Source organism: Chiloscyllium punctatum, chromosome 49, assembly GCF_047496795.1.
Source record: "Chiloscyllium punctatum isolate Juve2018m chromosome 49, sChiPun1.3, whole genome shotgun sequence".
Classification (NCBI taxonomy): domain Eukaryota; kingdom Metazoa; phylum Chordata; class Chondrichthyes; order Orectolobiformes; family Hemiscylliidae; genus Chiloscyllium; species Chiloscyllium punctatum.
The window spans coordinates 14,038,940-14,282,732 of NC_092787.1; the positions used below are offsets into that span (position 1 = coordinate 14,038,940).

Sequence of the window (243,793 nt, forward strand, 5' to 3'; positions counted from 1 at the left end):
CCTTGGGCTGGTGAATTATTATGGAAAATCGGACATAACCTGGCCTCCCTCCTGACACCTTTGTGTCAACTCTTCGAAAAGGGTCAGCCTTGGAAATGGTCACGTAGCCAATCCATAGCTTTCAGGGAAGTGAAGAAACAGCTATCATCCTCTAAGGTGTTGGCCCACCATGATCCCAAGTGAGATCTAGTATTGACGTGATGTTTCCCTGTATGGCACTGAGGTAGTATTAGCTCTTAGGTGGCCTAATGGAAAGGAGTGCCCAGTAGCGTATACATTCATGACTTAGTTAATGCAGAGCGTTGGAGGAGCAAGATTTGGTGATCACATGTGGAGTCAAGAAGTTCCATCAATATCTTTATGAATGCAAATTTGTAATAATAGATCACAAACACCTGCTAGATCTGCTTAAAGAGGACAAGGCAGTGTTGCCCATAGCTTCAGACTAATTTCAGCAGTGGGCTCTAATCCTAAATGTGTATCAATACAAGTTGTAATACCATTCAGGAGGCCAAGTTGCAGATGCATTGAGCCACTTCAGCAAAGCTGACATGGTGTGGGGGGTGGAGGCATCCTTCATGAAGCTCTACACGAGCAATGGGTACTTTCAATTGCAGTTAGATGCAGGAAGAGGCCATAATAGGTTTAAAATTTCTGGAAATATTTCCAGTCACAGCTGACAATATCAGACTTTAGACATAGAAAGATCTAGTCATGGCAAAACTGAAACAGCTAGTGGCAATGAGGGGAACCAGAATTGAAATCTTTTTGGACTCCGAAAAATCAGACCACAGAAGAGGATGGTATTTTATAGGGAGCAAGAGTAATTATCCCTGAACTCCCCCAGAGTCATCCAGGGGACTCCAAAATTATGATGTTGATGAGAAGGTATGTGTGGTGGCCAGGACTGTTGGCAAAAATAGCCACAAATGGTGAGGCAGTGCCTGTGTGTCAAGGACAAAAATTACCACCAGCAGCTCTCGCATTTATGGGAATGGCCAGGCAGAGTCTGGATTCAGTTACATGTTGACTCTGCAGGTTCCTTCAAGGGTTCAATGTTCTTAGTCATTGTGGACACCCACTCAAAGTGGCTGAAAGTTCATAGAGTTAATTTATCAAACACAGGGATGACAATAGAAAAACTGTGCACATCTTATGCAATACATAAACTCCTGGGAGTGTTGGTTACAGATAAAAGGACATGGTTTACCTGCAGGGAATTGGACAAATATGGCATCAGAAATGCCAATGCCAGACCCACGACTCCGCTACGTGAGAGAGACAGTTTACTGTTTACTCCAGGGGACAAAATTTGGTGTAGGAACCAAGGGAATGGCCTGCATGGGCAAGAGGCATGGCCAAAGTGAGGTCTGGTCTCATGATGGAAAAGGTTTAGGTGGGAGAGGCAATCCTGAACAAGCATGTGGGTTACATGAAGCATATGAGGGATGCTGGCAATGTAATGATCAATCCAATTTTTCAGGGGACTTCTTTAATTTTGCTGGGGAAAGGGATTTGTCCAGGATCTTGATCTCTTCCTTTAACTATATGCCAGGGTCCTTCGTTCACCTCTTACGCTGCCGTCCAGGTTTGCCTCACTATAATTAGAGACTGAACAGTGAGGGAAGCATGCTGAACTATGTTTCCAAGGTTACCTGCTTTGTCTTGCAAGACAGCAGTTACAGCGGCTGTCTGTTCACTGTAGTAAAGATGCAGGGAAGCAGGCCTTGCATTCAGACCCAACTGAAACCAGCAGTCTCTGTTCTCAATCTGGGATCATCCAACCCACCTCCTAAGGAACCTTGCCACCACAGAATGAAAATATGTCCTCTGGGTTACTTCTTCCTCCCAGATCAGGATTGTAGAGCCAGGCAGTGTCATGTCTTTACGCTCCTGACCTGGGGTTGAAAATCTGGGCCCGAGCGTGCATTCCCACTGCAACTATAATGTTGGTGCGTATTATTTTGTTTCACGTGATGCTGCAATCGGAAAAAAAACAAATTTGAATCTGATGTCATGGGTTGCCTTTTAACCATATGAATGATGCAGAGAATAAAATGTCATGGAGAGCAGAAGCAGATTCAACTTTTTATCCTACATCAAATCTTGAATGTAAAATCAATCATTGTAGTTGCAAGATTTCAGCTTTGCATTTTTACTAAACTCGTGGAACAATATAAATGTGTTATAGAGAATGAATTATAGAGAAAGCAAATATGATCAAGATGAAAGTGATACCAATTACTAAGTAGCAATTCTTTTTCCATCGTGACATAATAATTTAGGTTTTAAAATACAATAAATTATTGTACACAAACATGTTCAACCTCATGGCCGAGAATATCCCCAACTCAACTCTCACCATCAAGCCAGGACATCAACCCCAGTACAATGAGGAATGCAGGGGGTCATTGCTAAGATCAGTTCTAGACATACCCCAAAATGAGGTGTGAAGTCTCAACACAGGACTACTTCTGTGTCAAACAACATCTGATAGAAAGGACTAAGCAATTCCACAACCAAAGACCATGTAAATTCTGTAGTCTTACCACAATGATTTATGAATTGTGATAGACAATTAAATACTCATTGGAGAAGGAAGTTGCACAAATATCTCCCAACATCAATAATGGGGGACCCTGCACATCAGTGCAAAAGATAAGCTGAAGCATTTGCAGTATTCTTCAGCTAGAAGTGCTGAGTGGATGATACATCTTGGCTCTTGAGGCCAAACATCATAGATACCAGTCTTTCAGTCAGTTTAACTTGCACCACGTGATATCAAGAAATGGCTGGAGACACTGAATACTGCAAAGGCCAGGGGCCCTGACAACATTCCAGCAACAATACTGATAACATGCTCCAGAACCTGCTGCAAACCTAGCTAATCTACAGTACAACTGTAACACCAGCAACTAAACAAGAATGTGGAAAATTGCTCAGGTATGTCTTCCATACAAAAGGCAGGAAAAATCTAACTTGGCCAATTACCACCCTAGACTACACTCAATCATAAGTTAAGTGCTGGAAGGATCATTAACAGTGCTACCAAACACCATTTATTTAGCAATAATAATGAGCTCAATCTGTATTCTAGTATTTAGACAATAGGTGCAGGAGTAGGCCATTCGGCCCTTTGAGCCAGCACCACCATTCAATATGATCATGGCTGATCATCCTTAATCAGTATCCTGTTCCTGCCTTATCTCCATAACCCTTGATTCCACAATCCTTGAGAGCTCTATCCAATTCTTTCTTAAATGAATCCAGAGAATGGGCCTCCACTGCCCTCTGGGACAGAGCATTCCACACAGCCACCACTCTCTGGGTGAAAGAAGTTTCTCCTCATCTCTGTCCTAAATGGTCTACCCCGTATTTTTAAGCTGTGTCCTCTGGTTCGGCACTCACCCATCAGCGGAAACATGTTTCCTGCCTTCAGAGTGTCCAATCCTTTAATAATCTTATATGCCTCAATCAGATCCCCTCTCAGTCTTCTAAACTCAAGGGTATACAAGCCCAGTTGCTCCAGTTTTTCAGTGTAAGGTAATCCCGCCATTCCAGGAATTGACCTTGTGAACCTACGCTGTACTCCCTCAATAGCCAGAATGTCTTTCCTCAAATTTGGAGACCAGAACTGCACACAGTACTCCAGGTGTGGTCTCACCAGGGCCCTGTACAGCTGCAGAAGAACCTCTTTGCTTCTATACTCAATCCCCCTTGTTATGAAGGCCAGCATGCTATTAGCCTTCTTCGCTCCTGCTGTACCTGCATGCTTACCTTCATTGACTGGTGTACAAGAACACCCAGATCTCTCTGTACTGCCCCTTTACCTAAACTGATTCCATTTAGGTAGTAATCTGCCTTCCTGTTCTTGCCACCAAAGTGGATAACCATACATTTATCCACATTAAACTGCATCTGCCAGGCATTTGACCACTCACCTAACTTGTCCAGGTCACCCTGTAATCTCCTAACATCCTCATCACATTTCACCCTGCCACCCAGCTTAGTATCATCAGCAAATTTGCTAATGTTATTACTAATACCATCTTCTATATCATTAACATATATTGTAAAAATCTGCGGTCCCAGTACTTTTCCCTGCGGTACCCCACTGGTCACTGCCCGCCATTCCGAAATGGAGCCGTTTATCACTACTCTTTGTTTCCTATCAGCCAACCAACTTTCAATCCAAGTTAGTACTTTTCCCCCAATACCATGCGCCCTAATTTTGCTCACTAACCTCCTATGTGGGACTTTATCAAAAGCTTTCTGAAAGTCCAGGTACACTACATCTACTGGATCTCCCTCGTCCATCTTCAGAGTTACATCCTCAAAAATTCCAGAAGATTAGTCAAGCATGATTTCCCCTTCATTAATCCATGCTGACCTTGACCTATTCTGTTACTACTATCCAGATGTGTTGTAATTTCATCTTTTATAATAGACTCCAGTATCTTTCCCACCACTGAGGTCAGAATAACTGGTCTATAATTTCCTGCTTTCTCTCTCCCACCTTTCTTAAACAGTGGTACAACATTAGCTACCCTCCAATCCACAGGAACTGATCCCAAATCTATTAAACTCTGGAAAATAATCACCAACGCATCCACGATTTCTCAAGCCACCTGGGATGTAGACCATCAGGCCCTGGGGACTTATCAACCTTCAGACCTAACAGTCTCTCCAACACCAATTCCTGGCAAATATAAATTTCCTTAAGTTCAGGTCCTTCAGCCACTGTTACCTCAGGGAGATTGCTTGTGTCTTCCCCAGTGAACACAGATCTGAAGTACCAATTCAATTCTTCTGCCATTTCTTTGTTCCCTGTAATATATTCCCCTGTTTCTGTCTTCAAGGGCCCAATTTTAGTCTTAACCATTTTTTTGTCTTTCACATACCTAAAAAAACTTTCACTATCCTCCTTTATATTATTGGCCAGTTTACCTTCGTACCTCATTTTTTCTCTGCGTATTTCCTTCTTAGTAATCCTCTGTTGTTGTTTAAAAGCTTCCCAGTCCTCCATTTTCCCACTTATCTTTGCTATGTTATACTTGTTCTCTTTTAACTTTATATGTTTCTTAACTTCCCTCGTCAGCCACGGCATCCCATGCCTCCTCCTAGGATCTTTCTTCCTTTTTGGAATGAACTGATCCTGCAACTTCTGCATTATATCTGCCATTGTTCCTCCACTGTCATCCCTGCTAAGGTATTGCACCAATGAACTTTGGCCAGCTCCTCCCTCATAGCTCCATAGTTCCCTTTATTCAACAGAAATATTGTCACTTCAGATCGTACCCTCTCCCCCTCAAATTGCAGATTGAAGCTTATTGTATTATGGTCACTACTTCCCAATGGTTCCTTCACTTCGAGGTCCCTGATCAATTCTGGTTTGTTGCACAATACCAGATCCAGAATTGCCTTCTCTCTGGTCAGCCCCAGCACCAGCTGTTCTAAGAATCCATCTCGGAGGCACTCCACAAAGTCTCTTTCTTGAGGTCCAATGCCATCCTGATTCCCCCAGTCTACCTGCATGTTGAAATCCCCCATAACAACTGTAGTAACATCTTTGCGACAGGCCAATTTCAGCTCCTGATTTAACTTGCATCCGACATCCAGACTACTGTTTGGGGGCCTGTAGATAACTTCCAAGAGGGTCTTTTTATCCTTAGTATTTCTCAGCTCTATCCACACTGACTCTACATCCCCTGATTCTAGGTCACCCTGCGCAAGGGACTGAATATCATCCCTTACCAACATGGCCACCCCACCCCCTCTGCCCGTCAGTCTGTCCTTATGATAGCACGTGTAGCCTTGAATATTCATTTCCCAGGCCCTGTCCACTTGAAGCCACATCTCAGTTATCCCCACAATATCGTATCTGCCAATTTCCAAAAGAGCCTCAAGCTCATCCATCTTATTTCTAATGCTTCGTGCATTCATGTATAGTATTTTTAATTTGTTACTGCCCTCACCCTTCCCATTGACTCCTATTTCACTCAACCTTACAGCATGATCCCTTTCTGAGTTTTCTGCCTCATTGATACAGTTGTCTTTCTTGACTTCCCTTGTTCTAACTTTCCCTCCAATTTCCTTCTTAAACATCCAGTTTGTCCCCTCCCCCCGCTACTTAGTTTAAACGTAGCTGTGTTGCAGTAGGAAACCTGCCTGCCAGAATGCTGGTCCCTAACCTATAAGGTGCAAACCGTCTCTCTTGTAGAATTTATGCTTACCACAAAACATACCCCAGTGATCCAAGAATTTAAATCCTTGTTTCCTGCATCAGTTTCCCGGCCACACATTCAAGTCCATTATCTCCCTGTTTCTGGCCTCACCAGCCCGAGGAACTGGAAGAAAACCAGAGATAACCACCTTGGACATCCTGCTTTTCAGCCTTCTTCCTAGTTCTCCAAAGTCCCGCTGTAGTATGTTCTTCCTCTTCTTCTCGACATAATTTGTGCCGACATGTACCACCACCTCTGGCTCTTCCCCTTCGTCCTTGAGGATTTCCTGCACTCTGTGATGTCTTTAACCCTGGCACCAGGAAGGCAACACACCATCCTTAAGTCCCGTCTGCTGCCACAAAAACCCCAGTCAGTTCCTGTCACTATGGAGTCCCTTATTACCATGGCTCTTTACTGTTGTTCACCTAACTTCATAGTCAGGCTGCCACTGATTCTTTAATTTTTTTAATACCATGGAGTTCTTATCTTTGCTGCCAAAATTATTATTGGTATTTTATCAAATGCCTTTGGAGGTCTACATATACCACATCGATTGCACTACCCTTATCAATTCTTGGTGTTATCTTACCAAACTGAATCAAGTTAGTCACCAAATCTATGCTGACTTTCATTACTAAATCCAGTCATCGCTTTCATCTAACCCTATTAGCATAAACTATTCCAGACATGGATGAGAGGAGGTTCATGTAGGGTATTAACCACCAAAGATGAGAGGGACAGAATTGCTAGTTTATGCGTTGTATAGTCTTTAGTTTTAGAACATAGAACATAGAAAAGTTCAGCAGAGAACAGGCCCTTTGGCCCACGATGTTGTGCCGAGATTTAATCCTAATGTATAATATAGTAACTTAACCTGCACACCCCTCAACTCACTGATATCCATGTGCATGTCCAGCAGTCACTTAAATGTCCCCAATGACTCTGCTTCCACCACCACAGCTGGCAACACATTCCATGCATTCACAACTCTCTACCTCTGTCTCCTTTATACCTTCCTCCTAATATCTTTAAACTATGACTTCTCCTACCAGTCAGTCCTGCCCTGGGGAAAAGTTTCTGGCTATTGACTCTATCTATTCCCCTCATTATTTTGTACACCTTGATCAGTCTCCTCTCTTCTTCCTTCTCTCCAGAGAAAAGTCTGAGCTTAATCAAACTATCTTCATAAGGCAAGCCCTCCAGTCCAGGCAGCATCCTGGTAAACCTTCTTTGCGCCCTCTCTCCAAAGCCTCTATCTTTCCTATAGTAGGGCGACCAGAACTGGACACAATATTTCAAGTCTGGTCTCACCAAGGACTTGTAGAGCTGCAGCAAAACCTCACGGCTCTTAAACTCGACCCCCCTGTTAATGAAAGCCAAAACACCATATGCTTTCTGAACAACCCTATCCACTTGGGTGGCAGCTTTGAGGGATCTATGAACTTGCACTCCCAGATCCCTCTGTTCCTCCACACTGCCAAGAATCCTGTCTTTAATCCTATATTCAGAATTCTAGTTTGACCTTCCAAAATGCATCACTTCACATTTATCTAGGTTGAACTCCATCTGCCATTTCTCAGCCCAGCTCTGCATCCTGTCTGTCATGCTAAAACCTGCAGTAGCCCTCTATACTATTGACGACACCTCCAACCTTTGTCATCTGCAAATTTACTAACACACCTCCCAACCTCCTCCTCCAAGTCATTTATAAAAACTACAAAGAGTAGTGGCCCAAGAACAGAGCCCTGCGGGACACCACTCAACACTGACCTCCAGGCAGAATACTTTCCATCTACAACCACTCTCTGCCTTCTATCAGCCAGCCAATTCTGAATCCAGATAGCCAAATCTCACTGTATCCCATACATCCTGACTTTATGAATGAGCCTACCATGGGGAACCTTCAAATGCCTTGCTGAAGTCCATGTACACCACATCTACTGTTCGACCGTCATCGACCTGTCTTGACACCTCCTCAAAGAACTCAATAAGATTTGAGGTATGACCTGCCCCTCTCAAAGCCATGCTGACTGCCTTTAATTACACTATGCTTTGCCAAATAGTCATAAACCCTATCCCTCAGAATTCTTTCCAAAACTTTGCTGACCACAGATGTAAGACTGGTCTATAATTGCCAGGGATTTCCCTATTACCCTTCCAATCCTCTGGTACGACTCCCGTGGAGAGTGAGGAGGCAAATATCCTTGCCAGCTGCTTAGCAACCTCCTTTCTTACATCCTGGAGCAGCCTAGGATAAATCTGGTCTGGCCCTGAAGACTTATCAATCTTAACGTTTTCCAAAATTTCGAGCACATCAACTTCAACCTTGATCTGGTCAAGACTGTATCCAGCTCCTCAAAGTTTTCATTTACAACAAGCTCCCTTTCCTTGGTGAAAACCGAAGCAAAAAACTCATTTAGGGCTTCCCCTATCTGCTCAGACAACACACAAGTTCCCTACGCTATCCCTGATTGGCCCTACCTTCTCCCTGATCATTTTCTTATTCCTCACATACAAGTAAAATACCTTTGGGTTCTCCCTAATCCTTCCTGTCAAGCCTTTCTCGCGCCCCCTCCTGGCTCTCCTCAGTCCAATTCTGAGCTCCTTTCTAGCTAGCCTGTAATCCTCTAAAGTAGTACTAGATCCTTGCTTCCTCCATCTTATGTAAGCTGCCTTCTTCCTTTCGACGAGAAGTTCCTCTGTTCTCATCATCCAAGGTTCCTTAATCTTACCCCTTCTTACCTGTCTCTGACAAAGAAATTTGTGCATCACTCGCAACTGCTCCTTAAATAGTCTCCACATGTCTGCTGTGCCCTTTGTGGAACAATTGCTCCCAGTCTGTACTTCCCAACTCCTGTCTGATAGCATCATTTTCCTTTTCCCCAATTAAATATCTTACCTCGGTAACTGCTCCTTTCACTCTCCAAGGCTATGCTAAATGTGAGGCAGTTTTGATCACTTTCACCAAAGTGCTCTCCCACCGCGAGATCTGACACCTGTCCTGGCTTGTTGCAGAGCACCAAATCCAAAGTGGCCTCTCCCCTCGTTAGTTTGTCTACATACTGAGTAAGGAAAACCTCCTGAACACACCTGACAAAAACTGCTCCATCCAAACAATCTGCACTTAGGTTCCAGTCGATATTGAGAAAGTTGAAATCACCCATAACAACAACCCTGCTACTTTTGCATTTTTCCAGAATCTGCTCGCCTATGAGATCTTCAATCTCTCTACTGCTATTAGGTGGTCTGCAGAAAACCCCAAATGCAGTGGCTGTTCCTAACTTCCACCCATACTGACTTAGTAGAACAACCTTTGTTTCTGTAGCTGTGATGTACTCTTTGATTAGCAATGCTACACCCCCTCCTCTTTTTCCACCCTCCCTTTTCTTTCTAAACGTTCTTAAATCCTGGAACATCAAGCAACCATTCCTGCACCTGTGAAACCCACGTCTCTGTTATGGCCACAACATCGTAGCCCCAAGTACTGATCCATGCTCTAAGTTCATCACTCTTATTTCGGACACTCCTTGCATTAAAGCAGACACATTTTAACTGATCCCTTTCGTCGTGTGAGAAACTTTCCTGATAGATTCAATATATTCTGTCACTGTCCCGTCTGCAACTGACCCCTCACTCAGACATGTGGCTCTGATTCCCACCCCCCTGCCAAACTAGTTTAAACCCTCCCGAATCACACAAGCAAATCTCCCACCCAGGACATTTTGTACCCTTCCAGTTCAGGTGCAACCTGTCCTTCATGTACAGGTCCCACCTTCCCCAGACAGTATGTGAAGCCCTCCCTCCTGCACCAGTCTCGCAGACATGTGTTAAGCTGCATTTGCTGACTGTTCCTCATCTCACTATCTCTTGGCACCATTAGCAAACCTGAGATCACTACTCTTCTCATTCTGATCTTCAGCTTCCAATCTAACTCTGTAGTCACTTTTCAGATTCTCAATCCCTTTCCTGGCTGTATCATTGGCGCCAATACGTACCACTATTTCTGGCTGCTCACCCTCCCCCTTCAGAACTTTGTAAACTCGATCGGTGACACCCCAGACCCTGGCACCAGGGAGGCAATATACCTTCCAGGTGTGCCGTTCCTTCCAAGTGTCCCGTTCCTGACCACAAAATCTCCTGTCAACCGTCTAACTATTGAGTCCCCTACCACTAGCGCTTTTCTATTTTCCCCCCTTCCCTTCTGAGCCACAGTGCCAGGCTCAGTACCAGAGACCTGACAACTATGGCTTTCCCCTGGTAGGCTGTCCCCAGCAGCAGTATCCAAAACGGTATACTTATTGCTGAGGGGAATGGACACAGGGGATCCCTGCTCTGATTGTTGGTTCCCTTTCCTCCCCCTGACAGTAACCCAGCTGTCCTTACCCTGTGTCTAGGGAGTGACCACCTCCCTCTACATCCTCTCAATTTCCCCCTCAGCCTCCCGGATGATCCATAGTTCATCCAGCTCCAGCTCCAGGTCCCTAACTCGGTTTTCGAGGAGCTGGATTGGGTGCACTTCCTGCAGATGTAATCGGCAGAGACGTGTAAAGTGTCTCTCCTGCCACATTCTGCAAGAGGAACATGCAATGGCCCTAACATCCATATCCCTCTACTCTGATAGCCGGCACAGAACTAAACCAGGGAAGAGAAGAAGAAAACAGAAATCTGAAAATTTACCTAGTTTACAGACTCTTAGTAAGGTTAGAGGAGGTAGGTGGGAGGGAGGCCCTGCAGTGTAGGGTCTCTGGTTTACTTTCACTTAACTTCCCAGAATTCCTTCGCTCCTTCCTCGCACTTCTCAGCAAATGGAGGCCCTGATGCTTGAGGTAAGTCTTTTAAACGGTTAGACTCACCTTCCCAGAATTCCTTCGCTCTTCCATCTCACTTCTCAGCAATTAAACTCTGGAGAGATGGTTAGGTGTGTCATGGTCAAATGAAAAACCTAACAGAGGTCCTGATTTTTTAAAAAAAATTTATTTTGTTGTGGGGGGGGGCTGACTAAACGAGAACTCAAGGAGAAAGAAAACGTGTGACCTTAAATAAAACTATTATTTCCATTGTGCCAATTAGTCCTAATCAATGCTGAGGCTAATATCATAGAAATCCTAAGTGCAGAAAGAGGCTATTCAGCCCATCAGGTCCTGCACTGACCCTCCGAAAATCATCCCAACTGCCTACTCTATCCCCATAACCCTGCATTTACCATAGCTGATTCACCTAGCCTCCAATCCCAGGACACTAGGGAGCAATTTAGTATGGCCAATCCACCTAACCTGCACATCTTCAGACTCTGGAAGTGAACTGGAGTACCTGGAGAAAATGCAGGCAGACATGGACACAACATGCAAACTCCACACAGTCACACAAGGCTGGAATTGAACCTGCATCTCAGCCACTGTGACGCAGCAGTGACAACCACTAAGCCCTCATGAATGAATGAATGAATATGTTAATACAGAATCATGAAGCTGAAGAAGGGCTCATGCCCGAAATGTCAATTCTCCTGCTCCTTGGATGCTGCCTGACCTGCTGCGCTTTTCCAGCAACATATTTTCAATACAGAATCATAATCAACATCACACAAAAAAGTGATGTAGTCAATGATGTGTTGTGGTTCCCAGAAGATTGACATAATCACACCTTTACATAGATACTGGAACTAACGTCAAGTGTAATTCTCAAATCTAACCACGTCACCTCCTGGATGCTTATTTATATAGTGCACTCTTGTGCAGTATATAAATATACTTATATATACAAGATCCTTTTTATCAAATGCAGTAACATAGCAGTCACTATTGTTGGTGAAAGTTTGCATGGTGCAAAGCTTTGCTGCATTTCCTACCTTGCCACAACGATCATACTTAAAATAACCTTAACTGGGTTGTGCTGCCTTGGGTACCCAACAGTCTTGGAAGTGGCAGATGCACTCCAATAATCCAAAGAAGAATCATAATGGAATCAAATTGTTAACTATGTTTGTCTCTCCACAGATGCCACCAAACTTGTTATGTTTCTCCAACCCATTCAGTTACAACTTCAGATCTCCAGCATTGTGCATTCTGAAAAACAAATACTGCCAAACTGACTATGTTTCCTACCTTGTCGAGTGACTGGGCTTCCGAGCATAACTTTCCTTGGATTTGGAATAAGTTGAAAGGTTCCATATAAATTATTTAGTAGTACCCTCCAAACACTGAAGTTTAAAGGAAAGACATTAAAGCAGTTCTGAAGAGTTACATCAGACTCAATGTTAAGTCAGTTGATCTCAACAGTTGCTGTTGGAGCTGCTCAGTTCCTTTAGCACCTTTCTTTTGTGATATATTGCATACTAAGTGAAATAACTCCACAGAGGCCGATATCCCGTCACCAAGTCACCCTTTACTTCCACCTGACACTGGCATATTGGGCTCATGAAAAGCTGGCCTAGTTGACATGTAACCAAGTTCGCAGTTTACCCGGCTATTCTGAAGAATGGGAGGTAGTTGCTGGTAGAAATGTTTGACCTTATGGGAACTCTGTGCACTGCTCCACTAACTCAGCTATGCCTGCATCAAATCCTGGCCACCAGACTTAATTTCTTGCAAAGATCTTCATTTTAGTCACTCCAGGAGGAGTTCAGCTAGTATCTGGGAACGACCTTTGCTCAAGACAATTACTTTGCTCCCCATAATAAAATTCCATCTTCTCCAGTGATCTGGTCTCACCAGGTCAAGAAAGATTTCACATCTGGATGTGATTGCCCTTTGTTTTCTCCATCACCACCAGCCATTTTAATTTTATCAGAACCAAAAGGGTGTCCAGAAAATTTAAAACCAGAATGGACTCTTCCAGTGGTGGCACCAGCAGTGGTGTATCCGCCAGCAGCAGGTGGCTCAAGGCACCAGCACTTGCTACTTGGCCTTCCTGAAGAAGGGCCCATGCCCGAAACGTCGATTCTCCTGCCCCTTGGATGCTGCCTGACCTGCTGCACTTTTCCAGTAACACATTTTCAGCTCCTGGATGGTGTTTCAACTTGTAATTGTACACACCTAGAATGATAGCCTACTGTTGAATTCAACCTCAAGCTATGGGCAGCAGCATCTGGTCCTCTTTTGAGAAGCCTTAGCAGGGGTTTGCAGTCTGTTACTATTATGCATTTATATTTGTAAAGGTATTGGTGGGACTTTCTCACATCAAGGATGACTGCCACAACCTTCCTTCTCCTATTTGTGGGAATATTTGTGCTCTGTATCAGCCAAAGTACAGGAAGTTTGGCATTCCTCTTCATTGGGCTGTGAGCCAACAGTACCCTGATATAGTATGGGGAGGCATGACACGTGCGCAACAGTGTCTCTTGGGATCATATTGTGCCAACACCTTTGATAGCTGCTTTCCACTTCCCTAAAGGCTACGTCTTGGTTAAGAGACAATTTCCAAGACTGATCCTTTCTCCATAACAGATCTAAAGTGCTAAGACGGAGACCAGGTTACTTATGAACTTTCAGTAATACTTCATTAATTCAAGGAGAGGCCTAAGCTCCAGTGTAGATGTGGGAGCCGAAGCACCTTTGATTGCCCTTCTTGTCTTCCAACGAGTATAACTCAGTTTTGTCGATTCTGCAGCCCAAGTAGGGGACTTGGGATGCATGGAACAGACATCTTTTTCCCAAGGCATATGCTTGACTTTTTTAAAAAAAAAGTCTACAGACAAGTCAAAGTTCTCTAACTTCTCCTTATTAATCTTCCCTGTTCTTAGCATAAGACTGGTTCTACAATCATTACTACAGCCACACTGGTATCAAATCTCATTAGTACTGGGTGACCATTTAACCAGACATTTATTTTTGTTCTGATTTGGTGATTACTGAATAACTTAACTGTTCCAAGCCAGATGTAGGTGGGCTTTCCAGGGAGTGCACTCTCCTTTTTACCAGCCTATCAGTTCTCTTACTCAATTTAGATCCAGTTGGACTCAAATCTGCACATCAGCGGCAACTACAATGCCTTGCCAGCCCAAATCCTGAAGAAAATTGTAACCATTGGTGAAGGCATGGCTTTGTTTTGGAGTTTTGTTGTGGGCTGACCTAGCGTCCCTCTGTTCAGGACATGCCCTGAGTTAGGCTGTCCCATTGCCTTCACTCAAGTGATGATCTCCAAACTCTGCCAGCTTGTCAAGGGGGGGTCCACTTCCATTGGCATACCCTGTAACTCCAGCTTCACACCATATTTTCTAATGACAAAGGCAGTTGTAGTGCCTGTTTCGAAGTCTAGTTGGGCTTCAAATTAGTAGGTGCTTTTGCATCGTTACATCATTAATCCTACATACCAAATGGTCCATCAACATCTCATTAAGGGTTAAACCAAGTCCAATGTTTCTGACAATGGTATTCATGTCATCAAAAATCCTGACAGATTCTCCTTTTGTTCTTGAGTAAAACCTCTGGTATCATAGAATTACAGGAGATTTAGGGCCATAATATGAATTAACTAAATCCATCAACTCTCAAAAGGTTTTAGTATCTAGTGCCTCAGGGAACGTTAGGCTCCAAGTAACTGAAAAAGCATTAGTCCAGAAAGTATCAGGGAAATGACTCATTACTTTTCATCTGTCCCAATATTATTTGCCCAGAAAAAATAAGTCTTTCCATATACTGGGCCTAGTCTTTGATATCAGGATTGAATGAGCCAAACTTCCCAAATAACTGCTTGTTGCCAGAAATGCTTACCCTAATTCAGAGACAATTGTGGCAAGAAAATTTCTTCAGCGGCATACTTTTTTCTCTTGTCACCAATGAAGTAACTCTACAGAGGCTGGTCTCCCATCACCCTTTTATTTACCAAGACAAAGAAAATTACAGCACAGGACCAGGCCCTTTGGCCCTCCATGCCTGTACTGATTCAGATCCTCTATCTAAACCTGTCACCTAATTTCTAAGGGTCTGTACCCCTCTGCTCCCTGCCCATTTGTGTAACTGTCTAGATACATCTTAAATGATGTTATCGTGTCCACCTCTACCACCTCCACTGGCAACATGTTCCAGGCACTCACCACCCTCTGCAGAAGAACTTTCCACACATCTCTCGTAAACATTTCCCCTCTCACTTTGAACTCTGAACTCTTAACCCCTAGTAATTGAGTCACCCACTTTGGGGAAATTAAGTTTCTTGCTATTCTCCTTGTCCATATCTCTCATGATAATATAGACCAAAATCAGGATCCCCTCAACCTCCAATTTTCTAATGAAAATAATCCTAATCTATTCAACCTCTCATCATAGCTAGTGCCCTTCATACCAGGCAACATTTTAGTGAACTTCCTCTGCACCCTCTCCAAAGCATCCACATCCTTTTGGTAATGTGACAACCAGAACTGTATGCAGTATTTCAAATGTGGCCAAACCAAACAACTGTAACATGACCTGCCAACTCTTGTACTTGTGAGAAACAGAACTCACTCACAAATCAGCCTGAGACAAAGCCTAGGAAACCAGAACAATTTATTACAGCCTTGCAAGTACCGGATGCCTCTGCAATCAAGCAAAAATGTGCGCGTAACAAAACATGTAAACTTTCTTTGTTCAGTTTGCAAGTTGCTGAATCAAGCCTCTCTTTTCTCATTGGCCTAATCTCATTTTATCATAAGCCGGTTACTTCACTTGTTTTTTTCTAGTTATTTTCTTATCTGGCCACCCTGCTGTCCTTGTATGTCTGCATTCTTTGTTCCTTGTTTGTTACAGCTTGTTCTTTTATCATACTATAAGCTTTATTGTGAAATGCCCCTGCTGCTTCCTTTGTGGTCAGCTATAACCCTTCATTGTTATTTCCTAGCTTAAAGACCCTCCTATATTAATTAAAGTCTTAGCCTTAAGTATGCTGCAAGAGTCCTGTGACCGTTTGTGTAATGTTCCCCTTCCCCTCCCCCCACAACACCCCCTCACCCATGTGCAAAAATGACATCTCTCACCACCACCTCCACCTGCAGAAACTACATTTCTAATCTCCCACATACTCAATGCCCCTTACATCTGTTAGAAATGGGGTAAAGTGTTGTTTTTGCAGATATAGAAAAAGCATACAGAAAAGGGGTACAGCAAGAGAACTATTAACCCTGCAGGTATTAAGGGACTTTTCAGTGTATAATTGTGGTTAATTAAATAAAGTTCTTTTGGAAAAATTATGCTTTCAGCAAAAAGCTGAGATAACCAAAATGCTTGAGCTATACAAAATGATACAAGTTAATGAAATGTCCGAGGATGGAATGTACCAGCAGAATTGATACAAAATGTTAAACCAGATCTAAATGTACTGTCGACAAAATAAATCTATGTGTCAGCACTTACAGAAAGAAAGGTTGCCAACCTGGGGAAGGGGGAAGTAATAAGGGTGGACCACAGCTGGGCAGTGGTCTGGCACAGTAAGAGAGATTGGGTAATTAGGAGTCTGGAAAGATGACCTCACTCAGCTCAAAGGGTATAACTGTACACTAACCTAAGTTCTAATTTGCTCAATTGCTTTGTGCATTGTAGCCCGTACTTGCAAGTCTGTAATAAATTGTCTTGTTTCCAGATTTGTTGGTCTCGTCTAAAATTTTATTGAGTTTGTTTCTTACACATCTGTACAATACTTGCCACTGGCACAGCTTCCTCAAATCCAGTTCTGAGTGAGCAGACCCTCTGGACTACTGTTTACCTTTGTGGGAATAGAGCACTGTTTTTCTAATCAACCTGTTCAGAGATGTAATTACACACCTCTGGAGCAGGTGGCACTTCAACTTAGGTCACTTGGTCCAAGGGTAGGGACACTACCACTGTGCCCCTGTAATAATCAGTCAGCACAAATGGCAGCGGTGGGATTCAAACCCATACCTCCTTTTGTGGCAGGAACCTAAATCTAGCACCTTAGACCACTCAGCTACACAACCAGATTCTGTCAGCCAGGACTCCTGTTTATCTCTGTCAGCCAGGGCTCCCTGATTCAACCAGGTTTAGAAGCCCCAATCTATTCTGAGGTCCACCTGGCTGACCTGGTTAGAAGCACGACATGAAGATTATTGTGACGTGGGTCTTGAAGATAAAAAGCCTTCGCTGTTCCACATACCGTCACCACACCATCTCCGTCCTTTTTTTTAAAAAAAATAAAAACTCCTTTCTTATCGTTGGCGCTATGAGTTTCTCGGCTTCCGTTGCGCTGTCAACCAAGCCGCGTAAACAATGGGAGCGCGCGCAGGGGATGGGGCGCGAGGCGGGCGGTTGGTGGTTTAAAGGGACACAGTGCGAGGCCGAGCTCGAGCTATGAATCAGCCGGCGGCAGTCGGGGGCGCCGAGGCCGAGGCTGAGCTCGAACCTGAACCCCAGCCCAGCTCAGTGCACCCGGCCGTGGCCAATGAAGACCAAAAGTGGCCCGGCTCTGCATCTGCCCCCGCCTCCGGGGCCAAAGAGAAGACGACCTCAACGGTCCCGCTGCTGCCGCCGCCGCCCCCGGGGTTGCCCCTGGCGGCTCGCAGAGCCTTAGCGTCGCTGAGCGAAGAGGCGGCAAAGCTGCGGCGCTCTCGGAGATCGGAGGAGGGCAAACCGGGCCGTCACGGCCGCTTGAAGAAAACCAAGCGCGTCGTGACTGTAGACACCTCCAAAGCCAAGACTTCAGCCGAGGCGCTAAAGATTTGTATCCAGCAGCTGAAGTGGAAGGAGGTGGGAGCTGATCAGTTACAGTGTGTGTCCAGTGGTCCCTCTCTGTTTTTAAGAGTTTTTGTTTTGGGTTTTTTTTTGGCCTACTTCTAAGCAAACCAAAAGGTGCTAGTATGTTGTTTTGAGTCAGAATGTTTAAACACGAATTCCAGGCCATCTTATACAATTGGCAGTCACCAAGCTATCACCATTTAAATAATACTCTGTCAGTCATTGTGCATTTCCTACAGAAGTTGATGATTTCACACTTACCCACATTGTACTGCATTGGCCAGGTATTTACCCATTCACTCAACTTAGCTAAATCACATTGAATCGTCCACACCCAAGCATCATTTAGCTCCAAGGATAGTGCTGGATTATTGTCAACAGGAAATTTTACTATTTCCCCATCCCATTTTTGAGGGCATGTGCGACTAAAATTTCACTTAATGGACAAACAAGGTGGGAAAATGTGCTTGTGTGTCATCTCTTTGAAACAGCTACTAGTTAGTCCCGTTCCCCTTCTCTTTGTCTGTTGTCCTGAAGATTTCTTAAAAGTTGTAATTCTATATTGCAGTGGTACTATTTACATGTACCAAGTACTTTATTCCCTTGTCCAAAAGCAAAGTATTGCAGAGGCTAGAAGTCTACAATGAAAAGAAATTCTGAGGAATACTTGGCAGCATCAGCGATATGATAAGAGAATGAACTGTAATATTTCCAAGTTTGTTGAAACATAAAGCCATGATAGACTGAGTAGTGAGGAGGATGTGGATGCTTCAACGTGATTTAGCTAAGTTGAGTGAATGGGTAACTACCTAGCCAATGCAGTACAATGTGGTTAAGTGTGAAATGATCAACTTCTGTAGGAAATGCACAATGACTGACAGTATTATTTAAATGGTGATAGCTTGGTGACTGTCAATTGTATAAGATGACCTAGAGTTCTTGTACTCCCGCCACTCGAAGTCTGCTTGCAGATGCAGCAAGCAGTTAGGAAAGTAAGTGGTATGTTAATTTTTGTTGCAAGGGAATTTGACTACAGAAGCAAGGGTGTCTTACTGCAGCTATACAGGACTGTGGTGAGACCACATCTGATGTATTGCATGCAGTTTTGATCTCCTTGTCTTTTTAAGAAGATAAACAGATTTGCCCGAGAGTGATCCCTGGAATGGCAGAGTTGTTGTTTTGAGGAGGGCTTGAGTTGAGTGTTCCTATATTCATGGAGTTCAGAAAAATGAGAAGGGATTGCATTGAAATATATACAGTTGGAGCAAAGACCCAGACTAAAGACCAAAGACCAACGGCCAAAATATTTAATAAATGGAGTATACTGGGGTGGGGGTGGGGGAAGAGAATGTAAGGTTGTCCACTTTGGTAGGAAACAGAAATGCAGGATATTTAGATACAAACTAAAGAATCGCTGAGCTGGAAGGTTCATTTTTAGACGTTTAGTCACCATACTAGGTAACATCTTCAGTGAGCCTCCGGACAAAGCACTGCTGATGATTCCTGCTTTCTGTTGGGGTTTCTTTGGGTTGGTGATGTCATTTCCTGTTTTTTTTCTCAGGGGGTGATAAATCGGGTCCAAGTCAATGTATTTGTTGGTAGAGTTCTAGTTGGAATTCCATGTGTCTCGGAATTCTCATGCGTGTCTCTGTTTGGCTTGTCCTAGGATGGGTGTGTTGTCCCAGTCGAAGTAGCATCCTTCCACATCTGTATGTAATGATACTAGTGAGAGACGGTCATGTCGTTTTGTGGCTAGTTGATGTTCATGTATCCTGGACACATTGACTTGGACCCGATTTACCACCCCCTGAGAAAAAGAACAGGAAATGAAATCACCAACCCAAAGATAAAAATAGAAAGCAGGAATCATCAGCAGTGCTTCATCCAGAGGCTCACTGAAGATGTTACCTAGTATGGTGATGAAATGTCTGAAAATGAACCTTCCAGCTCAGTGAGCAAACCTACATCCAGAACCTCAACCTGAGCTACAATTCTTCTCAAAACTCACTAAGACTAAAGAATGCTGCAATACAGAATCATGACTAAACTGATTGTGGTCTTGCTTCCACTTTCCTGACTTTTGATTCCTAGCGATTAGGTACGACATAATTATGAAGGCATAATTATGTCAGATCATAAAATAGGGATAGCTCATTAAACTTGTACAGCATATTGGTGAGACAGCTCTTGCAGTTTTGTCACCTTATTAAAGGACAGGCTTGTACGAGAAGCAACTCCGTGAAGGTTCTTGTGTTAATTTCTGGGTTGAGGGTTTTGTCTTGTGAGGCAATGCTGTGCAGGTTTGGATTATACACATTGGAGTTAAGAATGAAATGTGAACTTATTCAAACATTAATTCTGAGAGGGCCTGATGGGCTAGTTGTTGAGATATTTTCTCTGTCATGGGGAATCAAGAATCAGTGGCCTCAGTTTCAAAAGAGTGCATCTGGGAAAATTAACAAACAGTGAAATTCACAACTGATCTTGGAGGAACTGTTTGGGCGCAGTTCACAGCACAGAATCGGATAAGTATATTGTTTTAAGTGTGGTCTACAGAAAGTCTGCAGTAGTTAGTAGAGTGGGTTCTTTCTTGATTATATGTTTTTTGAGATATGTCTCTTGATGAAACTTGAAATATAAGCCATAACTAATAGTTTAACCTGGGGCAGTGATTTGTGGGCATGGTTAGGAACATGGGACTGGGATATCATAGCAATTACAGAAACATGGCTCAGGGATGGGCAAGACTGGCAGCTTAATGTTCGAGGATACAAATGCTACAGGAAGGATAGAAAGGCGGCAAGAGAGGAGGAAGAGTGGTGTTTTTGATAAGGGAAAGCATTACAGCTGTGGTGAGGGAGGATAATCCTGGAAATAAATCCAGGGATGTTGTTTGGGTGGAACTGAGAAATAAGAAAGGGATGATAACCTTATTAGGATTGTATTATAGACCCCCTAATAGTCCGGGGGAAATTGAGAAACAGACTTGTAAGGAGATGTTAGCTATCTGTAAGAATAATAGGGTAGTGGATTGTAACTTTCCAAACATAGACTGAAACTGCCATAGTGTTAAGGGGTTAGATGGAGAGGAATTTGTTAAATGTGTACAAGAAAGTTTTCTGATTCAGTATGTGGATGTACCTACTACAGAGGGTGCAAAACTTGATCTACTCTGATCAAATAAGGCAAGGCAGGTGACTGAGATGTCAGTAGGGGAGCACTTTAGAGCCAGCAACCACAATTCTATTAGATTTAAAATAGTGCTGGAAAAGGATAGACCAGATCTAAAAGTTGAAGTTCTAAATTGGAGAAAAGCCAATTTTGACGATTAGGCAAGAACTTTCAAACGCTGATTGGGTGCAGATGTTCACAGGTAAAGGGACGAATGTAAAATGGGAAGCCTTCAGAAATCTGATAACGAGGACCCAAAGAAAGTATATTCCTGTTAGGGTGAAAGGAAAGGCTGGTAGGTATAGGGAATGCTGGATGACGAAAGAAATTGAGGGTTTGGTTAAGAAAAAGAAGGAAGCATATGTAAGGTAATAAACAGGATAGATTCAGTGAATCCTTAGAGTATAAAGACAGCAGGAGTATATTTAAGAGGGAAATCAGGAGGGCAAAAAAGGGACATGAGATAGCTTTGGCAAATATAATTAAGGAGAATCCAAAGGGATTTTACAAATACATTAAGGACAAAAGGGCAACTAAGGAGAGAATAGGGCCCCTCAAAGATCAACAAGGCGGCCTTTGTGTGGAGACACACAAAATGGGGGAGATACTCAATTAATATTTTGCATCAGTATTTACTGTGGAAAAGGATATGGAAGATATAGACTGTAGGGAAATAGATGGTGACATCTTGCAAAATGTCCATATTACAGAGGAGGAAGTGCTGGATGTCTTGAAACGCATAAAGGTGGACAAATCCCGAGGACCTGATCAGGTGTACCCTAGAACTCTGTGGGAATAGAGAGAAGTAATTGCTGGGCCTCGCTGCGATATTTGTATCATTGATAGTCACAGGTGAGGTGCTGGAAGACTGGAGGTTGGCAAACGTGGTGCCACTGTTTAAGAAGGGTGGTGAGGACAAGCCAAGGAACTATAGACCAGCAAGCATGACCTCAGTGGTAGGCAAGTTGTTGGAGGGAATCCTGAGGGACAGGATATACATGTATTTGGAAAGGCAAGGACTGATTAGGGATAGTCAACATGGCTTTGTGTGTGAGAAATCATGTCTCATAAACTTGATTGAGTTTTTTGAAAAAATAACAAAGATTGATGAGGGCAGAGCAGTAGATGTGATCTGTATGGACTTCAGTAAGGCGTTTGACAAGGTTTTACTCGGGAGACTGGTTAGCAAGGTTAGATCTCACGGAATACTGTGGGCGGCACGGTGGCACAGTGGTTAGCACTGCTGCCTCACAGCGCCAGAGACCCGGGTTCAATTCCCGCCTCAGGCGACTCTCTGTGTGGAGTTTGCACATTCTCCCCGTGTCTGCGTGGGTTTCCTCCGGGTGCTCCGGTTTCCTCCCACAGTCCAAAGATGTGCAGGTCAGGTGAATTGGCCATGCTAAATTGCCCGTAGTGTTAGGTAAGGGGTAGATGTAGATGTAGATGTAGGGGTATGGGTGGGTTGCGCTTCGGCGGGGCGGTGTGGACTTGTTGGGCCGAAGGGCCTGTTTCCACACTGTAAGTAATCTAATCTAAACTACCCATTTGGATACAGAACTGGCTCAAAGGTAGAATACAGAGGGTGGTGGTGGAGGGTTGTTTTTCCGACTGGAGGCCTGTGACCAGTGGAGTGCCACAAGGATTGATGCTGGTTCCTCTACTTTTTGTCATTTACATAAATGATTTGGATGCGAGCATAAGAGATATAGTTAGTAAGTTTGCAGATGACCCCAAAATTGGAGGTGTAGTGGACAGCGAAGAAGGTTACCTCAGATTACAACAGGGTCTTGACCAGATTGGCCAATGGGCTGAGAAGTGGCAGATGGAGCTTAATTCGGATAAATGCGAGGTGCTGCATTTTGGGAAAGCAAATCTTTGCAGGACTTATGCATTTAATGGTAAGGTCTTAGGGAGTGTTGCTGAACAAAGAGACCTTGGAGTGCAGGTTCATAGCTCCATGAAAGTGGAGTCACGGGTCGATAGGATAGTGAAGAAGGTGTTTGGTATGCTTTCTTTTATTGGTCAGAGTATTGAGTACAGGAGTTGGGAAATCATGTTGCGGCTGTACAGGATATTGGTTAGGCTAGTTGTTGGAATATTGCATGCAATTCTGGTCTCCTTCCTATTGGAAAGATGTTGTGAAACTTGAAAGGGGTCAGAAAAGTTTGTAGGGATGTTGCCAGAATTGGAGGATTTGAGCTATGGGGAGTGGCTGAACAGGCTGTGGCTTTTTTTCCCTGGAGCATCGGATGCTGACGGGTGACCTAATAGAGGTTTACAAATTGTGAGGGGCATGGATAGGATAAATAGACATAGTCTTTTCCCTGCGGTCAGGGAATCCAGAATTAGAGTGCATAGGTTTAGGGTGAGAGGGGAAAGATATAAAAGAGACCTAAGGGGCAACGCTTTCATGTAGAGGGTGGTATGTGTATGGAATGAGCTGCCAGAGGACATGGTGGAGACTGATACAATTGCATCATTTAAGAGGCATCTGGATGGGTATATGAATAGGAAGGTTTTGCAAGAATATGGGTGCTGGCAGGTTGGACTAGATTGGGTTGGGATATCTGGTCGGCATGGACGAGCTGGTCCAAAGGGTCTGTCTCCATGCTGTACATCTCTATGATGCTAAGAAATCTCCCATTAAAACAGAAGAAGAAGAATGTCTTCCAAAGGATTGTCATTTACAGAGAGCAATGCAAGTTGGATCATTTGAATCCATTAAGATTAAATTTTACAGATTTTTAATGAATAAAGAAGTCAGGAATCAACTCAGGAAGGTGGAAACAAGGCCGCAGTCAGTTCAGCCATGATCTTATTGGAGCAGCCTTACAAGGAGAGGTGTATGGCCTACTTCTGCTCCTATTTTTATGTTCTTATGAACTCTAGTCCTTGTGGTATTCTCATCTGGAGAAGCCACGAGTGTAGCAGCAGATCCTGCATGTTGCTTAGGATATATTGTCAATGGACAAGAGGTGCAATGTTTTTGAACTTTAAATGTGAAGATTTGTCTGTCGTCTTCCAGGTGGATTTAATGGATTCCAATTCTCCTGATATCTTGGCCATGATTTATCCACAAATAACTTGCTGTGTGCACATTGTGTCTCTTTGCTTTATCTGAATCTGCAGCTGCATCAATTTTTTTGTTGTTGCACAATACCGCACTCCAAAGTTGCCATTCTGAAATGTTAAAGGGTTAATTTGTTCTGCAGATACGTAAGAAATTAGATGTCCCGGAGGTGGTGTGTTTTTCTGTTTGTCTGGCAGGCAGGATGTGACCACTTAATCAAACTCTATTTCTGCTACTGTTTTAGGAAATAACCTAATCACTCACTATTTTTGGGTGGCATGTGACTCTGGGGGAGTAGCAGGGAGTTGTCTTGTGTGCATGACTGACTGTGATGTAAAACCCTGTACAAAGGGAGGACTGTTCTCTTGTTCTGGGAGCCTTGCTTGATTTGCTCCACAAGCATCATGAAGTGTGTTGTGATCCTCCAAAGGCTGGTACTTAAATAAAAACAGAATTTGACGTATTGCAGTTGCATCAAGCAGGTAAAGATCTCAAGAAGGGAACCTAACAATTCAAAATATAGCAATCAAATGAGGTTTATTTCTTCAATGTTTATTTTGAGCAAATGGCCACTGAGTTTTTTTGTTGCCACTTATTGAAATCCTGTGTTCACCGGTACATAATTGTTATGTTAAAGTACAAGCCAGGAGAGAATGTGAGAAGTCTTTGGCAGGTAGGATCAAGGAAGATCTTAAAGCTTTTGATAGGTATATCAGGATTAAAAGAAGGACTGACTAAAGTAAATTAGGTCCAACCAAAGATAGTGGGAAGCTGTGCATGGAGTCAAGAGATAGGGGAAGTGCTAAATGAATATTTTTCGTCATTGTTCACACAGGAAAAAGACAATGTTGTCCAGGAGAATACGGAGGTACTGGCTATTAGTCTAGATGGGATTAAGGTTCACAAGGAGGTGTTAGCAATTCTAGGAACTGTGAAAATAGATAAATTCTCTGAGCCAGATGGGATTCATCCTAGGATTCTCTGGGAAGCCAGGAGGGAGATCTTTATTGTCTATAGGAACAGTGCCAGATGACTGGAGGATAGTAACTGTTGTGCCCTTGCTCAAAAAGGGGAGTAGAGACAACCTGGTAATTATAGACCAGTGAGCCTTACTTCAGTTGTGGGTAGAGTGTTGGAAAAGATTATAAGGAATAGGATTATAAGGGATAGGAATAAGTTGATTTGGGATAGTCAACACAGTTTTCTGAAGGGTAGGTCATGCCTTACAAACCTTTTGAGTTCTTTTGAGATGGTGACCAAACAGGTGGATGAGGGTAAAGCAGTTGATGTGGTGTATATGGATTTCATTAAGGCGTTTGATAAGGTTCCCCATGGTAGGCTATTGTACAAAAATAAGGCAGTTTGGATCAGAAATTGGCTAGCTGAAAGAAGACAGGTGGTGGTTGATGGGAAATGTTCATCCTGGGGTTCAATTACTATACCGCAAGGATCTGTTTTGGGGCCACTGATATTGGTCATTTATAAAAATGATTGATTATAGATGAGGGTGTAGAAAGATGGATTAGTAAATTTGTGGATGATACTAAGGTGGGTGGAGTTGTGGATAGTGCTGAAGGATGTTGCAGGTTACAGAGGGACATAGATAAGCTGCAGAGCTGGGCTGAGAGGTGGCAAATGGAGTTTAATGTAGAAAAGTATGAGGTGATTGACTTTGACTTTGGAAGGAGTAACGGGAATAGAGTACCAACCTAATGACAAGATTCTTGGTAGTGTCGATGGGCAGAGAGATATCGGTGTCCAGGTACGTAGATCCCTAAAAGTGGAACGCCCCTACAGTGGTGCAACAGTAGCAGACTCTCCAACTTTAAGGGCATTTAACTGGTCATTCCATAAACATATGGATAAAAATGGAATAGTGTAGGATAGATGGGCGTCAGATTGTTGCACTGACCTGTAGAACCATTGGAGGGCCAAAGGGCCTGTGCTGCACTATTATGTTCTATGCAAACTGGTTATTTATACATATTGCAATTCCTGTAGTTTGATGGACAACCTGATCAACCCTACTGGCAACTTTGTATATAAGGCCCTGGCCAACTGCTAACTGTGTAAATCTGATTAAATTTTATACAGCTAGTTTTTTGTATAATGCGATGGTTGTGTTCTTGCGCAACCTACATAGAACATGCTTTAGAAACAGCCCTTAGTGTTGGCAATTGTAACTGCATTACAGCCAACACACACTTTAAAAGTTTGCACTTTAAAAAGTGTCCCCAGTTCGTCAATCGCGTTAAGGAAACATGCATAACAGGACTTTTGGAGATCGCTGCCATTGTCTAGCATGCTAGAATTTACTGGTGTGTATATACAGTTTGGATCTTATCCTTTTATAGACTCAAGGAATTTGTTCATATATCGTGCCTTTTTTAACCGAGGAAAGTGTCATGGAAACATTCAATTGTTGTTGTATTCCTCTTAGACTGATTTTGTCAGTGTGCTGCTACCTCACAGGTATGAGGTGTTTTCAGCTAAATAAGATAATCAATTAACCATTTCTGCTGCATCTCCATGCCAATCATGGTTAAGCAAACTGCACCCTTTTCTCATACTATATAAATTGCTGTTCCCTTTTCAAGTTTTAGTTTTGTGTGTCAGTTTTGATAGGTGCAAGATGAAAAGTTTCATCTTTGTCTTTTAGCAGTGTTTATGTTCTGAGCTGTCAAGTAACTATTTCCCATAAATGTTTAAAACTCCACTATTGTACTTTGTGTTCCAGTTTCCAACAGGGCGTCGCCATCTTTGTGATATCTATTGGCATGGATCATCTTTTCATGATGGTGAAGTTAGCAGCTCAGGTCAAGTCAACAAATATCCAGGTATATCTCCAGTAATGTTCTCTGCCTGAATCAAATGTACTGCTAGTCTATCTTCGGATTTTGATTCTAGTTAATATTTACGCTTGACTAATAATTATTTTGTGGTCTAATTTTGTAACCTATGCTTCGGGGATAAAAATTTTGAAGAATAGTTGAAAGAAAGCAATTTTCTATTTACTGATGGAGTTCTATGTTTAGATGAAAATCAGTGGAATGCCAAAGTAATTGTAAGTAATAAAAAATTGAATTAGTTCGTTCTTAAAGCATCACATTTTTTAAATGTCATCTCTTTAGTAGCTTCAAATCCTTTTTTTTAAGGAGTTTACAATCATTTATAATGATTGTAAATGTGCCCCAGTTAAGATAACATTCATATCACAAATACTTTTTCTGGTATGCATTAACTTTCTGTGTGTTTGAAATAAGCTTTTTTTGGCTTTTTCCTTCTCTTCTATTTAATGTATTCAGAAGGCAACAGAAGGTTGCTTCATTATATGTATTATATTACCACCAAGTTACAAGGGATTATTTGATCCCTTTTCTTGCCTCACTCCACTGGTGACCATAAAGTTTGTGATGGTACTGCAATTAAATATATAATAGACTGTGTGTGTTTGTATATATCTTCAGTATCAGAAACAAATCAGCTCGATTCCTTAAGTAACAAAGAACTAGTTTATTATGAACAAAACATGTATGTAAAGATTATTAACATTAAGAAGTAAACTGTGCAAATATATGCAACTACCCTTTTTGAAAAGTAACGTACACCAATTCTGGGGAAAAACATAACTCTGCAGGCTGTTATCTTGGCTAAATAAAAGTTAATTTCAGAAAAAAAATCACATTGCCCAAATGTTGGTATGCAGTTAGTCACTTTGCACACTGAGGTTATAGTTGGCTGAATTCATTTTTCTGGAGGCAATGGTGTTGATTTCAAATTCTCCTTTACGAATCCTCCACTTGAATTGATGAGGTTTTCCAGTGGACTTACAACTCTGCAACATTGAGAAAGTTTTCAGAAAAATGAAGGAGCACAAAGGCTGTTGTAGGCAAGTTATGTGTTGAGATTGGTTCAAATGCAAAATTGATTTTACACCCACAAACTGGATTATGCAGACTTGGGCGTCTCCGTCAAAGCAGTTTGTTTTTTGCAAATGCAACAGTGCTACAGCTGTAGTAGAAAGTGAGGACTGCAGATGCTTGAAATCAGAGTCAAAGAGTGTTGTGCTGGAAAAGCATAGCCGGTCAGTCAGTATCCAAGGAGCAGGAGAGTTGACGCTTCAAGCATAAGCTCTTCAGGAATGAGAAGGTGGCCCAAGGGGGCTGAGAGATAAATGGGACGGGGGGTAGGGCTGGGAGGAGCGGAAGGTAGGTGAAGGTGATGGGTCAGAGAGAACGGTGGAGTGGACAGGTGGGACAGCTCAAGAGGGTGATCCTGAGTTGGAAGGTTGGATCTAGGATAAATTTGGGGCAGGGAATAAGGAAACTGGTGAAATCCACATTGATCCCTCGTTGTTGGAGGTTCCCAAGCAGGAAGATGAGGTATTCTTCCTCCAGGTGTCAGGTGGCTAGAGTTTGGTGGAGGAGGCCCAGGACTTGCATGTCCTTAGTGGTGTGGGAAGGGGTGTTGAAGTGTTCAGCCAAAGGGCAATGGGGTTGTTTAGTGTATGTGTCCCAGAGATGTTCTCAGAAATGTTCCGCAAGTTGATATCCTGTCTTCCCAATGTTGAGGAGAACACTTTTGTCCACTGTGTCTGTTGCTCTCAAAGTGTGTGGAAGTACAAGTAAACCTATCGAGTGTGGAAGGATCCTTTGGAGCCTTGGATGGTTGTGGGGGATGGAGGAAAGATGTGGGTGCAGGTTTTTCATTTCTTGTGGTGGCAGGGGAAAGTGCCGGGAGTGGAATGCAGATAGGTTTGGGGAGGAAATACCTCCCTGGTGGTGAGGTCTGTTGTAGATGGTGGAAGTGGCAGAGGAGGTACGGGATATCCAAATTCATAGACTGGAAACCCCACACTACCCAGTTCTCCCTCCTACCCAAAGTCACGTACCTGACTGCCCCAGTCGACTCATTGTCTCAGCCTGCTCCTGTCCTACTGACTTTATCTCTGCATATCTTCCTGTTCTGTTCCCCCTTTTGTTCATGATTTCCCCACATACATTCGGGACACCACCCACACCCTCCATCCCCTCCGTGACGTTTGTTGCTCCGGCCCCCGACGCCTCATCTTCACCATGGACATCCAGTCCCTGTACATATCCATCGGCCTTGACGAAAGCCTCCAAGCCCTCTATTTCTTCCTCTCTCGACCCAACCGTACCCTTCCACTAACACATTAATTCGATTGGCTAAACTGGTCCTCAACCTCAAATCCTTCAAATCCTCCCACTTCGTCCAGACCAAAGAGGTAGCCAGAATTTATGCCTGCCTCTTCGGCTATGTGGAACAGTCAGTCTTCCACAGCTATTCCGGCACCATTCCCTTCACTACACTGATGACTGACTGTATGTTCACCACCTTGTGCTCCTACGAGTAGGTTGAATAGTTCATCAACTTCACGAACACCTTCCACCCCAATTTCACCTGGATGATCTTGGCTACCTCCCTCCCCTTCCTGGACCTCTCCAACTCCATTTCTGGTGACCGACTCAACATTGATATCTACTTCCAACCTACCAACACCCACAGCTACCTGGACTATACCTCTTCCCACCCTGCCTTAAACTAGATAAAGCAATGTTCCCCTTTGTATATTTATAACCAATTTCACTGCAGAACTACAGTCCTTTTGTCAAACCATTTACAGTTGCTGACTAGCTCTGAATGAATTCCCATATCCCCACTTTGTTAAATAGTGTCTTTCATTGACAATGACCACATGCCTTCCTCAATTTTGACTGTTTCAAATATCCACTACCAACAGTAAAACCTATTTTGCTTCTTCCTCCATCCTTGCCAGGACTAATCTCCCAGAAATCTTCAACTAGAGACGATATCCCTCACACATTTGCCTGTGATAATCCAAAACGTCAGGTAGACTTCCTCTTGACTGACCGCACAGAAATACTGTCTGTCTGAGATTCTTTGATTTGTAGTGAAGTGTAACCTGATCTCAAAAATGGCTTCCTCTTCCCATGACAACTTGACAATATGAAAGTTGTAAATAGTGCACATGCACTGGTGTGAGCAAATGCAGCCAAACTTTTATCTAAATAGAAATGTTAATAAGCTATTTTTGACCTAAACTTCCTTTTTATCTTGGACATATAGGTAGTTCTTCTATAATGCGATGGTTGCATTCTTTTGCAACTTGCATTATCGAAAAATCGTGCTTTAGAAAGAGCACTTAATGTTGGCAGTGCAATTAGTTTGCAGCCAACACGTGGCTTAAAAGTTTGTGAGAAGATTTGTAGCTCGGGTGCTCGTTGTTGTGGTTCTGTTCGCCGAGCTGGGAATTTGTGTTGCAGACGTTTCATCCCCTGTCCAGGTGACATCCTCAGTGCTTGGGAGCAATATACTGACCACTGCAACAGACAGCTGGAACTGACAACCGGAAACGGCAGATTCAAACCAGTATAAATGCCGGAGGAAACATCACTGAAGCGCTTCACAGGAGGCTCCCAAGCACTGAGGATGTAACTGTCTGCAACACAAATTCCCAGCTCGGCAAACAGAACCACAACACGGTTTAAAAGTTTGCACTTTAGAAATAGTGTTCCCAATTCATCAATCGTGTTATCACAAAATCACATTAAAGAAATGACCATTTATAGCAGAAAGATTGGTATATGGACTTTGCGATTGCTGCCACTGTCTCCATGTGGAAATAGTTTGCACCTTCTTCTGTTCAACTCGAACAATCAAGATGCCTATTCTCAAGGAGATAGAACAAATCACTTCACCCTAAATATACAGCTCCCTTCTGAAAATATAATAATCATATGAACTTCATTTCATAAACTTTATAATCATAAAGTTGTTGATTATATGAGAGAGTGAAACAGGTCATCCAGGGATTTGATTATGACCTGGATTCCAATCTCATTGATTAAGAAGATGCATACAGCACAAAAACGTAGAAACCTATATTTAAAATGTTACATGGTGCACAAAGAAAGAAGGAAAGAGAAATAAAATTGAGGTATTAAAAAGAATTTAACACAATGAACTTTTGGAAATCTTCAACTGAAATAAATGAAATGCTGCACATTTATAAGAGTTAACGTTACATTGCCAATAGTTCAATTGATAAAAATGGAACCAGTAATTCAATGCAGTGTTTCTTTTCTAACTCCATATCTCAGCACAATCCAAGGATCTGTGCAAGGCTGCCTTCCATTTTGTGCTGATTATCATCCAAAAATTCCGTGTGTACATTTGTGCCACTATATTCTCTTTCCACCAACTCTCTTAATTCATCCACTGCCTCTGTTTAGTGACATTGCTTGTCAATATCCTGTAATGAATGAGCATAAATTTACTTCAGTAAAATAATGGGAACCTGAAACCATTATTTTTGAACCCAACCATAAATTTATTCCTTGGCCCTGTTTCCTTGGCAGTTGTCTGAAGCTGAACAAACCTATTTGCAACATTGCTGTATACCTGTTTCATGTCACATAATGGCACACTACTCAATTCTGACACTGTCTCAGCCCATCCATGTCTTGATTGCTTCAGCTTGATGATACAATGAATGTCTTTTGCTTCCCAGTGTGAACTCTACAGAAATTTGTGCTCCTACAAATTTTTCTACCCATGTCTCCACTCATGGAAAGACTCATTTACCCCTTAGCCCCGTATTTGTTTATCAACACCATTCAGTAGTGCCCTAGTTTCGAACATTTTCTTTGTTTTTAAGTTACTCCATGGCCCCGCTGTAACACTAATTTTTCTCTAATCCTACAAGCCTTTACAATGGTTGCACTTCTCTAATTCTGGCATCTTATACAAATCTGATTTTAATCACCATTCTGCTGGTGAGCATGCTTTAAACTGTTTTGGACTTAAGCTGTGGATGTCCCTGTCTAAACCTTCCACCCCTCTTTCCTCGTCTCTCAGGGTACTCCTTTGAAACCTGACTCTTTTTTTTTTGGTTTTGTCTGTCACAATGTGACATGTAGTCAGTGTCAAGTTTTATTTAAATTGGTATCACATTCTAATAAGTTGCAGTGTTTTCTTTTAAATGTGGTCTTAGGTTTCCTTTATCCAACATTTTAATTTTAGTGCACCCCTCTTCTCTACCCCTGATTTACTGTTAACCATCTTCCTCTTACTTCGATACTCCAACATTGACATCATTCTGGCACTGGGAGTGGGGTGAGAAGGGTAGGGTGAGGGTTGGACCAGAGCTTTCATGAAAGGGTGATATTGGGTGTGTGGGCTTGGTCCTCTGTTTTTCATTTCTCTTAATTTTGCTTTAGTAGTAGCCCCCAAACTTTTTTGTCAGTGCATTAACATGAGGTGGGTAGTAACATTCAAGTTGAACTGAACTCTTTCATCTTGCAGGCTTTCTTTTAGGAAAACCATTTTTAGAATACAATTACACCTGCAGCGGTTGTTGCTGTAGGGAATTCAGTTCTGATGAATAGTCACTGGACTCAAAGTTTTTAATCTCAACAGATGCTGCTAAACCTGATGTGTTTCTCCTGTACTCTGTTTTTGTTTCCAATTTAATTAAGTCTAACTTATGAATTAAATGTTGGACTTCTTTCTGAGAATGCAGCATGCAGTTCCAGAATAGCAAAGTTAACAGACTTGTTGTCTTCAAAGTTTGGTGTGTGCTGTCTTTGGAACGTTTTTCATGAGGGTTAAGGATTATGGGAAAATGCAGGAACGTGCATCTGAGGAATGTCAGATCAGTCATGATTCTATTGACTAATGGAGCAACCTTGTGGGGCCAAATGGCCCACTCCTGTTCTTATTTCTTTTGTCTTATATGCTGTTTTTCTACATTTTAACCGAGCTTTAATTAGATAAACTACATTGATAATATAGCTATAATAACAGTACATGGGAGCTTCTATAAGTTATAATGGGCTAATATGAGAACATGAACTACATCCTGTATCCATTTTCGCTTTGAACAGACTTCCTCATGTAGCCTTCAATGTTTCATTGGTGATTTTTTAAAAAATCACTCATTGTAATGGTGACCTTTTGCTAATCTAACTTCTATCAATTTTGGCTCTTCTGTTGCAGCTGTTTTCCAAAACATTGCAGAAGAGATGCACAACCTAAGAGCACAGGTTTGGAATGAGACCATTCTGTATGAAACCCAATCTCCCTGTAAGAACAAGGAGCAAGAGCCTGCTCCACTATTTGATACAATCATGGCTGATCTCATCTCAATCTCTTAACACCACTTTCCTGCACACACTCCATAAATATTCAACCTGTTATTCATTAAAAATCTACCTATTTCCTATCACCACCTCAAATTTACTCAATGTCCCAGTATCTGCCACACTCTGATAGTGAATTCCACAGATTCACAGATTCTTTGAGAGAAGTGATTTCTTCTCATCTGTTTTAAATCTGCTATCTATGACCTCTCATTCTAGATTGCCCCACATGAGGAAACATTCTTTCTATCTCCACATTGCCAAGCCTGTTTAGCTTCTTATCTACCTCAATTAGTTACCTCTCATTTTTCAAAACTCCAGGAGTATAGGCCTAAACTGTTCAATCTTTCTCTTCAGATAAATTCCTCATCTCTGGAATCAACGTAGTTAACCTCATCTGAACAGCCTCCAACACATCTGAATCCTCCCAGAAGTCAGGGGACCAAAGCCAAATATAATTTGTTTACGGAGGCCATTCTTCTGAGGCAGGGAACTAGGCACACCTAAACCTTTCAGAAGATAAAATTAAACTTTCTGCTGAACTAAAAGCAATTGGTAAATGTCTGACATCAGTTGCCTGCTGTGGTATGATCTGTGACTTGTACCATGTGAAAAAAGCCATTGTGTGCTCAGATTTTTCCCATCACAAACCTGCTTCAAACATTACTCGATACGTGATTTAAATTGCTCTAGTTTATTTTTGCTGTAGTTGGACAGTCAGTCAGAACCTATGGATTGATGTAAACGGTAAGTTACTTTATTTGCATCATTGAACAATCATGATCAATACAGTACAGTTATGCCTTAACGTTTTGAACAGAAGTTGATTATTAAAACAGCTGGTGCAAATCATAACTTTGACATTTTAAATTGTGGGCATTCCTGAGTTTTGAGCAAACTCTTAATTAAATATGGCCATCACAGCCATCCGGAGAATTCACATGTTCCTTTCTTTAGGATGGACCATCAACAAAAGAGCTAGAACATTCCAGCCAGCCTGTCTTTCTATTTCACATTAAAACCCAGTATGTGTTAGACAAATGAGTGGAGTCCATTTATAATATGATGGTCCCTCATCCAAACTGGACTGGATGAATATTATGGAGTCCAATGAGAACATAGGATGTGTAATCAGCATACCAACCCTTCTTTTTTAAAACAAAGCAATTTTTGGAGTTGTACAAGCCACTTGGTGAGGAAAGGGCTGAATGCTCTTGAAAATAATCTCCATCAGAATGCCATTGAACTGGTTGCAAGTCATCTAAACAGCAATATCCTGAAAGTGGGGGAAGCATTCCGTTTTTTCTGTTGCAATTTCAAGTTCACCTGAGCGAACCTCCTGGAAACTCACCAACAAGAAACTTCACAGCTTTTCAAGAATCCTGTGCTTTGCAACAACTTCACTTCAACTAAAGCCTCAACTTATCAAAGAAAGTAAGCCACAAAAAGAAACTCGGGTGATTTTAAATTGTAAATAATCGTAGAGATATACAGCATGGAAACAGACCGTTCGGTCCAACCCATCCATGCCGACCAGATATCCCAATCCAATCTAAACCAACCTGCCAGCACCCGGCCCATATCCCTCCAAACCCTTCTTATTCATATACCCATCTAAATGTCTTTTAAATACTGCAATTGTACCAGTCTCCACCTCTCAATTTATCTGAATCAAACTCCATCTGCCACTTCTCAGCCCATTGGCCAATCTGGTCAAGATTCTGAGGTAACCTACTTTGCTGATCACTGCACCTCCAATTTTGGTATCATCTGCAAACTTACTAACTGTATACCTCTTATGCTCACATTCAAATCACTGGTCACAGGCCTCCAGTCTGAAAAACAACTCTCCATCACCACCCTCTGTCTTCGGCCTTTGAGCCAGTCCTGTATCCAAATGGCTAGTTCTCCCTGTAGATCGTGAGATCTAACCTTGCTAACCAGTCTCCCATGTGACACCTCGTCGAACACTTTACTGAAGTCCATATAGATCGCATCTACCGCTCTGCCCTCATCAATCCTCTTTGTTACTTCTTCAAATACCTCAATCCAGTTTGTGAGATATGATTTCTCATGCACAAAGCCATGTTGATTATCCCTAATTAGTCCTTGCCTTTCCAAATACATGTATATCCTGTCCCTCAGGATTCCCTCCAACAACTTGCCCACCACCGACATCAGGCTCACTGGCCTATAGTTCCCTGGCTTGTCCTTACCACCCTTCTTAAACAGTGGCACCACGTTAGCCAACCTCCAGTCTTCCAGCACCTCACCTGTGACTATCGATGATACACATATCGCAGTGAGAGGCCCAGCAATCACTTCTCTAGCTTCCCACAGAGTTCTAGGGTACACCTGATCAGGTCCTTGGGATTTATCCACCTTTATGCACTTCAAGACATCCAGCACTTCCTCCTCTGTAATATGGACATATTTTGCAAGGTGTCACCATCTATTTTCCTACATTCTATATCTTCCATGTCCTTTTCCACAGTAAATACTGATGCAAAATACTTGTTTAGTATCTCCCCCATTTTCTGCGTCTCCACACAAAGGCCACCTTGCTGATCTTTGAGGGGCCCTATTCTCTCCCTAATTACCCTTTTGTCCTTAATGTATTTGTACAAACCCTTTGGATTCTCCTTAATTCTATTTGCTGAAGCTATTTCATGTCCCTTTTTTGCCCTCCTGATTTCCTTCTTAAGTATACTCCTATTGCCTTTATACTTTTTCTAAGGATTCTCTCGATCTATCCTGTCTCTACCTTACTTCTTCTTTTTCTTCTTCTTCCTTCTTTTTCTTAACCAAACCCTCAATTTCTTTCGTCATCCAGCATTCCCTATACCTACCAGCCTGTCCTTTTATCCTAACAGGAATATATTTTCTCTGGATTCTTGTTATCTTGTTCCTGAAGGCTTCCCATTTTTCAGCCGTCCCTTTACCTGCGAACATCTGCCCCCAATCAGCTTTTGAAAGTTCTTGCCTCATACCATCAAAATTGGCCTTTCTCCAATTTAGGACTTCAACTTTTAGATCTGGTTTATCCTTTTCCATCACTATTTTAAATCTAATAGAATTGTGGTCACTGGCCCCAAAGTTGCTCCCCCACAGATACCTTAGTCACCTGCCCTGCCTTGCTTCCTAAGAATAGGTTAAGCTTTGCACCTTCTCTCGTAGGTACATCTACATGCTGAATCAGAAAATTTTCTTGTACACACTTAACAAATTCCCCTCCATCTAAACCCTTAACACTATGGCAGTCCCAGTCTAATAAATAAACTTTACTTTAAAACTCTCAAAGCTTGCTGCTGAAATTAATTAAATCTGAACAATCACTGAGGGTAGGAAAACACAGTCTAACTTATCTGATCTACAAACTTAACACAATAAATGAACTCAAAATTCTGTCCAAAGTGGAACTAATTAAACAAATCAACATTAGCATAACCTGATTAATAAATTCTAATTAAATCCTTTCAGAATGCTGAACTTGATCACTTGCAGAAGGTCATCTGGTTCGAGAAACTCAAGTGTTGTATTACGTTTTTAGGAACATTTTCTGATGGTTTTTTTTGTTGCTGCTCAAATTTGGACCAATTTGAGCAATGCTGTCCAGCTATGTGCCATTAAGTTTTGAGGCCCAGTTTTGAATGCCTCCGACTTATAGTTTCTGATTCACTAACCCATTTAAGTGGAAAATTGACATCAACTAACTTCTCTCTCATTCTCTCTTTTATTATGGATTGTATTGTTAGTTCAGTACCCTGTAACATGCAAACATTATACACTGGACCAGTGGTTCTCAAATGTTTTCCAATCATGATGCCATTTTGACATTTAAAAGTTGCTGAGACTCCTGCCCTGTGACAGTGGTGGGGCATGGGGAGAGGGAAGCAATGTGTGTGAGGAGAGGAAATATCTGGCATGTGGTAGAATTGGAGAGGTCTTTATGGTGGGTGGGGGTTAGATGGAAAGCAAGAGTGGCAGAGGGATGCTTGCGGGGGTGGTGGACAGGACCTGAAACAGCAGCAGGGAAAGCTGTTTAATATGCAGGGTCTTTAATTTAAGAAAAGATATCTTAATCAGGACAGAATTCAGGCCTACAATATCAGGTAGTTAGTCCACAGACACGATTTTAAAGACTCTGAAATTTAGAGAGCCCTCACTGCCATTAGAACTTTGTCAGAGCTCCACGGCAACCATTACTGTCTTGAGTGTGCAGCTACAAAATTCTGGCTCCATTTTCATGAGATTGCAATCTACACTGAATCCCTGCACTAAACCAAAAATGGAAGATATAAAAATCAAACATAATAAAACAGCAGTTTAGTTGTACTTTAATCAGTTATTTTAAACTCATGTACGATTTTAGAAGAAACTCTTACATTCTGTTGAATGAATACTGTAAGTGGTTGCAGTAAAAAAATTTGTATAAATCTGTGCACTCCAATTTTTTTCACACCGTGATCCCATTTTGAGGCTTGAAAATTTAGTGACTCCTTAATACGAACTGATAATGATGGGAATGAAGATAGTTCCTAAATGTAGGGCCGTGTTAAAGTGAGGGCACAGCTGTTTAAGCTTTGTTGAAAATCACATTCCAGCTTCTAGCTACTACTGCTCCAGGGTACATGACCCCAAAATTGAAATTCAACCTTACTTCGTTTCAGTCCTTGATATAAATACAGGTAACTTGTGACTGATGCTGGTTTTAAATGGGGGAGGCTGTGATGCAGATATAATAACCAATTTAATAGTTTCAGTAAGTATACCATTGTTGAAGTCTGTGCTTTGAATGATGGTGCTCTGTACGTTTACATGAAACATTCAAGTGTAGGTGTAGTGATACTCAAGGAAATCTGAGGGCATTTCAAAGCTCACCCTTAAGTTACTTGATCTCAATCAATCACATTCTGCTGACAGCAAAATCACATTCATCTGCTCAATCAACTTAATAAATATGTTAATTGGCTGGTTCTAAATATGCATTCTCTGTCTTGACAATAAACTTGATTGAAATTCATACCTGACAGTAGTTGTACTCTTTTAAAAGACAGTAGCTAAGTAAATGCTGCAAAGCAACTACTTCAATCAGTGTTTATCACAAGTAAGCCTTTTCAAAACCTGAAAGCAAGTGATTTTAGTTTTTATGGTAAATGTAGGATCCTCTGGTTTTGTCATTGGTTTCAGTCAAAGAAACAAAAACTAATATTAATGCCATATCGAAATATCTTATAGTCAAATGCTTTGTGCTTCAGATACACTGAATCATTAAATATGCACACAGAGGTGGATGATAAAAGAGTCTTGTGAAAGTTGAAGTATATTGGCAATATTTTTTAAATATAGTGGAGGCAATCTTGAATCAAATAAAGAAAAAGTCTGAACACTGTTATTGTATCTGGATTTATTTCGAAATAATTAATGTCAACCAATACTGCATCTTTGTTAAAGATCAGTGGCCCTGGATACTGAAGTTGTACATTTGCAATATGATTTTGAAAATAATTTATAATATAGATTTGTGATGGCAAACTTGTTCTTAAACTTGTCAAATTAAATGTATAAGTAGTATAACCTTTGAATACTACTTTGAATAAGTAGTATAACCTTTTTTCAAAAGTGAAGTGGAAGGCAGGGATTAAATCAAAATAGAGTTGGAGGGGGAAATAAAAGAATCCACTCCCTGCGGTGCCCACCTCTCTTTGAAAACCTCGGGTGTTGGTAGACATCGCGTGCTCCTTCTCCAGGACACCTGGGCACAGACATAACCACAGAAGAGGGGCAGGCAATCGGCCACGATGAAACCCCCACCCCCATCACCACCACTACCACGGTCTGCTGCTTGGAACTGTTTATGGCCAGTTTGGCCAGGCCCAGGAGCAGACCCACGAGGAGGTCCTCTGACCTACCTCCCCCGCACTGGGTACCTAAAGATCAGGAGCGTGAGACTGAAGTGCAACCAAAAGCTGAGAAAGTTTTTTGGAAAACTAAGAGTGCAAATGCCCACACCCCATATATACATGGCCACGGACTCCACAGCACCACAGAACAAGCAGTTGGACTGGAAGTCCGTGAATCACCACAACCTGCAGTTGCAGGGGACCGCTGCGGGCAACACCCTCCACCTTAGATCCCCAAGTGAAAGGGGGAGGATGCCCATGTAGAGAGCCCTCCGCTGGGGATCCCTACCACCCGGTGGCAAATGGGCATGCCAAGGCGTGTCTGTGCGGTGGATGGGGGAAAAGAGGTGGATGGTGTGCAGCAGCAATTGACAGAGGGTTTGCCATGTTACATCTCTGAAGGGGACAAGACTAAAACTCTGGAGGCAGTTCCGGTTGTGGGGCACAGATTCCTATGGGTAGTATGGGACCTTGGGGCAAATGTGAAATTCTGTCCTGTAGATGTAAGCGCAGACGGGATTCTACTGCACACCTGAGAATCCTCCAACTGGTGCACTATGTCTGGTCTCAGCACTGCCGCTTTAAGGCGTCGAATGATAGTGGCCACGAACCGGATGTCCACTGCTGCCCTGCTCACTATATCCTGTAGCAGCGTCCAGTCGAGACACCAGCCACTCAGCACGTTGCCGACTCTGGTCACCCTCACTGCTATGGCCCTCCCCTCCGATAGCCACTCGAACCCATGAGAACAAAGGTGTGGATTGCTGGGCAACAGCTTCCTGACAGCAGCTGCTACTCCTGCCAGATGTGATTCGACCATGTTCCAGACAGTGATCAGGTCTTGGTAAAAGACAGGCAGCGTCTTGACGGCAACCTCCAGACCATCACGTTTGATAAACAGGAGCTGTGTGTCGTAGTTGAGGTTAGGCACCTGCCGGGAAATAAAATTCCTCGCCAGGGCGCACCACCTAGGAGGAGACTCAATATAAAGGTATCACTGCAAGGTCTGAAGGTGGAAAGTTGCCATGGGTGCAAACTCACACCAGCGACTGACCGCTCTCCTCAATAGGGAGACTCAGAAGAAGTGAGCCAACATTCTTTGGATGTCAGCAACAAAACCTGGAGGAGGGACCAAAGGGAACAGCCGGTACTACTGCAAGTTGGCCCCCAGCTGGTTTATAACCAGCACTCTACTCCTGTAAGAAAGCACTCTGAGCAGTCTTGTCCAGCGGCCTAGGCGAGCTGAGACCTTGGCCTCCAGCTCCTGCCAGTTTGCCGGCCAGGATTCCTTAGCTGGGCTAAGGTAGACCCCCAGATAGAGGAGATGGGTGGTACTCCAGCTGAACCTCTGTAACTCCTCTAGCAGAGAGTCCACCCGACATGGAACAATCAATAGTCTGGAACATTTGGCTCAGTTGATCCTGGCGGAAGACTCCGCTGAGTACACTGACTGGCACTCATGCATCCTCTCCAGGTCAGTCAGGTCAGTAAAGCTGAGGAGCACGTTGTCTGTGTAAGCTGAGAGGGCCAATGAAGTAGTAATATGCTCCTCATTGCTTCACAGGAGCTTTGAGATCTTGACAGTCTTAATAGATCCTAATGGTAGATCTTAACAAGTGTATTAAAGGATGACAGGTAGAAAATCAGAAGTTTAGTGAGGAAATTCCAGAGAGAAGCTGTAATCTGATGCCAACCTGATTTTATGTCAATAGCCAGCATATTGCTAGTGTTGTATTTGATCATGCTTTCACTGAAATGAACAGCTAATTTGAGAGGTTAAGCATGCACATTTTGGGAAATTGAAAAGTTGTAGTTCATGGATCTGCTGTCCTTCATGGGATGCACTCTTTGTTTGTTTCTCTTGGACTGTAATCTATATTTTTTGCATTGATGAGAACTTCCGTTCTACTGTTTAGACTTGGTATTAAATCAAAGAGCATCACAGCGCAGTACAGGCCCTTCAGTCCCCGATGTTGCGCCGACCTGTGAAACCAATCTGAAACCCATCTAACTGCACTATTCCATTATCATTCATATATTTATCTAATAACCATTTAAATGCCCTTAAAATTGGCAAGACTACTACTGTTGCAGGCAGGGCATTCTATGCCCTTATTACTAAGTAAAGAACCTACCTCTGACATCTGTCTTGCATCTACCACCTCTCAGTTTAAAGCTAAGTCCCCTCATGCTAGCCATCACCATCTGAGGAAAAAGGCTCACTGTCCACCCTACCTAATCCTCTGACCATCTTGTATGTCTCTAAGTCACCTGCTGACCACCTCCTCTCTAATGAAAACAGCCTCAAGTCCCTCAGTCTTTCCTCATAAGACCTTCCCACCATACCAGGCAACATCCTGGTAAATCTCCTTTGTACCCTTTCCATGCTTTCACGTCCTTTCCATAATGTGGCAACCAGAACTGTACACAGTACTCCAAGTGCAGCCACACCAGTCTTGTATACCTACAACGTGACCAGAAGAGTAGTAAGTGAGGCTGAAATAAGGCTCACTGCTCTATAATTACCATGGTTGTCTCTACTCTCTTCTTCACCAAGGGGACAACATTTGCTTATCTCCTGTCTTCTGGCTCAAACTCAATCCCTCTGCCAATAAAAACAAACACACCATATGTCGTCTTAACCCTAACAACCTGGGTGGCAACTTTCAGGGATTTATACACATGGACACTGAGATCTCTCTGCTTGTCCACACTACCAAGAATCTTACCATTAGCCCAGTGCTCTGTATTTTTGTTACTCCTTTCAAACCGAATCACCTCACACTTTTCAGTATTAAATTCCATTTGCCACCTCTCAGCCCAACTCTGCAGCTTATCTCTGTCCCTCTGTAACCTTCAACATCCTTCCACACTGTCCGCAATTCCATCGACTTTAGTGTCATGTGCAAATTTACTAACCCATCTTTCTACGCCCTCATCCAGGTCATGTATAAAAATGACAAACAGTTGTGGCCCCAAAACAGATCCTTGCAGTACACCACTAGTAACTTAACTCCAGTATGAACATTTCCCATCAACCACCACCCTCTGTTGTCTTTCATCTAGCCAATTTTGGATCCAAACTGTGAAATAACCATCCTATGCCTCTGTACTTTGTGCAATAGCCTACTGTGGGGAGCCTTATCAAACACTTTACTGAAATCCATATATGCCATATCAACCACTTTACCCTCATCCACCTGTTTGGTCACTTTCTCAAAGAACTCAATAAGGTTTGTGAGGCACAACCAACCCTTCACAAAACTGTGTTGACTATCTTTAATCAACTTCATTCTTTCTAGATGATTATAAATCCAATCTTTCATAATTCTTTCCAACACTTTACCCACAACCAAAGTAAGGCTCACTGGTCAATAATTACCAGGATTGTCTCTACTCCCTTCTTGACCAAGGCACAATATTTGCTTATCTCCAGTTTTCTGCCACTATTCCAATAGACAATGATGACATAAAGATCAAAGCTGAATTGTGGTCACTATCACCAAAGTCCTCATCTATCTCCACCTAACACCTGGCCTGGTTCATTACCCAATACCAAATCCAATGTGGCCTCGCCCCTTGTTGGCTTGTCCACATACTGTCAGGAAACCATTCTGCACACATTGGACAAAAACTGACCCATCGAACTATTAATGTTTGTAAAGTTAAAGACCCTATAATAACTACCCTGTTACTTTTGCTCCAATCTAGAATCATCTTTGCAATCCTTTCCTCTTCTCAAACTGTTCACAGGCCTATAGAAAATGCCCAACAGGGTGACCTCTCCTTTTCTGTTTCTAACTTCAGCCCATGCTACCTCAGTATCCAAGTCCTCATCAAACATCCTTTCTGCCACTATTCATCCTGTCCTTGATTAACCATGCTGCACCTTTCCCCACCTCTCACCACCTTCCTTGTTCTTACTGAAACATAACTCTGAACCTGCAACAACCATTCCTGTCCTGTTCTATCCATGTCTCTGAACTGGCTACAACATCAAAGTCCCAGGTACCAAACCATGCTGCATATTTACCCACCTTATTCCAGATTGTCCGGACATTGAAGTAGACACACTACAAACCAAACTATACTGCCTGCCAGTACATCACTGAATTAGTTTAAATCCTCCTGAAGAACATGAGAAACCACCCCCCCCCCCCCCCCCCACCAGGATGTTGGTACCCCTCTGGTTCAGGTGTAGACCATTCTGTTTGTAGAGGTCCCACTTACTCCAGTATGACCCCCCAATTATCCAGGTATCTGAAGCCCTCCCTCCTGCACCATCCCTGTAGCCATATGTTCAACTGCTCTCTCTCCCTATTCCTTGCCTCACTGGTATGTAGCACGGGTAACAAACCAGAGATGATAACTATTTGTTCTAGTGCTAAGTTTCCACCCTAGCTCCTTGAATTTCTATCTTGCATCCCCAACTCTTTTCTTACGTATGTCATTGGTGTCTACTTGGACCATGACTTGGCGCTGCTTCCCCTTCCCCTCCCCCTTAAGGATCCTGAAAACACAATCAGAGACATCACTGATCTCCTGGAACCTGGGAGGCAACACACCAACCCACAGAATCTCCTATCTGTCTCCCTAGCTATGGAGTCCCCAATGGCTAATGCTCTACTCCTCTCTTTCCATTCCCGGACCCCCCATCCCTTTCCCTTCTGAGTAACAGAGACAGATTCTGTGCCAGAGACCTGTACCCCATGGCTTACCCCTGGCAAATCGTTTCTCCCCAAAAGTATCCAAATGGTAAACATGTTGTTGAGGGGAACAGTTACAGGGGTTCCATGCACTGTCTGCCTGTTCCCTTTCTGTCCCTGACTGTAACCCATCTACCTTTCTCCTGTGCCTGAGATGTGACTACCTTCCTGTAACTCTATTGCATCTGATTGTGGTCTCCTCTACATCAGGGAGACAGGACGCCAATTTGTGGATCATTTCAGAGAACACCTTGTACACCTGCACCAACCAACCCCACCGCCTCGTGCCTGAACACGCCCCCTCCGACTTCTCCAAGGGCATGAAGGTCCTGGTCCGCCTCCATCGCCAAACCATCTGACCCCTGGAGGAAGATCGCCTCATCTTCCACCTTGGGACCTTGCAACCACATGGGATTAATGTGGATTTCACCAGTTTCCTCATTTCCCCTCCCCACACCTTATCCTAGTCCCAAGCCTCCAACTCTGCACAGCCCTTTTGACCTGTCCATTGTCTTTCCTATCTATCCACTCCACCCTCTTCATCTACTTATTGCATTCTCAGCTACCTTCCCCCCCCCCCCCCCCCCCAAAAGACCCCTCCTGTTTATGTCTCAGGCCCCCAGCCCACAAACCTCATTCCTGATGAAGGGCTTATGCCCGAATCGTCAATCTTCCTGCTCCTCGGATGCTGCCTGACATGCTATGCTTTTCCAGTACCACACTCTCTACTCTGATCTCCAGCATCTGCAGTCCCCACTTTCTCTTTCCTGTAATTCCTCTCTACCCCCTCTGCCCCCCAAGTGATCTGAAGTTCATCCAGCTCCACCTCCATTTCCATAATGGTGTTTCCGAGGAGCTGGAGTTTGGTGCACTTCCTGCAGATGAAGTCAGCATGGTTGCTAGTTGTGACAATTACTCCCACATTCTACAGGAGGAGCATGCAACTGCCCTAAAATCCATACTCATTATTCTGAATTCCCAAAGAGACTATTGGGGAAAAGAAACCTAATAACCTTACTGAATCAGCACACAGAACCTTTTTGCTTTGATTAGAGGAGGAGGATGGGTGGGATACACTACCTAAGTAGTACTTCAGGCAAAGCAACCGGCCTAATATATTACTTCACTTACTCGGCTGTCCCATGTCCACTCTTGCTCAATGTGCGCTGCACCTATTCATGTGGTAAGTTTTTGTAGGATTAATTTAGCTTCTTGGCAGCCCCCAGTCCTCTCTCTCTCACCACTCCCACTGCAAAAAGCTTGAATAAAGTTGTATTTGATTGAATGAGGTGCAGCTGGACCTTTTTGAAGGCTAATACTAATTTCACCATTTACTGCAGAATGGATTCAACTATTTGTGCATGTGAAATTTAGTCGCAATAAAATATTTCAGTCTTAATAATAATTATTTTTAAGAATTTATCTTAATGCGGTCATACTTTGCATGCCTCATTTAGTAGTACCCTTAAATTCTACTCCAGGATATGAGCACAAAAACCTATGGTGACACTTCAGTTCAGTACTGAGTGAGTGCAGTGATGTTGTAGGTACCATCTTCCAAATGAGACATTAAAACAAGACCCCTTCTACCTGGCTTGGAAGGGTGTAATAATAAAATCCCATTGCACAATTTCAAAGAATAGTAAGGAAGATATTCCTGGACAGATGGCCAATATGTATCCCTCAAACAATGTCACAAAGTAAAAAGACTATCTGGTAATTATCACACTGTTGTTTGAATTTGCTGCATGCAAGTTGGCTGCTGAGTTTCCAGATTAGTGAAAGCATTTCAAAAGGACTTCATGCTAAAGTATTTTGAGGCTTCATGTAGTTGTGATTTGAAGAGCCTTGTGATGCAGTGGTAGTGTCACTATCTCTGAGCCAGAAGGTCTGGGTTTAAGTCCCACCTGTACCAGAAGTGTGTAATAATAACTCTGAACAGGGCATACCTCGATGATTTTCAATAGCTTCACCAGGCCTTTGGCTAGTTCTAGAGTGCAGGATTTCAGTGCTACTAGCGGAAAATTGTCAGGGACCATCACATTTGCAGTATCCTTTGCCGTCAGCTGTTTCTTTCTTTCAATCAAATAGATTGAATCAAATTGGCTGAAGTCTGGCATCTGTGATCTAAGGACCTCAGGAGGTGACACTTTGTGCTTCTAACTGATGATGATTGAAAATCTGCCATTTTTCTTTCATTTGCACTGAGCTCCATCATCCAAGATGGTGATATTTATGAAGCTGTATCTTCAAATTACTGCACAGAATCACAGAATTGCTATGCTGCAGGAGTCCATCATGTCTGCGGCAGCTCTTCAAACGTGTGTCATATCTAATGCCAAAGTCCTGCTTTCCCCCAATATCCTTGAACACCATTTCTATTCAAATAGCTACTAACTGACCTCTCAAATTCCTCAGTTGAGCCTGCCTCCACCATATTTCCAAGTAGAGCATTCCATTCCCATTCCATATACAGAGGACCCCTTATCCGGCATTCAATTAACCGAATTTTGGATGATCCAAACAAGATCGCAAGGTCCCGATGCATAATTAACTTATCCGGCATCGATTATCCAGAACTAAATACTCCTCACCCGTGTCCTCCAGATAATCAAGGTTCCTCTGGAATCCGTAAGCTTTGCACAGTCAGGAAGGAGAGATCACATCCAGAGTGAGACATAACCTGAGTATATATTTATGGGATTTTGGAACAGTGTGGGATTTTGGTGCATGGGGAAGAGATGATTTTTTTTTCTTTTTTGTTCGCTCCTACCTTAAGGTGTTTTAACATGATAAATTGAAGCACAGGATTAGGGGTCAGCACCAAACACAGTGGCCTCACAGAAAAACCGTAAGTTCACCATTTGGTAATCACTGTTAATTTTGCTATTTATTTTAGGTTTATTTCAGATCAAGGGTAAATAAACATTTTATAAATTAAAACCTAGAAGACCAATTGGAAGTTAAACAAATTGCACATTAATTTAAAAACTAAGCTGCAAGGCCAGGTAACGTGTTGCACCTGCATGCTGTGGGAGCTGGTGGACCCCATTGTAGTTCATAGTGATCATATCTGTGGCAAGCGTTAGTTGCTTCAGGATCTCCGGCTCAGAGTTGAAGAACTAGAGTCTGATCTTCCAAGACAGTGACACATTAGGGAGTGGGAGAGTTAACTGGATATTGTTTTAGGAGGCAATCACTCCCCTTAGATTAACTACCTCAAATTTGGTTAGTGGTGAGGGACAAGAGGGTGTGACTATGAATAAGACAGAGGGATCCAGGAGGTACTACTGCAGGAGCCTTACTTTTCAGCTGTCCAACAGGTCTGAGATTCTTATTCCCTGTGTGGATGAAAGTGGGGGCTGTAGGGAGGATGAGCAAAATCACCATGGTACAGGGAGTCACTCAAGAGGGCAGTGAAAAAAGAAATGTAATTCTTGTTGGGGATAGAATAGTTAGGGGAATAGATGCTGTTCTCTGTGGCCAGGGATGTGAGTCCTGAAGGTTGTGTTGCCTGTCTGGTGCTCCGTTTAAGGATGTCATCTGGTCTGTGGAGGAACTTGAAATGGGAGGGGGAAAAGTCCAGTTGTTGTGGTCTATAAAGATATCAACTATATACTGTAAGTAGAAAGAGGAATGCAGTTCTGCTGCAGGAATATAAGCAGCTAGGGACTAAATTAAAAAGCAGAACCAAAAAGATGATGATCTCTGAATTACAATCCAGGCCTCAAGCTATTGAGCCAAGGTCAATAAGATTAAATAGGTAAACACATGGCTCAGATTGATATGGGAGGAATGGGTTCAAATTCATGGGATATTGACAACAGTACTGGGGAAGGAAGGAGCACTTTCGATGGGACACGCCTTACCTGAATCATTTTGGGACCAGAGTCTTAGCTATAGATAGGGCTTTAAACTAAATAGTAGGTTGTTTGTAGGTTAATTTTGTATGGTGAATTTGAAAATCAAAATCAAAAGGATAAAGTAGGATTGCAGGTTCATGATGGGACTGATTGATTGTTACCAGAGATAAAGGAAGGGATAGAATTTGTGAATGTCCTATTACGCTAAGGAAACAGTCGAAAGTAGGGTAATTAGATAGTAGAGCAAGCTTCTAGGCTTTGTACCTTAATGCATGAAGCATTCAGAATAAATATTCTGCTGAACTGATGGTGCAGATTGAAGTAAATGAATATGATCTCCTAGTCATTATGGAAACACGGTTACAAGGATATCAAAATTAAATATTCAGGATTATTTGACCTTTTGGAAAGACAAAGAATAGACTACAAGGGCAAATGAGGGAGGAATATAAAAACTGACAGCAAACACTACTTTGACCCCTCTCTTGCTTGTTAAGTGTTTAAAGTGAATATGGGCCCTTTAGAAATGAATCTGGGGATCTGGTAATGGGGAACAAGGAAATGGCAAAGAGAATAAACAGATTTTTGCATCAGTCTTTAGCAGGTTGAAGATACTTTGAACATCCCATTAATAATAAAGAATATGGGCGAGTCATTAAGTGCCATCACCATCATTAGAGAAGTATTATTAGACAAACCAATGGAGCTAAAGGCAGATATGTCCCCTGGCCCAGATGGCTTGCATCCTAGGATCCTAAAAGAGGTAACTACAGTAATAACCGATGGATTGGCTATCATCTTCCAAAAATCCTTGGATTCTGGAGAAGTGCCAGAGGATTGGAAAACTGCTGGTGTGCAACCCCTGTTCAAAAAGAGGGAGACAATAAGCAGCTAATGATTGGACAATGTGCTCTGACATTCTTTTTGGAAAAATATTAGAATCAATTATTAAGGAAATAATAGTAGCACATTTGGAAAATCATAACCTAGTCAAGCAGGCTTCATGAAAGATGAATCATCTCCTCAGTTTGAGGAAGTCTCAAACCGGATAGAGATGAAGTGAGTGTACTGTAGCAAAATTTGCAGGTATCACAAGAAGAAGTGGAAAGGCAGGTTGAGAGGGATATACGCAGTTCAGAAATAGATTGATAGGTTAAGTAAATGGGCAGAAAGTTGGCAAATGGAGTACAATGTAGGAAAATGTGCAGTTAATCATTTTGGAAAGGAGAAAAAAAGCATTGAGAAAAGACTGCAAAAAACTACAATGCAAAGGGAACTGGGGTACTGGTGTGCAAAACATATAAAGTTAGCACACAGGTGCAGCAGGTAATCCAGAAGTCTAATAGAAGGTTGGAGTATAAGAGTAGTGAAGTCTTTCAGCAATTGTACAAGGTGGTGGTGAGACTACATGGAGTCATAGTGTCATATAGCACATATTGAGTACTGAGAGTAGTTTTGGTCCCCTTATTGAAGAATATATATCATTTCATTGGAGAAGATGATCCCTGTTATGGGGAGATTGTCTTATGAGCAAAGGCTCAACAGATTGGAGCTCTACTCGCTGGAGTCTAGAAGAATGAGACTTGATTTCATTAAAACATACAGGATTCTTTAAGGGTCTTGACAGAATAAATGCTGAGAGGATGTTTCCCCTCCAGGGAGAGTCCAGGACCAGAGGACATAGTCTCCGAATAAAAGGGAACCACATTTAAAGACCGAGATGAGAAGGAGATTCTTCTCAGAAGATTGAATTTTTGGAACTCAATGGCAGAGCTCTAGGGGCAGAGTAGTGTATATTTAAGGCTGAGATAGATTAGAAAGATTGATTAAATAGATTCTTGATCAGTCGGGAATTCGAGGGTTGTGGGGAAAAGGCTGGAAAGTGCGTATGTGAAATGTCAGATCAGCCATGATCCTGTTGAATGGTGATACAGGCTCGAGGGACTGAACAGTTTACTCCTCTTTCTATTTCTTTTGATCTGGCCCTAACTATAGCAAAATTTGTTTTAATCATTTTGAGAGCCATAGTCATACAGAACAGAAACAGACTCTTCAGTCCAACCAGTCCATGCCGAACATAATCCCAAACAAAACTAGTCCCAGCTGCCTGTTCCTGGCCAATATCCCTGCAAACCTTTCCTACTCAGCACTGAACCAAATATCTTTTAAACAGCTCCCTCAAGAAGTTCATTCTACATGTGAACCATTCTTTGTGCAAAAACAATTGCTCCAATGTCTTTTTTTATAGATATTTTTATTGAAAAAGAAGTTTTTTGTGATTTTTACAAAAATAATACAAACTAGTCTACTCCACTTTACAAATAATAACACCAATATAGAATTTTTAAAAACTAACGACTAATCTATTCTACAAACAACCAAAACATAAAATATCATACACTACTAACAATAAACAAAAGGAGAAAATAAAACAAATAACTAAATACATATTCAAAATAGATTTATATCAAATCCTAACAGAACTCAAAGTTATACAGGATTCCTCCTCCCAGGGGCCCCCGAACCAGCCAGAACCATTACCATGGCTAAGCAAAGGCCCTGAAAAATGTGGTCGAAATATTTGTGTCAATGTAGTTCAAAAAGGGCTGCCATGTTCTATAAAATAATTCCATTTTTGGTGCACCATATTCATAAGGAAGTCAAGGAGAATATATTCCAAGAGTATCCTATGCCAATTTGAAAGTCCTGGGGGAACCTTCGGATACCCAATTCACTAAAATATTTTTCCTTGCACAAAAGGAAACGAGAGTGAATAATTCCTCCCGTATACATCCAAAGAGGGGAAATTTGGGGAGCCCAAAAGTAAAGACACTGGGTCCAACCAAATCTCTGTACCCAAAATCTTTGTCAAAGCATTCGCTACCCTGCTCCAATACCTGCAGATTTTGTCGCATGTCCACAGACAATGCGTAAGAGTACCAACTTCTATTTTGCATTTAGGATGCATTGGAGTTGCTCCTGCCTTGAACTTTGCAAGTCGCTCAGGTGCCATGTGAGCCCTGTGAAGTATCTTCAGTAGAGTAGCCTGAGTTCTGTTACAGATAGAGATTTTCCTGGCATTTTCCCAGACATCCTCCCACATTTCTAAGGAGATTTCCATCCCCAATTCTTGACTCCAGGTTTTATATAACCATTCCATGTCCTTCGATAACTTATATAGTAAGTGGTAGAGAGTACTGACCAATGGCGGACCCATCGGCCGAAGCATACTGCTTTCCCTATACGATTTCTCAGGATTAATTATCAATGTGGCCTGCTTTTGTATAAAGTCTCGTATTTGAAAATACCATAAAAGGTCCTTGCTAGGCAGCCCAGACGTCTGACACAGCTGTTTGAAGGACATCATGACCTCCCCATCAAACAGATTTCCTAAACAGGAGATACCTCTGGACTCTGAGATTTTGAATACAACATCAGTCAGCCCTGGCTGCAATCCCAGTTTTCCCACTCTAGGTGTAAAGAGGAGGTTTTTTTTGCAGGTTACCCTCATTCTGTCGCATTATTCTCCAGACTTTGATTGTATTTAATACGATAGGGTTTTTACAATAATCTGTAATAACTCTCATCTTGTCCATAAATAGTAGATTGATGAGGGGACATTTTGCTTGGGAGACCTGCCTGATGTCTTTTTAAAATCTCACTCCTCTCACCTTTGAATGTGCCCCCTCGTCTTGAAATCCCCCATCTCAGGGAAAGGCAATTACCAATAACTCTGTCTATATCCCTCATTATTTTATAAACGAATGACGCAAGCAGAGAGTACTTTGTTTGGTTAATCGAATTCTGGATAATATATGCCGATAACAGTTTAGCCAAGCATCGGGACCTTGCGATCTTGCCGGATAATCCAATATTTGCTTAATCGAATGTTGGACAATTGAGGTTCTTCTGTATTTTAGTTTCTCTACTATCTCTCCTAAACCTTTTCTCCTGACAACAATAGAAAGCTCAACTAGATGGGTTGCAATGTTAGTGTCATATCTGATTTGGAGGTGAGCGCATGACCATACATCCACACCATTACCAGGACAGTCCATTTAAACTACACTAACATTGTCCACTTTACTATCTACTACTGAAAGCTTTTGTTACTTCTAGGCATGGCTATTCTAATGTACTCTTATTTGGTCTCCCACTTCCCACAACGTCACTTTCTTCCTCTTGTACTCTTACTCTATTTAATAAATCCAGGACATTGTATACCTTAACTGTTCTTTCCATGTTCTTCTCGTCAAACTGCATCACCTCACACCTTTCTGCATTGAACAACATCTGCTATCGGCCCACTTCAACATTTGTCTATGACTTAGAATTTCACACTGTCTTCTTACAGTTTACATTTCTCCAAGTTTTGTGTCATTTCCAAACTTTTGAAATTGTCTCCTGCATACTAACTTGCAGATCATTAAAATTTTTCAGAAACAAGAGCCCCAAAGCCAACCTCTGGGGAGCTCTACTAGAAACCTTCCTCCAGCCAAAAAAATATCAATTGGCCATTACTCTGTTTCCTACCACTCAGATAATTTTTCACCCATGTTGCTATTGTCCCTTTTATGCCATAACTTTTAACGTTCCTCCCAAGTCTGTCATGTACACCACATCACCAGACTACTATGTTTTTAAAAAGAAATTCCAGTATTTTATTGCAAAGATGTGCGGGTTAGATGGACTGGCCATGCTAAATTGCCCATAGTGCCTAGGAATATGCAGCCTGTGTGGTTTAGCCATGGGAAATGTGGAGTTACAGGATAGAGTAAAGGTCTGGGTTGGTGTAGACTCAATGGGCTGAACAGCCTGCTTCCACACTGTAGAGATTCTCTTCTGGGATACGGTGTTCAGTTCTGGTCGCCCAGTTATAGGAAGGATATTAATCTGGAGAGGGTTAAGAAGACATCTACCAGGATGTTTGAGTCATAAGAAAAGGCTAGATAGGCTAGGATTTTTTCACTTGTTGAAAGAGGTTGAGAGGTGACCTTATAGAAGTTTATAAAATAATGAGGGAACCTTTAAAGGAAGTTTGCCTTGGTGAACGAGAAAGTGAATGAGGTGGCAGAGATTGCTTAATCTTAATGGCAATAAAGTCCGTGGGGCTCTTGCAATTGTTGAAGCTAAGGTTGGAGGTAGTATGAGAGGGAGTGTAAGAGCGGAGTGAAGGTTATGGTGTTAATGGGGACCGGGCATCAAAGCAATTGACCCGTAAACGTTTTTTAAAAACTTCTTTCTTTTTGGATTCACCTCTTATTTGTATGTATGTGTATTGTTACTAATTCTTCTTGAGTTTAATAATTGTTTGATTCACTCTTTGTTAATTCAAGAAATCCTGATTCAATTGGCTCTTTTTAAATCAAAGGTTAATTTGGGTCTGGAAGAAAAGTACCCACAAGAAAATGGATCATTTTAAAATTAACATTATTATAACCAAACTGTGGGATGAGTGAATAAAGAAATGAAGCCAGTTCATCCTTCCTCACCTGGAAACTTAACAGTTTGAGGAATCTTGTGGGTGGCACAGTGGTTAGCACTGCTGCCTCACAGCGCCAGAGACCCAGGTTCAGTTCTCACCTCAGGCGACTCTCTGTGCCCGTAGTGTTAGGTGAAGGGGTAAATGTAGTGGAATGGATCTGGGTGGGTTGCACTTCGGCAGGTAGGTGTGGACTTGTTGGGCCGAAGGGCCTGTTTCCACACTGTAAGTTTAAACTGAGGAAAGATGCAGAAGCTGAGCTTGATATGGTTCCATGCAAGAGTTAGTCTTGAAATCTTTGGATCTAAAGTATCATATTCAACAGCTCATTGTTTTTGCATACTGAGCTCCCTTTTTCCAGCAGCGTAAATACTAGAAGCATATTTTGTTTTTTAACCAACTATTTTGCATTAACCATTTTCTTTGGTTTATAGCATAATAGGGATTGATGTATTTTGTATTAAGATAATATATTGAATTTAGCCATGTTTTGACAACTTAGGGCAGCACAGTGGCTCAGTGGTTAGAACTGCTGCCTCACAACACCAGGATCCTGGGTTTGATTCCCACCTGTCTATGTGGAGTTTGCACATTCTCCCTGTATCTGCATGGGTTTCCTCCGGGTGCTCCGGTTTTCTCTCACAATCCAAAGATGTGCAGGTCAGGTGAATTGGCCATGCTAAATTGCCCACAGTGTTAGTCAGGGTAAATATAGGGTAGGGGAATGGGTTTGGATGGGTTTCTCTTTAGAGGGGTGGTGTGGACTTGTTGGGCTGAAGGGTCTGTTTCCACACTGTCGAGAATCTAATCTAATCTAAAACGTTTTCTAATTGCAGTTTTCTTTTTTAGGCATGACAGAACTAGTGCGCAAGATCAATTTTAGTCGGGCTGTTCGCACAATGCAGGAATTATTTCCTGAAGAATACAAGTTTTATCCTCGTTCCTGGATTTTGCCAGAGGAATATCAAACTTTTGCAGATCAGGTAAAATGCTGAGGAAATTAAAATAGTATGTGTCATTCTTGGATTATAAAATATTCCAGATTGCATCATAACCTCTGTTCTCTATGCATGTATTTTACAAGACATTAAGCTCAGATTTGAAATGAGTTTGGTTCATCAGATGAGTGTGTAATCTGTTTCTATGATGTATCTTGACAAATACTTTGGTACCTTTTTAAATTTACCTCCATGCAATTAATTGGTTTAAAAGTTAAGTTTGTTTAAAGGATATTGCAGTGTGGGGGAAAAGTATTCCTGGTTAGATGTATGCAGATGCCTGAATAAACATAATTTTATCCTAATGTTAGATCGCCTTTGTCATATTAAATATCACTAGTTCTTTAATCATCTGAGGCATGTGCATGGTGCTTTACAAATGTTTTATTTTGATTCTTTCACTTCATCTTTTTTAAACCACTCTAAATGTTGTTAATTTTGCTAATGCAGTGCTATTCAGTGAAGAGTGCAATTTGACCTCATACAAAATTTTTGCAATTAACAGAAATTCAGATTCCAGCAAAGAAACAACAGCAGTGTGCTTCATTGTTTATAGGTCTTTCAGGAATAGTGGCAGCTGACCAATGTTCAGCCTGCCTGCTTATTTTATTTCCCATCCTTCTCTACTTAGGTAAGATGAACAAGGGCAGAACTCATACAGTTAATGTTAGGGCCCCGGAGAGTGTTGTCAAACAGAGGCCTAGGGGCCCAGATACATAGTTCTTTTAAAAGTTGTGTCACAGGTAGACAGGGTGGTGCCTTTATTGCTCAGACCATTGAGTATAGGAGTTGGATCATGTTGCAGTTGTACAGGATGTTGGCGAGGCCACTTTTGGAGTAGTGTATACAGTTCTGGTTGCCCAGCTTAAAAGAATATTAGAGAGGGTGCAGAAAAGATTGCCAAGAATATTATTGGAAAGTTTAAGTTACGAGGAGAGGCTGTACAGGCCAGGACTTTCTTCACTGGAGCATAGGAGGCTGAGGAGTGACCTTAGAGGTTTATAAATCATGAAGCGATGGGCAGTTCAAAACTAGAGGACATGCTTTTAAGGTGAGAGGAGAAAGATTTAAAAGGGATCTGAGGGGAAACTTTTTCACAGCAGCTAGTTCATACATAGAATGAAGTGCTAGAGGAAGTGTAGATGCAGGTACAGTTACCACATTTAAAAGATATTTGGACAGGGATATGGGCCAAATGTAGGCAAATAAGACTAGTTTAGTTTGGGTAACCTGAGTTGGACCAAAGGGTCGGTTTCCATGCTGTATGACTCTAAAGCCAGAATTGTACAATTATTAAAAACCTCCTATTATTGATTTCTCACCTGGCTGGAATAGTTCAAGTCAACCCCCTCATGTCAGAAACAGCTGAAAACCAAGTACCTATGACAAATAATATTCAGCTTTTGCCTGTTTGGACTATTTTGATTGAATTGATTGGTGGACCAAATGGTAAACCATGTGACATTGTAGAACCAGAGCATATTACATAGATGAGGCTGGAAACTGTTGAGAAACTGTGATGCATGATAGTCAGGCTATTACTGGTAACTGGCAGACTACCTGTACATCATTTTACCATACAAGATTCTGTGCATTCTTGCCTCAATTGTATAGAACCCAAAATGCTTTCAAAGTTGTTAGTGTTATGTCATTTTATAAGTACTGGGCATAACTTAAAATCTATGAATGAGTTGTAAGCATCCATCCTTCTTCATAGTTGCTCCAGACTTAACTTAAGTTTGAAAAGTCAAAATCGATTGTTATACTATTGGCTTTTACCGTATAAGTGAATAGAACTTCTGTGCGTTCATTTGGGTTATGGTGAAATCCCAGCAATAAATGTTTGTATGAGACTTTATACTTGCTGAGCTTTGTTTTGAAGTAACCCTGGTTGATAGGAATTTTTCCATGCAGAATAGGAGGAGTGGATGAGATGATAAAATTGGTCATGTGGTAAAATAGTAGTTATTTGATATAACTTTTTAAAATTCTATCCTTTGTACTATTCTTTTTGTTAAAGATGAAGATTCATTGATTTTCATGCAAAATTTTGAGAAAACTTGGGTGAATTAAAGGAATACATCAATGTTGACTGTGTAGGTGAAAATGATAACAGTCCATACTTTGGAGAGTTTCAACAGTCTTTTTTTCATGTCAGTGCATAAAATTAGACAGAAGAAAGAAGTACTTGTAATACTGCTACAAAATCCTAAACTTTGTAGAACTTTGTAACGGAACAAGGTTAATAGGACCAAAAACAAATTTCTGAAAAACTCAGCAGGTCTGGCAGCATCTGTAGAGAGAAGCAGAGTTAATGTTTCTGGTTCAGTGACTCTTCTTCAAAACTGTATATTTGCTGTGGAAAAGCACAGCAGGTCAGGCAGCATCCAAGGAGCAGAAAATCGACGTTTCGGGCAAAAGCCCTTCATCAGGACTGAAGGCAGGGAGCCTCCAGGGTGGAGAGATAAAAGGGAGGGGGGGTAGGATGGGAGAAGATAGCACAGAGCACAATAGGTGGATGGGGTGGGGATGAAGTTGATAGCTAAGAGAGGAGGGTGGGGAAGGTAGCAAAGAGTACATTGGGTGGATGGGGGTGGGGATGAAGGTGATAGGTCAGAGAGGATGGTGGAGTGGATAGTTGGGAAGGAATATTGGCAGGTAGGACAAGTCATGAGGATTGTGCTGAGCTGGAAGGTTGGATCTGGGGTAAGGGGGGGGGAGAGAGGGGAAATGAGGAAACTGATGGGCGGCACGGTGGCACAGTGGATAGCACTGCTGCCTCACAGCACCAGAGACCCGGGTTCAATTCCCGCCTCAGGCGACTGACTGTGTGGAGTTTGCACATTCTCCCTGTGTCTGCGTGGGTTTCCGCCGGGTGCTCCGGTTTCCTCCCACGCTCCAAAGATGTGCTGGTTAGGTGAATTGGCCATGCTAAATTGCCCGTAGTGTTAGGTAAGGGGTAGATGTAGATGTAGGGGTATGGGTGGGTTACGCTTCGGCGGGGCGGTGTGGACTTGTTGGGCCGAAGGGCCTGTTTCCACACTGTAAGTAATCTAATCTAATCTAATCTAATGATGAAGTCCACATTGATGCCCTGGGGTTGAAGTGTTCTGAGGCGGAAGATGAGGCGATCTTCCTCCAGGCGTCGGGTGGTGAGGGAGCAGCAGTGGAGGAGGCCCAGGACCTGCATGTCCTCGGCAGAGTGGGAGGAGGAGTTGAAATATTGGGACACACGGCAGTGGGGTTGATTGGTGCGGGTGTCCCGGAGATGTTCCCTAAAGCGCTCTGCAAGAAGGTGCCCAGTCTCCCCAATGTAGAGGAGACTGCATCAGGAGCAGCGGATATGGTAGATGACATTGGTGGAACTTTGGATGTGGACGGCTGGTTGAGGGCCTTGGATGGAGGTGAGAGGGAGGTGTGGGCACAGCACTGCTGGAATTGCAAAACCTGCAATGAAAACAAACTGCAACTAGGCTTCGTTTGACAGAGTTACTGTCACAGTGCAGTGCACTATTTCTCATCTTTTAGTAGTGTCCTTTAACTCCACTCATCCCTGGGAAATTGTTAAAAGGTTCACTATATCCTTGACATATAATTTGCATCATGATGTCCTGATTGTCAGTTTAACAAACATCTAAATCTTAACCTAAAAACTACCAGGGTCATATTTGAAGAAGAGCAGATATGTTCCCTCGATATTCTAGTGAGTTCTTGCCCTGCAGTCAACATCAGTAAAGCAGAGATGGTGGTGTCGTGGTAATGTCACTGGACTCATGACTTAGAGATCCTGGCTAATTCTCTGGGCTCATGGATTAAAATCCCACCAGGCTTTTAAAGTCAATTGATAAAGTCTGAAATTTTAAAACCAGGCTCAATGATGGTGACAATGGAATTATTGTCTGTTGTCATTAAAAACTTATTTAGTTCACTAATGTCTTTGGGAAAGAACATTTGCCATCCTTATGTTCATCAGGATATGTGACTCTAGATCCACAACGTGGTTGACTATGAAAATGGTTGGCTCTGAAACAACCTAGCAAACCATTACTTTTAAGGGCAATTAGGAATGGACAACAAATACTGATGGACTTGCCAGTAATGCTCACATTTTATGAAAAATAAATTCTCATTGTTTTGTTGTGTTGTAAGCTGACTTCTATTTGCCTACATTAAACTGTCTACATTCATGGGTTTTGAACCACTTTGGGATTGCCTTTGATGAATGCTACCATAACATGCAAGTTCTTTCCTATTTACAGATTGGTGATAGAAGCTTAATGCATAGAAATGTGAAGAATTATGCTATGGTGGGAAAAGTAAAAGCTTCTTAAATGATCAGGTTTTTAACACTGAAACAACGATCTAGACGTAGTTTTAAAGGTGAGGATGCATGTAGACCGACCATAAGGCAATTGGGTTTCTGACTCTACTATTTAAAACAACTTTCCTTTTATTGAATGTTAAATTTATGCACAAGCTAGACTACAGTTGGAGTCCTGCATACAATCCTTAGGATATTTGAGCCATGGAAAAGATGCCGTGAAAATCTTTCCAAAAAATATGGAATAGGAACTTAGGTATGTAAAAAGGCTTGACAAGTTATGGGTTTTTCTCATTGGACCAGTGGGCATAAAGAGGAAATTTGATGGAAGGTTTCAAATATGTTTTCAGAATATAATGTTTTCATAGTTTATATCCCATGTCATTTATAAGTTGGACAGAGGATTACAACTATGAATGGGAGGGAAATTTGGAACTTTTCTCCATTCAGGATTAATAGAACATGGTCGCCTAAATAGTGGGTTGTCTAGCACCAAATCTTTATTCATTGCTTAGATTTATTTGGCCCCATAGATTGTTTCCCACCTCTGGTTACATTTTTACTACATTCTTCTTTACACAAATGTTGCCTCATCTGCATTTTTTTTAATAATAATTAAAAAAAATTGCCACATTAAACCAAGGAATTAACAAATGTCCCTGTAGCTGGACGAGCCACCCGAAATAATTAACTTATGATGGACAATAATAAATCTACCATGGAGTTACAAAAGGTGGGCAATGATTAAAGCATGCTGGGAAATAGAACCCAACATTGACTAAAGTGACTGTGCTAATCCAAATGCTGCAGAATCCAGACAGGCTGCAACTACCCACAGACTGTTTGCAAACAAACTTGACAGCTGCAGACCCTACAATAAACACCTGAAGTTACACTTGACTGGGACAATGGAATGTCACCCTCGGGAAAATCTGGAGCAGTGAATCATTCGTGAGGCTCTGAGGCGCCAAGCACCCTTATTTGGAGGAAGCTATGTGCATCCAGCACCTACTGTAATGGACACCTATGGGCCACCCTACCATCAGTGTGTCAATACCTGGTTGTGTCTGGCAATTGAACCTGATCAATCCATTGGCAGGTTCTCAAGACCCTCCCAAAAGGGCACAAAGACTCAAAAGGATAAGAATCACCACAAAACCTCACTCAGGGTTGATAACTTGAGAAAAACCACCAAAAGAGAAGAAACCTCCAACTTTAATGGGTTTTCAAATGCATCCTCATATATTAAACAATATCTCGAAAGTATTGTTCCTGTGTCTTGAATTTGATCATTCAAGATTCTTAGCTCACCAAAAATTGTTCTGACCACTTCATGGCCTCATTTAAGGTCTTACTTTTGCAGGTCCCGTGAATCTAGAACTTGATGTATTTGATGCCACAAGGGCATTTATTCATCTGTACGTTCCACTGTGAATTAGATGCCATGCTGCTTCCTGTTCCTGTTTTCAGACAGAAAAATTATAGAAAGCAGATATGTTTCCCTCCACCTCTTATCCCCATTGTTTTAATTTAATGCTTTCATGATTCCTGCTGATGAAGAGAATTAAAATCTGTCACGGATGTTCTAAATTCCTCCACATTTTGCTCCAACCATGTGCATTTCTGTAAAATTACCTGGTTATGACAATAGATGGCAGTATATAAACATGTCAAGAAGCCTATTGTGATTCACTACACAATAGTTAATTTTTTGTTGTGTTCAGAAGGAAAATAATCTCTTGTATCATCCTGGAGAGTAATTGTGTATAGTTTTACCAGAAAGTGGAGTTCCATTATGTTTAATGTCACTCACAATGCTATGGTTCTCACTCCAGTAGGAATATTTTATGTAAATAATTAACTAATGGTTAGCCGTAACATTGTAAACAATGGTACATAGCCTCCACAAAAGCAATGAAGAGTGGAATTCTTAGATTCTGTCGGGAGAATTTCAGGTGGGGAAAATCCTGTCACTGGCTACTGTGCTAGCTTCCAGTGACCATTTCTATCACTAGTGAGTTTTATCAGGACTAGCAAGACTGACCCTGAGAACCCAGTAAAATGTAATTAAAGCTATCAGACATCTTACAGAGAGCTCACTGAAGAACATGTGCTTCAGGTCAGCAGTTTAGGCTGTAGATTGGGTCAGAATGGATCAGGTGCATGAAATTGGTGATGCAGCAGGAAGCCAGTCATGACTGTCTCAAGAAATTGAATGAGCCCACAGGAAGAATGGCTCAAAGGGTACTTGGCCATTTGACATAGAGGTACCATCAGGTGAGCACAATTTGCAGGGAGTGTTCAGTTTAAACTCAGGACTTTTGTGATGCAGTGATAGTGTTCCTACCTCTGAAACAGGAGGCTCAAGTTCAAATCCTACTTGTTCTAGAGATGTGCAATATCATCGCTGAACAGGTTGATTTGAAAAAAAATGACCGTGCAAGGACCTTTCATGGCACAGTGGTAGTGCCTCTAGCCCTGGTCCGAGAGACCTGGATTCAAGTCCTACCTGCTCCATCCTGCACATAGGCAATTTAGCTGGCAAGGTAGATTGGGAAAGCCAAATTAACAGAAGTAGCCATGAGGAGCCATTCACAGAATATATTTGGGACAGTTTCCTCTAATAATATATTGTGTATCCAACCAAGGATAAAGGTATTTTGGACTGGTCAAGTACAATAAAGTTGTTATAATAAGTTATCTGAGAGTGATGGTTTCCATGAAAATAGTGACCATGACATGGTAGAATTTAGCATTCAGTTTTAGAGTAAGAAACTTGGGTCAGAAATAACTGTACTAAATGTAAATAAGGTGAATTATAAAAGAATGAGGTCAGCTTCATTGAAGTGGATTGAGTAAGGAGTTTAGCAGAAATGACAGTTCAGGAACAATGGCAGACATTTAAGAAAATAGGTTGACTCCTAACAAAGAAGGAAGTGAGGAAGAAGAATTCTGCAAATGGGTTAAATCGACCTTGATTAATCAAAGAAGTTAAGAATAGTGTCAAATTGAAACCAAAATATTCAATGACAAAGATTAATAGTATGCAAAAGGAATGGTAACATTTTTAAAAACTGACAAAAATATTAGAGAAGATAGACTTCAAGAACATGCTAGCAAGCAATATCAAATGGTCAGCAAGAGCTTCTTTACATGGAAAGGAAAAAAAGAGACCAAAATGAAAAATAAGCTTCTGAGAGAATGAGGCAGGGAAAATATTAATGGTAAACCAAGAAATGGCATAAGATTTGAATAAATCCATCTTCACGGAAGATAACACTAATAGCACCAAAAATTGCTAAATAATCAAGGGCAAAGAGGAAGATAATAAATTCGATAAATATCACTGTGAGGAAATAAAAGTATTATGAAAGCTAATTGGGCTAAAGGTCATTAAGTCCTTGGACCTTATGAGTTGCATCCTAGGATGTTAAAGGAAAGTAGCTACAGGATAGTAGATGCACTAGCAGTAATCCTCCAAGAATCTGTTGATTCAGGAAAAGTCCCAGATATTTGGAAAACTGTCAATGTAAAATCCTAATTCGAAGAAGAAAGCAGACACAGCAACAGCTAGTTAACATTGTTGTGTTGCCATAGTCTAACCAGACCATAGGGGCTGCTCGCTTGTTAAAGAGAGAAGTGACTGGTGGTGATTTAACCTGAGGGCTACCAAATCTCAGGCCAGGGAAGAGGTTGAGAAGGAGAGCCCTTCATGATAACCTCAAACCGGTGATGGGAATTGAATCCACGCTGTTGACATCACACTGATAATTCAAAACCAAGAGCATTGACATATAGAAGGACAAGGGCATTAAATGCTTGGAAGCACCACCATCTGCAAGCTTGCCTCTAACCCACTCACCATCCTGTCTTGGAAATATATGACTTTCTTCACTTCTGCTAGTCGAAATCTTGGAATTTCCTCCCTAATGGCATTGTGTGACTACCAACGGCATATGGACTGCAGCAGTTGAAGAAGGCAGCACTCTGTCACCTTCTCAAAGGTGACTAAGGAAGGCAATGTCACTTGTCTCTGGAGTGAATAAAAAAGCGGGCACTAGTTATAGAAAGCCTCAGAGTTTTCCTTGATCCTATCCACCAATGATTTCTCATGTACCCTCCTGGCTCTTCTTAGCTCTCTCTTTCGGTCTTTCCTGGCTAACCTGTAACTCACATGCGCCCTAACTGAACCATCACATCTTATCTTAACATAAACCTTCCTCTTGATAAAAGATTCAACTCCCTTCGTAAACCATGGCTCCCGCGCTCGATAACTTCCTCCCTGCCTGACAGGCACATACTTATCAAGTATCCGCAGTAGCTGGTCCTTGAATAAGCTCCACATTTCAATGGTGTTCATCCCCTGCAATTTCCTTCCGAATGCTCAGTGTTCTAAATCTTGCCTAATTGCATTGTAATTACCTTTCCCCCAGCTATAACTCTTGCCCTGCAGTATATATCTATCGCTCTTCATCACTAAAGTAAACACAACTGAATTGTGGTCACAATCATCAAAGTGCTCACCTACCTCCAAATCTAACACCTGGCCAGGTTCATTACCCATTACCAAATCTAATGTGGCCTTGCCCCTTAGTGGCCTGTCTACTTACTATGTCAGGAAACCCTCCTGCACACATTGGACAAAAACTGACCCATCTCAAGTACTTGAGCTATAGTATTCCTAGGCAATAATTGGAAAGTTAAAGTCCCCCATAACAACTACCCTGTCACTCTTGTTCCTGTCAAGGATCATCTTTGCTATCCGACCCTCTACATCTCTGGAACTAATAGTAGGCCTATAGAAAACTCCCAGCAGGGTAACCTCTCTTTTCCTGTTTGTAATCTCAGCCCGTAATACCTCCGTCGATGAGTCCTCAAACATCCTTTCTGCAATCATAATACTGTCCTTGATTAATAGCGCCACACCACCTCCTCTTTTACCATTTTCTCTGTTCTTACTGAAACTTCTAAATCCTGGAACCTGCAATAACATTCCTGTCCCTGCTGTACCCATGTCTCTGAAATGGCCACAACATTGAAATCCCAGATACCAACTCATGCCGCAAGTTCACCCATCCTATTCCGGATGCTTCTGGCATTGAAGTAGGCACACTTCAAACCAACTTCTTGCTTGCCGATGACTTCTTGCGATCTTAGTTTTGACTTCACTACTCTAAACCTCCTATATACTAAACTACAATTTCAGTTTCCGTCCCCCTGCTGAATTAGTTTAAACCCACCCGAAGAGCATTAGCAAATTTCCCCCAGGATATCTGTACCCCTCTGTACCCGGTTCAGGTGAAGACCATTCTGTTTGTAGAGGTCGCACCTACCCCAGAAAGAGCACCAATTATCCAGGAATCCAAAATCCTCCTTCCTGCACCATCCCTGTACCACATATTCAACTCCTCTCTCTCCCTATTCCTTACCTCGCTAGCACATGGCACGAGCAACAATCCAGAGATGACAACTCTGTTCTAGCTCTAAGCTTCCACGTGAGCTCCCTGAATCTCTCTTCCTACCTATGCTGTTGGTGCCTATGGGACTGCTCCTCCTCTTCAAAGATCCCGAAGACATGATCAGAGACATCATGAATACTGGCACCTGGGAGGCAACACACCAGTCATGAGTCTCTCTCATTCCCACAGAACTATCTGTCCCCCTAACTGTGGAGTCCCCAATGACTAATGCTGTGCTGCTCTTTGCCCTTCCCTTCTGAGCAACAGGGATAGACTCTGTGTCAGAGACCTATGCCCCATTGCTTACTCTGGTAAGTTGTTTTCTCTCTCTTAGAGTCATCGAGTCATAGAAATATACAGCACAGAAACAGACCCTTCGGTCCAACTCGTCCATGCAGACCAGATATCTCAACCCAATCTAGTCCCACCTGCCAGCACCCAGCCCATATCCCTTCCTATTCTTATAACCATCCAAATGCCTTTTAAATGTTGCAGTTGTGCCAGCCTTCACCACTTCATCTGGCAGCTCATTCTATACACGTACCACTCTGTGTGAAAAAGTTGCCCCTTAGGTCTCTTTTATATCTTTCCCCTCTCACCCTAAACCTATTCTCTCCAGTTCTGGACTCCCCCAACCCAGGGAAAAGACTTTGTCTATTTATTCTTTCCATGCCCCTCATAATTTTATAAGCCTCTATAAGGTCACCCCTCAGCGTTCGACGCTCCAGGGAAAACAGCCCCAGTCTTTTCAGCCTCTCTCAACAGCTCAAATCCTCCAACCCTGGCAACATGCTTGTAAATCTTTTCTGAACCCTTTCAAGTTTCACAACATCTTTCTGATCGGAAGGAGACCAGAATTGCACGCAATGTTCCAACAGTGGCCTAACCAATGTTCTGTACAGCCGCAACATGACCTCCCAACTCCTGTACTCAATACTCTGACCAATGTGGCTCCAGTACCTTCCATAATTTCATCAGTTTGTGTTCTGTCATGTAATCACTTCATATGATGCATGTTATTTTGTATTTGTATTTAACCCACTTTCCCTTTCTCTGTTCCACCTTTTTATAAGTTGTTCCAGTTCAGATCACAAATAATAAGACTTCAAATGTTAACCTTTCTTTACAGTTGGCAGATATTTCCACCATAACTTGTTTCAATTTCAGATTTCCAGCATTTTTCCGATGTAAATAATCTTGTTGCTTGTTAGCTCAGATTTCCTTTATTTTAAAGTTACAGTCCTTGATAAGAAAGGAATATTCACATAGAAGAGACACATTCTACTTTCCTTAATGAATCTCAAAAACTGTGCAACAGTTATCAATGAAGATAAAGTGACTTGTAACCAGTGGCTAAAATTTGACTGTTTCAACAAAAGCAAGATGATTGAATTACTAGAATTGCAAAAAGCAGACTTGTTTGGTAGGATATTAAGCAACCAGTCAAAAATGTAACTAAACCTGTTAAATTTTAAGGGATGCCGTGACTTTGTTTGCAAGCTGAGTATTGCAATATTTTATGTCATTTGTATTTGAATAATTCGAGACTTTTTCCTTTAACTAAATGGGGAAATAGTTTAATTCTTTTTTTTTTAAATGATCCATGTTTTGGAATTTATTTTGGAATGTTTTCCTGCTCTCACTGAATAATTCTCAATTTTGGATTTATAATTTGACCTTTAGTAGTAACCATTCTTAATCAGCAAAGCAATAAATTTCCTGCTGTAAACCTTATTTGAGAGGCTATATCAACAACTCTCTCCACCTTGTTTGTTGGAAAACATCCATGTACTTCTGCAAGGCGCTCTGACCATATTGGCAGAGTTTCAGGGTTTTATTTTGCTGAATGAAACCTATTTGAATTCCTAAAGACATGCAGTAAGATGAATCCCACAATCCTAGTAGAGGAGCAAACTAAATTTCAGAATAGAGCCAGAATAACATCCAAACTGCTGCATATTTATTTGATTTAGATGAATTATAAATAGTTTCATTGATGAAATACCTGATACATAAACCGGATTTTGAATCTGTTTGTCCAAGATATGCAATGGCTTTAACAACAAAATTGTGAAGGAATTTGTTATTTTTAGAATGATGAAAGTGACAGTTGCATTTTGTAGGGTGTCATCATTGGGATGAATATTGGTCAGGTTTTACAGAAACAAATAGATCTGCAGTACAAGGATTAGTCACCAAGGGTGCAGGTTGAAAATATCCTCATTGTCTTTATTTTATGTACTTTTGTAGATTATTCAATTCAAATAGAGTTGCACCTGAAATGATTTGGCGGAAGAGTTGGATAAACATTCCATACCTAACTTTTCCTTCATTCAAAATAGAGCAGGATAATTACTTGGCTAAGAATGAAATTAAAGTTGATTTCATAATTAAATATTTCTTGAAATATGGACTTCAACTTTCTGATGGCTAGATGGTGGTTGTTCTGGAAAAGATCGGATTTGTACATAGGGACCCTATGGAATTCCTATTTTGGCAGACCCTGAAGGAATTGCCCAGAAAATTGAATATTCTGCTGGACAATTCCTCTATGGCTTTAACTCTCCAAATATTTCCATTTAAATTGGAAAATTTAGAGAGTTCTGATGAATTTAGGTAAATTATTCAGGAAAAGTAAGACCATTAAATTCATAGTCTAGCACCTCAGTAACTATTCAATTGATGAATACTTGCTTGCACACTGTAACTTCGCCTCCCCAAACCACTTACACTCATGCGACCATGCATTATATTACATCCCCATCCCCTCCGCACATCTGACTCTTTTGTCTCTTTTTTTTTCTTTCTCACATTATATTACCTCTCTTTGCCTGCTCCGATCCCAAGCCCAAATTTGCCCACCCTGGACCTTGGCATCAACCAGCTGATGGCACCCACCTTTACTGGACCTTCTCCTTCCTGGCACTCTAGCCTCTCACTTGTCTTATCTACTTACAGTTTGACAGCTGCTGTCACAATGACTGTGATTCTGAATATTTAAATTCCAAAATATGGAAGCTAAGTGCTATGAAAAAAGGGCATGGTTTGCCTTACTGTGACTGTTCTGTACTATCAGCTCCACATTTCTGAAAGAACCCTTATCTAATTCTCCTGTTAGGAGCAAAGAGTCCTTGTTTATATAAAAGGATGGTATACCAATCTGCGTGGTATAATTGCATCTGTTTTTTTTATCAGGCTGTACCTGGACACAGCCAGTCCAAGATATCATTGACTGTTTTCTTTTTAATGTGTCCACACAATAATGTGTATGAAATTCTAATAGGGTGCTTTGCTTAGTTCTTTCCTTGCAATTGTACTGACGTAATATTTCTGAATCTGTAAATCACGTAATCTTTAATGACCATTTTGAATGTCAAACAAAGCCCTTTTTTAAAAAAGAAATATATTGTTTTTAAACCATTTATAATCTATGTCATGTCCTGTGGACATGTAAAAAGAAAACTATCCAATTTCTCTTCTGAACAAGTTACACATTCTCTGATTTAAATCTGTATGGGTGTGAACAATGTTCTAAATCCTCTGCTAAATTTTCTGATATTAAATGTTGATGATGAGTATTGGCAGGTAGTTTGACAGATGATGAGTATTGAGCAAAAGCTCAATTCTGTCGTTGACTAATGTCTATATTTACACAGTTCCATAAGTAATTGCCATGCTAGAACTGGAAACGGGATGAGTGTTGATTTCTGAACTTTGCATTTTTAACATTCTTCCTACTGACCTGTCGGAGATCAGTAATTCAGATTGAGCTACTTGTTGGATAACCTCCTAACCATCAGGGAATTCTTTTGATTTTTGATTATGTGGCATTGACATTTGAGAAATGGGAACTAATGGTTATTCACATCATGACATTTCATTGTTAGGTCCATTTTAATTACTTTATAGCCATGAATAGTTTTGAAATGTCTGAAGGGCGATGCAAGTTTTTTATGCATCATTTATCGTGTGTAACTTGAACTGATCAAAGCAATTGCATGAAGAAGCTTGTTAAAAAGGAAAAGAGCAGACTGTTTAAAAAAGGACAGCATCTTGGGAGATCTCTAACAATATTGAAAAGTAGGAGTAGGGCTCATTCTTGTTAAATGAAACATCTAAGTTTCCTTTCCACTGAAATTAATTAATACTTGAACAAAATAAAAACAAAGAACTGCAGATGTTGAAAAATTGAAATAAAATGAGTGCTGTAGAAAGACTTACAGGTCTCTCACCATCTGTTGAACGAAAGTAAAAGTTACTGTTTAAAGTCCAGTGATCCTTCTTCAGAACTCATATTCGCTTGGAAAGGGTGGTATTTGTGCTGATAACAGAATTGGGGTGGGAGTGAGTAGAGAACATGAATATGGAGCCCAGTGTGAGACAAGTGTAGAAAAAGGGATAGGTAAACAAATAAATCATTGATGAGCTGTGAGAGAGATAAATAATAGGTAGGGTGCTTGTGAATAGTTGAAAATGGGTTGCCTGTTCAGGAAGTAACGGATATAACAGAGGACCTAGATGTGTGGAGGATGATCACGTTCTGAAATTATTGAACTCAATGGTAGATGGTAGATGAGATTTTGGTCCTCCAAATTGTGTTGAACTTGTTGGAGCACTACAGCGGGCCTGATACACTAATGTTGGCATGGGAGCACAGTGGTGTTAAAGTGGCAGGCAAATGGGAGCTTAGGGTCTTTTTTACAGATAGAGCATAGGTGTTTGGCAAAGTGGTCGCCCAGTCTGCATTTTGTCTCCCCAGTACACAGCAACCACATTGTGAGCAGCAAATGCAGTAAACTGGATTGAATAATATATAGGTAAATTCAGGAATTCCAAGATTTTGACCCAGTAACACTATGGAATGGCAATATATTTTCAAGTCCGTATGGTGAGTGACTTGGAGGGGAACTTGCCGGTGGTGGTGTTCCCATGTAATTGATGTCCTCCTCAGAAGTGATCTTGAGTTTGTTAAGTGCTTTTGAAGGATCTTTGAAGTTCTGCAGTGCGTCCTGTAGATAATACACACTGCTGCTCCAAAGTGTCAGTGGTAGAGGAAGTGGATGCTTTTGGATGTAGTGCCAATCAAGTGGACTGTTTTAACCTGACTGGTGTCAGAAGAATCTAAGGGGATATTTCAGAATATACAGAATCCATCTATTCCAACAAATAAGAACAATTTCAAGGGACAGACCCACCATCTTTTTGTTGACGAGAAATGGTAAAATGTCAGAAGTTCTTCATTAAAGGTGACATAGCAAGGCAGTTGTGTAAGTTCAAGATAATCGGGCAGAGTCATGTTTGACCAATCTATTGGATTTCTTGGAGGTAACATGCTGTGCATAAAAGGAACTGGTGAATATACTGTACGTAGATTTATAAGAATTTGCTAAGGTGGTATGTCAAAGGTGACTGAAAAAATAAAGCTCATGGCATGGGGGTTAGCATATCAACAAAGATAGAAGATGGGCTGGCTAACAATAAGCAAAGAGTCTGTGTCTTTTTCAAGCTGGTGAAGTGTAACATGGTGTGCCACAGGGACTGATACTTAGATGCCAACTGTTTATAATTTATATAAAAATACTGAGTTGAGGGGTTGGAAGGTATGACTACGAATGTTGCTGACAACATAAAGATACATAGGAAAGCAAGTTGGGAAAAAGACACAAGAAGGTTGCAAAAATATTGATAGGTTAAGTCAATGTGAAAAAATGTGGCAAATGGATTATAACATGGGGAAACTGTGAAATTGCTGATTTTGGCAGATAGAATGAAAGGAATGGATGTTACCCTGATGCTGAGAGATTGCAGAGCTCTAAGATACAGAGGGATCTGTATGTCCTCCGTCGTGAACTGCAAAAGGTCAATATTGTTATGCACCAGACCAAACCCCCACAAAATATATTAAGATAGCCTGGACACCAACTTTTCCTTATTTTCACAGGCAAATGTAAGGTATTATGTTCCAGATGTATTTAATTGGTCAAACTACCAGGTTTGACCAATAAGCAAAACACATTTTATTCTTGCACTATAGTTAAAATACAGACAAAATAAGAAATTTTAAAAATGAGCATAACTGTAACTATTGAAATATTTAACAAAATAATATATACATTAGCTATCATTGATTAATTGTTCCAAGACAGTAACATCCCATAAACATGCCCTTGGCAAAGGCAAATTCAGTAAAATAGATTATTTCACATGCAACATTTCTCTAGTCCAGGAGGAAAGAACATCAAGAGAAAATTCTGAGAGAGAGAGAACTCAAGCATTTTGCTGTAACAGGGAGAGATTTATAGCAACTTCCAAATTCCTTTAGCTACTGAATGTTAAATTAAAATCTTAGATCTCTAGGAACTTGACCCCACCCGTTCAGCTGCTTCTATGAAAAATTACAAGACCTCAAGTTGTTTATTGGCTTTGAACAGACTACTTGATACCTCTACCTTTTAAAAAGGTAAAAATACACCCCTTAAAGCCATAGTATGGTCACAGCTCCCCCCTTTTAATAAAACCCATCAATATGCAAAGATAGCTTAACTTTTAAACTCCTTTAGTCTTATGCTATTAGTACAATACATCTACATTACATTGACTCTAAGTATGCAAGTATTCAATACTATAATCCATTTTAGTCCTGTTCTTCCACACCTTAGTCTTCTTCCTTCATCATAGTTATAACAATTAAGTTCTCTCGTCCTGCCACATGTATAATTTTCAAATTGAAGGGCTGCAACAACAAGTTTGGTGAAGTCGGAATTTTTGTCCTTACATTTTTTCAAAAACTTTAAAGGTTTATGATCAGTATATACAATTGTCTCAAATGTTGGAAAGTTGAAATGCTAACACCAAACTCAAAATCTCTTTCTCAAATTGTGAAATATTTCTGATCAGTATTCAGTTTTCTGAAATCATATCCAATTGGTCTTCCTATCTTATCATGTGAGAATACAGCACCAACACCCACATCACTCATATTGATAGACACCTTGAATGGCCGTTGGTTGTTACGTGTTGCTGACATTGGAGCAGTGGACAACACAGCTTTCAGGTTGTCAAATGCCATTTAACACTTCTGTCTACTGAAATTTTCTGCACTTGTTCAACAGGTCAGTCAGTAGAACAACCACATTGCTAAAATTTGGTATGAATTCTGGATCAAAACCACTAAGAGCCAGGAATCATAGTACTGACCTCTTTGTCAATGGTCTGAGAAACTCCCCTTCTTTTCACATCCTGTTGGGCCATCTGTTCATGTCCAATTCACATCCAAGGAGCGTGACTTGTGCTTTTGTGAATTCGCTCTTAGCCAGGCTTATCATAAACCCACCTGAAGTCAATCAAACAGTTCCAATAGATGCTTCAAATATTCCTTCCATATGTGACTAAAAATTGTTTATGTATACCACACAATTGGATTATCCTAAAATGACTTTATTGATTAGTCTTTGAAATGTGGCCGACACATTTTTCACACCAAATGGCGTGACTTTAAACTGGTACCATCCATTTGGTGTCACGAAAGCCAAAATTCCCTTTTTCTGATAAAGGTACTTGCCGTAGCTTGTCTCACCTTCTTAATGCAATCTTCCAGACATGGAATAGGATATGAGTTAAATTTTGTGGTTGCATTAACTTTGTGATAATCCACATACAATCATCGGTTTTGGCACTGTTACTATGGGCAAACTCCATTCGTAGCAACTCACCTTGATTGTATTATCTTTGAGTATACTTTCAATCTCTTTTTGAACTTGTGCCAACTTTAGAGAGTTATATCTATAAGGATGTTGCTTAATTGGAACAGTGCTTCCTATATCTACATGATGCATAATCAGATTAGTACTTCCCACTTATTCTCACATATCGTCTCATGAGACTTTAATAACTCTTTCTGGTCATTTCAATATTCCTCTGGAAGGTAACTCAATAATTTATCCCAGTATTTTTCAGTGCTTCCTCAATGTCCAATTTAATTTGAGGAATGCCTAATTCAGAATCATCTGATCTTGGTTCTTCCCTCTGTGTTGCAGCTAATACTGCATTGTTCTTTTTGTTTTTCTTCCCTATCAAAATACCTTTTGAGCACATTCACATGATCCACTGAGTTTTCTTTCTATTTGTTGTTTTTATCAAATAATTTACCTCATTCAATTGCCTTTCAAGGGCCACTAAACCTTGCCTTTTAAGGTTGACCAACCACTGGTAGTAACACCAACACTTTATTTCCACTAGCAAAATTGTGAATTTTTGATTCCTTACCTATTCCTGTTTCATCACATGCTGTGCTACTTTTAACTGCTGTCTAGTCAACTCACCTCTATGTAATCTTTAACCAAAAGAGAAAATGCTGGAAAATCTCAGCAGGTCTGGCAGCATCTGTAAGGAGCGAAAAGAGCTGACGTTTCGAGTCGAACTGACCCTTTGCTTTTATCTATGTAATCTTTACTGGAAGTTTGACACACAGTCCAACTACGTTGTCTCTGAACTCAGACTCACCAATTTCTCCTGAATTAATTTCAATGTTCTACTCCTCTAATGTCCAAAAACTAATTCAAATGGACAGAATTTAGTTGAGTCATCAGGTGCATCACTAATTGGATAAAGTACAAATGGAATTCCTTTATACAAATCCGCTGGGTAGTCTTGACTATAAGCCCTCATCAGGGTCATTAAAGTTTGATGTCACTATTCTAACACTCACTGCAATTCTGGATATTAGCAGTGGATTTGAATTGTTTTATTCCTTAGCTATGTGTAACATCCTTGACTAACTTGAAATTTGGTCCTTGATCTTATTGTATTTCTGTGGGTAGTAAAAACTTGAGTAACTCTTTACAATCTTTTTAGCCATGATACTGCATAACGGAATGGGCTGTGGAAATCTATAGTCACATCCATTATGGTCAACACTTACTGATTAGCAATCAATAAGACTGTTGTAAAAGGTTCCTCAAATGCAGCAATGGGTATTAAGGTTTTGTCACTACCTGAGGTTTTCCAATTACCTGACACATATGACATGTCTGGCAAAATTCAACCACACATCTATACAATCCAGGCCAATAAAAATGTTTTGTATTTTGGCTTGAGTTTACCTTACTCCCAAATGGCCTCCTACTGCTAATTCATGTGCTACCACAATGCTCCCTTTCTCTAACCCAGTGGGAGCATAACTTAATGAACCTCTGCCGATTTTTCATCTGCCTGAATATGTGATGGTCTCCATTTCCTCATCAAGACTTTAATTTTGAGATATTAACATTCTGGGATGCACTCAGATTCCTTTTCTTTCTATGCTTTTTGATACAACTGCTTTAGTTTTTTCATTTTTCTGTTGTCATTCAGCTAGCTTCTGTGAACTAAAAATATCCAGTGGCATCCAACTGGTCTTGTTTTTCCCCAACTATTTGATCAAAAATGGTCTCTGATGATTGATCTTCAACTTCCTTATCTTTATTCTGTGTGGCTTTGTGACATTGTTACCACATGATCAGGAACAATCCCAGAATATACTTCCTTTAACACCTCAGTTTCTGATTTTCCACTGGCATCACTCCCAACTGTGATCCAACTATATCATTACCAAGGATAATCTGTATCTCTGGAACTGTGAATTTGTCTATTACTCCTACCATCACTTCACCACTTTTCACTGCACTCTCACATGTCACTTTATATAATAGAACACTGCTTTTCTCACCATGGATTTCACGTATTACCACCACTTCTGGCAGTACTCCTTCTGAAGTATATACCTTGTCATCTCTCATTATCAAAGATTGACTTGTTCCTGTATCTCTGAAAATTTTAACTTCTTTACCTGCTCCTTCCAGCATACATGAGTAAATCTTACCCGTGCAAGTAAATACTTTAAAGGGATCTGGCAGTTTCATCTCAATCAAACCCTGATCAAGTTGTAAAGACTTTTGCAACATCTTAGCTTACACTGTGCTATCCTTTATCATTTCAACAAAACTCATTGTCTTATCTTGTTTTTCCACATCTGCCCTCCCCGTGCTTTTTCTAAACCACCAACACTGCAACTTCATGTGGCCTATTCATTACAGTGAAAACACCTGAGGGTTTTTACTATGTTTTTACTACTTTTTTCACCCTCACTGGTTTCTTTTTTAACTTGTGGTAATCTATCTTTACTACATTAGTGAAATCTCCTTTTCCCTTATCACCTGAGGATTTCTCTTCCCCGATTTCAGTCCCTCAGATTGAAATTTATGTCCAAAGCCAAACTTTGATTTCTGAACTAACTCAGTCATCTGCCATTTCTGCTACTAATTTGGCAGATTTAACACTCTGCTCTTCTACATGAGTTCTCGTGAATTCAGAAAGTGAATTTTTGAATTCCTCAAATAATTGTCTCTCTAAGAGCATAGTAATTTTGATCTATTTTCAGTGTTTTTATCCACCTGCCAAATTTATTTTATTTAAACCTTTCAGTTGCTGTGGACATCTGACCAGGCTCCCCTCAGATTCCTAAAACATTGTCTGTAGGCTTCTGACACTAGTTTATATGCACCTTAAGATGGCTTTTGTCACCTCATCGTACTCCTTAGCTACCTCCTCTGATAGTGATGCGAATACCTCACAAGCTCTGCCTGTCAACATCATCCACGTGGTCCCCAGTCATTTCATTTGTTTAGCCACTTTTTTTTAAGGATGGTTCAGTGGTTAGCACTGCTGTCACACAGACCTGGTTTCAATCCCATCCTTGGGCAACTGTCTGTGTGCAATTTGCACATTCTTCTTGGGGCTTTGTGGGTTTCCTTCAGGTGATCCTGTTTCATCCCTCAGTCCGATGATATGCAGGTTAGATGGAATGGCAATGCTAGGTTGCCCTCGGGTTCAGGGATGTGCTGGCTAGATGAATTAGCTATACAAAATGCAGGATTACAGGTTTAGGGCAGGTCTGGATGTTCTTTGGGACTCAATGTGGACTTGTTGGAACCGAATGGCCTGTGTTCCCACACTATCGGGATTCTATGAAGTGTTTCTCAAGTGAAATGGAATAAGTTGCTTTGTTCTTCCAGTCAAACTTAGACATATTTAAACAGATCCACACATTGCCTTTGGGGTTGCTCTCCATCTCTGCCTTCATCACGACTTTCACCTCTACCTTCACTATTTTAAGTCAACTTTGAATGTTCAGTTTCAACCTCTGAAGTTCAAAAACTCTCTGTTTCTCCCTTTATTGTCTCTCTTTTCTGTCTTTTTTTCTACCAGAGCTATTCTTTATTTCTGTCTTTTTCTTTGGCCTCTCGTTTTCCCTTGCTCTTGCCTCTATTTCAAGCTGCTTCATTTGCAATTGAAGCTTAGCCATTTCAAAGATTCTGATGGCATTTCTGCTGATCATAAATGTCAAGCTATTTCTGGAAATACTTCCCCTTTTTGCACTGATAAAAGCAATCCCAAACCAGCTTGAGTGCCAATTCCAAAAGCTTTGCCTTGCTGACTTGCTGTAAAACTTCCTGAAGTGACTCCTTACAAACCCAGGAAACTCTTAGTGACTGTAAGAGCCATTACTACAGAAAGTGCACCCTATTTAAATCAACTGAATGCAACCAAAACACCATCACTCACTGTCTGTATGCAATAATCCTAAACCCTACCTGGAATTAAAGATTTTTGATCCTGACAAAGCCCCCAATTTGCTATGGACCGGACCAAACCCCTCAAAATGTATGAAGTAGACAGTCTAGACCCTATATTAGTTTTATTTTTAAAGGCAAATGTAAGGCATTGTGTTCCAATTGATTGGTCAAATGACCAGACTTGAAGCAAAACACTGTTCATTCTTACACTACAGTTAAAATAGAGATAAATAAGACCTTTTTAAAAAAAAAACTAGTTTTACTGTAGCTGTATCAAAATACTTAGCAAGATTATATACATGTTAACTGACACTGATTAGCTGTTCAAGATAGTAACATCTCATAAACATACCCTTGGCAGAGACAAATGCAGTAAAATAGATTATGTGAGAGACAACATTTCTCCAGTCCAGGAGGAACAAACATTAAGAGAAGATTCTCAGAGATATATAACCGCTTCCAAACCCCACGAGTTACTGTAAGTTAAATTAAAATTCCAGTTCTGAGGGAGCTTGACCCCGACCCTTCATGCTGGTTCTATTGTTCCAACTTTCAAAAAAAAACAAAGGCCTCACAATTTGTTTATTTTGTTGTCTTGGAACAGACTGCCCATGATCTCTGTCTTGACCCCTCTTTGTAATGCTCACAAAATGCTCACACAACAAGTACTTCTGAAAGTTAATAAAATGTTTTTATTTATCATGAGGGAAGTATAATACAAAAACAGGGAGGTTCTGCTTCAGTCATACAGAGTACTGGCGATTCTGCATCTCAAATGCACTTTATTGGTCACCATTTTTAAGGAAAGACTCAATACATTGGAGGCACTTCAAAGAAGACTTACAAAACCCATGACTGCAATATGCAGATTATAGTATGATGCAGACTAGTATCTGCTGGAGTTTAGGAGAGTAAGGGATGACTTGATTGAAATATGCAAAATTCTGAAGTGTCTTGATGGTAGATGTGGAGAGAATGTTGCCTCTTATGGGAGAACCTAAACCTAGATATGACTGTGGTGGTCATTCATTTAAAACAGAAATTATATATTTTTTTCTGAGGGGTTGTCTTTGGAACTCTCTCCCTGAAAAGTGGTGTAAGCAGTGTTCTTGAATATTTTAAAGGCAGTGATAGACTGTTGTTGAGCAAGGGGTTGAAGAGTTACCAGAGGTGGGTGGGAATATGGATTTGAGGTTACAATCAGTTTCGCCATAATCTTATTGAATGGTTGAACATGCTTGAAAGACCAAGTGGCTAACTCCTGCTCCTGACTTTTGTGTATGATTCCTACAATTGTGGTTCTTGGTGAGGCATTGCCTCAATGACATAGAGTAGATGAAGGGGTTCAGGTGTAGTGACAGACAAATGAAAGCAGTCTAGCTTTTGGCTTCAGATTAAGGATGAGCAACAAGAGGAAGTGTAGCCACTTGGAGTTGGAATTAAGAAGGTAGAATTTGTTATAGAAAGGAAGGAATAAATCAGAGGTAGAATGATGCAGGAATATAGGATAGCTCAGTTACCTGGGAATATTGAGTTTCTGAAGGCATATTGTGTGCCCTCATCAATGGAAATAAAATGAAGGCATATGAGACATGGTTGAAGCACAAGCATGGCGAAGCTGAGCATGAGAGAGAAAGAGGTTAGTAAAGTTGCTTACTGGGTTTTTCAGTTAGTATGTGATCGCAGCAGACCAATCATTGTGACAGAACCGTTGGTAATTTCAAAAACAAATTGTGGAAAAACAATGATCTGTTATGCTTTGTAGCCAACTGAGAGAAAAGAATAAGCACAGTTGACAGGACTTGAGAGTGATAGAAAAGGAATTTGTGGTCTCATTCGCTTCTGAGAAAACAGAGAAACTAGCTTTGCAGATCAGAAACTGACACACAGGGGCAAGAGCTGTGTGATCACTTTTCAGGTTGACCAAACTATGATGCTCCACCATTTTATTGAGACAGAAAATATTTTGTCTGCACTATTAGAGGAAAAGGAGAAGGACTCAAGGCATCTAGCTTTTTTTTTAGAAAAAGTATCTGAATATCATAGATTATTGGCCTCTGAAAATGGGACAACAAGTAATTCAGACTTGCTAAAGACTTACTATGAAAGGCTGCTGTTGTATCTGTTGTTCTGCTTAAAAACATTTCCTTGTTCTGTTCTGGAGTCAGAGAGAAGCTGGACAATCCCTGTTGTGGGTTACAGGCCAGTATTCGTGTCACTGAAAAGTTGTTTAATCCCTTGTAGTCTTGTTGTTAAACCCCATGTGGTTTACTGTTTTGTGTCATAATCAATTTATCACAGTTTTCCTATCCTTAACGCACGTTATTCAGTCTGTGAAATAAATGGGTTTGTTTTGTATGCATGGTATTGGCATGGTCAACCAGTGGACCTCATTGAATGAGTTTCCTGATTGGGGCTGTTAATCTGGTACAATCAGGAAGCCCTGGTTGACAGTTAAGGGCAGGAGTGTTAGAGGTTCTGTTCACTCTGAGATCTGGCTCTAAAAGAACTGGATCGGAATCAATCACTGTCCACATGTAAATAAAAAGTGGCTTGGTGATGGGATACCGGCCTTATTTCAGCATATTTGAAATGTGCTTTATAATTTATATTAAGGGGGAATATGTACTTTTATTCAAACTTTTGTAGCTATTATAATGAATTCTGTATTGGATTGGATGAATCTTGCAATTTCAAAACATGCTGCAAAAGTTAAGAGGATTTGAGGATTCTGGTTCCTGCTACAGTTCTGAAAGTAAGGGAGAATTTAATTTTAGATATGGCTAAACAGGACTTCGAAACATTTTTGGGTCATTTTATTTGCAAACAAAGGAATAAACTACAGTTTGGAGAGATATGGAATTAAGCTACAGGGCTGGGAAAAATTACCTTGATTTAAAGATTCAAGCTAATGGCTATGAGTGACAGTATAACTTTAAAGCTAAAATGTATTGCTACAGATGAAGCGCTCATTATTTTTAAATTCCAATTTTCATACCCAAGTTAAAGAAGAAACAATTTAAATCTGGTCAACTCCCAAGGAATGCAGTAGGCCAGGGACTCCTAAGATTCCCACAGACTGCTGATATGAAATGATTATTCTGTGCGTGACCAAACAATATGCACTTTTTAAAGAAAAACTGATTACCCTGAGCTGTATTATATCCCAAATAAATGCTTTCCAAAACTATTTTAAGCTGGGTCATACAAAATTTAGGACTCGCAAATCCCTAAGGGGAAGAAAGCCAACCAATTTATACATTGATGGTAGGTTTACGTTTGGAGTCATGCATGATTACACAATCACCTTAAGTAGATGAAAATATATTTTACCTCCTGGGGGGTGGGGGTGGATGGGAGGTGTGGTTGACGCATATTCAACATGAACAGATAATTTGGGACAGCAGTCAAAGCTAAGGTTCATCAATCATTATTCCAATTACAGTCATACAAACAGATCAAGGAATAGTTAAATCCTGTTGCAAAGCCAGTTTACCATTTTACTGGCAATGATTTTATAGGGTCCCGCTATTAGTGGTACTTGTATGTGTGAGTGTAGAAAGAAAGGCCAGTGGAAACACTGAACATTGATCAACGAGTATGGCAATACAAAGAATAGTAAGGACTAACTAGTGACAATCAGAATCTAGTTAGAGCACCAAAGAAACTGTATTATCACTGATATGCCTGACAACCAGTGGGATCATCAAGGCCTTTCTATAAGAACTCATATGATGCCATTTTGATCAGAAGCATGAAGTGTTAAATGTCATGATAAACAAACTAGTATGCCCAACTAGTAGTTCAGGACAGTTTGTGTTGGAGAACAGCAGTGCCTGAGATTGCAAATAATGAAGATTTCCTTTACACTCAAAGATGCTGTATGTAAAGAAAACATCAGTATCATTTACTGTAGGTTAATTTGTATAACCCCTATTATAGCTGTGTGCAATTATTTGTTGAATTAAGTACTAATCAAGTTACTTGTTGTCAAATTATCCGATCAATATGCGTATTGAATGCAAGCTCACACTTTAGGTAATCTGTTCAGAGATTGCAGCCTGAACAAAAATTGTAGCTGAAGATCCTTTGCAGGTACAATGCATATGGACTAACTGGGCCTGAACTGCTTGCCAGAGTCACTGATTTAATTGTAATTCTCACTATTGAATTGTGAAAAAATTACCTCGAGCCAGTCAGTATGTATTAATATATTACACCAAATTAGCTGCTTTGCTTAGCATAATTTAGAAGCCAATAAATGTTCAAATAGAATTTTACGTTCAATTTGAATGTGACGAAACATGTTCGCAAAGCTCTTAAGAATACAGAGATCATGGGGGATTGCAACAAAGAATCTCTCCACATTCATATGCTTGGGAGTATCTGTAGGGATATGGTTTAGAACTGTGAATTATTTTTGTACTACCCTAACCTGTACCATTTGAAATTTCCAGCAGCCATCATGAAATAAATACAAAGAGAATACTGCGAAAGTCTCACTACCAATATGGTAGCATCTGCAACCCCAGTGAATAATGAGAGTTTCTGCTTCTACCTCCAGGAGTTTGGGGATGATTAACATTTGGCCTCTCTGCAGGGGTTATGAAAGTAACTCATAATCAAACTGAGGACGTACTGAAATAATTGCATCCTAAGGAGAAGCGAATGCCAAAACTGCTAGAATATTTCTGGAAGATGAAGTGAGGCCCAGGCAGCAATGAAGCAGCATTAGTGAATCCAACAGAACATCAACCAACTTGAGGAGAATGTGGAAGCTAAACTAGAAGACACTCAGTGATAATAGTTTGTTTGGGACTGGCGTATTGGGGTGAACACTCTTCCCTGGATTAGAATTCCTTTCCCTGTTTTGGTATTGGTGCAACTGTTAATTCAAGTTGCACTCACTATCCAATGTGGAGCTTGCTGTCAGTGTAAATGCTGACGAGTGCAGGCAAAAGAATTATCCAAAAGGTTATCCTTGTGCTTGTGTTGTACTGCATTATTTTGCCTAATCCAAACATGTGTAATATTTAACTGAGTTGCAAACACTGGCACTCTGGTGAAAATACAAATTTCTAGTGCATGGCTGAAAATTTAAGTCTGTAAAATATTTGACTGAGAAAACAAGGGGGGAGAGATTACTTTTTGAGAAGTTAGTTGAGTATTCTGTGTAATAGGTACAGGAGATGTTTGAAAGATCAAAGAGGTATTTAATGCCATAGACCTAAGGCATTCTTCTATTTAACCAATAGCAGAATTGAAGTAAATAAAGCTGACAACTTTCCTGAACAAGATAATAATACGGTGTGAGTACACTTTGAAATTGATGACTGACAGGTATGTGCTGTAATGTCTGGGATATAAAAGAAATCCATGATCTACAAGGTGACCTATGCTGGCACTTGTGCAAAACAGACAAAACTTACAAGGGTGTGAAACTTATTTTTTAAATTCTTGACTAGCTCATGTGGCATCTGTGGCTATATCTAAGTCTACCATGTTAAAAATCACAAAACACCAGGTTGTAGTCCAACAGGTTTATTTGGAAGTACAAGCTTTTGGAGCGCTGCTCTTTCATCAGGTAGTTAGTGGGGCAGGATTATAGGACACAGAATTTATAGTATAAGATCAAAGTATCACACAACTGATGCTATGTTGAACCAACCTAGACTGCTGTTAAGTCTTTAATCACTTAGAATGGGTTGCAGGTTTCGATTAATATGTAAATCCCAAACTGCTTTCAAGTCCGTCTCAAGATAAGTTATGGTTTTATTAAAAGGAAGTGACATCTCGGCTCAGACAATGCATTAAAGGTGTGAAGTTAGAGTCTGTCTGTATTCCAACTTTGAGTCAGACTGGTTCTATTTCCAAAGCGGGAATTTATGAAATGTCACATGGATTGACTGCCTAAAGGTTGTGTGCTTTTTGAACAAAATAAATTGTATCTGCAAACACAAATACAAATTCATGCCATAGACCTATGTGCGTGTGGATGTGCATGTGAGGGAAGTATGATGAAGCTTCTCCTTTTAACAAGGTTATGCTAAGCTTGGTTTTTTTGAGAGGTCGTAAACAACACAAGCTCCAAAACATCTGGGGCTAAAGGGTTTTAGAGCCAATTCGATAATAGCCTCGGGAACTAGGCTTTCAAGTTTTTTTTAAATTGAACAATGAATGGGGGGTGGCCAGTTCTCCCTGCTCAGTTTTTCTCTGGTTTGGTTTGATTTTATTAGTAGTTTGGAAAAAGCTGCTGGACCCAAAGAAGCAGGTCCAGGCTGGTACTCTCTTTGACTTCTATCCTATAAGATGCTGTGTTTGATTTTACCTTTTTGTGCTAAGGGATGTTTATGGAGATTGTTGCAGGTATTTGGAACAGCATCATTAAGTTGGGATGATCAGTTGTGTTTTCGGAGAGTTTAAGTTGTTCGATATTCTGTTTTCTGTTGTTTTGTGTTTCATTCCGTAATCTTGTAAATAAATTTTGTTTTGTTTAAAATAAAGTGGTTTGACCAGCTGATTCTCTCCTGTAATATCCACTTTTCACCTGCTTAAAACAACTGGTGAGTTAGGGTCTGGTGTACCACCTTGAAATGTTTTGAGGGTCTGGCTTGGTCCATAACAGTGAGAGTGAGTGTGCATGCGTGTGCCTGATAGACACACATCCACACTTGAGCACACACAGAGAGAGAGAGAGAGAGAGAGAGCCTGCGTGAGTGTGAGTTTGATCGTATGTATGTGTGTGTGTGTGTGTGAGTGTGTGTGTGTGTGTGAGAGTGTATAGTGTAGTGGAGTCACCTGTAGTGTGACTTGAACCCAAGATCCCAGTTGCATCCATCCTCATGGGTACCAAACTTAGCTATCAGCCTTTGCTCGGTGACTCTACATTGTTACTTATGCCAAAGTCTGCCTTGGAGGGCAGTCACCCAAAGATCCGAGGCCAATTGTCCTTGACTGCTGAAGTCTTCCCTGACTGGGAGGGAATATCCCCATCTGGCGATTGTTGCATGGTGTCCACTCATCTTTTGTCATAGCATCTGCTTGGATTCGCCAATGTAACATGCCTTGGGGGTCCTTGCCTGCAGTATATGTGAAAGACAATGTTGGCCAAGTCATATGAGTACCTGTATTTATGGATGTTCATTGTCTGAGCCAAGATGTTACCTTTTTTATAAAACCTTAAGTTATCTTGGGAATGTGACTTGAAAGAAGTTCTGGAACTTGCATATGAATGCATTGAAACTTGCAATCCATTCTAAGTGACTTAACAGCAATCTAGGTTTGTTCAATAATTGCATCAGTTGTATGCCACTTTGATCTTATACAATAAATTCTGTGTCCTATTATCCTGCCCCACTAGCTACCTGACAAAGCAGCAGCACTCTAAATGCTGGTACTTCAAAATTAATCTGTTGGACTATAACCTGGTGTTGTGAGATTTTTAACTTTGTCTGCACCGACACCTCCACATCATAAGTCTACTGTGATAGTTGATGTCATCTGGTCTGAAAATAATTTTGCTGTCTGTAGATCCTAGGGGATTTTTCAATTTCCAAAACGTTTTTCATTTTTGAGGAAGAAAACATTTTCTGGTACTGTGGTTGTTTGCAGGCATTATTCATTTAAAATAAATTCTGTTAAGATTTTAATGCCAAGAGAAATGTTTTATTAATGCCAAGTGCAGTAGCCATATAATATTTTCAAATTGATGCGTAGAACGGTGTAAATAATATACATAGCAGTGCTGTAGATAATTTTGCACTGTCCCATTATGTAATAATGTATGCAAGTAGCAAGACTGCATGATACTTACAGTGGACATGAGTGACCTGCCTCAAAGCTGGAAGTCTCAGGAGCTTAGCCAAAACTGCCTAAAACAACAGATTGAATTTGTAGTTAAGCCATGAACGCCTTTGGGATTTGCTTCATGTTATATCTTCATATAGCTCGAGGGTTGTATCATTAATATATTAGAGCTGTCATTAATTAGGCACAGCATGTGGATACTCTTCCAGGCGATGTTTGCTGTAACTTTATTAATTTTTTTTTAATGCCTGGATATCAAAAGGCACACACAATTTGAATATCCCGAGTCATGTTGTTTGTCAGGAAATGTTTTTCTATTCATTAGATGTTTGAATTATTCTTTATAAATATAAACACGATTATTGATGACGTTTAATGACAGAAAACTGAATCTAAATCTACCTTTTAGTACAGAATGTTAAGGAAGAATGCCTAGCCCATACAGAAACCATAAAAAAAATGAAAGCAACTCCGCTTTTGTTGTTTTTTTTGAAAGCACTGCTGATCTTGCTGAACAACAATTCAAATAGTGTCAGAGTTTGAGTGACATAATCTGACACTGATTCTTGCAACAAGCCTTCTCCTGCCTGAAATGGGAGCTTCAGACACTTCTCAAAATATGTCCGATAACATTGAGAAATGCTCTGTGTGAACACAATGACTCTTGTGATTCTGCTGCTTATGGTAGTGTTCTTGTTCCTGAGTCAATTCATCAATTCAAACCCTACTAAAATCGGAATGTATAATGTAACAAAGTGCCATCTTACAATACAAAGGGAGTACTGCTTTGGAGATGTCAACATTGGGATGGGGTGTTAAAATACAGCATGCCTGCCATCTCAGCTGTAGACATTCATTGATGGAGTAACTTAAATATGAATGGGGAGTACTCCTGGTGTACTGGCCAACTTCTATTTCTCAACAGACACTGTCAAAATCATTCATACCACTAATATTTGTGGGACCTTCCTGCTATGTTTGCCTGTAAAAATAGAATGATTCCACTTGAACTCAGCAAATAAAAATAATTGAACAGGTAGTTGGAGTATTGTGTGCACTTTTTGATAACCAGTCAGAGTATGAATGATGCAGCATTTATTAATTGGGATATTATTATTGATGAAAATTATTACCCATTTATTAAAAGAGAATCAAAGTTAAGAGTTAAACATAAGAACAGAAGAAATGGGAGTGGGCCATTTGGCATTTGAAGTTATTTGTCCATTCACTAAGATGATCTGATTATGGCCTTGGCTTCACTTTTGCTGCTTATCTCATAACCACTGATTCCCTTGTCAGTGAAAAGCTGTCCATCACAGTTTTGAATTTAGTCAGTTATCCAGCCGCCACTGTATTGGGGAAAGATAATTCCAAGATAAGTACTTTCAGAGAAAAACAAAACCTTCTTGTTGCCATATTAAATGGGCGTTTATTTTAAAAGTGTACTCCCAGCTCTCTTTCACAAGTAGTAATATCCTTTCATTCTTGTATATTTCAATTAAGTCATCTGTAATTCTTCTGAATTCCATGTGACTACCACTCTGCTCAACCTTTTCTCATAAGGCAAGCTTTTCAGTCCTTGGAAGTGATTGGAGGTTGTTCAGATAAGATTCAATGCAAATATGTCCATCCTTAAGTAAGATGACCACGGCTGTACATTAGTCTCTCCAGGAGTCATCTCACCAGCACTGTCTACAAGGGTAACAAGACATCTTTACGTTTATACACCTTCCCCCTTGTCAAAGTGGCCAACATTTTGTCCAATTTCCAAATTATTTGCTGGCCCTACATCTTTTGTGATTTCTACAGGAACTGTAGATTACAGCATTCTGTAATCTCTCTCTCTTTTCACTTTATTTTTCTATTCTTCCCACCAAAGTGGACAGCCTCTCATTTTCCCACAATATACTCCATCTGCTAAACCTTTGTCTACTCACTTAACCTATCTATATCCCTGTACAGACTTTTTCTATCCTCCCAACAACTTACTGTTCTTCCTATCTGCACGTTGTCACAAATTTGCTGACAGTTGGTAATTTTATTTGCGTCATTAATACAAATTATAAATAGTTGAGATCCCAGCACTGATCTCAGTGACTCGTATAGTTTGCTATGCTGCAATTTAATCTATTATTCTTGATTAGATTTCCTGTTGGTGAACTAGCTAATCCTCTGTCCAGAGTCTAATGTATCATCCCAACACCATAAGCTCTTATTTTATGATGTAACCCTTATGAGATGCCTTATCAAATGCACTACATCTACCATTTTTCCTTTATCCACTGTATTTGTTATAAGAAAATCAGAGCAGTATTGGACCAGTCAGCTCCTCAAGCCTGCTCCATCATGAAATACGAACATGCCTGATCATCCAAGTCCGTACTCTGTTCCTGCTTTCTCCCCATACCTTTTGATCCTTTCAGCCTTAAGAACTGTATAGAAACTGGATAGAAAATATTTTAACTTCAACTGCTTTCTGTGTCAGAGACTTTCACAGGCTTACCACTCTCTGGCTAAAGAAATGTCTTATCATCTCAGTTTTAATTGGCCCAACCCATCATCTTTGGATTCTTCGGTCATTGGAAACATCCTTCCTGCCTTCCTGTTAGAATTCTGTAGGTTTGTATGAGATTTGTTCCCTCATTCTTCTAAACTCAAGTGAATATATTGCAAGTCGATCCACTCTGTCTTCATATATCAGTCCTGACATCCTAGGAATCAGTCTAGTAGATCTTTGTTGCCTTCTCTCCATAACCAGAACATCCTTCCTCAAATAAAGAGACCAAAACTGAGCACAATGCAGAGGAACCTCGATTATCTGAACTAGATGGGTGGGCACTATTTCATTCGAATAATCAATTTATTCAGTTAATCAATTAAATACCTTTCTTCTAGGGCTCAGAGGTTTTTTTTAAGTCTGCTTCCCGACTGGGAGCTGTATGTACTCAGGCAGCAGCACACTGCGCCCTGCCCGCCCCCCCCCCCCCCAACCCCATCCAACACCGCACCCCTGCCTGCCCCCCAACCCCCTCCAACACTGCCCCCTGCCCACCCACCAACCCTGTCCAACACTGCCCCTGCCTGCATCCCAACTCCATCCCCACCTGCCCCCCAAACCCGTCCAACATCCCCACCCCCACCCCCGCCCCCTTTCCGCAGCAGCCAGACTGGATATCAACAACAAGACTGCTGCTGCTGCCTTTTGGGGGTGAGTCTCCAAATAGCGTATACTTTTTACTGCAACTTTTTGACAGGTTCCCCCTTTGCCCTATACTGAACAATGTTGGGCAGATTATCTGGGAAAGGGGGGGGGGGTTTAGGGTACACCCCTGTGTCGAACTCCAGGGAAAGTATGGGGAGAGAGAAAGAGGATGGGCAGTCAGTCATTTGGACATAGTGCCTCTTTAATCACTGTAAACAAAAGACGCGATCAGTGTTGGAAACACGTCTTTGATATAATGTTCTATTGGGAACTCGAGGTCTCCTTCAGATAATCCGATATTTGGATAATTGATATTCGGATAATCGCGGTTCCTCTGTACTCCAGGTGTGGTCTCATAAAGGCCCAGTACAATTGCACAAGACATCCTTGCCCAATGCTCAAATCTTATCACAATGAAGACCAACATACCATTTGCCACCTTCACCACCTGTTGCACCTGTATACTTGTTTTCAACAACAGGTGTACAAGGCCACCCATGTCTTAGTGCACCTCCCTCTTTCCCAATCTATCACCATTCAGTTAATCTACCTTCCTCATTTGCTACCAAACTGGATAATATCACATTTATTCACATTATACTTCATCTGCCATGCATTTGCTCATTCACTCAGTTTGTCCAAATCACATTGAAGCTTCTCTACTTCCTCCTCACAGCTCACCTCAAACAAGTGTAATTAACTTACTCTACACTTATTTCCCTTTCACAAAACCATTTTGACCCGTATTATGATTTTCTAATTGTCCAGTTACTATCTCTTTAGTGATGGATTCTAGCATTTTCACAATGATATATGTCAAGCTAACTAGCCTAGAATTTCATCCATTTTGTCTCTTTCCTCTGAATACTGCCATTGCATTCCGGATTTTTCAATCCACTGGATGTAAACAAGGGAATTTTAGTAGATTACAACCATCAAGCATCTTTGTAGCCACTATTTTTAAGACTCTGGCTGCAAACCATTCAATGCAGGGAACTTGTTAGTTTTAAGTTTTCCTATTGCTATTTTTCTAGTAGTAGTAATTGCTTTTAAGTTCCTCCTTACCCTTTGTCTTTTGACTTTTCATCTACTCCTGGAATGTTGTTTGCATCCTTTACTCAGACAAATGCAAAACACTGATTAAAGCCTCTGCCATTTCCTCTTTTTCCATTATTAATTCATCATAATGTCATTAACCCTTGAAAGATAGTTTTGAAGCAAACATGATCATTTATTTCCCAAAAAACATTGTAAAGCAATTTGTTGACACTGAGACTTGCGAGACGAGCAAACACCAAGGACCATGCAGCTCATCTACCATCATGATAGTCAGTTGATTGAGTTGTTGGCTAATCATAGCCATTGACCTTCTCTACATTTATGTTAACTGATTTCAGCCAAGGTAGTACTATAATTCACCATTATCTTTAAGGCCAGAGTTTCTGACCCCACCAAGTCCCCTTGCCCAAAATTGTGTGTAATAATACTGGATGGAGATGGGATCAGGCTAAGGAGTTAACCTTCCATTTCACAATCTCAATGTCCTGCTGATGCTCGTAAAAAAAAATTAAATGTGAACATTTATCACACCGAAAAAACCTAAGCATGAGTCACTCATTATCTAAGGGCCAGAAAAGGAAAGAGAAAGAAAACAATATTTTTGTAAAAGATCACATCAATAGTTTTTCATTGGAAATAAAAGTGGGAATATAAAATCAATTTATATTCAGAAGAATGCAAAACAAAATTAAGATTTCAAAGCTTGCCACTTTTCTTGCAGTATAATGCATATAAAAATGATCAGGTTAATTCTTGGTCACAAATTTCCAAAATAGAGGGATATAACAATTGTATACCTCAAAAATGTCATCTAGGTGCAATGTTTTTATCACAGTTTTTTCTCTGTTGCTGCAATGTATTTTTTTTTGTTTTCACCATACAGCTTTTGTTTGTTTTCAGTTCATATAATCTCATCATCTTTCTTTGTTCTGCAAGATGAAGATGACAGTACAGGTAGTTCTTCTATAATGCAATGGTTGCATTCTTGTGCAACCCCATGTTAAAAAAAAAACTCGAGTTTTATAAACAGTACTTAAAGAGTTGGCAACGTAATCGCGTTACAGCCAACACATGTTTTAAAACTTGACGCTTTACAAACAGTACTCCAATTCATCACTCACATTATAGTCAATTCATGTTAGCGAAACATATGTTATAACTGACCGACCTATATTTATCATTTTTTATTCACTCATGGGGCATGGGCATCACTGGCTGGAACCACATTTATTGCCCAGCCCTAGTTGCCCTTAAGAAAGTGGTAGTGATTGATCTGCCTTGAACTGCTGCAATCTCTGTACTGCAGATAGATCCACAATGGCATTAGGGAGAAAATTCCAGGATTTTCATCCCAATGACACAAAAGGAACAGTGATACATTCAGGATGATGAGTGGCATGGAAGGAAACTTAAGGTGGCATTGTTCTCTTGTATTTACTGGCCTAGTCTTTCTAGATGGTACAGGTCATTCTGCGATAACGCGTGTTTCGTTAGTGTGAATTCGCTGCAATGTGATTGACAAATTGGGTACACTGTTTCTAAAGCAGGAACTTTTAAAACATGTTGGCTGTAAGTGATTACATTGCCAACACTTCAAGCGCTGTTTTTAAAGCATGATTTTTATACAGTGCGGGGTTGCACAAGTACGCAACCATCACGTTATCAAAGAACTATCTGTAGTTCTCATGGATTGAAAGGTGTTGTTTAAGGATCATTGATGGATTTCTGCAGTGCACTGCATGTTGTAAATGGTACTCTACTGCTATTGAGTATTGGTCATCGAGGAAGTGGATGCGTGTGGATGTGGTCCTAATCAATCAAACTGCTACGTCCTGGATGATGTTAAGCTTATTGAATGTTGTTGGAGATGTACTCATTCAGGCAAGTGTGGAGTATTCCATCATACTCCTGGATTGTGCGTTGTAGATGGTGGACAGGTTTTGGTGTGTCAGGAGATGAGTTATACACTGCATTATTCCTGGAAGAATTGAGAAAGTTCTCGTTTGGATATGGGTGACTGTTAAAGCCAGTCTACACTGGAAGGATCAGCAAATGGACAGAATGCTATAGATGATTGGGATTTAGACAAATTACTGCATTTTGCTATCAATGCGGTTTCTCTCTGCTTCTGAGACGCACTTTCTTTCAAAACAGAAATTGCAAAATTTTTAATTTAATTGCAGCAGTGTATCTATGCTGGGCAAGCTTCTCCCAGGACTTGATATCAACATCAAAACTTCACAAAGTGAAGCTTATTGGCGTTCTTGTAGCACTTCCTTTGGACTAGCACAAGTGCGTGTATTGCACTCAAGCTTTCTACAAAAGATTCCCTTTGTAAAGGCAGTGTAAGCATTATGGCTATGTGGCCAAGCCAGTGCAATCTGTTGCTGTCTTAATATGGTGTAAATGTATGGCATATCAGCTCAGGTAGGAGAAAGTGGGGATTGCAGGTGCTGGAGATCAGAGTTTAAAAATGTGTTGCTGGAAAATCGCAGCAGGTCAGGCAGCATCAAAGGAGCAGGAGAATCGACCTTTCGGGCATAAGCCCTTCTTCAGGAATGAGGAGGGTGTGCCAAGCAGGCTAAGATAAAAGGTAGGGAGGAGGGACTTGGGGGAGGGGCGTTGGGAATACGATAGGAGGTTAAGGTGAGGGTGATATGCCGGAGAGGGGGTGGGGGCGGAGAGGTTGGGAAGAAGATTGCAGGTCAAGAAGGCGGTGCTGAGTCCGAGGGTTGGGACTGAGAAAAGGCAGGGGGAGGGGAAATGAGAAAGCTGGAGAAATCTACGTTCATCCCTTGTGGTTGGAGGGTTCCTAGGAGGAAGATGAGGTGCTCTTCCTCCAGGCGTCGTGTTGCCATGGTCTGGCGATGGAGGAGGCCAGGGATATGTGGAGGCCAAGGACCTGCATGTCCTTGGCGGAGTGGGAGGGGGAGTTAAAGTGTTCAGCCACCGGGCAGTTGGGTTGGTTGGTGCGGGTGTCCCAGAGGTATTCTCTGAAACGTTCCGCAAGTAGGCGGCTTGTCTCCCCAATGGATAGGAGGCCACATCGGGTGCAGCGGATGCAGAAAATGATGTGTGTGGAGGTGCAGGTGAATTTCTGACTGATATGGAAGGATCCCTTGGGGCCTTGGAGGGAAGTGAGGGGGGAGGTGTGGGCACAAATTTTGCATTTCTTGTGGTTGCAGGGGAAGGTGCCGGGAGTGGAGGTTGGGTTGGTGGAAGGATGTGGACCTGACGAGGGAGTCACGGAGGGAGTGGTCTTTCCGGAATGCTGATAGGGGTGGGGAGGGAAATATATCCATGGTAGTGGGGTCTGTTTGGAGGTGGCAGAAATGACGAAGGATGGTGCGATGTATCTGAGGTTGGTGGGGACCAGTGGGGTTCTGTCCTGGTAGCGATTGGAAGGGCGGGGCTCAAGGGTGGAGGAGCGGGAAGTGGAGGAGATGCGGTGGAAAGCATCGTCAATCATGTGTGAGGGGAAATTGCGGTCTTTGAAGAAGGAGGCCCTCTGGGTTGTTCGGTATTGGAATTGGTCCTCCTGGGAGCAGATGCGGCGAAGGTGAAGGAATTGGGAATATGGGATGGTGTTCTTACACAGGGCAGGGTGGGAGGAGGTGTAATCTAGGTAGCTGTGGGAGTCACGACGTGACATCGAACAATTCTTCCGTCGCCTCCGCCTCCGAGCTTACTTTCACAATCAGGACTCCCGCCCACCTTCCGAGGACCCCTTCGCCCACCTCCAACACACTGCATCCACCTGGACACCCCGCGCTGGCCTATTACCTGCCCTTGACCTCTTCATTTCCAACTGCCGCCAGGACATTAACCGCCTCAACCTGTCGTCCCCCCTCCCCCACTCCAACCTCTCACCTTCACAACACGCAGCCCTCCAATCCCTCTGCTCCAATCCCAACCTCACCATTAAGCCAGTGGATAAAGGGGGCGCAGTGGTAGTCTGGCGCACTGACCTCTACACCGCTGAAACCAAACGCCAACTCGAGGACACCTCTTCCTACTGCTCCCTCGACCATGACCCCACCCCCCCATAACCAAACCATCATCTCCTAGACCATACAGAACCTCATCACCACCTCAGGAGATCTCCCACCCACAGCTTCCAACCTCATAGTCCGGGAACCCCGCACTGCCCGGTTCTACCTCCTTCCCAAGATCCACAAGCCTGACCACCCTGGCCGACCCATTGTCTCAGCATGCTCCTGCCCCACTGAACTCATCTCTACCTACCTTGACACTGTCCTATCCCCCCTAGTCCAGGAACTCCCCACATACGTTCGAGACACCACCCACGCCCTCCACCTCCTCCAAGACTTCCGTTTCCCCGGCCCCCAACACCTTATCTTCACCATGGATATCCAATCCCTCTACACCTCCATTCGCCATGACCAGGGCCTCCAAGCCCTCCGTTTTTTCCTCTCCAGACGTCCCCAACAGTACCCTTCCACTGACATTCTCATTCGTTTGGCCGAACTGGTCCTCACCCTTAACAATTTCTCCTTTGAACCCTCCCACTTCCTCCAGACCAAAGGCGTAGCCATGGGCACACGTATGGGCCCCAGCTATGCCTGTCTCTTTGGCTATGTAGAACAGTTGATCTTCCGTAATTACACCGGCACCACTCCCCACCTCTTCCTCCGCTACATTGATGACTGCATTGGCACCACCTCGTGCTCCCACAAGGAGGTTGAGCAATTCATCAACTTCACCAACACATTCCACCCTGACCTTAAATTTACCTGGACTATCTCTGACACCTCGCTCCCCTTCCTGGACCTCTCCATCTCCATTAGTGACGACCAACTCAACACTGACATTTTTTACAAACCCACCAACTCCCATAGCTACCTGGATTACACCTCTTCTCACCCTACCTCTTGCAAAAATGCCATCCCGTATTCCCAATTTCTCCGCCTCCACCATATCTGCTCCCAGGAGGACCAGTTCCACCATAGGACACACCAGATGGCCTCCTTCTTTAGAGACCGCAATTTCCCTTCCCACATGGTTAAAGATGCCCTCCAACGCATCTCGTCCACATCCCGCACCTCCGCCCTCAGACCCCACCCCTCCAACCGTAACAAGGACAGAATGCCCCTGGTGCTCACCTTCCACCCTGCAAACCTTCGCATCAAGCAAATCAACCACCGACATTTCCGCCACCTCCAAAAAGACCCCACCACCAGGGATATATTTCCCTCCCCACCCCTTTCCGCCTTCCGCAAAGACCGTTCCCTCCGTGACTACCTGGTCAGGTCCACACCCCCCTAAGACCCACCCTCCCATTCTGGCACTTTCCCCTGCCACCGCAGGAGCTGTAAAACCTGTGCCCACACCTCCTCCCTCACCTCCATCCAAGGCCCTAAAGGAGCCTTCCACATCCATCAAAGTTTTACCTGCACATCCACTAATATCATTTATTGTATCCGTTGCTCCCGATGTGGTCTCCTCTACATTGGGGAGACTGGGCGCCTCCTAGAAGAGTGCTTTAGGGAACATCTCCGAGACACCCGCACCAATCAACCAAACCGCCCCGTGGCCCAACATTTCTACTCCCCTTCCCACTCTGCCGAGGACATGGAGGTTCTGGGCCTCCTTCACCGCCGCTCCCTCACCACCAGACATCTGGAGGAAGAACGCCTCATCTTCCGCCTCGGAACACTTCAACCCCAGGGCATCAATGTGGACTTCAACAGCTTCCTCATTTCCCCTTCCCCCACCTCATCCTAGTTTCAAACTTCCAGCTCAGTAACTGTCTCCTTGACTTGTCCGGACTTGTCCGACCTGCCTATCTTCTTTTCCACCTATCCACTCCACCCTCTCCTCCTTGACCTATCACCTTCATCTCCTCCCCCACTCACCCATTGCACTCTATGCTACTCTCTCCCCACCCCCACCCTCCTCTAGCTTATCTCTCCACGCTTCAGGCTCACTGCCTTTATTCCTGATGAAGGGCTTTTGCCCGAAACGTCGATTTCGCTGCTTGTTGGATGCTGCCTGAACTGCTGTGCTCTTCCAGCACCACTCATCCAGTATTTGGTTTTCAGCATCTGCAGTCATTGTTTTTACCTAGCTGTGGGAGTCAGTCAGTTTATAGTAAACATCTGTGTTGAGTCGGTCGTCCGAGATAGAAATGGAGAGATCTAGGAAGGGGAGGGAGGAGTCTGAGACGGTCCAGCTAAATTTGAGGTCGGGGTGGAAGGTGTTAGTAAAGTGGATGAACTGGTCAACCTCCTCGTGGGAGCACAAGGTAGCACCGATACAGTCATCGATATAGTCACCAATTCCAATACCGAACAACCCAGAGGGCCTCCTTCTTCAAAGACCGCAATTTCCCCTCACACGTGATTGACATTTACATCTGCCTGGTAATTTGGTTTGCCACTTAATCTACAGAATCTTTCAATGGCAGCTTAAGTGAAAATGTTTGAACTTCATGGTGTGACACTGGTTTACATTTTAGATCTTGCATGCACAGAGAAGTGCGAGGAGGAATGTTGTTTTATAGACTTGTAATTGGGAAGGTAGAATACTTCTTTTTATGTGCAGACTGTCCAAAGTCTGCCAAGGCTCCATTTCATATGGCAATTCCTGCATGCTCTCATTGTCATTATAGATAGTTTAGAGATGCTGAGGTAAGTGAAAATATCCACTGTTGACAGATTCTAGTGTAAAGTGTCTTTTTGTTTTCATGTATATTTTAATGTGGATTGAACTGAGAAAAGGCCTCCTTTAAAAACCAAGGATTGTGGAAGTGATTACTATGTTTTTAAAAGAAAACCACCAGCACTTTATTTTAAGCACTGTTTTCGTATTTGTTTGTTCGATAAGTTGGCGATGTACAGTTGTAGATGAACTACCACCAGAGAGTGTGTACTGAAAGTACTGAAAGCAACAAGTAATTGATTAGTCTGTGGAGTGACAAAGACTTTCTGTCTGCCCACAACTGTTATTTCCTCCCAGGTAGTTACACGGTTCATGGGTGTGAACAAGTTGGTCAGAAATCTTTGGACTTCCTGAAAGAAAGATGCTATCTTAGTTGCTGCGGTAAAAATAATCTCCTCATGCCTGAAGAATGCCAGTTTATTTTCTCCCATTAGTTACTGCACGTTATTGCTTTTCACCAACAAGTTAGAGACTTTATACATAGCAAACCAGTTTGTCGATCTCTTCTGTTTGCAGGTGAAAGTACCTGGAGAAGAGAGACATTAACAAATGTCAAGTACTGGCATGCCAAAAGAATCATCTCAGTGAACCCTGTGGACAGGAACTGTCTTTTTAATTTTGCCTCTACCATGCCATGGTTAACAGCACATCTGGTCTTGGGCTTGGAATAAGAATTTCCTGGAATAAGAACAACCTGCTTTATTACTTAAATTATTCGCCTGTAAATCAAAGGGCTGAAGTTGTCACATATACTGCATTGGATATCCATTTCTGAAAGGGAAGCTAGTATGCAGTCAACAGTAAATATGAAATCAGAAAATATATCCTTGAAGACTAGTCTTTGCCTACGTTTGTCTCAGATTGAGCAGTTTTCTGACCATGTGATATCTGATATTGATACCAGGATCATTATTATGGAAGGCATCAAAAAGAAAACATGCTGAAGAGGGTTGGTGCTAACATGCAAACCTGTTTTATTTCATCATTGACTGGGATTGGCTTAGTCATTCTCTACTTTCTGTTACTTTCATGCAATTTCTAATTTTCATTTGAATTTGATGCTACATTCTATTCTAACTCATAAGAAATATGTTTTTAAAAATTAATTGTGTTCTGTATCTATTGGTGACTAGCTCAAAATTTGACATGAAAATTATGTCAAAACCATGAAGTACCTGATGCTGATGAATAAAATTTAATTTTCCAGAATATGAGGACTCCTGTTAACAAATAAATCTAAGGTAGATTGATATATTTTGTTAAGCAAAGTTAAGGGATGCGGGTCAAAGGCAGGTGATATAAAGTTAGGCCACATACCAGTCGTTATTGCACTGAATGATATAACCGGCTCAGATGGCCTATTCCTATTCCTATAAATGTGCTGTTAACCATGACATTTGTATGGCATTCAAAGAAGGGATGAAAGGTGAGGCAGTAAAGTTTGAGTTAGTGGGATAACACAGAATGGAATGTGAAGATATACAGGGATGACTGAAGCAAAAAGCTCAGAGGTATAAGGTTTGAGGAGAATGGAGGTATAATGGTACCAGGCTATGTAGGGATTTTTAGATGATGAGGATATTACATTTAACAATTGGATGATTTGAAACCCATCTAAATCAATAAGGATGGGAGTATACGGTGAGCAAGATTTTGTACAAGCCAGGATGTGAGGATGGGGTTTTAGATTTTGAAAACTTGATGTTGCATTGCATCCTGAGAATAGCTTCAACTTCATTTGAGCAATCCTTATAACTGCCTATTTACACCTCTGTAAACGCAAATGGATTTCCCTTCTGTCTTTGCTCATCTGCTGCAGGAATGTTCATTACAGCTGGTCTTGACTACTCCAATGTAGTCCTGGTTAGTGTCCCATATTCTCCCTGTAAAACTGAAATCATCCAAAACACTATGTCGTAATTTGCTGCATGTTCCATTTCCCTGTTGCCCTTGTGATAGATGTCCTTCAAACTTTCCCAAACAAGCAGCATCTTGTTTGTAACAGTCAGAGCCCTTTTGTTTCATTGTATTCCTATGAAATACATTGGCGTTTTCAATAGGTTAAATGCACTCCATAAAAATGTTGGAATTTGTGGAGGGTGGCAATCAGAGAAATAGAGCCTGGTGACAAAATAACGTCAAAGGCTTCAATACAATGAGCAGTCTAAATTGCAGCAAGAGAGGGAGTTGAGCTTTTTATGTCAGTGAAAATATAACCTAGACTTCCTGAGTTTTGTTGAGGAAATACTGACTCCTCTGTGAGTTGATGCAGAAAGACTGAAATTTGAAAAGTATTGGAGATATTGAGTGTCTTTTTCGGCTGGAGTGAAATGCTGGCTCAAATATTTTAATCTTCCAGGAAATGGTAGCAAGAATAATTTTAGCAGATCCTTTATGTAGAAAAAAATCAAAGCAGTGAATTCTTTGTAGCTTCCAGTTATGGGAGAAGTTATGGTCATGGTCTGTTTATTCATAGAGTCAAAGAGATGTACAGCATGGAAACAGACCCTTCGGTCCAACCCGTCCATGCCAACCAGATATTGTCCCACCTGCCAGCACCCTGCCCATATCCCTCCAAACCCTTCCTATTCATATACCCATCCAAATGCCTCTTAAATGTTCCAATTGTACCAGCCTCCACCACTTCCTCTGGCAGCTCATTCCATACATGCACCACCCTCTGTGTGAAAAAGTTGCCCCTTAGGTCTCTTTTATATCTTTCCCCTTTCACCCTAAACACATGCCCTCTAGTTCTGGACTCCCCGACTTTTGCCTATCCATGCCCCTCATAATTTTGTAAACCTCTATAAGGTCACCCCTCAGCCTCTGATGCTCCAGGGAAAACAGCCCCAGCCTGTTCAGCCTCTCCCTATAGCTCAAATCCTCCAACCCTGGCAACATCCTTGTAAATCTTTTCTGAACCCTTTCAAGTATCACAACATCTTTCTGATAGGAAGGAGACCAGAATTATGTGCAATATTCCAACGGTGGCCTAACCAATGTCCTGTACAGCGCAACATGACCTCCCAACTCCTATACTCGATACTCTGACCAATAAAGGAAAGCATACCAAATGCCTTCTTCACTGTCCCATCTACCTGCAACTCCGCTTTCAAGGAGCTATGAACCTGCACTCCAAGGTCTCTTTGTTCAGCAACACTCCCTATGACCTTACCATTAAGTTATTAGGTCCTGCTAAGATTTGCTTTCCCAAAATGCAGCACCTCGCATATATCTAAATTAAACTCCATCTGCCACTTCTCAGCCCATTGGCCCATCTGGTCCAGATCCTGTTTTAATCTGAGGTAGCCCTCTTCGCTGTCCACTACACCTCCGATTTTGGTGTCATCTGCAAACTTACTAACTATACCCCTTATGCTCACATCCAAATCATTTATGTAAATGACAAAAAGTAGAGGACCCAGCACTGATCCTTGTTGCACTCCACTGGTCACAGGCCTCCAGTCTGAAAAACAACCCTCCACCACCACCCTCTGTCTTCTACCTTTGAGCCAGTTCTGTATCCAGATGGCTAGTTCTCCCTGTATTCCATGCGATCTAACCTTGTTCATCAGACTCCCAGAGGGAACCTTGTCAAACGCCTTGCTAAAGTCAATATAGATCACATCTACTGCTCTGCCCTCATCAATCCCCTTTGTTATTTTTTCAAAAAACTCAATCAAGTTTGTGAGACATGATTTCCCACACACAAAGCCATGTTGACTATCCCTAATCAGTCCTTGCCTTTCCAAATACATGTACATCCTGCCCCTCAGGATTCCCTCCAACAACTTGCCCACCACCGAGGTCAGGTTCACCAATCTATAGTTCCCTGGCTTATCTTTACCACCCTTCTTAAACAGTGGCACCATGTTTGCCAACCTCCAGTCTTCCGGCACCTCACATATGACTATCAATGATACAAATATCTTAGCAAGAAGCCACTGCTCGCTTCACACAGTTTTGTGGCTTCACACAGAGTTCTTGGGTTCACCTGATCAGGTCCTGGGGATTTATCCACCTTTACCTGTTTCAAGACATCCAGCACTTCAACCTCTGTAATCTGGACATTTTGCAAGATGTCACCATCTATTTCCCGACAGTCTATATCTGCCATATACTTTTCCACAGTAAATACTGATGCAAAATATTCATTTAGTATCGTTACTGAGTAATTGAAAAGACATTATTGCTATATAAACCATTTAATGTTTACTTTGTTTTTACATGTAGGTACGTGTGTCAAAAGAAAATGATTCATCTTGGAAACCTACTTTTATTGTAAAGCCAGATGGAGGATCCCAAGGTGATGGAATCTACCTCATTAAAGATTCTAATGATGTCCGAATGTTGGCCAACCTCCATAGCAAGCCAGCAGTGGTCCAGGAATATATCAGCAAGCCATTACTGATCGATAAATTGAAATTTGACATTCGATTGTATGTCTTGCTCAAATCATTAGACCCACTGGAGATCTACATAGCCAAAGACGGTCTGTCTAGATTCTGTACAGAACCATATCAAGAGCCTAACAGTAAAAATTTTCATCGAGTATTTATGCACTTAACAAACTACTCTCTGAATGTCCATAGTGGAAATTTCATTCATTCTGACAGTGTAAACACTGGAAGCAAAAGGACATTTTCAAGTATTGTAACCAAGCTTTCTATGCGAGGCTATGATGTGAAGAAAATGTGGTCGGATATTATCACATTAGTAATTAGGGCTATTATTGCATTGGTTCCTGAATTAAAAGTTTATCATCAAACATATATTCCTCCAGGAAAACCTGGACCGACATGCTTTCAGGTCAGTATGTTGTGTTATTGTATTGTCCTTTGTAATACTGCGGTGTTCAGGTCCATGAATCTCAGTATTATAAGTTTTATGATTAAGCTGTTGACTTCCTTTGCAGTGCTTAATCATTGAAGTTTTACAGTCCTGTTTCCGGCATTCACTGGTCTCTTCAGGCCTTCTGATTTCAAGAAGGCATTTACTGTAGTTGTTTATAAAATCCTTTGAAATAGACTGCCAGGAGGTGTCTGACAACAGCCAAGGATTTACTTTTTTTTTCTCTGAGGAAACACCCCAAGTCTACTTAATATTTCCCACGGCATCACTTACTTATGAAGCTATGCTCTTTGGTTCTGTAGCCAAGTGCTAAATGTGTATGTGCTAGAGTTATCCAGTATTGATTATAGCTGCCTGCAATATTAAGATTTTGTGATGGGCTTGTAAGACTAGAGCCATTTACAGAGCTAATCTAAAGTTTCCTGGTCATGATTAATTCCAGGACCCATTCCAGGTACAAATATGTTTTCAAGCATACTAAGTTTATCATGACGAGTACTAAAGAAACAATACCGAATAAAAAGTGTTTTTTTTTGGTTTAGTCACATTGGAATACCAGTTTGCAAGACTGGCTGACTGGGCGCAGGTTTCCTATTCTGTTCTGTTGAAGTTCTCCTTTTGTCTTCGATTTTTTTTCTTGACCATTGAGTGACTAAAACCCAATCTTTATTAACTCTTACTACTTACTACTCCTTTTAAAGATCAAAGGAATCTTGAGTTGTAATTGGCTTTTTAGTGCACTAACAGTATATGAACAGTTCATGGTCAATTTTGGATTGGCAAAATAGCTTATGCCTAATTCCTGATCTTGTTCTTTAAAAGTAACATCACTTCTCACTGTCACCTCATTCATTCTTTAACATACCAATAATTTTATAAGATTGTCCCTTTTGTACCTCCTTGTCCCTTTTTAGTTTACCAATTTCATAGATCTTTACTAAGACAAGGTGGCAAGTGTGAACAATTAATGGTTGTGGTTTGAGTCATACAGCACGAAAACAGATTCTTCAGTCCAATTAGTCCATGCCAACCAAGTTTCCCAAACTAAATTAGTCTCTCTAATCCATATCCCTCTAAACCTTTCCTATTCATGTACCTATCCAAATGTCTTTTGCATATTGTAATTGTACCTGCACCTATCATTTCCTCTTACAGTTCCTTCCACGTATGAACCCCCGTCTGTGTGAAAAAGTTGCCCCTCATCCTTTAATTTTCCCCTCTTGCCTTAAAAATATGCCCTGTGGTTTTGAAATCCCTCACCCTAGGGAAAAGAATGCCTTGCTATTCACCTTACCTATGCCTCTCATGATTTTATAAATCTCTATTAGGTTTCCCCTCAACCTCCTATGCTCCAATGAAAAAGTCCCAGCCAGTCCTTCTAACTCAAACCCTCCACTCCCAGCAACATCCTGGTAAATATTTTCTGAACCCTCTCCAAAGTAATAATATCATTCCTATAGCAGGGTGACCAGAACTGTACTTGACACTCCAAAAGTGGCCTCACCAACTTCCTGTACAGTCATACCATCCCAACTCCTACACTCAATGGTCTGGGCAATAAAAGCAAACATGCTAAACACTTAACCATCCTGACAGTGTTAAAGTACAGATTTGAGATGGCCGAGGGAATCCTTTGTGGACTAGACCTGTAAGCCTCTCTCGGTTCGTCCCAGAGATCGTACTCTTTGGAAGTCTGGAATAAAAAAACCTCTTACAGACAAATTAGTTTAATTTTAATTATCCCCTTTCTTAATAGCATTACTGTTACAACATAACACGGATACCTATAAGTCAAGCTAACTGGATTGTATTAGCCCAGGTGAGTAGGAATCGCTCTTCTTCCAAGAGCCCCGGACAGCTACTCAGTTATACTATCACAAACAGACTATTTTTATACACCAATTTGCAAAGGCGGTACTGTCACAAACATGAAAGTTAATGAAAGCACTGCATGCTCTGAACTAGACAGATAATAGCGAAGCACAATAATTCGGGAGGGAAGTTAATCGATACAGAGTTTCGTTCCGAGGTCAGAATTAAACATTGTTTATTAATTTCACAAAAGAACAGCCAAGAATGTTATCACTTGGTGTCATGTTTATACAGATTTGCAGATGTTAAGGCAAATGTTCTTAATTACCTTACCCTCCCTGCCTGTCTATTTTCAAGTGTGCAGTAAATGTGTTCTATAAGTCAAAATTACATTTTAGTCTAAATGTTTAAGGGCAAGTTTCAAGGCTATAAACTTCCTCAACAGCACTACCTCAGGCCCTACCATTCACTGTTTAAGTCCTGCTCTTGTTTCTCTTACCAAAATGCAATACCTCTCATTTAACCAAATTCAGCTCCATTTGCCACCCCTCAGTCCATTGGCCCAATTGATCAAGATCTCTTTCTAATCTTTGATAACCTCCTTCACTTTTGACTATACCAGCAATTTTGGTGTCATCCACAAACTTACTAATCATGCCTCCTACATGCTCATCCAAATCATTTATATAACAAAAGTGGACTCAGCATCAATCCCTGTGGAATACCGCTGGTCACAACCCTTAGAAAAATCAACCTCCACCACAATCTCTGCCTCCTATTGTCAAGCAATTTTGTATCCAGTTGGCAAGCTCTCCCTGAATCCCATGAGATATAACTTCACTGATTAGTCTACCATGTGGAACCTTGTCAAAGACAAAGTCCATTTAGCCAATGTCTACCATTATGCCCTCATTAATCCTTTTGGTTACATTCTCAAAAACTTCAATCAAATTTGTGAGACACATTTTCCCATACACAAAGCAATGCTGACTATCCCTAATCAGTCCTTGCCTCTTCAAATACATGTAAATCCTATCTCTCAAGCTCCCCTCCAACATACTATACTAATATCCTGGGTGGGAAATTTGCTGGTGCTAATTGAGTGGGTTTAAACTAGCTCAGCAAGGGGATGGGAACTTGAGGTGTAATTCCAGTGAACGGGAGGATGAAAGTAGGGAGGGCATGGACAGGATTTCATGGTCACAGAAATGTGCTGGCAGACAGCAAGCTGGTTTGAAGTGTGTCTACTTCCTCACCAGAAGTATCTGAAATAAGGTAGATGAGCTTGCAGCATGGATAGGTACCTGGGACTTCAATGTTGTGGCCATTTCAAAGACGTGGATAGAGCAAGATCAGGAATGGATGTTGAAGGTTCCAGGGTTTAGATCTTTCATTAAGATCAGGGAAGGTGGTAAAAGAAGGGGAGGTGTGGCCTTGTTAGTCAAGTATAGTATAACGGTAGCTGAAAGAACTTTTGACAAGAACTCATCTACTGAGGTAGCGTGGGCTGAGGTTGGAAACAGGAGAGGAGAGGTCACACTGCTGAGAGTTTTTTTAGGCCTACGCAGAGTTCCATGGAGGTAGAGGAAAGGATTGGCAAAATGATTCTGCGTAGGAGTGAAAGGAACAGGGTGGTTATTATGGGGGACTTTAACTTCCCTAACATTGACTGGAAATGCTATAACTCTATTATGTCGGATAGAGCAGTTTTTGTCCAATGTATGCAGGAGGGTTTTCTGACACAGTATGTCGAAAGGCCGACAAGAGGGAAGTCCACACTGGATCTGGTGCTTGGTAATGAACCAGGCTAGGTGTTTGATTTAGTGGTAGGTGAGCACTTTGGAGATAGTGACCATAATTTAGTTACGTTTAGTTTAGCAATGGATAGGGATAGGTACATGCCACAGGGCAAGAGTTATCAATGGGACAAGGGCAATTATAATGTGATTAGGCAAGACTTAGGATGCATAGAATGGTGTAGCAAAATGCAGGGTATGGGGACAATCAAAATGTGGAGCAGGTTTAAGAAACAGATATTGCATGTCCATGATAGGTATGTCCCTGTAAGGCGGGGAGGAAGTGATAAGTTAAGGGAATCATGGTTTACTACAGAAATTGCATCTCATTAAACGGAAGAAGGAAGTTTACGGGACAATGAGACGAGATGGTTCAGATGAGGCGACGGAAAGTTACAGATTAGCTAGGAAGGATTTAAAGAGAGAGTTAAGAAGAACAAAGGGAGGACATGAACAGTTTTTGGCATATAGAGTAAAGGAGAACCCTAAAGCTATCTATAGGTATGTGAGGAGTGAAAGGATGACTAGGGTAGGAATAGGGCTAGTCAAAGACAGAAGTAGGAAGTTGTGTGTGGACCCTGTGGAAATCGGAGAAGTGCTAAATGAATATTTCTCTTGTTTTCACTCAGGAAAAGGATAATATTGTAGAGGAGAAGAATGAGATACGAGATATTAGACTAGAAAGGATCAAGGTTATTAAGGAAGAAATGTTATCAATTCTAGAAAGAGTGAAAGTAGACAAGTCCCCTGGGCTGTATGGGATTTATCAGAGGATTCTCTGGAAAGCTAGGGAAGAGATGGCGGAGCCTTTGGTTTTGATCTTTGATCTTTGAGTCATCATTGTCCACAGGTTTAATACCAGAGAACTGGAGGATTGCAAATGTGCCCTTGTTCAAGAAGAGGAGTAGAGATGACCCAGGTAATTATAGACCAAAGAGCCTTATTTCTGTTATAGGAAAAGTTTTTGGAAGGATAAGAGAGAGGATTTATAATCATCTAGCAAGCAACAGTTTGATTTCAGAAAGTCAACATGGTTTTGTCAAAGGCAGGTCATGTCTCACAAACTCATTGAGTTTTTTGAGAAAGTGACCAAGCATGTGGTTGAGGGTAGAACAGTTGACGTGGTGTACATGGACTTCAGTTTGATAAGGTTCCACATAGTAGACTGTTGGAGAAAATGCAGAGGCATGGGATTGAAGGTGATTTAGCAGTTTGGATTAGAAACTGGCTTTCTGAAGGAAGGCAGAGATTGGTGGTTGATGCAAAATATTCAGCCTGTAGCCCAGTTACTAGTGGTGTGCCATAAGGATCTGTTTTGGGACCATTGCTTTTGTCACTTTTATAAATGACTTAGACGCAGACATAGGTGGATGGGTTAGTAAGTTTGTAGCTGACACTAAAGTTGGTGGAGTAGTGGACAGTTTCGAAGAATGTTGCAGGTTGCAGGGGGATTTGGATAAACTGCAGAATTGGGCTGAGAGGTGGCAAATGGGAGTTCAATGCAGCTAAAGGTGAGGTGATTCACTTTGGGAAAAATAACGAGAAGGCAGAATACTGGGTCAATGGAAAGATTATTGGTAGTGTGGATGTGAAGAGGGATCTTGGGGTCATTGGACATAGATCCCTGAAAGTTGCCACCCAGGTTGATAGAGCTGTTAAGAAGGCATATGGTGTGTTAGGTTTTATTCGTAGAGGGATTGAGTTCCAGAGCCATAATGTTATGCTGCAACTATACATAATGCTAGTGCAGCCGCACTTGGAATATTGTGTTAAGTTCTGGTCACTCCATTACAGGAAGGATGTAGAAGCATTAGAAAAGGTGCAGATGAGATGATGCCTGGTCTGGAGGGAAGGTCTTATGAGGAAAGGCTGAGAGATTTGAGTCTGTTCTCATTTGAAAGAAGGCATCTAAGAGGGGATTTGATAGAGACACGCAAGATGATCAGAAAATTAGATAGGCTAGACAGTGAAAGTCTTTTTCCTAGGATGATGATATCAGCTTGTACAAGGGGACACAGTTACAAATTGAGGGGTGATAGATTTAAAACAGATGTCAGAGGCAGGTTCTTTACTCCGAGAGTGGTAAGGGCGTGGAATGCCCTGCCTGCCAATATAGTTAACTCAGCCACATTAGGCAGATTTAAACGATCCTTGGATAAGCACATGGATGATGATGGGATAGTGTAGGGGAATGAGCTTAGAGGAGTTCACAGGTTGACGCAACATCGAGGGTCGAAGGGCCAGTTCTGCACTGTATTGTTCTATGTTCTATATTCAGTGGTCTATAGTTCCTAGGCTTCTCCTTCCAGCCTTTCTTTTTTTAAAAAAAGGAACAACAGTGGTGTTCCACAGGGGTCAGTATTGGGGCCACTGTTGTTTGTAATATACATAAATGATCTAGAAGAGTGCACTGTTGGTATGATCAGCAAGTTTGCAGATGACACCAAGATTGGTGGAGTAGCAGAAAGCATAAGGGACTGTCAGAGTATACAGGAGGATATAGGTGGACTGGAGAGTTGGGTGGAAAAGTGGCAGATGGCTTTCAATCCAGACAAATGTGAGGTGATGCATTTAGACAAGTCTAATTATAGAGTGAATTATACAATGAATGGAAGAGCCTTGGGAAAAGTTGATGAACAGAGAGATCTGGGAGTGCAGGTCCATTGTACCTTGAAGGTTGCTGCACAGGTGTATAGAGTGGTCAAGAAGGCATATAGTATACTTACCTTCATTGGATGTGGTATTGAGTATAACAGCTGGCAAGTCATGTTAACATTGTACAAGACATTGGTTTGGCCGCATTTAGAATACTGTGTACAGTTCTGGTCACCACGTTATCAAAAGGATATGGACACTTTAGAGAGGGTGCAGAGAAGGTTTACGAGGATGTTGCCTGGTATGGAAGGTGCTAGCTATGAAGAGAGGTTGAGTAGGTTAGGTTTATTTTCACTAGAAAAAAAGAGATTGAGGGGGGGACCTGACTGAGGTTTACAAAATCATGAAGGGTGTAGACAGGGTGGATAGAGACAAGCTTTTTCCCAGGGTGAAGGATTCAATAACGAGGTCATGCTTTCAAGGTGGTGGAAAGTTTAAGGGGGAATACATGCGGCAAGTACTTCACACAGTGGTTGGGCATTTGGAACGCGTTACCAGCAGAGGTGGTAGAGGCAGGCACGGTAGATTCATTTAAGATGCGTCTGGACAGATGTATGAGTAGGTGGGGAGCAGAGGGATACAAATTCTTAGGAATTGACCAACAGGTTTAGACAGTACGTTTGGATCGGCTCAGGCTTGGAGGGCCAAAGGGCCTATTCTTGCGCTTTAGATTTTCTTTGTTATTAGTCATTCTTCAGTCCTCTTGCACCTCACCTGTATCTGTAGACTATACCAATATCTTTGCTGGGGGCCCTGCAATCTCTTCCCTGACTTCCCACTGGGATACACTTGATCAGGCCCTGGAGATTTATCCACTTTTATGTTTCGAAGATCTCCAGCTCCTCGTGTTCTTTTTAGAGTAAACAGTGTCACCTTCATTAAATATCATCCCATATGTTCCATAGAATATTTTTCCAAAATCTATGCGACTAAACAATAACTGTTCACATCAAAAACAAATTATAGTTGCAAATAGTCATATAAACTAGTGCACACAGGCCTATTAATACTTTCCTCTAACCACAACTGCAGGTACATATGACTCTTGATCAGCTCTGTGAAAGACAGTCCCTCTCAGTTTTGCGTGTAAATTGTCTATGTGAGGGATTGGGTATTTATCCAGCTGCGAGATGCATTTTATTGTTTGATAAAAATTCCCACACAGGCAAACTTACTTGTAGGGATTCACAATCAGTATAACCTGCGCTGCCCATTCCATCAACTGGCAGGTTTGGTGATTCCTTCACTTTCCAGCCTCTAATTTTTGTCTCTGCTTTTGCCCGTAAGGCAAATGGCACTCAGTGGGCCTTGCAGATTCATGGAATTGCTTCCGTGTCAACAGGTAAGGTGGCCTTAGCTCCTTTGATATTCCCCACAGTTTCCTGAAAAACATCCAGTCATTTAATTAGGACTTCACTCAAGCAGCCAATTTCTATTCGAAAAAATGTTGAGCCAAACTAGGTGAATCTTTCTCAAGCAATTTCACTCCATTAAGTTTGGGCCAGAGCCTTTTAATATAATCACAGTGGTGACTGAACCTGCTGCTTCTCATAAGACACCAGAACTGAAGTTGTATCCTTAATCTGTGAAGGTTCCTCAGTATAGTTTCTCAGTCTTGCGCAAACCTAAGAGTTGGAATCCAAAGTGAATTTTATTGAAGACTGGTTCTGCGATCACTGAAATGGCCACACTAGTATTGACCTCCATTAGAATCAAGTGACCATTTAAGCAGATGTTTATTTTGATTAAATCTGATTTGGATGTTGCTGAGCAATTTAACTGTTCAAAACCAGATTAGGTAGACTTCCCAGGGTGCACACTGTCCTGCATATGGCCTATGAGTTCTCTTACTCAGTTTAGGTCTCATGGGACTCTTTTGCTGCCTCAAAATCTGCATACTGGCAACAACTACTGGCCTGAATCATGAAGAAAATTTTAACCATTTGGCCTGGGCTTGGCTTTGTTTTGGGGTTTTTCTGTGGGCTGACCTGGATTTCCTCTGTTCAGGATATGTCCTGAGTGAGGCTATGCAATTATCTCCGCTCAAGTGGTTTTCTCCAAGTTCAGTTGGACTGGTGAGGGTGTCCGTTCCCTGCAACTCATATGTTCCCCTTGCCACATTTTCCAATAATAAAGCCTGTTGTATTGTTTGTTTGAATACTGGATTAGTGGTGCTGGAAGAGCACAACAGTTCAGGCAGCATCCAACGAGCAGCGAAATCAACGTTTCGGGCAAAAGCCCCTTTATTCCTGATGAAGGGCTTTTGCCCGAAACGTTGATTTCGCTGCTCGTTGGATGCTGCCTGAACTGTTGTGCTCTTCCAGCACCACTAATCCAGTATTTGGTTTTCAGCATCTGCAGTCATTGTTTTTACCTTGTTTGTTTGAAGTCTAGTTGGGCTTCAGCTAATAGGTGCTTTTGCATGGTTACATCATTAATTCCATTCTTGCTGCCAATTAAATAACTCCACTGATATCCTGTCACCAAGTCTTTACACATGGAGAGTCCTTGACAGTCTTCCAGCTCTGAGTGAATGGAATGTATGACACCCCTATTATTATGACAGGCAGGAATCCCTGATTGAGGTTGTTAATCTAGTCCATTCAGGAAACTCATTTTTTATGAGGTGTACCTAGCTGACCTTGTTACAATCTCTACAGTAACAAAGAAACAACTTAAATGGCAATACCTTGTAAAGTTTATTTATTACTTTCAAAATTTAATTATGTTACATGTCTTATGGTTCACTACTATATTATCTTTGAGGTAGTGGAGAGAAGGTGTCTATGAACCCAGCTTAAAGTAGTAAAAGGTGAGGGAGGTAAAGGGTGGTCAGGCCCCAGAGGAATGAAAGGTGGCCAGGTACAGAGCTGGGGTGGTTTGGTCTTGACTAGGCAAAGGCCTCAATTGGGTGGTAGGGTGGCAGTTCCATAGTGGGTCAAAGGTGATCGGCCTGTGAGATGAAGGGGTCCAGAGTAGAGAAAAGTGGGGTTTGATTCCAGAGTAGGTGAAGGGGAATCTGACCTGGAGCAGTGAATGAGTGTCTGGTCTTGCAGGTGTCAGGTCAAGGTCTGAGGAGGTTGTAAGTGATCCGTGGAATGTGGCCTTTGTTGGAGGGTCTGAAATAAATGTGGTCTGTTTTCTGTATGTATGTGCAAAATACTCTAATTTTTCCTGTGTCGCTGTTTTACTTAATTTCAACAGCACCCTCTGAATTTTCCAATTTAAATGGAGACCTTTAGAAAGTTCCAGGCACAGAGGAATTGCCTAGTGAAATCTTAAATCTTATAAGCAATAACTTTGCAGTCTGCTATGATGGGATTTCTACAGGATTTATAAGCAACAGGAGTCATACAATAGAATCATAGAATCCCTACAGTGCAGAAAGTGACCATTCATCCATTGAGTTTGCACTCACCCTCCAAAGAGCACGCACATGCAGCGTCTTACCTTATCCCTGTAACTTAGCATTTTACCATGGCCAATTCGCCTAGCCTACACATCTCTAGTCACTAAGGACAATTTAACATAGTCAATCCATATCTTTGGACAATCTGAGAAAACCAGCACCCAACAGAAACCCACGCAGACAGTGGGAGAATATGCAAACTACACACAGACAGTCACCCAATGCTGGAATCAAACTCCTACATGTGCCTGAATAACAACTATCTGACAATCAGAAAATCCAAACCCATGAATTAAGCAAAATTCTAATGAGCTGGATCTTCCTGCATATAACACAAAATTCTTGATTCTAAACAGGGCATGGGAGCTGCAATAGTAATGCCCTAAGCATGCAGACACAGAATACATTTGCAAGAGGAAGAAGTGTAGATCTTGAATTTCCTTGTTTGGACTTCTGCTCCAAGTATATCAGTTTTATTCAGTTAATCCATGTTGTTATGGACCAGGCCAGACCCCTCAAAATGTTTTAAGAAGGTAGCCCAGACCCTGACGTTTTGTTTTATTCAGATATAAAGTGATATTCCAGGAGTGATGCAGCTGGTCAAACAACTCTGGTTTAAACAAAACAGAATTTATTTAAACATTACAAATGAAACATTAACAATAAAAAAAAGAATTTAGAATAACTTATTTGATAACCCAACACAATATCACGACTTAACAGCCGTTCCAATCCCTGCAACATTCCCATAAGCACACTGTTGGCAAAAGGTTAATTCAAACACAGAGTCTTACAGGCAGGACAGTTTTCAGAGAGAAAGTTGAAGCATGAATCCCTTTCTCACTGTAGCTGCTAGTCTTGGTTTCCAGCAGTTTTCTGACTCACTCCTTAAAAAAAAAAATTAAATCATACTCTGGACAAAATTAACCTGAACCTAGAGAACTGGCCACTCCCCTGCTATTGTTTTAAAGTATATAGCTGTAGACATATTGCCATCTCTGCCTTTATGACCCCTCTTGAAGAAAACCAAGGACAACTTCGAAGGGGCAGTATCATCACAATTTGTTTTTTGTTATAAGATCATAAGACATAGAGGCTAAAGTAATCTGTTCAGCCTTCGTGTCTGTTCCTCCATTTATTGAGATCATGGCTGATCTGATTCTTATGAACCCACTTTCCTACCTTTTCCATATTCTCTTGATTCTCTTGCTGATTAAATATCTGTCAATCTAGCCTTGAATATGCTTATTGACCCAGTCTGTACAGTCCATTCTGAGGAAGTGTCACTTGATCCAAAACATTAACTCTGATTTCTTTCTACAGATGCTACCACACCTGAGCTTTTCCAGCAATTTCTGTTTTTGTTTCTGATTTACAGCAGCAGTTTTTTTTTCAGTTTAGACTTTACAGCCTTCTGCTGTAACAAATTCTACACATCCACAACCTCAAAAGAAATTCCTCCTAACTGATTGATCCTTTACTCTGAGCTTATGCCCTCTGGTCCTAGACTCCCCCACAAGATGAAGCAACCTCTCTGCATGTACCCTGTCAAGTCCCCAAAGAATCCTTATATGTTGTGTGATTGAAGTCTGAAATGAAACATTATTATTCTTTACAGCAATATACAGTATTATCTCTAGTGGGGTCAGGGTTTGAATTTTCTGTTGTATAGTTGAAATATCAGCTCTCACAGTATAAGTACTGCTGGAGAGAACTTATTTCTGATTTGGCCTTGCATTTTATGTTTACTGTGTCCAGTAATTTGCTGATCTTTGGTGTTGAAAACTGCTCCAATCTACACTAATCTTAACTCAACTTCTAAAGTTTACTTTCAAGTGATACTTACAATGACAATGTGCTAATAACTGTTCCATTAGTACCCTCTACTGTGGTATGTTGGAAACATTGACAGTGTCACAGTTGTACTGAGTTTTACCAAGAAACTGCATTGAGTTAGCTAGCCCAATCAATAGGACATTTGGTTTGTGATGCAGAGTGAAGCAACAGTTTGGGTTCAATTCTGGCTGAAGTCACTGTTAAGGTCCCCCTTTTCCACCTTGCCCCTCACCTGGGGCATCAAGACCCTCAGGTTAAATTCATTACCAGTTGTATCTTCCTGTCTAACAAGAGCAGATAATGGTATCTTAAGGAGCATGTGAGGTGAGGACCTATGTTGGTCAGTCAGCATCACAGAAAGGAGTGGGCAAGATGAGAACCACTGCGGAGAAGCAGACAGACTGGTGATGGACCTGAATAGGACTCTGAACACAAACAAGAATAAAATCTCTCTAATCAAGACCAAAGTAGAAGTAATATGTCCATATTCTATTTAGTTGAATTATATCTGGGAAGCTTAGGCATATCCTGCACTATGGAAATCCTAGATGCTTTGTGCAGTCTGGACAATCATGTGTACAAGAGATGCCTTTGGTTGGAGCAACTCGATTTCCTCAGTTTGGAGTCTGAATGGCAGCTGGAGGCATTATGAGGCTGAGGGGTTCATGGTTTCAGGACATGATCATCCTGCATATTAAAGAAATGCAATCAGAAAGAATGATGACAGCCAAACAGAAAAAGGGAACAGGCAGGCCGTGAAGAAATACTCAAGTCTGCATATTTCACTTGCAAATTGTTTTTGGCCTTAAACAATGGGATTGATCATTCCTCTGTGAAGGCCAACCAGATCATAGGCCGTGGCACAATGCAGTTTGCTAGTGGGGGGAAAAGTGTGGCAGGTCAATAGTGGTGTAGGATTTGTTAGTAAAGGGAGTAGGCAGATACTTTTACAGCCATTGACATGCTTCCAAAATAGTATGTTGTTTCCATTGAAGGGGGGTGATAAACCGCCCCATGTTTACCATGGAGCAAGGCCCACATCGGGAGAGCCAGCAGTATCCATTTTAAAGCAAACAGTATTCATTCTAAAACAGCAGCTGCCAGCCCAACCACATGATCAGGAGGAGGGGGCCCAAAGACAGATCCGAATACACACCGGACCAGACACTAGTCAGGACTCCAGACAATGGTCATGACTCACAGATCAAAACCCACCTTTTAATCTCGTCAAGGCTCCAACTGACACACACCCATAACCTGATCATGCAAAACAGTCCTATACAAAAGGCAAACACCAAACGAACAGGATGAATCTAACATACACTTTGGAAGTAACAAACGGGGATGCTAGCCTCCAGCCCTCACGGAGAGACAAGCAGATAGCACCCGGACCCATTTACGTAAAGATAAACAGCACACCTTTTGTGTATGCTGCCGACTCTCCGAGGACGGCAGGAAGCTTGACATTCACACATACTCCAGCCATGATTGCCACCATTCACACTCATTCATACCCAATCTCCTACATCCTGACTCATGAAGTATATAACTTGTAACATCGCGCGTGGAACGGGAGAGCGATCGAGATTCAGACCTCGGTTGGTCTCTGCCGGTGTTAAACACTTTAATAAATTACCGATTGTCGAACCGCACTCTGGGCTCGGACTGAGATCATTTCATCCGCGCTAACACCATGAATCGCAGTCAATGGCTGAAGGGGGAGAGTGAACAGACAGGAGTGGTCCATGTTGAGACTGATGATATAGGAGGAAAGAAAAATAGAGGTCCTGAAAACAGATTTAAGGGAGGAAATTGAAAAGCAAAACGTCAAACATAATAATCTCTGGATTACTCCCAGTGCCACACGGTAGTGAGTGTAAGAAAAGAGGAACAGAGCAGATGAATGTGTGACTGGAGAAGTATTGCAGGACAGTAGTTTCAGATTCCTTTGGGATTGGGACCATTTCTGTTGGGGCTGGTGTAAACTAGGTTGGTAGAGGGATGGGATCCTTGCAAATTGCTCAGAGGTGAGGACAGCTGAGGTGGAATTAGAAGTTAAAACATGAGTAAGTGAGTCTGGAAGGCAGTGGAAATATAGGCTAGACATGAGATACTTTTACAAGGCTAAATGGAATGTATTTTAATTCAAGAAACCCGGAGGAATAGAGGAGCAGAAGTTAGAGATAGGCATGTGTGCTTAGGACATCATAGTTATGATAGAGAGTTGGCTAAAAGATAGTCAGGATTGTCAGCTCAATATTCCTGGTTTTAGGATATTCAGATGATATCTAGACAGGGATTGAAGAGCGGGAGGTTGCAATGTTGATCAATGAATCATTTATTCAGTGAAGAAGGAGATTCTTGGAAGGCTCATCAAAATGAGGCCATATACTTAAAATCAAAAAACCACAAAAGGGACAAACACATTCCTGAGTGTTTATGCTTGGCTCCCAGTTTGGGAGCACAATAGTACATGGGATCCACAGCAAAGGGGTAAGTTAGATTCAAAATTGGCTGAGAAGAGGGAAGCAGAAGGTGATGATTGAGGGAAATTTCTAAGACTGGCTTTCACAGGGCTCAGTGCTGAGGCCATTGTTGTTTGTGATGTGTATTATGATTTGAAAATAAATGTAGAAAGTACGAATAAGAAGTGTGCATAGACATGAAAGTTGTTCGGAGGACAACCATAAACTGTAGAAGGATATAAAGGACTGCTTGGGTGGGCAGAACTTTGGTAAATAGAATTCAATCTGGAAAACTGAAAGGTAATATGCTAGTGGAGAGCTAGCAAGGCAAAGGATTACACTATCAATGGTAGGATCCTGGACAGTGCTAAAGAAGGTGATTAAGAAAGTATTAGAATTAGGTTTATTGTCATGTGTACTCAAGTTACAAAAGATCAGGAGTAGTGAAAGGTGTACAATGTTGCCAATACCTGGCACCATCTTAGGTACAAAAGGAAGAGAAAATAAAGAAGAAAGGTTATGCTATGTTGCAAATACACATAGATGAAATTAGGAAAATAAGAAATAAAGTAAAATGATAGACAAATACAATCTTTTTACAAGAGCTTCCATGTGGGATGACCTTCACTCTGGTCTGCTGGCAGTCACCCGCTCAGGGCAGTTGGCCACTACTATTCCAGTCCACTGGCCGTCATATCCTCCACACTCCGTTCCTGGCTGCTGGTACAAGAGGAAAAAAGACAAATGGAAAAGAAAACGAGAGAGAAAGAAAGGAGGAAAAGAAATGAATGGACGGAGCGCAAGAACTCTGGATGAAACATCCTTCTCTGCCACAATCATGGATGCTTACCTTTATTAGTCAAGGCATAGAAAACAAAGGCATGGTGATTATGCTGACATTGTATAAAATGCTCGTTAGGACACAATTGGAGTACTGCATGCAGTTCAGATCACTACATTACAGGAATGACAAGATGCACTGAAAAGCGACCAGCAGAGATTTACCTTTACCAGAATGATGCCTGGGCTGGAAGGTCTGAGCTGAGCAAAGATTGTATTGTTTAGGGTTGTTTTCCTTGAAATAGTGAAGATTAAAAGTGAATAAGATTATAAGGAAAATAGAGTCATAGAGATGTACAGCATGGAAGCAGACCCTTCGGTCCAACATGTCCATGCCTACCAGATATTTCAACCCAACCTAGTCCCACCTGCCAGCACCCGGCCCATATCCTTCCAAACCCTTCCTGTTCATATACCCATCCAAATTAAATGTTGCAATTGTACTAGCCTCCACCACATCCTCTGGCAGCTCATACCATACACATACCACCCTCTACATGAAAAGGTTGCCCCTTAGGTCTCTCTTATATCTTTCCCCTCTCACCCTAAACCTATGCCCTCTAGTTCTGGACTCCCCGACCCCAGGGAAAAGACTTTGTCTATTTATCCTATCCATGCCCCTCATAATTTTGTAAACCTCTATAAGGTCACCCGTCAGCCTCCGACACTCCAGGGAAAACAGCCCCAGCCTGTTCAGCCTCTCCCTATAGCTCAAATCCTCCAACCCTGGCAATATCCTTGTAAATCTTTTCTGAACCCTTTCAAGTTTCACAACATCTTTCCGATAGGAAGGAGACCAGAATTATGTGCCATATTCCAACAGTGGCCTAACCAATGTCCTGAACAGTTGTAACATGACCTCCCAACTGCTGTACTCAATACTCTGACCAATAAAGGAAAGCGGACCAAACACCTTCTTCACTATCCTATCTATCTGCGACTCCACTTTCAAAGAGCTATGACCCTGCACTCCAAGGTCTCTTTGTTCAGCAACACTCCCTAGGACCTTACCATTAAGTATATAGGTCCTACTAAGATTTGCTTTCCCAAAATGCAGCACCTCTCATTTATCTGAATTAAACTCCATCTGCCACTTCTCAGCCCATTGGCCCATCTGGTCCAGATCCTGTTGTAATCTGAGGTAACCTTCTTCACTGTCCACTACACCTCCAATTTTGGTGTCATCTGCAAACTTACTAACTGTACCTCTTATGCTCACATCCAAATCACTCCAGCACTCCACTGGTCACAGGCCTCCAGTCTGAAAAACAACCCTCCACCACCACCCTCTGTCTTCTACCTTTGAGCAGTTCTGTATCCAATGGCTAGTTCTCCCTTTATTCCATGAGATCTAACCTTGCTCATCAGTCTCCCATGGAGGAACATCTTACTGAAGTCCTTGTAGATCACATCTACTGCTCTGTCTTCTTCAATCCTCTTTGTTACTTCTTCAAAAACCTCAATCAAATTTGTGAGACATGATTTCCCATGCACAAAGCCATGTTGACTGTCCCTAATCAGTCCTTGCCTTTCCAAATATGTGTACATCCTGTCCCTCAGGCTTCCCTCCAACAACTTGCCCACCACTGAGGTCGGGCTCACCTGTCTATAGTTCCCTGGCTTGTCTTTACCGCCCTTCTTAAACAGTGGCACCACGTTTGCCAACCTCCAGTCTTCCGGCACCTCACCTGTGACTATCGATGATACAAATATCTCAGCAAGAGGCTCAGCAATCAGTTCTCTCGCTTCCCACAGAGTTCTTGGGTACACCTGATCAGGTCCTGGGGATTTATCCACCTTTAACCGTTTCAAGACATCCAGCACTTCGTCCTCTGTAATCTGGACATTTTGCAAGATGTCACCATCTATTTCCCTACAGTCTATATCTTCCATATACTTTTCCACAGTCAATACTGATGCAAAATATTCATTTAGTATCTCCCCCACTTTCTGTGGCTCCATATAAAGGCCACCTTGCTGATCTTTGAGGGGCCCTATTCTCTCCCTAGTTACCCTTCTGTCCTTAATATATTTGTAAAAACCCTTTTGATTCTCCTTAATTCTATTTGCCAAAGCTATCTCATGTCCCCTTTTTGCCCTCCTGATTTCCCTCTTAAGTATACTCCTATTGCTTTTATACTCTTCTGAGGATTCACTCGATCTATCCTGTCCATACCTGACATATGCTTCCTTCTTTTTCTTAACCAAACCCTCAATTTCTTTCATCATCCAGCATTCCCTAAACCTACCAGCCTTCCCTTTCACCGACAGGAATATACTTTCTCTGGATTATTGTTATCTCATTTCTGAAGGCTTCCCATTTTCCAGCCATCCCTTTACCTGTGAACATCTGCCTCTAATCAGCTTTTGAAAGTTCTTGCCTAATACTGTCAAAATTGACCTTTCTCCAATTTAGAACTTCAACTTTTAGATCTGGTCTATCCTTTTCCATCACTATTTTAAAATGAATAGAATTATAGTCGCTGGCCCCAAAGTGCTCCCCCACTGACACCACAGTCACCTGCCCTGCCTTATTTCCCAAGAGTAGGTCAAGTTTTGCACCTTCTCGAGTGGGTACATCCACATACTGAATCAGAAAATTGTCTAGTACGCACTTAAGAAATTCCTCTTCATCTAAATCTTTAACACTATGGCAGTCCCAGTCGATGTTTGGAAAGTTAAAATTCCCTACCAAAGCCACCCTATTATTCTTACAGATAGCTGAGATCTCCTTACAAGTTTGTTTCTCAATATCCCTCTGACTATTTGGGGGTCTATAATACAATCCCAATAAGGTGATCATTGCTTTCTTATTTCTCAGTTCCACCCAAATAACTTCCCTGGATGTATTTCTGGGAATATCCTCCCTCAGCACAGCTGTAATGCTATCTCTTATCAAAAATGCCACTCCCCCTCCTCTCTTGCCTTCCTTTCTATCCTTCCTGTAGCATTTGTATCCTGGAACATTAAGCTGCTAGTCCTGCCCATCCCTGAGCCATGTTTCTGTAATTGCTATGATATCCCAGTCCCATGTTCCTAACCATGCCCTGAGTTAATCTGCCTTCCCTGTTAGGCCCCTTGCATTGAAATAAATGCAGTTTAATTTATTAGTCCTACCTTGTCCCTGCCTGCTTTTTTTCCATTAGTAGAGGCGTCATTAATCAAGGGGCATAGATTTAAGGTCAAAGGTTAGGGTTAGGCTATTTTGTGGTTGTCACTTAGTATCCTCTTAAATTTTAGTTTACTATCTTTATGCACAGCATTTTGAAACTTGACATTGATTCCCTTTTATCATGTGGCTTGCCAGTTTCTCAGTTCATTTCACCTCACTTTGTTAAATTTTTCTAAAATTTGCCCTATTCTAATCTGATTTTATTTTTATGCTTTTTTCCCCCTCTTTCTATCGGGAATTTAAACCTAATCATATTACAACCTCTAGTCTCCTGCATTTAATTATAAATGGAAAGTGAAGATAATGGCTAAAATGAAATATTAAAATTTTATGGTCTCTAATGAATTGTACTATTATTTACACAGATTTTAGGATTTGATATACTTCTGATGAAAAACATGAAGCCTATTTTATTGGAGGTGAATGCCAATCCCAGCATGAGAATAGAGCATGAACAGGAGGTAAGAGGCCTGGAGCCACTTGGCGCATTAAAATGTTTGCCTTAACACATTGAAGGAAAACATTGGCATAGCTGACTAAGATACTATTCAAATTGATATATTTCAACTCTTAAAACGAGTTCAAATCAGTCATAGAAAAAGTGAAGATGTAATTTGGTTAAGGTGACAGATACATTGGGTTGGCTATCATCTTCAATGTCACATGTCACAGGTTTGGTCACCATGTAATATGATTATTATGTTTTTGTACAGAGATTTTATGTAGAATTTGACCCAAATAGAAATTGAAAATGCTATAATTTTAGTTTCTAAAGTTTTCTAAAGCAATGATTGTGCTCTAGGTGTTGTTTAGTGACATTAAGAATCGCACAGTACTTGTTACTTAGGTATTTTTAAGGGAAGTTTTTTTTTCTTTTTTGGATACTTCATCCCTTAATATTCGTGATCACCTTGCAATATATGCCTTTTCCAGATTGGAAGCCGAGTATGTTACCTGCTACAAAAAAACTTTTGCCTTACTGAAATCACTGGGTTACCCAAAAATGATGTATACCTTTATGATAAGTCCTACTCTTTCAACAGCAGTGTGGAGTGTGTTGTTAGCATGGACCCACATCACATTGTACTATGGCACAGTATATTGTGCTCAAACAGGATGCAATGTAATTGGTAGTAGATCATAATTATTGTGTATATTCATATAGTATACATTCAAAAATGTTAAATTATTGGAATACATCAATATACAAAATCAAAATACTACTGAAGCTGGAAATCTGAAATATTTTGAGTGGTCATTGACCTGAAACATTAACACCCTTTCACCTTACAGATGCTGCTTGACCTGCTGAATATTTCCAATATTTTTTGTTTGTGCTTTTAATGTACAGAACAGGTTGCATTTCAGAAGTGTTACAATTTAACAATCATAATGGTTTCTCACAATATTAACAAATCTAGGTGTTCTGTAAAGGTTATGTACTTTTGAACAATCTCTTTGGCAGGTATTAGATTCATTATGTCAGCACAAGAAGCTGAACAAAGCTCACATGTCATCAAAAGTTACAGTCTACTCTCATTACCTGTTGCTTTAACATATGCAAAAATGAATATTGGTGTGAAATCAATTTACAAGTTCTCATGTTGTATGCTGATTCTAGTGTAATATGATTTACTTCCTCTTCAGAATAACAAATTGCTATTTATTTAGCTTGGTTGTTAGATTTTTGATCTATACTGTGAAATGTGAAAATTAATACAGTGGCAATTTTTTTCATTGATAGTAGCACATGTAGAAATGCCTTCTGTCAATAATGTTATTTAAAAGGTCAATCAGTAAAAAAAACAGGGTATACTAATAACAGGCATATCATTGACTTACAGCTTTAACCTTAGGGACTTGGTCATGTTTTTATGTTTTGATTTGCATTGCCAAACAATCTTTTACCTTGGTCTTTCCCTCCAAGATTTGTGAAGCATCTCTGCTTTTCTTATATTTCATGCCTGGGTACTGATGTTTCTGAGATGGAAAATATGGAACAGTTTATTATAATGAATATTATATTTCTGTATAACCACAGTATTGTTACATATGAATTAAAATTAAAGTTTTAAAATGCTGAGTTTGAAAAACACTTTAAATACATTACATGCTTAAAATCATGTAATAATGATTAGATTACTTACAGTGTGGAAACAGGCCCTTCGGCCCAACAAGTCCACACCGACCCGCCGAAGCTTAACCCACCCATTCCCCTACATTTACCCCTATACCTAACACTATGGGCAATTTAGCATGGCCAATTTACCTGACCTGCACATCTTTGGACTGTGGGAGGAAACCGGAGAAAGCAGACACGGGGAGAATGTGCAAACTCCACACAGTCAGTCGCCTGAGTCGGGAATTGAACCCGGGTCTCTGGCGCTGTGAGGCAACAGTGCTAACCACTGTGCCACCGTGCTGCCCATATGAAAGGGATATTCCTTGCAAGCTTTGCTGCTTGTGTAGCTATATGCTTTCACACCAGGATATCAAGTATAGTTCTGGCAATAAGTCATCCACCTGAATGTTAACATTTTTGACACAGATGCTGCCAGATCTGCAGAGTATTTCCAGATTTTTCAGTCTTAATTTCAGGTTTCAAGTGTGCAGTATTTTGCCTTTGTACCCCATATATTAAGCACTTTATCCATGTGTAGGAGTAATGTAGTCATCTCCACAGAATCACAACAACTACACTGATGGAATTGAGGCACTTTGTCTTTTCCCCTCCCCATTTTGGGTGCAAAAGGTCAGACTGCATTCAAAGCATTTTTGTGTGACCTGACATGAACTCCTCCCAGGATCCAATTGTTACGCTAAGCCTGATACATCAATGCCAGGGATGGTTCCAAGGCAAAAAAACAGAAATTGCTGGAAAATCTCAGTAATTGGATCCTGGAATGTTAACTCTGATTTCTGTTCACAGATGCTGCCAGACCTGCTGAGATTTTCCAACAATTTCTGTTTTGTTTCAGATTTCCAGCACCTGCAGTTCTTTCAGTGTTTTGTCATGGATTCCAAGAGAAGGCACCCTTATTGGTAGTTATCACTGTGAATGTGACCTGACAGAATGAGAAGAGTATGATGCCTGTGTAGCATCATTAAGTTTAAATTTTTATTGTTCTGTTTATTCCAGGCAGAAAAATTCTACTCCTTCCTTGGAAAATGCAAAAACATCAAGAAGCTTTTTTTTTCTGTAGTAGAGTAATGTTTTCTGTCTGCTGGTAGAACCAATTTTGCTCTAATACACAGTAGAGAGCTGTGTATTATAAAGCAGAGCTACCTGTAAATTAACTTAAGGTTTAGAAATGCATGGTTTACAAATTTTTTTAAATGAGTAGCATAAGAAGATACTGAATAATTCACCTTGTGATCAATTAATATGTTTCAACATTTCTTGATCATAAGTAATTATGGAATACAGGCTGTTCTGTTATAACACACATTTTGCTAACACAAATTCACTAATGCAATTGACAAATTAGGGACACTATTTCTAAAGCACACATTTTTAAAATGTATGTTAGCTGTAACGCAATTACCTTGCCCACACTTTAAGCACTGTTTCTAAAGTGCAATTTTTCTATAATGCGGGGTTGCACAAGAACACAACCATTGCATTTTAGCAGAATGACCGTTATGCATTATAATTAATGCTTTGATCTGTGGTTCTCTCTAATATTCACCATTACTAAAATGTACCACATGATTCTGCAGTTACCATTGCAATTAAGGACTATTCACCTAATGTCCTTGATGAATGTTGCATGCCTAACTGCCCAGTATTGTGCACATAAAATTATTTTAGTTTTAATTCATGCTGTTGTTGCTATGGGGACCTGTGAAGCTATCATGTGAAACTGCTGTTTATACAGAAATCCTGTCTGGAGTAACAGTCAGCATTATATAAGAAGAAACATAATTATTAAATAAACCGGGCATTATTCAGATGAGGCATATATTCCTTTCATAAAGCATTTCTACCTGTTTTACTTTGGTTCATATCTGAACTGTAAATCGATTGCAAGATCAAGGATGCTGTGTACTGCTCTTCAACACTTTTGCCCATGAATTCAGTTCATCAAATGAATGCGGTGTAACATAGTGGAGTGCACCTTCTAGCAAATGGTGGGTATAGTGCCATAACTTATTTTGCCAACTAAAATTGAGCAATATTTTCTTGACTTAATTTTAGGGTTTTCGGCCATCCCTGAAATATATATTTAGTTGGATGTTGAGAGAGTGCAATTTGTGTATTTTGATTAAATCTCAGCTGAGTTCATTTGACAATACTGTCTGATTTAATTTGGTCAAATGGAATGAGACTCTGTTGAAAACATCTGAGAAAAAGCAAAAAGAATGCCTGGATTAAGGATTTATTTGACATAAGCATTGCTTGAAATTGATGCCCATCACCCAGCCCTGATATTTCACCCTATTTATTCATCAAGGCAGCACTGAAAGAACTAAAGTAAATATTCTTTGCTAACTTCAAAGAAAAAGGAGGGTTTATACATGTCAGAATTAAAAAATCTTCAGTGAGCAAATACATTTTATCAAATCACATAAGGCTTATTGAGGAAGGGACTGCAGTAATGGAAAATGAATAATATTAATTATAAATTATGCAAAAGTCCAAATCCAACCAAGAAAGAGATTTATGCCTTAGTCTTGGAGGGGTGACGGGTGGTGGGAGGTGGGGGAGAACATGTGATAAAATGTGACTGAGATTGAACTTCACAGCTTGGTCTAAAAGAAATTAACAGATTATTTCAAAATTTTGAGGTATTTACGTTTAAAACACCTAGATTGGGACTTGCATTACCTAATTTGGTACCCTCATTCCTGTGGCATCAAGACAAGTGTATAGATTGTGTTATGATCCTAATGGATGTCACTTCTGTTAATGTGATATAAAAGTAGTGTTAAGATAATATTTTGATGGGAAATGAAAATGCCTCTTAAAGATATATTTTCGTTTTTCTTCACAGGGAGGTGTGATGTATGGTGTTTGGTTTATATGTTCATAGCATTTATTTTGAAGTTGGGATTTTGAATGAATGGCATGTAGGTTTTGTTGTGTGCATATGAGAGGGTTTTAACCATTAATTTGTCAATGTTTATGGAGTTTTAAACCAGTATGAGAATGCATTCTTGGAGTGATAATGGAAATAGGTTTGCATTATGAGAGTGGTTACAGTTGGACAACTGGACATCGTAAACATTGAAAAACATTAACTTGCTTTTTTCTTAGAAAAGTCCAGGCTTTCTTTTGCTTTTGGAAAACCCCAGAGTATAGAAAGCTTGTTATTTCAATTTGTAGAAAGCCTGGTTGAAGTTAGATGTAAGAAAGTCTCTCCTGGAAAAAAGAGCGAATTCAAACCAGTTTTTTAAAATAAAGGTTACCTCAATATAAGGGCTTAGTTTGAAGTTCCAGACCAGAAGTGTTCAGATAGAACACTGGAGGAGTTATTTGAAGCTAAGAAAATTTAGGGTCAGTTACATGACTAATCAGGAAAGGGCTATCAAACTGTCAAGATCAGAATATGGAATAAACCATTAAATCAAGCCTATAGATAGCATTTGAGCATTGCAAAGTGATAGCATTGGGATAGATGGAAATTTATTTTACTGTGTTTTGATATCTTTTGAATTGCATTATTTGTAAATAGTTTGGTTTTTTATTTTCATTTCTTTTATGTAGTAAACAATTTTTATTGTTGAATCCAAATTTGCCACATTTCATGTGTTTCACCATCGTATTAAATAAATAAAAGCACAAAATGTGATCTATCAAGCTAGATAGCAGTCTGGAATCTGCCTTCTCTAGTAGTAATAGCAGCTAGGATCATAACAAAATATCTTCCTTAATCTGGCTCTGTGTACTTTTGTACTTCACTATGTGAGATCGAGGGATTGAAATTATAACTTTTGAAATATTGTTACTCTGTCCAAGGACTGTGGCTTATTTGTGAACTGTTTTTAAAGATGAGATGTGAGAAAACTTGCAAAGATTTGTGGTGTAATGTAGAATTTAGGAAGCCTCTGCTGAAGTGTGGTTTTGAAGTGTTGTTTGTTCCACAGATTTCTCCTGGACTCTTTGAATATGTTGCTAGTCCTGTGGATGAAGAAATAAAAGTTGCCATCATTAGAGATACACTTTGTTTGGTTGATCCAGCACTTAAAAAAAACAACCGTCATCAGTAAGTGTATAATTTTTGTTTTAAATGTTCATTTTCCTAATCATAGGCTCTTGATTTCTTTTGAACACTGCAGCATTTGGAACATTTTTTTTCTTTGTTCACAGCTAATACTATTTTATTATCACAACTTAAAATATTTTCCCTTGAGTTTGGGGTTAGGGGGAGCCAGAACAGCCCATAACTGCTACTAGTTGATAGAAAAGACAAGACAAAATGTTGAAGTCCCAGATTATTAAGTATTATTGATGAATATCAGTTCTTGCTGTATCTTGGGCTACATCGGATCTAATAGTAGATGTTGCAAGAATTTACATGAAATAAATCATATGCTGAATTGCACATCAGGTTACCTAATGTTACAAAAATGACATTATCAGATGATGCCCTGTGTATCCAGACCCTCCAGACATTTGCTATGCTGTTGTTCATTCTTTTACAGAATTCTATAGCTGTTGCAAATAACTTCCTAATGCAAACAGATGAAGAAAATTGTTACTTATGGTTAAGCTTGACAGAATAATGTATAGTAAAAAGGTAACTACTAAAATACCATCTGAAGACAAGTCTGTGACCATCGATTTTAAAACTTTTTTTTATTAAGTTCTTTATGTACCACAGTCGATTCTGACATAACGCAATAGTTCTGTTCTTATGCAATCTCATGGTATAAGAAAATCACGCAATAACCACCCAATTGAAACTCGTGGGACTGGAATCACATTATAGCCAATATTGGTAAGGAAAGTTCTCGTTCTACAAATAACGGTCTAAATTCTTCAATTGCGTTAAAGCCAATTCGCATTGAAAAAACACGCATTATAGCAGAACCAACTGTACATTCTGTCTTAAATGTCCATTCTATATTGACTAAAAGCATATTGGAACAGGCATTCCAGGTAATCATTTAATACAAAGTTTATATACTATTTTTACAATATGATCCTATTTTAATACTTGGAAATTTACATGACTCCAAACATCAACAGAAACAAAACAGCATAACATTCAGTATGTAACTATTAAATTGTTTATTAAATCAACATCTAGTATCATAAATATGAGTTTGTATTTTTAAGGTCTTTCGTAAAAATGGTATTATTTTATGAACTCACAACTTCAAGCGGGATCTGATCTGCTCTAGCTCATGGTCCTTGCCCAAGAAGAAACTGAATTGCAGGTTAAGGTGGCTTATAGAGTCAGAGTCACGCAGCACAAAAACAGACCCCCTTGGTCCAACTCATCCATGCTCATTGAATGTTTTTAAGACAATGATAGATTTTTGAACTGCAAAGAATTTTAAGGGTTATGGTGAGTAAGGGGGTAAATGGAGCTGAGTCCATGGAAAGATCGACTGGCAGAGCAGCCTCGATGGTCCAGATGGCCTATTTCTGCTTCTAGTTCTTATGTTCTTACGCCGAACATGTTTCCCAAGCTGAACTCGCCCTAATTGCCTGTGTTTGGCCAATATATCTGGAAACCTTTCCTATTCATGTACCTGTTCAAATGTCTTCTAAATGTTGTAATTGTACCTGCCTCCATTACTTCCTCCGGCAGCTAAATTCCATATATCACCACCTTCTGTATAAAAACAAAATGCATATACAAGCAAGTCAGGGCAGTGCTGGAGTGAAGATTATCTTGGATAAGTAAGGAAATAGAGCTGAGACTACCGTCAGATAAGCAATTATCTTATTAAATGGTAAAGCGGACTCAAGGGCCAAAAGGCTGACTCTTGCTCCTAACTTGTACGTTCATATGATTCTACTTGGACAAGATAAAATTGGAAAGGAGGAAGAGCTCAATAAGGATCTCACATTTACTTGATTTGAAGCATAGTATTGTTGCTCTAGTCTTCAGGGTTTTATCTTCTTGAAAATGTAGTCTTATCTTGAATCTTGTGCAATCCATAACAAATTGAATACCATCTGTATGAATGGAAACACCTTTACTTGTTATAGGAGTTTTCTTCATTGGCTACTCCATTGATGGAGTACCACTTCCTTCAGGAGGTGAGACAGCTTGGGGTAACAAGAGGAGAAACAAATGTATGCATGACATTCCATACAGAGCAGCAACAACCACAATTAGTAATGAAAAGCATTGATTCTAAAATTCTGCAGGGGGTTTTAAGACTATTTGGGGAAAATGGTATAAATAGCCACTTTCAACTGTTTCTTTTTGTGTGTTACTGGTCTCTTCTGGGAGTTACAAAGGCAGATGATGGAAACCAGTCACTCCCAACACCATCAGAATTAATCATGTTTCTATGCGATTATCAGATAAGGATTTATGTTAATGTCTGAAGTTAGTGGAAACAATTTGCAGCCAACCTGTCAATCTTCTGTCCCTTATTGCCAAAATGAGATGTCAGGTTGAGCTAACCAAAAAGCAGTCTGTCAAGATGGCCATTATGTTAATATCTGGAGCTTTCATCAGCAAAAATCTTGCCTCAATATACATTAACAAAAATCACTTGCTACCTCACTTTCCTGTCTGCAATATCAGCTTGGGAATTGCAGATTTAGTAACAAAATGATCTAATAGCTGCATTGCTTCTTTGTTATGCAAACTTTGTGCTTCTAAAGTTGTCAGTAGACTATTGCAGCCAGTTTGTTGTGATAGGTTGAAACGTAAATAGCCTCACTGGTGGGTATTAGTTTGTAATTTGTTTTTGTCATTAGTACAGTTTTTATGTACACACAGAATTTGATCAAGAGAAGTTGTTTCTGAGTGTCCTAGAAGTAAGGTGTAAAGAATAAAAATGTCTTCTATAACAAATATCTTAATAATTTGTGAAGATTTAACATTATATTCTCTAGCACTTTCTGACTTACTCTAAATTGCATCAATATTGAAGGTGAAAAGAATTTCAAATGACTCTTCCTCTCGTCCTGTATCACTCCCCCCAAAATGTTCTCTCCTTGTTCTCCAAAAATGTAATTAGAGTAGTCACCTTTCACTTGAAATACTAAATTGAGGTCCAATGCTCCTCCTCAGTGAATGTTAAAAATCTCATGGCAGCATGCCTTATTTTTCTTTTCTTTATTAATAATTACATAGAAATATGATTAATCCTGATGGTGTTGGGTATGAGTGGTTGCTATCATTTGCCTTTGTAACTCCCACAGGAGGCCAGTAACATGCAAAAAATGAACTGAAAGTGGCTATTTATACCATTTTTCAAAACAGTCTTCACCCATTGGAAACTGAAAAGCTCCCTGTGGAGCTTTAGGATCGATACTTTTCAATATTAATTGCAGATTGTTGCTTGTTCATATGTGCCATGCATATGTTTGTTTCTCTTTTTTTCTGTTACAGTTATCACTAGCCACCATGACTAAAAGAATTTATGTAGCCCTTCACATCATTACTGTTGGTGGCAAGACCTAGCTGTGCCAAATTTCTGTTTCCCTACAGTGAATACATTTCAAAATTCTCTGTTAAGAATGCCCTGAAGTTGTAAAGGCAATTTTATAAATGCTACTTTATTGTTTTTTCCACCGCATACCATTTTGACAAGCAAGTGATTATGTGGTTCCAAGGCATGACAGTGCTATGTTGGAATTGACAACATAAAAGATCTGAATCAACTGACATTTCCCTCAATTTTTGGGTGATCTACAAGTCCTGCCATGATTCTGGTTCTTTATTGCAACACATATTTGAATGAGAGATTGGGTTCAACTGTCATCTTATCAATCAATAGACAGCACTGTGTCAACTTCTAGCCCTCCACTTTAACGGTTTGTAATCTCAATTAAATAAACGCCCTTGTTAGGATAGCCGAAATATCTGTATTTATGTAATTCAAGAAGGGCTGCCATATTTTATAAAATAATTCAGTCTTTCGGTGCACCATATTTGTAAGGAAGTCAAGGGGAATACATTCCATAATTAATCTGTGCCAGTTTGAAAGTCCAGGGGGGCCCTCAGCCACCCAGTTCACCAAAATATTTTTCCTTGCACAGAAAGAGAGATTAGAAAAAAGTCTCTTCCCGTGCATATCCAGGGAGGGAAAGTTCGAAAAGCCCAAAAGGAGAGATACAGGGTCCACTTTAATTTCCGTTCTTAGAATTTCTGTCAGGGTACTTGCTACTTTAGTCCAATATCTACGGATCTTATGACAGGTCCATAGGCAATGTACAATAGTGCCCATCTCTATTTTGCATTTGGGACACATTGGAGATGCTCCTGCCTTAAATTTTGCCAATCGAACCGGTGTTATATGGGCCCTATGAAGTATCTTCAGCTGGATAGCCTGGGTTCTGTTACAGATAGTAATTCTTCTAGCGTTTTCCCAAATATCATTCCACATTTCTATAGAGATTTCTAGTCCCAAATCCTGATCGCATGTTTTAAGCAGATTATCCTTATCTCCCGATACTTCATCATGTAGTAAATGATAAATAGTACTGATGGAGGATACCCCACTGGTCGTAGGACACTGCATTCTCTATCTGATTTATAAAGACTATCTAATAACGTAGTCTTCTTCTGTATAGTCTCGAATTTGGAAGTATCGAAAGAGGTCTCCATTAGCTAATCCGAATTTCTGACGCAGCTGTTCAAAAGACATCAAGACCCCATCTTTAAATAGGTCCCCGAGACATGAGATACCCCTTGATCTCCAGAGTTTAAAAGTGGCATCTGTAAACCCCGGTTGGAATCCCCATGCTCCCACTATCGGCGCATAGGGGGACGTTTTATGTGAGTTGCCCTCATTTTGCCGCATCATATTCCAAGCTTTAATTGTGTTTAGTATTATAGGGTTTTTACAGTGATCCGTAATGATTTTCCTCTTGTCTGAAAATAAAAGGTTAATAAGTGGGTATTCTATTTGAGAGTCCTCGATGTCCAGCCAGATTGATTGTGGATCAGACAAGACCCAATCAGCTATGTAACTTAATAGGGAGCTTAACTGATATTTCCTAAAATCTGGGAAGTCCAATCCTCCCCTAGTCTGTGGAAGCTGTAGCTTCTTAATGAGGGGCCGTCTATGATTCCAGATAAAGGAACCCAATCAGCCATATAATTTACGTAGTGTTAGCCTCGGCAGCATCACCGGAAGCATTCTCATAGGGTATAGGAGACGGGGCAGGACATTCATTTTAATTAGTGCTATTCTACCCAACCAGGAAATTGGAAGGTCTCCCCATCGCTGGAGGTCCTACCTTATCCTTTCCAGTAAATGCACAAAGTTAGCCTTGTATAACTGACCAAATATTGGGGTAATAAAAATACCTAAATATAAGAAACCCTCCAGGGACCAACGAAAGGGAAAAAGGGATCCGTCCACTAAGTGGGGTATCATAGCAAGGCCACCCATTGGCATAGCCTCCAATTTTGAAAAATTAATTTTATAGCCTGAGAATGCGCTAAATGTATTAATAACTTGGATTAAGCAAGGTACGGACATCAGAGGATTACTGAGGAATAGAAGAACATCATCTGCATAGAGGGTGATTTTATGTTTACCTGTACCGATCCTCGGGGCCGTTATATTAGGATCAGCCCGTATAGCTTCTCCTAGTGGTTCAATTATTAGCGTAAATAACAATGGTGAGAGAGGGCATCCCTGACGGCAGTCCCTACCCACACTGAAGCTATCCGGACCTAATCCATTGGTAACCACAACTGCTTTGGGATCACTATACAATGTTGAGACCCATTTGGCCTGTCCAACGCCAAACCTTTCCAATGTGTAAAACAAATATGACCATTCAACCCTATCAAATGCCTTTTCCGCATCTAATGAAACTACTACTCCTGGTATCTTGCCCTGATGACAGGCTTGAATCATATTCAAAACCCTTCTAATATTATTAGATGATCTCCAGCCCTTAATAAACCCCGTCTGATCCTCCTTTATAATATGTGGTAGTACCCTTTCTAGTCTCAATGCTAATGTTTTAGAAAGGATTTTAAAATCTACATTTAGCAAGGATATTGGTCTGTCTGACATACAATCTTCTGGATCCTTTCTTTTTTTAAGGATAAGAGAGATATTTGCCTCTTTCAGCGAAGGCGGGAGACAGCCCTGACTATATGCATAGTTATACATGTCCATAAGTGGACCAGCCAATATTTCTGTAAATTCTTTATAGAATTCAGCTTGAAAACCATCTGGGCCAGGAGCCTTACCGCTCTGAAGTTGCCTAATTGCATCAAGTATTTCTTGGACTGTTAGAGGAGCATTTAGGACTGATACCTGTTCCGGAATTAGACCTGGAAAGGTCAAATTTTTTAAAAAATGACTGCATCCTCCTAGTCCTATCTTCACAATCCTTCGATTTATATAACTCAATAAAATTCTCTCAAGATCGCATTAATCTTTTTATGACCATGAGTCAAAATACCCGTAATTTCCTTGATAGACGTAATAGTTTGAGGGGCCTTTTCTTTCTTTGCAAGAAATGCTAAGTATCTACCCGGTTTGTCGCAATATTCATATAACCTTTGTTTTGCAAATAATATTTCCCTCTTAGCCGTTTGAGTAAGCGTAGTGTTTAGAGCTGTCCTAAGAGCCGTAATCCTTTGCAATTTAATAATAGAAGGTGTATCAGTGTATGCTGTTTCAGCTGCTTTTAAGCGGGCTTCAGCAGACGCTGTTCTCCCTTCAAATTTTTCGGGGTCGCTGAGTAGGAGATGATCAAACCTCGCGTATAAGCTTTGATGGTCTCCCACATCATTGATGGGTTGCTAGCCGTACCTGAATTAATTTCTAAAAAAGTTTTAAATTCTTGAGAGAAGTACTTGACGAATTTACTATCTTTCATTAGGAAGGGGTCCATACGCCAATGCAGAGGGGATGTCCCATTGTTCCTCGCCTTAGTTTCCATATATACAGAAGCGTGGTCGGAAACTGCTATACTACCTATTTTACAGGATGATATGGAATTTAAAAAAAATGAGGGGGCAAAAAACATATCAACTCTGGTATGACATTTATGTGGATTGGAGTGGAAAGAAAAATCTCTGCCCTGTGGATGAAGACATCTCCATATATCTACTAATCCTAATTCTTTGTTCAGATCCACCAATTGTCTAGATCTGGGAGATACTCCTGCAGTACTCTTGGGAATCCTATCTATTTCCGGATCCATAATACAATTAAAGTCTCCCCCTATAATTGTATGATGGGCACCAAAAGCCATCAGTTTTGAAAAGGCTTCCGTTATAAATTTAAAGGGGTGTGCCAAGGGGTAGTACAAATTTAAAATCCCATATTCCTCTCCATTTATGAGGGCTTTAATCAAAATATATCGTCCAGATTCGTCTTTTATCTGATTTAGGATTTTGAAAGGGAAATTCTTCCGAACAAGAATAACAACTCCCCTGCTTTTTGAGCTAAAAGAAGAAAAAAAGGCCTGATCAAATCTACCCTGTCGTAATTTCAAGTGTTCTTTATCCGACAGGTGTGTCTCCTGTAGGAGAGCTATATCAACTCTTTTTTTCTTAAGATTTGATAATATTTTCTTCCTTTAGACTGACGAATTACTCCCCTTGACATTCCAGGTGCACCACTTAACTGACTGATCAACCATAATCATCTGGGCAAATCCGAGACCCCTTGGGAGGGGAAACCCTATCCAGAACATCCCGAGCATAGAGCATATAAAATTTACAAAAATAAAGGCTCTCTAATACACTCACAACAGTATAATAAAAAACTATTTCTAAATAAAAAAAAGGGGTGTCACTTCCTTTCCAAAGGTCCATCATATCCTCTCCCAACCAATGCCCCACCCTTGACCCAGGCGCTCCTCAATAAAATGAGGAGAATTCAGATATAATACAAAGCTAGAGTTAACAGTGAGCACCCTACCCCCACCCATACCAACACCTGGATATATTTAGTAATGTTAATACCATATATAAACATATAACTATAAAATTACAACCTCAACAAATAATAATTAAATATAATAATACAAAATAACAAGGGAGAAACAACCCCGCTCCTAGAGACAGAGGTAAAATAGAATAAGGTAACCACCTCCCCCCACCAACACTAACCAAACCCCCCAGCATATACACATACACATACATACATATTCACACACATGTATACATACATACATAGACCCACACATATACATAAGATAATAAAAGAAACAACTCCGGCGGGGGGAGAAAATCAAATCCCTCTCTCCACCCCCCATGATAATATGATAGAGTAAGGTAAGAAAAGAAAAGGGGGGGATATAAACCAAAGCAGGGGGAAAGGCAAACCAACATCCATTATCTCTTACAGTTTATCTAAGAGAATCCAAGAATCCCTTAGCCTTTTCTGGCGATCCGAAGTTATACACGGATCCTTCATGGTTAAAGCATAGCGTTGCTGGGTAGCGTAAGGAGTACTGAATATTTAAGTCCCTTAAACATTTCTTCGCCTCGTCGAATGCCTTCCTTTGTCGGACCAGAACTGGAGAAAAGTCCTGAAATAACATGATCTTGGATCCTTTATAGATCATAGCTTGGGGGTCTTTTCCAAGATTTCTAGAAGCTTCTAGGAGTATCTGCCTCTCCCTATAGCTCTGCAGCCGGAACAGGACCGGGCGGGGGCGCTGGTTCGAGCCGGGCCCACGCATTTGGCCCATTCCATCCTTACCTGTCCTGATCCAGCTTCCAGATTTAAAAGCTGTGGCAGCCACTGCTCGAGGAATGCTGTAAGCTGGCCTTCCTCTTCCCGTTCGGGAAGGCCCAGCAAACGAATATTTTTTCGATGACCTCGATTATCGAGGTCGTCAATGTAATTCTCTAAGGTCCAGGCTCGCTGTTCAAGAGTCCGGACCCTGATCCACGGCCGATTGCGCTGTAGTTTCAGAGGTCGCAGCCTTTAACTCCACCTCTCTGACTCGGCGCTCGATTTCCTTAATGTCGTGCTTTTGCAGCGCGGCCGAGAATGAGTCCCATCGATTTCGGGACTCCTCGATAAAAGCGTCGATCTTCGCATCCAGCTTGGAGATCATCTCCACAAGGCTTGTCACTGTAGGTAAGTCCCCCGGGGTGGCTGTGGACGCCTCTGCTGCAGCTGAAGAGGGAGAGGGTGGGGGAGGGGGTCCTGCTTGCTGAGAGCTGCGGGCTCCCTTCCCTTTGGTAATTTTTACTAAATATTAGACTGTTTAAATGTAATACTAAGCAACTAATTAAATTTAACAGCTATTATGAATGATTTGGTGAGTGTGGTGGGGGTGGGTGACCCACTTTACCAATGTCTTGGGAAGAGCACTATAGACTCAGAGTTGCTGGGTCGCCGCCATCTTGGATCCCGTTCTTTATTTCTATGTATGTAGAATATGGATAGAAAGGATACATCACCCAATGGATAATGATGCATTTTTTAAATGAGGAGGTATGTCATTGTCCCTTAGCCAATTCAAAGTGTTGACACATATAATATGGATTGAATTGCATTGGGATCCATGTGTGCCATTCGCATATTGTAAATTCTGTGACTGAATAGGAAATAGAATGAAACCTGCTACTATTCATAGATGTCAAAAGATGATAAAATGAAATGTTTATTCCCTTTTGTGAGAATTCATTTCCTTGTTTGTGCAACATATACATGCATTTGGAACAATGCTTATTTTGCTGTGGATTTCAACAAAAGAATAAAAACAAATATATTATTGGGATGTCATAGAAAATCGTAGCTTATAAAATCAAGGCACAGTTGAATTATCAGACGATTTTGTTTTCAAGTATCATTTCAGGCATGGAGCAGATAACTTCAGCTACTTTCAGTGCGGCACTATGAAATACTATTCTGGTGAAATGCCATTGTTTAAGTGAACGGAGTTAAAAATCTCACAACACCAGGTTATAGTTCAACAGGTTTATTTGGAAGTACTAGCTTTCGGAGTGCTGTTCCTTCATAAGACCTTCACCTTATGATCCTGCTCCACAGCTACCTGATGAAGGAGCAGTGCTCCGAGAGCTAGTACTTCCAAATAAACCTATTGGACTATAACCTGGTGTTGTGATTTTTAACTTTTGTCGACTGCAGTCCAACACTGGCACCTCTGCATCATAAGTGAACTGAAACAAGGTTTTAATATGCTTGTTTCAGGTACTTAATAAAGATCATAGTGTTATCAAAAAAGTTCTACTGGTGTTCTGACTAATATTCTTTTCACTTCAATATTCCTTTAAGTAAATTAACTAGTTTTCATCTAATTTAAATGTAACATCTTATTGGTTACAAAATGGGTATCATTTTTGCCCAGGTATCATGAGTAAACCAACTGAAAAGTAAGATAACACCAAACTATTTCATCTTAACCTGTTCTTCCTCTGTTACATTTTGTTCATTATCACCTAGTATGCTGTGTTAAAGAAATTGCACAAACTAACTTTGTAGATCACAAGATATAATGCTGCTATAATTTAGGAATTTGTGTTAGAAATTGGAATGTACTATCACTTTTGAGTTATTACTAAAAATAAAAACAGTCAATTTTTTAATTGTTCAGAATGTTTTCTTTGTTATGCTTGTATCCTTGTTTCTAAATGTTTTATTTTTAAATATTCAAAATAGACAGTTACATTACAGGACAAATTCTCAATACTTTTGTAATAGCACAATACAGTCAAACTTATTTTTAGCTACTAATTTTCTTATTAATCGTTGGTCAAATAGGAAATTGCAATGGAAGCATGATAATGGGTTTCATCATTATTTTTAATAATTTCAAAGTTTGAACTCATTGAAAAGAATTCCACAAAGAATTGGACCCAAGTTATTTTAGCACATGAACAGTTTACAAACAGATGAGCTATATACTGTGGGGAAAGTCTTTGATTTGACTATAATTATCTGGAAGATTAAAACGATTGAACCATAAAAATTGAAACTAGCTTAGGAAAATCTTGGAGTAGTTCATTAGTGGGAAAATGAATGTGTCCTATTTGGCAGTTTCATATTTCAATGTTCACTTTATTAGTCATTTTACAGTCATATTGGTGAATCTTGGTGACATCAAAGAAATAACAAGCCATGTTAACAGTTGAGTACAATCAGGTACAGGCAAGAAATGCAGTAGAATCACAAGATGTTGCAGCTGTTGCAGAGTGCTGGTAAGGCCACACCTGGAGTACTGTGTTCAGTTATGGTCTCCTTACTTGAGAAAGGGCGTACTGGCACTGGAGGGGGTGCAGAGGAGGTTCACTGGGTTGATTCGGGAATTGAGAGGGTTGGCTTATGATTAGAAACTGAGTAGACTGGCATTATATTCATTGGAATTCAGAAGAAAGGGGTGGGGGAATCTTATAGAAACATGTAAATTTATGAAGGGAATAGATAAGATAGAAGTAGAGAAGATGTTTCCACTGGCAGGTGAAACTAGGACAAGAGGGCATAGCCTCAAGATTAGAGGGAGCAGACTTAGGACTGAATTGAAAAGGAACTTCTTCACCCAGAGGGTTGTAAAGCTATGGAATTCCTTGCCCAGTGAAGTAGTTGATACGACTTCAGTAAATATTTTTTAAGTTAAGATATGTTTTGAATGATAAAGGTGAAAGCTCAGGTAAGTGGATCTGAGTCCATGAAAAGATCAGCAATGATCTTATTGAATGGCGGAGCAGGCTCAAACGGCCAGGTGGCCTTCTGTTCCTAATTCTTATGTTCTTGTCAGGCAAGACGTGTTAGGAGCAACTAATCCTTTTTTGAAAGGAGTTTTGGTCATTGAGAAGGTTTTTGCTAGAGAGTGGTGAGATGGCATAAAAAGGAGATTATTGCTTGTTAGCAGCTTTATTAATGATGAATGTTACCTCATTAATATACAAATTCCAGTTCTACCACACGCACTTCAAGAAAACCAAGTATTGATCATTCCTACCTGTAATGTATGTCATTGGGTTTGTGCTGCCCCTTTTAAGAAAGCAGGTTAGATAACCCAGAGGGGAGAGCTAGGGGAGGCAGACTAAAATCAGTTGTAGAGCTGAGAGCACCAACTTTAGAACGTTCCCTTTTTATGTTCTATTTATGGTTCTAGTGAGCCACAAATATCATAATTGGATTTGGCCCACAAACTGTGTTCGAATGCCATGTGTTTGTTTTTGGGATGAAGGACATCGCCTGTGCTCTGAAAACAATTGTGTGGGGTTGTGAAGGTAACATCGAGAGAAGTGGTTGCAAGGATGCCAGGGAAGAACAGTATGCACCAGGGAACGAGCCAAGAGTGGCAGTCATGAGGGGACTCAGGCTGCAGCCAACAGCTGAAGAGGGGAGTAGTCACCCAGGAGTTTACCAAAATCATTGTGGAGGTCAATTGTATGGGGCCTTGGGCTGCAGACAATGCCAAGGAAGAGTGTTACACTAACACAATAGGTGAGGAAGTGGTTGACATGGAGACTGTTCACCGAGCAGTGTTGGGCTGCAAACAGCTACTTAGACCCCAGTGGAAAGAAAAGGTCCTGCTAGCAGGAAAACAAAATGGTGGCCAATTTGGAATGATGGGACCGTCTGAAGAGACAGCAAGTTGGATTCTATACATCGAATGTTTAAATGCTTTCTTAAAGGTGAACAAAATGGCTGCAGACATAATGATACCCATTTTCTTGAGCACCATTGAGTATAAGACTTTTGCTAATGATAATGCCAGCATTTTGTATTGAGGGTGAACTGCAGTCTAAGTTTTTGGTTTATGTTTGCTTTTGATGATTCCAAATAAATGTTTATCTTTCGAATATCCAAATGTGTGTGTCCATGGCAATCCCCCACTGCTCAAATGGTAAGATGCTGTTCTGCAATGGACATAGAAAACAGAGTGGTGATGACTTAGAAGAGAGATGTAGATAAGGACAGGTGTGTGGCCTAGTTAGACATGAACAGGGACAAGAAAATGAAACTATATGTACAAGGATGTGTCACCTATGCCAGCTGTGCTATGAGCAGTCTGTATTTGGGTCTGTTGTGTCATTATATTGGCATCATAGAGTTGGCTATCAGTGGTAGTACTTGGCCAGATGTTGAGTTGGGGTTTAAAGTTCGCACTGAAGATGCCTAACTAGTCAGGCTTTCCAGCGAGTGGTGAGTTCTGTCAGCTATGAGAAGCTTGAATTGAGCTAGCATTGACAAGATGGGCATGGTAGGTAGTTGAAATGAGGGAGGTTTGAGATGATATGGCAACAATTTTGTTCACCCTGATGGAGAAAAAGCTTTCCTGAAATTCAACAAGATTGACATAGCCAAAGATTCAGTCCACTACATTTTACTTTGGCAATAGAATAACACGTTTCAAAAGTAGCCTGCTTCAGCAAAGGTTACTATGGGTAGTTACTATGGGTAGTCAGTGTTTAGCAGTCATACATTTGCTGTTACAGTACTGCCAAATATAACACAGACTTAAGTTGGTATGCACATACTAAATATTATTCAGTCAAAACTTGAATTATGCTCGCTGAGCTGTAGGTTTGACATCCAGATGTTTCATTACCTGGCTAGGTAACATCATCAGTGGCGACCTCCAAGTGAAGTGAAGCTGTTCTCTCCTGCTTTCTATTTATATGTTTGTCCTGGATGGGGTTCCTGGGGTTTATGTTGATGTCATTTCCTGTTCGTTTTCTGAGGGGTTGATAGATGGTATCTAGATCTATGTGTTTGTTTATGGTTGTGGTTGGAGTGCCAGGCCTCTAGGAATTCTCTGGCATGTCTTTGCTTAGTCTGTCCCAGGATAGATGCGTTGTCCCAGTCGAATACGAAAAAAAACACCAATTCGACTGGGACAACACATCTATCCTGGGACAGACTAAGCAAAGACATGCCAGAGAATTCCTAGAGGCCTGGCACTCCAACCACAACGCCATAAACAAACACATAGATCTAGATACCATCTATCAACCCCTCAGAAAACGAACAGGAAATGACATCACCACAAGCCCCAAAAACCCCATTCAGGACAAACATATAAATAGAAAGCAGGAGACAACAGTATTGCTTCACTTGGAGGTCGCCACTGATGATGTTACCTAGCCAGGTAATGAAACATCTGGATATCAAACCTACAGCTCAGCGAGCAAACCTACACCCTAAACCTCAACCTGAGCTACAAACCTTGCACTTGAATTATGCATCCACGATGCCTTGTGAAGTGTTCTGATATGCTGTTTTAGCCACATTCAGCACAGATAGCATGTTTATACATTTGATCTAATTTAAACATTTGATCACATTTAAACATTTTTCTGTCCACAGTTATTCCAAGTTATATCATTATTATTTGTATTTGAATTTTGCAGTTTGTGTCTTCAGTGAATCATCTTTATTGTAGCTAAAATAGTATGCATTTGCTTATTTATTTTGAATAGAACAACTTAGCAAAGATACAGAAATCCTAAAGGTGTTTAAAATACTGCTACAGAATGACATGTAAATTAATACAAAATAAAAATAGCTATATTGTGGACAGCATTTGTAAAACAGAAGATTCTACAAAATTAGGTATTATATTTGACCATATGACATAGGAATGGAAGTGAGGCCATTCAGCCCATCGAGTCCACTCCGCCATTCAATCATGGCTGATGGACATTTCAACACCACTTACCTGCACTCTCCCCATATCCTTTAATAACAGTGTTGGCCTAATAGAAGCTAATTTGGCTTTTGATATTGGTTTCTTTTCAGACTGGAAGATAGAGGAGCAGAATTCAGCATTTTGGCCCATCAATCTGCTCCTCCATTTGATCATGGCTGATAGGTTTCTCAACCCCATTCTACTGTCTTCTCCCTGTAACCTTTGATTTCCTTACCTATCAAGAACATATCTATCTATCTCTGTTTTAAATACACTCAATAACTTGGCCTACACAGCCTTCAGCAGCAATGATTTCCACAGATTAACAACGTTCTGGCTGAAGAAATTCCTTCTTATCTCAGTTTTCAGAGTAAAGTAACCCTTCAATCCGAGGCTCTGCCCTTGGGTCCTAAGTCCTCTTACTAGTGAAAATATATTCTCCAGTTCCAGTCTATCCAGGCCTCTCAGTATTCTGTAAGTTTCAACCAGATCCTTTTGCATCGTCTAAATTCCATCGAGTACAGACGCAGAGTATTCAATCACTCCTCATATGATAACCCTTTCGTTCCTGGGCTAATTCTTAAAAACCTCTTGTGGATCCCCTCCGATGCAAGCATGTTTTTCCTTAGAAATGGAGCCCAAATTTCTCAATGTTCCAAATACAGTCTGACCAGAGCCTTATACATCCTCAACAGTGTATCTCTGCTCTTGTATTCTAGCCCTCTGGAAACGAATGCTAACACTGCACTTGTTTCGGAACTGCCAACTGAACCTACATGTTAATCTTAATAAAATTCTAAACCAGGCTCCTAAATCCCTTTGTGCTTCAGTTTTCTGAAGCCTTTCCCTGATGAGAAAGTAGTTTACACCTGTATTCTTCCTACCAAAGTGCATAACCTCCCACTTTCCCACATTGTATTCCATCTGCCACTTCTTTGCCCACTCTCCTATCCTGTTCAAGTCTTTCTGCACCCTCCCCACTTCCTCAACACTGTATGTCCTTCCACCAATCTTTGTGTCGTCATTAAACTTCGCAACAATGTGTCAGTGCCTTTGTCAACATTGTTAATTAATGGCATGAATTGTTGTAGTCCCAACATAGACTCCTGTAGAGCTCAGCTAGTTGCAACTGCCATCCTGAAAAAGACCCCTTTATCCCTATTCTCTGTCATCTGCCAGTCAGCCAATCCTCTATCCATGCTAGTACGTTGCCCCTAACACCATGGGCTCTATCTTATATAGCAGCCCTGGGCATCACCTGGTCAAAAGCCTTTTGGAAATCTAAATAGATCATGTTGACTCACTCTCCTTTGTCTGATTTGCTCAAAGAATTCTAACAGATTTTTCTGGCATGGCAAGTCCTTGAAGAAACTTTGCTGATTCAACCTTATTTAATGAGGCACTTTCAAGTATTCTGCAATTGCTTCCTTAATTATTGACGTCGATATCTTACCAACTGCCGAGGTCAGGCTAACTGACTTGTAGTTTCCTGTCTCCTACCTCCTCCCCTCTTAAACAGTTGTTACATTAGCCATTTTCTTCTGTGTCCCTTGGTGATTTGAGTGATTCCTAAAAGATTAACACCAATGCCTGTACAATCTTCTCAGCTATCTCCTTAAGAATTCTGGGCTGTAGTCAATTTGGCCTGCGTGATTTATCCATCTTCAGATTTTTCAGCTTCCCCACCATCCTTTCCTTAGTGATGGCCATCACACTCATTTCTGCTCCCTGACTCATTTGAAGTTCTGTTAAGCATTGGTGTCTTCCACCATAAGACTGATGCAAAGTGCCTATTCAGTTCCTCCACCATTTCTTTGTTCACTTCACTAGCCTCGTTTTTCAATGGTCCACTGTCTGTTCTTTCCTAGTGAGCCCTCGTTGAAAAAGTTGAGTGAGGGACGTTCACAGGCCCATGACTTAAGGGCTGCAATGTTTAACTTTTAATGTTATTTCTATATGTTTCGACTTCATATTAAGAACTGTAATGTTGAACTTTTTAAACTCATTTCTTCATTTTTCAGTTTTTGACCTAAGATGGCACTGGGAATGGTGATTTTGTACTGTGTACACTGTGCTCAAGTACAGGGATACAGGAATAATGTGATCATAAGACCTAATTCTAATTCTCTCTTACCTTTTAGGTATCTAAACAACTTCTTGCAATCTTTTTATGTAACTAGCTAGATTACTCTCACATTTCATCTTGTTCCCCTTTATTGATTTTTTTCGGTCATCCTGTGCTGGTTTTTAAAAGACTTCCCAATCCTCTGCCTTCCCACTAATTTTCACTACATTGTATATTTTTTTCTTTTTTTTGTCATCCTTGACTTTCCTTATCAGCCATTGTTGCCTCGTCTGCCTTGATTTTAAAAGGTTTATTTTGCATCAACTATATGTATAATCCAAGTTAGTAATCGGGCTTTCTTATTGACACAATTTAGTACAGAGCTACTGTCAGATCCTTTTGTGCAAATTTGAATGTTGCCCCCAAAATATGGAAAGGATATCTTAACACAATAGATGCAGTTTGGAACTGCGATAGTAAAATAATTCAATTTTTGAATATAAGATCAAGATAAATGACATTGTATGGTCATTGTATTGTAGCATATAAAAACATGCAAAGCTTCTGTTCTAATGTGCTGTTCTCAGTATTTCTGTTAAGATTCCGTAAGTTCTCCATTCATCAGTGTGGTAGCTTAAGCACATGCTGTTCCAACAGTATTCACTTTCTTGGGGGAGTGGATGACACTGTAGTGGACAAACCTCACTTGGTTAAGATGTCTCCTTATTTGATCACTTACGAGCATCAAACCCCAATAAAGAGCCATCATGACATTTGACTGTTAAAAGCAAAATCCTTGAGATGCTGGAAATCTGAAACAAACCAAAAATGCTGGAAAAACTCTGAAGAAAAGTCATATCTGATACGAAAGTGTTAACTCTGTTTCTCCCTCCATAGATTCTGCTATGACTGATGAATTATTCCAGCATTTCTGTTTGTTTGCCTGACAACTTGATACTTACATTGCCAGTTGACTTGCTTTATGAAATACAAATAGTTCTTCAATTCTGAAACTGTTCTTGTATAATTTTTCTTGACAGTGTGAACTCTGAATTTTCCCATTAGCCTGGAGTCCCAGGTTAAGCCATGTGATGTCTATTTCAGGCAATAATGGGTCTAAAGAAATTTCACAGCCATGTGTAATTCCTTTCTAATTCGTTATTTTTATCAAGCTATATAAGCAGCAGCAAAAATGAATGGAAGAATTCATATCTCTTTGCCTGATGCCTTTTAGACCCATTTACCAGAATCGACTAGTGTTCTGCAACAAGTTTCCTTTTATGTGAATGCCAAAGTGGAGGAGAATGCTGTTTTTAAAATAGCAATGTTCCATCTATTTGGTTCCCTTATAGTACTACATTAAAAAAATGAAATATTTTCTCAAGATGTATATATTAAAGCAATTGGGGAAAGGAAAGAATAATTTGTAAATTCATTATTCTAAAATTCACTGTGTTTTATTGAGCAATTTAAACATAGGTTATGTAGCCTGATCTGAAAGTAAAAGATGGCTGAAGTTAAAGCAAATGTAAAAAAATCAAGCTTTAAGATAAAAATAACTTCAACCAAGCATAGAAGATGCAGAGTAATTCGAAAGAATTAATTATAAAGTTATACAGCATGAAAACTGACCCATTTGGTATGCTTTCCTTTATTGGTCAGAGCATCAAATATAGGAATTGGGAGGTCATGTTGCGGCTGTACAGGACATGGATGAGACCACTTTTGGAATGTTGCATGCAATTCTGATCTCCATCTTATTGAAAGAACGTTATGAAACTTGAAAGGGTTTTGAAAAGATTTGCAAAAATGTTACCAGGGTTGGAGGACTTGAGCAATCGGGAGAGGGTGAATAGGCTGGTGCTGTTTTCCCTGGAGCGTCGGAAGCTGAGGGATGACGTTAGAGGTTTATAAAATCATGAGGGGCATGGATAGGATAAATAGACAATGACTTTTCCCTGAAGTGGGGGAGTCCAGAACTAGAGGGCATAGGTTTAGGGTGAGAGCAGAAAAATTTAAACGGGACCTAAGGAGCAATGTTTACATGCAGAGGGTGGTGTGTGTGTGGAGTTAGCTGCCAGAGGAAGTGGTGAAGGCTTGTACAATTACTCCATTTAAAAGACATCTGGATGGGTATATGAAAAGGATGGGTTTAGAAGGATATGGGCCAAGTGCTGGGAAATGGGGCTAGATTAGCTTAGGATACCTGATCAACATGGACAATTTGGACTGAAGAGTCTGTTTCTGTGCTGTACATCTCTATGACCCTTTGGTCCAACTTAATCCATGCTGACCAGATATCCCAATCTGATCTAGTCTCATTTGCTCACACTTGACCCACATCTCTTTAAACCTTTACTGTTGGTATATCCATTTAAATGCCTTTTCCCACCTCCACCACTTCCTCTGGCAGCTTGTTCCATGCATGCACAAGCCTCTGCATAGAAAAGTTACTCATCAGGTCCTTTTTAAATCTTTCCCCTCTGACCCTAAACCTATGCTGTCTAGTTTTGGCATCCCACACTTCGGGAAACAGACCTTGCTATTCACACTTTATTGGTATGAAGATGTGAGTGTACTGTACCTTTGTAAGGAAGTTAGAAGCTAGCACAACTACCTGATAGCACCAAGTGTTCTCAACAAGATACAATGTAGCATGTGTTGCAGCAGTTAGTATAGCTGGTTGCCTGGAGACAAAAACAGATTTGAATTAGGCCAATCAGTTTAAATTATACCTCGAAAAACACCAAATTCCAAACAAGTTTGAATTTAGAATACTGACAATCTTAAAAGCCAATGACACAATACGATGCTTTGGGGGGTATAAGACTGGGGAAAATTGAACAGTTGAGAGGAGAACTGACATGCCACCAACATGTAGAGACTGCCTAAAAAATAGCTGTCTTAAAGGTACCTTTATCAATCAGTAACCCGTGAAGCAGAATTCCCTAAGAAGAAGAAAAGAAGATTTGATATCTGGCTGGTTTTAGAAAAGTTGAATTTTAAGTTGAAAAGTTAAATCTTAATTGGGGGTTTTATCGGACTAGTATTACAGAAGGGAAAGTAAAAGATAGGTTAGAGGAAGGAGTTATAAATAGTTTAGTTAATTATTCTCTGTTATACTTTAAGAAACAAAGTGGTTATTTTTACTTTAAATAGTTATTGGCCTCTCTAATTTTCACAGGTTACTGCATGGGATAAATCTTTTCTGTGTTGCTGCTTTACATTAAGCAGGAGAGTTTACCTTGTGTCATAATAGTTTGGGGGCTCACCGCTGGGATTTGAATGGTTTGGAGGTCTTACGTCCACGATCTGAACAGTTTGGGTCTTGGATTTGGGATTTGAACTGTTTTAGACAGATTTGAATAGATTTGAGGGTATGAAAAATCCCCGCCGATTTAAACACTTGTTAGTGTCCTAGATCTTTGAATAAAATGTTGGTGAGGCAATTTGTTTAATTTTGTTGACTTGTGGTTGATTAAATTAAAAGTGAGTGAAATGACTCTTAAGATCACTAAAGAGGTTCTGGGATTTGAAGATTATTCTCAAATTTGCCAAGAAAGATTAGAAAGAAAGAAAAAGGCCAAACTTCTACAATCAGCAAAGAAATTAGATTTGGGTTTAACCAAGGACAAGAGTAAAGCTGAAATTGTAAATGAATTACTCAAACACTTAGGTATGTCACAGAAATCGACAAGTGCAGTAGAGGTAGAAAAACATAAATTACAATTGAGGAAAATGGAGTTAGAAGATAAACAAAGAGGGATAGCAGAAAAGAGAGAAGAGGAGGAGGAGAGAGAGGAAAAAGAGGAAGAGAGGGTTCTTAGTTGAGCAAAGAGAGAAGAAAGGGAGAGACAAAAAGAGAATTTGAACTAGAGAAATTGCAACTTAGTCAGCCGTCAAGTTAACAGGAGGAAGAAAAGGTAGTGATGTATACAGATATGTCAAAACTCTGCCACATTTTGATGAGAAAGATGTTGAAGCCTTCTTTATTTCATTTGTAAAATTAGCTAGGCAGATGGAGTGATCCGAGGAATTATGGGTATACTAGTTCAGACTAAATTGGTAGGCAGAGCTAGTGAAGTATTTGCTGTGCTGTCAGAGGAGGGGTCAAGAGATTATGAAGAGGTTAAACAGGCTCTTTTAAGTGCTTATGAATTAGTACCAGAAGCGTATAGACAGTGGTTCAGAAACACAAAGAAGGAACCAGGTCAAACTTATTTTGAGTTTGAAAGAATTAAACGTAGTTATTTTGATGGATAGGTGCATGCTTTGAAAATAGATAGAACCTTTTGTGCTCTACAAGAGATCATTCTGCTGGAGGAGTTTAAAAACTCACTTCCAAGCATAGGAAGAATTCATGTGGAGGAACAGAAAGTTCAGGAAGTGAGAAGGGCAGCAGAATTAGCAGATGAGTACATTTTGGTGCATAAGGCAAGCTTCCGACCAGAATTTCGTCCTGTGAGGGATAGAAGTTGGGAGAAGGGGAGATCCTACACTATGAAACCAAGAGTATAGAGCATTGGTAAGAACTTACCACAGGTTAAAGAAGCAAAAGAGGGTGAAAAGGAGGTGAAAGGCCTCGTGTTTTCACTGTAATGGAGTGGGACACAGAAAATTAGTGCTGGTGTTTTCAGAAGGGCTCTTGGAAAAGATGTTTTCATTGCCAGAAAGTGGGACATGTAAAGTCACAGTTGTTAAAGAAAGGCACTGTGCGAAAAGATGAGGTAAAAAGAAGCTAAGCCAGTGGCATTTGTGAAGGTAGTAAAGGAGACCTCAAGAAGAGCCAAGGAGCTGGAGGACAGCACACAGCCGAGGCAGGGGCTGGGTATGGAGTTAGTACCTGATCTCTACAAAGAATTTGTCTCTGTGGGAATAATTTACTCAAAGAACAGGGGGAGAAGGACAAGAAGTTATAATTTTGAGAGATACAGGATCTAACCAAGTTGCTGATAATAAGGGATGAGCGAATATACACTTTTTCTGATCTGTTACCTGAGAGTGTGGTAATTTGTGGGATAGATAAACAGAAATTTAGCGTTTCCCTATGTAAGATCAAGTTGGAATGCCAACTCAAGACTGGGGAAGTTGCAGTTGGAATGATTAACAGAGTGTCAGTTCCAGGATTTCACTTTGCTCTTGGGAATTATTTGGCAGGATTCAAGGTAGGAGTGACACCCCTTATTGTGGAGAAGCCCAAGGAAAACCAAGAAACTGAGGAGATAAAACAAGTATCCTGGTATTTTCCCAGACTCTGTGGTAACCAGATCCCACTATCATAAGTCACAGCACAAAGCAAAAAGTAAAGACAACGAGTTGAGGTTCAGTTAACGGATACCCTGTTTGACATAATAATGCAGGAAAAACCTGAACAGACAGAGGGTTTAGTCCTGAAAGACTAAGAGACTTTCAAACCGCAAGACAAGATGATAAAAGATATATATGTGAATGCGTACTCTGAAAAAGGAGGCAGAATATTCCAGAAGATTATTATTTGAAAGATAGAATCCTAAGATGGAAATGGAGACCATGGCAGGTTAGTGCAGAGGAGAAATGGGCCAAAGTGTGCCAGATTGTGTTGCCGGTAGCATTTGGACAGGAGGTGGTACGGGTAGCACATGAACTACCTGTAGAAGGTCACCTAGGGGTACGAAAGACTCAAGCTAAGGCACAAAAACATTTTTATTGGCTTGGAATGCACAAGGATGTGGTTAACTTTTGCTGTACGTATCCTACATGCCAAATGGTAGATAAGCCACAGGTGGTAATAAAACCAGCACATTTGTTGCCAATTCCCGCATTTGAAGAACCATTCTCGTGGGTTATAAATTGATTGTGTAGGTCCCCTCCCGAGACCTAAAAGTGGGAACCAGTACTTGTTAATCATAATGGATGTGTCTACCCAATTTCTGGAGGCAATTCCATTAAGGAGTATCAAGACAAAAATGGTGGTAGAGGAATTAGTAGCTTTTTTCAGACTGTTTGGGCTACCCAGCGAGATTCAGTCGGACCAAGAGTCAAATTTTACTGCTATGCTGTTTCATGAAGTTATGGAAAGCTTAGCTATATAGCACTATAAATCCAGTGCGTATCATCCTGAATCCCAGTGAGCAGATGACTTTGAAGACCATGTTGAGACCATACTGTCAAGATTACCCGAATGATTGGGATAAAGGTTCCCATTCGTATTGTTTGCCATGAGAGTAGTCCGAAACGATCTCCCTTCGAGTTAATATTTGGGCATGAAGTGAGAGGTCCTTTGAAATTAATTAAAGAAAAATTGACAGGATCAAAGTCTGAGATGTCACACTTTGATTATGTATCAGAGGTGAGGGAGAGATTAAATAGGGTAGGTGAGTTAGCTAAACAGCATCTCAAAAGGACACAGTATAGAATGAAGCAGGTGGCAGATAAAAACTCTGAGGCTCGGACGTTTTCCTGAGGGGATGACATGTTAGTGTTGTACCAGGGATAGGCGATCCCTTAAGGAGTGGGATAGGTTAGTATGTTATCTGTCTCAGGAGCATAGAAAGCAGTTGAATGATTTGTTACTGCAGTATAAAGACATGTAAGAATCAGATGGGGAGGACTAATTCTATTGTACATGAAGTAGATTTAGGGAATTCTGTTCTGATAAAACAACACCCCTATTGGCTTAATCGTTTCAAAGCCAGTCAGGTCCAGATGGAGGTGGAGGCCATGCTCGATGAGGATATTATCAAATCAAGCCAGAGCAAGTAGAGTGCGACGATCGTAGTTCCCAAACCGGATGGAACTCAGCGATTCTGTGTGGATTGTTGGAAGGTCAACACTATTACAAAATTGCACTTCTATCCAATTCCTAGATTGAAAGACTATATTGAGGAAGTCGGACAAGCCAGTTCCATCACTAAGCTAGACTTCATGCATGGTTATTGGCAGGTACCTTTATCAGAGATGGCAAAAGAAATTTCTGCGTTTGTAACCCCAAATGGGCTATATCATTTTCAAGTGATGTCCTTTGGAATGAAGAACACACCTGCCACATTCAAAAGATTCATGAGCAGAGGTGTGGTGGGTTAACAAACTGTGCAGTCTATTTGGATGAGGTAATTATCTTTAATAAGTCCTGGAAAGATCACATGGTGCAGTTGGCCGAGCTCTTTGAGCAGTGGTGGCTCAGTGGTTAGCAGTGCTGCCTCACAGCACCAGGGACCCAGGTTCAATTCCAGCCTTAGCGACTGCCTGTGTGGAGTTTGCACATTCTCCCCGTGTCTGCGTGGGTTTCCTCCGGCTGCTCCGGTTTCCTCCCACAATCCAAAGATGTGCAGGTCAGGTGAATTGGCCATGCTAAATTGCCCAGAGTGATAGGTGCATTAGTCAGAGGGAAATGGGTCAGGGTGGGTTACTCTTCAGAGGGTCGGTGTGGACTTGTTGGGCCAAAGGGCCTGTTTGCACACTGTAAAATTGAGAATCAAAACTGATGATAAACTTATATAAAACTGAATTCGTGAAAGTGGAGGTGACGTTCTTGGGCCTTAACATTGACCATGGAAGGTTGACCCTATGGAACGCAAAGGCAAAAGCCATCAAGGAATTTCCATTACCAACCTCGAAGAAAGAGGTGCTTCAATTCTTAGGATTCAATGAATTCTATCGAAAGGCTATTCTAAACTTCAGCAGTGTAGTGGCATCATTACTTGATTTGCTGAAGAAGAACACAAAGTTTCAGTGGACAAAACCATGCCAGGAGGCATTCAACCATTTGAAAGCCATATTAACCACAAAACCAGTTTTAGCTACACCAAACTTTTCAAACCTTTTAAAGTTGCTATTCATGCTAGTGACGTAGGAGTTGGAGCTATACTCTGACAGGAAGATGAAGCTGGGATCGAACTGCCAGTTGATTACTTTTCAGAGAAATTTAACATCCACCAGAGGAAATACTCCGCGATCAAAAAAGAACTATTCAGTTCTTTTTAATACATTTATTACTTTTCCTTTCTAGAGGAACAACACCTAATGTGAATGTCACGAACAATGTATCAGTTGTGTATATGGATTACAATCCTCTTACATTCTTAGAATGCTTTAAAGACAAGAATATGTGACTATTTCTTTGGAGTCTTATGTTGCAGACTTTAGTTTAAGAATCGTACATGTTGCAGGTCGTGAGAGTGTAATCGCTGATGCGTTATTGTGGATTTAACTGATAAAGTTTTCGATGAGATTTGTATTTAATGATATATATACACACAGGTATATGGGAAGAGGTTAAGGTGAATGTATATTAAAGTTATCTGTATGTTAGGGTAATGTGCTCATGAAAAAAGTCATTTTTTCATTGTGATATATCATATTTTCAGAAGGGGAAGTGTTGTGAAGATGTGGGTGTACTGTACCTTTTAAGAGAATTAAAAGCTAGCAGCAATACCTGACAGCACCAAGTGTTCTCAATAAGACACAGTGTAGTATGTGGTCCAGCAGTTAGTGTAACTGGTTGCCTGGGGACAAAAACAGATTTGAATTAGGCCAATCAGTTTAAATTATACCTGAAAAATACCAAATTCCAAACAAATTTGGCTTTTAAGATTGTCAATATACTAAATTCAATGACACAATCTGATGCTTTGGGAGTATAAGACCATGAAAAATTGAACAGTTGAGAGGAGGACTGCCATGCCACCAGCATGTAGAGACTACCTGGAAAATAGCTCTCTTAAAGGTATCTTTATCGATCAGTAACCTGTGAAGCAGAAATCCCTAGGAAGAACAGAAGTTTCGATGTCTGGCTGGTTTTTGAAAGTTGAATTTTGCTAAATCTTAATCGGGGGTTTATTGAGACTAGTATTCTAGATGGAAAAATAATAGATAGGTTAGAGGAAGGAGTTGTAAATAGTTGTTAGTTAATTATTCTCTGTTATACTTTAAGAAATAAAGTGGTTAAGTTTTACTTTAAATAGTTCTTGACGTCTAATTTTCACAGATTACTGCATAGGATAAATCTTTTCTGTGTTGCTGGTTTAAATTAAGCAAGAAGGTTTACCCTGTGTCGTAACACTATCCATGCCCCTCATGATTTTATAAACCATTAACGTTACCACTCAGCGTTTGATACTCTAGGGAACAAAGCCCCAGCCTATTCAGCCTCTCCCTATAACTCAAACCCTCCGGTCCAGAAACATCCTTGTAAATCTTTTCTGCACTCTCGAAAGTTTAACAACATCTTTCTTGTAGAATGGAGACTAGAATTGTATGCAGTATTCTAAAAGTGGCCTCACTAATGTCCTGTACAGCTGCAACATGACATCCCAACTTTAACAGAATCCCAAAGTGACTCATTATTTAACTACAGACACTATCTGTGTTAATACCTCCGGCAATGAATGGTAATTCCAAACTTCACATGTTTGTGCTCTTGTTTTGAACCCATCAGCCTGCTTTATTTCTATTATTAACATTTCGAATGGGAGTTTGCATAGATTGCCATTAGTTTTTAACTGATGAGGGACTTTTGCCCAAAATGTCAATTTTCCTGCTCCTTGGATGCTGCCTGGCCTGCTGTGCTTTTCCAGCACCACTCTAATCTAAACTCAGGTTTCCAGCATCTGCAGTACTAATTTTTGCCTATTTAACTTTTAACTACCAGCATTCAAGTTTCTTTTATTGTCGGAGCACAATGTAGCAATATTTTTAAGAGCAGATAATAGTAGCAGGTTTCAAATTTCCAGTGGATATGCTGGCCCAGGTTTTGCTGCTTTATTTGCTTTGCTCCTCAACGTTACTAATGGATAAATGTGTTGCTTCACCATTTGCCTGATCAAAAATAGATGAGTTACAGATCCTCGTTAAAGATAACAACACATTTCCATTCTTAGGTTTCATAATCCCAATTTCAAATCCTACAAATTAAAATCCAAAATGGCTTTAATATACAGTTTCTGGAGTCATGTTAGGTCTTAGTATATTGAAAGGCTAAGTTAGGAATTACATTTATTCTTTTTGCTAAGAGATTTTCATTATTAAGGGCCTTACTTAGTGTGAGTCGAGATGGTTGTTCATGGTTCTTGTTGCCCAGAACTTTATTGATAAGATGGCAGGAAATGGGTGTGTATCCCTCCAAGATCGATCCAACCAAGATTGTCACCACCTCCACAGAAGAGAAAATCCTGCTTATATATTGGATATTATATGCATTCTATTTCAAATAAATTATGCTGTTGCAAGTTAAGGCATTATCTAAACATTCCATCTGAGGTGTACAGCATTGAGAATTTCCCCATGCAATTTGTTTTTATTCAGTCTGATAAGTCTATGGCCTTTCAGGTCACAGAAAAGATTGGTTCTCACTGATGTAATGGGTGCATTTCATTGAATCTCCAGTTTGAACAAGAGACAAATGATCAATTGTCGATTGATCAAGTCAAACTGTTTCAACTTGCTTAGGATGTGTAAGGATTTTTGCAGACACCAATACCTTTTTTTTAAAAAACAAAGGTGTTGTCCCCAATTTTTCTAACAGAATATGGAACTACAAATTACTACAATCAATATGAAGCTACGAAGCACCAAGAAACAGGCTATTCACTTCTAGCAAGTGTGTTTCAAGCACGTTTTTGTCTCTTTTCAAAAAATACAAAGTTTTCAGTGGAAAACAGATCTTCTCTCGCGAAAATTACATGTTTTACATGAAAACAATGAGTAAAACTCCATTTCAGGGAATGTTAAGAGGATGTGGCAATTGATATTTATCCATCTCCTCTGATAAGTGACAGAGGGTTGGTGGGGAGAGGTAGAAGTTCTCAATGTGAAACATACCAACCTACCATAGAATGCTGCTGCCATTTTATGGTGGTCGAAAATAGATGAGTTTCTTTAGGTTATAGATCCTTATTAAAGATAACATATTTAGATACTTAGGCTTCATGATTCCAATTTTAAGTTCTACAAAATTTGGGTTGCATGGCTGCTCTGAAGGTAGAATACTTCTCTGTGATATTTAAATCAGGCTCAAATGTACAATTGGAAGCCTGATTTAAATGCAACTTTGACTAATTGAGACTGTTAAACTGAGTTTTTTAGTGCTTTTAGAAACAAGGCACTAAATAATGGTAAGAGTCATAGATTTCAGCAAGCAAATATTTCTATAGCACTGCTTATGATCCAGGAGGAGTAGGTATTCTTCCACCTCATCCACTAAAGCAACCTTCTGCCAATCACAGACTCTCTTCATTGCCATGAGCAGAGGATTCCCATCACGATACTTGTCATACCAGTAATATACTAAGGGCTCTTGTGGCATAATAGTAGTGCCCCTACTCCTGAAGCAGGAGGCCCAGGTTCAAGTCCCCTCTGTTACAACAGTGTGTCATAACATCTCTGAACAGCTGATTAGAAAATATCTAAAGTTCATAAGGATGTTGTTCCCAATAATTTAATAAGGGATCTTGTGGTGCAGTGGTAGTGTCTGTTTATAGACCAGACCAAACTCCCTCGAAGTGTATTCAGAAAACTTGTGTCTAGAATATCTTATTTTTAAAGGCAAATGTAAGTTAGTGTGTTCTGGTTGCAATTCCATTGGTCAAACTACCAGGCATGAAGCAAAACACATTTTATTCTTACACTATAGTTTAAATGCAAAAGAAGTTGAAATAACTTAATCTATTATTCTGTTCAGTTTTCCAATAGAGTTATTTAACTACTAAACAGCAATTGTTCCAATGTGGTAACGTTGCATAAACACACTCTTGGCAAAGGCAAATTCAGTAAAATAGATAGTCTCACATGTAATTCTTCAGTCTGGGAGGAAAGACCATCAAGAGAAAACTTAGGAGAGAGAGAGAGAGACAACTCCAGCATTATGCTGTCACAGGGAAAGATGTATAGCAACTTCCAAGCCCTAGCACCTACTGAAAGTTAAACTGTGGAAGTTTGACCCCACCCGTTAATGCTGCTTCTATTATTTCATCTTTAAAAAATAAATCCATGGCTTCACAAGCTGTTTACTTTTTTGGCTTGAAACAGATAACTCTGCCTCAACCTCTCTTCACAGAAAAAAAACAGGTCAAAATACACCATTATATCATCACAAGACCTCCCTTTTAAAAGGTGGCTGTATATTTTTAAACATCTTTAATCTTACGCTATTTATACACAACACTACAGTCCGTCTACACTGTACTGACTTTAAGCATGCAAACATTCTATAGCACAGTCCATTTTAGTTCATTTCTTGCTCCCACCAAGCGCTTTGGTCTTCTGTCAGTAACGTCATCACAACGCACCGGCAATTATGTTCTCATTCTGTTAGGTGCATGTTTTTCAATTTGAATGACTGCAGTAATAAGTTGCATCTAAATAGTCTGGAAATTTTTTCAAAGACCTGAGGGGTGATGATCAAAATATACAAAAATCACAGACATGTTACTGGCAATATAAATGTTGAATTATTGCAATGCTGACACCAAACCTAAGGTCTCATTCACAGTTCTCTGGAATATTTCTATTGATGAGTATTCAGTTTTCTGCAAAAATATCCAATAAGTATTTCCTTGCCATCTTGCAAGAATACAGCACTGACACCCACATCCTGTGCATCGATAGCCACCTTGAATGACTTTGTGTAGTTAGCTGTTGCTAACACTGGGGCAGTGGTTAACATAGCTTTCAGATTGTCAAATGCCTTCTAACCTGCTTCCATTTAATTAAATTTTTTGCACTTAACAGGTCATTCAGTGGAACAACCACACTGCTAAAATTCAGCACGGACTTCCACTAAACACCACTCGATCCCAGGAATCATAGTGCAGAGGAACCTCAATTATTCAAATGTCAGATTATCCAGCAAGATCACAAGGTCCTTATGCTCGGCTAAACTATGTTATCTGGCATTCGATTATCCGGAATTTGATTAACTGAACAAAATACTCCCTGCCCGTGTCCTTCAAATAGACGAGGTTCCTCTGTACTTCCCTCTTCATAAATGACAAACTCCTCAGTGACCTTTGTTTTCATATCTCATGGGGACGTCTGTCGATGTCGAATAACATGGCCCATGAACGTGACTTTGACTTCTGTGAACTCACTCTTAGCTAGGTTTATCACCAAGTCTGCCTCCCGAAGTTGATCGAATAATTCCAATAGATGCTTCAAATGTTCCTTCCACGTGTGACTAAAAATCACCAGATCATCTATATACACCGTACAATTGAACAATCCCAAAATTACATAATTTGTTAGTCTTTGAAATGTGGCTGGTGTATGTTTCATGCCAGATGGCATGACTAAACTGGTACAGTCGTTTTGGTGTCCCAAAAGCCGAAAGATCCTTCAGTCTTTTGGATAAAAGGTACCTGCCAGTTTCCACTGAGTAAGTGCAGCTTCGAAATATAAGCAGCTTGTCCTATTCAATACAGTTTTCCAAATGTGGAAGAGAATATGAATCAGATTTCATAACTTTTTCACTTATATAAATGATTTGGATATGAACACAGGAGGTATAGTTAGCAAGTCGTATATGACGCCAAAGTTGGAGGTGTAGTGGGCAGTGAAGAAGGTTACCTCAGATTGCAACGAGAGCTTGATCATGTGGGCCAATGGGCTGAGAAGTGGCAGATGAAATTTAATTTAGATGAATGTGAAGTGCTGCATTTTGGGAAAGCAAACCTTAGCAGGACTTATACACTTAATGGTAAGGTCCAAGGGATTGTTGCTGAACAAAGACACCTTGGAGTGCAGGTTCATAGCTCCTTAAAAGTAGAGTTACAGGTAGATAGGATAGTGAAGAAGGCATTTGGTATGCTTTTCTTTATTGGTCAGAGCATTGAGTATAGGAGTTGGGAGGTCATGTTGCAGTTATACGGAACGTTGGTGAGGCCACTGTTGGAATATTGCGTACAATTCTGGTCTCCTTCCTATTGGAAGGATGTTGTGAAACTTGAAAGGGTTCAGAAAAGGTTTCCAAGGATGTTGCCAGGGTCGGAGGATTTGAGCTATAAGGAGAGGTTGAATAGCTAGGGCTGTTTTCCCTGGAGTGTTGGAGGCTGAGGGGTGACCTCACAGAGGTTTATAAAATCATGAGAGGCATGGATAGAATAAATACACAGTCTTTTCCCTGGTGTGGGGGAGTCCTCTAGGTTTAGTATGAGAGGGGAAAGATATAAAAGGGACCTCAGGAGCAACATTTTCATGCAGAGGATGATGCGTGTATTGAATGAACTGCCAGAAGAAGTGGTGGAGGCTAATACAATTGCATTATTTAAAAGGCATCTGGATGAGTATATGAATAGGAAGAGTTTAGAGGGATATGAGCCAAGTGCTGACAAATGGGACTAGATTAAGTTGGAATGTCTGGTCGGCTTGGATGAGTTGGACCGAAGGGTCTGTTTCCATGCTGTACATCTGTATGACTCTATAACTGCATTGACTTTGCAATAGTCTACACAATCATTGGATACCATTTGGTTTTGGAATTATTACTATGGGTGAAGTCAATTCACTGCAACTCACTTCGATTATATTCTCGGAGTATGGTTTCGCTCTCTTTTTGAGATGTGTACCAATTTTAGAGAGTTAAGTCTCTATGGATGTTACTTAATTGGAGTAACACTTCATATATACATATGTAATTAGATTAGTGCAGCCCAGCATATTTCCACATATCTCCCCTTATGATTGTAATAATTCTTTCAGGTCATTTCTATTTTCCTCTGAGAGGTAACTCATTAATTTATCCCAATTTTTGAGAACTTCCTCATTCTCCAATTTGAGGAATGTCCAATCCAGAATCACCTGAACCTGTTTCTTTATTGTGTTGTAACTAGTAACATATTCTCCTTTTGGCTTCCCTTCCTATCAAAATACCTTTTGAGCATATTAATATGATCCACTCAGTTTTCTTTCTGTCTGGTGTTCTTATCAAATAATTCATCTCACTCCATTTCCTTTTGATTTGATAATGCCCACTAAACATTTTCTTCAAAGGTTCACCTTTCACTGGTAGTAACACTAACACTATTTTCGCCAACAAAATTGCAAATTTTTGATTTCTTGTCTCCTTTCCAATTTCATTACATTCTGTGCTTTTAAATGCTGTTTAGCCAACTTCCCTTCTCTAATTAATCTCTCTGTAAAATTTGACACGTAGTCCAAATATGAGGTCTCTGATCACTGACTCACTAATTTCTTCTTAATTATTTCAGTGGTCCTCTCACCTCATAGCCAAAAGCTAATTCAAAAGAATTGAATTTGATTGATCCATTAGATGCATCCCTGATTGCAAAAAGTACAAACTGAATTTCTTTATCCCAATCCTATGGATTGTTTTGATAATAAGCCCTCATCATGGTCTTTAAAGTTTGATGCCTCCATTCTAATGCTCCCTGTGATTCTGGATGGTATGCAGTGGATTTGAATTGTTTTATCCATAAGCTAGCCATAACATCCTTGCACAACTTCGTAAAATTTGACCCTTGATCTTATAGTATTTCTGTGGGTAGTCCGAATCTCGTAAAAAAAATTGATGAACTCTTTTGAATACTTTTAGCTGTGATACTGCATAATAGAATGATCTGTGGAAATCTATTAGATACCATATGGTCAACAAATATTAATTCCTACTTTTGTTTTAGGTAAGGGTCCTACACAATCAATTAACATTCTTGTAAAAGATCCCTCAAATGTGGGAATAGGTATAAAGGGTGCTTGCTTTATTACTGCCTGAGGATTTCCTGTTACCTGACACATAGGACATATTTGGCAAAAGTTAAATCACATGCTTATGCATTCCAGACCAATAAAAATGTTTTTGTATTTTGATTTGTGTTTTCCTTACTCCCAAATCACCTCCAACTGGTAATTCATTTGCTACCCAGTGGATTTGGATTGGCACAGGCTTGGAGCATTGAAGGGCCTGATCATGAACTATCAATTTTCTTTGTTCTTCTTTGCTCTAACCACAATACATCCTTTCTGTAACACACCAGTAATACAACATGATGAACTTCTCGCCATTTTTCATCTGCCTGAATCTGTGATGATCTCCATTTCCTTATCAAGACTTCATTATGAAGATATTAACATTCTGGGATGCACTCAGATTCTTTTGTGTATGTTTTTTGATACAACTGATGTAGTTTTTCATCTTTCTGTCCTAATGAAGCTAATTTCTTTGAGCTAAAAATATCTACAGTGTCCTCCACCTATTCTTGTTTATCTTCAGCCATTTGATTGAACATAGTTTCTGATAAATTGAACTTTAACTTCCTTATGTTCATTCATTGATTCTGATCCTGTTTCAACATATGGTTTTGTTACCTTGTTACCACACAATCAGGAAAAATCCCAGGATATACTTGCAGTAACATCTCAGTTGCCTGATTTTTACTCTGGCTTTTCAACTACAGTAGGCATCACACCTACCTGTGATCCAGCTAAGTCATTACAGAGGATAAACTCTACTTCCAGAATGAAGAATTTATGGAACACTATTTTTCTCACCATGAATTCAGTACATTACCACCTTTTCTGGCAATATTGCTTTTGAATTACATATCCCCTTATCTCTCATCATCAAAGATCGACTTGCTCCTGTGTCTCTTAAAATTTTAATTTCTTTATCTGCTCCTCCTGGCATACATGAGTAAACCGTAAACACACAAGTAAATTCTTTAAAGGGATCTAGCAGTTTCTTCTCAACCAACCAGGTTATACATTCTTTTGCAGCTTTGTAGCTTCCACTATGCTTTCCTTTACCACTTCAACAAAACTCATTGGCCAATTCTGTTTTTCCTCATCCATCTTCCCAATGCTTTTTCTAAGCTGCCAACACTGTGCCTATTTTATTACAATGAAAATACTTGAGCTTTTTTACTTCTCTTTCTCTCTCATGGGTTTCTTTTTTTTACCCTGTGGTAAGCTATTTTTACTATCTTCAATGAGATCTCCTTTACCACCTGAAGATTTCCTTTTGCCCCAATTTCTGTCCCTCACAGATGGAAATTGATGACGGAAGCCAAACTTCGATTTATGAACCAACTCAATTGTCTGCCATTACCACTGCTGACTTTGTAGTCTTAACTTTCTGCTCTTCCACATGAATTCTCACGACTTCAGGTAGTGAATTTTTGAACTTCTCCAAAATGATTGCCTCACTAACAGCATCATACAATTGATCTATTTTCAAAAGCTTCATTGAACAATCAAAATTACATTGAATTTGAAAGGATCCATCAATGTACATTTGACCAGGTTTCCTCCTTGGATTTCTAAAACATCTGCAAGCTCTGGTACTAGCTTATATGCACTTAGGATGTCTTTTTTCACCTCATCATACTCCCGAAATACCTCCTCTGATAGTAATGCAAATACCTTACTAGCTCTATCTACCAACTTTATTTGAATCAATACCCACATGGCCATTGACCATTTAATTTGTTTAGCCAAATTCTCAAATGAAATGAAAAAGGCTTCTACATCCTCTTTGTTGAACTTAGGCAACGGTTGGACATACTTAAACAGATCCCCATTAGGCCTTTGGCTACGATGAGATTGCTCTCCATTTAGGTCATTACCACTGCTCCTACCTTTCACCTCTACTTTGAGTCAACTTTGAGTCTTCAGTTCAAACTTCCAAAGTCCAAAAACTCTCTCTTTCTTCCTTTCTTCTGCTAGGGCCCTCCTTCCCTTTTCTTATTTCCTACGGGTGCCATTCTCTCCTGCTTTCAATTGTAATTCAAACTATTTATTTTCCTTTTCTCTTTCTTTTTCTTTAGCCTCTAATTCATGCTGCTTTATGACTTTTAGCCATTTCCAAAGATTCTGATGGCATTTCTGGCAATCGTTAATGTTGAGCTATTATTGCAATTACATCCCCTTTTTGCATTGACAGAGGCAATCCCAACTCCAGGTTATCTATCAACTAAAGACTTTGCCTTGCTGCTTTCTGTAATACTCACTCTCAAAGTGACTTCTTCTACCCCCAGGATACCATTTGTGACTGAAAGAATCATTACTATACAAGGCATAACCTACTTAAACCAACGGAATGCAACATCTGAAAAGAGAATACCAACACTCATCACTCACTGTCTTTGAATCCAATAATCCTAAATCCAACCTGGAATTAGAGGTTTTCATCCTGAACTAACCCCTAACTAGCCCCATCAAAATACATGAAGAAAATAGCCTCGACCTGAACTTTTCTTATTTTTGAAGGCAAATGTAAGGTGTTATGTTCCAGATGCAATTCAGGTTGTCAAAGGGAATTGAAGCAAAACATACTTTATTCTTTTACTATACTATAGTAAAAGAATACAAACAAAAGGAAGAAGAATTGGAATAACAACCCTACTGAAAAACTTAACAGAATAATAGATTGTTTAACTACTAAACAGCAACTGTTCCAATATAGTAATATCACATAAGCATTCCCTTGGCAAAGGCACATTCAGTAAAATAGATTGTCTCATGTGCAATTCTCCAGTCCAGGAGGAAAGAACATCAGAAGAAAATTCAGCAAGAAAAAACTCAGGCATTTTGCAGTAGCAGGGCAAGATGTACAGCAGCTTCAAAACACCAACAGCTACTGAAAGTTCAATTAAAATCCTGGTTGGTAGAGAGCTTGACCAAGTCTACATGCTGCTTCTATTGTTCAAACTTTTTTTTAAAAACCCAAGGCCTCTCTTAAAACAAAAATGGGACAAAATACCAGACTATTGTCACACATCTCTACTTCTGAACCAGGAAACCTAAGTCCAATTTCCATTTGCTCCAGAGGTGTGTAATTACATCTCTGAACAAGTTGATTAGAAAAAAAAAATCTATCAGTAATTTATTCATAATGACAAAGCCAGACACACGCAAAGTAACCCAGAAGAGTCATATAATGCAGTGCTGATGTCACTACCTCTGGGCCAGAATGTCTGGGGTTCATGTCCCATTTGCCACTGGGGTGTATTATAACATTTCCAAAAAGGGTTGTGGGGTGGAAGGGATTGTGGGGGCGTGGTGGTGATCTCATTGAAACCTATAAAATTCTAACAGGACCAGGCAGGGTAAACTCTTAAAGGATGTTCGTGATGACAGGGGAGTCCAGGACTAGGGGTCACAATCTAAAGACATGGCTTTGGCTATTTGGGATTGAGATGAGAAATTTATTCATTAAGAGAATGGTGAGCCTGTGTAATTCTGTGCAGTTGAGACCAAAACATTGAATGTTTTCAAGAAAGGTTTGGATATGGTTTTTAGGTTAACTAGTTGAAAGGGTATGGGGACAAAGCAAGAACTGGGTACGGAGTTGGATGATCAACCACAATCATTTGAATGGTAGAGCAGGCTTAAAAGAGCCAAATGGCCTACCTACTCCTATTTTCTATGTTTATACCATGGGTAATAATCTTGTAGTTAAACTGTCCAGAAGTTCAATGGAAAATCCTGCTGTGAATCTGCCCTGTGTTGTAGACTAAAATTAATTTGGTAACAATACAAAAGCTGTCTAATATGTAGATATGTAGAGCTAAAATCATGTTACTGAAGTCATTTCATAGTTATAGGCAGTTGATATGAAATGATGAAAGATCAAATGGTCCACACTTCTACTCAGATCAGACTAGCCTGTTATGCTAAGGGTCATAATATTTTCTGGATGATGATCATACTATTGTTGTTACATGTTCATTTCAATCTATACACAATCTTCCAAGAGTGGATTAAATATTTTCCATTTTGGGTGGCTTATGCTTTCAGAATAATGCATGCATCTGACAAATGTCTTTCAATTGAAAGAATGTTGATTATTCCATACATGTGAATTTTCAGTGATAAATAGTTCAACTCACTCAGACTTGTTTCTTTGATCAAATGAGAATTTGTGGGAATCATGAAAAACAAAGTGGCACAGTGGTTAGCACTGCTGCCTCACAGTGCCATAGACCTGGGTGCAATTCTCGCCTCAGGCGACTGACTGTGTGGAGTTTGCACAGTCTCCCCGCGTCTGCGTGGGTTTCCTCCGGGTGCTCCGGTTTCCTCTCACAGTCCAAAAATGTGCAGGTCAGGTGAATTGGCCATGCTAAATTGCCCGTAGTGTTAGGTGCAGGGGTAAATGTAAGGATCTGGGTGGGTGCACTTCGGCGAGTCGGTGTGGACTTATTGGGCCGAAGGGCCTGTTTCCACACTCTAAGTAATCTAATCTAAAGCACTGTTTGTTCAAAAGTGCTCCAATTATACATAATAGATATACATAATTCTATCTTTAATCTGATGATCTAGGAAAGACATTTTGGGGTCCCCATGTTTTCTTTTGAATAAATTAAACCTGTTTCATTATTAGGGACATTAACCTTCAAAGCCATTAGTTTACCTGTAATACATTCATATATTTTAAACAAATCTAAAGAAGAGGTAGCAGAGGAACATTATCATGTACATCCTCCTCCTGAGATCCCCAGCATCAGAGATGCCAACCTTCAGCCAATTCGACTAGCTCTACATAGTGTTAAGAAATAGATTAGACTCTGCAAGATGGTGGCGATTCTGTAGAGCTGCTGTGGACAGCTCTGCCTAACAGCCAAGACGTACTGGCGTTTTTGCTATCCCTGGCCAACTTATGTGGAGAAATTATTAGTTTAAAACCTTACAGAACACATATTTGTTAATATTTGGTAGTGGGAAGGATACCAAAGTGAAAAGGAGCAAGCAAACAGCAGCAGGGAGGCCTCTCCCAAACCCCCCCGGGGACCTGGCAAACTCACAGGAATTGGCTGCAGCAATGGAGAGACTTACCTTAAAGGTTGGGGCTGCATTGAGGAGGTCTGTGGGGAGATTCATGCCCAGGTCCAACCCATCGCATCCATGCTGCAGAAGTATGAGCAGGAGATCTGGGGCCTTGGGGAGCGGCTGGTAGAGGTGGAGGTTTGAACCAAGGCCTCGGAAGAGGCATTGGAGTCCTCATGCAGTCTGATCCAGGTGCTGGAGCGAGAGGTGCGGGCCCCGCGAGACCACATCAACAACCTCGAAAATTGAGGTCGGAGGATAAATCTCTGAATTGTTAGGCTCCCTGAAGGTGAGGAAGGTGACCAGCCAGTCAGCTTCTTTGAAAGCTGGCTGCCGAAGTTTTTGGGCCTTCGCATCGAATCCATCAGACTGCAGATTGAAAGGGCTTATCGTGTTACAGCACACAGGTCAGGGCTGTTACAGCACCCATGCCTGGTCCTCATGCACTTCCACTCATATAAGGACAAGCAAAAAGTCATAGAAGCCTCCAGATTACTGGGAAAGGACCCATAGGCACTGTAGAACAAGGGGTTAATAATCATGCTTTTCCAGGATTTCTCAACAGCTTTAATTCAAAAGAGGAAGTCCTTCGATGAAGTTAAAAAGAGGCTGAGGAACCTGGGTGTCCAGTACTCCATGAGGTACCCTGCAGTGCTCCGTTTCAGCCACAAGGACTCAGTTTATATATTTGACTCAGCGGATAAGGCTAAAAACTTTGTAGACACTTTAAAACAGTCGGACTGGCCTGAAGAATATGGTTAATGTTGGTCCTCTTTTCCTTCTTTCCCCATGTTTACCCTTCCTTTTTTTCCCTTTCTTTCTCCCTAATAATTTATTTTTTGGAAAAAAAACTTGGAATGTGTTGTTCCTTTTTTAAATAACTGGATTTTATAATGGGAAATTTTGTGGATGTTCTTTCTTGTCTCCCTTTTATTGTTTGCTCTCTTTCTGTTTAAGGGGTGACATGAAACCAGGGATGAGTGGAGTGCTCATCCTGACTTTGTCTTTTTTCTATTGATTTAAGGATCATCTCATTTTTTTTTCACCTAAGGCTGGGGCACAGTCCGGGCTTGAAGGAGTGGTGAAGGAGGGGATGGGTAGGGTGAGTGCCTTCTAGAGGCAGGGGGGAGAGTCTTCCTTTCAAGGTTTTATAGTTGTTTTCTTTGTAGTTTTTTGAGAGTAATAGTTGTCTGTAGTTATGATAGAGTAGTTTTTGTATATATAATTCTTTGACTCCATGAGTCTTCATTCAATTATACTCGGCGCTTTGTAAGCAGAGATCTCCCTCCCAGGGGTTCAAGGGTCTCTGAAAGGGGATATGGCTAAGTATCTTATTAAATGGTGCATCTGGAACATCAAGCGAAGTAATTCGCCTGTTAAAAAGAAAAAAGTGCTTTCTAGCTTTAAGAGGGAAAGGGTTGATATTGATTTGTTGCAGGAAACCCATCTTGATGATAGGGAACACCTGAAGCTACAACAGGGGTTATGGTCAGGTAATCGTTTCATCCTTTACTAGTAAAAGTAGGGGAGTGGCAGTGCTTATCCATAATAATCTTCTGTTCTCATTGTTAGAGCAGATAAAAGATGAGCAGGGATGGTTTGTGATACTTAAGGCCCTGATACATGGGGAGGAATATGGCATTTTAAATGTCTACTGTCCTCCGGCGCATCCCCTCAAATTTTTGATTAGTGCTTCCTTTAAGTTGAGTGCCCTTGGAACACAGCACATTATTAGAGGGGGGGGATTTTAAATGTCTTTTTGATCTGACAGTGGTCACCCAACTATTTATTTGCAGGCCAAGCAGGTGGCTGACTTATGTGAGGAGTTGGGGCTGGTGGACATTTGGAGATGTGTTCACCCTACCAGCAGGGACTTCAACTTTATTTCAAACACACATAAATGCCATACAAGGATTGATCTCTTTCTGGCTCCTTCAGCCCTTTTGGATTCAATAATGGGTTATCTCTGATCATGCGGCGGCATATTTGGAGGTTAAGGCCAAGAGTGAAGGGCTAGGTTTGCAGCACTGGTGTTTGGACCCTTTTCTCCTTGAGGATTCCAAATTTGTGGAATACTTTTTGAAGGTGTTTCAGGAATTCTTGACTATCAACTCAGGCACGGCTAGTAGCCTGTCTATGCTCTGGGAGACTGCTAAGGTCTTTGCGAGAGGATTAACTATTTCCTATTCAGCTAGCTGGAAATGACAGAAGGGGGAACAGCAGCATCTACTTGAGACAGAGTTGAAAGCTACCATGACAGCACATTCGGTGACTAAGCTACAGCGGATCACGGCCCTCCAGGCTGCCTTGAATTCAATACTTACATGAAACGCAAAGAAAGAAGTTGCTTTTGCTAGACAAAGGCTGTTTGAGTGTGGGGATAGGCTGGGGAAGTATTTAGCATACCTGACTAGGAAAAGGCGTGCTTCCCCCAATCCATTACTGCAATCTGAAACAGCGCCGGGGTCCTTGTAAAGATGCCAAAAAGATTAATGAGGTTTTTCGGAGTTTTTACTCTGAATTGTATCGGTATGAAGGTTGTGAGGACAGCAGGGCTAAAATGGAGGCCTTTTTTAAGAACCTGGAACTTCCAGGGTAACCTTGGAGCAGGCCTCTCTCCTTAATGCCCCTTGACAGTTCAGGAAATACAGGAGTCAGCTTGACAACTTCAGAGTGGGAAAGTGTCTGGCCCTGATGGTCTCCCGGGTGAGTTTTATAAGAAATTTATAGGGATTCTGTCAGGGCCGATGTTGGAGATGTACAATCACTTCTATATGCATGAATGCTTACCACCATCTTTGAGAGAAGCTACTATTTCCTTAATTCTTAAGAAGGGGAAGGTTCCTGAGGATGTGCCTCATACGAGCGCATCTTTCTCTTAAATTCAGATTAAGATCCTGGTGCTGAGATTGGAAGAACTGTTGCCCCATATTGTTAAAGAGGACCAGACAGGCTTTATAAGGGGCCGTAGGTCCTCCAATAATATTAGAAGGTTGCTGAATATGGTCCAAATTTGTCAGCAATGATCGATTCAGAGGTTGGTGATTTCCTTAGCTGCAGAGAAAGCATTTGACCGGGTGGAATGGCCGTATGTTTTTCATGTCTTCGAATGGTTTGGGGTGGGTGAGGTCTTTGCTAGGTGGGTGGAGGTTTTAAAATGCCACTGTTTGGCCATGGTCATCACCAATGGGGTGAAGTCTGGGAATTTTAGGATTGGTAGGGGTAATCGTCAAGGGTGCCCCCGTTCACCGTTGTTGTTTACATTGGTGATAGAACCGTTGGCAGAGGCCATTCATCAGATCGTCCACATAACCGATCTGGAAGTGGGATCGAGGGTACACAAAATTACACTGTATGTGGATGCTGTCCTTTTTTTGTCGGAGCTGATGACCTCCGTATCCCATCTGATACGATGTATTAATTAATTTGGGCTATTTCAGGACATAAGATCAACTTTGCAAAATCAGAGGCTATGCCTTTGGGGCACCTCAAGGATGTGCCAGAGGTTGAAAGTGGCCCTAAGTTCCCTTTTAAGTGGTCATGGGTGGGGTCCCGATACCTAGGCATTTCTATTACCCCCAAGTTTGATCAGTTATTTCGGACTAACTTTGCTCACTTGCTCGACAATATTAGCTGGGATCTCCAGAGATGGGAGACTCTTCCAATTTCATGGTTGGGCCGAATATCTCTAATTAAGATGAATGTTCTTCCTTGTTTGCTTTATCCCATGTGTATGCTCCCTATAATGTTTCCCAGGTCAACGCTGTGGAAATTTATGGGATGGTTTGGTTCCTTTGTCTGGCGTCGTGGACGGCCCCTCATCAAACTCATTAAATTGCAGTTCCCTCAAGGATGGGGAGGAGTTGATTTCCCAGACATCAGGAGGTATCAGTTGAGTTCCCTTCTGTCCTTTGTCTGCGATTGGGTAGGTAACGATCCAAACTCAATATGGCTGGCTATCAAGGCCTCCCAGGCAAAATGCTCTCTTATAAACATGTTGTTCATGGATAAGATGAGGACAGTTATGGAGTACTACCGGAACCTCATTGTCATTAGTACAGTCAAGGCATGGAGGGTGATGTGTCAGAGTGAGGGTTTCTTATCCAAGAGTTCACCATTTATGCTTATAGTTGGTATGCCAGGGTTCTGACCAGAAATGGTGGACTCAAAGTTCAAACTATGGGCAGCGAGAGGAGCTTTCAGTTTGGAAGAGTTGTTTGAGGGGGAGGTTATGATGTCTTTTGAGCAATTGAGCCGCAAATACGGGTTTTCCAGCAAAGATCTTTTCTGTTTTTATCAGGTTAGGGGTTTCATCCAGAAGAAGACTACGCTTCTCACTAAGCCCTATAAGCCCGATACAGAGAGGTTGTTGCTACATTCCACAAGCAACCTTTCAGTTGCTTGTGGAACCCTCTATCGCCTCCTGGGTGGCAGAGCCTGGCAGGATATTAACCGGTTATGTGAGGTCTGGGAACAAGAGCTAGGAGTGGAGATCTCTTCTGAAATATGGGAGAACATATGGGAGAATGTTCTAAAGATCTCAATCTGTAATAGGACATGCACTACACAATTAAAAGTTCTGCACAGGGTTCACCTGGTATTGCACCATCTGGCAAAGTTTAAGAAGGGGCATCCCCAATGTGCCCCAAATGTAAAATAAGTGTAGGTACTCTTACCCATTGCTTCTGGATATGCCATAGGCTCTGTGCGTATTGGAGCACTGTGGCGGGAGAGATACAGAGGGTATTGAGGACTGAAGTTAAAGTAGACCGGATATCTTTCCTCTTAGGTCTACCGAATTTACCATCCTTAGACGGGCATTTGAAGAAATTATTTAATATTCTTGCATACTGTGCACGGAAGAACTGGGTGTCTGAGAACCCGCCAGGATGGCGGAAATTAATTATGGAGCACGTTCCTTAGATTTTTTTACAGACATGGTGTACCACACAACAGACCATTTTTATAAGACATGGCAGCCCTACTTGAGTTATTTGGATATAGATTTGTCGGCTATCTTAACTAGGGTGTTTGTTTAACCAGGATGGTTAGGTTTGTCGAGCCCTGGGCCCTGGAGGGGGGACTCCTGAATTAATACGTCCATATACAATGCTGCCCTTCTTTTGTTTGGGAGCTTTGTGCTGAGCATAGCTATTTTGTTTTTTTTTGTGTTTTCTTTTGCTTTACTTTCTTTTTTTTGATCTATTAGTTATTTACTTATTTATTGGTGTTACTTTGCACAGTATTAGGGTTTATTTTGTATTATAGGGTAGGTTAGTAGTTAGCAGACTATAGTTGTATTGTAATTTGTGTTTTTTTCTCTTTATTATACTGATTATTGTTATTCATTGTATTTTTCAATAATCTTAAATGTTTGAAAACTTAAATATATTTATTAGCAAATTATTTTACAAAAAAAAAGAAATAGCTGAGGTCTCAGAATACTGTAGAAGTTACGGTCTCTGACAACATCCGAGCAATAGTACTGAAGTTTTGTGCTTTAGAACTAGCTACACCCCTAACCAAGTTATTCTAGTACAGCTGGAAAGAGTGTCTTTGAGAAAGTGCAGAGGAAATTTAAGAAAATGATTGCAGAAATAGGACATTTTGGCAACAAGATTAGATTAGAGAAGTTGGGTTTGTACTCCTTAGAACAAATGAGAAGGAGAAGGGATTAAAAAGAAATGCACAGCCGGGGGGTGGGGGGTGGGGGGGGGGGGAGAATTACAGGCACCAACAATACTTCTTGCATTGAACCTAGCACTGCTCCCCAACCCAACCATAATAGGCTCCAATCCCTGACCTGAGCACAATAGGCATAATCTTCCTGGCTCAAGCATTGCAAGCCCCTTTCAGTCCTGGATCCGGTTATTGGGCCCTGATGTATCCCCCTATTTGAGGTCTATGTAGTGAAATTTGTGACAGGCTCGAATAAGACAAATAAGGAAAAATTCTTTGAAGGATTAGAGCATAGGTATACTTTATTTCAGCGAGCGATGCTAGATGTGAGAGGGAGCCATTGTAAGAGATAATTTTATTTAATGCAGTGACTGATATTATACAAGTGAGATGGAAACAGGTGATCAATAGTTTAAAAAGCACATTAAATAGGTACATGAAAACTGCATGACTATAATGACAGAGATAAGAAATGAAACTAACTGGCTTGGAGTGCCACAAGAATCGGTGCTGGGTCCTCTACTTTTTGTTATTTACATAAATGATTTGGATGCGAGCATAAGAGGTACAGTTAGTAAGTTTGAAGATGACACCAAAATTGGAGATGTAGTGGACAGCAAAGAGGGTTACCTCAGATTACAACAGGATCTTGACCAGAAGGGCCAATGGGCTGAGAAGTGGCAGATGGAGTTTAATTCAGATAAATATGAGGTGCTGCATTTTACGAAAGCAAATCTTAGCAGGACTTATACATTTAACGGTAAGGTCCTAGGGAGTGTTGCTGAACAAAGAGACCTTGGAGTACAGGTTCATAGCTCCTTGAAAGTGGATTCGCAGGTAGATAGGATAGTGAAGAAGGCGTTTGGTATGCTTTCTTTTATTGGTCAGTGTATTGAGTACAGGAGTTGGGAGGTCATGTTGTGGCTGTGCAGGACATTGGTTAGGCCACTGTTGGAGTATTGCACATAATTCTGGTCTCCTTCCTATCGGAAGGATGTTGTAAAACTCAAAAGGGTTCAGAAAAGATTGACAAAGATGTTGCCAGGGTTGGAGGATTTGAGCTATGGGAGAGGTTGAATAGGCTGGGGCTGTTTTCCCTGGAGTGTTGGAAGCTGAGGGGTGAGCTTATAGAGGTTACAAAATTATGAGGGGCATGGATAGGGTAAATAGGCAAAGTCTTTTCCCTGGGGCTGGGGAGTCCAGACTAGAGGGCATAGGTTTAGGGTGAGAGGGGAAAGATATAAAAGAGACCTACGGGCAACCTTTTCAGGCAGAGGGTGGTACGTGTATGGAATGAGCTGCCTGAGGAAGTGGTGGAGGCTGGTACAATTGCAACACTTAAGAGGCATTTGGGTGGGTATATGAATAAGAAGGGTTTGGAGGGATATGGGCCAGGTGCTGGCAGGTGGGACTAGATTGGGTTGGGATATCTGGTCGGCATGGACGGGTTGGACCGAAGGGTCTGTTTCCATGCTGTACATCTCTATGGCTCTGTGACTCTATGGCTTGCTCTTCAGAGAGCTGGCGTTGTCGATAGTCTGATTTGGCTGTATTCTGTACCATAATGTCTCGGACTATTTTTCTACCTTTTCAAATGCTGGCTAACAATGAACTAATCAGTGTCATTCGAGGTGTTGACTTTAATCCCTTTGACAGACAAACATAGTGGCAACTCAACAACTATTAATGGAACGTTATCTCAGCTTTAGCAAGTCAGTTCCATGATGTGAGATTTTGGGAGAATACCCAGAGACAGATTATTAGTCTATTCGGGGGTTAGAAAAGGTGTCAATTCAGTAGAACTTCATTCAGTCACTAGGTAAGAAAGATAAAATGTATTGGACTGAGTTTCCACCTTCATTAAATATTAAAAAGCAGTTTTCAAATTTGCTATTTTTTTCTGTTAATCCTCCTTTCAAAGAAATTCAGTTAAATGTCAGAATAGCAAAGTAGTTTAATTGATTTTGGTTAGTTTATCATTTTTATTGATGGTCATTGTATATTCTCTACCACATAGGGCTGTCAAAGCACTGTTTCATGAAGGAAGCATGGAAAATGCCAAAGGCGGAGAACACAGTTTGGTTAGGGGACTTAATCATTTCCAAAGATCAGAGTCTCGAGAGTTTTCTTCAAGAGTGGCTCAGTAGCACCACTATAGACCGAGCTGGCTGAGTCCTAAAAAATCCTAAAAAACATAGCTCCTAGTCTGTGACAAGTTGTATTGGCTACATCCCTAGCTAAGCTATTTGAGTAAAGCTAAACACTGGCATCTATTTTTATTTGATTTGATTTAATTTATTGTAGTCACATGCATCTAAGTACAATGGAAAGTTTTCTTTTGTGAGCAGTACAGACAAATGATAGAAACCAAGAACATTTAGGTCGTAGGGTGCTTAGACAGAATGAGGCACACAACGTTACAGCTGGACTGGAGGTGCACAAAAAAAATCAACATTATTTCAAATTAGAAAGGTCCATTCAGCAGTCTAATAACAGCAGGGAAGAAGCTGCTGTTGAACCTGTTGGTGCGAGTGTTCGAGCTTCTGTATCTTCTGCCTGACAGAGATTGGACAGGAGCATTACCATGGTAGAAGGGGTGTTTGATGGTGTTGGTGGCCTTTCCACAGCAACGTGAGGTGCAAATGGAGTCCATGTATGGGAGATTAGCTTCTGTGGTGGTCTGAGTTGTGCACAAAACTTTCTTTAGTTTCTAACGGTCCTGGGCAGAGCAGTTGCCATACCAGGTCATAATGCACCTAGATAGAATGCTTTCTATAGTGCATCTGTGTTGGGGAAAAGTTAACCAGGTTGGCCTGGAAGCCATCTTCGTGATCCGGCTGAAAAACTATTTTGTGTCCCCAGAACTTTGCGGGCTGTGCCCTCCTTACTATGAGGTAATGTGAAAGGCAGGCCTTATCTTCCTAAAGTGTCAGGTTAGTGTTTCCTCCCTTTGATGAATGATCAGTGCAGGCTGTAGAACCAGTCAAGCAGATATAGACTTGTCAATTAGTCCCACTTCCTTCAGAGTTATTGCCATTTCATGGTCATTCAGCTAATTGGGGACATCTCTGCTTAGTGTTCGCAATCTGTGTAAATAGAACAAGTGGTGATAACATTTGTTCTGTCCATTTGTGGAATGCATAATAGTGCTTTAGGTTTAACCTCTAATTTAGTACCAACTTGTAAGCATACCAAACTGTGTAATTAATTATCAGTTCCTATCTGCTTTCTCTATATAATCCTGTAGTATCCTGATGTATTTCGGAATAGCACCGAGCCACAGTTAGGACGGTGAATTCCCCATGATATATCATGTAATAAACTAATTATTTCCCAAGGTCAGAGTCTCGAGAGTTTTCTTCAACAATCTGTAGCCAGTTAACGAGGATCATTATGGACATGCCGGATTTCCTAAGCTGCCTGAAGAAGAGACATTGTTGTTCCTTCTTGACCGTCACATCGATGTGGGAGGTCCAGTACAGAGAGATTATCATCAATCCTAGGAACCTCATGCTCTCGACCCTCTCCAGCTCAGCTTCGTTGATGTAGAATAGTGGTATGTCCTCCCCTTTTCTTCCTGAAGTCAATGATTAGTTCTTTTACTTAGCCAACATCAAGAGAGAGATTGTTATTGTTGCACCACAACACCAAGCACTAACTCCTTCCTGTATTCTGACTCAGCTTTGTTTGTTATCCAGCCGAACAGAATAGTGTCATTGGCAAACATGTAGATAGTGTTGGAATTTGGCTACACAGTCATGGGTGTACATGGAGTACAATGGCTGAGAATGCATCCTTTATGGGTGCCACTGTTGAGGATTATCATGAAGGAGGTGCATTTGTCTATTTTCACTGCTTGCAGTCTGTGGGTCAGGAAGTTGAGGATCCAGTTGCAGAGGGTGAAGCTGAGACCTTGGTGTCGAAATTTTGAGATTAGTCTGGTGGGGATTATGGTGTTGAAAGCAGAGTTTAGTTGATGAGTAGGAGCCTGACCTATGTGTTCTTGTTATCTGTATGTTCCAGGGATGAGTGTAGCATTAGGGAACTGGGGTCCATTGTGGACCTGTTTCACCAGCAGGCAAATTACAGGGAATCTAGGTAGACTGAGAGGCTGCCCAGTTGATATGGGCCATGATCAGTATGTATGTGCTCTTCATGGTTATGGAGGTCAGAGCCACTGGGCGATAGTCAATGAGACAAATTGCATTTTTTTTATACTGAGATGATGGTGATCTTCTTAAAGCAGGTGGGGACTTCAAATTGTAGTAAGAAAAAGTTAAAGATGTCAGTGAATACCCCCGCCAACTGATCCACACAGGATCTAAGTCCACAGCAGGGGACTCCTTCTGGGCCAATCCCTTTCCTTGGGTTTACTGTCAGGAAGATAAGTCTGATGTCTGCACCAGTTGACAGAGCGAACAGGTGCATCTGGGACTTTTGGGGCAGGTGACACTGTGCCTCTGGCATTCTGCTTGAGCCAAATGTAGAAAGCAGGGAAGGATGTGTTTTTGTCCACCATTTTGTTTTGCTTCATTTTGTATCCCATTTTGTTATTCAGGCCTTGCCACAGGTGGCAAGTGTCCACATGGTTAGTTTGGGCCTCTAACTTGGTCCCGTACTGCCTCGTGGCATCTGTAACTGCTTTGCGGACGTCATCTGGATTTCCTGTATAAGTCTGGGTCGTTAGGCTTGAATGCCACACTCCTGTTCTTCAGTAGGCAGTGGATTTCCCAGTTCATCCAAGGTTTCCAGTTGAACAACACACCAATTGCCTTCTTTGGCACACAGTCCTCAATGCACTTGCTAATGATATATGTGATGGTGGTGGCATACTCTAAGTTGTCCGCTGAATTCTTGAATATGGTCAAGTCCACTGATTCCAAGCAGTCTCAGAGAAGCTGTTCCACTGCCTATGAACAGCACTGTACAATTTTCTGTTAAGGATCCTCCCATTTTCAACTTCTGCTTGTAATCTGGGAGGAGAACACAGCATTGTGATCTAATTTTCCAAAGTGCGGACAGGCTACGGAATGGTAGGTGTCTTTAGTTGTGTAGCAGTGGTCAAGGATGTTCGGTCCTCTGGAGAGACAGGAGACTTGTTGGTGGTATTTTGATAACTCTGTCTTGAGGTTGGCCTGGTTGAAGTCACTGGCCATGATGATTAAGGCCTCAGGGAATTTTGTTTCTAGAGCATTTGTAGCAGTGTAAATTTCATCCAGAGCATCCTTCACTTTCGAGTGGGATGGTATGTAAACTGCTGTTGCAATGGTGGAGATGACATTTCACTGTAAGATACTCACCAGGGTCATCACATCAGAGCACCAGGAAGTGTTGATTAGGCGGCATACCCTACCTCCCCCTTGCCTTACCCGAGGACACCGTGCAGTCCATGAGATGCATGGAGAACCCCTCAACCTGCAAAGCACAGCAATGTGGAAGATTGTCTATGCATTTCCTGTCCACAGAATGCAGGACACATCCAATTGGCCAATTACTACCTTATGAGTCTATTCTGAATCATCAGTGTAGTGATGAAGGAGTTGATGACAGTGTTGTCAATTAGCAGTTTGCTCAGCAATAATCTATTCACAGAGTACTCACCCCAAACACTTCACTGCCTGCTAATTTCTAGATTCTCCACCTGAATTCCAAAAGCCCAGAGTCATCTACATGCTTTTCAATCCTCACTGACTCTCCTACATGTAAACTATTATTCAGCTGACTGCAGTAGTGCAGTCCTAAGATGGCACTGCAACACTCCTCAGATGGAGCCTACTCCATCTCGTTCAACTAACTGTCTTTTACTCACTCTTCAATAACTGTAACCTATTGAAAACCTTGATTGACACCAAATCCAGAAACATTCATTCCCTCCATTGAGATACACAGTAGCAGGCATACTATATACAAGACAAACTGCAAAAATTCACCACAGCTCCTTAAACAGCACCTTCCAAACCCATAACTACTACTATCGAGAAGGACAACGGATGCAGGTGGGAAAACCACCACCTGAAAGTTTTTCTCCAACCCATCTCCATTGCAACATGAAAGTATATTGTTCCTTTATTGTCATGGTGTCAAATTCTTAAACTCTCTTCCTAACAGCATTGTGATTGTATTTCCACCAAATGGATTGTCGCAATTCAAGAAGGCAGTTCACCATCATCTTCTCAAGTGCAAGTGAGCCACCTGTAACTAAGGACAATTAAGAGTCAACCACATTGCCGTGCCAGTTTGTTACCCGCCCTCAATCTCTTTATTTCCAACTGCCACCGGAACATCGACCACCTCAACCTGTCCACCCTCCTCACCCACTCCAAACTCTCACTCATGTAACACGCAGCCTTCCACTCCTCCTGCTCCAACCCCAACCTCACCATCAGACCAGCAGATGGGGGGGGGGTGGGGGTTGTAGTGGTAGTTTGGCACACTGACCTCTACACCCCTGAAGCCAGGAGCCAACTCGAACACAACACCTCTTACTGACCCCTTGACCATGACCTTACCTCTCATCACCAAACCCTCATCTCCCAGACTGTAGACAACCTCATCATCTCCGGGGATCTCCCACCCATAGCTTCCACTTTCATAGTTCAGGAACCCCGCACTGCCTGGTTCTACCTCCTACCTAAGATCCACAAGCCTGACCATCCCAGCTGACCCATCATCCCAGCCTGCTCGTGCCCCACCGAATTCATCTCTACATACCTTTGATACTATCCTATCCCCCCCAGTCCAGGAGCTCTCCACATACGCTCAGGACACCAACCATCCCCTCCACCTCCAAGACCTTCGTTTCCCTGGCCCCCAACGCTTCATCTCATCATGGATATCTAGTCCCTTTACACCTCAATCCACCCAGACGAGGGCCTCCAAGCCCTCTGTTTCTTCCTCTCCTGATGTCTCCACCAGTACCGTTCCATTGACTCTCTCATTCGTTTGGCTGAACTGGTCCTCACTCTTAACAATTTCTCCTTTGAATCCTCCCGCTACCTCCAGATGAAAGGAGTAGCCATGGGCACCCACATGGGCCCCAGCTATGCCTGTCTCTTTGTCAGTTATGTGGAACAGTCTATCTTCCATAGTTACACCGGCATCATTCCCCACCTTTTCCTCTACTACATTGATAACTGTATTGGGTCCACCTTGTGGAGGTTGAACAGTTCATTAACTTCACCAACACATTCCACCCCGACCTGAAGTTCACCTGGATCATCTCACACACCTTCCTCCCCTTCCTGGACCTCTCCATCTCCATCCCTGGAGACCGACTCAACACTGACATCTTCTACAAACCCACTGACTCCCACAGCTACATGGACTACACCTCCTCCCACCCTGCCTCCTGTAAAAATACTATCCTTTATTCCCAATTCCTAATCTCCACTGCATCTGCTCACAGGAGGACCAGTTCCACCACAGAACACACCAGATGGCCTCCTTCTTTAAGGACTGCAATTTCCTCATCCATGTGGTTGATGATGCCCTCCAGCGCATCTCATCCACTTCTTGCACCTCCACCCTCGAACCCCACCCCGCCAAACACAACAAGGACAGAACCCCTACCCCTGGTCCTCACCTTCCACCCCACCAACCTCCGTATACATTGCATCATCCGCCGCCATTTCTGCCACCTACAAATGGATCCCACCACCAGAGATATAATTCTCTCCCCACCCCTATCCACTTTCCACAAGGACCATTCCCTCCACTACTCCTTTGTCAGGTCCACACACCCCCACCAACCCACCCTCCCCTCCCAGCACCTTCCCCTGCCACCACAGGAATTGCGAAACCTGGGCCCACACCTCCCCCCAAGGCCCCAATGGAGCCTTCTACATCCAAAGTTTCACCTGCACTTCCACGTCTCATTTACTGTATCCGTTGCTCCTGATGCAGCCTCCTTTACATTGGGGAGGCAGAACACCTACTCATAGAGTGCTTCAGAGGACATCTCCAGGACACCCATACCAACCAACCCAACTGCCCTGTGACCAAAAACTTCAACTCCCTCTACCACTCCACCAAGGACATGCAGGACCTGAGCCTCCTTTGTCGCCATTCTCTAACCACCCGACACCTGGAGGAAGAACGCCTTATCTTCCCCCAGGCACCCTCCAACCCCATGGTAACAATGTGGATTTCACCAGTTTTCTCATTTCCCCTCCACCCACCTTATCCCCGTTCCAACCTTTCAACTCGGCACTGCCCTCATGACCTGTCCATCCTCCTTCCCACCTATATGCTCCATCCTCCTCTCTGACCTATCACCATTACCCTCACCTCCATCTACCTATCACACTCTCAGCTACCTTCCCCCCAGCCCTACCCCTCTCCCATTTATCTCACCACACACTCAGATCACAGCCTCATTCCTGATGAACAGCTTATGCCCCCAAAACGTCAATTCTCCTCTCCTTAGATGCTACCTGACCACCTGTGTTTTTCGAGTACCACTCTCAACTCTAATCTCCAGCATCTGCAGTCCTCACTCTCACCACATTGTTCTGGGCCAAGAGACCAGGTAGGAAGAGCAGGATTTCTTCCTGAAGGATATTAATTAAACAGAAGTTCTTATGACAATCCAGTAATTTCACAGTCATTACTAATGAGACTAGCATTTTATTCCAGATTTATTCATTAATAGAATTTAAGTTGTCCCAGTTTTCATAATTGAAAACATTTTCAAAATTGAAATTGGAATTTGATCTTATGAGTCTGGAATATTGATCAAGGTCTGTGGATCCAATAGTCCAGTAACATTACCATTACACTACAGTTCTTCCCTTATCCCATTAGTTACTTTAAAATGTTCATAGAATATGCAAAATTTCATCAAGCATAATTTATCAAAAATATTGACCAGAAACCCAAATAGTGATTGTTAATTGTTTTGTTGTTAATATATGTCTGTAAGAAGTAATACAAGACATGATTCTTACAGACATTTCTACCTATTAGGACCATCTTATAATAAGATGGTAACGTTGTCAACTAAATGACAAACCAGACAACTGGAAAGCTAACATTGCATGTGATCAAAGGAATGCAATACCAAGTTTACCAATTCATCTTTTTCTTTGCCATTGAATCAGCCAGTTGTTAATACTTCATGCTTAATAATAGTAGTCGGGGTAATTTTGTGCTGTTGGACCTCACCTGCAAGGGATTGCACTCAGACTGTCCAAACTCATTACACTAGAGCTGCTTCATCACATTCATCTAAACTGGATTAAAGCCTATGTGACAGCAATGAACTCATTTCATCATCAACTGTCAGCATATATTTAATCACGGAGCTGGAAAAAGCAGAAGACTGCACAGCATGGCCATGGAGGGATCCGGCCATTCAAGTTAATTCTACATGATCTTAAATATGGTGTAAAATGCACTGTTTTTATTAGGCAAAACTAGGTTTCACTCAATAGTCCAATGTTTCAATTGACAAAGTTGAAGTTCCACACAAAAAAATTAACTTTATTTGCTTTGTGGATTGGTTTTTCCTATTATCAAGGTAGATTTGCGTGAACTACTTTAATTAATCATTTTAATGTTGGGCCGAAGGGCCGGTTTCCAGAATTTAGGGATTCTATAATTCTAAATTCTAATTCTACAGTTTTCAAACACGTAGCAAAGAATCTCAGTCTGCCAAGATGATGGGTTCCTATTGGGGCAACAGGTTCAAACAGCTGAAACTCTTGGCGGTAAGGAATCCACCAGATTCCATATTAAATCAGCAAGCAGGGAACTCTTGGAAAAGTCAACTTGACTTTTAAATATATTAAATGCCCTTCAACAGTAGTTTTAGCCTATGGTTATTACTGCTCAGAAGGAGATGTCATGTGTCTGCAGGGATCAGAATGAATGACTGAAGATCCAAGATGTATTAGGCAAGAGATGCAGTGCAGAAGAATATTGTGAAAGTCAGAATATGGTGAACACCTAAAAATGTTACGTCCTGTCATACCCTCTTGAGCTTTTGGATCCTATTGATATGAAGTCTCCATTTGTTTTTAAATATTTTGATTGAAACAAAGTTTTCTTTACAAAATAAAACTATAAAAATATGAAAATAACAAAATCAACTAGGCCGCACAGTGGCTCAGTGGTTAGCATTGCTGCCTCACAGTGCCAGCGACCCGGGTGCGATTCCAGACTCAGGCGACTTTGCACATTCTCCCTGTGTCTGCGTGGGTTTCCTCCGGGTGCTCTGGTTTCCTCCCAGAATCCAAAGATGTGCAGGTCAGATGAATTTGCCAGATAAATTGCCCATAGTGTTAGGTGCATTAGTCAGAGGGAAATGGGTCTGGGTGGGTTACTCTTTGGAGAGTTGGTGTGGACTTGTTGGGCTGAGTGGCCTGTTTCCACACTGTAGGGAATCTAGTCTTATCAAATAAACAATAAACCAACTACTATACTACTCTACAAAAGAACTAACAACTACACTCATTACAATCAATAAATAAAGTAAATAAATAACATCGCTCAGTGTAACAAAACCTCAGCTCTCAACCTTCGAGAGCATCAATTATTAAATCCACGCCTCTCAGGACATTAGGCTTATTCAACCAAACCACCATGGCTAGACAAATGTCCTGATTAAAGTGGCAGACACATCTGCTTCCAAATAATTTAAAAAGGGCTGCTACGTCTTATAAAAATTATCCGTTTTCTGGTGCACCATGTTTGTAAGAAAGTCCAAAGGAATGTGTTTGATAATTAACTTATGCCACCCCAACAGACCCAAAGGGTTCTCAGACACCCAACACATCAGAATGTTCTTCCTCACACAAAAAGTGAGGATGCTGAAAAGCTTTTTCCTATGTACATCTAAGGGAGATAAATTCGTCAAACCCAGAAGAGGAGAAACCGGGTTCACCTCGACTTCGGTCCCCAGTACCCCCTCTATTACTCCTGTCACAGTGCTCCAGTACATATGGAGCCTCTAGCAGGACCGCAAACAATGAGTGAGGGTACCTGTATTTCTTTTACATTTGGGGCACATTGAAGACAAACCCTGCTTAAATTTTGCAAGATGATCTGGGGCCAGATGAGCCCTATGAAGAATCTTTAACTGCATAGCATGGGTCCTATTACATATTGAAAGTCTTCCTCGCATTCTCACAAATGTCCTTCCAAGTTTCTGGAGTGATCTCCATCCCTAACTCTCTTTCCCAGAATCCCCTAATCGCTCAATGTCACCCGAGGAACCCCCCCCCCCCAACAAATGGTAGAGAGTACTTACTGAAAAAGAGTACTGTTAGCCTGAAGAACCCTCTTTTACGTATCAGATCTATAACGTACAGTCAGAGGTGTAGTCTCTTTTTGGATAAAATCTCTGATCTGAGAAAAAAGGAAGAGGTCCCTACGTGATAATCCATACTTACGAGTTATTTGATCAAATTAAATTAACATTTCCTCTTCAAACAGGTCACCCAAGCAAAAGACTCCCCTATCTGCCCAGGACTTAAACCCAGGATCCATTGCCCCGACCAGAAACCTGGCATACCAAGTCTCCATCTTTAAGGAACAACAAATCTCCTCTTGGTTTGGGGAGGCTATCTTCTCCCTCATGTCCTTGGGAGAGAGTGTTTGCCTCACTGCAGTTTCAGTTCCTATAGCGTGACTTTCAGGTAAAAATGAGAGGCCTGCAGAGCAAGCTTCCTGGTTTCTTGTCCATTGCTGTGTTGCTGCAACTCCAAAATTTCAAGTGCTGTTGAGTCCTTGTAACCCATGTCATGGTCCCTTCAATGTGAAATCCTTCCTTTGACAGAATGGAGGCATCATGCGGGATATTAATTTGGTTCAATGAAAATCTGTTCATTTGCCATTCAGATTCCTTATCTGCTAATAGTTCTGCTGTTCCAAGGCATTGAATTCTGACAATTATACCCTGTATTTATGATTCGCCAATCATTCTGGAATTTGAAAGGTGATTTATAGGTGTCTTGATCTGTTACAATTTAATAGTAGTGTGCATGAAATAGAGATCAAAATTAGACTTGGTAAGAGTTTGGAATAAACCACTGGGTTTCCTGGTCATACTCAGTGATAGAGGGTGATATACCTAAGTTCTCAATATAAACTGTGAGCTCAAGAAAGGTCTACAGTCGTTTTAAATTTAGAGCCATTGAGTCATAGAGACATACAGCACAGAAACAGTCCCTTCGGTCCAACTTGTCCATGCCAACCAGATATCCTAATCTAATGTGGTCCATTTGCCAGCATTTGGCCCATATCCCTCTAAACCCTTCCTATTCATATACCCATCCAGATGTCTAGTTCTGGACTAGAGTTTTTTACTGCCAGTGGTTTTCCAATTACCTGACATGTCTGGCATAGCTTGCAAAATTAAACTACATCCTTGAGCAGTCCAGGCGAGTAAAAAATGTTTTTGTATTTTAGCTTGAGTTTTTCTCACCCCTAAAATGACCCCCTACTGGTAGTTCATGCAGCAGTCACAATACCTCCGTTCTACAGTCCACTGGCAATACGACTTGATAAACATCTGCCTGAATATGAGATGGTCTGTATTTCCTCACTAAGACATCATTTTTAAGATAGTAGCATTCACAGATACATTCGGATTCTTTTTCCCTGGATGCCTTCTGATACAATCATTTTAAATTGTCATCTTTCTGCTGTAATTCAGTTAATTTCTCTGAAGTAAAGATGTCTGCTTTATCATCTGTCTACTTCTAGTTTGTTTCAGCCATCTGATAAAACCGGATCTCTGCTGATTCCACTTCAACTTTCTTAGCTGTACTCTTTGATCTCTTCTGTTTCAACTGTTGATTTTGTGACCTCATTACCACACAGTCCAGAAAAATCCCAGATTGTGCCCTGCAAAAATTCAGTTGCCTGAGTTTCCACTGGCTTTTCAACCACAGTAGGCAGCACATCTACTTTTGAAGCAGCTATATCGTTAGCAAGGATAAATTGTATTCCTGGACTAAGAGTATGTCCAGTACTCCTACCATGACTTCTCCACTCTTCACTGGACACTCTAACCTCACTCTACATAATTGCACACTTCTTGTCTCAATGTGAATTCCTGTTACTGGTACCTTTTCTGGCAATAGTCCTTCAGAAGTACATATCTCCTCATCTTTCAACATCACAGATTGAGAGGATCTAGTACCTCTTAATATTGTAACGTCTTTACTTGCAGCTCTTGGCCTATGCGAGTAAACTCTACCTTTACAGGTATATGGTTTAAGAAGATCTGGCACTTCCTCCTTAACAATTTCCGACCAGGTTGTACATTCTAGTGCAGTTTTAAGCCTCCACTGTGCTTTCCATAACCACACCAACAAAATTCACTGGCTTATCCTATGTTCCTACATCTGGCTTCCCAGTACTTTTACTAACCCACCAACACTGATTTCATGTGCCCTACTTTATTGCAGTGAAAACACTGGAGCTTTTTAAACTTCTCTTTACCTTCAAGGGTTTTCTTTTTACCCTGTGATAAATTATCCTTATGATCTTCACTGAGATACATCTTTCCCTTTCCACATGAGGATTTCTCTTTTCCCCAGTTTCTATCTCTCACGGATTGAAATTGATTTTGGAAGCCAGCCTTTGATTTATGGACCAACTCAATCAGCCATTTCAGTTGCTAATCTTGCCATTTTAACACTCTGTTCTTCCACTAGTTTTCACTACTTCAGGCAGTGAATTTTGAACTCCACCAAAATAATCGTCTCTCTAAGAGCATCGTAGGTTTGCTCTATTTTTAATGCCCTTATCCAGATACCAAATTTACCTGTTTGATCCTCTCAAACTTAATGCAGGTTTTACCAGGGTCCTGCTTTAGATTCCTGAAACATTGTGTCAGAAGCCTACAAACAATCTCATATGCACTGATAATAACTTTCTTTACCTCCTCATACACCTCCAGATACCTTCTCTGATAGTGGTGCAAATACTTCACTAATTCTACCTACAAGTTATCCTTGGATCAACAAATATTATTTAGCCACCCTTTCAAATGAGATGAAAAAGGCTTCCACATCCTTCTCATCAAATTTAGGCAATGCTTGAATATACTTGAACAGTTTCTCACCAGGCCTTTGCTCATCCTCACTCAGCTTATCTTCAGCCTTCATCTACATCCTTTTAAGCTGACTTTCCTGTCTAAGTGCCAATTTCTGAAGTTCAAACTCCCTTTATCTTCCTTTCTCCCTCCCCTTTTCTCTCTCTCTTTTCCTTTTTCATTCTTTTTCCCTTTTCTCTGTGTTTAATCATAATTCATTTCTGTTGTCATTTCCTTGTCTTTTGCTGCTAACTCAAGCTCAATTGAATTTTAGTCATCTGTAAAAAGTTCGGGTGCCATTTCCAGCAAATCTAAATGCTGAGTTATTGCTGTAATTATCTCTCCTTTTATTATGGAAGGAAGCAGCTCAAACCCCAGCTTGTCTGCTAATTCCAGCAGCTTGGCCTTAATCACCTTTTGTAAAACCCCCAAAGTCGCTTCTTCCACCCCCAGAAAAGTCTTGGTGACTGAAGGACCCATGCTACCAGAAACACTGTTCAAACCAACCAAATCGACACCCAGAACAAAAGACACTAACGCCTGCCACTTGCAGAGTCCAACAACTCTAAAGCCAATTTGGAACTGTAGAGCAAGTTCTGCAAAGAGCCCCCCATTCTGTACTGGACTAGGCTGGACCCCCTCAAAACATGTTAAGAAACAGCCCGGACCCTAACTTTACTAGTTGTCTTAAGCAGGTGTAACACAGATATTCTAGGAGTGATGTAGCTGGCCCAACCACTTAATTTAAAACAAAACGGAAATTATTTGCAAGATTACCAAAAGAAACACAAATAAAAGAGAACAGAATATAGAATAACTTAATCTTTCTGAAAACCCAACAGACTATCCCAACTTAATGATGCTGTTCCAAATTCCTGCAACAATCCCCATAAATACCCCTTGGCAAAAAAGGTAAAATCAAACACATGGTCCTACAGGAGACAGAGATGGCAGAGACATTCAGCATGGAACACCACCTTCCATGTAGCTGTTTCTCAGGCAAAACTGACTGCTGGTTAGTGAGTTGAGAAGACTTGTAGCTCAGGTTGAGGTTCTGGATGTAAATGCTTTCGCTGAGCTGGAAGGTTCGTTTTCAGACATTTCATCACCATACTAGGTAACATCAGTGCACCTCCGGTGAAGCGCTGGTGTTATGTCCCTTTTTTTGTTTATGTGTTTAGGCTTTCTTGAGTTGGTGATGTTATTTCTTGGTTTTTTTTGGAAATGGCTGCAGACTACTTAGACCTCTTGGCATCATGGTAGCCCACAAACCCACCAACACACTAAAACAGCAGCTAATGAACTTAAAAGACCCTATACAGACAACAAACAAAACAATACCTGTAAGAACTGTAACAAACACTGCATTGGACAAACAGGCAGAAAACCAGCTACCAGGATCCATGAACATCAAGTAGCCACAAAAAGACATGACCCACTATCCTTACATACAGATGAGGAAGGACACCACTTTGACTAGGATAACACATACATCCTGGGACAAGCCAAATAGGTTCACGCACGAGAATTCCTAGAATCATGGCATTCCAACTGGAACTCTATCAATAAACACATTTATTTAGACCCCATTGACCACCCTCTGAGAAAAAGAACAGGAAATGCCATCAACACAGGAATTGCATCACTAACAGGAAATGACACCACCAAACCAAGGAAACCTAAAACACAAATAGAAAGCAGGTCATAATACCAGTGCTTCACCAGAGGCTTATTGATGACTTAATATGGTGACGGAACATCTGAAAACCAACCTTCCAAAGCAAACTTGGATACAGGACTGACTGCCTGTTTTCAGGAACAGCCAGACTGCTAAAACCAAACCAAACCAGAGCAAAACTGAGCTGGGAGAACAGGCCACTCTCCTTTCATTGTACAAGTTTTTAAAAAAAAATCCTTGAAAGCATTCTCAAGTACTTAAACCCAGATTTTTCAGAATTGCTGCTTTTACAACTTCCCTGAAAGAAAAAGCCAAGGACAGTATGCTCTTGTTAAAGGAGCAGCTTCATCACAAATTGCATAGTATGACTTTCCTGAAAGAGTTCATGCTGAATTGTGCAATCTGAGCTCACTAAAGTCCAAATTTTATAGTCATTACATCGAATGTTTATGTATTCTGATGTTTTAATTAACCAAATAAATTTGAACTGGAAAGCAGTTAACACTTATGACTGCATTGGATGAACTGCAACTTCAGTATCCAATGCTGCCTCAAGCTGAATTTCTGATCTCGTATCCTGTACATCACCAAAATTGTGCCAATTTTGACTCTTTTCAACATTCAAATCCCCCAACATAATAATTTTAAATTTTCTATACTCTGTTCAGTTCACTCCATTGTCATACCCATCCCTATATTTGCAACATCCTGCCACACACTACAACTCTGTTTCTCGGATTTCTGATGCTTCCACCTCCTTTTGTCCCTCCATTGATAGGTGTACTGTTAAATGTTTAGATCCCATGTTCTGGATTTCCCTACCAAAACCATTCCATTTCTTCACTTCCGTTTACTCACTTAAAACCTTATAACCTTAATTTAGATTAGATTCCCTACAGTGTGGAAACAGGCCCTTCAGCCCAACAAGTCCACACTGACCCTCCGAAGAGTAACTCACCCCACTCTGACTAATGCACCTAACAACTATGGACAATTTAACATGACCAATTCACCTAACCTGCGCATCTTTGGAATGTGGGAGGAAACCGGAGTACCCGGAGGAAACCCATGCAGACACAGGGAGAATGTGCAAACTCCACACAGTCAGTCCTCCAAGGCTGGAATCGAACCTGGGATCCTGGTGCTGTGAGTCAGCAGTGCTAACCACTGAGCCACCATGCCACCCTAAAAGACTATTTTATTCAGCAAGCTTTAAGTCAATGTTTCTAATGCTTTGACATTTGGCTTATTGTCTATTTTTCATTGGCTGTGACTCTGAAATATATTGAAATGTTTTTCTTTATTAAACATGGAAGATATTTGGGAAGCACAGATGAATTTGGACCAAATTGTTCTTAAAACTGCAATCACTGGAGTTTTCTGCTCCTGATAACTCAGTCTATTGTGGTCTAATTGATAGAGATTGCATGTTAAATTACCAGCTGCCTAATTGGTGTATTGTGCAGTTTCCACTATTGTAGAAAATGAATTATAAAGACCTTGATACTTTTTCACCCAATAATTTCTGTTTCTAAAAGTATTATGTAAGTGCAAGATGTGTATCATCATTACTATCTTGGATGGCAAAACTTAAATGTTCAGCTCATAACTATTAAAATTAAAGTATTCACATTGTCAGCAATCACCACAATTTATACACATGATGCAATCTTGTTCTTTACCTTTAGGTTTTATTCTGAGTGTAACTTTAAATATTCTCGTCTTAAGAATTTAACACAGCAGCAAATTAGAAATTAATACAGCATTTTGTACTTTTTAAAAATGACATATAACAGCAAACTACAAGAACATCAAACAAATGAAATATTGGATAGTTTGACATGCAGGGGTAAAAGGATTCTGCTGGTCGGAGTGACCCCTAGTAGACAGCAGAAAGGTTGTTGTGGTTATTGGTGGCCAGTCATCTTAATCCCAGAACATTTTCATGAGCAACTTCTCAAGCAATGGCCAGGGTCCAACTGTGTTCAGCTGCTTTATCAATGACCTTCCCTCTATCATAAAGTTAGAATTGCTCTGCAATTCAGTAAGACCATGACTAATCTGACTAACCTCAATTCCACATTCCTGCCTACCTATGATCATCTTCCCCTGCTTGCTTACCAAGCATCTCTCCCCTGTGTATTTTAATATTCAAAGACTACTTCTACCATCTTTTCAGGATAAGAGTCCCCATAAACTTATGATCATCTGCATGAAAAATATGTTGCGTCATCTGTTTTAAATAGGTAAACCCTTATTTTTAAACAATGATTCCTAGTTCTTGATTCTGCCATCCAACCCATCACAACCCCACCCCCCCTAGATTTTGTATCTTTCAATCAAGTTACTTGGCATTCTCCTAAAACTCTAGTGGATGCAAGCCTGTCTTGTCTAATCTTTCTTCATAAGAAAACCTACCCCTTCCATATATTAATCTGAAACTTTCTTTGAAATGTTTCCATTTCACTTATATCATTCCTTAAATAAGATGACTGATATTGTACATAATATTCCCGATGTGGTCTGTACTGCATAAGTGAAGCTCTACTTTTATATTCTGTTCTCCTCTGAATAATCGATAACATTTTATTAGTTTGCCTTTACTAATTATTTGCTGTATTTGAACACTAGCCTTTGTGATTCACAGACAGTGACACCCAGATAACTGCATCTCAAAGCACAGTGGCTCAGTGGTTAGAACTGCTGCCTCACAGCACTAGGAACGCAGGTTTGATTGCAGCCTCAGGTGATTGTGCCAGTGTCTGAATGGGTTTCTGCCAGATGCTCCAGTTTCCTCCCACAGTCCAAAAGATGAGCAGGTTAAATGGATTGACCGTGCTAAACTCTACATAATGACATGGGATGTGCAAATGACATAATGACATGGGATGGGATTAGCCATGGTAAATGTGGGGTTACGGGGATTGGGTGAGGAACTGGAGTGCTGTTTGGAGGGTCAGTGAAGAGTTGATGGGCAAAACAGACTCTTTCTACATTGCAGGGGTGCTATGAAGAGTTCTGCAAATCTCTCACCATTTAGATAATAGTTAGATAATTCTCAAAAGTCGCTAAGATAATACACTTTTTAAAAAAATTCTCACTGCCTAAATTGATAATTTCACATTTTCTTACAGTGTGCTCCATTTGACAGATCTTTGTCCACTCACGTAAACATCAATATCTTTATGAAGTTTCTTTATGTCCTCTTCACAAGTTACTTTCGTACGTATCTTCGTGTCATCAGCTAATTTGGCAACAGTATCTCTGTCCGTTCCATAAAGATCAGTACTGGAATCCTTATTGTTTATTTTTTTCTAGATATTCATTCATATAGATGAAAATGTAGGGGGGAAATGTGAATCTATGAATATCAACAGTGCTACTTTATCAGTCAAACACCTGAAGGAATTTGTGGCCAATGTCTATTTGAAGGAATAAATGAGACAAACATGCCTATTCTTTCCATCACATGTAATTCCTGAAATCACCTACTGAATTCATCTGCTAACTTCTTTAGGTATGCACAGAAGTTTCCTGAGTGGAACCATTTTTCTTTGGCTCTGATTTTTTTTCTTGTATTATTTTCTCCAGACGGTTGCAGCATTTTATGTTTTTAAATTGGAAGGATCATTCACAAGTACTAAATCTCTATCTTTTCCCTACAGTTCACAGTTCCATTCATTTAGTTTTGACATTATGTCTGTAAGGAATCTGAAGTCAAGCAACCACGTAGTGTCTGTCAACTAAATGCATACCTCACTTTTTGATTTAAAGAAAAGTGATGATTTCAGACATCAGATGTAAAATTCTTTGTGGGGTTTTCCTTTGACTTAAGCTAATCACATTCAGCAAGGAGGACTAGTTCACCTTAGGCAGCATCGAGCTCAGTAAGAATTGAGTTTACAATCTTAACAGTTTTCATTCCACAAGTCTACAACTTTACTAGCTAATGTTTGCTGGTGGATAATTTAGTGATAATTGACAAAAAAAAGGGGAAACCATGATTATCTCTCCAAAATGCAACAAAGTCCACTTTTGAGCCAAGCACATACTTTTTGAATTTGATGTAGATATCCTCACCCCAAAGGGTGAGAAGATCCTACTTAGTAACTGTATACTTAAAAGCCATTCACAGAAAAACAATCAGCTGTGCTATGTTGGTGATATCATTAATTTGATTGGATTGCAATGAGAAACATTCATAATCCTCTGGTCCTTCCTTAATTGCTTAGAGACAACTTTGGACAAATATTTCATTTGTCTTGTTACTGTGGAGAATTATTTTTGTTCTTAAAGTCTATTCCAGTTGACCACCATGATCACTGCTTCTTTAATTACTTTGCCATCTGTGAATTACTTCTTATGCTTTTCAAGAAGATATCAAACATAAAATGATTCTTCAATACATGCCTTAACATTTGTTACTGGTTTAGAAAAACAGCCTTCTGCTCATCAAATTTCTTTGTCTGAAGCATGTCTTTGAATGGAAAATTGTACTTTAATTACTGTGCATCATTGTGGTGTTGTTCAAAATTGCCTTCTATATTTATATTTTACTTTGGCACCATGTAAAGCAAAAACTCTTACCTTTTACTGTTATGAACAGAAATTCATTTTCCTATTCCATGTGGAATTTGCACATTTTTGGTTTCTTTTTAGTTGGTCTAGGTTCACTCATCATCGTTGTTTCACCTTGTAGTTCATGACATTACTCTGCTACTGGTCATATTTCAGGTAGACTTCTACAGGTATGCCTTGGAAACATCCAGAGTGCGGAGGCAGTGAAGATCATTTTTGTGATTGTGATTTGTTTACAGGGTTTCTGTTCAACTTGCATTACTTGGATATTAGATGTGAGGTGCAGCAGTATTCTCCATAATTATTTTGTGTCCTTGACGGATCTATTTTACGAGTAGCTGAAGAAAAAATATCAGCAGAGAATGGATAGAGGAGCAGGACTAGTTGAGCTGCTCTTGCAGTGGGTCCATATGTACATAGTGGGCTGAAAAATCTCCTGTGTTCCTCGTACTGTAACATACTGGCTTCACTTATCAATTCATAAAATATTTCTTATTCATTTGTTTGCATTGCCACCGCAAAGTTTACTTCACCCTACAAAGACCATCAGGACTAAACTGCTACACGATGCAACAAGTAGCAAAGCCTGTTATGGTGTGTACTTTTCTCTAGTTGTGCAGCTTCTGGAAGTTCAAATCATGCAATGACATAATGATAGATGTGCAGACACTGAGGGAACACTGGCGAACAATGTGATCAACTTCAGAGATGTGCACAATTGGGAAACCTGCATGGCAAGGGATGTGGGCAGGCTGTGAGATCAACTGTCAAACACTGGTTGGAGAATCCAAAACTATTCGATAATTTAGAGTCTAACCTTTCAGCAATGAAATTAGGGAACACTTCTTCACTGAAAGGTAGAAATTTGAAACTTTATTTCATGAACAGTAATGAATGCTAGGTCAGTTAAATCTGAGATTGATATATTTTTAATTAACTGAAGGAAACGGGGCAATGGGTGCATGCAGGTAGGTCACAGATCAGCAATGACCTTATTGAATGGCAGAATAGGTTTGAGGCTTCAAATAGCATACCCTTAGTCTAGATTTCTGCTTAAACAGGCAAACTTGGCTTCCTCACCTAGATGGCATGCTATTAGATTCAGATGTGTATGGTTCATGACTCTTCCGATATGACCACATTTAACAGTGTAAGCTCTGAGTTTTGGTTCATCGTCAATAAATCTTCCAAAATGTAAATTAAAATATCATTACAAACATATGATTACTTCGTAATCATTACTTTTTAAAGAGGAATGCTTTGAGAAAGACAGAGGTGTTTGCTGCTGTAAAAGGTAGCATGCCGTTAATGAGGTTTGTGCCATGCATTCTTTGGAATGCCATAAAAATAGATATGACTACACCAAATGATAATGTGTCTTTTTAATGCAGTTAGTAACTGACTACCAAAAGCTCATGAAGTTGTTGATCATTGGTTTGGTTGTTTGGGGAAAATATCTTGCAGATGAAACAGAATACAGTGGATCATTTTATTTGAAAGATAAAATGCTTAATGTCCAAAATCCTGAAGAGAATTTTCTTTATAGCCTGGTTCTGCAGTTTTTCAAAGCATACGGAATATTTGATCTACGATTACTTTAAACACAAATAATGTAAAACTGTTTGAGGATATTAATTAAAATATAGGATAGATCTTTAGTTAGCTGTTTTCCAGAAATGTAGCAACATCTGCCCTAGTTTTGGACTACTTTGAGCAAATAATTCCCTGAACAAACAGTTGCTTTGAGATTTCTTTCCACTTCAGTAAACTGCATGGTGCAGAAATGTTGTACTTTAATCTTTAATCAAGATGCTGTGGTAAATCTTGTAGTTTGGATGCATGATATGTTAGATTATATAGTGGATTAAATAGTCCATATAATTTTCATATAGTCTTTGTAACTGTTATGGTATACTTAGTTTAAACTATCCTGATAAACGCCCCACAGAAATGATTATTTTATATTTTATTTATGCACAAATAAGCAGGTCTTTTTTGTTATGTAATGATTAAAAATGATTTGAGAAAGATACATCACATTCTACCATTGGCAAACATGAAGTTCTCACTTTCCTGCTTCACACACTGACATATTTCTTGATAACTAGCTTCAGAAAAATGCAAGGGAAGAAAATAGGTAGAGGAAGAAATAAAGGCATCTTTGTATTCTTTGATTTTAAAAATCAGGATTCAACTGGAATCATTGTTGCCTAGCAACATACCAGTGGGATTTCTTAGTTATGCCAGACAGCTTTCCAACCACAAGCAGAATTTGTGATTTATATCTCCAATTATTAAGTCTTCATGCTGCGTTCCAGTTAACAATATCAGGATTTGAGGCTTTTACAGATACTGTTTAAAAATCTATGGTAAGTATTTTACTCCACACCTGACTTGTAAGATATATAGTAACTTATCACTGGCTTTCATGCATAAAACAATCCCTAATAGAAATAGATTTTTACATTCTGCACTTTCCTGTCATCATATGCAGTAGAAAGCTAGTTTAAAAGAAAAATCACTTTGCTTCTGGAACAAGAATAATGAAAATTTGTCAAAGATCAGCTATTACATTATCTCAGGAGTTGTTACTGCCTTTCTCCTTTATTCTGGAGTGGTGGGATGCATGTTCCCCATAGGCAAGCTTTACAATCTTGGCAGTGCCATAGGTTGGAAGCTCACAGAAGAGCTAAAAGCAAGTCTTTCTTATAAAGAAAGAGAAGAGATAATGAAGGAAGAACTTTTCTATCTTAGACCTTTTAATATCCAGTTTGCTAGTATTGATAATTGAGCACAATTCAACTTAAATATAGAAGAATGAGAGACACAGCATTAGTGTGAAGGTCCACATGGGAAACTTTGTACTTAATTATATTTGCAAAACCTGCTCAACTCTATTATGTATTTTATTTAAAATGTCTAGTGCTATGAATTATATATTAAAAATCTTGACTATAACATGCATCTTTTGCATGTGCTATCCTGTCAGGAATCACACATTGTTGATGAACAGGAAGGTTGTGCAGTTGACAATGAGGAAACAGTAGTCAACATTCATTACACTATAGCTGCCCACAGATGTGTCATGGATTTTTGATTGGGAACTTATGCTAATTAGAAATATACATCAGAATAATAACCTCTAATGGGGCTCAGGAACCTGTGAGCAGGACAAACATCAGTGCGACCCCACAACCAATTAGATTGAAAAATCCACACAGAGACAGGCCAGAATTTTCTCAGTCCTAGGGAGAAAGCTTTGGAGTCAGACAGTTGGAATTTTCTAATTTGAAGTGTTTGGTCAGCTCCACAACAAGTTCATGCTTGCCCGTGCTTTTCCTGGAGGGAGGAATGTACCAGCATCAAGCTGAAGTATGGTGAGCAAATCATGAAGCCAATTATTGAGGTACCTAGAAAGCATTTTGTGAGCAGACTGTTATATTGCCAGCATTGTAAGGACTTGCCATTGTGTCCACACTCTGATAAAGAGAAGGCAGCTGTATTGAATGTGAATGAAAGTCAAATGATGCCAGCAAAAAATGAGAACGCTATGGTTTCATCTCTCAGCCTTGTCAAACTCATTATGACTGATGTCACCAATCATCAGGAACCTTGTGTTATCTCGGCTGCTCGCTTGATACTGGTACTTTCTAGGTCGAGAGCATGGTGCTGGAAAAGCACAGCAGGTCAGGCAGCATCTGAGGAGTATGAGAATCGACGTTTCGGGCATAAGCCGATTCTCCTGCTCCTCAGATGCTGCCTGACCTGATGTGCTTTTCCAGCATCAAATCTCGACTCTGATCTCCAGCATCTGCAGTGCTCACTTAACTTTCTAGCCATCACTTCTGCTCGAGTCTCAATAGACTTCCCACTAGTCATAATATAGGGATAGCCAGCTTCCCTTGCAATGGCTATACTGTCCTAAGTTCCTCCCCAATAGGCCAGCTGAAGCAGAAGTATCCTGATAATTGGCCATCTCCAGTAAAGTTGTGGATGTGCTATGAAAACAAGCTCAGGAACCAGAATTAGCCCTGATAAGAACATGGAGCAGGATTAGACTTTTGCCCTGCCATTCAACAAATTATGGCTGACCTCCCCAGACCTCAACCACTCCTCATGTTAACTCATCGTAGCCCTCAAATCCCAATACTTCGAAAACCTATCTATCTCCTCAAATGCTTCAAGTAATCCATCCTTGACATTTCTCTGGGGTAGAGAATTCCAGGCAAACTGTATTCTCTGAGAGAAGAAATTCTTTCTCATTTCAGTGGAGAATAAATAACCTCTTATTCTGTAACTATGTCCTCTAGACAAGATTCCTCCACAAGAAGAAACATCTTCTCAATATCTACCCCGCCAAGTCCCTCAGAACATTGCATGTTTTAAAACCATCACTGCTCATTATTCTAAACTCTGATGAGAAAGGCCTAAACTATTTAGCTGTTCTTGATAAGTCAACCTCTTCATCTCAGGAATCGCCCACATGAATCTCTTTTGAGCTGTCTCCAATTCCAAACCATCCTTTCTTAAATACAAAGAACAAAACTACACAGTAGTCCAAGTAAGTCCTCATCAAAACTCTACACAGTTGTAAAAAATAAATAATAGTCTGTTTTTTTATTCTTTCTACCAAATTGTATGACTTCACATTTTCCTATGTTAAACCCCATCCATCTCAATCAACTTATTTGTATCCCCTTTGAGATACCTATGTTCTCGTCACAACATGCCGTCCTACCAACTTTTGTATCATCAGCAAATTTGGATATATTACACTCTGCTCCCTCCTCCAAGGTAGTAAATAAAAGGTCCTAAGATTGATCTTTCTGGCCTTCTACTAATTAAGTCTTTCCAAACAAATAAAACACATTAATCACAACTCTGATTAACCCACAGAAGACAATCATCAAATTATGTTGACATATTACAGTTGGTTCTGACATAACGTGATAGTTCCATTCTCGTGCAATCCCACAAAATGGCGCAATAGCCATGCCATTTAAACTAACTGGCTAGAATCATGTTATACCCAATACAGATAAGGAAAGTTCATGTTGAACAAAAAATGGTCTGAATTCTTCAATCACGCTAAAGCCAATTCGTGTTGAAGAAACACGCATTATAGTGGAACCAACTATACTTCCAATACCGTGAACCCCTATCTTGTGCAATAACCTTTTAACATTATCAAATGCTTTCTGAAAATCCAAATATATCACATCTACTGGTTCCCCTTTATCCACCCTACTTGTTATACCTTCAAAGAACTCTAGCAAATTTGTTAAACATGATTTCCTCTTCATTAAACCATACTGACTCTGATTGTATTAAGCTTCTCTAAATTTTCTATTATTTGTTCCTTAATAATGGAGTCATTCATTTTCCCAATAATAGATGTTAGGCAACTTGCCTATACTTCCCTGCTTTATGTGTCTCTTCCATCTTGAACAGGATTTCACATTGGAAGACTGCTAATCTGCAGGAACCCTCCCAGAATCCAGTGAGATCTGGATTATTTCTACCAATGCTTCCAATATCTCTGCTCCCACTTCTTTTAAAGCACTTGAATCCAGGCCATCACGTCCTGGCAACTTATCAGCCTTTACTCCCATTCATTTGTCAAATACTTTATTCTTTGTGATACAAATCATTCCAAGATCTTACCTCCTCTTGGCACCCTTCTTATCTGGTACATTTACAATATTTATAGTGTCCGACATTGTGAGGACCGATACAAAATATTACTTTATATTATATGCCTTTCCCTGTGCCCTGTTCCCTATTATTAACTCATTTGCATCTTATATCGGATTGCCAAAATTTACAAGAAATTCAGCCCACAGTCTAAACCAGGAAGTATTATTAGATTATATAATTTTGATGTAAAGTTTTATGCAGAACAAAATATGAAGCAATATAAGGAAAGCTGGATTAAAGGAGAGCTAAAAATGAAATAGCAAGTTGTTTTAAATTAAATTTCCAATAATTAAAATCTGAAAGAATGGAATTGTACATAAGCAAAAATAAATCTTCTATGCTAAAACAGTTAATTCACAGTAATTAATATTTATCACTATTAATAATTCATTTACACCTGAATATACTGCTCTTAACTTTTCCTGATTGTTTAGTGGACTGTGATTTTGCACTTACTGACAAAAATGTACCAATCTTGCATTAGGACTGGTAACAAGATATGTTTTGTTCAATTGAGGATTGCTCAGCAGGCAGATTTGTTACAGGATTTTAGTAATTATTGTTTCAAGAAATCACAGCTACACTCCTACACACTAGCTACTAAAATTTAGACTGACTGATATTTATGAAATGAAAAGGTTTTTTAAGCTTCTTGATGTTGTTCAGTTTATCAGAAGTTTCAGTCATACTTTTGCCTTTCTGAACCTGCACATATTTCCAAGCCACGTTGCCTGTTGCCAGTAAATGTGACTTGGACTGGCAAGACTGGCAAGGGTCTTAACTCAAAAAGGAGCTCAACTTAAAAGGCCGTATTTTGGTGGTGTGTCCTTCTGCTATGTAAACTTTGGTGAAAAGCTATCAAATGCATATGCTGTCATTGTTGCAATGGAAAGTAAGTGACTAGTTAGTGTGTGTGCTGCTGAGTGTTACAGTTCCATTTATGTTTTAAATGTCAACACTGGCATACGTGTGAGAGGTAATATGGCCTCAGCTATGCTACACTGATAGTTGCTATGAAGTAACAGACATTAATTTCTCATGAAGCATCTGATGGAGATGCCTGGCAGCCAGTTGCATGTGTGAATATTGTCTGCAAAATTACAATGCTAACTCATACTCATAGAATGATAGAATAGAATGATACAATCCTGTAGTGTGGAAGCAAGCTATTTGGCCCATCAAGCTATTTGACCCTCTGAAGAACATCCCACCCAGACCCACCCCTTACCCTATCCCTGTAACCCTGCATTTCCCATGTCTAATCCACCCAGTCTGTGCATCTCTGGACACTAATCAGCAATTCAGCATGGCCAATCTACCCAACCTGTACATCTTTGGACTGTGGGAATGTTATGGCCCAATCAGATCCCCTCAAAATATTTTTAAGAAGGTAGCTGAGACCCTAACTTTTCTTATTTAAAGGTAGCTGTGAAATGTGTGTTCCAGATGTGACGCAACTAGTCAAACCACTCGAGGTTAAGCAAAACAGTTTATTTAAACACTATAGTTAAACACAATCAAAAAAAGAAGAATTTAGAATAACAACTATTGGAAAACTTAAATTGAATAATAGATGCAGTACCCATTACTAATTGACTGTTTCAATATAGCAACACCCCATAAACGAATCCCTTGGCAAAAAGGTAAATTCAGACACAGGTTCTTACAGGCAATTCTCCAATCCAGGAGGAAGCAACACCGAGAGAGATTTCAGAGAATATAGCAGCTAAAAATCATTCTACTGAAGCTCCAACTCTTCTGGGACCCAAACAGCTCCTGACTGCGACAACTAAAAGAACTAGAAAGCTTGATCTGTGAGAAGTAGCCACTCCCTTTCCATTGTTACAACTGTTCTTAAACAAATCTAAAGAGTTCCTCTGATTGTTGACTTAAGCCATTTCCTGTAGCCACTTTGGAACCTCTGCTTTTATACCTCTCTTCAGAAAAAAACCACAACAAAATAACCTTTCTAAGGTGACGGCATTGTCACAGGAGGAAACTGGAGTACCCAAGGAAACGCACACAGAGGGAGAAAGGGCAAACTTCACACAGTCACCTGAGGGTGGAATCGAACCTGGATCCCTGTGAAGCACCAGTACTAACCACTGAGCCACTATCCACACAAAACTCCTAGAAGCATGAAAATTTGAGTACATAGTGGAACATAACCTGCTGGAGTGCAGATTATTCATCCACTCACACATGTTCCTGGGTTGCAGAGTGTGAATTGCAGTCTAGGTGGCTTTTAAATATGGCACCTAAACGTTGAACCAAGATGTCCTAGCAGGGGACAGAATGTACTGCTCATCTGCTATTAAGGTTTGGCATTTTATCCATCCTTGACTATGTAATGAGTTGAGAAGAGCATATTTGCATGGGATAACACATCCAATCCCGAACAGAAGCCTCTCTCACTTTTCTACCTGTCTCCATAGTTAAAGTAAATTCCACTCTACGTCACATTCACAATGTGGAAAGCTTAGTCACATTCTGATTGAAATCTCATTCATTCTGAATCTTCTTCCTAATCGGTCTTTCTGTGAACCTCGTGTATGTACTTGTACTTATGCATAATTGCCATGTACTCCCTGTTGTTGGAGCGACAATGTTGCCAATGGTTTTTGTTTGGTTGCATCTTATTGAAGTCTCTGTTAGTGTCTCTGGAATCAGATTATTTATAAAATGTTCTTTTACACCACATGACTTGCAAAGACCTTGGAATTCAGGATGTCTTTTTGCTGGGTTCAGTAAACCATATCTCCCACACAGCTTGCTTATTTTCAGCAACCTGACTGCTACACCAATACTCTAGCTGCACCTAATGCTTGCAGATGTTGTTGGCTGGCTACAGTTGCTTCAAATAATCTATCATTTTCGCTAAGAAACCATTTTTGAAAGTTCCAGTTGGAGTTAAAGATACAATCAGCTCTATTAGCTGCTAAGGCAACTCAGTTTCCAAGAAATCACAGCCCTTCCCTTTGTTGCAACACACGCTGATAAACTGATCATTTGATTTTTGAGGCTGTTGTCTGAGAAACATCAGCTCCAATGGTAAATTCCGAAGATGAAGCTGAGCCTCCGGCATGTTCCATAATATTAGGGTCTTTCTGATCTTAATGAGGAAAGCCCAAAGTGTTGACTGTATGCAGTTCCTCATTTGAAATTGATATTTATTTTCATTGTAGCTAAATCTCAAAAAAAAGCTCCATCCGTTCTTTAAAATGCCTAATTTGGGCAGGACATCTTTTACCTTCCAGTTCATGCTGGGGAATTTGGTAATCATTTTCCTGATGCCTCTATTATTTATAAATACTGTCAATGTGTAGGGGATGTATAGACTTGCTACTCCACAGGGAGATTCAACATCGCAATTGCAGTGTTTTTTGTTTCCTTTCATAACATACAATTTAAACCAAGATCATGAATCAGCACTTCTCTATTCCACTGGCATCAGATCTTTACAAGCATGCAGGGAAATTAAGGTTAAACTATGAAAACAGAGTATTTACATCGGAAAAACCTTGGAATTCACCTTGAGGAAATGTTGAGGAAATCCTTTGTTGAGGCTGTATCTTCCATTCTCCATAAGGTCTTTTTCTTGCAAAAGACAATTCAAGACCCCCTGTTTTCTAACCATCGTCACCTACCACTAAATGCCGTGCTACATTTCTTTACTGTTTTTCGCTGCGAACTAGGGTTTTTTCCTGTTTCTACTTTGTTTCCTTTAACACAAAAATGACAGAAATGAACCCTTTGAATGGCATTTCAAAGCCCTGAAGCTTCCTACAACCCATTTTGAAACTGACTGCTGCTCACACAAACCACCTATCTGACCAGTTCACAAATCTTGTACTTACTGTCAACCATTGCTGTTTGTGGTGTGATTTTGCCTCCATGGATTTCAAGGCACACACAACTTCTGTACAACTTCCAGTTCTTGGCTGAGGCTTTTCCTATGATCTTCAGTTTCAAATTTACATTGCAGTCTTCCTGTTGTCTAACTAAACCCAGCAGTTATCACCATTTTGAGGTTTTGTGTTTACATACACAAATTTACCATACTTATCCCTGGACTAGTTAATGCTTTTAGATTAGATTAGATTAGATTACTTACAGTGTGGAAACAGGCCCTTCGGCCCAACAAGTCCACACCGACCCACCGAAGCGCAACCCACCCATACCCCTACATTTACCCCTTACCTAACATTAAAGGGCAATTTAGCATAGCCAATTCACCTGACCTGCACACCTTTGGACTGTAGGAGGAAACCGGAGCACCCAGAGGAAACCCACGCACACACAGGGAGAATGTACAAACTCCACACAGTCAGTCGTCTGAGGCGGGAATTGAACCCGGGTTTCTGGCGCTGTGAGGCAGCAGTGCTAACCACCGTGCCGCCCACAAATGGCATTTCAGGTTCTGTTAATTTGAAATTCTGGTATAGGATTACTCTGCAGGCAGCTTTGTGACAAAAGCTTAGAATGAACCTGAAGTTGTGATTTTTTAAACTTTGTCCACCCCAGTTTAATTCTGGCTCCTCAAAATCAATAAAAGTTCAGAAATAATTGTTTCAGGAAGACATAGCTACACCCTTTCATTACATGCTGCAAGTCAGAGTGGCAACAGCTGCTAATGTTCTATATCTTGGTTACTCGCTCAATAGATTTTCTAAAAGTGCTATTGCAACAAATACTGTGACTTGGCACTCTCCATTCACAGAACTTCTGTCCCAATTTGCAATCAGAATGAATGCAGTCAGTGCATAATTTCAGGCTGACATGCTGTATTACCAGCACCATTCCATCCCCAGGCCATTTTTCGGAGGCTGGTTTAGGGCAGAACAATTGCCTACCTGCAAGTAGCAGGCAGCATAGAAAGAAAATTTAAGGTCATTGTTCAGAGGCCAGCTGCAAGTTCAACCAAGTTTTACTCTCGTGTGTTTTCTGCCTGATGGTAAGTCAAATCTGAAAATCAAGCTGATATTCAGGCAGGGATTGGTCTGGAAAAATAGTCAAATTCTATTCCATACAAAAAACCATCTGAAATTCCTCCCTTCTCCTGCCTGCACAATTGCTGAAATCATTTTGGAGCCTTTGTCCAAGTTACATCACATTGGATAATAAGAAAACTTTTTATCTCTCATTAGGTTTACATATGACATCAAGAAATGCAATACAGGTCATTTTGTTATAACACACGTTTGTCAACATGAACTTGCTGTAACGCAATTACAACACTAACACTTTAAGCAGTGTTTCTAAAGCATGATTTTCTCGAACTCGGAGTTGCATAGGTTGACTGTATAAAGCTTGAATTGATCTGTTAAACTACAAACTTAGTGCTAAAGAAAGGCAATAAAAGTTCTGAACTGACTATACTTCAATATCTTTCCATTTATAGATCATGCCTCACTGACGGTGCAGCAGATAGTGACAAAGAGGAGACAATTGAAGCTGAACTACACGACATGAATGGGACTCCCTCTAGCAAAGAGCAGAACTGGTCGTCCCTCTGCTTGAAACAAGTCTTTCCCAAATATTCTAGACAATTCAGTTACCTGCTGATTGTGGACCGTATTGCTCTACTGTTTATCAGATTCCTGGGCATTAAAGGAAGTATGAAACTTGGTCCAACAGGATTTCGGACTTTCATCAGGTCAGTGAATTCACACTATTATAGTCTTTAGCATCAAATTTGATTTCCTGGGATGTATATCAGAATTAAAAAGAGGTCATTTGTTCGCTTACAAAATATTTAGCCCCCAATTTCTGTTGCTTATTCACAATATCTTCATAATCTATCACATGCTGTGGGAAATAAAATTTCCATGCAATAAAATACAGCAAATGAAATATGATTTATAGTATATCATAGTGTCAAACATGCATAGCAATTGATTTGATCAGTAAACCAGATTTGCTATCTGTACCACTGTCAAGTTAAATTCAAAACTAACAATAAAAGCATAACCAACAAATACTCTGTAATTTTTTGGATATACTATGCATAAAAATACACATAACATTTTCACTTCTGTTAGGATATAAACAATTCCACTTTGATGTGTTTCTTTAGGCAGTGTCATACAAGAGCCTGAATAACTCGTTAGTAATTTTAGTTCCATAGTGAATGCATTTTACCAAATAATTCTATTTTACAGAATTTTAAACCAAGCATTCTTGAAAAACAATGACCTGTAACTAGTGCAGGTATCACATTTAGGTGGTAATATGTAAAATGTAAATACTTAAAATGTAAATTTGGTCCCATTCTAACTCATCAATTTCACACTAATTCAGAGGTGTTTGTCCTTTAGCCCCTCATTTGGAAAGTTGGCCTCAGTGAGTTGATCTGAAAAGCAAGCTTGGTTTCACAATTGAGTTTGTGACTTTTCATTCACAAATGAGGCAGTACAAGTCTTTACTTCAAATGAAGAAACTGTTGCTATGTGGGAGTGGAGTAAAGCTGGCAGTGGAAAGTTGCGATAAAAGCCTAAGGAAGGCATCTCAGATTGAGCTCAGTTGGAGCAGCAGCTAAACCCTGAAAGAAATTCTGCCAGAATTTGAAATGGCTGACACAAGGAATATCAACATAAAAGTAAGAGCTGATTGGTAGATAGTGGTAGTGGTCAATCTTATTTTCAAGTTTTAGCAAAGTTTTACCACCAATGTGTATACTAATACAATATTTGAAAATCAACATAAATAAATTAATAATATAACAATAAATATAATTAAATTCATTTTTTAAATCATTAAAAATGGCATTACAGGTGATGTATGAAGCTGAAGTATGTAGGAGCTTAAGGATACCATTGTAATTGAGGACAAACATATCTGCACCATGTTTGAAGTTTGAGCAACTTTGGCTGAGAGTTTATGAGCTGTGTGTTGAATTATAGACACTGTGATGCATCAGGAAGTGAAGACATTACCTGGCAGTCACACCTCCTAGGATAGGGTGTTCTGATATAATCAGTGGTTAGGGACAGGAGGCTATGACCACAGAGGAAAGGTGTGTATTAGTGTCATCCTCTACAATTATCCAATAGGTTTGAGGATCATTCAGCTTGTTTGGAAGAGGACAGGGGCTGTGGGATGAATGAGCTAAATGACTATGGTACCGTTGCACAGAAACCCCTACAAGCAGTGGGGGAACTAAACAAATTCTAGTGCTGGTAGGGAACAGCATGGGTGGGGGGGTGGTATTGTGTGGTATTGACACTGTTCTCTGCAGCAAGGTGTGTTGTCTGGCTGGTGCTAGGTTTCAGGAAATCAGCTCTTGGGTGGAGAAGAACTTACAATGGAAGGGGGAAGGGAAAAGTTGTTGTAGCCCATGTAGGCACCAATGACATTGGTAGAACAAGGAAAGAGGTTCTGCACAGTCCGTAAGAGGAGCTAGAGACCAAATTAAGAAGCAGAACCTCAAAGGTTATCATATCTGGATTTTACACATAGTTTAAGGGAGAGAAATGTGGTCCAAAACTAAAGATTTATGTTTAAACAAGGGCAATGTGGCCATGAAAGCAGAGCTACAAAACTGAACTGGTAATTTTGGTTAAGATACAGCAATGCAGTGGCAAATATTTAAGGGATATTCCAGAAAGGGGACAATAGACACATTCCAGCAAATAAGAAAAGTTCTTAGGGACGGACCCACCATCCATGAATAATTTTAAAAGTCAGTTAGTATCAAACTCAAAGAAAAGACACATGATTGTGCAAAGACAATTGGCAAATCAGAAGATTGGACAGAATATATTTAAAAAACAAAGTATTATTGGACTACTAATAAGGAGGGGGAATAGAGAATGAGAGAAAATTAGCTAAAAATATAAGTACAAACAGGAAAAAAATGTTTAAAAAGTTAACAAAACGTTGGACGTACTAACTAAAAGTGAGGACAAATAGATCACAGATGAGTGGACAGATATTTTGCATAAGATTTCACTGAAGAGGACATGAGTACCATCTCAGAACTAATTATAGATCAAGAATTAACAGGGAGAAACCAAGAAAGTCACAATTCCCAGGAAATTAGTGAGTTACGTTGTTGGAACTGCAAGTTGAACAAATCTCTGGGTCCTGATGGATTTCATTCTTATCTCATCTTAAAAGAAGTAGCTAGTGAAATAGTTCATGTGTTAGTTTTTCATTTTCCAAAATTTGCTAGACTTGGGGAAGATTCCTTCAGATTGGAAAATAATTAATGTAATCTCTTCATTCAAAATGGGAGGGAGGCAGAAGGCAAGAAACTAGAGGCCAGTTAGCTTAACATCTGTCTTATGAATGCAGGTAAAAGTTGCAACATTTAAAAGACATTTGGTTAGATACATGAACAGGAAAGCATTGGAGGAATATGGGCCAAATGCAAGCAAGTGGGATTAGTTTAGTTTGGGAACATAGATTGTTTGGACTGAAGTGACTGTTTCCATGCTGTATGCCTCTATGACTCTATATATAAAAGTGCTGTGGCACAACAATCTGCATTTATGTAAGACTAAAATTATGTGGCTTCTGCAAGTTAAAAAAAAAACAGAAAATGCAGAAATTAGAGTCAGACAATATGTTAAGGAAGAGAAAATGTGCTAGGGTTTTAGGCCGATGACCCATTGGAATTGGAAGAAGTGAGATCTAACAATTTATAAACAAGTAATCAGGTGGCGCAAGCTTAAGGATTAGAACCTAATCTTTCTAAAAGATACTTCTTAAACCACCTAGCCTCAACCCTTCAGATCATAACTACTGTCCCCATTTTCTCAGACATATGCTGGTAATTTTGGGGAGGTGACACTTTCGCGATATTAACACTAGACCACTAATCCAGAGACCCAAATAAATTTCTGGAGACCCAGTATCAAATCCCACCATAGAAGATGGTGGAATTTGAATTCAATAAAATTCTGGAATTAAGTGTCTAATGATGACTGTTGTCGATTATTTGAAAACCCATCTGGTTCACAAATGTTCTTTAGGGTAGGAAACTGCCATCCTTACCTGATCTGGCAGGTAAGGATGGCAGTTTCCTTCCCTATGTGACCCCAAACCCACAGCAATGTGGTTGACTCTTAGCTGCCCTTTGGGCAATTAGAGATGGGCAATAAATGTTGGCCTAGCCAGTGATGCCCCATCCCATGAATAAATTTTAAAAATGTTTCAGCCATTGCTGTTTACACCTTCTCGAGACCTATCTTTTGTTTCTTTATTGCCGCATTTACTATTTCCATTGGTGGGTTAGTGTTCTTTAGGGAAGAAAATTGATTATGCTGACTTGGTTAGGCTCAAATGTATTTTCAGTCCCATATACACATCAAGCTGTGAAGTCACCAAGCAAGTCATTCACTTGTATTGAAACATTCTCTGCCAACTAGTGATGGGCAATAAATTCTGACCTTGCCAGTGGCACCTACATTTTGGTACAAATAAAAATAAATTAATGTAATACTAATGCAAATGTTGATGGTGCTAAAGATCGTTGTTGTTTTAAGTTTTTATTTATATGTTGGCTGTTATATGTCCAAGCTGTTCCTGTTTATTAATAACCTCCAGCTCACTGAGAACTGTCAAATCCATCAAGCTTGGTTTTTTGTGAGCCTCCAAATTCCTTTACTGCACTGTTGGGAATTGAGTCATCAGCTGTCTCAAACATGACCTCTGGTATTCACTCTTTAAACTTCTCTCGCTTCATAGCAACTGAAGTTCCACTATTGTCTGATTATGCACCTGTGCAGTTCAATTAAATGTTTTATCAAAAAAACAAAAATAGGGTTTTAGTGGAACAGGAAAGCTGATTTAAAATGAATGAACTAAATATGTTATTTTAAATAATTAATGAGAATCGATATTCATTTTTCTTTAATCTATTTCACTGTTCCACTATCTAAGTAAGAGAAGCCCCGTTGACGCTTTGCTCGCAGTCTCCCCTAGTAAGTCATTGTTCTTATGGAGTCAAACCTACATTATGTATAACTTACGACATCTTGATAAAATGTACTTTACTTTGGTGGCTATTTGTTATTTTTAACAAACACTTTTTGATGGGTTTTGGAATACTTTTCCCCATATCTCATCTTAGCTATGATTAATAAGTTATTTTCCACCTACAGTAATGTTTCAACCTGTATTCACTTTTATCCTCTAAGCAGTGGGACTGACTATGTATTAACTTCCCAAATGTTTTTCAAACATCAAGAAATTAATGTTTGAGATATTGTTTAATCTTCATCATTGATTGCTGTTTATCCTACAGTATCAATCTACAATACATTTCTTAATTAAAATGTTATATACTGCATTTATGGCTTTTATATTCCCAATGCTTTTTGATTTTACATTGTAGGACCTGTAAACTCAGCAACAGTAACCTGTCAATGGCATCTGTTGATATTTTATACATTGATATTGCGCGAAGATGGAATATCATTCGTGGGGACAGAGGAGAATCTGGTAACTAAATGTTTTCTGCTATTCTTTCTTGCATTTCTGACTGAATAACTAATTGGTTATTTATTCTTAATGATTGAATGTGATGCCTATTTATTTTTCACACAGCTGATTTTTTTTTGAGACAGAACTTTGGTCTATCCACAAGTTGAAATTGTGGTTAAAACAAAATCATACCAATTAAAAGCATAAAACTTGCATCAGAAATGGAATCCTCTTTTCTTTTATATATTTATAGAGAATACATGTTGCTGAAGTATACATAGGAATTCTTAAGGGATTAAATGTATGCATGATTCTTTCAATCTTTCGTCAAGGATTGGAACCTCATAAACATCAAACCTGGATGTCAGAGAAGCAGAACTGAAAAACTGAAGTTGTCAGATATGTTTTCTGTTCAAATAAAACAGCTCATTAAAGATTAGAAGATTAATCTTTAATATGTTCAAAAATTTGTGATCTGTTGACGGCACAAAATTTTTGACAGTTTCCTCAGGCATCTTGAAAGGTTATATGAATGTTAATTAAACTGAAGCCTCTCCCATCTTAGTTCATGTGAGTATTCTTTTTAATGCATTGCAATAAGAGATTTTAAACTACTTTGATTCTTTATAACCTGTACCACATGTCAGTTTAAAGTTAAATAAATGTTCAGACCACTAGAAATGAAAGCATGTAAACTCCAGAAGAGTTGAAGCCAACTTCACAGCTTGTAACTGAAAAATGTCAGATAAATATGCATTTAAGTAAACAAATAGCATTTATATTTTGTGGCATTTATGAAAGCCCAGTACTTTTGGGACAGGACTTTAGACCACAAAGGAATTATTGATTAAAAATGTTAATCTCTGACCTGTTAGCTGGAATGTTTTACATCCTGTTGCTTTGCTGAAAAGTGGATATTAATTCATTTTCACATCTAGCACTTAGATCTCTGCATGTGAATTCGTACCTTGTCTCACTTACTGTCCTTTTTTCTTATTCAGTTGAGATTGGAAAATCACCACAGATAGAAATGGGCAGGAGAAAACTGATTCAACTCAAATAATCAATTAACCTGGTACAATGTTGATTTATTCAATTCAATTCAACACAAACTATTTAAGTTTAAACAATGAGTGCTAAAATATCCAGTTGGAAAGCTTAGGTGGCGTGGCATTTGATTTTTTAAAAATAGTCTTGGCAGTCAAAGGGAACTGAAAACTGGCACAGGAATTGTGTTGCACAACTAACTTGTGGTTATTGCTTGAAATGCAGACAGCTTGTAAACTTGTTGCTGCCTGCTCATTATAATGACTTCTCCTTACATCTAGCAAACACCCAGAGTGAACTCAGAAACAAGTTCCTTACACCACTTAAAGCCAGCTGACAATGGTTAAGGCTCACCTGCATATCTTGAAGAGGATGATTTAAAGTAGATTTTGGGAATTATGCAGGAAAATGAATTTGTGCTGGGAAGCAATGAGAAACCACATAATGTGCTCAAAGATGTTTGGACATTGCATTGGAGACTTAAATGGAGGTCATGTAAAGAAGGCAAACTATTCTCTTCCGTAGGGGAGCAGGAACAATTTTCGTCCATGGTCAAAAGGAAATTACAGAGAATAGTTGTTAAGATCAATGCCTAGAATCAAATTCTGAGAACCTGATCATAGGATTCAAAGAATTTCAGAGACTTCATACAAGTGATTAAGGTCAACAAATGCATCTTCAAATATTTTAAACTGCCAACTGTACATTGGCCTGATGTATTGCTCGGTACATCACATCTCCCATTACATGCCTAAGGAAAACCTCTATTAATCAGGCTTCATTACCACTTTTCATATTTTTGAACTCCTCTCAATCTTAGCATGGCTGCAAGCCTCACACCCATATCTCGCACATGGGACAAACTGCCAGTTTTTCAAACATGGCAGCCATGTTATGCAGACAGATTACACCACATTTATCAACACACTTCCTCTCTTGCAGGGCAAGGTGGCACACAACCAGAGGCAGCAGGAACTAACTGGAAGAGGATAGGTGCACTGTGTCCAATTGTCCGCATGAAGGAGAACGTGCTCGCCATTTGTGGAACAGCTGTGGCGAGCAACAATTATCTTTAAACCTAATCCTCCTCCTCACATCTTACTTTCTCTTCATCCCACAATCCTTTCTGATTCTAATGATCTAAGTATGCATCTCCAATTTTCAGACCCTCCCCTCATGCCCATCTTACCCTTACATCATTTTTCCTTTCAGCGATCCAAGAGATGCAACAAGTCCAGGCAGTTGATGAAGATTTAAATAACCCCATCACTTGATTTTACACTCTCAGACACCAGTCCAAGATATTACCAATGCATATCTCATAGAAGATAGGTTAGAAGAAAAATATGTACACAACCATACACCAGACACAATTTCTTATGTTCAGGACAGAAGGCAAGTCTAGTACAGGTGCCAACTCACCAGAAAGTAAAGTAATGCATGGGGTTCACTGCAAAAGACTCCGATAAGAACTTTGATCAACAACTTAGAAAAAAATTAAATAAAAACAGAAAATGCTGCAATTAGTCAATGGATTAGGTTGCATCAGTGAGAGAAATGTTAAAATATCAAGATGGAAGTCTAAGGTAGGATAGATTCATAGAATCCCTACGGTATGGAAGCAGGCCCTTTAGCCCAACAAGTCCACACCAACCCTCTGAACAGTAACCCACCCAGACCCATTCCCTACCCTATTATCCTATATTTACCCCTGACCAATGCACCTACCCTATATATCCCTGAACTCTGTGGTATATTTAGCATGGCCAATTCACATAACCTGCACATCTTTGGATTGAGCACCTGGGGGAATCCCATGCAGATTCCACACAGACAGTTGCCCGAGGCTGGAATTGAACCCAGGTCTGTGAGGCAGCAGTGGTAACCACAGCCACCGTGCTGCCACGGTGGTAGTGGGTTGGCAGTGAGGAGACTTGGGTTAAAATTTCTAATATTTATGCAAAGCATATGTTTGAATGAGATTCATGGCAGCCAATTTGCCGTGACCCATCGCAACTTTTGTCATGTAATTTTCCAATCTCCAACTCATTAATTAAGGAATTGACCTCTTTTCCATCTGTCTGATGGAATTGTGCAGCAGGAAAGGTGGAAGTGCCAGGATTTTGTGACATTTATGCCACTAGCACCATATTTAAACATTGCCCACTCACCATGCAGACCGTCTAAGCCAAGAACTACCTCTGACACTATGGTGTTCTCGCATTATCCCAAAGAAAATAGTTCTGAAGGGAAGTTAAATCCTTGTGTTGAGGACAGAGACAAGGTGCTGAGGTGGTGGAAAGGAGGGGTCAAAGGCTGACCACCAAAGGAGGCCAAGCCATTCGGTTCAGCCAGCCTAGACTGAGATGGTGGCCTGGATCAATGTAGTGTTTTGGTGAAATGGAATGTAGAGCAATGCAGGAAGAAGAATGAATGATCTTCTTTACTCTGCAACTGTAAGTGCCACCATTTCTTTCTGCTACGTCTACTCCTAGATCCCCATACAATATATGTTTCCCACTACACATACATCTCAACAAGGCTTATGGATGACGACTGTTACTAGTTCAATCAATATGTCCACTTAATGTCTGTCATCCACTTCATCCCCCCAAACTACTAATTCATCCTGTCCTTGCTCTTCCAATTCACTGTGAACACTTCTCCTGCACCTGCATCACCACTAACAGCTCTCCAATCCACTTATCCCATCCATACTCACACCTTTTTTCATTAGTTCATGAGATGAGAGCATCGCCAGCTAGACTAGCATCCCTAATTGCCCAGAGAGTAGTTAAGAGTCAACCCACATTACTGTGGGTCTGGAGTCACATGTAGACAAGACTAAGTAAGGATGACAGTTTCCTTCCAAAAGGGCATTAGTTAATCATAGGGGCATTTCCTGACAATCAGCAATGGATTCACGGTCATCATTAGACTCTTAATTCCAGATATTTATTGAATTCAAATTCCACCATCTGTCTTAATGGAATTTGAACATGGATCCCGAGAACATTACCTGGGTTTCTAAATTAACAGTCCACTGATAATTCCACTAGGCCATTGCCTCTCCAACTTCCTTTTGCCTCATTACGTGAAAAAATGTCTCATTGGCCAAGAAGGATCTGAGGCAAGGTAGCAGGCATAAGGTCTCTCACACCATATGAAGAGAAAGTGCTTGATTGGTTGGACAAGAATGAGATAACAGCATACTTCCATTGCATCCTCCACCAGCTCAGAGACTTGCACTTCAGAGGGTTCTGTATCTAGGTTAGACTCAACAGCACAATCTGGTGAGTGTATCGTTGACGCACCCCTGTAGCTGACCAAGAAAGAAATGTCCCAGGTCTATAACATAGGATCGCTGGAGACCAAGCACCCACACAATCCCAGGCAGAACATGATTTCCTGGTCTCAGCTAATGTTTCCTCTAAGCTGCATAAAGAACTGTTAACCCAGCCCAGCCCATATCCTATGAATAAATTATAAAAATCCTCACTCCAATGCTCCTTCTTCTCAGGGAGAGAGGATGGTGTCAACAGGCCAACAGTAGGGAGCAGGGCCACACATAATTATAAATAGCCTACAATTTTATAGATATCTGTTTATTTACGATGTCTGCTATAGTGTCTTTGGCGCTACCGGACCTGGTGAATTTGCGTCAATTTGAGGGATGAGTAGCCTTTTTAGACATGTCAAGGATGAAAGAAGTTGTAATGGCCAAGCATTTCCCAATTCTTACAACCAAGCAAGAATTTCACTTCAGGTAGCATTAAGTGTCATGAGTCTTGGAATGCATTCATGCAGCCATGGAATTACACTTAACATGGACAACATTCAACGTATACTTACCTTATGAGTGAGGTTACAGGATCAGTAATAATTCCACACATCTCTGGGAGAAAAGGTTAATTCTATTCATTTAGATTCTTAAGGAAAACATTCTCATTCAAGGCTTGAGGTTGAATAATTAGAAGTTCATCTGTCTTCTGCCCCTCATAGCACATTGGCTTGTTGACAGAAGCTGCACAAAGTACTGCCTTTCTCAGGTTAAGCACTTTCCTGCAGGATGCTGAATCATTTCAGGGAAACTTTAAAGTCTACTCAAACTCTAAAACCTTGAAGGCTAACTGATAATGGAATGGTAAAAAGGACGTTTTTCAGGATTACTCCTGTCATGAAACTTCACTCCACATTCCTTGTAGCAGAGAGATCGAGGTGAGCCTCATTGGGATGTAAAAAACTATGAGGCACTTAGACAGGATAAATAGGAAGAAACATTTCTCTGTGATAGAGGGATCAATGTCCAAGGGATTCGATTTTAACAGAAGGAAAAGGAGTTTTGGAAGAGATGTGAGGAAAAATATTTTCACCAAGAGGGTGGTAGGAATCTGGAACTCACTGCCTGTAAGGATGATAGAGGCAGAAACTTTTAAAACGTCTTGGTAAATGGAATTAGAATAGTTAAGTGTTTGTGTTTGACCAGTGCAGACTTGATGGTCTAAAGGCCTTTTTCTATGCTATAGACTTCTATGATTTAGAACACGTAGATCTCATCTGCTGAAGCCTTAAAAGCAATCTAACTTTAGCAGCACACAATGTGAGCGCCCCGTTTAACTGACTGCTGCTTTCTCTCTAATGATGAGTAGACTTGTAAAGTGTAGATACCTGAAATTGGGGTCACCCGACGATACTAAGCATACAATCATATGGATGAGCGGACATTTATTCAGCCCAGAAAAGTTTAAGGATTACAAAAATAATGAATTTCACATGCACTTTCAACTGACCGAGGCTCCTTGCCAAATAAAAGAAAGTTACAGAAAGAAAGGAAGTCTAAATCCAGCTCATTCATTCGGGCAGTTGGCTTGAATTAGGTCTGGCTTCTCACACTCCATGGTGCATAGCTGTATCATACTTGCTTAGATGTCCCTCCCAGTAAATGTCCAGAGGCTCATTTTCAGAAGATTGCTGCTGATCCCCCATTTTCTGTGCATTCAGAACATCCCCCTTTTATTGGTTACAGTTGTGAAGAGCACGGCATGCCACAGTGATGCTGGAAGTCTTCTTAGCTAAACTGCAATACCGCACCAGACCCCAATTCTAGGCCTCAAAACCTCATCTTTTGCTTATGTATGGCCCTGGTTAACGCATGGACCTTTTTTTAACCTGAGGATTATGTAAAGGCATCATTGAATGCCATCAGCCATGTTTGAAGGTAATAGCCCTTGTCTCCTTGAAGCCATCTCTGTACCGTTCAAAAACCTAGAGCCTGTGAATTTTCTCGTACATCGTGGCTGCATCTAGGATATCTGACGCACACCTCCAAAATCTGGCACCAACGGTCACAGATAAGCTGAACATTGATGGAATAGAAGCCTTTTCTCCAGAGACCTCCTTAGGTACATGGTGGGGCATTTTCAAAGCAACAGGGTGCAGGCTACAGCACTCTGTACCTGGGGGAACATAGCAATGTTGGAGAATCCAACCTCCTGAACTGCTTGATCTTCCTCATCACAGGAGGTGGATATAAACTGGTGTAATCTGCCTTCCTGTTCTTGCCACCAAAGTGGATAACCATACATTTATCCACATTAAACTGCATCTGCCATGCATCTGATCACTCACCTAACCTGTCCAGGTCACCCTGTAATCTCCTAACATCCTCCTCACATTTCACCCTGCTACCCAGCTTAGTATCATGAGCAAATTTGCTAATGTTATTACTAATGCCATCTTCTATATCATTAACATATATTGTAAAAAGCTGCGGTCCCAGCACTGATCCCTGCGGTACCCCACTGGTCACTGCCTGCCATTCCGAAATGGAGCCGTTTATCACTACTCTTTGTTTCCTATCAGCCAACCAACTTTCAATCCAAGTTAGTACTTTGCCCCCAGTACCATGCGCCCTAATTTTGCTCACTAATCTCCTATGTGGGACTTTATCAAAAGCTTTCTGAAAGTCCAGGTACACTACATCTACCGGATCTCCCTCGTTCATCTTTAGAGTTACATCCTCAAAACATTCCAGAAGATTAGTCAAGCATGATTTCCCCTTCATAAATCCATGCTGACTCTGACCTATCCTGTTACTACTATCCAGATGTGTCGTAATTTCATCCTTTATAATAGACTCCAGCATCTTTCCCACTACTGAGGTCAGACTAACTGGTCTATAATTTCCTGCTTTCTCTCTCCCACCTTTTTTAAAAAGTGGTACAACATTAGCCACCCTCCAATCCACAGGAACTGATCCCAAATCTATTAAACTCTGGAAAATAATCACCAATTATTTTCACGATTTCTCAAGCCACCTCCTTCAGTACCCTGGGATATAGACGGCGACTTATCAACCTTCAGACCTAAAAGTCTCTCCAACGCCAATTCCTGGCAAATATAAATTTCCTTAAGTGCAGGTCCTTCAGCCACTGTTACCTCAGAGAGATTGCTTGTGTCTTCCCCAGTGAACACAGATCTGAAGTAACAATTCGATTCTTCTGCCATTTCTTTGTTCCCCGTAATATATTCCCCTGTTTCTGTCTTCAAGGGTCCAATTTTAGTCTTAACCATTTTTTTGCCTTTCACATACCTAAAAAAGTTTTTACTAGCCTCCTTTATATTTTTGGCCAGTTTACCTTCGTACCTCATTTTCTCTCTGCGTATTTCCTTCTTAGTAATCCTCTGTTGTTGTTTAAAAACTTCCCAGTCCTCCGTTTTCCCATACTTTTTCTCTTTTAACTTTATATGTTTCTTAACTTCCCTCGTCAGCCAAGGCATCCCATGCCTCCTCCTAGGATCTTTCTTCCTTTTTGGAATGAACTGATCCTGCATCTTCTGCATTATACACAGAAATATCCGCCATTGTTCCTCCACTGTCATCCCTGCTAAGGTATTGCATCATTGAACTTTGGCCAGCTCTTCCCTCATAGCTCCATAGTTCCCTTTATTCAACAGAAATATTGTCACTTCCGATTGTAACCTCTCCCTCTCAAATTGCAGATTGAAGCTTATTGTATTATGGTCACTACTTCCCAATGGCTCCTTCACTTCGAGGTCCCTGATCAATTCTGGTTCGTTGCACAATACCAGATCCAGAATTGCCTTCTCCCTGGTAGGCTCCAGCACCAGCTGTTCTAAGAATCCATCTTGGAGGCACTCCACAAAGTCTCTTTCTTGAGGTCCAATACCATCCTGATTCCCCCAGTCTACCTGCATATTGAAATCCCCTATAACAACTGTAGTAACATCTTTGCAACAGGCAATTTCAGCTCCTGATTCAACTTATATCCAACATCCAGACTACTGTTTGGGGGCCTGTAGATAATTCCCAAGAGGGTCTTTTTACCCTTAGAATTTCTCAGCTGTATCCACACTGCCTCGACATCCCCTGATTCGAGGTCACCCTATGCAAGGGACTGAATATCATCCCTTGCCAACATGGCCATCCCACCCCCTCTGCCGGTCAGTCTGTCCTTATGAAAGCACATGTAGCCTTGAATATTCATTTCCCAGACCCTGTCCACTTAAAGCCACATCTCAGTTATCCCCACAATATCGTATCTGCCAATTTCCAAAAGAGCCTCAAGCTCATCCATCTTATTTCTAATGCTTCGTGCATTCATGTATAGTATTTTTAATTTGTTACTGCCCTCACCCTTCCCATCAACTCCTATTTCACTCAACCTTACAATGAGTTTTCTGCCTCATTGATACAGTTGTCTTTCTTGACTTCCCTTGTTCTAACTTTCCCTTCAATTTCCTTCTTAAACATCCAGTTTGTCCCCTCCCCCCCGCTACTTAGTTTAAATGGAGCTGTGTTGCAGTAGCAAACCTGCCTGCCAGAATGCTGGTCCCTAACCTATTAAGGTGCAAACCGTCTCTCTTGTAGAATTTATGTTTTCCACAAAACATACCCCAGTGTCCAAGAATATAAATCCTTGCTTCCTGCACCAGTTCCCCAGCCACACGTTCAAGTCCATTATCTCCATGTTTCTGGCCTCACCAGCCCGAGGAACTGGAAGCAAACCGGAGATAACCACCTTGGACGTCCTGCTTTTCAGCCTTCTTCCTAGTTCTCCGAAGTCCCGCTGTAGTATGTTCCTCCTCTTCTTCCTGACATAATTTGTGCCGACATGTACCATCACCTCTGGCTCTTCACCTTTGTCCTTGAGGATTTCCTGCACTCTGTCTGTGATGTCTTTAACCCTGGCATCAGGAAGGCATCCTTAAGTCCCGCTGCTGCCACAAAAACCCCGGTCAGTTCCTCTCACTATTACCACGGCTCTCTGCAATGTCCGACTCTTCCGCTCTGCCTCCACGCCAACCTTTGATTGAGAGACCTGGCCGCCACGCGGACTGGCAGTGTCATCTATCTCTACTGTTTCCTAAAGATTCAACTTGTTCCTGACAGGTACTTCCCCCCGGGGTCTCTTGCACCTGTCTCCTCTCTGCCTTCCTCATCATCTGCTCTCTTTTGCTCTCTTCTGGTATGGTCGGTGTAATAACCTCGCTGAAGGTCTTGTCCAGAAAGATCTCGTTCTTGCGGATGAGCCTGAGGTCCTCGAGTTCTTTCATCAGTACTGTAATATGCTCTGTCAGTAGCTGAATGTGCACACACTTTCTACACTTATACGAGCCAGACACATCAGAGTGGTTAACCTCCCACATCAAGCACGTAGCACATTGAACCAGCTTGGCAGTCATGTCTTCACCCTCTTCAACTGTGGCGTAATCACTTCACTCAACCTCCTTGTCAAAGACTCCTGAGCTAAAGCCTCACTCTTCAATCCACAGGAACTTCCTTGGACCCTCTTTTTGGGGCAAGTCTGTGGACTTTTAATTTAGGTTAGAGGAGGAGGGTGGGAGGGAGGCCCTACTTTGTAGGAGCTGGGGTCTAGAACACACCCACTCAAATAACAATCATTTACCTTCCCGAACAGCTTTGTGCTCCAACTTTACTTCCGCCCAGCTCCCGCCTCTCTCTGCGGCGAAAATCCCATTGGCGTCGAGGTAAGTTCTTAAATAACAATCACTTACCTTCCCGAACGGTTTTGTGCTCTGACTTTACTTCCGCCCAGCTCCCGCCGCTCTCTGCTGCGAAAATTTACTCCCTAAATGGAATCAATTTAGGTAAAGGGGCAGTACAAAGAGATCTGGGTGTTCTTGTACACCAGTCAATGAAGGTAAGCATGCAGGTACAACAGGTAGTGAAGAAGGCTAATAGCATGCTGGCCTTCATAACAAGAGGGATTGAGTATAGAAGTGAAGAGGTTCTTCTGCAGCTGTTCAGGGCCCTGCTGAGACCACACCTGAAGTACTGTGTGCAGTTCTGGTCTCCAAATTTGAGGAAAGACATTCTGGCTATAGTTCACGAGGTCAATTCCTGGAATGGCAGGACTACCTCACGCTGATAGACTGGAGCGAATGGGCTTGTATATCCTTGAGTTTAGAAGACTGAGAGGGGATCTGATTGAGACATATAAGATTATTAAAGGATTGGACACTCTGGAGGCAGGAAACATGTTTCCGCTGATGGGTGAGTGCCGAACCAGAGGAAACAGCTTAAAAATACAGGGTAGACCATTTAGGACAGAGATCCGGAGAAACCTCTTCACCCAGAGAGTGGTGGCTGTGTGGAATGCTCTGCCCCAGAGGGCAGTGGAGGCCCAGTCTCTGGATTAATTTAAGAAAGAGTTGGATAGAGCTCTCAAGGATAGTGGAATCAAAGGTTATGGAGATAAGGCAGGAACAGGATACTGATTAAGGATGATCAGCCATGATCATATTGAATGATGGTGCAGGCTCGAAGGGCAGAATGGCCCACTCCTGCACTTATTGTATATTGTCTATTGTAATCCGGAAATATTGGTATGAATGACATCCCATATACATTTTTGGATTAAGGATTGGGAAATACCACACAAGTTCCCAATTACCCTCTGAAGTGAGCCTCCCACACAAAACCTCAGAGCAGCTTTAACTTGACAGTGGCCAGGTTGGGATGGCCATCCATCCCTCCCAAGTGAAAATTCTGTTCCAGCAGATAACATTGTTCAGTGATGATGGCCCAGGGCATCTTTAGCCAGTTCATAAAATCTATAGAAAATAACAATGAGATCACTAAATCCAGGATCTGTTCAGACTCCTTCACCGACATAGGAGCTCTTCAACTGTTGCTTTTCCCTGTAGAGTAGCAGCGCCCTAGCTGTTCTTGCTAGGCTTGCTGACACAAATGTAATGGTTCTTTCCTGCATTATTGTTATCACCTGCACCAAAACTACAAATAATTAGAATGAAATGGAGTTCTACCTCAGCAGAATAAGCCAATAATCTGTAGGGAATGTTGGAAATAGAACAGCACATCAGTAATGGTACTATTCAACCTTCACTTCAATCGTTCTGGAGCATTGTGTTATACTGTGGTTCATCAGGGTTTCATAAAGAGGTCAATGTCAGGCAATGATAAAGATCCCTGTGAAATATAACCTTATCCAGATGCATATTGCAAACCCAAAGTTATAAAGATGCATTAGGAGAATAAAATATTGGTATTGATCTATTTTAATAGCTACCCTTGAATAGAACAAACCATGACCATGCATATTTACAGATAACTGTGCGAACGTGGCAACTCCGTAGCGTTTTCTTGCAGTATGAGGTATGAAATGTGATGCAGAAATAACAAACTTGGGTGAGACTTCTATGTTAAAGACAGCATGGTTTTATCAAGGGGGGGTCATGCCTGACAAATCTGTTGGAATTCTTTGAGGAGGTAATGAGCAGGTTGTACGTTTGCTCGCTGAGCTGGTAGATTTGTTCTCAGACATTTCATCACCATGCTAGGTAACATCATCAGTGATCTTGCTATGAAGCGCTGGTGTTCTGCCCTGCTTGCTATTTATCTGTTGGTCTGTTGTAGTGGATGATATCATTTCTTTTTCTGAGAGTTTGGTAAATGGGTTCCAAATCGATATATTTGTTAATGGAGTTCCGGTTTGAATGCCAGGCCTCTAGGAATTCCTGTGCATGTCTTTGTTTAGCCTGTCCCAGGATGGATGTATTGTCCCAGTCGAACTGGTGTCCCTCTTTGTCTGTGTGTATGGATACTAGTATTAGTTGGTCATGTCTTTTAGTGGCTTGTTGGCGCTCGTGTATTCTAGTTTCCTGCCCGTCTGTCCAATGTAATGTTTGTTGCAGTCCTTGCAGGGTATTTTGTAAATGATGTTTGTTCTACTGGTTGTTGGTATGGGGTCTTTTAAATTAATCAGGAGCTCTTTCAGTGTGGTGGTAAGATTGTGGGCTACCATGATGCCTAGGGGCCGGAGTAGTCTGGCCGTGATCTCTGAGATTTCTTTAAAGTATGGCAGGGTGGCTAGTGTTTCTAGGTGTGTTGTGTTTTCTTGTTTAGGTCTGTTGTGAAGGAATCAGCTGACTGCACTTATCGGGTCAAAATTGTAGTGGTGCTGGAAAAGCACAGCAGGTCAGGCAGCATTCAAGGACCAGGAAAATCATCAGGGTTTCGGGCAGGAGTCCTGCACCATTCTAATCTTGACTCTAATCTCCAGCATCTGCAGCCCTCACTTTCGCCTGCATATATCAGGTACCTATTGTTCCTTAATATGTTGCACAGGTGTTTTTCCTCGGCTTCTCTTAGTTCCTGGGTGCTGGAGTGTGTTGTGGCTCGTTTAAATAATGTCCTGATACAACCCCATTTGTGGGCGTTGGAATGATTTGCTCCTGTAGCAACAAGTTAGGAGAAATCCACAAACACATAAACAACATCCTTACTGGTATAAAGTTCACCAAAGAGGAAGTGAACAACAACAGAATCCACATTCCAATTTGTCACGGTAGAACGCAAAGCCAATGGAGAGCTGCAGACCAGCGTTTATAGAAAGCCATACACATCTACCAGATATTCAACTACAGGAGCAATCATCCCAACACCCACAAACAGAGCTGCATCAGGACATTATTTAAACAAGCCACACACACTCCAGCATCCAGGAATAAAGAGAAGCTGAGGAAAAAACCTGTACAATGTATTAAGGAACAATGGTACCTGATAAGCACAGAGTGCTGATTCCTACACAACAGATCTAAACAAGAAGACACAACACACCCAGAAACACTAGCCACCCTGCCATACATTAAAGAAATCTCAGAGATCACGACCAGACTACTCCAGCCCCTAGGCATCATGGTAGCCCACAATCTTACCATAACATTGAAAGAGCTCCTGATTAATTTAAAGGACCCCGTACCAACAACCAGCAGAACAAACATCATATACAAAAGGACTGCAACAAACATTACATTGGACAGATATGCAGGAAACTAGCCACCAGAATGCATGTGCATCAACAAGTCACCAAAAGACATGACCAACTAACACTAGTATCCATATACACAGATGAAGAGGGACATCAGTTCGACTGGGACAATACATCCATTGTGGGACAGGCTAAACAAAGACACGCATGGGAATTCCTAGAGGACTGGCATTCAAACCAGAACCTAACTAACAAACATATCGATTTGGAATCCATTTACCAAACTCTCAGAAAAAGAACCAGAAGTGATATCACCCACCACAACAGACCAACACAAATAAATAGCAAACGGGACATAACACCGGCAGTTCACCAGAGGCTCACTAATGATGTTACCTAGCATGATGACAAAACACCTGAGAACAAATCTACCAGATCAGCGAGTGAACCTACAACCTGAGTTCCAAATCGCAAGTAACAAGCAGGTTTAACCAAGGAGATCCAATGGATGCTAACTACCTGGACTTCAAGGAGGCCTTTGACAAGGTGCCGCACAGGAGGCTACTGAGTAAGATAAGGGCCCATGGTGTCAGAGGCAAGGTGCTAGCATGGATAGAAACTTAACTGTCTGGCAGAAGTCAGACAGTGAGGATAAAAGGTTCAGGATGGCAGCTGCTGGCAAGTTGTGTTCTGCAAGGCTGTGTTGGACCACAACTTTTCACTTTATATGTTAACAATCGAGCTGAAGGTCCTGAAGGCACTCTGGCTAAGTTTGCAGATAAAACAAAGATAGGTGGAGGGGCAGGTAGCAATGAGGAGGTGGGGAGACTGTAGAAGGATTTGGACAGGTTAGGAGAGTGGGCAAAGAAGTGTCAGCTGCAGTACAATGTGGGAAAATATGAGGTCGTGCACTTTGGTAGGAAGAATAGAGGTGTGGACTATTTACTAAATGGGGAGAAAATTCAGAAGTATGAAGCATACAGAGACTTGGGAGTTTTATTCCAGGATTCTCTCAAGGTAAACTTGCAGGCTGAGCCAATAGTTAGGGCAACAAATGCAATGGTGGTGTTTATTTTGAGAGGACTTGAATATAAAATCAGGGAGGTACTTCTGAGGCTCTGTAAGATTCTGGTCAGATCACAGTTTTGGACCCCATATCTCATGAAGGATGTATTGGCCATGGAGCGTGTTCAGAGAAGGTTCACGAGAATGGTCCTTGGAACTAAAGGCTTAGCACGAGGAACATTTGAGGACTCTGGGTTTATACTCGGAGTTTAGAAGGTTGAGGGGGAATCTAATTGAAATATACAGAATATTGAATAGCCTGGACTGAGTAGATTTTGGGAAGATGTTTCCATTGATAGAAGAAACTAGGTCCCAAGGGCATAGCCCTCGAGTAAAAGGAAGAGCTTTTAGAACAGAGATAAGGAGAAACTTCTTCAGCCAGAGAATGGTGAATCCATGGAATTCACTGCCACGGAAGGCTGTGGAGGCCAGGTCATTGAGTATATTTAAGACTGAGATAGATAGGTTCTTGAGTATCAAGAAGATCAAGGGTTATGGGGAGAAAGCTAGAGAATCGAATTGTGAAACTAATCAGCCATGATTGAATGACAGAGTAGATTTCATGGGCTAAGTTGCCTAATTTTTGCTTCTATGTCTTGTGATATTATTAATGCCTGAATTAATTTGCTTATCTGGCATGGCAAGAGGCAATTAATGCAAACTATGTAATAGCCATGACTAGTTGATGCCATAAATTTTAATATTCATTCTGATAAAAAGAATGACCTGCCAATGAATTGCAATTTCACACCTGATGAGTGGCATTACTGAATCGGCGGATTTATTATTAATGCAATTGTCCCTAGCAGGACTTCATATTCAAAGAATTAGACTCTGCTTCCCAAAAGAAAAACAGTTACTTATTCTGCCTGCTGTACATGTGGCAGCAGCTATTTTGTTTCATTATTGCGCAGTTGAATTTGGATCAAGGATGCGAAGCTTTCAGCTTCGTTTTTATTTAATTATTCATGAGACATAGATTTCTCTAGCTGGGCCAGCATTTCTTGCCTATCCCTACTTGCCCTTAGAAGATGCTGATCTGCTGTCATTTTGAACTACAGCAGTCAATTTAGTGTAGGTAGACCGATGGTACTGGTAGTGAGGGAGTTCCAGGATTTTAACCCAGAAAACTGAAAGAATGGCAATATATTTCCAAGTCTGGATAGTGAGTGGCTTGGAGGGGAACTTGAAGGTGGTTGTATTCCCTTGTATCTACTGCTCTTGTCCTTTTAGATGGCAGTGGTCGTGAGTTTAGAAGGTGATGTCTAAAGGGAGCTTTGTGAATTTCTGTATATTATAGATGGTACACACTGCTATTATTATGCATTGGTTGTGGAACGGGGTGAATGTTTACGGATATGGTGCCAATCAAGCAGGCTACCTCGTCCTGGAAGTTTTCAGGCTTCTTGAGTTGGAGCTGCATTCATCCAGGGAAGTGTTGGGTATTCCAACAGAATCTGGATTTGTGCCTTGTAGATTGTGGATAGATTTTGGGGAGTCAGGATGAGAGTTACTCACTGTATGATTCCTATGATTCCTAGCCTTTCACCTGCAGTCGTAGTTCTCTATTTTAGTGCAAGATGCCAGCAGACAGTCCAACCAGAGCTCCTCTGCTCTACCTGTTCTTTTTCTATTTTTTCTGCCTTTTTTGTTTCTCCTTTCAGCGTTAGGAGAGTGGAGGAGCTGGGGAGCTCCAGAGAGGACACTGGTGTGGAAAAGCAGACCCAGAGCATGAGGATACAGTCCTGGAGCAGAGGCTGGAGTGGGGGAAACAGACCTGGAGTGGCCACCTGTGTAGAGCAACCAGACCTGGAACAGCGACCCACGCAGGGCAAACAGACCTGGAGCAGTGACCTGTGTAGGGCAACCAGACCTGGAGCAGCAACCTGCGCAGGGCAAACAGACCTTCAGCGGCGACCCGCGCATGGCAAACAGACCTGGAGCAGTTACCCGCGCAGGGGAAACAGACCTGGAGCAGCGACCTGTGCAGGACAAACAGACCTGGAGCAGTTACCCGCGCAGGGGAAACAGACCTGGAGCAGTGACCTATGCAGGACAAACAGACCTGGAGCAGTTACCCACGCAGGGGAAACAGACCTGGAGCAGTTACCCACGCAGGGCAAACAGACCTGGAGCTGCAACTCGTGCAGGACAAACAGTCTTGGAGCAGTTACCCGTGCAGGACAAACAGACCTGGAGCTGCAACTCGTGCAGGACAAACAGACCTGGAGTAGTTACCTGCACAGGGCAACCAGACCTGGAGCAGCGACCCATGCATGGCAAACAGACCTGGAGCAATGACTCGCGCAGGGCAAATAGACCTGGAGCTGCAACTCGTGCAGGACAAACAGTCCTGGAGCAGTTACCCGTGCAGGACAAACAGTCCTGGAGCAGTTACCCGTGCAGGACAAACAGACCTGGAGTAGTTACCTGCACAGGGCAACCAGACCTGGAGCAGCGACCCGTGCATGGCAACCAGACCTGGAGCAATGACTCGCGCAGGGCAAATAGACCTGGAGCAACGACCCATGGAATGCAAACAGTCCTGGAGCAGTGACCCACGTGGGGCAAACAGTCCTGGAGCAGCAGCCTGCGCAAAGAAGCAGTCCGGAGTAGTGGCTGGCAGGAGGAGCAAGTCCCTGGCAGAGGCCAGCATGGGGAGCAAGTTCCAGCTGGAGGCCGGTGTGGGAAAGCGAGTCCTGGAGGAAACTTGGAGCAGCTGAGAGCCAGTGTGGAGCAGACTGAAAGCTTGGAGCAGAGTAGGGACATTTGTTGGATTGGGGTGTGGCGCGGGTGACCAGACCACATGTAGAAGCCCCTGCGCTGAATTACTGCAGTGTAATGTTTATTTGTAATTTGTTTATCTGACTGTAATGTCAGACTATGTCAGACTTTAACTATGTCTCATTTCTAACTTATTCTCTAAACAATGTAAAGTCATACAACTACTTTTTTTAATTCCTCTTTTGTATCTAAGGTTTGTACCTAGGTATTTGTACCTAAGATGTCGCCATAAGAGGCAACATTGTAAAATATTTCATTGTACTCCTGTACTTCTGAACTTGAGTACATATGACAGTAAAGGATATTCTAATTTTAATCCAATTCAATTTGTGATCAACGATGAACATCAAGATGTTGGTATTGAAGTATTCAGCAATGATAATGTTATTAAATATCAGTGGGCAGTGGTCAAATTCTCTCTTGTTGGAAATGGTCATTACCGACACTTGTGTAGTGTGAATGTTACTTGCCACTTATCAACCCAAATTTGGATGTTGACTTGGTCTTACTGAATTTGTACGTGGGACTGCTGCTGTATCTGAGCAGTCATGATTAATGTTGAACATTGTCATCAGAAACATCCTCACTCGGATATTACGATGGAGATAAGGTAATCAATAAAGCAGCTGAGATGGTTGGGCCGAGGTCATGACCCATAGGAACCTCTGCGCAGATATCCTGGAGCTGAGGTTACTGACCTTCGACAACAAAAGTGACCTTCCTTTTTGCCAGATATGTTTCCAACCAACAGAGAGTTTTGCTCCTGATGCTCATTGATATGTTTATGCTAGAGCTCCCTAATACCACTCTCAGTCAATTGTAACATTGATGTCAAGGATAGTCTTACCTTACCTCCAGAATTAAGCTCTCCTAACTAGATTTGAACCAAGATTGTAATGAGGTCAGGATGTGATTGATCCTTGCGGAATGCAAACTGAGTGCTCTCATGAATAACTTCCAGACTCTGCCCACAACGCCTTGAAAAGACAAGCCTTATGGCCTTGTGAGTTAATTGCGCAGAGCAGTTGCAATAAAGATGATGAATTAGTGACGCAAATAGATATAAACAGTAATGGTGTCGTTGGAATTACAGAGACATGGCTGCAGAGTGACCAGGGATGGGAACAGATTATCCAGAGATGTTCAGTTTTTAGGTGGGACAGACAAAGAAGGAAAGGAGATGGGGTAGTATTACCGGTCAAAAAGGACATTAATCTAATAGCATGGAAGGATATCAGCTTGATGAAGTGGAATCTATATGGTAAAGCTTAGAAACAACAAAGGGCAGTCCCATACATGCTGCAATGCTCCAATGAATCACTGTGCAAACTGTAGGAACAACATACCATCTTCAAACTAGGCAGTTTACAACCTTCTAGGCTCATTATTGAGTTCAACACCTTCAAATTGTGAACCCATTCCTTCCATTTCTTTTAGCTTTGCTTTGTCACTCTCATTCCCCTTTCCCCACCCCAATGGGACTCTGTTCTTTCTAGTCTGGCAGTTAGACACACATTTTGTTCTGCCATTCTCACATTCTGATCACTCAAAATCTGAACTATCAACATTCTTTCTCCCCCAGCACACCAACCTCAATTTGGACTCGAAATGTTTACTTGCTTTCTCTCCATGGATGCCTGACCTGCTGTGATCTCCAGCATTTGTTGTTTTACACTTTATTGTTTGGTTTGACAAGGTGAGGATGTGTGGATCTGTTCCTATCTTTTCAATCTCCACACTTGACCACAGCAAGATTCTTTGTTGTTTTTAGCACAAGCCTACACCTTGGCTCTAATCAAAATGTAATTACTGTATGTCTGTTGTATCAGTAATGAGCCATTACAAAGTTTTCTTGAGAATAGAATAGAAATGTATTGTCACAGTACTTTTATTTAAGTCACCCCACCATAAGATGCCTACATCAATGACGAAGTTGCACATAATAAAAAAAATTAAAGGTAAGATAAAGTTCATCACAGTTTAGTTAACAGCACCTGGCGTCAGGGAAAGCCACTCAAGGAACGATGGAATACCCTGAAGATGCAGCTGGGATGAGACTACCACGCTGGGCTGCTGGAATACTGGGTTGGAAGCCTCCACCAAAGAAGACCACCATGCCAGGCCGAGACCACCAGTACTGGACAAGACTGCCTGCTGGACCACTGGAATACCTGGACACCAAAGGTGGAGAAGATCTCCATGCTGAGTCAAAACCACAACACTGGAAGACTGGAGCCTTGGCCTAGCTTGCAAGTCTGCTCCAGGGTGCTAGCCTGGGACCTGTTCTTCAGTCACCAAGCTGGGATGCAGCCGTGTCCATTGCTGCCACCAGAGGCCTGCTCCTTCATCTGCCATTCTCCAAGCTTAAAAGAAAACAAAACAAGAAAAAAAGAAAAACAACACAAATAAATTTAAAAAGAGAAAGAAAGATGACAGGAGCAGATGAGCCCAGGGCTCAGCCCCTCTACTCCATCTTGACGAAAAGAAAGAGCAATATTATTATCTGCTAAGCCAAAGAAAAATAATAGTTGTGACACCAAAAACATACAGATACAAAGTTAAAAAGAGCAAGTGTCCAGTAGAAAAGGGAAATAAAAGGAATGTACAACTAACAATCCTTACAGTGTCTTTGAGATGTGCAGCTTTAACCAAGACCCCTGATGTTTAATTGATTTCTTATATCCTCTGCAGTGGTGAATATTTCAGTTGCCCTTCACCGTGTTCTCGGTGTTCTTTTTTTTATAGATACTTTTATTAGAAATTTAACATTTTTACAAGTTTACAAAAATAAACAAAACTTTCAAGTACAAACATTGATATACAATTATATCTTAAATATACAATAGCCAAAATTTAACAAAAGAAAAAATACCGAGAAAGAAAAAAAAACAAAACTCAATTAACTACTAATCTAACCTACAACTAACCAGAGTGTATATTTAAGTCTCTTACATTATTCAAATAAGAGAGAGAGAAAAAATAAACAAAACAAAACAACGGATAACATAGAAATTGGGTAGTGAGATACATGCTCGGAATGTGTTAACATCAAATGTAACAAAACCCATATTCGTGCGGGATTCCTCTCCTAAGGGGCCCCAGACCAATCAGGTTCATAATCTCAATTAAATAAAGCCCTTGTTAGGATAGCCGAAATATCTGTATTTATGTAATTCAAGAAGGGCTGCCATATTTTATAAGATAATTCGGTCTTTCGGTGCACCATATTTGTAAGGAAGTCAAGGGGAATACATTCCATAATTAATCTGTGCCAATTTGAAAGTCCAGGGGGGCCCTCAGCCACCCAGTTTACCAAAATATTTTTCCTTGCACAGAAAGAGAGAATAGAAAATAGTCTCTTCCTGTACATGTCCAGGGAGGGAAAGTTCGAAAAGCCCAAAAGGAGAGATACAGGGTCCACTTTAATTTCCGTTCCTAGAATTTCTGTCAGGGTACTTGCTACTTTAATCCAATATCTACGGATCTTATGACAGGTCCATAGGCAATGTACAAGAGTGACCACCTCTATTTTGCATTTGGGACACATTGGAGAAGCTCCTGCCTTAAATTTTGCCAATCGATCCGGTGCTATATGGGCCCTATGAAGTATCTTCAGCTCGACAGCCTGAGTTCTGTTACAGATGGTAATCCTTCTAGCGTTTTCCCAAATATCATTCCACATTTCTATAGAGATTTCTAGTCCCAAATCCTGATCCCATGTTTTAAGCAGATTGTCCATATCTCCCGATACTTCATCATGTAGTAAATGATAAATAGTACTGACGGAAGATACCCCCATTGGTCGTAGCACTCTACACTCTCTATCTGATTTATAAAGACTATCTAATAACATAGTCTTCTTCCGTATATAGTCTCGAATTTGGAAGTATCGAAAGAGGTCTCCATTAGGTAATCCGAATTTCTTACGCAGCTGTTCAAAAGACATCAAGACCCCATCTTTAAATAGGTCCCCTAGACATGAGATACCCCTGGATCTCGAGAGTTTAAAAGTGGCATCTGTAAACCCCGGTCGGAATCCCTATGCTCCCACTATCAGCGCATAGGGAGACGTTTTATGTGAGTTGCCCTCATTTTGCCGCATTATATTCCAAGCTTTGTGTTTAGTATTATAGGGTTTTTACAGTGATCCGTAATGATTTTCCTCTTGTCTGAAAATAAAAGGTTAATAAGTGGGTATTTTACTTGAGAGTCCTCGATGTCCAGCCAGATTGATTGTGGATCTGACAAGACCCAATCAGCTATGTAACTTAATAGGGAACTTAACTGATATTTCCTAAAATCTGGGAAGTTCAATCCTCCCCTTGCCTGTGGAAGCTGTAGCTTCTTCAGCTTAATGAGGGGCCATCTATGATTCCAGATAAAGGAACCCAACCAGCCATATAATTTACGTAGTGTTAGCCTTGGCAGCATCACCGGAAGCATTCTCATAGGGTATAGGAGACAGGATATTCATTTTAATCAGTGCTATTCAACCCAGCCAGGAAATTGGAAGGTCTCCCCATCGTTGGAGGTCCTGCCTTATCCTTTCCAGTAAATGCACAAAATTAGCCTTGTACAACTGACCAAATACCTAAATATAAGAAACCCTCCAGGGACCAATGAAAGGGAAAAAGGGATCCGTCCACTAAGTGGGGTATCATAGCAAGGCATAGCCTCCGATTTTGAAAAATTAATTTTATAGCCTGAGAATGCGTTAAATGTATTAATAACTTGGATTAAGTGAGGTACGGACATCAGAGGATTACTGAGGAATAGAAGAACATCATCTGCATAGAGGGTGATTTTATGTTTACCTGTACCGATCCTCGGGGCCGTTATATTAGGATCAGCCCGTATAGCTTCTGCTAGAGGTTCAATTATTAGCGTAAATAACAATGGCGAGAGAGGACATCCCTGACGACAGCCCCTACCCACACTGAAGCTATCCGAACCTAATCCATTGGTAACCACAACTGCTTTGGGATCACTATACAATGTTGAGACCCATTTGGTAAACACCTTTCCAATGCCAACCCTTTCCAATGTGTAAAACAAATATGACCATTCAACCCTATCGAATGCCTTTTCCGCGTCTAATGAAACTACTACTCCTGGTATCTTTCCCTGATGGCAGGCTTGAATCATATTCAAAACGCTTCTAATATTATTGGATGATCTACGGCCCTTAATAAACCCCGTCTGATCCTGTTTTATGATATGTGGCAGTACCCTTTCTAGTCTCAATGCTAACGTTTTAGAAAGGATTTTAAAATCTACATTTAGCAAGGATATTGGTCTGTATGACGTACAATCTTCTGGATCCTTTCCTTTTTTAAGGATAAGAGAGATATTTGCCTCTTTCAGCGAAGGCGGGAGACAGCCCTGACTATATGCATAGTTATACATGTCCATAAGTGGACCAGCCAATATTTCTGTAAATTCTTTATAGAATTCAGCTTGAAAACCATCTGGGCCAGGTGCCTTACCGCTCTGAAGTTGCCAGCTTGCGTCAAGTACTTCTTGGACTGTTAGGGGAGCATTTAAGACTGATACCTGTTACGGAGTTAGGCCCGGAAAGGTCAAATTTTTAAAAAATGATTGCATCCTCCTAGTCCTGTCTTCACAATCCTGTGATTTATATAAATCAGAATAATCTTTTTATGATCATGAGTCAAAATACCCGTACTTTCCTTGATAGACGTAATAGTTTGAGGGGCCTTTCTTTTCTTTGCAAGAAATGCTAAGTATCTACCCGGTTTGTCGCCAAATTCATATAACCTTTGTTTTGCAAATAATATTTCCCTCTTAGCCGTTTGGGTAAGCGTAGTGTTTAGAGCTGTCCTTCAGGGCCGCAATCCTTTGCAATTTAATAATAGAAGGTCTATCAGCGTATGCAGTTTCAGCTGCTTTTAAGCGAGCTTCGAGCAGACGCTGTTGTTCTCCCTTTAATTTTTTTCTGGGTCGCTGAGTAGGAGATGATCAAACCTCGCGCATAAGCTTTGCTGGTCTCCCACATCATTGGTGGGTTGTTAGCCTTACCTAAATTAATTTCTAAAAAAGTTTTAAATTCTTGAGAGAAGTACTTTACAAATTTACTATCTTTTATTAGGAAGGGGTCCATACGCCAATGCTGAGGGGATGTCCCATTGTTCCTCGCCTTGGTTTCCATATATACAGCAGCATGGTCAGAAATTGCTATATTACCTATTTTACAGGATGATATGGAATTTTTAAAAATCGAGGGGGCAAAAAACATATCAACTCTGGTATGACACTTATGTGGATTGGAGTAAAAAGAAAAATCTCTGCCCTGTGGATGAAGACATCTCCATCCATCTACTAATCCTAATTCTTTATTCAGATCCACCAATTGTCTAGATCTGGGAGATACTCCTGCAGTACTCTTGGGAATCCTATCTATTTCCGGATCCATAATACAATTAAAGTCTCCCCCTATAATTGTATGACGGGCACCAAAAGCCATCAATTTTGAAAAGCCTTCCATTATAAGGGGTGTGCCGGGGGGGCAGTACAAATTTAAAATCTCATATTCCTCTCCATTTATAAGGGCTTTGATCAAAATATATCGTCCAGATTCATCTTTTATCTGATTTAGGATTTTGAAAGGGAAATTCTTCCGAACAAGGATAACAACTCCCCTACTTTTTGAGCTAAAAGAAGAAAAAAAAGGCCTGATCAAATCCACCCTGTCGTAATTTCAAGTGTTCTTTATCCGACAGGTGTGTCTCCTGTAGGAGAGCTATATCAACTCTTTTTTTCTTAAGATTTGATAATATTTTCTTCCTTTTGACTGGCGAATTACTCCCCTTGACATTCCAGGTGCACCACTTAACCGACTGATCAACCATAATCATCTGGGCAAATCCGAGACCCCTCAGGAGGGGAAATCCTATCCAGAACATCCCGAGCATAGAGCATATAAAATTTACAAAAATAAAGGCTCTCTAATACACTCACAACAGTATAATAAAAAACTATTTCTAAATAATAAAAAAAATATAAAACGTATTTAAATGGAGATTTTCCCCCTTGTTCCCAGGGGGTGTCACTTCCTTTCCAAAGGTCCATCATATCCTCTCCCAACCAATGCCCCACCCTTGACCCAGGCGCTCCTCAATAAAATGAGGAGAATTCAGATATAATACAAAGCTAGAGTTAACAGTAAGCACCCTACCCCCACCCACACCAACACCTGGATATATTTAGTAATGTTAATACCATGTATAAACATATATAACTATAAAATTACAACCTCAACAAATAATAATTAAATATAATAATACAAAATAACAAGGGAAAACAACCCCGCTCCTAGAGACAGAGGTAAAATAGAATAAGGTAACCACCTCTCCCCCACATCAACATTAATTAAACCCCCCGGCTTTTAATATATATACACATACTCACATAATACATAGAATACTTAAAAAAAACACAACCCCAAGGGGGTGAGAAAATCGTTAAATAGAGAACAAATAAATAAATCCCTCTCCCCACCCCCCCAAGATAATATTAAACGGTAAGGTAAGAAAAAAGAAAAAGTGATGTGGATATAAACCGGAGTGGGGGAAAGGCAAACCAACATCCATTATCTCTTACAATTTATCTAAGAGAGTCCAAAAATTCCTCAGCCTTTTCTGGCGATCTGAAGTTATACATGATTCTTCATGGTTAAACCATAGCGTCGCTGGGTAGCGTAAGGAGTACTGAATATTTAAGTCCCTTAAACGCTTCTTCGCCTCATCGAATGCCTTCCTCTTTCAGACCAGAGCTGGGGAAAAGTCCTGGAATAACATGATCTTGGATCCTTTATAGATCATGGCTTGGGAATCTTTTCTAGAAGCTTCTAGGAGTATCTGCCTCTCCTTATAGCTCTGCAGCCGAAACAGGACCGGGCAGGGACGCTAGTTCGAGCCGGGCCCACGTTTTGCGACCCGGTAGGCCCATTCCACCCTTATGTGGCCTGATCCAGCTTCCAGATTTAAAAGCTGTGGCAGCCACTGCTCGAGGAACGCTGTAAGCTGGCCTTCCTCTTCCCGTTCGGGAAGGCCCAGCAAATGAATATTTTTTCGACGACCTCGATTATCGAGGTTATCATTATGATTCTCTAAGGTCCGGACTCGCTGTTCGAGAGTCCGGACCTGATCCACGGCCGATTGTGCTGTGTTTCGGAGGTCGCGGCCTTTAGCTCCGCCCCTCCGACTCGGCGCTCGATTTCTTTAATGTCTCAGTCGTGCTTTTGCAGCGCGGCCGAGAGTAAGTCCCATCGACTTCGGGATTCTTTGATGAAAGCATCAATCTTCGCATCGAGCTTAGAGATGATTTCCACGAGGCTCGCCACCGTAGGTTAGTCCCCCGGGTGGCTGTGGACGCCTCAGCTGCAGCTGGAGAGGGTGGGGGAGGGGGTCCTGCTTGCTGAGAGCTGCGGGCTCCCTTCCCTTTGGTCATTTTTACTGAAGATTAGATTGTTTAAATTTAATACTAAGCAACTAATTAAACAGCTATTTTAAATGATTTGGTGAGTGTGGTGGGGGTGGGTGACCCACTTTACCCAAGTCTTGGGAGGTGCACTGTAGACTCAGACTTGCTGGGTCGCCGCCATCTTGGATCCCCCGTTCTCGGTATTCTATTGTTTTGTTTTAATCAGTTCTGTCACCGGACACTTTCCCTTTATGAGAGGTCAAGAGAGATCACTTTATTCAACTAATTCCAGTCACCAGTCTACCTCCCAATTCTTCCAAACAGCTCCCTTAAGGACAGACCATTTGTGTAATTCCGTGTCTCAGTTCATTGGATCCTAGTTTGCTAATTGCAGGTGATGTCTTTCATCTCTAATATGTGAAACATCACACAGATGTAAATCTAAATAGATGATATATTTTCCACAACTGACTACGTGGACTAGTTTCAGTGTCTTTTCATAAAAAACATGTTACTTTCAGTTCAGGCAAGAACCCCAACAGGAGATTAACAAGTTGATGGAGTAGGCAGATAGGTGGTAGATGAGGTTTAATGTAGAAAGTGTGAGGTGATGCTGTGGTCAGAATAACAATGCAAGACAAAAAGAAATTAGGGGGTACAATTCTAAAGGAGGTGCAGCAGCAGAGAGACTGGGGGTATATGTGCACAGACCATTGAAGATATGTAGAGAGAATAGTAAATAAAATATAATGCTCTCGGCTTTATTATTAGGGGTATTGAGTACAAGAGCAAGGAGGTGACTCTGAACTTGTACAAGGCACTTATTAGGTCTCAGCTGGAGTATTGTGTACAGTTGTAGGCACCACATTATAGGAAAGATACGAATGCATTGGAGAGAATTCAAAATGATATCTTAAAATGGTTCCAGGTATGAGGAAATTCATGAGGATAAAGGGAAGATGTTGAAACTATTTTCCCTGGAGAGAAGGCTGAGAGGAGATTGGATTGAAGTTTTCAAAATCATGAGAGGCCTTGACCAAGTGTGTAGAGTGAAGCTACTTGTAAAAGACACAAGAACAAGAGGACATGGATTTAAAGTGATGTGTAGATGAAGCAAGGGTGATGTGGGATGAAACTTTTTCACACAGTCAGTTATTAAGGTATAGAATGCACTGCTTGGAAATGTAGTGGAGACAGGTTCAGTTGAAGTTTTTTGGATAGTAATGTTGTGGAGGGATGTAGAAAAGGCAGGAGATTGGCACTCAGTAGTGATATTCGTTTGAAGGGTTGGTGCAGGCATGATGGGCCAAGTAGCCACCTTTTAGTTGTAATGATTCTGTGAACTTATTTATTCCATTTCAGTTTCACAATGTTTGGCTATTCTATGCAGTCAGCTGAATGCTAACACTGTTTTGTCAGTGTTTATTCTTTTTAAAATGGTTTCAGTCCATGGACAGCTAAGGTATTAAAGTCAGGTAGGAGAAAGTGAGGACTGCAGATGCTTGACATCAAAGTCGAGAGCGTGGTGCTAGAAAACCACAGCAGGTCAGGCAGCTTCCAAGGAGCAGGAGAATTGATTTTTCAGGCATAAGCCCTTCATCATTCCTCAAGGATGCCAAAATGCCAATTCTCCCGCTCCTCAAATGCTGCTTGATCTGCTGCACTTTTCCAAAACCACACTCTCAACTATTAAAATCTGGTCGTGGAATTTGAAATTCAAGAACAATTTGATGTTATTGACTGACATCAGAGACTTCTCCTGAAACAATGATTACCTTCCTGTTTATAAGGTATGAGGAATGCTCTCCTCATGATAAATTCATAACCTGTTTAGTACATTTATGGTTTCATTACCTAAAATACACAGAGCAAATATGCCTTCATGTTACGTTTCACGTTTTGTTTTAATCATTTTTCTATACTCTCCACGTGGTGATCTATAGTATCAATTTCCAAGTTGCATGACGAAGAGTTTAGTTTGTGAGGAATCAGGGTAAGCTACTTCCTTATTGTCATACATTCATTTAATTTCACATACAGTGGGAACTCAATTCCAGATGATGAAAGGTCCACTTCCACTTTGGCTAAAATAATAACCGAAAGAACTGTGGATGCTGCAAGTCAGAAACAAAAACAGTTCTAAGGATGGGGCACCAGACCTGAAACGTTAACTCTGATTTCTCTACATAGGTGCTGAGCTTTACCAGCAACCTCTATTTTTGTTTTGGGCTAAAATGATAGTTTTTTAGCTCTCTCTGTATTAGTTTATAATATTTCCTTGAATTGTAAGAAAGACTCATTTTCCATTTTGAAAATTACATTGGGAATATTTCTAGCAGGTTAAATCCTCCTTTTACCTCAGATCCAGAACTCCTACCCATTCCTATACAACCACTTCCTGCAGGTTTCCTAGAGATACAGCCTCAATTCTTGCGGAATTCTAGACCCAGAAAATTGACTTCTAGTGCATAAAGATAATAAGTTGTTGGACAAAAAAACCTCAATTCCATTTGATTTATGTGATCTGAACTTCAACTTCCATGAACTTCAGTATTCATAAATGGGGGTCCAATATATTACACTACATATATATAGCAATTTCAGTGATGTTTTGAAGAATATTAAAATATAACATGGAATATCTAATATTTTATTGTGCTGTACTTTATAAGGTATGTGTTTTCAAGCATTTATGGAGGCCATCTTTCACTTGGCACAGAGGAGATATAAAACTCCACCTCTGCGTGAGCAAGTTGAGGCACTGGTCAACTTTTGTGAATATCAGCTGGAAGTCCAGGAAGACAAACACATTCTGTATGGCCGTGGAACAACAGACCAAAGATTGAGCTTAACTATGTATCAGCCTGAAGGGTCTCGCTCCGGTGCTACCAATCACATGCACTTATTAAACCGTATGAGCATGTCCAATAGATTGCCGGCATCATCATTACCTACATCTGCGGATCAACAGCTTGTAAATTCAATGAGTTCACGAGGTATTTCTTAAAAGCCACATGTATGTTAACACCTTCACTGTAACATTTTAATTATCCTGTTAAGGTAATTCTCGCCACCACCTACTTGTGAATAATTAATACTGGTTGTGCTTTTGTTTTATATTCTTACATTGTAAGGAGACGTAATTTGCTAGAGCAGAACTTAATGCCCATTCAAGGCCAATTAGGGATATATATGCTGACCTATCCAGTGACACCATTATCTGTGAAAGAATAAAAAGTCCCCCCAGTTCATAATTGCCCTTACTAATGATGGTATAGCCATTGGTAAGAACATGTTTAAGCAATGAACTTTGATTTTTTTAATATTCACTGGCTGGCTAGCATTTATTGTCCATACCCAGTTGCCTTGAGATGGTGGTAGTGAGCTGTCTTCTTGAACCACGCTACTCTACATGCTGTAGGAAGATCCACAATGCCCTTCGAGAGGGAATTACAGAATCTTGACCCAGCAACAGTGAAGGAATGTTGATATATTTCCAATCAGATGGTGAGCGGCTTAGAGGGGAACTTGCAAGTAGTGGTGGTCTCATGTATCTGCTGCCCTTGCCCATCAAGGTGGAAGTCATGGGTTTGGAAGGCGCTGCCAAAGAATATTTGATGAATTTCTGCATGCATCTTAGATTGTACACACTGCTGCTATTGAGCGTTGGTGGTGAAAGGAGTTTGTGCTTGTGGATGTGGTGCCAATTAAGTGGGCTGTTTTGTCCTGGATGGTGACAAGTTGATGTTAATTCGAAAGAACCTCTTAGCATAATCCCAGGTTTAATTGGTTGTGAATACTATTTTTATTTGGTTATTATCAGATTATTATTAACACAGTAATCATTAATTATGATTTATTTCATTTGCCCACAGTAACTGATTGCTCGCCAGCAGCTTCCTTCAGTCCCAATGGATGGGACAATCTGGGCTGCAGGTTTTGTCGTAATGCCAACCAATCCTGCTCTGTGATTGGTTTAAGTGATGTGCGTTCTCAACGGCTCAAGCTGACACAAATTTTGCGTCCATCCGTAACGTCATACTTTATGTAGCAGCCCAGCTTTCGAATGGCGGTTCCCCTCAACCTAAATCTCCAGGACTCACTCCTGCACACTCACTGGGAAGTTAGCTCTTCACTCCTAGGACAGTAGTAAAGGATAAATAATTTCAAGCCAATTCTGCTGAAGTAGAGTTATTATACCTGCATTTCATATTGATTATAACCCTGTATTTCATACTTAGAATCATGTGTGGTTTATTTAAATAAAAATTGAAGCAAGCACTTTTCAGGTCCCTTGGAACTCCAGATTCAAAACAATTTGCGTTTAATGTGAAAAACCAGCCACCACCTGCCTCCTAGCCCTAATCCATTTATATCATTTTATTAAACAAATTTCATAGTGGATGTTTTCCCTTACTTTTGAGTTGCTGATTGTTCTATAATTATTATTGACATGTTGTTATCATGTTCCTGAATCTTCTGTCAATTACATCATATGGCAGATGTTCTGTGTTTTTTAAGTTCACTTTTTTTAAAATCAGCATCACAGGATCACCACACTGGCACAAAATGAGCTCCTCATTTATGTAATCAGATTTTCTGTGAATTAACACTCATTGGGCTAGAACTTACTGTTGGTCATAATCGTAGATAAATGCTGAATACATCTCCATAGCATTTGTCCATCCACTATCAAATAGATTAACAGCTTTGCCAAAGTAGTGGATGGAGGAATGTAATACATGTATTAAGCCTTCATCTATTAGAAGCAATTATTTAAACCTGTATTTTTCCTTTATTTCTCTTGTTTATAGTACAGTTTTTATGATATTGTGATATTCAGCTGTATTCAGTCATGCATCCAGCAATGCAGCATAAATCAGGAAATGTGCATTGTGTATTGCATTGTTAAGAATGCACATTCCTACAATAAAACTATTTTATTGCAAGGTTTTTAAAAAAAACTTTAGAATTAAAGTTATGAACAAACTCTAGCAGCTTCTATGCCACTCACTTCAAATTTCATCAGTAAATGTAGCAGGCTATCTGGTCATTAAAAATCACACTAACAAGAAAGGATGTTAAGCTCCATCTTGTTTTCTTGTTGTCAGTACTAGTCCGAACCCTCGCTTACCCAGCATTAGAACTGACAGAGAACATGCTGCTCTTTATTCACTTGCTGTGAAAATAAAGCTCAATAATTCATCCATTGGAAAAGTGACATTAACAAGCTTCAGTCATCATCAGGCAGAACTATATATTAGAAGTAGTGATTGAGCCAATGATAAATACTTAATATGCCATTTGTTTATTTGAAGAATAAACACAATAATATGCATTGGAGCATCATCTTCATGTAAATAAAAGTTACCTGAAATTTGGTCTTTTTTCACATCAGTCCCATCTCTTATGTTAATGACATTGACATGTTGGTTGGTTATAGTTCAATAACACCAAATTCTTTACGAGTGACTCTGGTTAACTCAGTTTTATAGTTTTCTGGTGCACTACATCTATCTCCATCTTTGACCATCAAGAACATCATAGGTGAACTATACCTCAACCCATAGGGAAAACGTTCACCACAGTTAAACATGACTCTGTTCACATTTTTAATCACAACTAAATATGGATAGCAATTAGCAGCAAGAAACTCTGTCCAGCCATCACCATCACCACTCTCCCCCCACATTTCCCTTCCTGACTCTCACCTGACCAGCTGAAATCATTTAACTCAGGACATACCTGTGGTTTTCCCCAGTCTGTAGCACAATGTGGATGTGCTGAGATGTAAGAGTTTAAATAACTTAAGCTATCTTGAAATATGTAATTGAGATTCATGGGTGGAAGGCAAGTAATGATTATTACTGGTACTGTCTAGCAATTTTTATGGTCCAGTCTATTAAGATAGAAAGCAAACACTGATTCATCCATCATATGTCAAAAATAGTTTATAGCTTTTTTCTTCTCTCATAATACCATGTGTACAAAGGTACTCAGCCTGAAAATTATTTTTCAAATGAAATGGGTTTGGAATTGTAATAATTGACAATATGTGTTATAATCCTCTTACAGACATATGACTTCTGATAATTTTTAGTTGATAACTGAAAGATCTCACATTTTAATATATTCTTACTGTAATAAATAGCTAAAAGCATGACTAGCTAAACATTTTTTAGGCAAAATGATGCCTTAAAGTACAAACAATTCATACTTTCTATTGAGTTAGTCTTTCCAAAAACAATCCAGAATTGCTGCCAGTTTCCTTCGGGTTTCAATATTCCCACTTTGCCAAGTACTATCTGTTTTTGGAGAGTTCCTTAATCAAACATCAGTAGTAAAACTTGTTCCAATGATTGATGTCCCCTGACCATGCTCTGTTATTGATTGACATGTAGGGAAACTTGTAATCTCAATAATAGCTCCCTTTTCCCTGTGGCAATGTGCAACATAATAATCGTGTATCCATGATGAATTGCTAATTAGCAACTTTGGTCCCGATTCATTTTCATCTCAGATCTAAACAGTTTATGGCACAAGTGTTACAACTCTGTAGCTTTTACATCTTCCTGGTATTTTGGGAGACCTATAGTCTAGACGAGCGGTGTCCCGCAGGGTTCGGTGCTGGGGCCACAGCTGTTCGCATTATATATTAATGATTTGGATGAGGGAACCGGGGGCATTCTCGCGAAGTTTGCCGATGATACAAAGTTAGGTGGACAGGCAGGTAGTACTGAGGAAGTGGGGAGGCTACAGAAGGATCTAGACAGGTTGGGAGAGTGGTCCAGGAAATGGCTGATGGAATTTAACGTGAGCAAGTGCGAGGTCTTGCACTTTGGCAAAAAGAATATAGGAATGGACTACTTTCTAAATGGTGAGAAACTTAATAAAGCCAAAGCACAAAGGGATCTGGGAGTGCTAGTCGAGGATTCTCTAAAGGTAAACATGCAGGTTGAGTCTGTGATTAAGAAAGCGAATGCAATGTTGTCTCTTATCTCAAGAGGGTTGGAATATAAAAGCAGAGATGTACTACTAAGACTTTATAAAGCTCTGGTTAGGCCCCATTTGGAGTACTGTGTCCAGTTTTGGTCCCCACACCTCAGGAAGGACATACTGGCACTGGAACGTGTCCAGCGGAGATTCACACGGATGATCCCTGGAATGACAGGTCTAGCATATGAGGAACGGCTGAGGATACTGGGATTGTATTCGTTGGAGTTTAGAAGATTAAGGGGAGATCTAATAGAGACGTACAAAATAATACATGGCTTTGAAAAGGTGGATGCTAGAAAATTGTTTCTGTTAGGCGAGGAGACTAGGACCCGTGGACACAGCCTTAGAATTAGAGGGGGTCATTTCAGAACGGAAATGCGGAGACATTTCTTCAGCCAGAGAGTGGTGGGCCTGTGGAATTCATTGCCATGGAGTGCAGTGGAAGCCGGGACGCTAAATGTCTTCAAGGCCGAGATTGATAGGTTCTTGTTGTCTAGAGGAATTAAGGGCTACGGGGAGAACGCTGGCAAGTGGAGCTGAAATGCGCATCAGCCATGATTGAATGGCGGAGTGGACTCGATGGGCCGAATGGCCTTACTTCCACTCCTATGTCTTATGGTCTTATTATCTCCAATAGTAAATACGTTACACTACCATCCTAGCAAAAACAGTTCTAAATTTCCCTTGATCTCTAACCATCGAATCACTCAAGTTGTGAGGTAGATTTCAGAACAGGTCATTTGACATCCTCCTTTATTTACCCTAAATTTAAAGCCACAATCCCAAAATATAATAATCTATAAATCTCATAATTGTAAAACCTGAAATTAAAAAGTGACTCCTGTTTACTTTCATCTTATAACCTTGTGGAGGAATGTTGTTTCTATTGGAAACATTATAGATTTCACTGGCCTCTTCAGAATGATATTTTTCTGAGCCTGTAATAGCCATCTGCTCCATTTACTAGATAAAGATTAAAACCTGTCAGTGATAAAGTGATGCTTTAACCCTTGTTACATAGCAAGCGGGTTTTTGTTCTAAAGTTTCATTCTCCTCTGCTTATTATATAAATTTGATGAGTTAACTTGCTTTTAAGGATGATAGACAGTGATGATATTTGTTATTAGCATATTCAATATGTGTGGCTGTGATACATGTGCATCTAACTTGAGCACTTCTTTCTTGAAGTACATTTAGTACAGAACCAGTTAACACCTTTCCAATCTCTACAGTTAATTGAATGCTAGTTAGCTTTAATTTCAACAGAAGATTGCAAATCCTTATCCACCCTGTAGTAATTTTGAGAATGAGCAATTGTGGAAGTGCTGTTATCTCCAGATATTATATAATGTGGTAGCACATTCATTGTTATTTAAAATGTAATGGCACAAATGCAGAATATTATCAGGTTAAATACTTTTCTCACCTTAGAAACCATGCCCTTCCAAACAGCAGCAATCTTAATCAGAATGCTGCTCAAACTTTTCTCTGAATCGATGTTTCTCAGCATTTCTTGCTAGATCTTCCAAACATGTCTTCTCCAGGAATGCAGAGCATAGCACTCCTCAGAGAGTTCCATTTTACTGTAATAGAGTTTGGGGAGTGGGGGGAATGACAAAACAAAGACCCTCTTTTTGATGGTTTAGTTGCAGTATGGAATTTTAAATGTCCCTTGTACATGTTAGTGAATGGGTGAGTGATGAAAGAATGATTGGGTACGATGGTGGGATAGCAGTTGGGGGAGATGTTAAGTGAGTAGGGTGGCATTTTGGTGAGATGAGAAAATGGTGAGGGTCAGGAGACAGTCTGGTCAAGTCCAGAGAAGGAGCCAAGTCAGGGACTAGTCAGGTGGGGTAGTTGAGGATAACCATGTCTGCTCAGTGAGTCTAGTTATGTGTCCAGGAGTGAATGTAGTTGGATATTGTCATGGAAAGTTGGTCAAGAGGTCAGGGTCAGTCAGATCAGGTCAGGAGAATAGCAGGGTGAATGTTTGGTGGGTTTGTCAGAGTGTCAGAAAGGATTAGATGCATTTGGGGTGTTGGAGGGTGGTGAGGAGATTGTCAGGTTTGGTCAAGAAGTTTGACATGGGGTCAAAAAAGACATCAGGGAGTCAGTATGAGTAAGTAGGTCAATCCTGTCATTAGCTAGAAGTTCGACGAGGTTCTATTCTATTTTAACATATCCTAGGTAACTATCCAAGTTAGTATCATGGAACTGTCCAGTGTCCAATTCTAAGTTAGTTAGAGAATTCCACAGAGCAGAGGAATTTTCTATCTGATATCCAAAATTCCTGTACAAATCCTATGGAGATCAGCATGTTGGTACTGTTGCAGAGTCCTGACATGCATCTTGAGTTATACATCCAGTCTCCCAACATTCTGGAATAGGTGCGCCAACTATGAAAATTACTTCTGAAGAAGGGTCACTGGACCTGAAACATTAACTCTGACTTCTGTCCACAGGTACTTCCAAAGCTGCTGAGGTTTTCCAGCAATGTCTTTTTTATATAAATTAGTTGATTTATTGGCTATCCTATACTAAAGTAATTTATTTTTGCAGTAAAAGTAAGTATTTGCATAATAATGTTGAAGTTCTGGATTTATTCTATAAATGTTAGTTTAGGTAGGATATCTAACTTGACCTAATATAATTTCCTTTGAGACTAGAGAAGGTTGTTTATTATCAATAGTTTCTGTAGAAGAGTTAAGAAATTGTTACAAGAACACTAATATAAGAATACATCAGATTCAGTAATAAAAGTTTTATTTCTATTTTAATTCAGTCCAAACAGCTTAGGGAGAAGGGAAATGTCAATGTGTAAAGACAGTGTAATGTATTTGATGTCGTCTTCATAATCCTTACCAAGGTCTTTGATTGAATCTTTCATGACAGGCTGGTCAAGAAAGTAAGAGCACGTGGGATCCAACGCAAAGTGGCATGTTAGATTTAAATTGGGTGAGAGGTAGGAAGCAGAAGGTGATGGGGGGCTCAAGGCTGGCACCTTTGCTGTTTATGATGTATGTTAACAATTTCAATTTAAATGTAGCGGTATTATCAAGAAATTCAAGGATGACATGAAAATTGTTAGCGTGGAAAACAGTGAAGAGAATAGCCATAAACTGCAGAAGGATAGGAATGGACTGATCAGGCGGGTAGAGCTCTAGCAAATGGAATTCAACCTTAAAAAGTGTGAGATAATGTACTTGTGGAAGATTAACAAGGTAAAGGATTATACTACGAATGGTAGGAGCATGGAAAGTCCAGAAGATCAGAGGGACCTTGGCGTACATATCCACAGGTCCCTGAAGGTAACAGGGCTAGATGCTAAGGTGGTTAAGAAGGCATATGGGATATTTGCCTTTATTAGTTGAGGCGCGGAATACAAGATTAGAAATTTTATGCTGGAACTGTATAAAATGTGGTTTAAGCCAGAACTGGAGTACTGTGCGCAGTTTTGGTTCCTGCATTACAGAAAGGATATGATTGTACTAGAGAGGAAATTCACTACGGTGCTGGAAGGTCTGAACATGAGGAAAGATGGATTAGTGTTGTTTACCTTGGAGCAGCAAATGTTGAGACAGAAACTGATGATAAGATGAGGAGGACATGAATAGGGTGGAAAGGAAGGCACTTTTTCCAATAGTCGAGTAGTCAAAAACTAGGGGTATCGATTTAAGGTAAGAGATGGAAAGCTAAGGGCAGAGTTGAGAAGAAATGCTTCCACACAGAAAGTAGACGGAGTCTGGAACTCTGAAATTGCCTGAAAGAGTGGTTGAGTCAGAAAGTTGTAATACTTAAGCAAAACATAGATATTCACTTGTGTTGCCATGGCCTGCAGGACTATGGGCTGAGTTGGAAAATGGGATTGGTATAGTCAGATCTTTGTTGACCAGTGCAAATACACTGGCTGAATGGCCTTATTTTGTGCTGTTAATGTCTATGCATCCATGAAACAAGAGGAGGAACACGGGGAAGCAGCAGAGAAATGCAGAACAAGAGGAAAGGGGCATGGGAGGGAGGACAGCATGATTTTGGGGAAATCTCATGAGAAGGCAACATGAGAATGGGAAACAGAATTTAAAAAGATGGTGAGAGGAGAATAGCACAGGGATCAGGTATATTGTATGGAAGATGACACTGGAATGAAGACAATGGCATCGGAGGTGAGGTTAGCAATGTAGAGAAGACCAACGGGATAGTGATGGCAGTAGGCAAGTGGGAGAAAAGATGACAGCATCTGAGGGATGAGTTTGGCCAGCACTGGTGGAAGTGGCAGCATGGAAGAGGAGGGAAGATGAGTAACTTGGAAAGAAAAGGGAACAATGGATAGGGGGTGAACCTGAAAGAATAGAAACAGATGGCATGGAGAAAAGGGAGGCTGAGAAGGAGGAGGATATGGAAAAGGATATGTATGTCCTGAATTAATGCAATGAGAAGAGGAGGAGGCATGAAACAAATTGGATAGGAAGTATAAACTATTATTCAGATAGGAAGTAAGTACTTTTACAATCAAGATACTAAATTCGCCACAAATGTTTTATGGATCTTTGCTAGCTACTGCATATTATACACTGTATCTTATTCTGTTGCTAAGGTATAACTGTGCTGCTTTAAACTTGTAAGATTTTAGTTGCATAAATTGATTTTGAAATCAATGACATGCAAATTCCTAGGTCAATGAGAAAGTAATTAATTCCTTACCTTAACTGTAACAATTACTTTTCTATCTCAACCTTTTACCCAGATTTAAAATACCCACTTTAAAATGTTTGATGGTTTCTAATATAAAAACTAACCTCTGGCTCATGACCTGCTCAGAATTTCCAGTATTTTCTGTTTTTGTTTAATCTTTTCACATCCACACTATTTTAGTCCTTGGTGTCAATTTGTGTAGTTTACCATTAAACAGCGATGAAATTCTCAAAATGGAACAGCAACATTGGATTGAATCTTACATCCTTTTGACAAAGTCTGAATTGTATCAGGTTTTTCAGAGGGTTTGTTGCCACAAGGCCTACCATGTTTTTTTCATTGTATCTGACCAAATTAACCTCATAACTATCTATCCGCTCCTTGACGTTGTTTTTGTCTGATTCTAATCCCATTTTATTAAATGCAATTCCCAAAATAAATCACCACTTAATGGATATCCTAGAATTTACCGGCAACCTTTACGCATCTTTAAAAGGGCTTTGTGTACCTGGACAAGCACTGTCAATCCAGAGCTGCCCTACATGATTACTAACATTACCCCAGATGTGGCAGACAGTGACATTGTTGCTCCACAGACTGAGACCTAGAGGTTTTGTTGGACGCAGTGGTGCAGAAGTAGAACTCTCCCAGGAACAGCAATAAAGGCTATGACACCACACCATGCCAGTCTGGTCTGAGGTTGCCACAAGTTTAAAACAATCTCAGCCATCTGGAGAAATGCCCAGAACTGTAGGAAGAAGGACAATTACCCTCTCTACTCTGCCAGCATAAGTGCCATCATCTTGTATTCACTTCCCACTGAGGCTCATGTTCTGCCACTCACTATTCCCTGAAACGTCTTCCTTTATTTGCTCTCACCTACCCAACCCATGCGATCACAAAGCTCTGCAATCCTTATCCACTGTCTCCATTTGCATCTGTTATTGCTGTGCCAAATACTTTCATCTTCCATAAAACTGACCTCTCTTTCCAGAAAGAGAACACTCCAACGGGACGTAAAGAGTCGGGAAGGATGGTGGGCTGCCCGATATTCAGCTCCTTGCCCTTTAAAGTGAAGAAGATCCTGAATCTGCTTGTCCAAGTGGCTGAGTGATCATGTCCAAGTCTTTGGACTGGTATTGGAGGCTGCCCTTGACCTACTGTGCAGAAAACCCTGAGTGAAGGCTTGAATTGACTGAGGCCTGCTACAACTATGACAAGCTTCCTGCATTTGTGCCTATGCTGAACAGTGAGGCAAGGTAATGTAATAAAAGTCTGGTATCTCTGCAGCCAAAGAAAACAATGCAAGCTACAGATGCTGTCAGTATCCAGGGAAGCATTGAGTGAGTGAGCACTATGATAGCGAGTGAAGAATCTCAGGATGCAGCCTGGTCCTCTCCATGAACTGAGTGTCTCCTCCTGAGCACACAGTGTCCTTGCAGCAGCATTAGAGTGGTAGTTGTTGGTGCAACCCTGAGGTGCAGCATTAAAATGCAGAAGTGGCCTTGCAAATGGGCTGGAGATATACCATAAGGGTTCTTCAAAACTGGCACTATCAGATGCCAATGTTTGTGGACTTGGGGTGTGAGTCGCCAGCGCTTGCCCTGAGATGTTGGTGCCCATTAACCAACATGTAGGTCCTCTAAACAAGCAGGGAGCTGAATTCACCGAGCACTCACTTTGACTTCCATGTCAAGCTCTCTCGTCTTACTTGTTTGACATATTTGATAAGATATAAGGTTAAATATCAATGATGAGTTGTCTGTTACAAGCAATAATCCCCCTTAATTGGCAACTCGCCACTGCCTAATGAAAATCTCCACTTGCTGCTTGTCAAAAGCATAAATGATGGCGCAAGATACTCCTGACATTGAGATCAGCTTTACTGTGCATCTTGACCAATTATAGCACAAATCTCGTCATAGCCCATAATGCTCAGACCCATGTAAGTTTCCACCCCATTCTCTTAGATATTGTAACTAGCATCATTTAATTAAGGGGCCAACCACTGAATTCTCTCCTTTGTTCTGGTGGTTGTGATAATAGCCACTAATAGTGTTGAGAGTGTGGTGCTGGAAAAGGACAGTAGTGTCAGGCAGCATCCGAGGAGCAGGAGAATTGATGTTTCGGGCATAAGCCCTTCATCAGGAACATGAAGACCTTATGCCCGAAATGTCGATTCTTCTCCTTGGATGTTGCCTGACCTGCTGTGCTTTTCCAGCACCACACTCTCGACTCTGATCTCCAACATCTGCAGTCCTCACTTTCTCCTCAATGCTAATAGTGTGAAAGATGCAGAAATATTTGGCCTTGCAGCAAGCGCCATTAGAATTATTAGTAATTTTGCAAAAGAAAAATAGGAAAGTTATATGTTTGGAGATTGTAGATCTGTCTTTACCGTCATTTTTGTACTAGCATTCTGAGTCATATTTCATTTGAAAGTTAATTGCATCTCCATCATCACAGTTGTTGCCAGACCTGTGGAATATTTCCAGCATCTTCTTATTTTTCAGATTTCCAAATGTAATCATAGCTGGCAAATCATTGAAGCAACTTAAAAGGGGTTGCATGTAAGGTACAGTGTAGTATTCTGCAATTTAAATAGAGCTTTGTTTGATCTGACCTGTCTGTTGGTGTTACGAGAACATCCTGAGGTGAGTCAGCAGCTAATAATTTGTAGGTATATGAAGATTATTAAAGGACATTCTACTAGTGATTCCCTCAATTGTAAAGATGTTATTCACTGAAAGTAAATTTGTTTAAGTTTTCTGAATAACTTTGAGGTTTATCAGGTGAAAATGTGAAATATCCTTTCAAGTGACATATTTGACTAGTGATGCTTTTTCAGGGGGACATTTTGATTGATGCACGCAAAATAAATACATGTATTTTTATTCATGCACATTTATTAACACTTCAGAATCTTATATAAATCTGTATAGACCTTGAGCTGTAGATTCATGATTCCATGATAGAAACCTTTCTATTTTTGATTGCTGGTGCATGGCAGAGATAATACAAATTTTGCAGTCTGAGAGGAATATTAAATACACAATCTTATTCAATTGTATTTATCAATAAAAATCTGTCAAACTAAGAAATGCAATCCTCCATTAATTACTGCACAATAAGTACGATAATGTAAACTAATATAGAAATGGAGTTTTGCTTGTGAAGTTTAGAATGTGAGCACAATACATGTATAAACTTGCACTTTACTGCCTTCTTTTCTGATGCTGGGTATGAAAACCTGTGAATACATATCAGGATATCCATACTGCTGTGGCTGTATTTAATATTGATCTGTTGGCTTAATTTTAAGTTTTGCAATATACAAATACTGTAAGGTGTTCACTATGTACAACAGCATTTATTAAAACCAGATACAAAATTAAACAAGTGTTAGAATACATTATATGTCTTATTCTAGGTTGATTTTTTTTTTAATGATTTAATAGTTAGATCAGTTTTACCAAGGTGAGAATATGCATATGAATTTACCTAGATAAAGCCTGTCAAGGATTTTCTTCTGTTTGTTTTTGATTGCAGTGCATTAAGGTGCTGAAGCCTCTGTACTGTAAATACTCTATAAATTTGCAATTCATTAAAAATATT

General features: G+C 40.7%; 1 protein-coding gene across 5 annotated transcripts; it reads left to right on the forward strand.

Annotated features, from left to right (window-relative positions):
* Positions 1-17,420: 17,420 nt before the first annotated feature.
* Positions 17,421-243,577, forward strand: ttll11 (tubulin tyrosine ligase-like family, member 11). Of its 5 annotated transcripts, none has more exons than XM_072566444.1 (10): positions 17,421-17,893; positions 26,860-26,959; positions 54,111-54,244; positions 98,633-99,208; positions 117,601-117,696; positions 123,323-123,441; positions 197,851-198,105; positions 202,789-202,895; positions 231,163-231,486; positions 232,366-243,577. In XM_072566444.1, the coding sequence occupies exons 1-10, from the start codon at positions 17,498-17,500 to the stop codon at positions 232,539-232,541; spliced, it is 2,283 nt and encodes a 760-aa protein (XP_072422545.1). In that variant the 5' UTR covers positions 17,421-17,497; the 3' UTR covers positions 232,542-243,577. The 5 variants fall into 5 exon arrangements, with proteins under 5 accessions (XP_072422545.1, XP_072422546.1, XP_072422548.1 ...); XM_072566445.1 differs by having other exon boundaries at positions 241,173-243,577; XM_072566446.1 differs by having other exon boundaries at positions 17,742-17,893; positions 54,098-54,244.
* The last annotated feature ends 216 nt before the right edge of the window (positions 243,578-243,793 follow it).

Coding starts and splice junctions, on each gene's coding strand:
- ttll11 (XM_072566444.1), top strand. CDS start 17,498: ATGAATCAGCCGGCGGCAGTCGGGGGCGCCGAGGCCGAGGCTGAGCTC. Junction 26,960..54,110: donor TCAAGTCAACAAATATCCAG/GTATATCTCCAG, acceptor TTTCTTTTTTAG/GCATGACAGAACTAGTGCGC. Junction 54,245..98,632: donor ATCAAACTTTTGCAGATCAG/GTAAAATGCTGA, acceptor TTTTACATGTAG/GTACGTGTGTCAAAAGAAAA.